Consider the following 288,358-nt stretch of genomic DNA (forward strand, 5'->3'; position numbering starts at 1 on the left):
TTCACTTTGATTATGTCATCTAAAGAATGTATTTCAAGGATAGCATTGCTCACGCTAACAAATGTAGTCACTACATGTAGAGAAGTGCTGGGCCAGGTTTGTACTCATTGAAACAATTTTCTAAGAATGGAAAAGGAAATGGGGAGAGGAAGGGAGGGTGACTCATTGGGAGACTGTTAATTAGTAAACAAGAACATACATGGATTGAGCCCTGTGGCTGCTTTTCAAAAAAGCAAGTACATGGAGAAATTTTTCAGCTGTTTCCTGAAAATATGCTAACTTACACCTCCCTAATAGAGAAGTGTTTTAGTACCTAGGAGATCTGAGAAGTTTGTTTATTGAGAAGAAAGAGACAAAAACGAGGGGTGAGGGTATGGAGGTGATGGGGATTTAGAAAGTAACCTCAGAAGCAGGCTGACTAAAGAGAAAGCATTTGTGGCTAAGGGCTGGTTCAATAGAAGCAAACAGATAAATTCTTCTGACCAGAAAGGCACAATCACAGAAACCATTCTTTTTTCTTAGAAAATTTGAAAAATCAGAATTGAGGAGAGATTTTGTATGTGAATGGGGTGAGAGTTCAGCAACAGTTGTTGACAACCATAGTTTTCCAGGTGCATTTAAAATGCAGGCTTTCTAATCAAGTATAGTCGGGATCACTAGAACTTGGCCTGTTGTCCACCTTGGCCCCATGACTGTGTCAAGAGTTCATGGACTTTTATTTATTCAATAAATATTTTTTTAGAACATTCTAAGAGCCAGGTGTTGTTCAAAGTGCTAAGGATACAGCAATGGAAAAAACAAAACAAAACAAAACAAAAACAGATTAAGGTGTCTGCTCGAAAGTAATTTACATTTTACTGGGAGAGAGGCAGACAGTAAGCAAATAAGTAAATAAATAAGGTTTTTAGATAGTAAGAAGTAACACGAAGAAACTGAATGAGGGTGATGTGATAAAGAGAGACCTTGACATTCGGTAAAAAGAAGCAGGCTGGCTCCATTTGAGGTCTGACCCATCAGAACCTTTAAAAGCATCATGAACCAATCACAGCCCAAGTCTGTGCAGAAGACAGAACACCCATCCCTTTCTTACGGTAGCTCTGAAGGGTCCTGAGTGGTCCTGGAACTATTTTGGCTATGGTAGGCTCTTTATGACCCAGAAGCAGGGATTTTGTTCAGTAGCCCTGAGCTGCTCTGAAATCACAGGCCTCTTTCAGCAGATGCTCCTTGACTGAAGTAACTGCTCCCCCTAAACATGCCCTGATTTACAGCCTGCTCAACTATTTTTCTGGATTGTGCTAGTGTTGTAGATACCAGATTCCATTTAACCTTGAGCCTCACTTCCTTTCTCTACTGCCTTACCTGGATTAACCTGCTTGCTTTCTGTGACAAGTCAAGCTTGCCTAATCCTATCTTGGGACCATCCCTCTCTAGTTGTGACTTGGGTGAAACATGCTCTGACATGCCCTCAATGATGACATCTGGGCAGAACCTGGTTTTGGCTCTCCCTGTGCCAGCACCAGGACTTTTGTGAACATGCCTATTCTTATAATGCTCCTGCAATGCCTTTTAAATTTATGTTATCTAGAACATTTTTACAACTGAATTTAAGACATTATGATTTGATCATGTACTGGTAAAGCGTCCTGGATAAGATACATAAGCTCTAGTCCTGTTGGTTGGCAGAGAAAAACCACATCCATCAGTACCAACTACGTCAACTGCCTGGGAGGTATACCTATGGCACAGGTAGAGGCAGCACAGGCAGCCATGGGAATACCTGGTGAGGACCTACTAGGTCAGGGCCTAGTCATTCTACCCAGGAGTGGGAGGAACCCTGAAATCACTATGCACATTCTTACTCCAAAATCACTTGCCTGGGAAGCTGAGAATGACTCTCTAACAGATCAAGTGAAAAGGGAGTTTATTTGAAGGATATGTAGGAATCTCACATAATCCAACTGCAGATAGTACTACTAGGCCTCATAAATGGTAAAAAAACAAACAAGCAAAAAAAACTTCAGATAAATGACTTCTTTTTCTTTCAGGCAGCAAAATTTCTTCTCTCTCTACCCCTCTTCCATTCTCCTTTAAGCAGCCAGGCTTCTTTCACAAGGCTCTTAGTTTCTGCTCCTTAGTAACTTCACCTTCGCACAGGCCTCTGCCCTGCTGTGGAGCTATTTTGTCTCAGATTTGACATTACAGCTCCAGGCAGTACCCAGCTCTGCTTATCAAGTCAAACACTTTGTCTTTTAGTTCAAAATCTTGGGACAGAGAATCTGATTGGCCCGGTTGGGTTTTGGGTTGTTTTTTTCTAGACTATATGTAGAGTTGGTGTAGAGAGCACCTGGGGTTGAGGATCTTAGGCACTACAAAGTGTAGCCAGGGTTGTGGCAAAGAGTAAGATTTTCTCAGATGGGGAGCAGGGAGGCAATGATCAGCTATATGTCCAGTCACCACCTACGATTACCATTGAGGCCACAGCTTCCGGGCCAAAACCTTGATTGGTGATTGCAATAAAGATTCTCGTTCTTCCAAATTGCTTGAATGCTTGAGTTGACCATTGGTGGTACAGAATATAGTTCTCAACTTGTCCACTTTCCAAAGGCAAATCAGATTGTAGACATGCTGAAGACAGACTTTTTGTAAATACTACTCGAACAGAATTGGTCTGGCAAAATAAGAAGTTGTGAAACAATAGTATCAGGAAATGTGAACATCAAATTTATAAGGAGCTAGGAAATGGTGGGAGGCTTCTCTGCACTTCCATATGCTGTTCATTCTGCCTACCGTGTCTTTCCCTCCATGATCTTCTGGAAAAGTCTTATTCATTCTGGAAAGCCTTTTCTGACACCATCTACTTTCCTCCCTAAAGGGCAAGATGATCTCTCTCTCTTCTTAAGGACACTGCAACTTGCACTTTGCTTCAACCTTTTTTGCTCACACCAAATTACATGTTTTGCTTTACCACCTTGGATCTACCAAGTGACTACCAAGTGACTTTGAGTCTTGAAGGCAGAAACGGTATCTTATTTAACTGTTCATTCCTGGCACTTAGCTCAATGCTAGGAGCAGAGTTAGTATTCAAGAAGTGTTTACTGAATGAGGGAAGGTAAAGGAAAGTATATTATTGATTTGGCACAAGTATGGACTGAAGAACATTCCAGATACTCAAAATGTATACCTTCCGCAATCAAAACTTTGAAAACTTTTTATGAGGAAGGAAATCTTTGTAAATTGTGAGACACTCTTCTGTCTCATCAAACAGAATAAAACAATAAAAATGAATACTTCTAATTTATTCAAGTTCCTCATCATGAATCAATTATATTGTTATCCAACATATTCTCAAGAAAGTTTGGTTCAGGAAGTCTTCTCTAACTTTCTCCCATCAGATGTGGCTAGGTGCCCATCTTATATTAACTGTAGAATCCCCTTGCGTACTGCTTAAAACATTTTATGGAAATTATCAGTTTATTCATGATTCTGGTCCTTCACACGGTCACACATCCTTTGTCTTGCCCAAAAGATTGTGAGTGTACTTGGAGAGAAGACCATTCATCTTTGCATCACGAGGGCCAAACAGAGCAGAGTAGATGCTCAACAAATGTGAAACTGAAACGAATATAGCAATGCTAGAAGAGGGTTTGAAATGTGTGGAACTGTAGTCCTTGATGCTAAATTTAATTTTTTTTTCACTTTTTTCCTGTCTATAGTGTTGGGTTTTTAAATTTTTTATATTGCTTCTGTTCTTTTTTCCCCAATTAAGTTACTCTAGCAGGTTACCTATCTCTCAAAAGCCCTTTTCATCTCTTTTTCCAATCCAGTGATTTCCAAACATTTTGACTCACACATCTCAATCAGTAAAAAATAATTGAACACACACACCCACTATAGCACATTTGTTCATAAGTTATATATGTGTATTATTGTACTGATATTTTATGTATAGTTAAAACCATAAACAAAAAATAGAATTTAAAAAGGAAAGGCTAAAGATGAAATAAATATTTTTAAACTAAAATGTTATTTTATTATGTTTATTAATAACATACAAGTCCTTTTGCTCTTACTTTGCAAGAGCATCTTATTTCAATCTTAGTACAAAATTTTGTGGTACAGTATTTTCAGCATTTGTTAATGCTAATAATGTACTTTGGAAGTTCTAAGTATAGAGAAGTATAAGTTAAGACAACAATAGCACCAAGGAGAGGAAGGGAGAAATGGAAATATATAGTTGTAAGGTTTTTACATTAAACACAGAGTAGTATCATATTATTTGAAGTTAGATTATGTAAGTTAAGTATAAATAGTATAAATCATAAAACAACCACTAAAAAACAACACAGAGTGCTCAGGTAAGTCAACAGTGGAGATAAAATGGAATACCAAGATATACTAAATTGCTCCAAAGGAAGGCAGGAAAAGAGGAAAAAGGAAAGAAGGATGGATGGTAAAAATAGAAAACGAATTTTTAAAAGGTAAATGTAGAACTAGGCATATCCACAGTCACATTAAATGTAAATAATCTAAACACTCCAATTAAAAGAGATTATCTAGACTAGATAAAATCACAAGACCCAAGTACATGCTGTCTACAAGAAAATTACTTTATATATAAAGACAATGATAAGTTTAACGTAAAAGGATGAGAAAAGATTAACACACAAACACTAATCATAAGAAGCTGGAGTGTACATAATGTTAGAAAAAGTGGACTTTTCAACTTGCCATGAAATATGAAAGAATGGCTTTTCAAATATATCCACAAAATTTTACTGCTCATAATACTATACATGGTAATATGACCATTTCCCCTTAACTTCTAGACTATTTGATACAGAGGAGCAATTGTCATCTCAATTAACAAGAAACAACTTCCCTTTCATTGATTTTATTTTTGTTTATTTAGAAATGTGTTAAGTAGAACTGGAAAAATATCTGCTTTTCCTTATCTTCCACTAGGTATTCTCCATGGAAACTAAAACTCATTTGAGAGGATATAAGTTTTACTAAAAAAAAATTAATACTGAAATGATTGAATATTGGAATCATTCTCTTTTCCTATATAAACATTTGTTCAAAAAAAGAAAAGCACAGTCCAAGGAATTCCAGGTTCTCTGCAGTTAAACCACTGGAAAATACACTTTTTCCACACCTATATCTTTGTTGGATGTTGCAGTTTCTATGTATTTCAAGATCCTCCAGCTATAGTTAGGTTAATGAAGAACATTTCTGAATAGTTTCCTTTTTTCCCCTTTATAATTTCCTTAAAGCATCTATTAATATTGGATTTAAAAATCTAAAATTATTATGTACCAAGGAAAAGAAGATTACTGCAGTCTGATCAGAATATGTCTTAGAGTGGGTTTATTTGGATTTATTCTATTTGGAGTTCACTGGGCATTTATGCTTTGTGTATTTATATTGTGTAGAAGGTTTGGGAAGTTTTCCCCAACAATTTCTTTGAATACTCTTTCTAGACCTTTAGCCTTCTCTTCCCCTTCTGGGACACCAAAGAGTCTTATATTTGGATGTTTTGTTTTATCTATCATATCCCTGAGATCCATTTCAATTTTTCCCCCATTCTTTCTTTTGTTCTTTCATTTTCCGTTCTGTGGTCCTCAAGGACACTGAGTCATTTTTCAGCTTCTTCTAGTCTTGAACTATGAGTATCCAGAATCTTTTTAATTTGGCCAGCAGTTTCTTTTATTTCCATAAGATCATCTATTTTTTTTTTTTTTTTTTTTAGTTACTCTTGCAGTTTCTTCATTATGCTCCTCTAGGGTCTTCTTCATGTCCTTTATATCCTGTGCCATGCTCTCATTGTTTGTCTTTAGTTCTTTAATTAATTGCTCCAAGTACTGTGTCTCTTCTGATCTTTTGATTTGGGTGTTGGGTTTGGGTTATCCATATTGTCTGGTTTTATCATATGCTTTAAAATTTTCTGTTGTTTTTGGCCTCTTGGCATTTGCTTTACTTGATAGGGATCTTTCAGGATATAAAAATACCAATCTCTAATTTGTCAGATCTACAGCTTGGTGGCGAACACTTTCTCTAACTAACCAGCAGATGGCGTCCACAAGTCACCTATACCCCTCAAGTCAGTTCTCGCCAACTTTGCCTTTGTCGTATGTGGGGATCTGATTCTTGTGGGGTTCAATTGGTGCACTAAGTTTGGGTGTGTTGTTGGTGCTGTCCGCCCTGAATGTGGGGCATGTGTCTGAGTGGTTAGGGAGGCAGGGCAGCTTTAACAGTCAAACCTCCCAGGTGTTCCCAGAGATTTAAGGCTGTTGCAAGAGTCTAAGCCTTCATTTCAGTCTTGCCACAGATTGTCTCTGCCACTGACCCACAAGTCCTTGGTATTGGCTAGGGTCCCTGGGATTTCCGAGTGGATCCCCCTTCTCAGCCATGCTCTTCCAGGACCTCTGCGGAGGGAAGGCTGTGCCATATCACAAGTGTGCGCCGGCCCTCCAGGAAAGCCCTGGGCCGCCAGGCCATGTGGGGCATTCCCAGCCTGCTGTAAAGATGGCTGAATGGGTCATGTTAATTTCCCCCTATTCACTCAGCTCCACCTTCCCAGCTCTGGGACAATTAGCTGTGGGTGCACGAAAGGCCACTGTCCACAGTTGATATTGTGGCCTGTATGTGGTGCTGCGGGAAACACTCCCCATCACATTGGGACCCTTGGTGCGGCTCTGGGCTATGACTCCGGCCCCAGGCAGGAGCGTCCCCAGCCCACCAAGAAGAAGGCTGCAAGGGGCATGGTTTCTTTCTCCTTTCAGCTCCCCCTGCCCCCTGGCCCCAAGACAATCAGCAGCAGGTGTGGGAAGGACTGTCCTGCATGCCAGACACTGAGGTGTTGGCACAGCCCGCTCCTGCTGCGCTTCACTGCGTGGTTCTTGCCACCGTAACTGCAGCTGCTCCTGGATTTTTTTTTTTTTTTAAAAAAGAACTACTCCATCTCCAAATGCCAACCCATGGTTTCCCCACACCACAGCGTGGCTGCCAGACTTTCAGCTGGCTCACTACTCATTTCAGAACGCAGACTCCCTGTTTCACCAAATGCATGGTCCCTGTGGATTTAGCAGACCTTGTCCAGCTGGTGCATCACTGGAACTGGTGTTCTGGGTCACTTTCTGGCTTTTATCTAGTATTTTTCCTGGAGGTATTTTTTTGCCCTGTCTTACCTAGACGCCATCTTAGGTTCTCCGAAGATTACTGCAAAAAGAAAAAAGAAAATACTGAACATTCTTTTTGTTTTACTGATCCAATAATGCTTACATTATTTTAAAAATATCCTGAAGTTGTTTCATTCGCCTTTGACTGGGTATTAAAGAAACAATAATGGAACTGTGCTCAATTTTTCCAATTTCCAGAAGAGAAAGCTAAACAATGGAGATACAAGATCAACAGCCAAGAAACAGAGCTTGATTTTGCTTAAAATCAAGGTTCTGTGGTTTGTCTAGCAGAAATTCCACTGTTTTGAGGCAGGATTGCATGAAGATAACTAGTTTTCCCCAACATTAATAATGGTGTTATCATATACCCTTCCATGCAAATCCAAAATGGCTCTAAAAAGAAAAGCAAAATCAAAGAACTGCAGGTGACAACAAGCAATCTTACACAAATTCTTTTAGAAAATAGATAGGAGGGAAAACTTACATGCTCATTTTATGAGGCCAGCCTTCACCTGATAACAAAATAGACACAGACATTATAAAAGAAAACTATAGCACAATCTCCTTCATGAACTCAGGTTCTCTGAAATACTTTTCAAAAATTAGCAAATAGAAACAAGGGATATATAAAAAGGATAACATATTATAACTAAATGCAATTTATCCCAGGAAAGTAAGGTTGTTCTAATATGTGAAAATCAAATTAATTAATCAAATTTACGATCTAAAAATGGAATACGAAAGATCATTTCAAAAGACATAAAAAAAAAATCACTTTAACATTTATTCATAATAAAAACTCTCAGCAAACTAGGAAAAGAAGGGAATTTTCTCAACCCCAAAAAGGACATTTACAAAAATTTACAGTTGATATATTTATTGGCAAATCACTGGATGTTTTCCATTATTATCAGGAACAAGGCAAGGCTGTGCTTTCTCACCATTTCTGCTCAACATTATACTAGATGCTTTAGGTTGTGCAATAAGGCAAGAAAATGAAACAAAGATACAGAATGGAAAGGAAGACATAATACTCTGTTTGCAAAGACATGATTATGTACATGGAAACCTCTGAGAAATCTACAAAACACTACTAGAACTAATAAGTGCATTGCAGATTCTCTGTATACAGTGGCAGTATTTAAAAATCAATTGTGGAGAACCTAAGATGGCGGCTAGAAGAGACGGCAAAAAAACACCTCTGTGAAAAATACTAGATAGATGCCAATATGAATTCCAGTGATGCACCAGCTGGACAAGGTCTGCTAAATCCACAGGGACTGTGCACTTGGTGAAACTGGGAGTCTGCATTCTGAAACAAGTGAGTGAGCCTGCTGAATGTCCGGCAGCCACGGTGCGGTGTGGGGAAACCATGGGTTGGCGTTTGGAGGCGGACTAGTTCTTTTTTAAAAAAAAACCCAAAAGCGGCTGCAGATACTGCAGCGAGAACCACACAGTGAAGTGCAGCAGGAATGAGTTGTGCGAACACCTCAATATCTGGCATGGAAGATAGCCTTGCACCACCCGCTGCTAGTTGTCTTGGAGCAAGGAGGGCAGAGGAGAGCCAAAAGGGGGAAAAAAAACCATGTCCCTTGCAGCCATCTTCCCGGCAGGCTGGGGACACTCCTGCCTGGTGCCGGAGACACAGCCTAGAGCCGCGCCAAGGGACCCAGTGGGACGGGAGGTGTTTCTAGCAACACCATGCACATGCCACAATATCAGACATGGACAATAGCCTTTCAGGCACCCACAGCTAATTGCCCCAGAGCTGGGAAGGCGGAGCTGTGCGAAAAGGGGGAAATTAACACAACCCATTCAGCCATCTTTACAGCAGGCTGGGAATGCCCCTGCACAGCCTGGCGGCCCAGATCTTCCCTTGAGGGACGGCGCGCACTTGTGATTTAGCACAGCCTTCCCTCAGCAGAGGCCCTAGAAGGGCACGGCTTGGAAGAGGGACCCACTCAGAAATCCCAGGGACCATACGCCAATACCAAGGACTTGTGGGTCAGTGGCAGAGACAATCTATAGCGAGACTGAAATGAAGGTTTAGACTCTTGCAACAGCCTTAAATCTCTGGGAACACCTGGGAGGTTTGATTATTAAAGCTGCCTGCCTCCCTAACTGCTCAGACACATGCCCCACATTCAGGGCGGACAACACCAACAACACACCCAAACATGGTTCACCAATTGGACCCCACAAGAGCCAGACCCCCACACACCACAAAGACAAAGTTGGGGAGAATTGACTTGAGGGGAATAGGTGACTCGTGGATGCCATCTGCTGGTTAGTTAAAGTGTTCGCCACCAAGCTGTAGATCTGACAAGTTAGAGATTGGTGTCTGAATAATCCTTCATATCCTAAAAGAACCCTATCAAGTAAAGCAAACACCAAGAGGCCAAAAACAACAGAAAATTTTAAAGCATATGAAAAAAACAGATGATATGGATAACCCAAACCCAAACACCCAAATCAGAAGATCAGAGGAGACACAGTACTTGGAGCAATTAACCAAAGAACTAAAGACAAACAATGAGAGCATGGCACAGAATGTAGAGGACATGAAGAATACCATGGCGCAGGATATAAAGGACATGAAGAAGAACCTAGAAGAGCATAAAGAAGAAATTGCAGGAGTAAATAAAAAAATAGATGATCTTATACAAATAAAAGAAACTGTTGAACAAATTAAAAAGATTCTGGACACTCGTAGTACAAGACTAGAGGAAGCTGAACAATGACTCAGCGATCTCGAGAACCGCAGAATGGAAAATGAAAGAACAAAAGAAAGAATGGAGAAAAAAATTGAAAAAATTGAAATGGATCTCAGGGATATGATAGATAAAATAAAACATCCAAATATAAGATTCATTAGTGTCCCAGAAGGGGAAGAGAAGGGTAAAGGTCTAGAAAGAGTATTCAAAGAAATTGTTGGGGAAAACTTCCCAAACCTTCTACACAATATAAATACACAAAGCATAAATGCCCAGTGAACTCCAAATAGAATAAATCCAAATAAACCCACTCCAAGCCATATTCTGATCAGACTGTCAAATACTGAAGAGAAGAAGCAAGTTCTGAAAGCAGTAAGAGAAAAGCAATTCACCACATATGAAGGAAACAACATAAGACTAAGTAGTAACTACTCAGTGGCCACCATGGAGGCAAGAAGGCAGTGGCATGACATATTTAAAATTCTGAGAGAGAAAAATTTCCAACCAAGAATACTTGATCCAGCAAAACTCTCCTTCAAATTTGAGGAAGAGCTTAAATTTTTCACAAACAAATGCTGAGAGATTTTGCTAATAAAAGACCTGCCCTACTTCAGATGCTAAAGGGAGCCCTACTGACAGAGAAACAAAGAAAGGAGAGAGAAATATAGAGCAATTTAACAGACATATATAGAACATTACATCCCAGATCACCAGGATGCACATTCTTCTCTAGTGATCACAGAACTTTCTCCAGAATAGACCATAGGCTGGGACATAAAACAAGCCTCAATAAATTAAAAAAAAATTGAAATTATTCAAAGCACATTCTCTGACCACAATGGAATACAAATAGAAGTCAATAACCATCAGAGACTTAGAAAATTCACAAACACCTGGAGAGTGAAAATGAGGGGGAGATGAAAACATTCCTGGATAATCAAAAGCTGAGGGAATTCATTACCAGTAGATCAGTCCTATAAGAAATGCTAAAGGGAATTGAGCAGACTGAAAGGAAGAGACACTAAACAATTGACTGAAACCACATGAAGAAATAAAGATTTCCTGTAAAGATCACATGGTAAATATAAATACCAATACTACTCTATTTTTGATTTGTAACTCCACTATTTACTTCCTAGAGGATCTAAAATACATAAAGTGTAATGATAAATCAGTGGTTTTGGACTCAATGTAAAATACGTAATTTTTGACAAGAACTGCATGAAGGTTGGGGAATGGAGGAGTATAGGAACATAGTTTATGTGTCCTATTGAAGTTAAGTTGGTATCAAAGAAAACAAGATTGTTATAGACTTAAGATGTTAAATTTGAGCCCCATATCAGAGAATACGATCATAGAGATGAAAAGTAGAGTATGGGTTATGAGAAGTGGGGGAAGGGGCAATGGGGAGTTAATAAGAAATGAGTGTAGGGTTTCTGTTTGGGGTGAAGAGAAATTTCTAGTAATGGATTGTGGGAAGGTGATAGCATTGCAACATTCTAAATGTGATTAATCCCACTAATGGAATGCAAGGGATGGGTTGGAATGGGAAGATTTATGCTGTATATATGTTTCCACAATTGAATAAAAAAACAGTCTAGATAGGTAATGACAATTAAATGCCATAGATGATCCTGGATGAGATCTAAGAATAGAGGAGAAAAGGCTCAAAAGGACACAATTGGGACATAAGGAAAAAATGAAATATAGAATGTAGGCTTTGTATCAATGTTAGATTTATTGAACTTCTTAACTACACTTAATGTGATTACATAAATGGATATTCTTGTTCATAGGAAATGTATATGTGAATTATATTATTTGTTCAAGGATGTGTGCAACTTGCTCTCATATGTTCGGAAGACAGAGCAATAGATGATGGATGATAAGGAAGGAGGTAGGGAGGGAGGGAAAGAAAGAAATGGTAAAGTGATAAAATATTAAAGTTGGTAGATCGGGATATCGGTGGAGGGGGATTGGGGTATGCTGGAGTTCTGCTTATGGGGTTTGTATTATTTTTGCAATTGTTACTGTAAGTTTGAATTTATTTCAAAATAAAAATTAAAAAAACCAATTGTATTTATATACACTGGTAATGAACCATTAGAAAATGAAATTAATAATACCATTTACAATGGCATCAAAGAGCATGAAATACTTTGGGATAGATTTCATAAAATATTTGCAAGACCAATACTATAAAAAATATAAAACACTGATTAGAGAAATTAGAGAACACAAATGGAAAGCTACACCATCTTGGTGGATTGGAAGACTAAATGTTAATATGCCGTTTCCTCCAAAATTGACCTATCAACAGTCCCAGTCAAAACCCTGGAGATATTTATTTTGATTTTTTTAAAATTCAATTTTATTGAAATAGATTCACATACCATAGAGTCATCCCAAGTGTATAATAAATTGTTCACAATACCATTAAATAGGTGTGCATTCATCACCACAATCAATTTTTGAACATTTTCATTATTCCCCCCCCCAAAAAATAAGAATAAAAATTAAAGTAAAAAAGAGCACCAAAAACATGCCATCCCCCCACCCCTCCCTATTATTCTTTCACTTTTTGTCCCAATTTTTCTACTCATATGCCCATACACTGGATAAAGGGAGTGTGAGCCACAAGTTTTTCACAATCACACAGTCACACCATGTAAGCTATATAGTTATATGATTGTCTTCAAGAATCAAGGATATTGGACTGCAGTTCAACAGATTCAGTTATTTCCTTCTAGTTATTCCAATACACTAAACACTAAAGAGGGATATCTATGAAACACATAAGAATAAACTCCAGAATGTCCCTCTACTCCACTTGAAATCTCTCAGCTGCTTAAACTTTATTTTGTTTCATTTCACTTCCCCTTTTTGGTCCAGAAGGCTTTTTCAATTCCATGATGCTTGGTCCAGGATCATCCCTGGGAGTCCTGTCTCATAATGCCAGGGAGATTTACACCCCCCAAGAGTCATGTCCCTTTGTAGTGGGGAGGGTAATGAGTTTACCTGCAGAGTTGGCTTAGAGAGAGAGGCCACATCTGAGCAACAAAAGAGGTTCTCCTGGAGACAGTTTTGAGATGAGTTCCCAAAACATAAAAATTGACTATAATTCATGTGAAAATTCAAAGATCTTGCAAAGTCAAAATCATTTTGGAAAAAAGAACAATTTTGGAAAATTTCTACTACCTGATTTCAAGATTTTTTATAAAGCTACAGTAATCAAGATAGCATATTTGTGTAAGGATAGACATAGAGTTCAATGAATGGAATTGAGAGTTCAAAATAGTGAGCTTTCAACAAAGTTGACAAAGTAATTCAATGGGAAAGGATTGTTTTTTAAATAGATGGTTTATAAACAACAATTTATTCATTTGGAGAAAAATGAACATTGACTTTCACTTCTCACTATGTACAAAATTTGAAATTGATTATAGACTGAAATGTAACTGCTTAAACTATAAACTTCAAGAAGAAAACTTTCATTATCTTGGAGTAGGCACAATTTCATAAATATGTCATGAAAAGCAAGAGTCATGAAAGAAACAATTGATAAAACTGAACTTCATCTAAATAAAAATTTCTGCTGAAAGACATTGTTAAGAAAATAAAAATGCAAGGGCATTAGTTATCTGTTGCTGTATAGAAAACTTACCCCTAACATAGTGGCTGAAAACATCAATAAACATTTATTATGTCTCATAGTTTCTGTGGGTCAGGAATTTGTTAATGACTTGGCTGGGCAGTCTGGCCTGGAGTCTCTAATGAGGCTGTAGTCATCCGAAGGCTTGACAGGGGCTGGAGGATCGTTTTCCAAGGTGGCTCACTCACATGGCTGGCAATTTGCAGCCAGTCATTGATAAGAAGCTTCAGTTCCTCTCTGCACCAACCTCTGTAAAGGACTGCTTGAGGTCTTCATTATATGGTGGCTGGCTTTCTCTAGACAAGTGATCTAAGAGAGCAAGGTGGATGCTGCAATAACATAGCCTTGGAAATCATACTCTATCACTTCTACAATTTCCATTTATCCTCACAGGTCAGCTCTATTCACAAGGGAGGGGACTATGCAAGAGCATAGATAAAAGGAAATCAGGATAATTGGGGTGTATCTTGGAAGATGACTACCACAACAAGCCACAATCTGGGAGAAAAATATTCACAACATATGTATCTGACAAAGGTTGGTACCTACAGTATATAAAGAATATCTAAACCTCAATAATAAGACCAAAGCAACTTGAAATGGGCAAAAATGTTTGAAAAGACATTTCACAAAAGAAAATACACAAATGGCCCATAAGCAAATGAAAAGATATTCAACATCATTAGTCACCAGAAAAATGCAAATTAAAACCACAATGAGTTACAGTTATATACCCACTAAAATTAGAATGGACTGTGATTCCCAATAGCTGCAGAGGATATGAAACAACTGGAACTCTCATACATTTCTGGTAGAAATGCAAAATGGCACAAACCACTTTGGAAAACAGTTTGGCAATTTTTTTTTAAGTGTTTTTTTTTTTTTTTTTTTTTTTTTTTATTTTTAAGTCACATGCCATACAATCCATCCAAAGTGTTCATCCAGTGGCTCTCAGTAAAATCACAGAATTGTGCATTCACCATCACAATCAATTTAGGAACATTCTCATTGAACCCCAGCAAAATCTTATAAAGTTGAATACGTATTTACTCTATCATCCAGCAATTCCATTCCTGTGTATTGCAGAGGAAAACAGACACTTAGGTTAGTTCAGGGTTTCTCAGCTTCAGCATTATTCAAAATTATTGCCATTTTGGACCAGATAATTCTTTGTTGCAGGGTGTAAGTGGAGTATTCATGTGCATTGTAGGATGTTTAGTAGTATCTCGGGTCTCTACCTACTAGATGCTGATGACAACCTCCGTCCAGTTGTGACAATCACAAATGTCTTCAAGACACTGAGATGTTCCCTGGGATACAAATCTTCCTTGGTTCAGAACCCCTGGCTTAGTGCTGCATAACAAATTATCCCCAAAGTTTAGTGACTTAAAACAATAAACATTTATTACCTGGCAGTTTCTCTGGGTCAGGAATTTGAGACTGAGTTAGCTGAGTAGTTCTCATTTGGAGTATTTGATGAGCTTGCAGTCAAGGTGTCAGCTGGGGTTGCAGTCATCTGAAGGATTGACTGTCCCCGGAGAATGTCCTTCCAAGATGTTCCAATCATATGGAGATTGGAAGGAGGCCTCAGATCTTTGCTAGTTGTTGGCAGAATGTCTCAGCTCTTCACCATGAGGGCTTTCCGTAGGGCTGCTTGATGTGTCCTCACGATGTGGACATGGCAGCTGCCTTCTTCCAGAGCGAGTGATCCCATGGGGAGGAGGGAGGAGTCACAATTTCTTGTTAGGACCTAATCTTGGAAATGGCCCACTGTCACTTCTGCCATATTGTATCCATTAGAAGCAAGTCACTAAGTATGATCACATTCACTTGGAAGAGAATTAGTCTCCACTTTTTGAAGAAAGGAATATCGAGGAATTTGTAGACTTATTTTTAAACTACCATAGTTAGAGAAGGACTCTTTCACAAATGAGCTGGGAAAGATTATGAGCTATTTAGAGCAAATGAAAGTTAGATCATCACTCCAAAATAAACCCTAAAGGATTAAATTATTTAATGGAAAAAAATAAAGACAGATAAATTATATCATCTTGGATTGAGAAGAGACTTGTGAAGCAAAAACAATGGAAAAATACAAAAGGGAAAAGACCAATAGTTTCAACTAGGATCAATATTGACAGTATACAAAGTATCTTTTTGTGAATATCCTGGTAGGAAAATCGATAATGGACCAACAATAAGATATCTTATTTGCCTATTGCAAATATACCATGATTACTTGGGTGCAATGAACAAGCATAATTCTGTACTCTTATATAGTGCTATGGGAAAATTCAAAATAACAATTATAACAGAAGTAATTTATTGATTATGTGCCATACTTATGTACCCATGTTGCTACACGTAAAAAGAAATTGCAGCAACTTCTTACTACAACATCACATGGTAGCACAATTTTCTAGTTGAGGCACCCTCAGATTAAGGAATTTTGCCAAATCTAATAGTTTGTAGGTAACAACAAGATCAACTTCTCCATTAGGCAAAATACTTTGAGGCCCATGGAAATGTGTTAATTTCTTTTCAAATCACGAGGGAAAAAATGAATTTTTAGGTCATAGAAAATATTTTAATATATAATATCCATATATTTATCTTTATACCAATGAAATCATAAAATATAATTTTAAACATTAATTTATGGAGGAAGAGGTCCAAAAAGGCTAAAGTTCCTAGGGCTTATGAAAGTCAGAATGGCTTTGGGTGGCAGCGCTGAGTTTTTATTCCAGCCAATGAGACTCCTAAACTAAGGTTTTCCTGAAAGGAAAAAAAATTGTTCATACCTTTTGATCACTTTTAGGAATTTAAACTAAGGTGGTGTTTTGGTTTGCTAAAGCTGCTGGAATGCAATATACCAGAGATAGTTTGGCTTTTATAAAGGGGATTTATGAGGTTACAAATTTACAGTTCTAAGGCCATAAAAGTGTTCAAACTAAGGCATCAACAAGAGGACACCTTCACTAAAAAAAAGGCTGGTAGCATCTGGAACATATCTGTCAGCTGGAAAGGCACGAAGCTGGTGTTTGCTGGTCCTCTGCTCCCAGGTTGCATTGCTTTCAGTTTCTGATTCCAGGGGCTTTCTCTTTAAGTGTCTGTGGTTTCTCACTTAGCTTCTCTGGGGCAAACTCTGGGCTTCATCTCTTAGCATGTCCAAGTGTCTGGGTCTGTGTCGGCTCTGAGCTCTGTCTCTGTCTCTCTGTCTCTCTCTCTCTGTCTGTCTCTCTCCTTGAACTCTCTTAAGGTCTCCAGTAAACTAATTAAGACTCACCTTGAATGTGCAGGGTCACGTCTCCATGGAAATAATCTAATCAGAAGGTCCCACCCACAATTGGGTGGGTTACATCTCCATGGAAACAACCTAATCAAAAGATCCCACCCACAAAAGGTCTGCCCCCACAAGAGTGGGTTAAAAGAACATGGATGATTATGGGCTATAATAACAGATGGAAACCTGCACAGGTGGTAAGGATGTGAAAAAAGATTTATGAAAATATATCTATTTGCAACAGTGTTCATTTGAAACCAAACAAATGTTCAATAATAAAAGGCTGGTTCAAAATTGGGTGTCAATTGAGGGGCCTAGGTGAGTATTAAAGGGGAGCTGAGGTTTAGCCAGTAGGACAGGCAAGTGGAAGGAGGCTTGTATAAATTCTGGAGATGGATGTCAAACCCTGAGTATTTGTATGGAATTTCTGAGAGGATACTTGTAAAAGGTGAGGAAAAGGTTAGCAGAAACCGTATGCATTAAAGCACAGAAATGAGTGAGTACATTCAGAGAACTGTGAGAAGTTTGTCCAAACAGGAGGGACAGAGCATATGGGTATAAAAGAAGTCTCAGCTATCAAGTTAAACTTTGCCTGGATAGCTCTAAAGAGCCAATGAATGTTTGTAAGCTTGAAATAACATGCTCAGAGATATATTTTAGACAGATCATTGTGAATATAGTGTGCCCCAAATCCAGGTGAGAAGTCAAAAGGCAGGAACTAATGAAAAGGAGAGGAAAAGAATATGTATTCGTTCAAATATTCAAGGAGAGTCGGAGCTATTTTTGAGACACAGTTCTTTTAAAAAGACTTAGTTATGAGAGAAGGGGAGAGAGAACTGGAAGAGGGGTTTAAAGTCAAGGGAGAATTTGTTTATGACAGAGGAATCAAAAGGTCATTATGTTGAGTTATAGGCGGTAGACAGGTTGTGGTTAAAGATATGACTGAGAGGGCTCACAGGAGGAAGCAGATAAGTGAAGAGGTTTGCTTTTCAAAGCCGAGCCACCTAGCTTCTGAGACAAAGGGGAAAAAGTAAGCGTGGATGTGGACCTAGGTAATTTGGAGGTTGGGTGGGGTAGTTTGTAAAAAATGGCCTTTATTATCTCTTCGAAGCAAAAAGTGAGGCCATCTGTCAAGTAACTGAGTACCTAGCCACCTCTGGCCTCTATCTGTGGGAGGCTGGGGGAATCTTTCCACTTCTCTAAACCAGTTGACTCAATTGTCTAATGGAGGTAACAGTCCCTACCTTGTGGGATTGTGTAGATTGCGCCGACACATGTACTTGCTAAATAAATACTGGCTTCATCAATGGGGTGATGTGGGGCGGTTGAATAAACGTTTGAATTATTAATAAAAATGGCCTGGAAGACTTCTGGTATTATTTACTCTTACAATGGGTTCTGGAGGTCAAGAATATTTATTAACAGCCTACTTTTGCAGTATAGCGTTCGAGCAAAGAACTCTGGTACCCGGAGGACCTTACTTAAGGTCACGCACCCGGTTCAGCCACGGAACGGAAAGTCAAGTCAGCAGCAACCCCGCCAGCTTGAAGCCTCTTCCCAAATCTCAGCGACAGCCCCGCCCCTTCCACAGGTTCAGGCTCCACCCCCCTCTCCCATTGGCCGGTCCTCCACCTCAGTCGACCACTCTGAAGACCCGGAGGAGCGGAGGTTTCTAAAGGCGTCAGTGGGACGCCCTCGCTGCGCATGCTCGCGGAGAGCTGGATTCCCGGTCCGGACTTAGAGGCTTTGGGCGACCGCGGCGTAGCGCGCGGTGCCGGGGCGGCCGGCGAGTGGGGAGGCGCGCCCTAGGGCCGCGGCGCGCTCCCGAGGAGGGAGGTGTGGGTTGGGCTGGGGGTGGCGCGTGGCCGGGGTGGGGGTGGGGGGAGGGTCGGGTGTCGGCGAGCGCGTCGTGCGGGTTCCAAGTGGCTGCGGGCGGCCTGGGCTGCCGGGGCTGACGAGCCTGCTGCGAGATGGCGATCCTGGGCGCGGAGGGGTGAGGGCGCCCGCCGCAGGAAGAGGCGCCGCTGCCGTGGCCCCCTGGCCGCCGGGAGCAGACGGCTTCGCGCGGGGTAAGGACGCCGCGGCGCGGGGCGGTGGTGAGGAGCTGGTGCGGGCCCTGTGCCTTCGTGTCGAGGCGGGGAGCCCGGCGCTGTGCGCTCCCGGGCTGGACGCTGTGGGGGGCTTTCGGTGAAGGTCCGTGCAGCCCTGGCTGCCTCCCAGCCCGGAGTTTTTGGGTGTGGGGTCACGGGGCTTGCCCCGAGTTGGCTCTGGCAGAGGCCTCTGCTGCTGTTATTGGAGCAGGGAGAAGTGTTTCCGTGACTCTGCAGCCGCAGTTCTCGAGCTTCCTTAGCTTTTCTCTTCGCCTCCTTTCTGTCTTCTCTTCATTTCCCTAACCCTTCTTCCCAAACAGAAATATTTGGACTTAACTACCCGTGCCCCTGTTTTCACCGCAATTCCACCGTCCCAAACCAAGGACTCCCAGCCTTAGAATGTCTTCTTCTGACGTGTTTTTATCAACCGGTTCTTTACAGCAGTTCCCTTTAACACAGCCCCCACTTCCACCTTTGTGACCTGCTAGGTCTCGGTGACCTTGCAGTTTTTACCATTCCTTATCCTATCTGTGACTTAGAGCTTCTCCTTTCTTTCTTTCTTCTTTATTTTGTAGTTTGTCCATTGCTTTTACAACCTTTAAACTATCAGTCTTATGCACAGCCCTTTCTTTACTCCATCGATTTGGAGTTGAGCTTCTTCGATGGTTATATTGAAACCTTCGTTACTGAAGTATTTATTATTTTGACATTTTTACTTCTTCATCCAGTGGCTTGACTTGGCTTACTGTTTCTATTTGATGTTTTATCTTTTTGTGTAGGCTAATGTGCAAAAAGATTTGAGTTTCTGCTTTAAGGTGCTAAGGTTATAGTTATGGAAAAGAATAATGTCAAATTTTTTTCCTTTGGTGTTTTTACCTGAATTACCTGGTTTATAGTTGTCTGCAGGTTTCTGTGAGAGTTTATGCTTATGTATAAATCCACTTATCTGTCTCGCTAAGTCCCTGTGTGTATAAACAAGCAAATGCAGTATATTGCACCTTAAAAAAAAAAAGGCATTCTTTTAATGTGACACGTTTTTAGCCATACAGTAGTAAATAGTTTTTAAATTGAAAACTTGACCAAGTGTTGGGTGCTACTCAAATTGAGATGTGTAAAGCATATGGAATAGTTCATTTCTTTGATGTTGTTTATTAACATTTTCAAATGGATCTTCGTTTACAATACAAAACTGCCTATAAGTGCTGTGACACCACTGTTTTGCAAAGCAGTAACTTAGAGTTATATTTTTTGGAAGCTTGGCATGATAGAGAATGTCCCCCTTGGAAGAGAGCCTAATCTTAACTGTTTACCCCATGCTGGCTGAATTTTTTTACTTCCTTACACAAGTATTAAGTATTTACTGCATGACTGTGTGAGGTATTTGGGGAATACAAGAATGAGGATAACAGTCTCTGCCTTCACACCTTCCACAGACTAATTAGGCAGGTAGGACTGTACAGACAGCCCATTTGTCTTCTAACATATAGTTAAGTTTCATAAACGATACAGAAGTGCCTGAGGAATTCAAATTCAGAGGAGGTCGAGTTCATTTCATTTGGCAAGGTGGGGCTACGGAGTTAGGGAGTTCCTGGCTTCTTAAGACTTGGTTTTGGAGGTTTACTGTGACTTTTGATTGACAGGGAGAGGTAATACAAGCAGAGAAAAGGGTCTAAGAGCACAGAGTTCATACATTTGCAGAGAAGCAAGTAATTGTATTTGGATGGAATATAAAGTATTTGTACAAGGATAAAGGGAGATAAAACTTGAAGTCAAAATTTGGGCCAGTTTATGGATTGCTTTTAATGCCAGGCTAATGACCTTGGATTTAGTAGGCAGTGGGATTCCCAAGATGATTTTTGAGTTGGGAGTGCAATGATTAAAACTGAAGTGATAATAATGGGAATGGAAAGGAGACAGGGAGTAGAATAGACTAGATTTGTTGATGAGAGAGAAAATGAAGAAAATAGAAAATAACTAAGATTCTGATCCAGATTGGTTGGGAGAATGGTGGTAGCATTTTGAGCACCATCTATAAAAGTTTTAATCTCAGTACACGTGTTACTTTACAGCTGTAGTTGTCAACTTTCTTGGGACAACTAACTCTTTGTAAAACTAAAGAAATCAGCTGGCTTGAAAAATTCCTGTATGCACCTGTGCTTTGTGGACTGACTTTTAGGGAAATCCACAGACCACCTGAAGTTCATCCATGGAACCCATGGGACAGTGGGTTGGGTGGAGCCGCAGTTCTCAGAATTATCTGGTAGCTTTATAAAATAATAGAACCTTCAGATTCCTCTATCCGCTGATAAGAACCTCTGCTGTACAGGGTACCTAAAGATGTCTCCTTACCCTTGTGTCATGGTTCAGAGTTTATAGGGAATTTAGATAATGTATTCTTTCCTATTCTATTATGGAACAGACTAACCCAAGGATTAAAGAGATTTGCCCTCAGTATACTAAGCAAGTGGGTAAAGTGGAATCAGGTGTTTATTAACAATGATGGTTTTCTTCCTTATGTGAAGATAATGTGACTGATTTGCCATCAATTGGATATAGTTAGTGCCGTTAAGTGACTTCTCAGGGAGGACTATATGATTCCAGAAGGTTCCTTCCACTTTAACATTTTGTGATTCTTGCATTTGGGTTTTCAACGGAATCTTGGTATCATTCTTGGTTTCCTATGTGCGTTAGAGCTGGTCCGGACTGAGGGATAATTATGACTGAAAAGCAGATAGCAGTATCAGACCATTTTCGGTACTATTGCCTTTGTAACTTAATTTTGGTTGGGGGAAAGGAAGGAGGAAAGTAAAGTAAGTGAAATAAGAGAAACTTTAAGAACTTTATCTTCATTCAGGTGTGTCTTATTGTAGAGCACCTCTTCATTTAGAAAGCCTTTATCAGGTGAAAACTGAAACTAAAATAAATGAAGTGAGGACTCTTACTGAATGCATGTTTTTCACAGCATTAACTAGCTGACTCTCCCTACTATGGTTCAGGTATAGTTTAATTAGTAAGCAATTGATTTTTCTCCTATAAAGGTGTCTGAAATTAAATTTCCAAGGTACATGACTAGTAAATGGCAGAACTAGAGCAAAGGTCCAAGTATTCTATTATTACATCAATATTCTTTTTCCACTAAACTGTCTCTTCATCTACAAGGGAAATTTAATTGAAGACTATATCTGAAGAATATGTGAAGAAGTTTAAATTTATCTCTTAGGGATCTTTGTTAAATTTTTGTACTGTGTAGATCTGAACTTGAACTATTTCCTCCTTTGTGTTAAAATGGTAGCCTTATTGCAGTGGATATTGATAGGTAATTTTGAAACTTATAGGTATTTTATCATAGAATAGTTACCCTCCTGTCAAGGAAAATATAAAAGTAGATTTCTTGTTTGGAAAAACACATTGGTAAAGTGTGCATATTTCCTTTTGAAATTTTAAAATTTTTCTTCTTTTATAGATGCGGTTCATTATTTTAGGAAAACTGAGTGTATGGAAAGTTTGTATTCATGAAGCATATAAATCAGAATTTATTTTCAAAAGTACATGTATAAGATTTCATGATTTTTACTGATAACCAAAAAAGATATGCCAATTAAAAAATAGGTTTGTCACTGAAAAGTTCTTGTGTACACTTGAGATTCACATGTTTAAACAACTTTTGGGGGAATGTATTTTGTAAAGCCAATTTCTGAGTTATAAGGAAGACTATCATTTGTTGATTTAGTCCTGACATTTCTTAAACCTGCTATTCATTTACAACACATATTGGTGTACCTACTATGTGCCAGACATTGGGCTAGGTGCTGGGGCTACAGATGGCAAACATGAAGTCTGTCCTCTTGGAACTTGGAGTAGGGTCACTATCATAAAGAAGGTCATAGATTTTATCTTGTGAGGTTGTGTGAAAAGTTTGGAAGTGTAATTAATTACACCCCTCTTTTTCTCTGGATTTGAACGAGTTATGCAAAAACACAAGGAACCAGATGAGTATTGTTTTGGTCATCTTTTGTTCTCAGACAACAACCCAAAAACTGAGTGGCTTAAAACAACCACCATTTTATTTGCTCACATTTGGATATCCTGGGCTGGGCACAGTTGGGCATTTATGCTGGCTTTGTTGATGGTACTTTAGTGACTGTTCTCAGCTGGAGGCTGGATGTCTTTCTCCCTTTATTTCTCTTTCCTTTCCCCTCCCCCCTCCCCCCACCTTCACTGTCCTTCCCCCTCCTCCCCACTTCCCCCTCCTCCCTCCTTTCTCACCTTTTCTCTCCTCCTCCTCCCCCTCCTTCTCTCTTCCTCCTTCTCCTCCTCCCTCCCCCCTCTCTTCTTCCTCTCTTTTTCTTCTTCCTCTTTCTCTCTTACCTTGTGGTCTAAAGCCCTCTTTCTGGCAGGGTTGCAAGCCTTTAACATAGTTGCTTAGAGCTTGCAAAAGTGCAGTAGCAGAAGCAACCAGGTCATATGCATAGGTTTGGAATTGGCACAGCATCATTTCTGCCACATTCTTTCTATTGGTTAATGCAAGTCACAGGTCCAGCCTAGATTAGATGGGAGAAGACTAACCAAGGGTGTGAATCCTGGGAGGTAAAGTTTATTTGAGGTCACCAGTGTAACAGCTACTGCAAATGATCAAGTACAGCATGAGCTGTACAACACCAAAACTTAGGACTTCTTGAAAACCGTTTTGGAAGCTGAGGTTTCAACTGCCTACTACTTTCCCTAAATCTGGACTTTAAATCTAGGCCTGCCAGTTGGATAGGTGAGTCTAAAAGTGCAAATGATAAAATACTTGGCTTACTGCACAGATGGAAATAACTGACACCATCTTTGAGTAGAAAAGGAGATAAAATTTGGGGCCTTTGGGCTTTGACCCAGGATGCTACCTACCATAAGGGAACAGGATTGACTTGCTATATGCTTGAAAGCACTGGGATCTAAGAAAGGACAGGACCCAGGGCCCATGCTATCAGAAGCCATGATTCACATGGTGTCATGAATTGTATTAGATAAAACATCCCAGCCAGCACCCCATGCAGAGATAGAACCCCTCAGCCCTTGGAATGATTAGATGAGACCTAGGAGCCATTCTGGCCTTGACTAGCCTTGAGCATCCTATGTCTCACAAATAGTATTTTCCATTTGCAGTGTCTTGAAAATGGTTTTGATAAGCCACTTTTCCTTCCTTGGGGAGGAGTCATTGTAGAGGAAAGAATAGTCTTTCCTTCTGGAGACTCCTTATGGAAATGTAAGAAATAGGGTAATACTCCTTTCCAAGGACAGGTAGATTCATTGATTGCTGGCTAAGTTTTTCCCACTTTATTCTAATCCCAGTGGTATCTTTTTAAATTCAGATTGTCTGCCAGGTAGTACCGTGGCTAACTGTGGAAATGAATACAGTATTTTGTTTTTTATTACACTAGCTTCTGAGTAAAATAATTCATTTCATTTAAAGAATTTAGATCATTAATATATAGCTTTGGGGCATTTTTGAAGCGTTTTCACATACACTCAACAGTAGGTCCCTGTACCTGGTGCAGATTTTTTCTCTGGAAATTTCTTTGAACTGTATGGTCAGCTGTTGTGGGTGAAGAGTTTGGTGATTGAATGCACCAAATAACATGATTTATAGAAATAGGGGAGGCTAGGATGCAAGGAAGGGGGTAATGTTAAAATGTTTCTCAGTGGCTCTATTTCTTGGGTAAATTATTTGGGTAGTTTAAAAATGTATTAGCATTAACAGAATTGTTGGTCTGGTAGCTTTTTTTAATTTGAATAAAGAAAACCAGTTATTTTGATACTTCTGTAGTATACCCATAACTCTGATTAAACATGGTGGGTGGAAGCAAACTGCTGAGTCGCAACTTGAAATAAGATACTGTGGCTACATATTGGCCCCAGCCTGCCAGAATGTACTATTTGTATGTGTTTAGTTGGGGTGTGAAGGAGAATTAGTTACATAATCTTGCTCTGCGTAAATTATGGCATACTTAACATGAAGTGAGCAAAACTAGATAAGGGCATTCTGGCATATGGGCTTAATAGACCTAACTTTAAAGTCAGGCAGAGCTGATATCTAATAGCATTGTGCTTAATAACATTGCTGCCTCAGTTTCTTCTGTAAAATGTAAAGAATATCTTTACTAGGTTTTTGTAAAGCAGAAAGCATGGTGCCCTGAACATAAGCCCTTAAATCATTTTAAAAATAAACTACTTTTTACAGTTGTATAAAAATGTAGCTTATGAGGGGTGACAATGGGATTGGGAAAGCCATAAGGACCAAACACCACTTTGTCTAGTTTATGGATGGATGTGTAGAAAAGTAGGGGAAGGAAACAAACAGACAAAGGTACCCAGTGTTCTTTTTTACTTCAATTGCTCTTTTTCACTCTAATTATTATTCTTGTTATTTTTGTGTGTGTGCTAATGAAGGTGTCAGGGATTGATTTAGGTGATGAATGTACAACTATGTAATGGTACTGTAAACAATCGAAAGTACAATTTGTTTTGTATGACTGCGTGGTATGTGAATATATCTCAATAAAATGATGATTTAAAAAAAAAAAAAAAAAAAAATAAACTACTTTTTTAGAACAGTTTTAGATTTACAGAAAAATTGCAAAGATAGTAGAGTGTTCCCATACACCTCACATCTCTTTCTACTGTTACTAACATCTTACTGATCCATATTGATACGTTATTACCTGAAGTCCATACTTTCCTCACATTTCCTTAATTTTTACCTCATGTCTCTTTTCTGTTCCACGATACCATTCAGGATACCACATTAAATTTAGTCATTGGGTTTCCTTAGCTTCTTGTTGACTGACAGTTTCTCAGACTGTTATTTTTTTCCCCCTTAAATCATTTTATTGCTGTAAATTCATTATTATTAAATTGAAAATTCAAACAAATCCACTCTGCTGTGGGCCACTCATTTTTTTGATGACCATTGTAGCTTAGTTTTGTCATGGGTATAGCTGCATAGCAAATCTCCTTAATTAAAAAAATAAGTTGCTAAAAGGTTAAGGATGAATCTGAGAAAGATGCTGACTCAGCATGGCTGACCCTGTATCATCTGTTGCTGATTTGGCTTTGCAGCCTGGGAATAAGAAATTAACACTATCATTAGATGAAATATGGTATAGATCAATGTTTTCAAAGTGGAGTTCCTTCATCATAGTGTTTGGGGATATTTGTTAAACATGTAGATACTTGAGTATACTTCCAGACCTGTGTGGTATTAGAATCTTTTGAGAGTGGAGCTCAGGAATCTTCATTTTTAACATATTTCAGATGGTTTTATGCACATTAGTTTGAGAACTGGTAGTAACTTAGATTCTGTAATTTGGGGATCTAGTGTGCTCTGAGGCCATTTTTTTTTTTAGCTACAGTGTTCATTAAGTTACCTAATAAAAGAGAGCTGAATATCTGAACTTTCCAGATGTCTAAGTGGCTTAAGTTAATTGCCAAGGACTTGATCCAAACAAACTATAGAAACCTGATACAGGACTGTTACAGTACAGAGTTGGCAAGAGAAGTGACCCTGAAAGAGGCTTTTTTGTTCAAAAACTTTACCCGTACTACTTGTACAAAACAGATTCTTTCAAATGAAGACATCTCTTTTTTAAAAATGCCTACTGAAAGAGTTAAGCTTGGCATAATGATTATTTATCAGATGATCTGATTACTTTTTACTTAGCTAAAATAAGCTCCTCAAAAATAGAGGTTTTGATTGGAGTATGTCTAATATAGAACTTTGGTTTTTTTGGGTGAAAAGTATGTTGGCATGATGTATCTCTTGTGTGAGAGTCATTTCTTAGCATTTGGGCACTGCTGGGTAGAAAGCATGAAAAAAAGCTTTAAATTTAAAATTACTCTAAATTTCAAGCTCATTTTCTTTAATGTACTTAGGGTGATGGTGATAATAGCCTGTGTCCCAAGACCCTCCTTGGTCCTGGGCCCAAAGTGACCCCAGAAGCTGATCATATCTGTCATTGGAACTGTACATTTTTAAATTGTGGCTGTTTCTGGAAAAATAAAAACAAAAACAAAAAAATATGGTTGATGTAAGTATAGGTTACTGAATTAGTACATTTGTGGTAAAAACAAACCTGTCAAACCCACGATTCTTTCTAAATTTGAGTAGAAAGCATTAGTTGACATTTCTGTTTGAGAAGCCTATTGTTTTCATGGTCTTAGTGAGCCCATTCTTTGGGGGAAAACAACAAACTCCTATCTTTTTGTCCTATGAGCTGTGAAATATGGTGTTGATGTTACGATGTGAATACCCAGAATGTAGAGTCTACAGTATACTCAGGAATTTCATTTTCTAGGTTAAAAGTTTTGGTAATTATAACTTGGAGTAAGACAAACTTAGATTTGAGTTCTAGCACTCACTTAATGGCTAAGTGATACTGATCAAGTCAACCTTTGTTTAAACCCTAGTTTCATCATATGTAAAGTGGTAATAATAATACCTAGTTCATAGATTAGTTGTGCAGATTAGCACTTAGTATTCAATCAGTATTCACTGTGATGTGTTCATAATGTCTTGTCATTATGTCAGTTGTATTTCAGAATCAAATTTTTATTTTAAAGAGGTTAATTCGGTACATATACACATACATAAACATATACACATACATATACATACACTATGTTACATAAAACCTCAATGAAATCTAGGGGAGTAGTCTAATGTCTTTGGCAAAATGTTTAAGTATTAATAAAGACAGTAAATAGTCACACTTTGGGTCTGATTTTGCTGCCAAATCATCAAATGATTTCAGGTTAGTTCGGTTTTTGCTGCCAAATGAGTTATGAAAGAACATTGTTTTCATAGGTTTTTGTATTTGTGGATGAAAGATTGTGTCCCTCTGTTTTTACTGTATTTTAAACTTGAAAAAGAATTACATTATCCTAGAAGAAGAGTTTTAGCTGTTAAGTTGATTCTCTCATTTTGGACAGTGTTTCTTGGTGTTTTGGATTCTGATATTTTTCTCCAAGAGTGAGGAATATCTAATGAAAGTTTATGCTTTGCAATATGCTTTTAAGTTCTAAGAAGAGTATATGTAAATAGTAAATTAACTTCTGTGTGTCTGTTGCTTGAGTAGCTTTAAAATAATAGTTTCAAATTATGTATTTATAACAAAAAAATTAGCAATGCTTTATTCATCTCAAATACTTCAGGGTAATTTTGATCATCTCCTTGCTGCGGATGTGGAGGACTTTGCTGTGTATCATTTTGCAACATGGTTGTGTGACTAAAATGTGTTTCTGTAAACTACTGCACTATCTATATGGTTGTGGAAGTATGGGAGAAAATATTGGAGTTTCTCTGCATCAGAGTAATAGATTGTGGCAGGAATGTTGGGAGTAAGAAATTAAACATTTATTGGGCACCACGTGTGCTTGTTTCCTAAAGTTAATGTTCACCCTTTTTTCCTCCCTGACGAAACGTCATTAGTTTGTTGTTGGTAATCTCATTTTATAGATAAGAAATCTGAAAGTGACAGAGGTTAAAAATACACAAATAGTAGTGTTGAAGCTTGGACTTGGGTCTGTCTGACTCTAAAAACTGGGTCTGTGTTATATTACCCCACTATGCTCTTTTCAGTCTAGAAAGTAGCATTTTGGTGTTAAAAGCCAGCAAATGGCCATGGCTCCTTAAATGCTGGTAAATTAGAATCCTCACTGTGTTTAGAAACAATCAGGAAATGTTTGAGGGTGAACATAACTTTGGATCATGATGTTCTGGTGACCAATTCAGTATGGTAGAGTGCTGACTTGTCAGCATTCCTGCATTTGGCCTGACTTTAAGAAGTTCTGTGTCTCTGAGTAAGTCTTTTAATTGCCTCTCAGATTCACTGCAGCTCCAGCTTTCCACGATTCTATGCTTTGTGCTGCTTCATGAGATGTAGCAAATATGGTGTGTCTGAAGATTACCAATTCATAAAAAAATTTTGAGTTTGGAGAAAAAATGTATGTTAAGCAAATATACTATTAAAATTCCTCACTTTGAATCAAGTGAGCAATTATTTATGGAAATGTTTGTGTCTTTTTGAAATTCAAGATTACAAGTAATGTAATTACATGAAGTTTGATCTTCAGAAAATAAGAATGTTATGTTACTCCTGGATGTTTTTCCCAGAACACATGGAAATGATTTATTAGACATGGTGCCCAACATCCTACCTCCTTCATGGTTAATGTGCTTATGCTTTTGCACATTTATTATTTAAAAATTATTTGTTCTTTCTTGCTCAATCTAAGGAAAAGCATTTTCAGTCAGTATCTTAAAAGAACTCAAAACTGCCTATGAAGGTTGCTTAAGCTGGCTTTTTAAGGTGATAAAATAAGAGCATAGTAATGTCAGATTGATATTGCAAACTACTCAATTTAAGGCATGGGTTCAGCTCAGTGTTTCTTATTTTATATTCTGTTTTCGTAGCTCAGATGTAGTAAAATGAGCATTGACTTTGAGCCCCAGAGACCTGAGTTCAAATCTTGACTTGCACTAATTTTGTGGTGCTGGGCAATTTACTTAAATTCCTGAAACCTGATTTTCCTCATCTGTTAACAGGAATAATAATGATTCTGAAGACTCTGAAGAGTAATTGATAGGAGTAGAAATCATTTTTTTTGTTAAGTGACTGATGCATAATAGAGCAATAAATGGTCACTGTTATTCTTAATCTTGTTGGAGTCAGAGACCCGGCTCAGGTTGCTGGTTAAAGGCCAGCTGTGTTCCTGCATCACTTGGATGCTCCAGGTGAGTGCTGAGGTCCCAGATAGTCATGCTCTACTATCTTACCTTTCTGCATAGCCTGTATTTACACAGCTCTTTTTATATGTTAACATAAGTTGATTCTGTAGGTTTGGAACCCAAGTTTTAAGATGCATAGTGTTAATTGAATTATATATTTTTAAATGATATTCTGTAGTATAAGAATGGAAAACTTTCCTATTGTGGTTTAGTAAGGCATGGGAAAAAATTATAAAAATTGTGCTTTTTCATTTAAGAAGTTTTGGTATTTTCCCATTGTAAACATAAAGAAATTGAGAAATTACAGAAAATTAGAAAAGAATACCTCATTCTCAGTACTAATAACATTTTGGTATAGTTCTCCTTTGTTGACTTAAATAATTTTTATTATCAGTTCTTTTAAAAGAGAAATAGGAGTCATTTCTTTAAGAACAAGAAAGTCAGTGCATGATAACTAAAAATATACTTCAGTTTTTTTATTATGACCTGGGGGTATGGAGCAGGAAGAGAAGTCAGTATGATAAAAAAAAAAAAGCAATGGAGCCAAAGTCCTATGTTTTGTTTTGTTGCTTTTAAGGACTATGGCTATTTAGTATAAAAATGAGAATAGTTGCTGCTAAATTTGGTGAATGTATTTTCCTTTCTCACAGGTGTTTTCTAGTCAAGTGTAAACATTTTTGATATGTTGTCCTTACTTGCAGTGGAGAAAAACTTTTAATTTCATATTTTGGGAAGTAGATAGAATGCACTTAATTGTATTAAGGAAAAGGGCATTTTATAGAGCAACATCACCATCTTGTGGCCTTCTAGAATATTGTTGCCAAACTTAAGTTTTCACAACTATAAGCATAAATTAAATTGTTCTTTGATATTGGCCAAGGTTTCCATGAAGTTTGCAAACTGGTATTGCTTACTATAAATTGGGGTGGGGTAGGGGTAGACGGGTTAGAATACAAAATGGTTTGTACACCAGAATTGCAACTAGGTAAAAAAATGTTTAAGAAAAATATGAAGTAGTTGTGAGTGGTTTGGTGTGATTATGGGCTATTTGCTACTATTTCCTATTTTCATGAAATATACAGCCTTTTTAGTGAAATAATGCTAAGCTAAATAATCTTAATATAGCCTATTCTCCATCTCTCATTTAATGAGAAAACCACGGCCCAGACACATTTAGATGCACTGTCTTGTTCAGCCATTTAATGGAACTGTTTGTTGCCTAGAACAGTGTCTTCTAAACTAGTGATTTTCAGGGGAGTATTTTCTGCAGGAGTTTTTATGCTTTCTTCATTTCAATGATAAATAATTTTGAAGGAAAAAGTCAGTATAAGAGTATGGAAGTTCATTTAGAAGAGCACTTAAAAACTAAGTCAGTCCATGTGGTTTTAAGTGTGTTTCCTCAGTGTTTGTTTTTTTTTTTTTAAGATTCAATTGGTATTAAGTATCCTTTATTAGTTAATATGTATTAAGCATATGCAGCTTCTATATGCAGCTTTGAGCTAGGCTTGGTAGATAGAATGTGAGGATTTGTCCTGGCTTTCTTGCATTTTACAGTTTAGTGTTCATTGAGAAAACGAAGCTGTTTGGATGAACACAAAAGTTTAAAATCAGGGAGACTGGATTAAAAAATGGCTATAATTTATTGAGTATTTACTTTGTTCTGGAACCATGTAGAGTGCTTTCAGTACTTTTTCTGTCTCAGCATTTGACCTACTTTGGAATTATGCTTTGATTTTATAGGAGCATTGTGTATTCACACAAATAAGTATTGTGGAAGTCCTGAAACATCCCTGTGGAACAATAGGTTTCCTTGTACCCTGGAAGTAATTCAGCTATATCATGAGTCCAGTAGGCTTATCACCACTTACAACATTGTTTCCATGGGAAAATTTGTACTGTTCTAAGCAGTCTTTTCCTCAAATTTCTGGAATCCAATTGATGTATAATTTGAGGATAAGTATACTACTTCTGAATTATTTTAAATATTTGGTTAGGTCTGGAGAGTGTCCAGGTTTCATGAGCTTTTTCTTGTATATATATATATTTGCTCTCTTGGGTATTTAATAAGTTCGGTTAGCATTTTAGTAACATATCTTTTATTTTTCTATTAAATTCTTATTTTGGGCTGTGGAGATGAAATGATGTTGGTTAAGTAGTCATGGACACTTAAGCATAGACAAAGTTTCTCTTGGAATTCAGAATTAGCAGGGCAAAGATGGGAGAGAGCGGGTATAGGTGGCTGGTGGTTGCATCTATGTAGGATTTTCTTTATAACATTTTAGTTTCAGAACCTAACCACCCTACCTATTCTGCAGAATTCATGTTTTATTAATTAACAGTCTTCATTTAACATACATATATTTTTGTATATGTATGTATAAAAATATATGTATGTATAAAAATATATGTATACCATATATTTTCGTAATTCCAGCCCCTAGCACTGAGTTAGGGGCTGGAATTACAAAAATGAGTTGTAATAAAGAAATTTATGGCATAATGGGGGAGATAGAGTAATAAACATGATTAAAGTGCTATGAAGACATAGCAACTAGTCAAAAATTAGGAGAGCTGCCACTTGAGCTGTTATCAAGGATGGTTAGAAGTTAGGTAGATGAGAGGTGGGAATAACATGTTGGAAGCCATTGGTCTGCAAATCTGTGTGTTAGAATCACCTAGGGTCCCCAGTGTAGCCTATTCCATGGTGATTCTGATAAACAACCAGGTTGCAGAAAATTGGTAATGAATTAGAAGTATATGAACAGTGAGCTTTGAAAAAAAGCTTTTCTGGAGAATACTAATCCTCTTATTTTCTCTAACTGAACTTTGGTGAATGGAGGTGAGAGTATGTATATACTTGATGGATTTGATGGACTGGAAATAGTTTGATAGTATCTGCAGTGTGCCCTTTCTCTTCGGGAACCATGCCTTAAGCAGCCTTAACCATTTATGCCATTGTTTCCAAACATGAGCTAGTAAGATGGGTTGGGAAAAATTTCAGTCATCTCTGGGGATTGGTGGCACTGCACAGCTGGGCCCGTGTCTCTGCTCTGTCTGTCTCTACCTCTTTCAGCAGTCATTCTAAACCTTATTTCTTGTCTCAGATTCCTTACCTAGTCACATCCGTGTTGAAAAGGAATTTTGTCTATTTTGACGGTTGTATTCCCATTGCTTCAAAGAATGCCTCTGGTTTACTGAGGAAATTGGAGCTGTTAGGCAAAATCTCCTTAACTTCCCTTCCAGACACTTTCAGAGGTACCTGCATTTACACCCATTGTTTCTCTCATTGATCACAGCAGAACTGTTTCTGTCCATAACTCTGTTTTGTAAATTCTAAACCAGTCCTGCCTGCTCAGGGAACTTGCTTTAGTAATCATTTTCTCTTCTGTGACTTCACCACCTTGCTGCCTTCAGGAACAAACCTATATACACTTCCCTTAAGCCTTTATCTTCTTTTTTCCTTTATGGTCAAATGTCTGAAAAGGTTTCTGACTGTTCTTTTACTTCTTATGTCACTGGCTTCTGGTCCTGACTTAAAAATTGTTCTTGCTCAGGCCCCTGGTAACTTCCATATTGTCCAGTGAACAATTTTAATTTTTTCTTCTCTTTTTACTGATCTTATTGGGGCATTTGGTGGGTTTGGCCACTATTTCCTCCTTTTTGAAATACTTTCTCAAAGTTTTTCTTCTGGTTTTTCTCCTTCTTATGCATGGTCTTTTTCTACTGTTCAGCCCTTCAGTATGAGTGTGCCCCAGAGTTCTGTCATATACAGTAGCCCTTTTTGGGTGACTTCATGTGCTTCAGCAGAGTGCCTATCACAACAGGTTAGCTTTCAGTTTACTCCTGAACTCTGCTTGTGGGATGTCTTGCATATCTTGAGGAAACCCCAGCATATATCTCTTTACTGTGCTCTTTCTAGCAGTCAGTAATTATTTATTGGAAGCCTTGCCCCAGCCAGGCCCACTCTGGTTCTGGTAATAGATGGTGAGTTAAGAGTTCTTGCCCTCAAGGAACTTTCCTTGGCAAGGAAGATGGGGATGGAATTTAAAGAATAATAATTGAGATTTGCTAGGAAAGGCAAAATAGGGCAAGGTAGTAGAGTTGGAGGAGCAAGGATTATGCTTTGCTTAGGGTGATTGAGGAACTCTATCTGAAGAGATTAAATTTGAGGTGAGCCTGGAGAAGGCAGCCAAAGACTATCAGATGGAGCAGAGAATGCAGATGTCCTGAGGCAGCACAGAGTAACCTGATTGAAGGATGGCAAGAATGCCAGTGAGGATAGCACACTGTTCAAGGGGGAAAGGGGAGGGATAGAAGTCAGAGAGGCAAAAGTGACAGGTCATGCAAGGTCATGTAGGAGTATGTATTTATTCTGGTTAAAATGAGAGGGAATATTGGAGTGTGAAACAGAATTGTGATATTCTTTCTTTTGAAAAGATCACTCTTGTTAGCTGGAGGATAGGTAATGGGATGGGAGCATGGAGAACATTTAGGAAACTGCTTTTAAATTTCAGGTAAGAAATGATGGTGCTTGGAGATAACATTTGTAGTGGTGGAGATAGTGAGAAGTAATTGATTAAGGGATACCAAGAAATTGGATAACTGTTTACTGGATAGCACCACTTGTATGTGTCTCATATGCATCAAACAACATATCTCAAAGGAAATTCATCATTTTTCCCCAAAGTATGCTTTTTATAAAAATGATTGTCCTATCTTGATACTGGTACTATCTTTCTTCTCTTTGGCCCAACTAGATCTGGGAGCAACCCTAAACTTTTCCCTTTCTTTTATCCCTGCATCTCCCTAGTCCACAAATTTTTGTAGATTCTGCTCCGTAATATCTTTGCTCCTTACTCTGTTCCCCCGTATTTTAGGCCACTCCCTGCCTATCCCACTTTCAGGCCACTTCCTGCCTTTTCCACTTTCAGGTTTCCCTCACAATACTGCCAGAGCAATTTTTCTAAAATATGTGTTCATTCCATACTGTAAATTCAGTGGCTCTCTATTGCTTTCTTAGTATTCTTCATGATACAGCTTCTTTCAACCTTGATAGGTTCATCTTTTGCATTTCTCTCCTTACACCCTTGCCTGCCTGTATCTGTCACCTCGCTCTTCTTAAGCACAGAATATCTTGAAAGTACTTTTTTCCTTTCATCTCTGCTACTCCCAAATAGGAGTCCTCCACAACTCCATTCGTCTGTCACCAGCTCTCAGAATAGCTTCCTGATGGCTTCCTCACATCTTGCCACCAAATCCGATGAAGATGCTCCTCCTTTGTTCTTCTGTAGTATTCTTTGCATACCCCTATCGGTAAGCTTAAAACTCATGATTTACTTGTCCGTTTCGCTACTAAATTATAAACTCAGAAAGGGCTAAGAGCATATGTTATCTGATTTTTGTATTCCTGGGTGCTTAGCACATTATTTGATAACATGCCTGATATATTTATGCTGAATGACTTAATTCAGAAAACTTGCTAAAAGAAATGCCTGGTATCTAGTTTGGTTATTGATTGGTTGTTCTTGCCACATGGTAAACTGATTCTCTTTTACTGGAAAGATTCAATTAGAGGCTTGGGTCTGGATTTCATAGGGACAACATGGAGGCCCAGTAATTTACTGAGTGACTCAACTATTGTCTGTTGGTGCAGTGAGGCCCAGGAGAAAAGGGCTGTGAGGTGGCCATTATTGGCCATGGTGGTGGTGGGTGTTTCGGTAGAGGGCAGCAACCAATTACAGTGGTAGAGGAGTGAGGAGGAGGTGAGAAAGAGGGTTGGATAATTCTTTAAGGAGCTACTTGGCCAAAGGATTCTGCCCCCCCCCCCCGCCTTTTTTGGTTACTTTTGGTTTTCTTTTGTTTTGGAATGGGCCCCAAATCTGTTAGGTGACCAAAGAAGGCAGGATATAAATTGGAGGGGCAGGGAGGGGTTACCTTAGGAGGTAAAAGTGACATAGGTGTTCAATTATTTTGAAAAGTAGGTGGGGTCATTTTCAGAGACTTAATATAGGACAGGAGTGTGTATAGTATATTTTTATAGAAATTTCCATCAGGAGTTACTTAAAATAAAAGATGTAAAATTCGTTAAATCTTAAAAGGGTAACCTCAGTATTGAGAATTAACTGATAAAATCACTTCGATTTAGCAGGATCTAGTATATTTTCCTATAAGTACTTTATTTAATTTTCATTTGTTGCCTTTCATATTTACTCTTATTTTTCTCATGTTATGTTCCTAATAATGTAGCATTTGCATAACATTTTATAATTCACAAAGTGTTTTACATGATATTAATCTTACCTCTAAGGCATCTGCAACTTAGGGAGGTTGTCACTTGGCCAGACTTCTTGTTAATTTATTTATTAATTAAGCACTTACTATGTGCCAGGCGGTTTTCTCAGTGTTTTGTCAATATTCACTCATTTAATACTCATGATAACCATATAAGGTGGGTACTGTTACCATTCCCATTTTTTTTTTAATCCAGTTTTATTGAAATATATTCACAAACCATACAGTCATCCATGGTATACAGTCAACTGTTCACAGTATGATCATATAGTTATGCGTTCATCACCACAATCTATTTCTGAACATTTTCCTTACATCAGAAAGAATCAGAATAAGAATAAAATATTAAAGTGAAAAGAGAATACCCAAACCATCCCCCCATCCCACCCTATTTGTCATTTAGTTTTTACTCCCATTTTTCTACTGATTTTTTTTCAATTTTTTAACTTTGTTTATCAAAAAATTAAAAACAAACAGGCAAACAACAACCAAAAAAACCCCACAACATTTCAAACAAAGCACCATTCCCATTTTATAGATGTAAAAACTGAACACAAGGAGGTAAAGGAGCTTGCCAGAAGTCAAGCAGTCAAGTGGTAACTGGGATTTGAACCCAGGAAGTCTGACAGCAAAATTTGCTCTTAGTGATTATGCTGCCTCTTAGTAAGTATAGGAGCAGAAATTCAAATCCAAATTCAATTTAGACTGTGCTAAGTGATAATTTCCTATTTTCAGTATTTTGTTAGTCTTACTCCCTCACTCCTATATTTGAAGTAATTGGACCATCAAGCAGATTTTGAAACTCTTTTATAAAGGAACATTTAATTGTTAGAGTTTTGACTTGGGTTTCTTTTAACTTATAACATTACTAGATGTTTAGACCTTTACATTAAGTTTGCCCTAAGTGGAATTTCTTTAGAAATTGCTAACCTCTCACTTGGAAAAGAGCAACACCAGCATTTCTCAGCTCAGAATAGAAGTATCTTTGGTATTTGATCTTCTGAACTGGCTTACACTTTGGTGTGTCATGGTTCCTGCTAGCTTAGCCTCTAGTTTTTTATCCAAAGTCTATTATTATGTCTTGCTTTTTCTTGAAGGAATCTGCATTCTGTATAGATAAGAAGACCTTTCAAATTTTATTGACTTAAAGTTGTATGAAACACATTTTGTTTGAAAGGGTGGGAGTTAATTTTGCTTTGGGCAGATTATTGTAACTATTTCTCATTAATTGGGGCAAACACCCTGATATAAAAAGCAAATTAAGCTGCTTTGATTATTGTATTAGTCAGGGTTCTCCAGGAAAATAGAACCGACAGGCAATACATATGTATATTATGTAAATATTATGAGTTTTATTATAGGAATTGACTCGGGCATCTGTAGGGATCACCATTTTTATTTGTCCTTTGTATCGTGGATTTTGCAAGTGCTTTGAAGTCGCTGGACTAACACAGTTTAAAAGTGTTCTTTTTCATTCATTGACACACTTAGAAATTATCAGGAGGGTGATATTTCTGTATTTTACATTTAAGAGGATGGATTGGTGATATTTATAGGGAAAGCTCAGTGTGGGCAGGAAAACTTGATAAGAAATCAGCTAGTTTCTTTCCCAAACAGTTAAAAAGTGTACATTAGATCTCAGCACCAAGTTTATTTGAAGGTAGAGGGAAAGGCACAATTGTTGGAGAGGGGTGAGGCAAGATCTTTGGGAGAAAAGCCCTGTGGGACAGAGAATAGATATTTAAAATAATGTTAATATTGCATTGTTAAAATTGGAAACAATTTTACTTAACCTATTTCCCTGAAATAAGGTATGTGAAAATTTGAAAATGCTGCAATATGTGCAAACATAAAGTAGTGATGCTATTACCACAGGGTACTACTAGGTAGAAGGAAGGCTGGAGGGTTATTCAGCACATTGCTGTAGGTTCATCTTGGGAACACAAGCTCAGGCACAACAAAGACTTTCAGTAAATGACTGCTTTATTACTTACACAGCACAAAGGGTGCCAAAGAGCAGGGGAGGAGATCCTGTAATGGCTGGTCCCTCTGGCAGACCAAGTGCTCCGGTCTGGGTCCGTGGGTATCAGCTCGGCACAACCTCTTTGAGTAGGAGAGGAGGGATGCCTGTGCTGCCCAAGGGGAAGGGGGCCCTGCTGCTGAGCAGAAAGCAAATAACAAGCAACCTTTGTGCAGAATTCCCAGTCTGATAAGCAGCTGGACCTGCTTGTTTCCAGGGTCCAGTTCAGGCCATTCCGTTAGACCTAAGGTCTCCCTCTAGGCTGCGAAATGGAAACATACTGAACTATCTGCACACAAAGAAGAGGAGGGGTGTAGGTGAGGCCTCGGAGATGTGCTGGGAAATGGCTGCTGAGTGTTGGTGACTTCCCCAGCAAGGGATTGGAGTCCCTGAGTTGAGTGGACTATGCCATTGGGTAACTCGATGGTAGAGATATTGGAAGGTTATGAGCAGAGTAGGGCCCTTCAAGTCGAGGTTGGGGTCATCAATGCTAGTGATTGGAATTGAGATTGTTAAGATACAAGGCCAGTGAGTTGTTGGCATAGATGCCAAAGCTCTGGAGTGGGGATGATGGCGTGGGATGGGAAGAATAGTTATGAGGTTGATCAGGAAGTTGGAAATGCCTTTGGATCATTAGGTAACAGCATTGGTGATGGTTTGGAGAGATTGGTAAAAGTAAAGGATTCTGAAGGCTCAAAGACACTGGATATTGAGGAGAAAGCTTCTTACTCCCACTTAGTTCCCATTTCCCAGCCTGGAGTCCCAGTGATGTGATAGTGATAGTGAGGCCTGGTCATGGTTAGCCCCTAAAGAATTGATTTTTCATTTCTGGATATTTGTCATGCGGAATTGAAAAATCTAACATAATTATGCTTTATAAATACAGGATTCCAACAGAAAAATTTCTTTGGCATACATCAAAAAAGGAATCTAGGCAGTTAGAGCCATTACATTGTCTACCAAGGTAACCATATATCCCAGCTTGCCCAGAACTGAGGGGTTTCTCCAGATAGTCCCTGGGTAAACCTGGACGAGTTAGTCACCCTATTGTTTCCTGTTCCATTTCATAAGTTATGTTGAAACGATCAACAATATCTTTTTAAAATTAACTTTAAAGTAATGTTTCTAGATGATTTAAAATTAAATCTCATATTTTATAATTTATGTTTTTATGAAATAACTTATTTTCTGCTTTAGAGTTGCTGAATCTTGGATAATTTAGGGGGAGGGAGACATAGTTAACCCATTTCTCATTATCTTTGCCACATTCTTAAATTTTGTGCTCTTGATACAATAGCTTTACCTAAATGTGGGCTTTCTAACCTCCCAGGTTCCACATTCATTAAATGTTTTTTGATTAGACTTTTCTAGCCTCTATCTTGTTACTGAGTTGTTTCTGTATTTTAATACAGGCAGAAATGTGACAGTATTTTTCTGGCCTAGTACACAAAATGAATCAGATGTTCTCTTTTTTTTTAAAAAGTTTGCTTCTGACTTAAGAATGACTTCTTGAATAAGGCAATTAATATATCTTTAACCTTAGAGGACTGGAAATGTAGCTTATATCTACATTCAGGACTTGCCTCTTTTATTTGCAATTGAATAATAATGAACCTTTATACAACCCTGTGGTATTTTTAAGGGTTTGAACTGGACTTAATCAATTTAGATATAACTAGCCATATCCCCTGGGCATAGATTATGACCTTTAACACTTGAATGAATAACCAGATTTTCCATTAAAGTTTAATATTCAGACTTTGCTTTTCTCTTTTGACACAAGGACTTTGTAAATTCCTGAACCCGAAATAATCATACAGTTCTTCCCTGTTCTTACACCATGGGGACTAGAGACAGCTGGAGAAAAGTCATACCACCATGCAGATTGTCACTGATGGTTTGTGATAAGCACCCATATCTGATTATTACTGCTCAGCAGTAGCTGGAAATAGTTAGAAACTGTCTCTGATTTTTACTCAGTGTTTATTCCAGAATGTCTCCTTCATTAAACAAGCCCATCCTCTCCCTCGAATTTTATACCACCTATATAAATTGTGACTCCAAAATATTTCTTCTCCATAGACGTTTTTATGAGCTGTATACTTCTGTATCTGTCTATTAAATGTTTCCACCTGGATATTAACAGGTTTTTATGAACAACATGTCCAAATGAAACTTTTCCTTTTATTATAAACTTCCCTTCTCCCACAATAAGAACAGTAAGTAGTCTTTACTTAGTGATTACTTTCTGCCATACACTTCAAGTGCTAAGCATTTTACATGTATTATCTCATTTAATCTTCTTATGACCTGCAGTAGATGCCTTTGTTCTTCGTATTCTACTGATATAGAAAATGAGCCATGGAGAAGTTTACTTGGTCACATAGGGCTTAAGTAGTAGAATTGGAGATGAAATCCAGCTAGTCTGACTCTGGAGTCAGCGCTTGAAAGCTGTGCAGTATCGTCTCCCCAAATTTTCTCTCCTTCTTCTACTCTCTAACCTGTTTATGACAGCACCATCATCTACCCAGGTAGTAAAGGGGAAATTTTAGTTGTTCAGATTCCTTTCTCTTTCTAACCCTCGGTTGTCCCATAATCATCTGGTCAAAGATCTGGTACATAACAGTTTTTTCATTTCCACTATCAGTGCCCAGTTTGGATAAACTTACTATCTTAAATCTAATCTCTCTGTTGCCAAAATTATTTTTCCAAAATGCAAGTCTCATTACTAATAAAATTTTAAACTAATGTGGATGGTATATATAGAACCTTATATAAACTACTGTGTAAGGTCCTGTGCAATTTAGACTCTGCCTTGTTTGCCAGTTAAAGCCTCACTTTACACTATCCTTATTTTCCATTGTCCAGCCATACCAGCAGTTCTCTGAATGCTCCATTCCTTCTCTTGTGGGTGATGCTTGTAGAATCGCACTTCAAGATGCAATTTACTTAAAGGTTTTCTTCTCTGTGACCTCTTTGCCGATCTCTATTGCATTAACTACTTTCACTTGTGTGCCCAGATACTCTGCTCTACATTTTACATCTGTTTTAGAAACTGTCAGGCTGAACGCTGTTTATTTGTTTACAGGTTTGTCTCCTCAGTAGACTATGAGCTCCTTGAAAGAAGGAAAAGTGTCTTACTCATCTTTGTATCTCCAGTGTCTAGCACAGTTCCTGGTACATAGTAAGTGATTGTTCATTTTTTTTTAACTAAGACTGTCTTTAACAGTCAAACTCCATACATGTTAATAGTAAATTATATATACACATGTAGACCTAGTAATATGTGATCATGAGAAATATTACTATAGCCTTTTTACCTTTCTGAGGCTCAGTTTCCTCATCTGTAAGATGAGACTAGTACTTCTCTATTTCATACAGTGTTATTTTTAAGTGCCGCACTTAATATGTTATTAAATGAAGTGTGAGGACTGATTGTATGTTGAAATTCATAATTTTTTGTGTTCATCTTCCCTTTTAAGGCAAGATGGTGCCAATTTTGAACCATGTTTGTCACTTTTTGCAGTTCAGATTAGCAGTTACTGATTACTGGAGGCATGCATTCTTAAGTGTAAAGTTTATTATCTGAAAATGTCTTAATGCCTTCCATGTTTCCCAGAGAGAGTTTTGATGATTAAATTAGTGTGAATTGAATCAGCCCTTTGTAGATGCTTATTCTACATTCTTCTGTGCTTGCATTGTTGTTACTGAGAATTTTGCTATCATTTTATTCTCTTCCTTTGTATGTAATCTCTTTTCTCTCCAGCTGCCTTTAACACAGGTCTCTTTGCTTTGGAGTTTCATTGCTGTGTGTCTTTAAGTGAATTTCTTTATACATATCCTGCCTCTTTATATATATTTTTCTTATCATTGTGGATAAATGTCTTTCATTGGTTCTAGAAAATTAAATCATTTTTCTCTCCCAATATCACCATCCTCTTTCTCTATTTTCTGTTACTATTTGTAGAAAATGCATTTCAGATCTCTCACTTTATCTCATATCTCTTAACTTCTCTTTGGTATCTTCTATCTGTTTATTTCAGTGCTACTTCTAAATAATTTTTTTCAGATTTATATTCAGGTTTACTGGTTCTTAAGTTCTTTTTAAACTAATTTTAAATCGTTCGGTTATTGTACATTTTAATCTTAAAAGTTCTGTCTGGTGAAATAATATATGTAGATACCCTGCCCTGAAGGAAGTGGAACATAACTTCCCACTTCTTAAGTGTGAGCTTTGCATAGTGACTTTCCAAAGAGTACAGTATGGAAGCATGAAAAAGTACCTTTCCAGTGACAAAATCTGATAAATGCTACCTCAGCCAGGAAGGTGATCATCAACAATGATGTCATGTTGATAGTATGTGATGAGAATAGCACTCTTTCTCCCCCAAACCCACAACCCCTAATAATTGAAAAAGCATCAAATTCTAGTTGAGGAGCATTTAAAAAAATATGTAACCAGTACTCCTCAAAGCTGTTAAGGACGTCAAAAGCAAGGAAAGTCAGAACAGCCAAGAGGAACGTCAGGAGTCATGACAAGCTAAATATACTGTGAAATCCTGGAACAGAAAAAGGACATTAGGTAAAAACTAAAGAAATCTGAATAAAGTTTGGACTTTGGTTAATAATAATGTATATGTATATAATTAATTTTATTAATTGTGAAAAAGGCAAATGTAAGATATTAATAATAGGGGGAACTGGGTGTGGGGTTTATGAGAACTCTGCTATCTTCACAATTTTTTCTATAAACCTGAAACTATTCTAAAATTAAAAGTTTACTTAAAAAAATTGGTTCTTTTGCAAACATGCAAAACTTTTCATAGTCTTTTCTTGCTTGATCATGTTTTATTTCATCTTTTATTGCTAGAACTAATTTGTAAAAGTTTGTATTTGGTAACCATAATATTTAAAGTTGGAGGTTGGAAACTATTGCTTTTTTGTTTTTGCTGACTCTCACTTGTGGAGGCTTATTTTCTTGTAAATTTGATTTCCTAAGTTATGGACTCATATGTAGTTGCTCTTAATCTTGGCGAAATCCCACTGGCCTAAATTTGAGTTCCTGAGAGCATAGATATATGCTTCTGCTGCATGTAATAGATCACTACTGACTTGGGCTCCGCTTAATTCTCCCTCATCTTGCAGCAGGCTCAGTTCTTTGTCTCTTGATCCCAGTGTTACTATCTGCATGTGCATCCAAGGCAACACTCTGACTTTTTTTTGCTCACTACTCACCATTGCCTTGTTATTTCAACTCACTTTTTTTAAAATTTCAGTCTTATTGAGATATATTCAATATCATACAGTCATCTGTGGTGTACAATCAATTGTTCACAGTACCATCATATAGTTGTGCATTCATCACCCCAATCTATTTTTGAACATTTTCCTTACACCAGAAGGAATCAGAATAAGAATAAAAAATAAAAATAAAAATAAAAAAGAACACCCAAATCATCTCCCCAATCCCTCCCTATTTTTCATTTCATTTTTGACCCCATTTATCTACTCATCCATCCATATACTGGATAAAGGGAGTGCGATCCACAAGGTTTTCACTATCACACCATCACCCCTTGTAATCTACATTGTTATACAGCCGTCTTTAAGAGTCAAGGCTACTGGGTTGGAGTTTAGTTGTTTCAGGTATTTACTTCTAGCTATTCCAATATGTTAAAACCTAAAATGTGTTATCTATATAGTGCGTAAGAATGCCCACCAGAGTGGGTTGCTATTGTTATATGGTAGGAACAGGCTTGAAAATTTCCATACTTCCCGAGAACACAACAGTACCTGAAAAGTACATTTGTTTTAATTTATCCAGAATCTGTTTGCATTAAAGAAGGAGGGCCTTTCAAAATATCTAATAGACCAGTTATTACAACTAGAAATTGAAAACCTTCCATTTCCACTGATTTTCTTTAGTGTCCATTGATTATCTAAGGGTCCCGTTTTCATTGGTTTTCTCATATGAACATGACAGCTGATGTACCCTTAGATGGATGTAACCCTTGAGCCTGTTTGTCATCTGTAGAACGAGCACATTGGCCTGAATGGGGTCTCAGAATCTGTGAATTTACCAACTCGAATTAATCAGTTCGTAAACTTACTGCATTGTAGCTCCCATGCTTATTACTCTACTAAAACTAAAAGTTATTAGCCACCTTCTAAATGGGAAATCCAGTAGTCATTTTATCATTCTTTGTCTTTTTTGATGCCCTCAGCAACCTTGGATCCCATTGAGCAAACTCTTCTTAATAAAACTCTAGCACTTAGAAGGCTGTTTTAGTCATTGCTGCAGGAGATGATGGACTTGCCCTTTGGAGGCAGCAGCAGAACTGGAAGGAGATGTACGTACTAAGAGTGTGACCTCAGACCTGCAGTTTAACTTATTGGCTTACTTTCAATAATAAAAAATGTACTTGAGGAGAACCTAAGATGGCGGCTAGGTGAGACAGGGCAAAAAAAAACACCTCTGTGAAAGATACTAGATAAAGACCAGAAGGTGACCCAGAATACCGGTTTCAGTGATGCGCCAGCTGGACAAGGTCTGCTAGAACCACAGGGGCTGTGCACTTGGTGAAACCAGAAGTCTGCATTCTGAAACGGTTGAATAAGCCAGCCAAAAGACCCACAGCCACGCTGCGATGTGGGGAAGCTGGGTGTTGGCGTTTGGAGACGGACTGGTTCTTTTAAAGAAAAAAAAAAAGAGGAAAAAACCCAGGAGTGGCTGCAGTTGTGATGGTGGGAACTGCGCGGTGAAGCACGGCAGGAGCGGGCTGAGCCAACCTCTCAGTGTCTGGCGTAGAGGATAGCCCGCTGCAGATTCCCTCAGGGCCAGGGGAGCAGAGGGGAGAGCCAAAAGGAGAAAGAAACCCCACTGCTTGCAGCTGGCTCCTCGGCTGGCTGGTGACACTCCTGCCCGGGGCAGTGCCCACAGCCCAGAGCTGCGCCAGTTGTCCCGGAGCTGGGAAGGAGGAACTGTGTGAAAAGGGGGGGTGAGATGCCCCATTCAGCCATCTTTGCATCAGGCTGAGAGCGCCCCTGCACTGCCCGGCGGCCCAGTACTTCCCTTGAGGGACGGCATGCACTTGTGACGTGGCACAGCCTTCCCTCAGCAGAGGTCCTGGAAGATCACAGCTGAGAAGGGGGTCCCACTTGGAAAACCCAGGGATGCTACGTCAATGCCGGTGGTCTGTGGGTCAGCAACAGAGAAAATCTGGGGCAAAACGGAAATGAAGGCTTAGACTCTTGCAACAGCCTTGAATCTCCAGGAACACCTGGGAGGTTTGAGTATTAAAGCTGCCCTGCCTCCCTAACCACCCAGACACACGCCCCACATTCAGGGCGGACAGCTTCAACAACAGACCCAAACTGAGTTCACCAAGTGAACCCCACAAGAATCATTTCCCCACACACCACAAAGACAAAGTTGAGGAAAAGTGACTTGAGGGGTATAGGTGACTCGCAGATACCGTCTGCTGGTTAGTTAGAGAAAGTGTACGCCACCAACTTGTATTTCTGAAAAATTATTGTTTTTTTTACAACGTGAAAGAACCCTATCAAGCAAAGCAAATGCCGAGAGACCAAAAACAACAGAAACTCTTAATGCATATGATAAAACCAGATGATACGGAGAACCAAATCCCAAATACCCAGATCAGAATATCGGAAGAGACACAGTACTTGGCACAATTAATCAAAGAACTACAATTGAGGTACAAAAACATGGCAAAGGATGTAAAGGACATGAAGAAGACCATGGCACAGGATATAAGGGACGTAAAGACCCTAGAAGAGCATAAAGAAGAAATTGCAAGAGTAAATAAAAAAATAAAAGATCTTATGGAAACAAAAGAACCTGTTGGCCAAATTAAAAAGACTCTGGATACTCATAATACAAGATTAGACGAAGTTGAACGATGAATCGGTGTCCTAAAAGTCCACAGAACAGAAAATGAAAGCACCAAAGAAGAATGGGGAAAAAAATCTAAATGGATCTCAGGGATATGATAGATAAAATAAAACGTCCAAATTTAAGACTCATTGGTGTCCCAGAAGGGGAAGAGAAGGGTAAAGGTCTAGAAAGAGTATTCAAAGAAATTGTTGGGGAAAACTTCCCAAACCTTCTACACAATATAAATACACAAAGCATAAATGCCCAGCAAACTCCAAATAGAATAAATCCAAATAAACCCACTCCAAGCCATATTCTGATCAGACTGTCAAATACTAAAGAGAAGGAGCAAGTTCAGAAAGCAGCAAGAGAAAAGCAATTCACCACATACAAAGGAAACAACATAAGACTGAGTTGTGACTACTCAGCGGCCACCGTGAAGGTGAGAAGGCAGTGGCATGACATACTTAAAATTCTGAGAGAAAAATTTCCAACCAAGAATACTTGATCCAGCAAAACTGTCCTTCAAATTTGAGGGAGAGCTTAAATTTTTCACAGACAGACAAAGCTGAGAGACTTGACCAGTAAAAGACCTGCCCTACTTCAGATACTAAAGGGAGCCCTACCGACAGAGAAACAAAGAAAGTAAAAAGAGATATAGAGAATTTTAACAGACATATATAGAACCTTACATCCCAAATCACCAGGACACTCATTTTTCTCTACTGATCACAGATCTTTCTCCAGAATGGACCATATGCTGAGACATAAAACAAGCCTCAATAAATTAAAAAAAAAAAAATTGAATATATTCAAAGCACATTCTCTGACCACAGTGGAATACAAATAGAAGTCAATAATTTTTGAATTGTAACTCCACTATTTACTTCCTACATGATATAAAATACACAAACTCTAATGACAAATCAGTGGTTTTGAACTCAAATGTAAAATATGTAATTTTTGACAAGAACTATCTAAAGGTGGGGGAATGGAGGAGTATGGGAACATAGTTTATGTGTCCTATTGAAATTAAGTTGGTATCAAAGAAAAACAAGATTTTTATGGATTTAAGAGGTTAATTTTAAGCCCCACAGTAAACACAAAGAAATTATCAGAGAATATGACCATAGAGATGAAAAGTAGAGTATGGGTTAAGAGAAATGGGGGAAGGGGCAATGGTGAGTTAAGAAATGAGTGTAGGGTTGCTGTTTGAGGTGAAGGAAAATTCCTAGTAATGGATGGTGGGAAGAAGATAGCATTACAACATTCTAAATGTGATTAATCCCACTAATGGAATGCTAGGGAGGGGGTGGAATGGGAAGATTTAGGCTTTATATGTTTCCACAATTGAGGAAAAAAAAAAAAAAGAAAGACAGCCTAAATAGATGACAATTGAATGCCAAGGATGATCCTGGATGGGATCTGAAGATGGAGGACAGGAGACTCAAAGGGATACAGTTGAGACATAAGGAAAAAAAAAAAAGGAAATACAGAATGTAAGCTTTGTATCAATGTTGAATCTCTTTTACTACTTAGCTGCGTTTAATGGGATTGCATAAAAGAATATTCTTGTTCATGGGAATTGTGTATGTGAATTATATTGTTTGTTCAAGGATGTGTGCAGCCTGCTCTCATATGGTTAGAAGACAGAGCAATAGGTGATGGATGATAGATAGGGAGGGAGGGAAGGAAAGAAATAGCAGTGTGACAGCATGTTAAAGTTGGTGGAGTGGGGTATCGGGGGAAGGGGGTCAGGGTATGCTGGAGTTCTGTGTATGGGTTTTGTATTGTTTTTGCAACTGTTCCTATAGCTTTGAATTTATTTCAAAAAAAAAAAAACTATCCTCTTGGTTTCTGCAGTACACCTCTTCCATATTTTCTTTTCTTCTTTGAGTACTTTTAAAACTAATTCTATTCTTGGCTCCTCTTCTGTCCATCAGTTATACAGCTGTGTTTCTAAGGGCTCTGGCACTCTCTTCTCAAGCTGTTACTTGCCTTTCCTGATAACATTCCTTTTAACGTCTTCAACTACCACTGTATGTGAGTGAAAATGTTAAATCTGGTTATAAGTGGATGGAAAGGAAATCTGGCTTCCACTTCTGGTTTTCTCACGTAGACACGATCGTTGATGTGTCCTCAGTTAGAGATAATCTTTCGTCTGTTTTCTCATATGCAGAATGAAAGCATTGGTCAAAATGAAGTCTTAGCACCTCTGAATATATATTAACCAGAATCAGTTAATCAAATAGTGAACAACTGTTTATCTTGTCTGTCTTTTTCTCTATCTATATCCAACTACAGACAAGTAGATTATATAATAATTTTTAGGGTTTTAGGTCCCTGAATTTGGGGGGAAGCTCTAAATGGATCATAGAAAAGACTGTGAACCGGGAAGAACAAGGTAAACATTAATATTTCTCAGTCTTGCCCAGAATGTTCTGGTTTACCTTTAGTAAGTTAAGGGTGTATAGAAATTGAGCTTTGCAATATATAGCATGCAGAAGAAAGGTGAAGTAATTTGCTCTGTCTTTTAAAAAAATAAAAATTTGGGGGCAGAGCAGAACTTGAAAAATTATCTATAAAAAGAAACATGGAAAATTTATTGGGGATGTGACAACCAATGCAATATGTAAAGCTGGACTGGACACTATATTTTAAAAATTTAAGAGAATAGTTTTATTCTTAGGAAATATATATTAAAGTTTTAAGGTATAAGGCAGTAGCCTACTGCTAGGTTGTTCAGATAAATGTGTATATAGATATATATGGAGAGGAAATAATAAAAGAAATGTGGCAAAATCTTAAAAATGGTGAATCTGGGTAAAGGTTATAAAGGCATCTTTCTCCTACTCTTGTAACTTGTATTTGAAATTGTTTTAAAATAATAAGCTTTTAAAAATATTTAAAGCATTTTCATCCCCCCTACCCCCAAAAAAAAGAATTTGACTAGGGAAATGAGGGTGGCCTACACCAGCCCAAGATTATGTCGTTATAAAGCTACAATAATTTGGTACCAAAAAAGGAAATCAGATAGATGGAATAGAAGAGACTCTGAATTGGAACCATATGCATATAAATTTGAATTAATGATAAGACTTGACTATTGAAATCTGTTTAAAGAGTGCTTATTCATTGAATTGTGTTAGATCAAATTGAAAAGAAAAAAAACTGGATCCTTTCTTGTACTAGAATATATTCCAATGTGATCAAAGATTTAAACTTTAAACAATAGTAACTCTAGAAGAAAACATGTAATCACTTATTTTTGAGTGGAGGTGACCTTCTCTCCAAGTTAAAAATGCAGAAGCCATGAAAGGCAGGCTTTCGTTTACTACATACATTTCTTTCTTAATTTATATGGAAAAAACACCATTAACAAAGTTAAAATGCATATTACAAGTCAAGGGCTTATTTCATGGTCTACAAATCAGTGGGAAAATATTGATACCCCAAAAGAGAAAAGGATGAAGTATAAGAATCATTAGTCTATAGGAAAGGAAGTACATACTACCAATAGATTTGTTACAGATGCTAATTCTCATTCATAATTTAAAAAATGCAAATCAAAACAGTCATCTCATTTTATTTTATGCTTGAGTGGCAAAAATAAATTGTTCTCAAGCACATGGAATGTGAACCCTCAAACACTGTCAGTTGTGATGTAAGTTGGAGTGGCCTTTCTGGAATGCAGGTTGGCACTACTTAACCAAAATTACGAATACGTATACTCTTGATCCGATGGCATCACCAATAGGAATTTATCTGATGGAAATACTTACAAATGCTTACAAAAGTTTGCTAAAATACATGTTTAAGGATGTTTATTGCAGCATTGTTGGAGTCCATTAGGGAACTGGTAAAAATCAATTGTAATAAATCTGAGAGGGAGACAGAGAATGAGGTCGATCTGTGTTTGCTGATATGGAAAGATCTCCATGGTGGATTTTTAAGAAAAAAAGTGAGGTACAGGTCAGTGTGTACAGTATGTTCCCTTTTGTTTCCATTTAAAAATAAAGCTGCAGGAAAACCCAGAGTTTACCTTACAGAGAAGAACATGACAGGGAAATGATGGGAAGGGCTTTTATCTTTTATTTTCTATTATCTTTTCTTACATTTATTATTTTATTTTTTAATGTGAGAAAGATCTGAGGATGAGGTTATGGCAAATTTAATGTTTCCTTATTATTTTATATACGTGTATACACAATTATACATGTATTACTTGACGTAAAAGATTCAGTCTCAAGAGATTTGTTATTCAGACTTTATGGATAAACTAAATGCCACACAATACATTTTTATGTTGTTAAACAATATCTTTCACATTAAAGAGAACTAGCAATGATTAAATATTTTAATTTTCCCTCTGTGTATTTTGCCCATTGCTGCAGATTCTCTGCAAGCATGCATCTTGGTTCATTTCATTCCATTTTTATCATTAGTAAGGAAGAAAATGACAAATTTTTAAATTTGTATTCCTTCTTCCCCTTTAGATAAACACCATATTTCCATGCAGAGGATAGCTAGTTTTACATATGCTATCACCATGAATGTCCAAGTTTGGAATTTTTCTGGACTATTGTCTTTTAATTTTTGCGTTTTGAAGTAATTGTAGACTTAACAAAAAAGTTGTAAAATGAATGCAGAGTGCCCCTGCCGCAGGTTGCAGCAGCTCGGGTGGCAGAGGCCAGCAGCTGGGCTTCGTGAGCAGCCCAGGAGGAGGTCGGTAAGGCTATCAGCTAAGCTTGTTCCTGCAAAGGTGGAAACAAAGCCAAAAAGGCAGTGGGAAAGGATAAGTCTTCAGACTGAAAAGTGTAACCGAAAGAGGAGCAAAGGGAAAACAAGCTGAAATGGCTAACCAAGAAACTAAAGAAGATTTACCTGCAGAAAATGGAGAAACTAAAAATGAAGAGAATCCAGCCTCTGATGAAGCAGGAGAGAAAGAAGCCAAGTCTGGTTTATCTTGTATACCATGTCTTATTAGTGTTTCCTGTTTCTCCCTTCTTACACAATCCAAAGGAATATTTTTATCAACTATTTTGTAAATGCAAGTTTTTTAGTAGCTCTAGAAGAAACATTTTTAAGGAGATTGAAATCCCACCTCATCCCATTTTTTTAAGTGTAAATGCTTTTTTTAAAGAAGAGATATCATTTGCTGGTTATTTATTTTTTGGTACAACCAGGAATAGTGGGATATTGAATTATGGGAGACTTTGACTATCTTGGTTGTCAACTTAACATTCCATAGGGTGGGGGGGGGGGTGGCAGTTTTTATACCCTATAATACAATGCATACTGAATAATGATTTGGAGTCACAGTCTTGTATTTAATATGTCTTGAACACTTTAAATTACTTCTATTCCCATGTTTTTTAGTAGAATATCTTCTTAAAACTGCTCCCTGATATTGGCTTTCCCTGTCAGAACTGTGTGTACTCTGTAACATCCTTGGTTGTGGTCGTCCAGTTTTCCTAATAACTTTGTTATATGTTGTGAAAGATTGGAAATGTGAATATGTAGTGTGTATGATATTAAATTATGAATTCGTGGTACTTACGATGTAATAGCTTGTCAACATTTGAAGATACTGGTACTTGATATCCTCTTAGGGAAAACTTGCCTTCAAATTTTAAGCTGGAAAGTCACTGGAATATGACAAGTAAATCAATACATGACCCTAGACTCTTAGTGTCACCATTTATTTTGTTGCTCAAATTGTCTGAGATGTGATTAAGTGGCCATATTCTTTTAATGGAAGTGTGTAATGCTTATAAGAACTAAGTTTTAGGGTGTAGTTTCTTAGTTGATTCAATTTTAATAATATTGAAAATTGCAGTCTTTTGTTTAACACATGCATAAATTAACTTTTTTCTAGGTTTAAGCTGAATTTTGTGACATGGCCACTGCTTCACCAAGGTCTGAAACTAGTAATAACCACAGTGGAAGGTTACAGTTACAGGTAACTGGTAAGTTGTTATTTTCATAATAATTTAAAATAGTGGTTCTCTGATGGTGCTTTCTTTGTAATACTTATTTGAGCAGACCTACGCCACAAGTATTTTTTCGTTTAGATTCATACTATGGTGTATTTGTTGCAACAAATCCCAGATGTAGACATCCTCTAAAAGTATTTTATGTATTCAGTCAATATTTATTGAGCCCATGCCAGGTGCAGAGAATATAGATCCTCTTTGGAGGTAGAAGAATTTGGGAATTGTAATATATATCATTGAATTGGTCGTTAAGTGATTAGTAGGGTAGAGAAGGATGCTGAAGGCTTTCTTCTTTCATTCATTTATCCATTCATTCAGTTGTTGGTGAGATACTTACTAAGTGGGATTATATTTAAGAAAACACAGGATCCTAGTTCTCCAGGAATTTACTGTGTAGTGATGAAACAGACCTGCTTTGTATGGTCAGTTACCACAGTGTTACCATTAACTGGATGCCATGAGAACTTAGAGGAGGGTGTTCTAGGTTTGCTTGGGATTGGGAGTGGCCTGTGGACACAGGAGAATTGAGTAAGAGAAGGACTAACGGGGAATAACACTTTTAGTAGGAGGAAACAGTTTTGCAGGAGGAATTGGAGTTCATCTCATATTAGATTGGCTGCATGGAGAGAATGACATCAGCAAAAGCATGAAAGACCTTAGTGGGTTTAGGGAACGTCAGATAGTTAATTTACCGAGTGTAGTACAATTCAAGGAGTGGTCCTTGAACCAGGAGTTTTTCTTTTGGGAATTTATCTTGTATAAGACTGGCAGTGGAGTACTAGACAGAGTGAAATAAATGAGGCAGATCTATGTGTACTGATAGGCTCCAAGCTCTAAGGTAAGTTAAGTGAAAAAGCAAGGTGCGGAATAGTGTGTATAGTATGCTTCCATGTGGATGTTAAGAAAGGAGGGCTGTGTATATGTGGCTTTGTGCTTAGAATGCTAGAAATACTATTTGTCTTTGCAAGGGGTGGAACTGGGGGTTAGGAGTAAGAAGGAGACTTCATAAGAAGGAGACTTAGGAGACTAAGAAGGAGAATTTCCATGGTACTCTAATTACTGAGTTCCTTTATTGTTTCTGTGTGTCTTCACTGGACAGGGCTAGAGAATGTTTATTGTTTTAGAAAGAGAAAACATTCTGAATTCATGTTGATATTTCCAATTCTGTAGTCTCTAAATATAATTTTCCACTCCAAGAGAAAAAAAAGATATTTTTACTTAATTTGATTTTATATTGGTATCGTTTTTCTCTTATCTGCAAAGTCTTGATTCTAGATGGCATTAACATAATTATTTGTTTTATGTTAATATGCACACACATGCATATAGAATAGTTTGAAAATAACATTGAAATTACCAAAGACAACAGGCCCTCTCAGTGCAGTTTGGTATGTCTTTGTGCCTTTTCCCTATTTAGGGTGTATAGTTAGAATACAATGTTTCGAAGTAACTTAAAATAATTCTTGGACAGAAGATGATGGTGGCATAGAGAGGAATGGAAGCTAGTTAGTCCCCTAGAATAACTAATAAACAACCAGGAACAACTAGTAAATAATCTGGAATAACTGCTGGGGGACAAACATGACTGTTCACACATCATACACCAACTTGGATTGGGAGGAATGCCCGAGATTGCAGCATAAAATCTGTAAGTAAAAACTGCGGACCTGTGCCTAGAGCCCCCTCCCCCCATGGTAGCCCAAGCTTCAAAGCCTCACTGTGCTAGAGAGGAACACTCTCTGATCAAGTGAATATACCTCAGTCCAGCTCCAACTGGGGCTTTAATTAACACATATTGACTGTTCAATACAAGCTACAAATCCCCAACAAGCAAAGGCTTTTGGTGAAGACTGACCTGGAGAGCTGGAGGACTTCCCTGGGAGAGAGGGGGATCCCAGAAAACCAGGTGCTATCTCTGGCCGATGGGTGAAACCGAGGGTGGCCGCAGATTGGCCCTGAAGGGGGGCTTTCTGTCCCTTTTTTGGCTCAGTGGAGAAAGCCTTAGCCATTTTCAGTTCCCAGCGCTCTGACTCAGACAAGACTGGAGATAGCAGAGTCAGAGAGACTATTCAAATGCAAATGATATCTCCCTAGGGGGTATATCTTCCCTAAGAGGAAAGAGGTAGTACCAAGTTCTACTACCTGCCTTCCATTCAGAACCAGACCCCAGAGCCTGGGGGAAAACAGCCATGGGCCACACATCCTTACACCAGTCTGGAATTACAAGCTGACAGGTGCCACCTGCTGGGCAGAAAAGCACAGTGGCTTGAGGCCTCACAGCGTACCTCAGTCTTCTAAAACACAACCTCAGGGAGACCTGATACTGAATATTTCCCTCTTCTGAGATCTGAGCCCATTCTGGTCTGGGAAAACCTGATTGGGGTAACAAAGGAAACCAGATACCTAGACACCAGAAAACTGTAACCTACAGTAAACAAATGAAGTTATGGCCTTGTCAAAGGAATAAACTTACACTTCAACTGAGATACAGGAATTGAAACAACTAATGTTAAATCAATTCAAAAAGTTCAGGGACGATATGGCAAAAGAGATGAAGTGTATGATGAAAACACTGGGCATACATAAGGTAGAAATCGAAAGTTCGAAAAAAAACAACTGGCAGAATCTATGGAAATGAAAGGCACAACACAAGAGATGAAAGACACAATGGAAAATGCAACAGCAGATCTCAAGAGGCAGAAGAAAACACTCAGGAACTGGAGAACGAGGCAACTAAAAGCCTATACACAAAAGAACAGATAGAGAAAAGAATGGAAGAATATGAGCAATGTCTCTGGGAACTTAAGGACAACACAAAATGCAGGAATGTGCGTGTCATTGGTGTCCCAGAAGGGGAAGAGGAAGGAAAAGGGGCAGAAGCAATAGTAGAGGAAATAATCAATGAAAATTTCCCATCCCTTATGAAAGACATAAAATTATGAATCCAAGAGCGCAGCGTACCCCAAACAGAATAGATCTGAATAGGCCTACACAAAAGACTCTTAATAGTGGGATTATCAAACGTTAAAGATAGAGAATCCTGAAAGCAGCAAGAGAAAAGTGATCCACCACATACAAAGGAAGCTTGATAAGACTATGTGCAGATTTCTCAACAGAAACCATGGAGGCAAGAAGGAAGTGGGGTGATATATTTAAGATACTGAAAGAGAAAAACCACCAACCAAGAATTCTATATCTGGCAAAACTGTCCTTCAGATATGAGGGAGAGCTTAAAATATTCTCTGACAAACAGACAATGAAAGAGTTTGTGAACAAGATACCTGCTCTACAGGAAACACCAAAGGAAGCACTGTAGACAGAAAGGAAAAGGCAGGAGTGAGAGATCTGGAAAACAATTTTGGGAGATAGTAACATAGCAATGTAAGTACACTGAACAAAGATGACTGTGAGTATGGTTGAAAGAGGAAGGTTAGGACCATGTGGGGCACCAGAACAAAGAGGAAAGATAAAAGACTGGGATTATATAACTCAGTGAAACCTAGGGTGCTCAATGATTGTGATAAAAGGTACAAATATGTTTTTACATGAGGCAGAACAAATGAATGTCAGCATTGCAAGGTGTTAAAAATAGGGTGGGATTGGGGGGAAAATATAATCAGTGCAAACTAGAGACTGTAATTAACAGAAACACTGTATTATGCTTCCTTTCTTATAACAAAGGCAATATACCAAAGCTAAATGCATATGTTGGGGGGGGAACATAGGGAAAGGGTATGGGACTCGTGGCATTGGTGATGTTGTCTGACTCTTTATTCTACTATGGTTTAATGCTATCTTTCCTTTCGTTACTTTCTAGCTGTCACGTTTTTTATTTTGTTTTTTTCTCTCTCTTTCTTTTTTCTTTTTCTTTTGTCTCTCTGCCTTCTTGGACTCTTCCTTTGTGGAAGAAATGGAGATGTCCTTATATAGATAGTGGTGATGGTGCTGAATACATAAATATGTGACTATACAGGGAACCAATGAGTGTTTACTTCGGACGGAATGTATGGTGTGTGAACAAAACCATCTTAAGGAAATGGGTTGATGAAGAAATCTTGAGGGCACCATATTGAGTGAAATAAGACAGACGCATAAAAACAAATATTGCAGGGTATCACTGATATGAACATATTACAATATGTAAACTCATAGACATGAAAGATAAGTTACCAGGATATAGAACTAGTCTTAAGAATGGGGAGCAGTTGCTTATTATGAGCAGAATGTTCAACTAGGGTGAACTTAAATGTTTGGAAATGGACAGAGGTGATGGTAGCACGTTGTGAGAATAACTAACAGTGCTGAATGGTGTGTGAAGGTGGTGGAAAGAGGAAGCTCAGAGTCACATATGTCACCAGAAGGAAAGCTAGACATTAAAAGATGGGAGTGTATAAAACAGTGAATCTTGTGGTGGACAATGTCCATGATTGTCAAATATTAGGAATCTCTGTTATGAACTAGAACAAATGTATGACACTATAACTAGAAGTTAATAATAGAGGGTCATATAGGAGAAAACCTATTGCAAACTGTATACTATAGATAGTATTTTAACATTCTTTCAACAGTAACACATGTACTATACCAAAACTATGAATCAGTAATGGAGGGTGGGTAGTTAGGAATATGGGAGGATTTGAGTTTCCTTTTTTGGTCTTTATTTCTTTTCTGGAGTAATGAACTTATTCTAAAAATTGAAAAAAAATTAATTGTATTGATGAATGCACAGCTGTATGATGGTACCGGGGGCAATTTGATTGTATACTTTGGATCTTTAGATAATTGTATGGTATGTGAACAATTTCAATTTTAAAAAAAGCAGAGCAATGAATGAAAAAGCAGTGCTCACATGCAAAACAATCCTCTGTGTAAGATGAGTGCATAAAAACATGGATTGGGACAATCGAGTTTCTGTGAAGAAGGGAGAGATGGGAATGCAGGAGGGGAAAAGAATCTGGGATGGTGTGTAAAGTGGATTCCAGTTATGTCAATGATGTTTGCTTTCCTTTGCTTAAAACAATCTGATACATGCTCATTCTGGGAGTGGGGGCGGAGAAACTGGTATGTTATGATGTTTTATGAAGCTTTTCTCTAAACTTATATACATTTTCTTTAATTAAAAAAAAGTGAAATGGATATCTAGAATAATCTGCCAGATACGTCAAGTTTAAAATGCAAGGGCCAGAAGAACATGTGAAATAATTCCTTTAAAAAATGTTTAAAAAATAATAATAATTCTGCATCTGGTTATGCCACCAACTTGATAATCAGGTTCATTGTTTTCAGTTATTTATTTTTAATTTAATTTTTTTTTGTAACCATGTAAAATATTTATATGGTTCCAGGGTCAAAACTGTAAGTCAGGGTACATTTAGAGAGCACTACCCTGTCCCATTACTGTCCCTACTCTCCCTTTTCTCCCTTGCCCTATAGGTAAACATTTTTATTAGTTTTGGTTTATCCTCCTAGTCTTTCTTTTTAAAAATATAAGCAAATATATGTACAATGTATGTATTCATCTTTCTCCCTGTATCCTCTCAAGTTTTACATACTTTTCTGCAACTTAACTGTGTTTCACTGAATCCATAATGCTCTGGAATTTGCTCCATAGCAGGATGTTCTCTTTACCTTTTTATTGCTGCAAAGATACTATATTGAACAGATATGCCGAAGTTAATTCTACCAGTCTCCTGTGATGGACAGTAGAGTTCCTCTCTTGCTATTACAAATAGTGCTGCAGTAAGTCACTTCATGCAAATGTCATTTCTTATTTTTGTTTGGGTATCATTAGGATAAAATTCTCTAATGAGATTATTGGGCCAGAGTTAACACATGTAATTTTGCTAATTATTGCCAGATTTCTTTCCATAGGGTTTGTATCATTCTGTATTAGCACCATCTATTTTGAGAGTACCTTTTTCCCCACAGCTGCACCAAAATATGTTAGCAAGCATTGGATTTTTGACATTTAGATCGATGGGAAGTGATGTCGTTAGTGTCATTTTAACTAGCATTTCTCTTATTATGAGTCAGGTTGAACCATGTTTAAGGTACATTTGTATTTCTCTTTCTGTGAATTATAGGTATGTATATTTTCAAACAATTCCCCCAGATACTTCTGATGTGTACTCATTTATGAACCACTGATTAAATTCCTAGTAATTTGCTATTTTGCTCTCCATAAAGCCACATTTTTGGCTTAGAGTTACTTCTGTAGGAATTGTGGCTACAATGTCTGAGATGTAATTTTACTCCTGGTCTTGACCTGTGTCAAGGTCAATAGATCTTATCTGAAGTAACAAGAACCTGATCTGGCTGATTTGAGCTGAAAAGGAACTTAACTGAAAAGCTGTGAGGTAGCCCATAGAATCACCAGAAGTCTAGAGGACCAGTTGGAAGGTGGATATGGATCAGAGGAGTTTTAAGTAGCCAAGATATTGCCACAATAATATTTATCATTTTGAGCATCAGTTACCGTTCTTTATAAGAGGGTGATGTTCTTGGAAATACTAATCATGGACCTGTGCTAAATGGCACCAGATTTTAGTGCTCTTCTTTTCTTTTGTTCCTTGCCTTTGCTGATTTCTCATTTTATTGATCTAATTTTTAAAAATACAAAGTACCTTAAAATCTACTGTTTTGATTTTGTGATACCTCTTGGAATAAATATTACTGCTCTTCTTTCACCAATGAGGAAACAGACGCAGAGGGATTAATGCCTTTTGTTAATAATAGGACACCATCCAACACTTAGAACTCATTCCAAGTTGTTGCTTCTTTTATTAGATAAGTGACCTCTATATTGATTTTTCTTTTGTTTTTAAAGTCATTAAATAGTACCATCTTCAAGGCCTTTCCACTATTTCAGTCTAGTAGTTCACAGTCTTTAAACGGAGGTACTCTGCTTTAAGCCAAATTAGGAACATTACTAACTTACTTATTAGCTTATTCTTATTTTTCTTATTTCTGTTCTTAACACATAGCTTTTTTGCAACAGCAAATAAGAATATTGTGCATGGAAAGCAGGAAAACTCAAGCAGAAAACTATCCATTGTAATATAGTAATAATACTATGGTATAGCATGTACATAAGCATAATAGCATATATAAAGATATTATCTTTAATATTTAGATTTCAGACATTGTACAGGATAGGCTAAGAAACATAAAATGTGCAAGATTTATAAAAAAGATAAGACTTGAGATTGAAAGACTAACCTAAGGTTATTATATACATATTTATCGCCTCTTCTGGTGCCTTGTAGTTTCATTTTTTTTTAATTAAAAATTTTGAAGTTATGTGGATCTTAATGTATGAGTGGTGTTACTTATGGATTTAACTTTATTCTTTTTGAATGCTTCATCATCATTTATGGAACAATCCATCTTTTCTCAATGAATTGAAATACCACTATTATCACATTCTACCACCTTGTTTTTACCTCATGGTTAGACTGTTTTGATTATTTTAATTATTTTCAGTTTGTAGTTCTTTTAAAAAACATATCGGGGTAGATTTCATCACTTTTTATTTTGCATATGCCCTTACTATTTTCTAATTTTCTTTACTTTCATTTGAATTTTGGAGTCTCCCTCCCTTTTCTTCCTCCCCCTCCCCAACTCTTAAATCACTTGGTGTTTTTATTTAGATCATTTAAGAATATTGTATTAAATTGGAGATAATTGAAATCTTTGTGTTAAAGCTTCCAAAACCAGAAATATATCATATTATTCTCTTGAAGTCTTTTCTTCTTTTTATGCTCATCAATAAAGTATTACAATTATCTTCATGTGGACCCTGTACATTTCTTAAGTTTATCACTAGAAATTTTTTGAAGGAGGTTGGGTATTATGAGGGGGGTTTTAAAATTAAATTCTGTGTGTGTGTGTGTATCACTCTATGCTCACACACACACAGAAGGCTCTTTTTTTCCCCAATAGTTTTTCCACATATATTATTTTACAGTAAAGGACATTCTTTGTATAACACCAAAGGACACTCATTAAGTAGGAAAAGAAAACCCGTCTTATGTATTCCAATCATTAGAATGCTTATTCGAATTAATATGGTTGTCTTTTGGTTATTTAAAATCTTACTGTTCTGGTTATTTATATACACATTCTTTTGAGCATATTATAAATTCCTTGTGAGATTCAAAATTATCTTTTAAAAATCTCTTCCTTACCTTGCCAGCATCTAGAATGTTTGAGCACTTTGCCCATTAAAGGTGTACATTGGATTTATTTTTAATGGATCGGCAGTTAAATCACAAAAGTTAATACTCTCCAGGCAGTAATAATAATAGGGCATAGCCGCCATCGTTGGGTACCAGGCATTCCTTGATGATAGTGCTTTGTATGCCTTTACTCACCAGTCCTGTGAATTAGGTACTACTGTTTCCTTACTTTTCAGATTAGAAAATTGAAAAGGGTCATAGAGGTTAATTGACTTACTTAAGGTCAGACATCTAATAAGGGGCATGGTTAAAATATGACACCAGGTCTGTTCATGCTTGTGCTTTTAACACCATGGTCAGTTCAGTGGTACAGGACTTTGAGCAACGTGGAATGGGGAAAACTGGAAATGAATTTTACCAAGAACCTTATAGTAGTAGCCCTTCAGATATAACACTGAATAGTCTTTGGTTGCTTTATGTTGCAGGATGTCAATTTAATATTTGCTTTGAATCTCTCATTATTCCTCAGATATTAATTGAGGAACTGTTCAATTTCAAATACTGTACTTCTACTAAAGTCTTTTCCCATGGTCCTTCAGTTGTTTGACCATTTATTTGCATTATTATCTCTTATAATTGAATGGAAGTTTGCATTAGCTTAATTTCAAATCTTTAACGTTCAGAGACTTTCCTTTTTCTCGTTTCAGTTATAGGGTTTTTGTAAGTAATTGATTATAGAGGTGATCTTATTAGTTGTTATTATTGCTTGGTAATTAATACTTTAGCCCTGAAAGTATATAGTTCCCTATTTTTAACTAGTGGTTGCAAAAATTATTTAAAATCAGATGTTTAGGTTAGATTAGTTACTTCAAGTCTTGAGTAAAGTAGAATTAAAATTTACTTTCTTTAAAGATTTATGGTTAACTTCTACAATGGCACTAAATTGTGGTAACATATATGACAAAATATGCTATTTTAACCATTTTTAAAGGTGCAATTTAGCAGCATTAATTACATTTACCATATTGTGCTACCATCAACACCATCCATTACCAAAACTTTTCATCACCTCAAACAAAATCTAAACCCATTAAGCGGTATCTCTCCATTCCCCCTCTCCTGAGCCTCTGAGAACCTCTAATCTACTTTCTATCCCTATGAATTTGCTTATTCTGGATATTTCATATAAGTAGAATCCTAAAATATTTGCCTTTTTGTGTGATCCACATTGTAACTTGTATCAGAACTTCATTCTTTGTCATGGCTGAGTAATACTCCATTGTATGTATATACCACGATTTGTTTATAACACAGGTTGTTTCTACCTTTTCTGTATTGTGAATGATGCTGCTATATAAACATTGGTGTTCAAGTATCTGTTTGAGTCCCTGCTTTCAGTTCTTTTGGGTACCTATCTAGTAGAGGGATTGCCAGGTTATATGGCAATTCTATACTTAGCTTTCTGAGGAACTGCCAAACTGTCTTCCATGTGGCTGCACCGTTTTACATTCCCACTAGCAATGAATGGATGTTCCTATTTCTCCACCTTCTCTCCAACACTTGTAATTGTTTTGTTTTTTTTTTTTAAATAGTACCCATTCTAGTGGGTGTGAAATGTTATCTCATTGTGGTTTTGATTTTCATTTTCCTAATAGCTAGCAATGTTGAGCATCTTTTCCTGTGCTTTTTAGCCACTTGTAGATCCTCTTTGGAGAAATGTCTATTCAAGTTTTTTGCCCATTTTTAAATTGGGTTGTTTGCCTTTTTCTTGTTCAAGTGTGTGATTTCTTTATATATTCTGGTTATTAAACCATTATTGGATGTATGGGTTTCCAAATATTTTCTCCCATTCTGTAAGTTGTCTTTTTGCCTTCTTATTAATGTCCTTTGATGTACAAAAGTTTTAATTATGATAAAGTCCATTTTATCTATTTTAACTTTTGTTGCTTGTGCTTTTGGTGTCATCTCAGAATCCATTGCCTAATACAAGGTCCTGAATGTAATCCCCTACACTTTCTTTTAAGAGTTTTATAATTTTAGTTCTTATAATTAGGTTGTTGATCTATCTTTAGTTAATTTTCATATATGGAGAATATAACGATATTTTGATTTTAAAGTGTTTTTTTTTTTTTGACAAAGAAAATACATTTTTTAAAAAGCCAACTGTCCAGGTAAAGCATTTTCAAAAAGTACCGAAGTTGTATAATTTCAGAAATGTGAGTTACCAGTACTGCATGTCAGAGATATTAAAAGGTATGTTGAATCTGAAAACACATTTTTCTTGACACTTGATGTAGTTGAGTATTAAATTTAAATGTTAGTGAGGATGTGGAAAAATTGGAACCCTTGTAGACTGCTGTTGACAGTGTAAAATGGTACTGTTGCTTTGTATAATAGTCTGGTAGTTCCTCAACAGCAAGTTACCATGTGACCCAGCAATTCCATACCTAGGTGTATCCCCAAATGAAATATAAACATATGTCCACACAAAAATTTGTGCATGAATGTTTATAGCAGTGTTATTCATAATAGTCAAAAAGTGGAAACAACCTAAATGTCTGTCCATGATCTGATAAATGGATAAACTGTGGTATATCCATATAATGGAATATTACTAATAAAAAGGAATGAAGTACTGATTCATGCTATAATGTGTACAAACCTTGAAAACACTAGGCTATACAGCAGATGTTAAAAAAGCTAAAAAAAGAGATCAGACTTTAATTAGAGATGTGAATGAAATGGACTTGATTAAAACTAAGGTAAATCAGACTAAAGGGAAAAGGATGATATTGACTGTATTTTAAAACCTCAACTTCTGTGTGAGATGAAGAAGAGATGTTTATTTGGTGCAAAATCTGTATCTTCTGTAGCATGCTATATAATTTAACTTGTCAGTTTATTTAAACACCATAATTACATGGAACCTTGAATAGGGTCTGAGATCTACTTGGTTTGTACAGGTTAGCATGAAGCCCTGATGCATCCCAGAATAATTTGGGCAGAGAATAAAAAGTATTTGCAGAGCCCCCTGAGGGCCTGGGGAAAAATGTGGGAACATTAAACTTCCCCACCTGGGGAATTCCTGATATTCTCACAAGCATTGGGGACTACTATTGTAGTAGTCCTCTATCTTGGGGCTTGCCCTTACGAAGCTTGTTACTGCAAAGGAGAGGCTAAGTCTACTATAATGGTTCCTAAGAGTCACCCCCAGAGAACTTCTTTTGTTGCTCACATGTAGCCTATCTCTCTCTAAGCCCACTCTGCTGGTAAACTCACTACCCTACCTCCTATGTGGGACATGACTTCCAGGGATGAACCTGGACCCATGTCGTGGGTTTGAGAAAACCTTCCTGACCAAAAGGGGGAAGAGAAATTAAACAAAATAAAGTTTTGTTTTGTGGCTGAGAGATCTCAAATGGAGTTGAGAGGTCATTCTGGAGGTTATTCTTATGCATTACATAGATACCCTTCTTTGCGGTTTGGTGTACTGGAATAGCTGGGGGGAAATACCTTAAACTGTTCAACTGCAATTCAGTATCCTTGATTCTGGAAGATGATCATATAACTAAATAGCTGATACGGTGTGACTGTGTGATTGTGAAAACTTTGTGGCTCACACTCCCTTTGTCCAGTATGGGGACAGATGAGTAGAAAAAAGGGAGACAAAAAGTAAATGAATAATAAGGGGAAAAAAGTATGAATGAGGTGTTCGGGGTGTTCTTTTTTGCTTTTACTTTTTTTCTTTTTTTTATTCTTATTCTTATTTTTTGGAGTAATGAAAATGTTCAAAAAATTGTGGTGATGAATGTACAACTATGTGATGATACTGTGAACAATTGATTGTACACTTTGGATGATTGTATGGTATGTGAATATATCTCAAAATTGCTTTATATAAAAAAAATTACGCTAAGTGAAAGTCAGTCACAAAAGACCACAAATTGTGTGATTTCATGAAATGTCCAGAATAGGTAAATCTATAGACTCGGAAAGTAGATTGGTGGTTGCCTAGGGCCGGGGGTAGATTTTAGGGGGGATATATGGGGTACGGCTGCTAAATGGTATGGGATTTCTTTCTGGAGTGATGAAGATGTTTTTAAATTAATTGTGGTAATGGTGCAAACCTTTGTGAATATTGGTCAGGTTAAATGGTTGCATTTCATGGTATATCTCAATAGAGCTGTTTCAAAAAAATTCAGGTGGTTCTTAATCATTATTTTAGCACCTTTGTATTTCATTATCCTGCCAATGAAAAAAATTCTGGTTGATGAAGAAGCACAGTTCCGTTCTTACTAATTTATTAACGTGGGATATTTTTTGGCTACATGCATTCTCTAGTGATGATCATGTTTCTGTTAGTTTCTAGTGCCAAACTAAAAAGAAAAAAGAACTGGTTTGGAACAGCAATATATACAGAAGTAGTTGTAGATCGAGAAATTAAGAAAACAGCAAAATCCAGTAGTTCTTCTAATCCAAAATGGGATGAGCAATTAACTGTGTAAGTACCTTGTATGAAGAATGCAGAATCTTCAAAAGGGAGAACACTTCTTGGAATATTTGGGGAGGTGGAATAGAATGTTTTCAAAGCAGTGAGTATTTTTCCCCAGTGTGATTAAGACATTTTGACATATGAAGAAAATACTGGTTCATTTCATTTTCTTTAGCGAGGAAGCATGATAATTCTTGCTTTTGCCATATAAACTAAAATTATTTCTATATAGCCATATTTTATCTTACTGTCTGGGTGTAGAAATAAATATGGCAGAAAAATAGACATCCTTAATTTTGGTGTTTCTGAAATATGGTATAAAGTTGTGTATATTGAGTATTGTAACTAATGCATTAGTTGGCTTAAATCACTAGAAATTTGTTCAAATATAAAGAGTTACTGTGAAGTCACAGTAAGACTCATGATGTATTGCTGGTGTTTTGGTTCACTAATAGAAAAATTCTCATTTATAATTCAGATGGTTTATTTACTGTATTTTTTCTCAAGTAAACTGAATTCATGGCTTTTTAAAAATTATGAATGTAAATTATTTAGTAGTAATTATCACTTAGAGTAACAGTGTATTCTCCTGTATTTTTGTTATAATTTTACCCTTACAGAAATGTGACCCCACAGACTACATTGGAATTTCGAGTTTGGAGTCATCACACTTTAAAAGCAGATGCTTTATTAGGAAGAGCTGCAATAGATTTAAAACAAGCTCTGTTAATTCACAATAGAAAATGTAAGTTTTTTCTTCTAAACTTCTTTGTTTTCTTTAAAAGTTTATTTTAGACACTTTGAAATTATCCTGAAGTACAAATGCAAAACAATCGTTTTATGTTTCATAAAGGAAAACTTCAGTTTTTGCCTGCGATTGTTTTAAACCTTGTGGCGTTATGTGAAAAAGAAAACGCTTACCCTGGCCTTCTACAAATTTACAAAACAAGTATCCTGTAATCATGGTTATCAATGATTTAATTTACTTATTATTATTACATACTGATATAATAGTGTATATCTGAGCCTACTCTATTTGTTTCTTGGCTAATGACAGTTTTGTTTGTATAAAATAAATTCTAACCCTTAAATTTTCTTTTTTCATTATACTAGTTCATTGTAGAAAAATATGTAAAGAAAACCACAAAAGGAGAAGAAAAATTATCTGTAATCTTACTGTTCACAGATAACCACCCTTAATAATGTGGTTTCTGTCTTTGTCTTTTTCTTGTGCATAGACAACAGACAAATGTTCCTTTTCTGTTTTCATTTAATAATATAATATGAACATCATATTTCCATGATATTAAATTTCTCTAGCGGGGGATTCCTAAGATAGAATAGGCTTTGATCTTTGGTAAGCCTACTTGTATACAAAAATTTGGGGTGTGTACATATGCTTTTAATTCTGGGGAGAGTGTTCATAGATCATAGTTTTTATCAAATTCTCAAAGTATGTGTTCAAAAGAAGGTTAAAAATCATAACCGTTACTTAAAAAGGGTATGTTTCTGAGGTGTACTGTATCCCGAAAATGTTTGATAATCACCTTAAGTGAACATAATCTGTGTACTTGTTTAGAAGGCTACAGTGGAGGGACTTTCTAGAGTGAGTTTGTTTCTGTTCTTTGCCTATGTGCAGACATTAGATTTTTCAAAGGGTGCAGTGGGAGAGGAATTTCCTGAAAGAAAAGAACGGAGACCAAGTTTTTAGGTCTTATGCCAAGGAAGGAAGAGAACAGCATTGAAAGCTGGTCTGGTTCTTAGGGAGGAGACTTGGATCCAGCATTCTTGAAAAGTTCACTATGAGTTTCTGGCAAAGCACTTAAAAAAAAAAAAAGTTTGAAAGTGGTATGAATGGTAGATGGAATAAAGTCCTCGAGGCAAATTACATTATGGAGGAGGTAACTGGAACCAGAATAAATATTTGTGGGGGCCATGATATTCTAGCATAATTTTAAAGGATGAAAGCACATGGTGTGGTCATACTGGGAGAGTCGCTGTAGGAATTTGAGATGACATTTGTAAAAACTAAATCCCAACAAAATGGAATTGATGAGTGGCTTGAAAGTAGAGACTGTCTTATTTGAATGTGTTGTTTCAGTGGCTCCCACAGCCAACAGCCAGAGATTTAGAAATTTTAGCAGAGACTTGATTATTCAAATGAATTCTTACTGCAGAAGCTCAATGTATAAAACCTCTGGCGATGTCAAACCCCAAAGATGCACATGCACACGCACACACCCACATGCCCCTACTCTTGTTATCCCCAACAGTCCCTGAATTAGCATCTGTGGAACCCTGTTCCTCGAAGCAGTTTTAATACCCATTTGTCTAGAAGAACAAGTACAACTTTTGGTTCTCAGCACCTCCCAAAGGCTTAGTTCAATTTCTCTGCTTTTCTACAAATGTTAGTACCCTGACTGTCCCTCCTAGGCTAGCACTGTTCTTACCTTCTGCATATACTTGGCTTGTTCTCCTTTCCTGAAGGCAATCTCTTTTAATCATGGCTTGACATCTTCAATAATTATACATTTGTTTAGTGTGATTTTATATTCCTAAACATGTATGGAATTATTATGGAGAATGGCGTGAAAAGTATATTTCAGTTAATTTCCTTCTTTTGCTACCCAGTTTTTTTTTTTAATAATTCAATTTTATTGAGATATCTTTGTATGCCATGCAGTCATACAAAGCATACAGTCAGTTGTTCATAGTACCACCATATAGTTGTGTGTTCATCACCAAAATTAATTTTTGAACATTTTCATTACCACACACACAAAAGTAATAAGAATAAAAATTAAAGTGAAAAAGAACAATTAAAGTAAAAAAGAACACTGGGTGCCCTTTTTTTTTTTTTTTTGCCCATTTTTCTCCTCATCCATCCATTCACTGGACAACGGGGAGTGTGATCCACATGGCTTTCCCAATCACATTCTCACCCCTCATAAGCTACATTTTTATATACTCGTCTTCAAGATTCACAGGTTCTGGGTTGTAATTTGATAGTTTCAGGTATTTACTGCTAGCTATTCCAATTCATTAGAACCTAAAAAGGGTTATCTATATTGTGCGTAAGAGTGCCAACCAGAGTGACCTCGGCTCCGTTTGGAATCTCTCAGCCACTGAAACTTACTTCATTTCATTTTACGTTCCCGTTTTGGTCAAGAAGATGTTCTCCATCCCACGATGCTGGCTACCCAGTGTTTTAGATGGTACTGATTTTTCTTATCACGTGGATGGATTTGGTCCACCAACACGTTATATAAGTCACACTTATCTAGCAGGCCCTCTCCCCCTCTCCCACCATTCATTTATTTATTTATTTATTTATTTATTTATTTATTTAATGTCAGTGATGCAGGCTCTGTAGCATACTCATTATTTCTAAGAGCTATGGGAATGTAACCTCTTCTAAACTATCCTTATCTTTCAATCTACTTACATAAATCCTTTTTGAAACAGGGTGAAGGTATAATAAGTAATTACTTAAATGCTAATAATATAGCGGTGGAATTTTCCCTGTAAGTTTGGTATAACTTTTCACCTATTCTATTTTTTATATAGTTAAGTTTTAACAGTTACATGACTCTTATTCTTTTATTTTTTATTAATGATACTGTTAGATATTTTTAATGTTAGATATTTATCTTTTATTAGAGAGATACTTATATTAGAACCTCTTAAACAATGATACAGTACCAAGAATCTTGTAAAGAAGGCAGGAGTACCAAAAAAAAAGACAGTCTGTGAATAACAGCACGAGATTACATTTATACTGCTACTTGTCCTGACCATAATCTTGATTTTTTAAATAAGACAGTCTCTACTTTCAAGCTGCTCATCAATTCCATTTTGTTGGGGTTTAGCGTTTTTACAACTGTCATCTCAAATTCCTGTTTTTAAATATATTCTTTGTAATCTCAGTAACATTGAATTTTGACATGTTCTTTTGGTGTTTTAGATTTTTATATAATTTTCTTCTTCAGAATGACAAGTTAGCTTCATTATCACAGTTCTCTAAAGGTTGCTGTCCAAAAGAACTTTATGGAATGATGGAAATGTATACTTCTGCTGTCTAATGTAAACACACGTGGCAGTTGAACATTTGAAATGTGGCTAGTGTGACTGAGGGGCTTAATTTTAAATTTTATTAAATTTTAATTAAATTTAAATAGCCACACTGGCAACCATATTGGACAGTGCAACCCTAGACTTTTCTTTTTAATATTTGAGTTGTAAAATCAGAATTTATTCTTGTTTTTTGTTTTTGTTTTTGTTTTTTTCAGAAAATTAGCTTTCCTTTCCTTTTGCCTCCTTTTTCATGATTTCTTTATGTAGAGTTTTAATTTTTGCCAGTAGGTGTCAGGTTGTACTTTGTGAGAATCCGTTTTGGAAGCTCCTTAGTGTATTTTCATTAATTGCTAGCCTGAAGCCTGTGTTTTATTTTAGAAAATTTTCTCTGGTCTTTCTCTACTCCATTATGATTCTATGCCATTTATTTATCTTTTGTGTTTATTCTGCCACCCTTATTAATATAATCATAATGCCTGTCATTCAAACACTGGGAATTAAACTGAGTTTTTATGGTGCCAGTAGAACTAATAATTTAGCTTTTGTCAGAGAAAGCATTCTGAAATCTATTTAAGTTAACTAGTTATATCCAAAGTGATTCACAATGAATAATTATCTTTTTACATTAAGTGGTAGTGGAAAACAATAGAGAAATTTATTGTTTATGATAGAGAAGAGAACATAGTCAAGTTGAATTTTATTTGAAAACTTACCTTAGCCTGATTTACTTAGCAAGTACTGGTTCTTTGTTTACTAAATCATAAGTTTCTGTTTTGTGTGTTTATTATCAGCACAAATTAAAACCAAGCTTTTGAACAAACAGCATTTTTATAGCCGGTGATAAAAGTGCATTTCTGTTACTTCTTTAGAAGGATATTCAGGATTGAAATTACTAGGTCAAAGGGATTGAAGAATTTTAAGCCTCTAAATTGCCTTCCTAAAAGTCTAACTTATTTTTACACATACTATAGTGTATGAAAGTCCCCATTTGGAAATATTTGCTCCATTAATAGGTTAAAAAAATTGAAAATTTTTCATAAAAGTTTGAAAATGTTTCATATTGAAGCATTTGATTATTAATGAGATCAGTTGTTTATTGGTCATTGATGTGTTATCATTTGCAGTTGTCTTACGTTCTTTGTCCATTTTTCTATTGGTTTACTTATTTATTTTTCTCCCTGATTTATAAGTGTTCTTTTTTTCTCCCAGTTAATCATTTGCCTCTTTACTTTTTTCCTGACTTTTGTTTTATAGAAGTTTGGTATTTTTGTCTTTGAAGTTAATCTTCCATTGTTTTTATGCTTAGTGAATCTTTACCAGTCCCTAGATTTGATAGTTACTTCTTTTCTTCTTGTACATGTATCACTTTATTTTTACCTTAATTTCTTAAAAAAAAATTCTGAAACTTATTTTGTTACATGGTAGAAGGTGGAAGTTTAACATTGTGAGTTGTGTTATAATGGAAAATGGAAAAGACTAAGGAATTAATTGGAAAACCTGGTTGTTCTTGGAACTGTCACTTACAAGCTGTGTAAACATATGCGCTCATTTCATTTCTAAAATTCTGTTCTCATATTTATTTATATGATTGCCAGCTCCAAAGTGGCCCCCAACAATTCCTCCCTTCTGATGTTTTATGCATTTTTGTAGTCGCCTCCCACATTGTCCCACATTGAATCAAGAATGGTCTGTACAATCTGTAGAATGCAGCAGAATGATGGTATGTGGCTTCCAGGACTAGACCATAAAAAGCCTTTCAGCCTCTGCCTTGATCTCTTAGATTACCCACTCTGGAGGACACGAGGCATCACCGTGAAGACACTTAGGAAGTCCTATAGAGAGGCCCAAAGGGAGAGGAATTGAGGCCTCCCTCCCCTCAACAGCCAGCACCAACTCTCCAGCCATATGTATAAGCCACCTTTAAACAGATTCTCCAGCCCCTCCCAAATTCCCAATCCACAGAAAATATGAGATAACAAATTGTTATTGTTACTGTAAGTGACCATTTTAGGATAATTGGTTATTTGACAATAGATAGTGCAGTGTGCCAGCAGTTTTGTTTTTTTTTTTTTAATTCATTTTATTGAGATATATTCACATACCATGCAGTCATACAAAACAAAGTGTACATTCGATTGTTCACAATACCATTACATAATTGTGCATTCATCACCAAAATCAATCCCTGACACCTTCATTACCACACACACAAAAATAACAAGAATAATAATTAAAGTGAAAAAGAGCAATTAAAGTAAAAAAGAACACTGGGTGCCTTTGTTTGTTTGTTTGTTTCCTTCCCCCATTTCTCTACTCATCCATCCATAAACTAGACAAAGGGGCAGCAGTTTTTAAAAATAGCTTCAGAATGTGAATCTGAGCTAAATGTGAATCTGTGAAACACCTGAAAAACCAGTATTTTTTGAAGCTGCTATTTTCTGTGGGGATAGAAAGGATATTCATCTTCAACAAATCCATGATATATACAATAAATTATAAAATTATATACCTAGCTCCTCTGAGACTCCTCTTTTTCATTGTCAGATTTTTCTCTTGCCCTTTTAAAGCTAAGGAACCATGTCCTGGTGGTAGGAAAAATCAGTTTTTGCCCTAATAGAATGAGTTCCCCGAAGACAGGAATAATTTATTTTTAGGTATTTATAAAGGGCATACTGCTGTCAGATTCTGAGCCTACATGACTGAATTAGATAGACAAGATTTCTGCCTTCTTGGAGACTTCAGCTTAGTTGGGGAAGTAGACAATAAATAAATAAGTGTAGTGGTAAATTCACCAAAGAAAATAAGCAGAGTAATGGCAGGGAAGTCTGCTTTAGGTTGTTGAGGGTTTATCCTGTTTCCTGAGGGTTCAATACCTTACATATACTTTACACTCAAATATTAAATAAATGGATATGTCTGAGTTGGTTTGTTTATATTGTGATGGAATAACACCCTCAGCACCCACCCACAGCATACCACATAGATGGGAGTTATTTATGTGGATGATAATCTTAATTTTACAATGTTATACCTCAGATTCCCATGTTCAGAATTGGGGAAGACTGGATTCTGTGAATAACCTCCTTCTGTAGAACAGCTAGATCCTGGGCTAGATAAAGTCCTTGTGGCATTGATGATTTTGCAAAGAGGTAGGGGTGGTCTCCCACCCCACCCCCCACCCCACCCCCATTAAAACAAAAAAGGCAAAGAAAACTTCTTGAACTGGAGGTAGAATAGTAGTTGATGCTGGTAGCAGCTTTCAGGATCCTGAACTTTTTTTTTTTGGCTAACAGCCAAATAAGGGTACTAAGCTGGACTCCTGTGTCGAGTCTAGACTCTTAGGGGTGGGGTGTTCTCAAACCACTGGCAGAAGTAGAAGCAAAACTTGACTGTATTAAAGCTGAGATTGCCCTTCAATTGCTATTAGAGAATAAATTCACCGTTAAAGATTACAAATTATGGAACGTAAGGAACAGAAACCATTAGCAGGAATTGGCAAACTTTTTCTGTAAAGAGCTAGATGGTAAATACTTAGGTTTTCCAGGCCATTTGGTGTGTGTAGCAACTATTCAGCTCTGTCACTGTAGCATGAAAGCAGCCATAGAAAATATATAAATGAATGAGCATGGCTTTGTTCCAGTAAAACAGTATTTACTACAACAGCCAATGGGCCAGATTTGACCTGTGGACTGTAGTTTGCTGACCCCTAGAATAGGTGGTGGAACAGAGGAGATATTTTAAAAGATAATGGCTGCAAGTTTTTAAACACCTTAATCCATAGATGCATCATACCCCAAGGAAGATAATAAAGAGATAGTCATGCCTAGACATACCATAGTGAAATGTGTAACACCAAAGACAAATGGATTTTTAAAGTAGTTGTCTTAATTTCCTAGTATTGTTGTAACAAAGCACTACAAATGGGTGGGTTAAAACAAAAATTTATTGTCTCACAATTCTGGAGGCTAGAAGTGTGAAATCAGGGTGTCATGGGGGTCAAACTTGCTCTGAAATCTGTGGGAAAGAATCTTTTCCATGCCTTATGTTAATTTTAATATTTTAATGTATCATCTGAGGGACAGAACTTGAAACACAATGACCGTAAGTTTAAATAAGAACTAGATAGGCAAATATTTGGTCTTACATGTATAAAAAAAAAATGAAAGAATAAATTACTATCACAGCACTTACTGACACATATTTACTGTGTGTCAGATATGGTACTGAGCGCTTTCTGTATGGTTTCATGTTTGTCCCTACAATAATCCCTTTTGTTTGATGTCATATTTATCCCCATTTTATAATGAGGAAACTGAGGCTTAAAGAAGAGTAAACAATTTACTCAAGGTACACCTAGGATAGCAGTGCTGGCATTTGTAAACAGCATCACTCCCTTGCAGAAATTTTGCCTCAACTACAAAAATGTTATAGTGCCTTGGGGTGAAGAGCAAAAGTTTAGGCAATTGCTGTGCTTATTATCGAGATACATTCATATCTGTTATGAGGCTTATAATGAAAGAGTGGTGGGGAGGGGTTATTTAGGTATGAAAGGGAATAATCCTTGTGTAGTCTAGAAGGGTGTACAGATAAAAATGCAAATAATTTCTTCTAAATGTAGTCATCAAATAATGAAATATAGTAATTCTTGAAATGTAATTTTGATTTCTAAAATGCATTTTGGCAAAAACTTAAATTATTCTTTTTTCTAGTGGAAAGAGTGAAGGAACAATTAAAACTTTCCTTGGAAAACAAAAATGGCCTAGTGCAAACTGGCGAATTGACAGTTGTGCTTGATGGATTGGTGGTTGAGCAGGAAAATCTAGCAAACTGCAGCTCATCTCCAACCAGTAGGCTGACTTTATGTGTTTTTAAAACTTAAAGGAAAAAAAAAATCAGTGGAAAGTATATAAAAACCTAGTTTCTTTTTTTCTTGTTATCAGTAGAAATACAGCAAAATGGTGATGGCTTACATGAAAATGGAGATACTTCAGCAAGGACAACTACCAGGTAGAATATTTTATTTTCGTATTTATGGCAATTTGGTGTAACATTTCCCATATTTGAGATTTTCATTTTAATCTTAGTTTAGAATTTGCCACAGAATTAAAAGCTTGTATCTAAATTTGATCAAATTATTGTGAAAATGGCTTTTAAAAAAATAACAGCTCTACTGAGATGATACATATACTATGAAATTCACTCTTTTAAAATACATTTTAGTGATTTTTTTAGTGTATTTATAGGGTTGTGCAACCATCACCACTGTCTAATTTTAGAACATTCTCATCACCCCAAAAAGTGAAGCTCCATACTTATGAGTAGTCCTAGTCCTTCCCCATTCTTCCCTGCTCCCAGCTACTGGAAACTACTAGTTCACTTTATATGTCTATGTATTTGCCTATTCTGGCCATTTTCATATAAATGGAATCATAAAATAAGGGATCTTTTGTGACTGGCTTCTTTTACTTAGAATAATGTTTTCAATGTTGTAGCATGTATTGGTGCTTCCTTCTTTTTTATTGGGAAATGGCTTCTTAAAATATATATTTAGACATATTTTATCAATAAAAGTCAGATACTGTTAACAAATGGGGGTCTTATTGCTGTCTGAATTGGTAGCTTCTTGTAGATCACTAGAAGAAAGAATCTTCACAGGTTGTGTTCTCTTAAAAATCACCCTGAAAATAAAAAATATTTGCAAAATCCCCTTAAGATACGGGGGAAAAATATGAAAATATTAAATCCTGATATTCTTGTAAGCAGTAGAGACTCCCAATTTAATAAGTCAAACCCTTGATCTTGGGGCTTGTCCTTATGAAACTTACTTCTGCAAAAGGAAAAGCTAAGCCTAATTATTAAGCCTAAGAGTCACCCCCAGAGAACCTCTTTTGTTGCCCAGATGTGGCCTCTCTCTCAGCCAACTCTGTAAATAAACTCCTGGTATGTGGGACATGACTCCTGGGGCTGTAAGTCTCCCTGGCAGTGTGGGACATGACTCCTAGGGATGGCATCATGGGCTTGAGAAAGCCTTCTTGACCAAAGGGGGAAAAGAAATGAAACAAAGTTTCAATGGCTAAGAGATTTCAAATAGAGTCAAGTGTTCATTCTGGGGGTTATTCTTATGCATTATATGAATATTCCTTTTTAGTTTCTAGTGTATTAGAATAGCTAGAAGGAAATACCTGAATCTGTTGAATGGTAATCCATAAACTTGATTCTTGATGATGATTGTATAACTATATAGTTTTTATTGTGTGACCATGTGATTGTGAAAACCTTGTGACTGATACACTCCCTTTATCCAGGGTATGGGCAGATGAGTAATAAGATTAAAGACAAAAATATATATATAAACAATAGTTTGGTATGTTTTGGGTGTTCTTTTTTATTTTTATTTTTTCCTTTATTTTGGAATGATGAAAATATTCTGAAATTGATTGTGGCGATGAATGCACAACTGTGTGATACTATGATCCATTGATTGTATCCTTTGGATGGATTATATGGTGTGTGAATATATCTCAATAAAATTACATTAAAAAATCATCCTGCCATTTCAAAAATTCCTTGGCATTCATATTTTATGATGATTAATAGAAGCTCTCTGTTTGAAATTTCTTAATTGGCATAAAAGCATATAATCAGATATAATGGGAAACTAAAAATATATTACTGTGAAATCTGTCGCAATTGAAAAAGCACTCTTGTAAACGACACATCGTCACCTTTGTTAATCTAGAAAGTTACTTATACAATTACTCTTAAATTTCCATTAAATGATTCTCATCAGAGCATTTAACAGATATGTATGTCTTTTGAATATATATTTGGCTTAAATAAATGTATTTAGTGTCTATATTATAATTTACACTAAGAAAATTAAGTATTGAAAGGTTAACAACAGCTGGGTTGATCAAGTGTATTTGTGTGTGTGTATGTATGTAATTGTTTTTATAATTTTTTAAGTATTATTTTGGTTGGGTGAAGGAGCAGCTTGAATCACTACCAATCTGAAATGCAAATTTTGTTTATTATGTAGTAACGTATCTTGAATCAAAGGTTAGTTCTGTGGCCCTCAAAGTACTTCAGATGATTCTTTTACCTGAGTTGGATCCTTGACTTGCACTGGGTGGCTGGGGAGGGGTGTACCAGTCAGTCACCTAGGGAGGATTTGTGTGTGGTTTTTTTTTAAAGCAGCTTTATGGAAATATAGTCACACACCATATAATCCATCCAAAGTGTACGATCAGTGGCTTTTACTATTCACAGAGTTGTGCATTCATTATTACAATCAATTTTAGAACATTTTCATTACTCCAAGAAGAAAAACCCCATACCCTTTAGCAGTCACCTCTCAATCCCGCTTCCTTCTCTCACCTTATGTAACCAATTTCTGTCAGAGCAAACACCTTTTTTCTATAAATTTATTTATAGTTACATTTTATATGAGTCATACTGGTTGTAGCACTTTGTATCTGGTTTCTTTCACTTAGCATAATGCTTTTCTGTTTGTGGAATTTTTTTTTTTTTTGCAATTGCTGAAGAATATTCATATATTACTATTCACTACAGACCATAGTTTGCTTTAGGTGTATTTTTACCCATATACCACCCTATAATTAACACCTTGTAATAGTTGCATACATTCGTTCTAATTTATGGAGAAGCATTCTTATATTTGTACTATTGACCACACTCATCGTCCACAAGAGGTTTCGTTATGTTGTACGGTCCCACGTTTCATCTATTCACTTTACTTTATAGTGACATACATGACCCTAAACTTCCACTTTCAACAATAATCATTCCCACATATCATTGCTATTGATTATACTCACTTTAATGTGCTACTATCACCTCTATCTGTTTCCAAACATTTACATTCACCCTTATTACAAATTCTGCACAAATTAAGCATCAGTTCTGGGGAGCTTTGTTTTGACTTTACCTGCTCACACTTCCTGTACCTGTCTCATTCCTAATATGTAGGTGATAAGGAATGGGAGGTTTGCAGCCATTCATTTAGTTGCCTGTTTAACAGATAATTTACGTGTCTGTCTGGTGCCAGACACTAATCCAAGCACTGGTGATACTGGCCATATTCCCATGAAATTTACATTCTGGTGGAATAAAGGTAGCTAGTAAAAATAATGAAGAAATAAGCTGATCCGAGATAATGATAAGAGCTATAAAGTCATTGAAATGGGGTAAGATAACGGGAATGGGAAGGGAGCTTGTTTTAAAGAGAGATGTCAGGGAATCCTTTCTGAGGACGTGCCATTCAAGCTAAAAAGCCAAGAACCACCTATCCACGCAGAGTTCTCAGGGAGTTGCATTCCAGGCAGAGGAAGTAGCAAGTGCATAGACCCTGAGTCTATTTGCAGTTCATTTATACTCTGTAAATTCTTACACGAGTATAATGTTTAACCTTTTCTGGTCGTCTTGTGGTCATTATAATTTTATTCCTATTATTACAAAGATTTGAAGACTTTTCAACATGTTTTTCATATTAAATAAAATACATACAGTATGTGTGCTGCAAGGTGAGCAAGGAGGAGCTTGGAGAGAAATAAATCAGAGAGATAGATGGGGTGGGGGAGGGACTGGTTTTTGAAAGGGTTTGTTGACCACAGTAAGAAATCTAGATCTTATTCTAAGTGCAGTGGATTGTAAGCAGGGAAGGGACAAGATTTGGTTTATATTATTTATAACAACATTCAGATTGTTCTATGGACAACAGATATAGGGTGGCAAGAGAGGAAACAGATCAGTTAGGAAGTTTTTAGCAGCTTGTGTATTTTAGTTATTTTGGTAAAGCTGTCCTGGTGACTTCCATGATGATCACCCAACTCTCCATCCACTGCCGATAAGACTTAAAGTGTTTGATTTGGGGGTTATAGTTTGTATTTGTTTATTTACAGATAATTTACAAACTATAAATTCTAAATCTGGAGTATAATTAGCTCTTCTGGTCATAATGTACTCATAATTTTAGTGCTAACATATAATAATTTGTTGTAAACAGTAAGACATTTTCAGCTTATTTTTCAGTATTTGATATAACAACAATAATTATATATGGAATTGGTTATTATAAATTTCATACAATTTCATGGGCATTGCTTTTTGAAACTACTTTCAGAGCATTTAAAACAAAGATTTATATCTTAGATATAAATATTTAAAATCCACACTTTGAGCATTATTTTGGGGGACTGATTTTGACTTGATATATTTATGTCTCAGTATTTTTTTTAATTGCCTGTGTGACTGCACTTATAACTCGAATATTAAGAACTCAGTAAATATTTTTTAAATTAAGTGGTTCTGTTGTTTAATGATTAACTCATTCAAGTAAGGCATCCTTTTTTTTTTTTTAAAGGTTGGCTGTGGAAGGTACTAACGGAATAGATAATCATGTACCTACAAACACTCTAGTCCGAAACTCATGCTGTTCATATGTAATTAATGGAGACAGCACACCTTCATCTCCGTCTCAGGTTGCTGCCAGACCCAAAAATGCACCAGCTCCAAAACCACTCACATTTGAGCCTGCCAATGACACTGGTAAGCATGGCTATTTATGACATTTTGCTTAAATGAAAACTAAATTAAGTTTTACATATCCATGCATACATTTCTCTTATTGTGTAATTTTTCATTATGTTCTGTGATAATTTAAAAATTACAATCCATTGAATTTCTAGTAGTTTGAATTTTTCTATAATACTTGAGAAGATATTCTTAAAAATATTAGTTCAGTAATCACTACCCATTCCCTAAGCAAGTGTTTGTATGCTAGCTAGGTTCTTGGGCTTTATGCCACAAAAATATTGTTTTATTCATGATGTAAAATATATTTCTAAAAGAACTTTGGTGAATTCATTGACTTATTAGTAAAAGTTAATGAATGATTGCTTTAAAACCTGTCATTTAAAAAAAAAGTTCTTTGCATGTAAATTAGTAGAAAAGTGAGCTGAAGTAACTTGCAGAAGGTTTTATATTTTCCCAAAGTTAGCTTTATTATATTATAGAAGTCATATCTAAGGAAAATTTCTTCTATAATCCTGTTTTCCCATGGACTCAACTGTAATACTGATAAATTATTTTATATTAACTTTTTCAGGTGAGTCGCTTGAAACTCAAACATCTTAGGACTTGTTAAGGTTACTAACCAATGTGTGTTGGCACTGCAGTTGGAATCCTGGTCTTCTGATTACAGAGCCTAGTTCTTTCCTGTGTTTGTCTATTTATGAGAAAGTATTCAAAAGTAGAAAGATATAAAGAAACAGTTCAGCAATGAAATTAAAGTAGATGGATTTATAGACAAGACTTAATTATATATGTGTAGACAAGACTTAATTAAACATGTATATCCAAGGATGGAAGAATGTTTACCAGGAGTTATCCTGAGGGTTTTTGTAAATATGGGAACTGACATGAATGAATGACTTTTCCTCTTTATTACTTGATGCCTTTTTTAAAAACAAGGGACTTAATGATTGTTTCCAAAGTACCCACAGTAGTGGAACTTTTGAATTAATTAAGGGTGACCATAAAATGAAAAGAATGTAAATAGTTGTAATCAGAATGATATTAGTGAGAAAATGGCCTTTATTTTCTGGGTCTGGTCTCCTTTCTAGCGAGAATACGTATCTCTCAGATTTCCGTTAGCAAATCAGGAAAGGAAATGTCGTTGTAGATTATATACAATCATCTTTAAGTTATGAACAGACCAGACTTTCCCTGTGAAGCCATCTGGTCCTGGGCTTTCCTTAGTTGAGAGGTGTTTAGTTACTGATTTAATTTTTTATTAGTTATTTGTATTTTGAGATCTATTTCTTCTTGAGTCATTGTAGGTAGTTTGTGTGTTTCTAGGAACTTGTCCATTTCATCTAGATTATCTAATTCATTGGTATACAGTTGTTCATGGTATCTTCTTATAGTCCTTTATATTTCTGTGGTGTTGGTAATAATGTCCCTCTTTTCCTTTCTGATTTTAATTATTTGTGTCACCTTTCTGTTTTTCTTTGTAGTCTAGCTACAGGTTTGTCAATTTTATTGATCTTTTCAAACAATTAACTTTTGAATTTGTTGATTCTCTCTGTTGTTTAATTTGTTCTCTATCCCCTTTATCTCTGCTCTAATCTTTGTTATTTCCTTTCTTCTGCTGGCTTTGGGTTTAGTTTGTTCTTTTTCTAAATTCTTCAGTTTTGTGGTTAGGTCTCTGATTTGAGCTTTTCTTTCTTAATGTAAGCATATAGAGCTATGATTTCTTCAGCACTGCCTTTACTGCACCCCATAAGTTTTGGTATGTTGAGTTTTCATTTTCCTTTGCCTCAAGGTATTTCCTAATTTTCCTTATGCTTTCTTCTGTGACCTGTTGGTTGTTTAAGGATACATTGTTTAATATCTACATATTTGTGGATTTTCCATTTCTCCCTCTGTTATTGATTTCTAGTTTCATTCCATTGTAGTCAGAGAAGATATATGGTATGAATTCAGTATTTTTTAATTAATTGAGACTTGTTTTGTGACCTAACATATGGTCTATCCTGGAGAATGATCCATAATGCGCTGGAGAAGATAAGTGTATTCTGCTGCTATTGGGTGAAGTGTTCTATAGATGTCTGTTATGTTTAGTTGGTTTAGAGTGTTGTTCAAGTCCTCTATTTCCCCCTTGATCTTCTGTTTAGATGTTCTATCCATTATTGAAACTGGTATATTACAACCTCCTGTTAATATAGAACTGTCTTCCTCCCTTCAAATCTGACATTATTTACTTGATATATTTTGGGGCTCTGCTATTAGGTGTATATATAATTATGTCTTCTTGTTGAATTGATCTCTTTATCAATGTATAATGATTTTGTTTATTCCTCTTAACAGTTTTTGACCTAAAGTCTGTTTTATCTTATATTATTAAAGCTACCCCAGCTCTCTCTTGATTACTACTTGCATGGTATTTTTTTTTCCCTATCCTTTCACTTGTAACCTATTTATGTCTTTGAATTTAAGGTGAGTTTCTTGTAACTAGTATATGATTTTTCATCCATTCTGCCAATTTCTACCTTTTGACTGAAGAGTTTAATGTATTTACATTTAAAATTACTTTCTTCTGCCATTTTGTTATTTTGTCATAAGTCTTATACCTTTTTTGACACTGTTCTTTTGTTAATGTCTGCTTCCATATTTTTTTGTTTTTGTTTTTGTTTTTTTTTTCTCTTGTACCATCTTGAGTCTCTTCATTTCTTTCTGAACAAATTTTTCATGTATTTTCCTTGTGCTTATCATGGGTTTAAAATGGTTAAAAACATTCTACATCATGTTTTAAATGAAGTAAGTCAGACACAAAAGGACAAATATTGTATGATCTCACTGATAATGAGCTAATTAGAACAAAAGTACCACACTATTACAAGGAGTTAAAAATAGTGGGGTATGTGGGAAAAAATGTACCTATTGCAAACTAAGGATTGTAGTTAGTAATATTTTAATACTCTTTCATAGACAGTAACAAATGTACTACACCAATACTATGGTTCAGTAATGGGGGAGATAAGAGATATGGGAGGATTTCGGTTTTCTTTTTCATTTTAATTTCTTTTCTGGAGTAATGAAAATGTTCCAAAATTGATCATGGAGCTGTATGCACAACCGTGCTTTGATACTGTAATCCAGTGATTGTATACTTTGGGTGGTTTGTATGGTGTGTGAATATGTATCAGTAAAACTGCTTTTAAAAATGTAGTGTTCTGTATCTATAACAATCATGTTTGATCTGATGCCAACTTTCTTCAATAGCATACGTATTCACTTTCCATTTAAAATGTCTCTCTCCATTTAAAATGTCTGAAATTTGTAGTTATAGCTCTTAAATTTAATATTTAATTGTTTGAGTACATTGGTGAAAGTATTCTTTGACCATTAGTTGCATATTTGAGGATATAAATTTTTCATGTAATAAAAGGAAGACAAACTTATTGAGGCTCCCCGCGTTGTAAAATTTCTTTACATTCTGTAATAGAGCTTGTTAAGTACTTAAGCTTTATCTATTGGGAATAAATTCAGTTATATATCCTTGCTGGAAATTTCAAGGTGAAAATATAACATACACATAAGAAACTAGATAGAAGGCTGCGTCATAAATAATTCCCAAGACATTCAAATTAATTGCAAGGATACTTGAGTAATAATGATAACAGCTAACATTTGTTCTGTACATGTTCAAAACATAGTATATGCATTAACTGATATAATTCATAGGATAACCTTTGAAATAATGTACTGGTATTTTTACCAGTTTTCTGATGAAGCACCAGAGAGGGCACAGCTAGGAAGTGAAAGAGCCATAATTGTTATCCAGCTCTGTGGCTCTGAGCTGTGTACAGTTTGCTTTCCTGTTCACTTTCGTGTGTTTTTTTAAAAATAGTGTTTCAAAGCTGTACTCATCTGTTAAACATGATAGACTTGAAATAATATTCCCCCACCCGACATAGTGATAGTGCTTTCATCTCCTTTGATTCTTGTTGGTGACCTCTGACAAAACAATCCAACTGTCAACATTCCATTGGGTGGCTTACAGAGGCTGCTGAACTATTCTGTTGGTAGCAGCCACTTGACTGATGTCCTTTGTATGATCTCTCATCCTTATTACGAGGATGAATTCAGGTACCTTTCCAAGGAATGGGGATGATCCCTATCCCTTTAAGATACTGGTACAAAATAAATTAAGGACTTTAAAGGTTGGAGTTGTGGATGCAGTGGGAGTGGGGATGTGCATATTCCATGTATAAGATATTACATGTTTTTAATCTCATATTTGAATTTCTGAAATCTTAAAATCTCTAAAACCAAGTGTTTTTTGCTCAGCTTGTTTGATGGGAAAATGACTTAGAACTAATATGAGGCTTTTTATAGTTTTCATTTATCACACTTAGTGGGGGTACTGCTACATTTTGCTGCAAAAATATTAATATATTTAATTATAATGTATGGTCCCAGACCCTATTCATGTAATATACAATGTGTATATGTATATATATGTGCTTATATGTATATATATATATAAACACATATACACTTTATCACCTTTTTAAATTCCAGAAAATTATGAATTCTGGAACACAGTTGGTATTGTGAACCTGTGCTAAGTAGTTAAGATAAACTATTTCTTTTTACTTAGAAAGGTGTTGCACATAAGAGGTTTTTTTTCCCTTCTGTTCTTTTTAGTCTTGGTTAAGGGGACCCATTTGATATGTTTCAATATATTGAAAGTTATTGTAAACTAAAATGGGAGGTAGTAATGATGTAGTGAAAAGATTACATTTTGCTTCTGACAGGTCTGAGTCAGACCCTATTCAAGATATGACCTTGGACAAATTTAACACCCTCAAATTTTAGTTCCCCCGTTTATAATAAAAGGATACTACTCGATTAACTACCTGCTGCAGTTTGCTAATGCTGCTGTCATGCAAAATACCAGAAATGGATTGGCTTTTATAAAGGGGGTTTATTTGGTTACAGTCTTAAGGCCATAAAAGTGTCCAAACCAAGGCATAAACATGAGTACACCTTCACTGGAGAAAGGCCATTGGCATCCGGAAAACCTCTTAGCTGGCGCGTGGCTGGTGTCTGCTTGCTCCCAGGTTGCATTTCAAAATGGCGTTCTCCAAAATGTCTAAGTGTCAGCCAACGTCAGGGGTTCACAACTCTAAGCATCTCTGAGCTAAGCCAGCAAGCATCTGGATCTGTGCCAGCATTTTTAAAGGACTCCAGTAAACTAAGACCCATGCAGAAATAATCTAATCAAAGGTATTAACCACAGCTGGGTGGGTCTCATCTCCATGGAAACAACCTAATCCCAATATGCCACAAGATTGGATTAAAGATCATGGCTGTTTGTGGGGAACATAATATATCCAAACCAGCATACTACCTTATAGGATTGTTTTGAGGGTTAAATGAGATATCATATGTAAAATTTCTAGCACAGTTCTTGGATGGTGGTACATAATTAAGGAAAATAATATTTTCTTCTCCACTTATTCTTACCTCTAATTTCTGGAGTGGAATGACTATTTCTAATATAATTATAGTTTATTAGTAAACTAGTTCAACGCTCAGTATGGTAAACTTGATAAGTTTCAGGGAGAACTGACTGGTTTCGCAAGTGTACTAGATTGTTTTGTAACTTTTAAATTTTGAAATAATTATAGATTCATAGGAAGTTGCAAAGAAATATACAGGGAGGCCCCATGCATCCATCTTCTGTGTCCTCTGATGTTAACATCTTGCTTAAATACAGCACAGTATCCAAATCAGGAAATCGATATTGATACAGTTCACAGAGCTTGTTCAAATTTCACCACTTATGCATTCTTTCCTGTGTGTGTGTGTACTTCTGTGTGGTTTTATCATGTGTCACTTCGTGTAACTACTACTACAATCAAGATACAGAATTGTATCATCACCACAATGCTTCCTCAGGCTACCCCTTTAAAGCCACCTCTCCCCCAAGTGTGAATTGACTTTTAAAGAAACTTAGGTATTCTTCATGTTGTACTTTTAAAAGGGTATAAAATGGTATTTTGCGGGTGTCTGAACTTGTACCTCAACTTACCAGGCCTGGGCCAGGGGACCTGATATCACCCCCTGGGGAGGGTAGTAGGTACGGGCGTGAGTGCCCTCTGCAGCCCCCCCGAGCCTGGGGAGCGAGGTCAGGGCAGCTCCCTCTTCCTCACCCAAAATGCCACTGGCAGGGGAGGCTTGCCGGAGGAAACCGCCTTTCTCCCAACTGCCCTTTCCCCACTTCCTTATCTTACCCACTCACTCCCTGGTGCCAAGGCCACTCCTGCCACCGCCAGCGCGCATGCCCGTGGCCAGAACAACCCCCGCCCCGCTGCAACGGTTCCGGCGTTCTCTCAGAACCAATCCTAACCCCTATCCCTTCAATATTGCCATTTAAGGCTGCTTCACCTCCTTTCCAGCCCTGCCCTTCTTACCAGCCTATATAACCTGTAATCACCCCTGAATAAATCTCTTTGGCGCATACTCCTACTGGATGAAGAGTGTCTTGTCCCTATCGCCGCCCTCCTTGCACGCCTCTCGCCGAGGACCCCGGCCACGTCCTCCGCCTCGCCCTCGCCTCCGGGAAAGAGCCCCCGCCGCCGGTACCCCTTGAGCAGCCCCGAGAGCTGAGGGCTCGGCTACCGGCCGCCTCTCCCCCTAGAAGTAGTAACCGCGACCGCAACTGGTGCCCCGTGTGAGGAACGTCTCTACACAACAGTTCAGCAGGTCGATCGCTCGCCCGGACGCCCCTCCAGCTCCCCGTTTCCTCGCCTGCAAGGTAGGGCCGCCTCTCCTTCGCCGCTTCTGGAGCCGTGGGAGGTTCCCTGCTCCGAAGCCGCTCATCCCTTCCCCCACGCTCTCTTCATCCAGTAGGAACTCCTCCCTTCCCCCACGCTCTCTGCGTCCTCTTGTATGCGCACTTCTATGACCCCTGTTCCTCCTAACACTCTCCCTCTTCCCCTCCATTACTTTGCTGTAGTTCTTTGTATTTTTATTTCCTCATTTGGTGCCGTGTGCCTCTTTGCAACCGCCCCCCCCCTGACTGCTCTCGTTGCCAAAGGGCACTGCTTTCTGCTCTCGCCGTCTCCTTCGGCCTTGCGGCCACAGCTTATCTCATTCTCTCTGCTCGGTAAACAACTCCTCCTCCTCCTCCCTGCCAGCCGGCCGGCCCGGCTCGGGAGTAACCCCCCCTCCTCCCCCCTCAGCTATGGGTAATCGTATATCTACATGTCAGGCACCTCAAGTTCGTGCTCTAGCGGGTCTCCTAGATACGCATCGCTGTAAAGTGTCTGTCCGGCAGCTGCAGGTGTACTGGGACCTCCTGCTGCCTTTTAACCCATGGCTCACCACTTGCCATCTTTGGGACCCTGTTACTTATGATCGTCTTATTGATCGAGTCACTAATGCCATGGAACATGAGAGCAAGCGCTTCCCTCCCGGCTTGCTCCCCACCTTAATAACCGTCCGCTCCTGCCTTCAAGGCTCCCTCCCCCCTGATCAAGGCCCCGTTAAATCCAAGCGATGACATCAGCCCTAAGCTGAGCTGGAAACCACATATGCTTTACCCAGCCCTTTCACAGGGCGGAGTTAGTCCACCATCTTATGCCTTGGGCCCCACCCTTTCACAGGGCGGGGCTGATCCACCATCTTGTGTCTTAGCCACGCCCACCGCGCCGCCATCTTGCGACGCTTGGGGCCTCCCACTCCCACCTCCCCCTTCGGCGGGCTCCCCCTCGGAGCCGCTACCGGCAGCTGCCGCCGCTCCTTCCACCCCACCGGCTAACAACCCCTGGCTGCCTTCTACACCTCAAGGCAACCCTTGGGGCAACGCTCCCCCTACCCCCACTCCCGTGCCTAGCGCTCTTCAAGCGCGTCCTCCTTTCTCTCGTGCTTTTCGCTGCTTTCCTCTTAACCTTGCCCCCACCCCACAGAAACCGTATGACTGGTATCCCATTGACTCTGATACTATCAAGCAGCTTCGCAGGGCCGTCAAGGAGGACGGGTTAGGTAGCCCATACGCTTCCCAAATACTGCAGGATCTCGGCATGGACTATTGCATCCCCCAAGACTGGGCCTCGCTTGCCCGTTCCATTCTTAACCCCGGTCAGTTTGTTGACTGGCGTGCTCACTTCCAGGCAGAAGCAGCTCAACAAAGTGAGCAAGGCGCAGCCCTTGGAGTCTGTCATCCCCCTGATGCCTATTTGGGCACTGGAGCATTTCTAAATGTGTCTGCTTATATTAATGTCCCTGCTACCTTCTGAACTGTCCTCAGAGGCATCGCCTTACGCGCGTTTGCCAATTGCTCTGCCTGTCGGCCTAATAAATTCACCAAGCTCTTCCAGGAGCCGAGTAAGCCTTTCGCCACCTTTGTCTCCAGAGTCGAAGAAACCTGCGCTCGAAAGGTAAGTAATCCCCAGGCCCAATATTACCTGTGCCCATCCTCAAATCCTGGAAAATCGTACTGTAATTCCCCCAACGAGTACTACTGTGCATACTGGGGGTGTAAAACATTAGCCAATAATTAGAAGCCTCCTGTTCCTAATCATTACCTTACCCTAAAGTGGGCCCCTACAGGGTGCAAACTCCCTACTGTTAACTGGCTCGGCCAAGAAAGTAAGGGATCCTGCACACATCTTAATCTTACAGTGCAGCTCCCCACTGATCCCTCCTAGTTACTCGGTCAAACTTGGGGCTTCCGAATTTGGCTATCGGGGTTCGATCGGGGAACCCTTATATTCATAAGAAAGGAGGCAATAAACCAACCAAAGAAAGATACTATTATAAAAAAGCCCTTTAACATTAATCCCAACAAGGTCATTAACCCTCTTTTTCCACAACCCTCCGGCCGCACTTCAAGTACAAGCAGCGCATCCGGAGGCCGCACCTCAGCTACAAACAACGCATCGCCAACCCCACCACCCCAGCTTCCTCTGCCCCCTTCTCGTTATTCCTCTCCCCTCCTCAGCCTCATCCAAGCCGCCTTTACCTCAGTAAACTCCTCCAACCCCAATTTTACCTCATCCTGCTGGCTCTGCCTCTCCACCTCTTCCTCGCTATACGAGCCCGTTGCCTCCAACCTCTCCTTTTCAGAAAGCACAGAAAACAGCCCCTTGGAATGCAATTGGAATACCTCTGCCGTCCCCCTGACCTTTCATTCAGTCTCCTATACAGGAAAGTGCGTCCGCCCTCGCTCCAGTAACTCTCCCGACCTCACTGCCTGTGCCAGCTACTCATCTCCCAGCAGCTCTGCCAAATTTCTCATTCCTCATAACTCCTCCCAATGGCTCTGCTCCTCTACAGGACTTACCCCCTGTCTCAGCACGAATGTCATCAATGAATATAAAGAAACTTGCCTCCTAATTGTCCTTATCCCTAGGGTCTTATACCACAACGAAGAAGACTTCTTCCTCCGTCTAGAAAAAACTGCAGCTCCTGCCCCACTGCAAAAGCGAGAGCCCATCACCGTCCTCACAATTGCCTCCCTCCTAGGTCTTGCAGGCGCTGGCACCGGAATTGCTGCACTAGCCAGTCAAGACTCCGCCCTAACTCACCTCAGGGCGGCTGTTGACGAAGACATTCATCACTTACAAAACGCTATTTACCATCAAAAAAATTCTGTCAATTCTCTCTCTGAGGTAGTGCTCCAAAACCGCCGAGGTCTTGACCTTCTCCTCCTCAAAGAGGGAGGCCTCTGCGCCGCCCTAGGAGAAGAGTGCTATGTATATGCCAATTCCACAGGTCTCGTCGAGGACAGCCTGAAAAGGGTCCGAGAGGGACTGGAAAAGCGTAAAAGAGATCGTAAAGCCACCAGTTATTGGTCCAGTTTTTTCACTCCCATCCTCCCATACATCCTTCCTTTTCTTGGCCCCTTATTAATAATTATTCTAGCTCTCATCTTAGGACCCTGCCTCATCCGCAAAATTGTCCAGCTTGTAAGAAAACAAACGGATGCCATTTTTTCCTCGTTCGTGCAAATCCAGTATCAGCGACTCGCCACCTCTGACGCCCCCCACTCCAAAATGACAGCCAACCCTCCGCGACCTCAACGCCACCGGTCAACTCGCCAACCGCGAGGCCCTTCTCAATCACCTGAACATCGTTCTCACCTCGAGTTCCAGCTTCTCTGAACCCCTGAACTTTAAACCCCTCACCTTCGCCCAGCCCGCTGCAGCGAAGCCATTGTCAAGCGCCCGGGCACCACACCAACACTGAGCTCCAGCCTCGCTGAGCCACCGTCAACCCCTTTTTCCCTTCCCTGACCTCCCCCTTCCCTCACCCGTAGTGGGCCTCTCCGGTAAAGCCTCTTCCTCTAATTAGAAAAGAAAGGGGAATTGCGGGTGTCTGAACTTGTACCTCAACTTACCAGGCCTGGGCCAGGGGACCTGATATCACCCCCTGGGGAGGGTAGTAGGTACGGGCGTGAGTGCCCTCTGCAGCCCCCCCGAGCCTGGGGAGCGAGGTCAGGGCAGCTCCCTCTTCCTCACCCAAAATGCCACTGGCAGGGGAGGCTTGCCGGAGGAAACCGCCTTTCTCCCAACTGCCCTTTCCCCACTTCCTTATCTTACCCACTCACTCCCTGGTGCCAAGGCCACTCCTGCCACCGCCAGCGCGCATGCCCGTGGCCAGAACAACCCCCGCCCCGCTGCAACGGTTCCGGCGTTCTCTCAGAACCAATCCTAACCCCTATCCCTTCAATATTGCCATTTAAGGCTGCTTCACCTCCTTTCCAGCCCTGCCCTTCTTACCAGCCTATATAACCTGTAATCACCCCTGAATAAATCTCTTTGGCGCATACTCCTACTGGATGAAGAGTGTCTTGTCCCTATCGCCGCCCTCCTTGCACGCCTCTCGCCGAGGACCCCGGCCACGTCCTCCGCCTCGCCCTCGCCTCCGGGAAAGAGCCCCCGCCGCCGGTACCCCTTGAGCAGCCCCGAGAGCTGAGGGCTCGGCTACCGGCCGCCTCTCCCCCTAGAAGTAGTAACCGCGACCGCAGTATTTGAACACTCCAGTATTTCTACTTAATTTGAATGAGCTATTAGAATGACAAATGCATAGTGCTGTAAGATGTATGTATTATAAAGTCCATGGAAAACTTACTTTTCAAGGATTAAATATGAAATTAGTAAGATCTTTCTTGTAACCCAAAAATGATGATGGTTGAAAGTAAGAATTTGGGCTATATTAATTAAGAAATCAAGTCAGTGGGTATGGTCCTATCAATTGTGGAGAAGTAAATGCTTTTATGTAAGTTTTTATCCTACCTGTTTTAGTTTCCTAAACTGCTCATGCATATACTATGAAATGGGTTGAGTTAAGCACTGGAAATTTATTCACTTACCGTTTTGAGGCTGAAAGAAAATTTAACTCAAGGCTTAATCAAGGCAGTCCTTTATCCCTAACACTGTGGTGTTCTGGGGCTGCCTGCTGGTGATTTTTGGTCCTTAGCTTGTCACATGGCAATGCACACGGCAGCTTCTGCTGGCCTCTCCATTCTCTTCCGGTTTTCGTTGATTTCAGCTTCTTACTTCCTGTGTCTTTCTCTCTGTCTGAATCTCATTCCGCTTATAAAGGATTCCGGTAATAGGATTCAGACCTGTTCTGATAGAGCTTGGGTGGATTGGGGGAGGGGGGGGGGACATCTTAACTGAAATAACCTCATCAAAATGACCTGCTTACAATGAATTCACACCCACAGGAATGGATTAAATTTAAGAACATGTTTTTCTGGGGAACATAGACCTTCAAGTACCACAGTATCAGATAAGATATTATTTGCTTAAATATGAGTCTCCATTTTTCTTCTTGAGCAGAGATCCTATGATCCTGTTCTGTTTTTCTCTTTTATTTGTCACTTTGTCCATTCATTCATCCATGTATCATTTGTTAATAGATGTTTGTTTAGCAAATAACCACATGCTGGAGTGCTTCGTGGCTGGGGGCAACGTATATCAGGGTTTCTCAACTTTGGCACTGTTGACAGGGCCAGGCCATTCTTTATTGGGGTCTTTTCTTTGCATTTTAGGTTGTTTAACAGCATTCCTGACTTGTACCCACTAGATGCCAGGAGCATATTTCCCCCCTCATTCCCCACCCCAACCCCGCATTATGACAATGAAAGTATCTCCAGACTTGGCTAGATGTCTCCTGGGGACAAAATTGAGAACCACTGACATATATGAACAATAATTCCACCCATCAGATACCTTATTGCATCATAACACAGTCCTGGCAATATTGGATAACAAATGTTTGTTGTATTAGTGAATGGAAATAAATTAGTTTTTAAGCTGATTTTTTTAAATAGACTTTTTTTAAAACAGTTTTAGATTTACAGAAAAATTGAGCAGATCATAAAGTTCCATATAATGCCCTCCTCATGCCACAGTTTACATTTTTATTAACATCTTATATTAGTGTGCTACATTTGTTATAATTAATAAACTGATATTGATATATTATTGTTAACTAAAGTCCACAGTTTACAATAAGGTTCACTTTGTGTTGTTTGGGCCTGTGGTTTTTTGGTTTGTTTGTTTTAGAGTAAGCTGGTAGAAAAATTATTAGATACACATGGGAGAGAACATGTGGGCGCAAGAGAAAAGTCAAAGGCGAGAGGCTCTGGCAGTGTGGGACCATTTGCTTTTATAGATTAGCATTATTTACTCCCCCTCCCCCTCCCTGTTCAGAGCTCTTTTTCCTACCCTCCAGTCTCTCCAGGGCAGTACCTGGTGGTAGTGCATTTGGGTGGGTAGTTGGTCCTGGGTGTTTTCCTGTAAGTGGGTAGCCCCAGGCAGGTTGTCTGCTGTACAGGCTCTCCTGACCTCAAATAACTATCCTTGCTCAAGGGCTCCTTCAGGATCTCTTCTCTCCCCTCTCTCCCTGTTCTAGCCTACCTTGAACTTCCCCCTCAGAGAATTCTTGCCCCTTAATCTTAAGGGTTGTTGAGGGATGACGGTCTGTCTTCTATAGCTGTGTCTTGCTTGTCAGGAGGTATAGGCCCTGCCTGACGGGGCATAAAACTTTCTGGCTATCTCATTTAAGTTGAGAGGGGAGGAGTCTGGAGGGATGGTTGGAATGGCTGCGAACCCTCGCATCAACATTGGTTTGGTGTGAAAGGCTTCTAGTCTGGAAGAAATAAACTTGGTGAAAAGTTTAAAAAATGTAAGGGCCAATCAGTAGCAAGAGGAGGATAGAAGTAAGCAGGCTTAGAAGAGGCATTAGCCAAGAGAGACTGGGAAGGAGGGAGGGGAACGGCCGTTCTTTAGGTCCAAGGGTGAATCCTAGCTGTGGCCTATGGGTTTTGACAAATGCATGTTATTGTATATTTACCATTACTGCATCATACAGAATAGTTTCACTACCCTAAAAGTCCCCTGTGCTTCAATTCATTCCTTTCCAGGAACTCCTGGTACACAGTGATCTTTTGCCTTTCTTCAGAATGACATATAGTTGGAATCACACAGTATGTAGCCTTTTCAGATGGCCTTCTTTGCTTAGTATATATGCATTTAAGGTTCCTCCATGTTTTTCCCTGGCTTGACAGCTCATTTATTTCTATTGCTGAATAGTATTTCCTTGTCTGGATATGCCAGTTTGCTTATCCATTCACCTATTGAAGGATATCTTGGTTTCTTCCAGTTATGAACTAAACTGCTATAAACATTTGTGCAAGTTTTTGTGTGAATATCAGTTTTCAATGCAATTTGGTAAAATAGCTAAGAGTATACTGCTGGACTGTATGCTAAGACTATGTTTAGCTTTGCAAGAAACTACCTGTCTTCTAAAGTAGCTATACTATTTTGTATTCCCATCAGCAGTGATTGAGAATTCCTGTTACTCCACATTGTCAGCATTTGTTGTTGTCAATGCTTTGTATTTTGGCTATTCTAATAGATAATTTAGTTGTATCTTGTTTTAGTTTGCAGTTCCCTTATGACATATAATGTTGAGTGTCTTTTCATGTGCCCGTGTGCCATCAGTACATCTCCTTTGGTGATGTGTCTGTTGAGATCTTTCACCTGTTTTTTAATTGGGTCATTTTTTTCATACAGAGTTTGAAGAGTTCTTTTTATATTTTATATACAAGTCCTTTATTAGGTATGTGTCTTGCAAATATTTTCTCCCTGTCTGTGGCTTGTCTTCCCTCCCCCATTTTGTTGACTGTGTCTTTTACCGAGCAGAGGTTTTTAATTTTAATAAAGTCCAACTTACCCTTTTTTTTCTTTCATGGATTGTGCTTTTGGTGTATCTTAAAAATTCATCAGCAAACCCACAGCCACCTAGATTTTCTCCTATGTTATCTTCTAAAAGTTTTATGGTTTTGCATTTTACGTTTAGGTCTATGATCCACCCTATGTAATTTATGCAGAGGGTGTAAAGTCTGTGTCTGGATTCTGTTTTTTGCATATAGATTCCAGTGTTTCGGCACCATTTGTTGAAAAGACTATCCTTTCTCGATTGAATCGTATTGCTCTTTTGTCAAAGATCAGTTCATTATTATATTTGTGTAGCTTTATTTTATGGCTCTGTATTCTATTCCATTGATCTATTTTGTTGTATTCTCTTGTCAGTACTACATTGTCTTGATTACTGTAGCTCTACAGTAAGTCTTGAGATTGGGGAGTGTCAGTCCTCTGACTTTGTTCTTCATTATTGTCTTGGCTATTCTGGGTCTTTTGCCTTTGTGTATAAACCTTCGTTTAGCAGTATCTACAAGTAACAAGCTGGGATTTTGGCTGAGACTGTGTCAAATCTATAGATCTAGTTGGTAAGAACTGACACCTTAATAATATTGAGGCTTCTATCCATGAATATGGAATATCTCTCCATTTATTTAGATCTTCTTTGATTTCTTTCTTCAGAGTTTTGTAGTTTTTTTATATATATATATAGGTTCTGTACATATTTTTTAGATTTATAGCTAAGTATTTCAATTTTTTGGTGCTAATGTAAATGTTATTCTGTTTTTTTAATTTCAAATTCAGATTTTTCATTGCTGATATGAAGAACAAGCTAGTTTTCTTATTAAATTTTGGCAAAGACCTTCTACTACATTACAGAAGACTTTTCATGTAGGACCTTACCTTTCTTCTCTATAGATGCTATAAAGTACCTGATAAGAAATCCACTTTCTGAAGCATATGTTAAAACAGATTTCCAGGCTGTTCCCTGGGTATTTCACCTAGAGAGTCAGTTAGTATGGAATAGGAACAGAGATTATATTGTTTCAGCAAGATCCCAATTGATTCTGCGAGGCAGATTGGCAACTTCTTATCTGTTTTATTGGTCTTTTAATAAATCAACTCTTGGTTTTACTTATTAAATTTAATTGCTAAGCTCATTTCTTGTCATTCCTTCTTAAATCCTTGGGTATTTCTTTGGCCATCTCCAGTGGCATTTGATATAAGTGTTTTCATTACCATTAATTTCCCTAAAACTTGTAGTTTCATTTTGATTTCCTCTTTAACTCAAGAATTATTTTATTGTTGTTGTTTTAACTTTAAGCAACTTGATTGTGAGTTGAGGGGAAAACTGTCATTTCTATGCGTACATACATTTCAGCTTTCTTACCAGTTAAAAGTGATAATAATGCTGGCATTTGACTCATAGCATTATTTTCTGAGTATTAAAGAAGATAACTTTAACAAGTGTTGAACACATTCTGCTGGACTTTTAGTAAACATTTCAATCGTTGAGTTTTGTTTTGTTTATTTCTAGTTTTATTGAATTACAGTCAGAATGTGGCCTTCTGATTACAGAATCAGAGATTTTCTTTGTGTCCTTTCAAAAACTTCTTAGAGCATTTGGATGGAATATATATGCAGATACCTCTCTAATTCTATAACTTAGATCCAGGTATATTTATTGTTATTAAATCTTTCATATCCTTAATTAACTTTTCTACTAATGCATTATCTGCTATCAGTAGAGTTTTTTTTAAATTCAGTTTTATGGAGATATATTCACATATCATACAATCATCTGTGGTATACAGTCAGCCATTCACAGTACCATTCGTTGTGCATATGTCACCCCAATCTATTCTTTGAACATTTTCCTTATACCAGAAAAAGTAAAAATAAGAATAAAAAAAACAGTGAAAAAGAACATCCATCCATACACTAGATAAAGGGAACGTGATCCACAGGCTTTCACAATCACACTGTCACCCCTTGTAAGCTACATTGCTATACAATCGTCTGCAAGGCTACTGGGTTACAGTTTGATAGTTTCAGGTATTTACTTCTAGCTATTCCAATACATTAAATCCTAAAAAGTGTTATCTATATAGTACGTAAGAATCTCCACCAGCGTGACCTCTTGACTCCATTTGGAATCTCTCAGCACTGAAATTTTATTTTGTTTCATTTCACATGCCTCTTTTGGTCAAGAAGTTGTTCTCAATTCCACGATGTCAGGTCCAGTTTCATCCTTGGGAGTTATATCCCAGGTTGCCAGGGAGATTTACACCCCTGGAAGTCAGGTCCCACGTAGCGGGGAGGGCAGTGAGTTCACCTGCCAAGTTGGCTCAGCTGGAGAGAGAGGGCCACATCTGAGCAACAAAGAGATATTCAGAGGGAGACTCTTGGGCACAATTTTAAGCAGGTTTAGCCTCTCCTTTGCAGTAACACATTTCATAAGGGCTAGTCCCGAGATAGAGGGCTCGGCATACCAAACTGCCAGTCTTCAGGGTTTGTGAGAACATCAGCAACAATGCAGGTGAGGAAGTCCAACACCTCCACATTTTCCCCCAGCTCCTTGGGGGGTCCTGCATATATATTTTTATTCTCTGCTCACATTGCTTTGGGATGTATCACTATTTCATAGTAACTTATACAAACCGACCAGGTCTCACTTCTATTCAAAGTTCCATGTAATTATGGTATTTGAACAAATATCATAGTTAAATTGTTTAGAAAATAGAGATCCTGCACCAACTAAACATCTCTTCCCTTGGTCTCACATGGAAGTTGAAGTTTTTAATCAATGTAGTTTTGAGAGAGGTGTGTTCACTTCTTCCTCTGTGATTTCCCTTTAATTTACTGCTTCAGCAAATATTCGTTAGGTATTTTCATGTGCCAGGCCCATTCTAGCTGTTAGGAATACAAAAGTGAACAAGTCTGACAAAGCTCTTACATTCCAAACCTAATGAAAATAAGTAAAATAAATAAATAAAATTATATCAGGACATTGAAAATAAAACAGGATAATATGGTGGTCTGGAGTGTGTGTGGGATGTGTTCAATGTTAAATAGGGTTCTTAAGGACTGCCTTTCTGAAGATGTGGTTGAGCATGAACTAAACAATGAGTAGCTGCCAGTTATGAAATATTCTGAGATAGTGGGACTAGCAACTGTACATCTCTGAAATAGGAAGGAGTTTGCTCTCTTCAAGGAATAGAAAAAAGATCAGTGTGATAAGTCAGATATAGTGGTAGACTGGACTATGTAGGTCTTTATCATTGACGATGATAGCTTGGAATTTATTGTGGTTGTAATGGGAATCCCTTGGTGTTTAATCAGGAGCAAAAAATCTGTTCTGTGTTGTAAAAAGATTACTTTAGCTGCTGTTTAGAAAATGGGATTAAAGTTGAACTAGATAGGAACATGTGGGGCGGTTAGGAGGCAATTTCAATAGAATGGGCAGGAAATGATGAACTTGGGGGTAGTGGTAAAGATGAAGAGAGGGGCTGAGTACACTTTACAGTGGAGTTACAGGTTACCTGTGGGAAAGACATGTTTGCCTTGAACAACTGAATGGTGCCATGTAATATTTAATTTTCTTACTCTGTTTCCAACAGTTTGTGTTTCATGTGTGTATGTGGTGTGCACAGAGGTTCATGACTGTTTCTTGTTGGACTAGATCATACCCTTATTTAAATATTCCTCTTTTCCCATTTAGTGCTATTTTGCTTTAAATGATGACTCTTAAACCTTTCTTTTGTGGAAATTAATTTCCATACTGTTGAAGAATGAAAATTAAATGAGAATGTTTTTAAGTGAACATTATATAGGAGGTACCAGAATTTAGTATCTTTATGCACGCTTTCCTTTGATTTCCCTGTGATTTTTAACAGTGTCAGGTACAGGATAATTCTAAATAATTTTTTATATTTGGTTGTTGATTTTTTCCCCCCAAAGCCAATCTCCCCATATTTGGCACAGAACTTGACTGATTCTACCATTGTTCTATCATACATACCATTTGATTTCTTTATTAATGCCCTCATCTCTCCTTCCACCACGTCTTTTCCTTTTTTTAAAATGTACCTGAAAATTTCATTACTGTAATTATGTCTCCCTCTCCCATTTCAGTTAGAACTTTGATGTGTAATCTTCTAGTAGATGTTGTTAATAATCTTGCCCATGCAGTTTTAATTTGACTCACTTTTATAGCAGTACATACTTGAAATGGATCAGTCACACTTAAAATGAGACCTGAGAAAATTGAGTCACTCATTCCAATACTTGGTTATTTCTCCAGAAAGTATAGAATGGGTTCCTGGATCTTTTCCTGCCACCTCCTATAGTACTATTTTAAGAATTAATGCCACTGTGTATTTCCCACTATTAGCAGAAATTTATGTTCATCTGTACCTGGTGCATTGCTCAGTGTGAATTAGGCTCTGAAAAAGTTTAATTGATTGATTAGCTATTGGTTGCTTTGTCATTACTCGATAACCTTGTCTTACTGTTTTTCCCTTCTCAGTTAATGGCGAGTCATCCTCATCTGCACCAACTGATAATGCATCGGCCACAGGGACTGCAGTAGTTTCTGAAGAAACTGCCTTGTCTTCAAATTGCACTAGTACTACTGTTGAAGATCCTCCAGTTCAAGAAGTACTGACTTCCTCAGAAAACAATGAATGTATTCCTTCTACCAGTGAAGCAGTGGAATCTGAAGCTAGAAGTATGTTAGATCCTGCTGCCTCTCATTCTGGAAGTAGTTCTGTTTTTGAAGCAGCCAAATTAAGACAGCCAGATGGGTGTGGGGAATCTGTAAGGCAACAGACTGGAAATGCCAACACAGAAACTTTGCCATCAGGGTATGTTAAGTCGTTTTCTTTAAATATTTGATTTAGACTTAAGTATCAATTTTTGGATAATATCTGACCATTGAATGGTATATAAAATTTTTCCATAGTTAAATAATTTGAAATCTAAGTGAAAATCCGATTTATACTATTTTTTTATTTGCCACGAACTAAGCTCTGTTTGGAACTAAGAACAATTGTGGAGCAGTGGAAGAATAGGAAAAGTGGAGGAATTAAGGTTCTTCTGGCTCAGGCGATATGTGGCTTGTGTAATCCTTTTGAGTACATAGTTTTCAACTACAGTGCCTTCCTCTTCCTTCAAAAACCTTCCTTTGTCCTGTGTCTCTTATTTATCTAACTACACAGTGGACTTCTGGGTACTCAGTTCTGAGTCATTGAAATGTGCAGCTCACTTGCTCCAAGTGTTTTTGTTAAATGTTTCTTTACTCTCCACAGTTCGAAGTTTGATTCATTTTATATAGCGATAGATAAGTGGAATGAAAAATTCTGTGTATCAAAATTCAATTTAAAATGCGAATCTGTGGAAAATCAGGTTTCTGTATTACTACTGGGTTGATTCTTCAGAGATAGTAAAAGTAGGTCCTTAGGTACCCACCCACCCCACCTCAAATACTGTTTAGGCAGCTGGGTGGTGGTATATTTGACTGAGATACTGATTATAGGAAGAATATTGGACTCAGGCTGAGTAGGAAAGTGAAGAGTTTGAGTTCTATATTTGTAGGGCATCCAGTTGGTGTTTCAGAGAGGCAGTTATAGGTTTACAGGAATGAATAAGAGTATTCTGAAGAAGAGCATTCTGGGACTAGAGGTAGGATTTGAATGTTTTGTCAAATCTCAGCCTAATGATCTTTGTATTCCCTTTATCTAACTTTTGTATGTAATGTTCTTCCCAAAATATCTGCATAATTCGAATACATTCAAATCTCTAATCAAATGTTCTCTCCTTCCCTGAATCCCCTTTCCAAATCAGCTCCACCCCCATCCACTTACCCTACCTTATTTTTTCCTAGCATTTTATTATGGAAATTTGAAAACATACAGAAAACGTTAAAGAATTTTTTAACAAACTCCCATATACGCACTACCTAAATTCTTCCAGTTGACATTGTATTAAAACTACTAGCTTTATCTCATATCTCTTTACCTCTCTTCATTCATCTAATTTTTCATTAAGTTGCAAACAGTACATTTCACCTCACAACACTTCAGCTTGTATATCATTAACTGAAGTTCAGTATAGGTGAAGTTTATATAGAAAATGAACATGTCTTAAGTGTACCATTTTGATGATTTTTTTTTTGTTTTATGCAATTTTTTTGAGATATATTCATGTAACATGCAGTCATCCAAAGTGTACAATCAGTTGTTCACAGTATCATCATATAGTTGTGCATTTATCACCACAGTCAATTATTTTGAACATTTCATTACTCCAAAAAATAAGAATAAAAATAAAAACAAAGTGAAAAGGAATACCCAAAACATCTCATACCCTTTCCCCCCACTATTAGTCATTTACTTTTTGTCCCCCTATTTTCTATTCATTTGTCCATACACTGGATTAAGGGAGTATGAGCCACAAGGTTTTCACATTCACACAGTCACACCATATAAGCTATATAGTTACACGATCGTCTTCAAGAATCAAGGATACTGGATTGCAGTTCAACAGTTTGAGGCATTCCTTCTAGCTATTCTAGTACACTAAAAACTAAAAAGGGATATCTATATATAACACATAAGAATAACCTCCAGAATGACCTCTCGACTCCATTTGAGATCTCTCAGCCACTGAAACTTTATTTTGTCTGTTTTCTCTTCCCCCTTTTGGTCAGGAAGGTTTTCTCAATCCCACAATTTCGGGTCTAGGCTCATCCCTGGGAGTCATGTCCCACATTGCCAGGGAGATTTACACCCCCGGGAGTCATGTCCCACATAGGGGGTAGCGCAGTGAGTTTACCAGCAGAGTGGGCTGATAGAGAGAGATAGGCTGCATCTGAGCAACAAAAGAGGTTCTCTGGGGGTGACTCTTAGGAACCATTATAGGTAGACTTAGCCTCTCCTTTGCAGTAACAAGCTTCAGAAGGGCAAGCCCCAAGATCAAGGATTTGACCTCCTACAGTGGTAGTTCCCAATGCTTGTGCGAATATCAGGAATTCCCCAGGTGGGGAAGTTTAATGTTTCCACATTTTTCCCCAGGCCCTCAAGGGGACTTTGCGAATTCTTTTTTTCTCTGCCCATATTAATCTGGGATGTTTCGGGGTTTCACAGTAACCTGTACAAACCAACCAGATCTCGCCCCCTATTCCAGGTTCCATGTAATTATGGTGTTTGAATAAACTGACTATACAAGTTAAATTATATAGCATGCTGCAGACAAAATAGATTTTGCACCAAATAATCACCTCTTCCTTTTGTCTCAGACATAAGTTGAGGTTTTAACACACTGTCAATATCATCCTTTTCCCTTTAGTCTGGTTTACCTTAGTCTAATCAAGTCCATTTGTTCATATCTCTAATTGAAGTCTGATCTCTTTTTCAGCTTTTTTAACATTTGCTCTATGGTGTATTGCTGACATTCATAGCTGCTGAACTCTGGCTCTGAGTCTCAGGTGTCACATACTACCCGAATTTACAGCATCTCAGAATTTAGAGATAACCGTTAAAACTCATAAATAGACTTGACTGCTTTAAAAGCTTACACTCTAGGAAACTTTACCATAAGCCTTCCCCAGATAACCTGTGCTCTCAGATTCAATTCTAAGAGCTTGCACTTTATAGTTAGTACATATTAGTGAGGCATTATAATGTTTGTCTTTTCGATTCTGGCTTAATTCACTAGACATTCTGTCCTTAGGGTCCATTCACCTGGGTGCATACCCCACAACTTCCTTCTTGCCACTGCTGGGTATTCCATTGTATGTATACACCACAGTTCACCATTCCATTTATCAGTCGATGTACCCTTAGGCCACCTCCACCCATTGCGAATCATGAATGTGACTGCTAATAGACACCAGTGTGCAAGGTCCACTCATGTCCCTGCCCTTAGTTCTTCCAAGTATATACCCAGTAACGGAGTTGCAGGACCACATGGCAACCCCATAGTTGGAACCACCACACTGACCTGCAGTTGGGCTGCTCCATTCTGCTTCCCTACCAACAAGGAATAGGTACATCCCTCTCTCCACGTTTTCTCCAGCACTTGTATCCCTCTGTTTACTTCTGGCAGTTTTATTCATATACCATACAATCCACCTGTTCAGTTTTGCTAATGCTGCCAGAATACAAAACACCAGAGACGGATTGGCTTTTATAAAAGGGGGTTTATTTGGTTACACAGTTACAGTCTTAAGGCTAAAATTGTCCAAGGTAACGCATCAACAATCAGGTACCTTCACTGGAGGATGGCCAATGGCATCTGGAAGACCTCTATTAGCTGGGAAGGCATGTGGCTGGCGTCTGCTCCCTCTAAATTCTGGTTTCAAAATGGCTTTCTTCCAGGACGTTCCTCTCTAGGCTTCAGCTCCTCAAGAATGTCACTCTTAGTTGCTCTTGGGGTATTTATCCTCTCTTAGCCTCTCCAGAGCAAAAGTCTGCTTTCAAAGGCCGCCTCCAAAATGTATCTGGAAGCTGAAGCTCATGTCTCAGTTCCAGTGTGTTCTTCAGATTGTCCCTCTTGGCTGTGGCAAGCTCGTTCCTTCTGTCTGATCTTATATAGTGCCCCAGTAATTTAATTCAGACGCACCCTGAATGGGTGGGCCAACACCTCCATGGAAATCATCCAGAGTCGTCACCCACAGTTGGGTGGAGCACATCTCCATGGAAACACTCAAAGAATTACAAACTAATTAACACTGATAGGTTGGCCCACACAAGAAGACATCAAAGATAATGGCGTTTGGGGGACATAATACATTCAAACTGGCACACCACCCTAATAAACAATCAGTGATTCCCAGTATAATCACATAATTATGCATTCACCACCACAGTTTATATGAGGATATTTCCATCTCTTTCCCCAAAGAAAGAGGGAAAGGAGGAAAACAAAATGAATAAAAATACTAAAGATAGAATAAAATACAATGAAAAGGTCAGACAGCATCACCACCACTAAGAATCCCATATCACTCCCTTATATTCCCCTCTTATAGACGTTTAGCTTTGGTATATTGCCTTTGTTGCAGTTAATGGAAGCATCTTTCTGTGTTAACTATTAACTATAGGCTCTAATTGGCATTGATTGTATTTTTTTCCCGTGTACTATCCAATTTTTAACACCTTGCAATGTTGACATTCATTTGTCCTAAAAAACATTCTTATATTTGTCCATTTAATCACCATTTTGATGATTTTTGACAAACACATACAGTTATGTAACTCAAACCCCTATTAAGATATATTTTGAGATATACTATTGTTCTGGTTTGCTAATGCTGCAGAATGCAAAACACCAGAGATGGACTGGCTTTTATAAAAAGGGGGTTTATTTGGCTATACAGTTACAGTCTTAAGGCCATAAAGTGTCCAAGGTAACACATCAGTAATCAGGTACCTTCACTGAAGGATGGCAGATGGCGTCCGGAAAACCTCTGTTAGCTGGGAAGGCACGTGGCTGGCGTCTGCTCCAAAGTTCTGGTTTCAAAATGGCTTCCTCTCAGGACATTCCTCTCTAGCAAGCTTGCTCTTCTTCAAAACGTCACTCACAGCTGCACTCCGTCCATCTCTTTTAGTCACCATGTTTATATGGCTCCACTGATCAAGGCCCACCCTGAATGGGTGGGGCCACGCCTCCATGGAAATATCCCATCAGTTATCATCCACAGTTGGGCGGGGCACATCTCCATGCAAACAACCTAATCTAAATGTTCCAACTTAATCCCCACTATTATGTCTGCCCCACAAGACCGCATCAAAGAATATGGCTTTTTCTGGGGGACATAATACATTCAAACTGGCACAACTATCACCCCAGATAGTTCTCTCAAGCTCCTTTTTCCATCATTCACTGTCACTTAGAAAGACAATCACTGTTCTGATTTTTTTTCCACCGTAGATTAGTTTTGTGTGTTTTAGAACTTAATATAAATGGAATCAGTATGAACTCTTGAGTAGGTTTCTTTTAATCAGCATGATGTAATCTGTACTTTTTTTCTTTACAACACTTAAATCACCATGTGACATATACTTTGTGTTATTTTAGCCCTCACTAGGTGGAAAAAAGGACTTCATTTTATCCATTTTTATATTCCTCCTGGTTAAAAATGTGCCTGACATTTAGTAGGTAGTCAATAAATATTTGTTAAATAAATGCATCAGTGCTTGATTAAATGATTCTGAGTGAGAGAAATGATGAACAGCTCAAAAGCTGTTGAAAAATACAATTAAGATAGGAGCTGAAAGGCATCCATTGAATTTGACAACAAAGAGATTATTGTTGACTTCAAGGAAATAGTGAAAGCTATATTCAGATTACGGTGAATTGGGAGTGAATGAGAGGGAAGGATGTATGATGGAAAACTTGTGAAGAGTGAGAACTAACAGAATACACCTTGTGGAGACATAGGGAAAGAGAGGAATGTTAGATGGGAGTGGCAAGAAAAGCTGCAGAACTGAAGGGCAGTTTTTTGTTTTGTTGTGTTTTGCTTTGTAAAATGGAAGGCAGAAAGGATGGTTGACTGCTGATGGGAGGGAGTATGGAGACAGAGATTGGCAGTAGAGGAGGGAGAGTTGGATTGTGGGTTATGGAAAGGCAATAGTCTTGCTATATAACCCATTATCCCAGTTTAAGTGAAACCAATAGATATCCTATCAGTAACTGTCCTTTTATTTCTATTGTGAAATATTTCATGCAATTCTTCCACATTTTTTAGACAAGGTCTTTATTTAGTAGTAGGTTTTAAAAATTTGCACACAGTATGTTAGTGAGACAAGTGGACCATATATAAATTCTAGAAAGGAGAGTATTATGGTTGAAAGGCAAGTGTGGCAGTTGTAAGTCACTGCTCCTTTATAGTATATTAAGGAATGCTGTTGAGAATTCTCATCAATCAGCCAAGTCGTTTGCATCTATTTGGGGGATGCTCATGAATTTTCATTACTGGGATGAGCTACTTGTGGGCCAAATCCAGCTCACCCCCACTTTTATATGGCACTAGCTGGCTAGAGCACTGTGAGCCAGACCAAGCCGTGACAGGGCGTAGTCTTTTGCCCTTGAACTGCCTTCATCCCTTGTGCCAGCACCTTCCTCTCTCAGTGCTGCCCAGGGCTGGTCTGATGGTCTCCACCTACACATTGGGGACTCATTATTGGCAGTTGCCAGGCACCAAGTGGTGACTCTCACTCTAGGAGTGGCAGCTTCATGAGTTGCCTCCCCTTGGACCAGGTGCCTGGAGAGGGAAGGGCTCAGTGGGATCTGGGAGTCACCAGGACAGAGAGTGAAATTCACCAGATCCATGTGGGCCAGCAGTTCTTTGTCCCAGGAATGTTGTCAGCAAAGGACAACTAGGCACAAAGCATGCACACAACCCGGAATGGCCCACTCCAGGCAAATGGGTTTGGAAGGGCAGGGGTTTCTCTCTTATTATTTGTCCCTTTGCGGAAAAAGTTTGCCCACCCCTATTCTCATGAATAGAATATAGAAAATTATAAAGAAGATATACAAAAGTAGTTCTGAATATAATGTTCTGTGTAACAAGAAGTTAGTTCAAGAAAGGTGAATTCTGTTTAGAGCAAAAACACTGAAATCTGGAAGTGATCCCCTGTTTTAGAAATTTAAGGATCAGGGGTTAGCTTTAAACACAAGTACTTACTGAATATTTGTTGAATATAAATTAGAAATATTTGAAACTAAGGATAAAATTTAGAAATGGCTTCATAGACAATTATGTGGATGGAATGTGTTTGTTTTTTTCCCTAATCTTAATATTTGTTTGATAACAAAACTAAGGCATGCCCAAGTAAAATATTTAAATTATATGCTGATATTTGTTAAAGTGCCCCTTTAGCACACTACCCAGAGAATGGTGTTTATATATTTTTATAGCAGCAGATATTTGAGAGCCTTCTCTGGGCCAGGCATTGTTCTGGGCATTGGGGGAACAGAGGGCATGAGGCCCAGGGCTTTGCTGCTGTGAAGCCTCTGTTTCAGTGGGAAGACAGACAGTGGCTTACAGAAGTAATCTTATTTAGTAATGTCAGAGGGTGATAATCGATGAGGAAAGATAAAAAAAAAAAAAAAGTAAGTAAAGAAGATAGTGAATGCTTATATAAATTATTATTTTGCATAAACTTGTAGAATTATTTTATGAACATGGGTTCATAGTCTACTTAATTTTTTTCAGTTGCTTTTTAAAAACTTGAACCTATTTCCGTGTCATTATAAGTGGAGTCACACGTTCACCAAATATTTTATTTAAGCGCCTTTGCTGTGGCAGGGACTATGCATTCCTCACAACAGCCAAAAGGAAACAGCCCAAGTATCCTTCGCCAAATGACTGGATAGATGAAGGGGTATATACTTACAATGGAATATTATTCAGCCGTAAACAGGAATGATGTGCTGATACATGCTTCACCACGGATGCTAAGTAAAAACATTATGCTAAGTTAAATAAGCCAGACACAAATGGACAAAAATTGTATGATTTCACTTATAAGAAATATATAGAATAAACGAAATAGATTAGACGTTACCAGGGATTGGGGGAACGAGAAATAGGGAGCTATCCCTTAATGGATATAGAGTTTCTGTTAGGGTAATGAAAAGTTTCGTAACAGATGGTGGTGATGGTAGTACAACATTGTAAATGTCATTAGTGCTACTGAATTGTACACCTAAAAATGGTTAAAATGGCAAACATTTTGGTCTGTGTGTGTGTGTGTGTGTGTGTATGTATGTATTATGTATGTTGCCACAATAAGAAACAAGTTCTTATAAAAAAAAAAAAAAAATAGACCATTCCCCCTGCCCTGAAATATTAGAGGATATTTGAGAAGAAAGAGTAAAAACGAGGAAGTTTTGCTGTAGAATAGCAATAAAAATTCAAGGAACTGATTATAGGGATTAATACCTAAAGATAGCAACGCATCATTACTAGGAATGTCTTGATACTTGATAAATTTGGGGGATATTTCATTTGTTTTTGTCAGTTAAGCTTTTATACAGATAAATAGCCCATTGGTATATGTAATAGGTAACTTCTAAAACATCTTTAAATGAAATTCCATGTTTAAACCCCATCTTCCCATTAACTTTCATATTACATAGAAACAAAGGAGATAAATCTAAAATTTCAGGTTATTTTTAGTGAAGTGCTTTGTAAGGAATACCTAAATTTTTATACCACAAGATAGCATGAATGTTCTGGTGTAGGATTTATACTATAGTGATTTTTAATAGATAAGTTTAATAGTTTCTGTGAAAATGAGTCAGTTGTGAACTTGGACATCATTATAGTTTGTGAAGCATTTTGTGACTTGATATTTGTTAAATATACCTTGAGCAAATTATTAAATTATTTTTGCATATATTTTAATTGTGTGTGTGTGTACCTTGCTTAGAGAGTAACTTTAATATATATGGTCATTGTGTAAGAAAATCGTTTAAGGCTTCTCTAATAAAAAAGAAGTCAAATTTAACTGGGGCTCCTTTGTTTAATGGAAAGGAAAATATTTTCCTCTCATTCTACTTTAGAACAGGACCATGAAACTCAAAAATACCAAGTTGTTTTACATTTAAATTTTTTCTTCTTCTTTACCATATTAAGGAAAGACTGGAGAGGAAGAAACAGGGATCACAGAGGAGAAAATGAAAGTGGGGAATATGAGAAATTGAGAGTCTTAGAACAAGACAAAATCTTGATGTGCATAAACTTGAAGGCTCACCAAAAGGAAAAGGGGGAGGTGTGCCCAGAAAGAAAACATCAAATGCATATAGAGGAAAGAATTGTGGAGCAGTATTGCCACACATTCATTTAGTGCTATTTCTGCTAAAATCTTTCAGTTGTGTATTTTTTAAATTATAGGTATAAATAATTGATATTTTGTGCCTTGGGCTTGAAATTAGGCTGAAAGTTCCTCCACCCTTAATTACATTTCTGTTTTCTGTTAATTTGGAAATCTGTAAATTAGTAACAGTTAAAATTTTAGTTATTCTGTCCCTTTTCTGGTAACTGTACTTAATATTTGCGTTTCTAATTGTTAATGAAAAGGGAATAATTAACTTAAGCACTAATAATTGAGAAAAGAAGCAACAACTTTATAACATATATGGCCTTTTAAAGTAAAGCTAATCTGTTTTTAAGAAGGCATTATTTTTCAGATTATCTTATTTTGTTGTCTTTTACTTTTCTCTTTATATTTTTACTAAAGGTGGGAACAGAGAAAAGATCCTCATGGTAGAACCTATTATGTAGATCATAACACCCGAACAACTACCTGGGAGCGACCACAGCCTTTGCCTCCGGGGTAATGAGCATCTGTGTGCATCTTCAGTTGTGCTGTATCACATATGTGATTTTTAAATGTTATTTGGTACAACATGAAGTATTAGTTCTGCATATTATATTTCCTTACCAAATTGGTGTGCTTGTATGAATAATGAATGTTGGATAAAAAAAGATTTATTGTATTTTATCTCTTTTGCAGTTAGATAGTCTGAAGGGCTTAAGAGATTGTCTAACATTGGCATGAGTTACTCAGAGCAGTTGCAGAATTTTGTTCCAAATTCTGTCATTGTTATGTTTTAAGAAATGAAAGTCATCTTTAAGTCAATTTAGGTGTATGCTTCTCCATAGCTGTCTAAATTATGCAATTTTGTAAGATTTAATGACAAGATGACATAAGAGATGTTAGACTGTGTCAGAATAGTGATCCACAGTGTGTGTTATGTTGTGGCTAAAATCATTATAGAAGGCTTTAAAGAATAAGAACATTTTTATTGCATATAACTAGATCATATACTATTAGCCCATCATTCAAGACCTTTCACAAACTGATTTTTCCTTTACCTCTGTATTCTTTTCCTTCATAGCTCTTTACAGATACTGTACTGAGAGCTGGTTAATTATACTGTTTGAATTCCCCCCAGACACTCAGCTTGTGCCTGGAATTTCTCCCTGTTATCTTTGCCACTCACTGTCTGGCCTTCCAGACTCAACTTAAATTCCGTTAATGTAACACATTTAGAGTTCAGAAAATTCAAGGCAGAGAATATATTATTTTTGTGAGATGCTTCCCTTTTATGGGGAATAAAACACTGTATTAAAAGCTTCTTTAGATAGATAGTCAGGTATGGGAAGGATGAGTGAGACCAGAGATTTATAAAAATAAAGTTTATTAGTACTCACAGGTCCTAGAACAGAGGGGAGCTTTAGGCCTCGCAGGGTCACGCGGGCTAACATGTCAGGAGCGTGGGCTCAACCAAGCAGTTGGGGGGAACAAGAGGTGCACAGTGAACCTGGGGACTCTGCCTTTATAGTGTTAAATGGGTGGAGGTATAGTTATTGTTCAAGCCAGAGTGGGGATTGTGAGGGTTGTGTTTGATTTTTGCAGGGGTGTGAACCTAGGTAGGGCATGGAGAAGAGAGGGAGAAGCTGTTTATCTTGTATAAGCAGGTGTCAGGGCTGGTCACTGAGGGAGCCAGGGGTAGAGTCTAAGATGGTGAGGCATCATGACAACACAAAACTCCTTATGTTATTACTGGCCTTAAAGATGCTGAGGCATCATGATGGTGAGAAAAAGCCCCTGTGTTATTTTAATTCACTGCCAGTACCCTGGCCTTAGTCCTACAGTGTTAATGAGAACTTACCACTGGAAAATATGGACCCACTATTTCAATACAGCAAAACATAAAGTTCATTTTAACTATAGCAGGATCACCAAGTTATAGTCATTAAGTGCCATAGGTGGGGTTCATTTCACTGAAGCTGTTTGTCAAAGAGTTAGGCAAAGATTATCTTTAATTTTATCTCTGGAGCCTGTTCCAGCTTTCCACCCTTGAACCTGTATTGCGTTATGCATTTTATGACCTCCTTATATTTTCAGTCATAAGTTAAAATTGGTTGCTGAAAGGATTCCAAGATAGTTGTATAAAGTAACATCAAAATTAGTTTAATGGCTCTACCTGCTCCAGATGCGTGAAGAGGTGGGAGTTGAATGAAGTCTGGAAAATGGATAGAATTTCCTTGGTAGAGAAATAGAGAAGGACATTGTATTGTGAGGGAATGTTAAAACAGAGGCATAACTGGGTGAAACACATGACACATTTGGCACCAGCAAGTAGTTGGCTTGGCTTTCACACGGGACCCTTGGATCTTATTAGAGAAGAGCTTGGAAGGGTGGACTGGTTCATTTTTATGTCATGCCATGGAGCTGTGACAGGTGGGATGATGTGATCTGTACGTCAGAAAGATAACTGGTTGCAATGTAATGGCAGCGAGATAGGCCAAAAAGCTATTTAAAAAGTTCAGTTAAAATCCTGAATTTTGGCAGTGGCTGTCGGGCAGATTGCTAGGTAAACAGTAAGCACTCAGAAACTGCTTATTGATTAAAGAGGGAGAACGTGATCATAGATCACTATAGGGGCTGTTCAGTCTACAATTTCTTTTTTAGACAGCCCTTAGAAATCAAGTAGTAGCAGACTGGTAAGGTAATTAGTGAGGATAAATAGCAAGTTACATGTTCATTGTTATCCTGAAAAATATTAATATTTACATTCTTAATCATATCTTGGACTTGATTTTTAAATAATTTGAAGTATTAACTGATACTTTTCACTTCTTATATTGAGAGCTTATTGTTTGTTCATTTTGTTGCTTATTTTATTTTTGAAAGTTGGGAAAGAAGAGTCGATGATCGTGGAAGAGTTTATTATGTGGACCATAACACCAGAACAACAACATGGCAGCGACCCACCATGGAATCTGTCCGAAACTTTGAACAATGGCAGTCTCAGCGGAACCAGTTACAGGGAGCTATGCAACAGTTCAACCAACGATACCTCTATTCGGTAATTAGCAAATCATAAGATGTTAATACATTTCTTCTCAGCCATTTGCCCTTTTCTGTTTTGGTGATTTTTTTTTTTAATGTTAAAGTCTGTATTACAAGGTATTTTTTAGTTAATTTTTAATAAATACTTAGCTGTTTCTGATATATATAAAACATAAATTTTTTTTTTTAAATTCAAGTTTACTAATATAACTATGCACACAGTTTTATTTCCTTTTTTAAGGGTAGTTTTATAAATGCAGTTTCTTAAGAGAATAATACATCTTTACCAATTCCCTATCCTATGCCTTTAATTACAACTTTTGTTCACTTTAAATGAAACCAGTTATCTCATGATTTTACTTAGAGCAAGTCTTGCCATATTCTAGCTATTCCGATTCCCATCCCACCTTCTGAAAAAAACACTTTCATCTGTTTTGGCATACCCAAAATAAAGAAAACTCCTGGAATTGGAGATAGTTTTGTCCAAAAAAATCTCATGCTGTCTAGAAATTCAACCAGTTGGTGATTTATTTATTGCTAGAAGCAAACATCCACAAGAGGAGTGGGGAAAAAAGAAAAAAAAAAAAAAAAAAAACTGCATTAAGTGGGTTTGATTGCTAGAAAAGATAAATTCTAAGTGCCGGGCCTCTCTAGATAGTTTTGGGGCAACCTGAAGAAACCCAAAATGTAGAGGTTAGCAGATAGAAAGGAAGTAGGAAAGAGATGTGGAAAGAATATTTAAATGACTCTTCAAAATCCTGCCTGGGGCTGGCTCTTCTGATTTTTTTCAGAGCTTAAATAATAAGTTTTCATTCTCAGGTCGACCCCACTTGTCCTAGTTATCTGGCTTCTATAGCCAGTAGGAAGGTAGTAGAGCAACCCAGGTTCTCTAGCATCCCTCCCTGCCACCAGTTGCTTGTTCTTGGTGTCTTGTTCTGAAATCTATGGTAAGGTTCCATAGTTTAGCTGTGTACAGTAGACAAGAAATTACGTACTACATTTATTTTTAAGAATAATCTGTATACATGAAAACCTTGGGAAACAGGGCAGAATAAGGTAATAGGTGTTTATTAGAAGTGTGTTCTGCAAATAACAGAATATTCTACTTACAAAGGCCTAAATGGCTAGAGATTTAGTTATCTCATACAACACCAAGTCTGAGGTAAGAGTCCAGGGTCAGGAGTGCATTGGCTCAGTGCCATCAGGTACTTAAGTTCTCCCTACACTTTTGTGCCCTCATCCTTATCAGGCCTTATTCCTGTATCTCAGTCATATGGAGCTACTGCCCTCTGGGCCTCATTTCCACAGTCCAGACAAGAAGAAAGGGAACGAAGAGAAAGGGAAGATGGCTTTTTGAGTCAGCATTCCTTGCCTTTTTCCTTGGAAAGGGATGCCCTCAGCAGGGACTTGTGCCTGTACTGCATTGGCCAGAGTCGGTCACTCTACCAGGCCAGATGCAAGGGAGGTTTGGGAGTGCAGCGTTCTTAAATGGACAGCTTGCTGCTCCTCAAACAAAACAGAGGTTTGGTTATCAAGGAAAGGGTAGAAATGGATATTGAGTATGCAATTTGTGGTATCTGTTATAAGATCATAAAATATTCATCCAAGACACATGTACTTTATTGTTAAATGATTTAAATAATGATTTTTATATTTGTCATTTAAAAAAATTGATAGAATGTTTACATTTTCTTCATAATCCACAGTTGTAGGATTTAATAATGTGTAAGCATAAATGTGTTTTTATAAATGTATGAATATGTAAAAGATACTAATATTAAGGTTTTTATAAGTTCATTTGTTTAAAGGTAATACTGGAGTTTAATATTGGTTTAAACTATAGGCATTTTCTTTAATTCTATTTTTAAACAAATAATATTGCCTTATAATTTTCTATATGCTCTTTTCCCATCTCATCTTGCCAGTTATAGGTTATTATGGAAGGACTAGGAGATTAAAATAGTCACTATGTCGATATATTATTTCTAAATCCTTTTAGAAAAATTTAAGAATAATTTTATCAATTGGTTGTTCTTACCTCATGGCATTTTTAGAACTTTGTGTCTTGAGATTGCTATATCCATGTGCCCTTTTATTTTTATAAATTTACTATAAAATGTGAATCTGCCAAGTGCTTAGTTTATCTCTGCTTTTATATTAAAATACTGTTATTTTATTTCTCCCCCCACTCCTCCTCCAACCAGGCTTCAATGTTAGCTGCAGAAAACGACCCATATGGGCCTTTACCACCAGGCTGGGGTAAGCTCATGTGTTGTTGGTAAAAATACCTGTAATGTATGTATAACAAATACTTATTAAATGCTAGACCCTTTCTCTTTTAGAAAAAAGAGTGGATTCCACAGACAGGGTTTACTTTGTGAATCATAACACAAAAACAACACAATGGGAAGATCCAAGAACTCAAGGGTATGTATATATTTACAGCCTTAGTTAAGTCATCTTGCATGTATCTGTGGATAGAATCCTTGATCTGTGAACTTTTAGCTGTTTGTTTTTAATACCTGGAAGATATTCGCCTTGTGATTATAACTTTATCCTTTAGCCTACAGAATGAAGAACCCCTGCCAGAAGGCTGGGAAATTAGGTACACTCGAGAAGGTGTTAGGTACTTTGTTGATCATAACACAAGAACAACAACATTCAAAGATCCTCGCAATGGGAAGTCATCTGTGTAAGTGAAAACCTGAAGCTCTCCTTAAATTGCTTTTTAATGAGAACATGAGGTTTAGCCTCAAATTTGGTGAAAAATTTTGCTTTTTGGTTCAAGAAAACTTATCTTTGTGATATACCTATCTTTTCTCAACCTCATTACAGAATGGGTTTATAACACATAGTTCTTTAATAATAACAATAGCAAATATTTATATAGTGAATACTATGTGCCAAGGATTGTTGTAAGCACTTTGCATATATTAGCTCATTTAATCTTCCAACAACCCCTTGATCTTCGTGCTAATATTTTGAGATGCTACTATTATTTTCCAAGTGAGGAAATTAAGAATAGCAAGCATAAGTAATTTGTGCAACATCACATGGCTAGTAACAGAGCCAGGTTTCAGACCAAGGTAGTCTATCTGCAGAGTCTCTGCTCTTAGCTGCCGCATCATCCTGCTGCAACAGCAAGGGATGAGATGTTCAAAGAAATTTAGTTTTCCAGATAAAGTTTTCTTAATTAAGCAGCTGACAGATCTCTCCTTCATCCTCACTCTTAGGTGTGATATCTATGCAATCATGAAAAGGTCTTTTGCAAATTCCCACTATCACATTTACCCACCTACTGGCATCTGTCTTCCCTCCCCTTCCTGTATGTGAACTGTCATTGTTTCTATGAAAGGCCATTTCTTCCACTGGTGCTCTGGATCTTTCCCCCTCTTTCCCATTTAATTGCTCCAGCAGTTATCACCTCTCAGTTCTTTCTCTCTTGATTTATTCTCATTAGCCTACAAACATGCTATTATGTCACCTAGATTTAAAAGAAAAAAAAACAAACCCAACTCCATTTTACAAATCCATTCAATGACAATTTGTTTTTACTGCTGTCCTTTACAGGAAAACTACTTGAAAGAGTTATCTCTAGATTCAGTTTCTGATTCTCTCTTAAAGGAAGTTCCACTGACACTGAACTTGTCAAGAGCACCAGTGACCTCCTTATTGCTAATCTAGGGGTTGGTTTGAAGTCTTCCTCTCATGTGATTTATCAAGAACATTTACACAAGAAGTCTCTCCTGGCAAAAATAATCCAGGGTACCATACTTTATTTTATTTTTCTCTGTCGTACTGACCTCATTTCTTCTTCTATTTTGCTTGGCCCCCCATTTGTCCCAGCCTCTTTACATTGATATACCCAGAACTCCGTTCTTAGATCTCTGTTTTATCTATACTACCCTCTCATGTGTCTCTCATCCAGTGTGATGCTTCTAAAAAACATCTCTATGCTGATGACTCACAAATTTATCACTCAGACCTCTTGAAATTTCACTTCATATATGCAACCATTTACCTGACGTCACCATATGGATGTCAAAGGTGAACTTCTTCCTGATGGCCCCCATAGAACCTGTTCTATTTGCAGTATTCCCTGTCTCGGTTACTGACAACTCTACTTCTCTCTATGCTCAGGGCAAAAATCTTGGATAATTCTTGACTCCTCATTCTCTCTTACCTCACATATACTCCATTTAGAATTCTAGTTACCTCACCTTCAGAATATATCCAGAAATCACTTATGTCTCACCACCTCCACTGCTGTCACCTCGGTCCAAGCTACTGTTGTCTCTCACCTGGAGTGGTGCTGTCGTCCTCTGATCTCCCTGCTTGATACCTGTAACTAAAAAATAAGTCATGCCTCTGCAACAAACCCTTCAGTGAATTCCATTTTGTAGAGAAAAGCAAGGTCCCTACAGTGGCCTACCGGACCTCACAGGATCTTACCTCTTTTTCTCTCTTCCTCATGCATTCTGCTCCAGCTTCACTGACTACTTAGCAGCGAACCCTTAGGCAGCTTCAGTCTCCGGGTATTGCCCTTATTCTCTCTGCTTGGTATTCTTTTCCCAGATATCTGTATGTCATATATCCTCTCCTTCAAGTTTTTGCTCAAATGTTACTTTCTGTGTGAATCCTGCTCTGTTCACCCTTTTTAAAATTTCAAAATTCTTCTTTTGCCATACTACTACTTATCCTCTTCATGCTGCCTTTTTTTTTTTTTTGAGTGGTGGGAACAGTAAGACACCTCCTTCTAACACATTACATATATAATTATTCATTAGTTTGTTGTGTATCTCCCTCATTAGTACTTAAGTGCCTCTAAAATAGGCATTTTAATCTTTATTTACAAATAATGCTTTTAGTGCCTAGGAGAGTGCCAGGTACATGGGGTATTTGTGACACTTGAACCTGACAACACAAGAGAAAATGTTGCATCCATTCCAGAATGTTCCCTAAGATTGTGAACATTCTTTGTACCTGTTTCTCGGACTCTCACTCCACAGGCAAGAGACCCACGCCCTCTCAATGTGAATTAGACCATACTGCAAAATCCACATTCCCAGATGCTGCCCACTCTGCCTCTTCCCTCACTGACCAGCTGAGCTGTGTAACCTGTATTTCACCACATGTTCCTAGGAATTGGATTTTACTTTGCTTACTGTCACCAGCAGTAAATGTTTTGGTTTCAGGATAGGTTTAAGGTGTAGTAGAATTTCCTTCCCTGTCTAGGGTCTTTGTCAAAAATTTTCTTCAAAATAGTGAATAGTGTACTTGAACATTTCATTTAATTAACTACTTAACAGAAGATCCATCCATTCATCTGATCTTCCCGTGTGTGTGCGCATATGTGTTTGTGTGTGTATGTGTGTGTTTTCCTGTTGTTGTAATAGCCCCCATTGCTCAAGCCTCTATTGCCCCCCTAAATATGATTTTTACTTCACTCCTAGCAAATAACTATCCAATGGTCATTTGTAGGACCCTAGTGCACTCCAAATTCACAGTGAATATTATTGAATATTAAGTATTCAACATTATTATAAATTATTATGTGTTTTTCTTTTAACTTACTTTGAAGTAACTTCAAACTACCAGGAAAGTTGCAAAAATAATGCAAAAATGCTACATAGAACTCCAATATACCCGTTCACCTGGATACCAAGATTTACCAGCTTTTAGCATTTTGTATCCATTATTACTTCTTTCTCTCTCTCCCTCTGTCTCTGTCTCTCTCTCTATTTGAGCTTAAGTTGTATACATCATTCTCCTCTAACACTTAACACTTCCTGGTACATTTCCTGAGAACAAGCACACTGTGTAACCCAGCTAAGTTCACCTATCAAGTTCAAGAAATTTAATGTTGCTACAAAGCATGCAATCCATGTCCCAGTTATTTTCAGTTGTCCCAATAATGTACTTTTTTTTTTCTGGTTTGGAGGCTTTTTTATTTTTTTAAATTTTATTTTAATAACATATGCAACCTAAAATTTCCCCCTTTAACCACATTTAGGTATATAATTCAGTGGTGTTAATTATATTCACAGTGTCTTGTTACCATCACCATCATCCATTGCCAAAACATTTCCATCAACCCCAACAGAAACACTGTACCAATTAAGCTTTAACACTCTATTCTCTACTCTGTTCTTAGCCCCTGGTAGCCTGCATTCTAGTTTCTGACTCTGAAATGAATTTGCTTATTCTAATTATTTCATATCAGGGAGATCATACAATATTTGTCCTCATGTCTAGCTTATTTCACTCTCTTATTTCACTGTCTACAAGGTTACTTCATGTTGTCAACACGTATCTGAACTTTGTTGCTTTTCCTGGCTGCATAATATTCCATTATATGCATATACTACATTTGGCATTTGGGTTGCTTCCATCTTTCAACAGTTGTGAATTATGCCACTGTGAACATTTGTGTGCAAATATCTGTTCAAGTCCCTGCTTTCAATTCTTTTGGGTATATACCTCATAGTGGGATTGCCAAGTCATGTGGCAGTTCTATACTTAGCTTCCTGATGAATCACCAAACTGCCTTCCACAGCAGCTGCACCATTTTACATTCCCACCAACAATGAGTGAATGTTCCTGTTCCTCCGTGTGCTCTCCAACACTTATTTTTGGATTTTTAAACATTGTAGTCTTTCCAATGGGTGGGAAATGGTATGTCTTTTTGATTTTGATTTGCATTTCCCTAATGGCTTGTGATGTTGAGCGTCTTTTCATGTGCTGTTTTGGTCATTTGTATGTCTTTCTTGGAGAAACTACTATTCAAGTCTTTAGCCCATTTTTTTTATTGGGTTCTTTGTCTTTTTATTCTTGAGTTCTAGGATGTCTTTATAAATTATGGGTATTACACCCTTATGAGAGATGAGGTTTCCAAATATTTTCTCCTATTCTGTAGGTTGTCTTCTTACTTTCATGAAGTCCTTTACACGAATTTTTAAATTTTGATGAGGTCTTATTATCTATTTTATTCTTTTGTTGCTCGCGCTTTTGGTAATCACTTTGAGTATAATTGACGTTTTGATAGTATTTAGTATTCCAATCTATGAACATGAAATATCTTTCCATTTAGGTCTTCTTTGATTTCCTTTAGTAGTTTTTTTGTAGTTTTCCGTATATAAGTCCTTTTATGTCCTTTAATAAATTTATTCCTAGATATTTCATTCTTTTAGTAGTTACTATAAATGGATTTCTAAAAAGTTTCTTCTTCACATTGTTCATTACTAGTGTATAGAAACACAGCTAATCTTTGGGTGTTGCTCTTATACTCCACCGCTTTGCTGAATTTTCTATTAGGACTAGTAACTTTGTTGCAGATTTTTTGGAACTTTCTCTATCTATATCATCTGCAAATAGAGAAAATGTTACTTTTTCCTTTCCAATTTGGATGCTTTTTATTTCTTTTTCTTGCCTAATTGCTCTGGCTAGAACTTCCAGTACAATCTTGAATAAAATGGTGGCAGTGAGCATCCTCACCTTGTTCTAGATCTTAGAGAAAAAGCATTCAGTTTTTCACCATTAAGTATCATGTTAGCTGTAGGTGTTTATTTATGCCCTTTATCATGTTGAGGAAGTTTCCTTCTGTTCTTAGTTTTCTAAGTGTTTTTATCAAGAAGGGGTGCTGGATTTTGTCATATGCTTTTTCTGCATCGATTGAGATGATCATATGTTTTTCCCCTTTCATTGTGTTAATGTGGTATATTACCTTGATTTTCTTATGTTGAACCACCCTTGGATACTTGGGATAAATCCTACTTGATCATGATGTATTATTTTTTTAATGTGCTGCTCGATTCCGTTTGCTAGTATTTTGTTGAGGTTTTTGATCTATATTTATAAAGGATATTGGTCTATAGTTTTCTTCGCATGTAGTATCTTTATCTGGCTTTAGTATGAGGGTGATGTTGGCCTCATAGAATGAGTTAGGGAGCATTCCCTCCTCTTCACCTTTTTGGAAGAGTTAATTCTTCCTGGAGTGTTTGGTAGATTTCACCTGGGAAGCTATCTGGTGCGGGGCTTTCCTTTGGAGATTTTTGATAACCATTCAGTCTTTTTACTTGTAATTGGTCTGTTGGGATCTCCTGTTTCTTCTAGAGTCAGTGTCGGTAGTTTGTGTGTTTCTAGGATCTTGTCCATTTCATCTGGATTGTCTAATTTGTTGGCATACCATTGTTCTTGATATTCTCTTGTGATTCTTTTTACTTCTGCGTCATAAGTTATAATGTTCCCTGTATCATTTCTGATTGTAATTATTTATGTCCTCTCTCTTTTTTCTTTGTCAGTCTAACTAAAGTTTTGTCAATATTATTGATCTTTTCAAAGAACCAACTTTTGTTTTTGTTTTTGTTGATTCCATTGTTTTATGTTCTTTATTTCATTTATTTCTGTTCTAATCTTTGTTATTTCCTTCCTTCTGCTCGCTTTGGGTTTAGTTCACTGTTCTTTCTCTGGTTTCTGCAGGTGTGCTGTTATGTCTCTGATTTTGGAGCTCTTCTTTTCTAGTGTAAGCATTTAGGGCTATAAATTTCCCTCTGAGTACTGCCTTCACTATGTCCCATAAGTTTTGATATGTTCTATTCTCATTTTCCTTCATCTGAAGATATTTCCTGCTTTCTCTTGTAATTTCTTATTTGACCTATTGATTGCTTAAGAGTATTTTGTTTGTCTTCCATGTATTTTTGGATTTTCCAGTTCTCCATCTGTTAATTGATTTCCATCTTCATTCCATTGTGGCCAGAGAAGATGCTTTGTATAATTTCAGTCTTTTTAAATTTATAGAGACTTGTTTTGTGACCTAACTTGGTCTATTCTGGAGGTTAATCCATGTGTACCTGAGAAGAATGTGTATCCTGCTGTTTTTAGGTGCAGTGTTCTGTATATGTCTATTAGCTTTAGTTGTCATATTCAAGTTCTGTTTCCATATTGATCTTCTGTCTAGATGTGCTATCCATTGATGAAAGTGGTGTATTGAAATCTCCAGCTGTTATTATAGATGTGTCTTTCTCTCTTCAGTTTTACCATTGTTTGCTGCATGTATTTTGGGGCACTGTGGTTAGGTACATGAATGTTTATGGTTGTTATTTCTTCTTGGTGGCCTGACCCTTTTATTAATATATAGTGTCCTTCTTTGTTTTGTGTAACAGATTTTGATTTAAAGTTTAATTTGTTCATTATTAGTATAGCTACCTCAGCTCTTTTTTTTATTTGTGTAGAATATCTTTTTTTTTCTTAGTAGAGTGTTTTTTTTTTTTCATGTGTTGTGTTTTCCCATCCTGTCACTTTCAACCTATTTGTGTCTTTCAGTGTAAGCTGAATCTCTTCTAAGCAACATATAGCTTGTTCATGCTCTTTTATCCATTCTGCCAGTCTTTGTCTTTTGATTGGGGTGTTTACTCCATTAATACTCAGTGTTACTATTGATAAGGCAGGACTCATTTCAGCCATTTTGTCCTTTGATTTTTGTATGTCTTATATCTTTTGTCTCTCTCTCTTCCTTTTTTGTAGCCTCTTTTGTGTAGTTGATTATTTGTGATTTATCTGATTGAGCCCTTTCTCATCTTCATTTCTGTGTATTTTTAAAATACTTTCTCTGTTTTTACCCTAGGGTTTGTATTGAACAACCTAAGTCTTTAACCACCTAGTTTGAAAAGATACCAACTTAACTTCAGTACCATACAAATTCTTTGCTTCCATATATCCCTCTGTTTTCCCCTCTTTGTTATTTTTGTCACATATTACCTCATATTTTGCTTGCCTGTTAAGAGGAAATACAATTATTTCTTATTCAATTGTATTCTAACTCTTAAAGGAAATAAAGGGTAGAGTTATATACTGAGGATACAGTACTATTAGGTTTTGCATTTATCCATTTAGTTACCTTTACTGAAGATCTTCACTTCTTCACACTTCTCCACACCACTCTCTCCTGTCTTTTCTTTTTAACATGAAGAACTCCCTTTAGCAGTTTTTATAGGATAGGTCTTTTGGTGATGAACTCTCTGTTTTTGTTTATCTGTGAATGTCTTCAACTTGCCCTCATTTTGAAGGACATTTTTGCCAGATAGAGAATTCTTGGCTGGTAGTTTTTTCTCTCTCAGAACCTTAAATATACCTCTCACCTCCACGATTTCTTCTGAGAAATCAGCACTAAGTCTTATTGAGGATCCCTGGTTAAGTGATGAATCACTTTTCTCTTGCTGCTTTCGGAAGTTTCCCTTTACTTGGCATTTGGCATTTTGATTAATATTTGTCTTAGAATAGGTCTATTAGGGTTTATTCTGTTTTGAGTATGTTGCACTTCTTGGACATGTATATTTTAAGTCTTTCATGTGAGTTGGTAAATTTTCAGCCATTATTTCCTCAAATATTCTTTCTGCCCCTTTTCCTTCTGGGACTCCCATGATATGTATGTTAGTTTGCTTAATGCTGTCACACAGGTTCCTCAGACTCTGCTCAAATTCTTCTGTTTTTTAAACTGTATGATTTCGATTGTTCTGTCTTTTAGTTTGCTTATTATTTCTTCTGCCTCTTCAAATCTGCTGTTGCATGCCCCTCATGTATTTTTAATCTCCATTGTGTATTCATCCCCATAATTTGTTTCTTTTTAAACTCTAATTCTTCTTTTCATTTACACAATGCCTTGTAATATCCTTTAGCTCTATATGCATTTTTAGTTCTGTCCATATTTTCCTTTAATTCCTTCAGTTGATTTAGGAGATTTGTTTGAACGTCTTTGATTAGTTATTCTAAAGTCTTTGTGTCCCCCTCAGTTTTAATTCATTCCCTTGACTGAGCCATATCTTCATGTTTCTTAGTATGGCTTGTGACTTTTTTTTTGCTGATGCCTGGATATCTGATTATTTTGATATGCTAACTTGGAAAGTCAGTTTCTCCCTTTTGCCTGGGGTTTTATTGTACGTGGGCTGTCTGTTAAGATTCTTCTTCAGCACTTGGTCCAGCTTATATTGAACCTTTAGAGGAGCCTGTTTTTAACTGTCACATTTTTTCAGGTCTTCTGCCCTGTATATCCAGTGCAGCTTTTGAGATTGCCCTTTTTTGTGCAATTGTTTCACCTCTAGGAGAACATTTCCTTTCATCTATTACTTCTCCAGGAGTCCTGGGCTGTTCAGTTTATTTTTGTACAGATTTTCCTCCCCAGCAGCTATAATTGGTTCAATTGCTCTCCCATGCTCACCGCCCCCTTCTCATTACAATTTTCAGTCCTTGGGTCACCCTGCCTCAGTTTTCTCTTTTTTCCGTCAGGCTTTTCTGTCTCCAGTAACTCCCACATTAGGATAGGCCACCCCAGGGAGCCAGACAGAGTTCAAAATGTCCAAAACAAGTTGGGTGTGTATACTGCTTGCCAACAGTTCCCCCCCAGATCTCTTGTTTCCTGGGGGCCCTTTTGTATGCATATGCTCACCAACAGCTTGGGCTCCGCCCTGGGTCTGTGTGGGTGAATGTGCATGGGTTTCTAAATTGCCGCTCTGAGTGGCTGTGTGGTGCACAGCCATGGCAGGAGGGGCCTGGGTCAGAGTGCTGCTGCTGCGTGACTTAAACTGTGCGGGACCGAGTGAAGGGAAGAGGTCCAGACGGGCAGGTTGGAGTTACAGAGCTCTTCATTTCTTTTTTTTTGGTGTTTTTTTTTTTCCCCCTTTGATTCAGTGTGTTTAGAGTCTTTCTCCAGTCTCTAGTATCCTCTGTAGTTCCAAGCAAGTGGGATTTGCCCTTTTATTAGTTGTTTTTGAGGGGAAACTTTTCCAAGGATGTGTTAAATCGCTTTCTTGAGGACATCAATCCTGATAATATGATTTTTCTTTTCTCTAGAACGAAAGGTGGTCCACAAATTGCTTATGAACGCAGCTTTAGGTGGAAACTTGCTCATTTCCGTTATTTGTGCCAGGTACTACAGTGGTAAATAAATCTTATCTTCATAATCATTTAGTCTTACCATTACACAACACACATACTATAGCTTACGTGATATTACGATATTATTTTTGTTTCCAGTCTAATGCACTGCCCAGTCACGTGAAGATCAATGTGTCCCGACAGACACTGTTTGAAGATTCCTTCCAACAGGTAAGGAATATCTTACCAATACTAAAACAATACTACTTTTCTCACTGTAGTGTATTTTAAGGGAGTTAGCGTTTCTGTACAGAACACATCTGTAATAGTGGCTATGACATACTGAGTTCCAACGTAATAATAGTCATAATAAATCCTGCCATGTATTGTGTGATTGTCATGTGCTTGGCACTGGCATCTTACATTCATCATTTCATCCTCAAAACATCCCTTTGAGATAACTCCTATCATTATCTCTATTTTATAAGTAAAGGTACTGGGGCTGAGAGACAAAATAATTCTGATTTATCTGTGTATGTACTAAAATAAAGCTTAAATAGAACTTAGAACAAGTTGATCTATTTTACTTTGCTAAGAATTTATTAACTCAAAAAAAGTTTGATAATGGCTACCAATTTAAAATTAAATTGGTAGATACTGCATTCCATTTGAATGTTCATGTAATAACCCTAATGTTAATTCCTCCCTCTAGATTTCTGCCTGTGTGTCATGATTTCAAAGAGACCTTGCATGAACACACTATTCAGAATAGCAGTCCCTGTTCATCTTCCTCAGAGTCACTTCCTATCCGTTTCTGGTACTTTATTCTTCTTCGTAATGTTTATCACCACTTGACATTATATATTTATTTGCTGTCTGTCTCCCTTTATTAAAATGTAAGATCCATGAGAGTCAGCTATTTTGTTTACTGTTATTCCCAGTACCTGGAATAGTGGCTGGCACAGAGCAGGCATTTAAGGAATATTTTGTGAATGAATAAATCAGTATAACACGTCTGCCTTTCCTGAATCAGCTGCAGAATATGGGAAGATTAAAAAATCTGAATGTTGTCAGCCTTTTTTTCCTAATGAAGTAGAGAATTTTTCATGAATCTTCACACTCTCCTCCCAAGTATTACAGTCTTGAAATAAAATTCCCTGTGTATATAGATACACTGGGACTTTTAGCTATACTTTGTACAGGTCCAAATGAAATAGCACCCTGAAATGAGAGAGACATTCAAATCCTAGATCAGTTTTACTAGTTATTGGGCTTTGGGCAAGATACTTAATGTAACTATCATCAAGACTGTTTGTTTGTTTGAGTCGATTCTTTCTTGGCACAATAAATGTGTCAAAATGGATCAACTGGCTCCAAGCTCCGTTTAAGCTGTTAGTATGTATACATCTAGATTCACGGTAGACTTTATTTTTTTCTCTACTATAGCTTGAGGAGAGTCATGGTCTATGTGGAGTGCAGGACTGAACCCATCTGTGACTGCCCCTAGGCAGAGGCCTGCTGGGGAGCTGGGTCCTGACCCAGACGTGCCGGTCTTGGCTTTGGTTCTGACACCTGTGTGGTGGAAGTAATTCATTTTTATCCAAAAGTAAAGCGTTTACTAGTAACCTTGATGCAAACTATTAAGGATTACTAATATTCAATATAGCTGTTATCCTATGATACAGTATGAGTATAAATTCATCATTTTATAAATGATTATAAACATTTTATAAATGTTATATAGCTGAGTTCATTTTCTGAGAAGTGGGAATGCATGTATTAGCCAGACAGACAACAAGGTTTTTTTTATAATGTCACTAGTCAGAAGAATTTACATGTCATCTTTTAAAAGATTTTGGTACTAATTTTAGGGAGAGGGGCAAGGGGAATTTTTTCTAGCCTTGAAAAAGCTTCCGGTGCCAAACTCGTCTTCTCTTGCCACCAACTAAAAGAAGGGCTCTTGTTTAACACCTGAAGAGGGGAAAGAGAGACTATATGAAAGTGAATCAGAGAAAGCATAATAAGTAAGTCTTTACCTGGTGTGTGGAACAAGTCATTTGATCCCTTGATCAAAGGCACTGTTTTATGAGATAAGGAAATATGTAATTTTGAAAATACAGATGAAATTTTAATTGAATTGTTTTGAAAGAAACTTTTTCATGTTTTTGTTTCTAATTAGATTATGGCATTAAAACCATATGACTTGAGGAGGCGATTATATGTAATATTTAGAGGAGAAGAAGGACTTGATTATGGTGGTCTAGCAAGGTAAAGGAAAAAAACAAATCTGCTTTGAAATAAGTATCTCATTGTTATACAGTGGTTGTATTCTTGAAAAGCTATATGATTATATTTTTCCAATAGCAATCCAGAATTATTTTTAAAAAGAAAAATTATTACTTGACTTGGTTATCCTTCTGTACATTTCTGTGTGCATATATATACACAAATTTGTATATATATGTGATCTAGTATGCATTTGTCTTTTTTTTAAAACAGAATTTTATAATATACATGATATAGCAGTATACTTCTGTCATATATCTTGGACATCTTTCCATATCAGTTTATATAGGGCTAATATTTTTTTAAATGACTAAACAGTATTCCATTGTACATAGAAATCATAATTAATGGATCATCATATATAAGGTTTCTTATTTTTTGCTTTTGTAACATCATAAATTGGTTTTATGTTTGTGTTTTTAGTCCAGTCTGAGTATTTTTTCTTTGGAGAGTAAAGTTTTCTCCATTCACTAAATATGTTGTTAACAGTAGATACTTGTGAAACATTATGAGTGGAAAATCCTTTAAAATTTTAATTTTACTCCTCAGTTGGCCTCACCCAAACCTAATTTGATCATTTATTTTTTATTAAAACACATCCATTAAATCTTTCCAAAGAATTCACTATGTTTTTCATAGAAAACAGATCTTCTTTTGAACTTATATGTCACAGGTATACAAAATTAAATAATCATAATTTTTAAAACAATTGGCAGAAAGAGATATGGGACCAAGCATGACTGGAAGGAGCAAATATATGTGGAGTTATCTGTTTTGCTTATATTACAATATTTCCTCATCCAAAACATCATTAATTAAGAAGCTTTTCCAGAAAAGAAACACTACTTGCCATAATAAATATTCAGATCACATCTATTGTGCTTTATCTCAATATCAGAAATGTTAAGACATTAAAAGAAAGGTACACCTTAGAAATAAGAAAATATGGTTATTTTTACAGTGTTGACTTTATAATGTTTACATTCTTGTCTGAACCCATATCTGCTTCAGCTTTTTGGGTTTAATTTTATATTGTGATGACTTTCAATGTATTTATCCAATTCCTCCGTGCCATGGTTTTCTTATTCCTAAATCTTTATTTTGATTCATGTACTGGTTGGTTAGATTTATCAATCAAATGGTCTGTTCACGTGTTCACAAGGATGATGCATTCCTGGAGTCTTTGCATGTTGAAGAACGTGTTTCCTGTTGATTTTTACATAAACAACTTCACTCTGTCTCTCCTGAACTCTGTAGCTGTTGCTTCACTGTCTTCTGACGTTGAGCTTCAGTGCTGTGAAAGGAGAGGCCAGCCCTTGTAGAAAACTTTTTCCCCTGGGTGCCCATACAGTCCTTTTCCTTGATGTTCATTGATTTCATTGTTGATTGTTTTAAATCTTTTTTTTTTTTTTAGAAACATATTAAGATTTTCCTTAATTTGGGGGAAATTTTCTTCTATTATGTATTTTAATATTCTGTTGCATTTTTCTTCAGGATCTTCTGTCATGGGTACTGGAATCTCTTGTCAAGTCTTGCATGTCTGTCATTTTTCTGAACAGTTTTATCTTTGTGCTTTTCCATTTTGTTTTGATTTTTCTCAACTGTCTGTGTCATGTTACTGTTTGCAGTACTGCCCTGTTTTTCTTTAGTGGTTTTATTGTTTTTTACATCTGGGCTCTGTTTACTCATGTATTATCTAATAATTTTTTTCAACCTCTTGTATTTTAATTTTTTTGAGAGTATAAAGAAGGAGGTGTCTAAAGTTAATTCTTCCTTTTGCTAGTTAAGAATTATTCCTTTTTTCTGCTAGTATCTGGGTATTGGTTAGGCCCCAAGTGATAGCCATGCTGCTTTTTAAATGGCTTCAGTTTTCTCTGGGCTACTGTTTGCTGAAAGTGATCTGAAGCAATTGGAAATTTTATTTCCAGTTGATTTTTTTTTTTTTTTTTTTTTCTGTCTAAACACATTGTTCATAGCTCTACTCAGCCCTTTTCCCTAGGGGCATGTCTAACCTTAGCCTCTTTGCAGAGGGAAGTGAACTTGGTTCAACTACTGTGTTGGTACTAGCGTTTGAGACTGGATTTAGTTTTATTCATTGGTGTTTATCATTTCTCAGTCAGTTTTGTTTAGGAGCTGGTTGTCTCTCCCTCCTTTTTTTACCCTTCAGGCAATTTCTTGGATTGGATTTTAATTACTTGACAATATTCAAAAAAAACCAAGAAATTATGCTTAGTCGAGATTTCTGGCTTTTCTTTAACAACACTAGACCCATGTTTCTACCTTCTCACCTGGCATCAGTTGGTTGAAGCAGAGTAGCTGCTTCCCCTTTGGAGGAGCATATACTGTATTTTACTATGATGCCCACTACTGCCTAGCGGTCTAAGGACTGTGAAAACATGCCTAGAAATTCTTCTTAAAACCAATAATAACTTTTATCAGGGCTGCAGTCAGGAATGGGGTTGTTGTGGCTGAGTAGAGAATGTGAACCCTATCTAGAGAAGGAAGCCCCCTTTCCTCATTTATTAACCACTGCAGGCATTTGAATTTGGAACTCTACTTTAGAAGAAATAGCTATTGAAAAGATCTTTTTGAAAATTAAGTATTTATTTTATAATATAGATTATCAGTCCTTTATCTCATTGGATTTTATATATTGAACATGTAAAAAATGCGACCAAAAGGTGGTAAAAAGTTAGGAAATGTTTATCACATTTATAGATTTCACCTTGTTAATTTTAATTATTAATGCGATGAAGATAAAACTAAATCTCTTTCATAGCATCAATGCTGTGTACACCAGTGTCACCAACAAATATTTGTTAAAACCTATTGTGATAGGTTCTAGAATGCCTGTAAGAGCTAAGAATACAAAACATATAAAAAAGCATGGTTTTTGCCTTTGAGGGGCTTATAGTCTGGTGGATGGAGCAGGTTGTGTGCATAAAAAGGAGTATTTTCATTGTGTTCAGTGACTTATAAATAAGTAAGCTATAAAGGAATTCAGAGAATTACCGAAGGAGGATTTGAGCTGAGCTTGAAAGGAAAAGGAGGATCTACCTGCGCTAAGTGGAAGTTAAGGAGACATACCCATACAAAAGCAGTAGAAATAAACATACTATGAGTGAGAAACAGTGAGTTTGTAGTTTGGCTACACCACAGGAACTGGTAGGTAACTTTGAAGGGAGGGCCAGATTATAGAGGTACTTAAATAAAGGGCAACAGATTGAGTTCTGTTGAGCAGAGGTATGATGTAGGTATGGGTGTATTCAGTGTCTCTTTTAAAATTCACATATATGCAATTTTTTTAAAACCTTGATTTATTTTCTCATAGAGAATGGTTTTTCTTACTTTCACATGAAGTTTTGAACCCAATGTATTGTTTATTTGAGTATGCTGGCAAGAACAACTACTGCCTGCAAATAAATCCAGCATCAACCATTAACCCAGATCATCTTTCATACTTTTGCTTCATTGGTCGCTTTATCGCTATGGTGAGTTCTTCACTTTGAGTCTTTTAATTTGTTTGTTTTATTTAAACTTTGCAGATTTCCAAAGTGTTTTACATAGGACTTTAAAAAATGATAAGCATTATCTTTGTTTTTGGAGATTCACAGATTTTATTACCAAGGAAATTTGCCTAGAAAATATCAAAATTTATTTTTTGAGTATCTGCATGAAATGAAGGTTATGAATCTGAGGATTAATTAAACAGCTATGTAGTCTTTAAAAGTCTCTTCATTTTAAAAATTAAAACCTAATTATACAATAAAATTGCATTAAAAAAACTAATTATAATATGACTACTTTTCTATAAAAGGAGAATCTGAATTTTCTAATTGTACTTGATTGGTATTTTTTAATTTCCAAAGCTTTTGCAGAAGCTCTGTGTGACTATTGTCTTTTGGGAAGTGTTTTTATTTACTTATTTGCACTTTGTTAATTCATTAGGCAATGTTTATTGAGCTCCTATCATTACACCAAGTACTGTTCTAGGCACTGGTGGTGAGGTCATGAAAAACAGACACAGTTCTTGCTCTCAGGGATCGTAAATTCTGTTGGAGGCAGATGAGTAATAAATATGTGCTGAGGGAAAAGACAGTGTTGCTCTTTTATGTAGTATGGTTAGAGGAGGCCTCTCTGATGGATTACACATGAACAGACATGAAGAAAGTGAGGGGCTGAGTCTTACAAGATATCTTGGAGAAGAAATTGTAGCCATAGGGAACAGCAAGACAAAGGCCCTAAGGTGGCAGCACATTTTTAACTGAAAAACAGCAATGAGGCAAGTATTGCTGGGGCAGAGTATGAGAGAGAATGTGGTAGAAGATGAGGTTGAGAGGTGCTATGTGGAACCTTTAGGAAATTTACTTAAGGGTTTGAAGCAGAGGAGTAATATAATCTAAGTAAACATGATCTGACTTAAATTTTACCAAGCTTGCTTTGCTGCTGTGTAAAGAAGAGATTCTAATTGGGGCCATAGGAAAGCAAGGGTGGAAGCAGGGAGACCTTTTGCAACAATACAAAAGGACCTTCGTAGCAGGGGAAATAGTTTAAATTCTGTATATGTTTGGAAGGTAGAACTAACAGGGTTTTTTGACAGAAAATGCAGATGCAAGGTGTGAGTCAAAGTATGGCACCAAAATTTATGGCCTGTGCATCCAGTTGCAGTTGCCATTTCCTGAGATGGGTACAGTTGTGGAAAAGAGCAGGTATTAGTGGTGGGGAGGAATTAAGAAGTCAGATTTGGACATTTTAGGTTTCATATGCCTGCAGGCATCCAGGTTGCGATGTAGAATAGGTAGTTGGATATACAATTTTGACTATGGAGAATATCTGGAAAGATAGGCATTTGAGAGTTCTCAGCATATAGAGGGTATTAAAAGCTATGTGATCATTTAAGGGAAGTATGGACAGAGAAGACATTCAAGGACATGAGTCAGGGAGAGGAGCACAAACCAGCAAAAGAGCTGAGAAGAAGGAAGGAGAGTGGTTCCTGGAAGCCAAGGGAAGAAGGAAGTGCTTCTAAATGGAAAAGGTGTTCCACCCTGTCAAGTGTTGCTGATAGTTCAGATGAGGCCTGAGAATTGGCCATTCAGATTCGCCAGGTGGAAGATATTTATGAGTGGTAGTGAGGAAAGATTGATGGAAATAAATTCTAGAGAGAATGGAAGGAGAGTGAAGACAGCAGATACAGACAAATCTTTTTAAGTGCAGGAAGAAGTAACAGAAAGCTTTCATGTAAGAGTATATGGATACACATGGTAGGAATTGGTAGATATGGTAGAACGCATAAAAGTTCTCTTCTGATTGCTTCTGTTTCCTCAGTGAAATAGGAAGTGATATCATCAGCTTAGAGTGAGGAGAGAAGAGGAGGTATTTGAGGAGAGAAGAAATGAAATAGTCATCTAGGAGAGTGGGAGAATGAATGCACTTGAGAAATACACTGAGCTCTCCCACTTGAGGGTTTTAGGCATGAACTGTTCAGCATGGTTGTATATGTATTTCTAGCATGTTACAATGCCAAATTGCAGGCATATAGTAGATTGAGAGTTGGATTTTTCTCAGCTTGGAATTTTGCCAGAAGTACTTTGAGGGTGGGGACACAGGTTTTGATGGTATACAAGGAAGTTACTTCTTTTATAATTATTGATAGGATACAGTATAGCTAAGTGTTTGATCTTAGTGAACTAGATTTTGTTTTTCATACTTAGCATTTTATATAATGTTTTAGGTTTCATAATTTATGCTGTTCATTTATTAAATACTTCTTTTTTTGCCTGTAAAGGCTCATGGTTTCTCTGTTATCGTTGTGCTCTAAATAAGAAAATTGCTATTTTTTAAATTTTCAAATCAAATTTTTTTGTTTTTGGCAGGCACTTTTTCATGGAAAGTTTATTGATACTGGTTTCTCTTTACCATTCTACAAGCGTATGCTAAGTAAAAAACTTACTATTAAGGATTTGGAATCCATTGATACTGAATTTTATAACTCCCTTATCTGGATAAGGTTTGAAGATTCATTTTTTTCAATAAGCATTTTCTTGAAACCATTTATGCATTTTGTTAATTAGTGAATATATTTTGTTTCATCCAGAGACAATAATATTGAAGAATGTGGTTTAGAAATGTACTTTTCTGTTGACATGGAGATTTTGGGAAAAGTTACTTCACATGATCTGAAATTGGGAGGTTCCAACATCCTGGTGACTGAAGAGAACAAAGATGAATATATTGGGTAAGGTGATATGCTTTATTGACCTTAATGTCTAGAACTACTTCCACATTAGAACTAATTCCTCTATCTATATCCCTAATTTTATCTTTTTCTACCTCCTCTGGGATGATGATTCACATTTATTCCCTTTTACTCATCCTTTTCAATCATTCATTCTCTTTTCAGTCTTCTCCATTCATAAACATGCTTGAATAGTACTTAAATGCACTTAAAAAAAAAAACAAAAAACCTTTCCTTGCTTCTGACTTTATTTAAGATCTTCTTCCCAACAGTACCATGTTTTTTACAGTGACTTCTACTTTCCCACTGCCACTTGCTTGTTACTATCAGCAGTCTGCCTTCTGCCCTCACCACTCAACTATAACTGCTCTTAAAGGTCACCATTTAATTTTTAATTTCCAGATTGAAAATCTTAAAACATTGGTGCTAAATAGGGTCTTTGGAAAGACTGGACCAGACCCTTCATTTCTAGATGAGGAGACCGAGGCTTTGTTAGGGAGTTCCAAAACCAAGTCTAAAACCCAGGCGTTGATGGCCATTCCATTGCTCATATCCTATCCCATGTTATCTTCCCCTTTTTTTAGCTTCCTCTTTTAATAGTGCTCAGTACAACCTCAATTTTGAAATTCTGTGTTCTCTTGAATTCCATGATCCCACACTACCCTGATTGTCTTCACACTGGTTCCCTAAATCTCTATTTCCTAAATGTGAGTATTTTCCCAAGGTTCTGTGTCCAACTTTCTTTAAATATTCTGCCCTTATGGCTTAAAGTTTCAGTTAAACTAATGTCTGAACTTTAGAATATAATTTCCATTTGCCAGCCAGGTAGATCCAAACTGTTTGAGTAAAGGGCCTGATAATAAATATTTTAGGCTTGTGGGCCATATACAATCTCTGTTACATCTATTCACTTCTGCTGTTATAGGTAAGCAAAAGCAGCCATAGACAATATGTAAACAAGGAAACTTGACTCTGTTCCAATAAAACTATTTGTGGACACTGAAATCTGATTTCATGTAATTTTCACATCACAAAATAGTATTTTTTAAAATATATTTGCAACCATTTTTAAAATTAGAGACTATTCTTAGTTCACATTCTATACAAAAATGGGTGGTGGGCGAGATTTGGCCCATGGCATTAGTTTGCCAACCCCTGAACTTCTTACTACCCACCTCAAATGTAATGCATCCAAAATAAAATTTTTCATATTTTTCTATCGCTTCTTGACCTATTTATATGACTAATGTTATACCATTTTCACTCTAAATCTTTTAGAGTTGGATTCTCAGAGTTGTCTTTCTTCAGGAAAAAAAAATTAAATATATATATATATATATATATATATAAAACTATTAGGGGTGTTTTTTTTAATCTTTCTTTCGGTAACAGTATCATAGCATATATATACATGCTCCTCGGTAGCTTGATCTTTCAGTAAAGACAGATTTGACTCATTTTCTAATAGCTTAAGTAAATTATGGTGTATCTATTCTATATTATTCAGCCATTTCTGCTACTAGGGGTCATTCATATTTTGTACAGTTTGGACCACTACAAATAAGGCAGCAGATAACCTCTTTAAGCGTGACTGCTTATATCCTGTTACTTTTGTCTTTGTAGGATAGATTTCCAAAAAGTGAAGTACTAGGTCAAAGGGTATTAAATAGATATTACTGCAATACTTTGCTAAAACATCATAGCAATCCTTTCTTCCCTTCTTAAACTGAAAATTGCTATGGCCTTTTAATTTCTCATCCATAATGTGTTTTTGCTTACTGAATTAAATGCAGCCTTCTTAACATGGCATTCTAGGTATCTTGTTCCCTGTTTTTCTGCTAAACCTGTTTTCCCTGGATTGGGGAATTACCAGTAACTGATTTTCTTCTTTATAAGTCTTTGTATTCTTTGAGGTATTTTTTTTTGCTTTGCTTTGTTTTGTTATACAGTGAGCATCTGTGATTCTCACCAGAAAAAAAATAAAGTGATATACATCTTGAAGAAATGGTATCACGAGGTAGTACATATAAGTAACTGGGCTTTCTGTATTTACCAACAATAATTACTAAATAGCACAAACCTCAAATTTTTTTTTTAATGCTGTCAATGGTTTCAAATATCAAAAGCATTTTAAATAGAATTACATCATGTAGGATTTATATTTACTTTGCTAATTTGAACTCTATACTTTGCATTAAGGTAACCATTATTTTACAAAAATCTATATTGTACCTGCTACAAAACTATTGTTACCTAATCCTGAATAGAGCAATTTTTTGATGATCTTGTTTTTGTCTCTGAAACAGTAACAGACTTTAATCTTGTTTATTAATCTTGCTCTTTAAAGTTATATAATAGTTTTGTTTTTGTGATACCATGTTTTATGTTTTACGTGTCAGTGAATGGTAGAAATATGTACAGATTGTTGTCAGGATCCAAAATGGGAAGGGAGCTATTAAATCTGATAGGGGAAGTCAGGAAAGTTAAGTCTTAAAAGAGTTTAAAAGAGCTTGCCTGATAGATGGCAAGCTTTTCAGAAGGGTGAAAACATGAGCAGAGGAATTGAGGCATTAAAAGGCTTATTTTATCCTGGGAGTCTACAAATACAGTGCTGTAGGAAGGGTATAAGATGGTGAGAAATAGTGGCTAGATAGGAGCCTGGAATGGTAGCGAGATTGTGTTGTAATCCATGGAGACACGCACACACACACATATATATATATGGGCATGTGTGTGTATAAAATTCTAAGAAACCTGGATTTTGGCTCTAAATTTTAAGAAGTCATCAAAAACAAATTGAAACAAAAATGGGATGATCAGAATTGTTTTGGTGAGTTTGATTCTGGCCATGTATGTGGAGGATGAATTAGGGAGTGACAGATGGGAAGGGTAGTGGTTGGAGACTGGGAGACCAGTTAAGAGGTTTTTTTCAGTTACCTAGTAGTGAGATATTATAGGCCTGAAACAGGACAGAGGCAGTAGAGATAAAAATGAAAGGATTTTTGAGGATGTTACAGGGATAAAAAGGACAGATCTAGTGATTAATTAAATGTGGGGGGGGGAGAATAGATGAAATATATAATGATTGACGTTTCTAGATTGGTAGACAGTTGGAAGTATTAACAGGATATCCAGGGAGAGGTGACCTATAAATACCTTAATTTTAGGAGAGAAGCAGGATTTGGGAATTTAAGAATTACTAGCTTTTATATGACATCAACTTTGGCACTTGATAACAAATCTTCAGAATGAATAGCTAGAGGAGAAAATAAGACAGAGATCTAAGTGACACCAACATGTATGGAATAGTGAAACCAATGAAGGAAACAAAGAACGCAGGCATAGCTGAATCAGGAGGGAGTGGTATTGCCAGACCAGGAGTCGGCAGAGAAGAGGGGCTGCTGGTGTCAGATGTTACAGGAAGTTCATGTAGCATGAACAATGAGAAGAGGACTTTGGGCTTGGCAATGAGAGGTTCCTTGGTGACATTTGTAAGGAAAGCCCCCCCCCCCCGGGAGGGGTGTGGAAAGCCAAAAGACACAATAGTTTAAAAATTGTGTGAATAGGAGGTGAGGCAGTGAATATAGAGTACTCTTCTAATACATATGATGGAAAGAAAGGAGGAGAGTAGTTAAAAAGAAACCCTGGATTTAGAAAAGGATTTTTAGGAAAAGCATGATCTGAGCACCCTTGTGGGCAAATGAGAAGAGGAACAGGAAGATTGAGTTGAGGGTAAGTGACAGAGTTGAGAGTGTAAGATGGAGTGAGGCTGGTTAACTGATAAAGTTTTGGAGGCAGCAGGAAGGAACATAATTAAGAATACAGGTTAAAAGGTTTGCTTCAGAAAAGAATAAGGCTAACTTCCTCTAGAACATAAGGTGTTAGAAATGAGGTTTGCATGGATAAATTTACTTTCCTGTCACCTGCTAGTATTTGTGTCTTCTCATTAAGTAGTGTGTTCTGTTCATCCGGATCCGTCTCCTTTTGGAAACTCCTCATAGAGGTTTTGTGTCACTGGCAGATTTTCTTCCTTGTTTCTTCTTTATCATACTTCTCTATACTATACTTGTTTTCTGTTTCCTCAGAAAGTTTCCAGCTTAAATTATTTCTTCCATTGTGGTTAGGAGCTCTTCATGTTCTCCAATAAACCACCAAGTTCTTTACTTTATCTCCAGCTTTAAGTCTTCTCAAACAGAGGGACCATAAATCTATACAAGCACATGGCCCTTCGATTGTTGTATGTTACTGAGACAATCCCTTACTTCCCTGATGTGAAGGCTTTGAGTCAAGAGTCCTCAATTCTCAATTAGCAAACTGCTTTGGTGGAGGGACAGCCTGACAGTAGGCATTCCCTTCCTGTGTTATTTACAATATTTGAAGTTAGTTGTCTAGATATGAACAGGCAAGTGCCAGGATTTGGCTGTCTATCTGGTAGGTAAAGAACTCCCTATTTATTTTGGAAAACACCCCCTTTTTTGGTAGCTACTGATGTGCTAAAACTGATTTCCTTATGTAGAAGTATGTATTAACTCTAAAATTACAAATGTACCTACAGACATAGCTTTATGTGTGTTTATGCCATATTTAGAAAAAGAAAAGGAATTTTGGAAGTTCTTGATGTTTCTAAGCCTTTTACTTCACATACAAATTACCTATTTTTAAACACCTTTATTTTCAGTTTAATGACAGAATGGCGTTTTTCTCGAGGAGTGCAAGAACAGACCAAAGCTTTCCTTGACGGTTTTAATGAAGTTGTTCCCCTTCAGTGGCTGCAGTACTTTGATGAAAAGGAATTAGAGGTTAGGCTCTTTTATTACGCTCTTGTAGGATATGTTTGTGATTTGCATAAACATTTATATACATTTTTAAATCATGAGTTACAATCTTGAATCTACTCTTCATCCAAATGTTTAGGGGGTATTAAGAGCCTATGAAGATACAATTCTGGGAATTTTTCTGAAGTCCCAGGTTTGTAGTTGCTGTAAAAATCATATTTTTTAAGTCATGAATTCTTAGTAGTCTTAACTGTATTTACACTTTTTAAGAGTATATCAGGAATCCTTGGAGTCTTTTTGCCATATAGATTAGAATATAGGCAGGGCATTAGGCTAATCCTTGACATATCCTCTCGGCTGCCTTTAGGTGCAGTATTTTGACTTCAGCCATGTTTGGTCCTCTAATAAGAAAATCGGTTCCTTCATTTAATAAAATGTGCAAATGAAAAATTAACTTTTTGAATTTTATACAGTAATATTCCTATTTAAAAATTAGCATGGCAGCTCTGCCTGACTTGGGAAGTATATGAAAGAGACTCTGCCTGACACATGTAGGCTCTTTCTAAACCTGGTTAACATTTCTTAACAGCTTTCTTATGCAAATTAGCAGAAACAAAATTAGCACAGCAAGGAAGATATTTTTTGGAGTAGTGTTTAATTCTTTTAAAATCACAGACTCCATTAAGAATCTGATGGAAGTTAATCTTGCATCCTCAAAGTGCATACACCTGAAATGTTTCATACCCCTTATTAAGAACTGCTGTCTAAGAGGTGTTTCCAGTGAAAGAGGAGTAAGTTATGGTGCAAGCCTGACATTAGAGCAGAGATAAAACTAAGACAATAGATTAGGCAGATATGAATAAGAACATATTTTTTATAGCACTTGGTAATATTAACAATGTTCTCACGTATATCCCTGTGATAAAATAGGTAGGCTATATTTAATTCCCTTTTACATATAAGGAGACTGGAGGCCATATTACTGGTTTGCCCATAGCTCACTGTGCAAAGGTATAAGGAAATAAAAGCTTCTTGGTTAGTTTTTCTTGATTTTCTCTCCTAATTTATTTTCTTTATTGTACTCCCATTCATTGTCTCTCTTAACCATGAATAATACCACAATAATGGTTATTTATGCCATTAGTCAAAATAAAGATTATTCATAATCCCCTTTTTATAGGTTAAAATCTGTTTAGATTATTCATAATCCCTTTTATAGGTTAAAATCTGTTTAAACTTTCAGAAAACATAATCATTCTCTATAAAAACACTCAACACATTAGGAATGGAAAGGAGCTTTCTCAGTTCGATAAAGGGCATCAACAACAAAAAAACCTACTTCTAACATCATTCTAAATAGCAATATTTTGAATACTTCTCCCTTGAGATTAAGAACAAGGCAAAGATGTCCATCCACTCTTACCACTTTTATTCAACATTGTATATGAAGCTCTACCCAATGCAATAAGGCAAAATACATAAATAAAAGGCATTAATATTGGAAAGAAATAAAACTGTCTTTATTCACAGATGACAAAATGGTCAACTCAGAAAATCCTAAGGAATCTACCAAAAAAACTGCTAGAAAGAACAGTGTATATGGGTACAGGGTACAAAGTCAATAATTTTTAAATTGTATTTCTATGTATTAGCAACAAACACTTGGAAATTGAAATTTACAAGTTTCATTTACTAAAGCATTAAAAAAAAACAAATTTAGCAAAAGACATGCAAGACCTCTATACTAAAAAAAAAACAAAACAAAACAAAAAAAAAACACTGGTCAGAAAAATTAAAGACCTAAACAAGTGAAGAGATATACCATATTATGAATGGAAAGACTCCATATGTTAAGATGTCAGTTCTCTCCAAATTGTATGTCTACATGCTTAGTACAATCCCAGTCACCATCCCAGAATTGATGAGCTGATCCTAAAATTGCAAAGAAATGCACAGGATCTAGAATAGCCACAATGATTTTGAAAAAAGGACAAGAATTTATACTACCTGATTTCAGGACTTCTGATAAAAGCCACAATAATTAAAATAATGAGGTATTTATGAAAAGATAAATCAGTAGTACAAAATAGAGTCCAGAAATAGACCCATACCTATATTGTCAATTGGTTTTTAACAAGAGCTAAGAATTTCAATGGGGAAAAGGGGAACTCTCTTCAACAAACAGTACTGGATTAACTGGATATCCATGTAGAGGAAACTGAACCTTTACCCCTAGGTCACACCATAAACAAAGATAAATTTAAAATGAATTACAGACCTAAATGAGAAAGGTGAAAAGAAAACACAGGAGATCTTTTCTTAGGGAGAAACAAAAGCAATCATCATAAAAGAAAAAAATGGATAAATTTTGACTTCATAAAAACTAAAGATACCTTTAAATGAAAAGGCAACTTTCAGACTGGGCAAAACTACTGAGACAGGTCTTGCATCAAGAATATATTAACAATTTTTATAATTCATTGAGAGGAAGACAAAGAAAATTTCAGTACAGCCACTTGACAAAAGAAGATATACAGATGGCACGTAAGCACGTGACTCAATGCTCAACAGCTTCTGTTTATCGTATATGTGCCTTATGACCTAGCACTTCTGTTTACCCAGTAGAAATGAAAACATATGTCTACACAAAGACTTGTACATAAATGTTCATAAAACCAAAAATTGGAAGTAACCTAAATATCCCATCAAGTGAATGGATAAACAAATTTTCATATATTCATATAATGAATACTACTTACCAATATGAAAGAACAGACTGCTGGTACACACAACATCGATGAATCACAAAAACATGCTGAGCAGAAAAAAAGAAGTGTGTGTGTACACAAATAGATCGGCAGGCAAATGATAGATACACATAATATGTACTGTCTGTGACATACACATATATGTCATTCTCAAAAATACAAAATACAATAATCTAAAGTGAAAGAAAGCAAATTGTTAATTGCTTAAAGCCAGATATGGGGTGATGGTTGACTGCAAAGGGGCATGATGGAAATATTCTAAATCTTGATTGTAGTGATGGTTACACAAGTGTACACATCTGTCAAACTCATTTAATATATACTTAAAATATGTGCATTTTATTGCATGTAAATTATAGCTCAAAGTTGATTTAAGAAAAAAATTTTTAAATGAGTATTATGTTATAAAATATTATACCAAAATTAGTTTTCATTCTGTATGTGATAAGCAGGGAGTTACTTGAAAATTTTACATGTGTAGACTATTATATTCCCAATAGGCTGAAAAAATGAGTAATGGGAGGTTAGTAAACTTTTCATTTTTAAGATATTATCTAAGACAATATAGATTTTTTTAAAAAAATTTGTGTTTGAAACTAATCAACAATCTGGATACCCAGTTTGGAATATGTTTATAGTAAAGGGGTTATGCTTTTCAGTACAGCTAAAAAATAGTTACTGTAAATGTTGCTTTCAGTTTGAGGTTAATAAATGTGAATAAAATAGAATACCAGAGTGTCTTTTATACTAAATTGCCACAAATTTTGTTGGATTTGTTTACTGTGCTCATTAGCCATTCATTATAATTATGCCACTTGCATGGCAGTGCATTAGTTGTGTAATTATTCTCTTCACCAAATCTTTATTGTGGCCTAATATTGTGTCTTTCCCCAGGTTATGTTGTGTGGCATGCAGGAGGTTGACTTGGCAGATTGGCAGAGAAATACCGTTTATCGGCATTATACAAGAAACAGCAAGCAAATAATTTGGTTTTGGCAGGTACTTGTTTTTAACTTTTCGAAGCAAATTACTTCAAAGAAAATGTTCTCTAATAAAACACTGGTTTTAAAAATAGCTTATTTCTTAAATTGAGACTGCTTTTGGACATAGATTTTAGTCTTCTGATTCTAAATCAGAAGTGAATAGTGTGAACCACTGTTACAAGCAGTTTCCATTGCTCATTCCTAAATGAAGGAATGAGTGAATGGTAGAATCCTCTTTAAGCTACAATATTTTTGTTCTAGTAGTATCACAGTATTCTATAAATTCCAGTTAATTTTAGATGTAAACGAGAAAGGCTGGGGAAGTATATTTTTACTAAGAAAGTAAATGCAGATACTTAATTCCTCTGAAGGTGATAATATGTTAGAGAATTAGAATAATAAAAAGAGATATTCCTTAAGAATCTATTTATTTTTATGGGTTTTTTTTGGCTTAAATTGTAGTAGGATGGTCTCGGGGCATCTAAGTGCTCCATACTAATCTTGAAGCACATTTTATTTGAATAGATTTGTTTTTGTTTGTTTTTTTGGAGAATCTAAAATCTCTAGGCAAGGGATGTACCGCACTTAAATATTCTCCTACTAATTGAGACTTACTTGAGCAATTGACTGAAATTTGGTTTCCTTCTGCTTAACTGCTTCACTTTCAGGTGAATGGAAAGCCTAGGTTTTTTTTTTTTTTTATTACTGCGCAAAGATTTTTCTGAAACTTGCATCTTTTTATAAGGATATGTATCATGAGTTTATTACTTAATACTTTAAAGAAGTACGGTACTTTTAGAAATTTATCCTGTAGATAATACTTCAACATGTGCAAAATGGCACATACCAGGTAGCTAATGCAACACATTTTTGGTATACTAATAGACTTGAAACAACCTAAATGTCCATCAGGAAGGGAGTGGTAAATAAATTATAGTATATCCATTTCTACACCTTGGAGTCATTCTTTTTCTTTTCTTTTTTTAAATGCAAATAACAAAAATAATGGGGAGAAAATATTTTTTAATACATCAGGGTGGGGGCAAAGGAAGGTGCTAAACAATGTGTATAATATGCCATTTTGTTGAAAAAAATTATATTCCTTATAGTAAAAGTGTATGCTAGTATATGAATATAGAATCTTTCAAAAGATAGACAAAAAACTAGTAATTCCAGACAGAAGTTGAGTAGTTGGAGGCAAAGATGGAAAAGCTGCTTTTCACTCTGTAGCCTTCTATTAACTTTTGAGTTATATGCTATATGCATCTTATACCTATTAAAGATAAATAATAAATAAGCAAAAAGGTAGAGTATCTGAATTATATTACATACAGTACTTTGCAAGTTTCTAATCTCCCCTCTTAGGCTCTTTACTAGCTTCATTACTCATTTGCATTCCCTTTGATTTTCCATTTGAACATTTGTGGCTATATGCATAAGGAATGTTAAGTTTAACCCAGATTAATACAAATGAATGGTTTTGTTTTCTGAATTGGATTTGTTTTAGAGAAAGTATTACCAAATGCCAGACTTGGTAATAAGCTTTGTTTCTTGTGTCCTGGTGAAATACATGCCTTTGTACAAGTCTACAGTGGAACATTTTTTATCCTGTTTTGTTCTTACCCTTAGGTAAAGTTTATTTCCTATTTTCAAGATTCATTTTTACTCTCAGATTGCTCCCTAAGTTCCTTACATTCTAATTGATACTCAGACCTGTCTCTCACATTGTAAGATGTATAATAGCTTACCAATTCACATCAGTATTTTACCACATTATCTATCCATTTATGTCCCTTTTTGAAAACAACTAGTCAATGAACTAGATATTTTGAGAGGAATGTGTACTTTGAGTTTTCACATTATCAGTCAGGAAGAATACAAAGAGTTGGGAAAATGGTGTTTAGTGGAAGAAAATGCAATCAACTGAGAAGGGCAACAGGGAGGTGTTTGTTTTCAGTAGTTTAAAGAGAGGATCAGTAGTTGGTTTAGGGCAGGCTAACTTAGCGCTTAGGCAGTTAGTCGTTCAAATCTTAGTTCTACCACTTATTAACAGTTTGGGAAGAACAACGGATTTAACTTCTCTGGGCTTCCCTTCTCTTACATGTGTGGGGGGTGATAATGATAGTGCCTCTCTCATAGAATTGCTGTGAGGATTAAAAACATAAAAAGCATATGACACAGTGCTTAGCAGGAGCCCTCAATAGATGATAGCTGTTACAATTCACTATCATCCATCCTAGCTGCACCTCCTAGTAGTGTGACCTTAGGGAAGTGACTTAACCTTCCTAAGTCTCCATCTCCTCTCTGTAAGCTGAATGTAATAATAATATGGCCATTCTGTAGTGTTCTAAGGATTCACTGAAGTAAGATTCATATTGTATAGCCTTAATAAATGATAAATGCTACAACTACTTTTTTATCACATCTTTTGAACCAATTTCAGTGCTGAAGATCATTTCTTAATTTTCTTCAAATGCTTGTTTTTCGTTATTGAAGGTAGTTAGCATTTACTTTATATTAAAATAAATATGATTTTGTTACACAGTTTGTGAAAGAGACAGACAATGAAGTAAGAATGCGACTACTGCAGTTTGTCACCGGAACCTGCCGTTTACCTCTAGGAGGGTTTGCTGAGCTTATGGGTAAATGAAATTTCACTGCAGTTTTTTTGTAGATAATTTTGTAATAATAGTGACTTGTTGGTACATAATCAACTTGAACTTGATTATCTTCTGTACTCCAGGGCAACTATCAGAAAAGAAGGGCAAATGAAATGTCAAATGCATTTGTAAAACAAAAATGAAAAGTCTCCTCACATAGCCTATTTGGCCATTGCTTTGTGCCCTGGGGTGACTGGGCAGGGAGCAAAAATCTGTAGATACTATTTTTCTATTGAAAGAATTCTTATTGTGGGGTCTCTATAGCAATCCAGGCAGAAGCAACTTACATTATGAATCCCTTCTTTAGTTTACTTGTATCATTCATATGACTTTGTAGTATGTTCTTTTATTTAACTAGTTGTCAAAACAAAAAGCTTAAAAGATAAATTTTGTTTATTCTCCTGCTTTAGGAAGTAATGGGCCTCAAAAATTTTGCATAGAAAAAGTTGGCAAAGACACCTGGTTACCAAGAAGTCACACGTGGTAAGTACAAGAATCCTAAATAAGAAGGCAGAAGCCAGAATGAATCTTCTGTTTAAATATATAAAATCTATTACCTGCTTATTCATTAAAATAATCAGAATTTTACTTCTGAGGATAAATACATACAGCATTAATACACTTTAGAATGATTTCTAGTTGGTGAATAGAATTATTAGAGAAATTGATTCAACAAATAGCTGTGTACCCACTATGTATGAAATGTAGAGATGTCTCCCTGCCTTATCCAAAGCTGGTGCCCCATAGTGGGGGCACAAATGATAAACAAATAACTAACTACCAATTTCTATGGAAGGAAATAAAAAGGGTGCTGTGATAGAGAACTGGAAGGAACCCCTCCTCTAGATTGGTGTCAGGGAGACTTCTTGAAAGGGATACTGTTTAGGTTGAGTTTGACAAATAGTATGTTGTGGGGAGAACCAGGGAAAGAGCATTCTTTGTACACATGGTTATTCGCAAAGACCCAGAACTGGGAGAGAGTTTTTCAAGGATATGAAAGATGACTGTTGAAGTTGGAATTTAGTGAATCAGGGGAGAAAAGCATGAAAAGAAGTTGGAAATGCAGGTAAGGATTAAATGATGTAGAGCCTTATAGGTTATTATAAGGAATTTGAGTTTCATTCTAAGGGCAATCTGAAGTCTTTGAAGAGATTTAAGTAGCAAGTAATGGGATGATTCAAGAAAAATCATTACTGGGAACAGTGTAAAGAAAGAATTGGATGCAAGGGTAAATGAAGGGAGGTTAGTTACGGAGCTATTAACAGTAATCCAGACAATAGATGATTGCCTAGAGATCAGCATTTCTTTCAGAAGGTCAAAACTGTTGTCATGCTAAGTTGCACTCAGATGGTTGCAAAAGCAGTGGTGGGTTTAACTTTTCATTGGGACTTTAGCACAAATCAAGACAGTGGCACCAAAAACTGTCATCTCTGTATTTTTCCCCATCACACACTTAAGAGTGTAAAACAAAAGAAGCGACTTCATTGAAGATGTTTTTTTATGAAGCAGTGAACGTTTCCAGCTTCATTAAATCTTAATGTTTGATAGGTTGTGTTTTTAATATTCTGGGTGACAGAATGGGAAGTATGCGTAAAGCACTTCTGCATGGCGGAGAATGATGGTTGTCTTGAGGGAAAGCTCTTGGGAAGTTGAGTTGAAAACTGAATCAGCTTGCTTTTTTTTATGGAACACCATTTTTACTTGAAAGAATGACTGACAGATACTTTATTTGGACTTGAATATTTGACCGATTTTTTTCTCGAAAATTAATGGAGTGAACCTTTCACTTCAAGGAAAAAAAAACAGCATCATTTGTTAGCAACAGTAAAAGCTGAGCTTTCAAGCAAAATAGAGTATTGGAAAATTTGTATGTACTACCATGAACAGCTTCCCAAGACTTTTCTGATGAGATTGATGGTGTTAATTAATGTAATTTTTTTCTATTATAGAATTAAATGTTTAAACATTTGGGAAATCTTTATAACTCATTGAACCTGCCTTTCTCAATGACCAGTGTATGATATACATATCTAGGTAAAAGATCCATTCAAAGTGCAGGATAAGCCAATGGATTTTAATGTAACAGAGTATAAAAATTTCTTCAATATGATTTCAGGCTCTATATTGCAGAGTAATCTTATTGAGTTTAATATGGTATCAAAGAGTAACATCCACAACTATCTTTAAAGGGTGATTAGAATACTTTTGCATTTTCAACTATTTATTTGTGTGGGGTCAGGTTTTCGTATATTTAAACCAAAACAACCAAAACAGATTGAATCAGTAGATATGAGAATCCAGATGTCTTCTATTAAGCCAGATGATAGAGATTTCCAAAAATATAAAACAAGGCCTCTCTTTTCACATTTTGCTTTTTGGAAAATAGTCTTGTTTTTCATTAGGTTTTCTTTTCCAAAAGAATGACTGTTTTAATTTCTAATATGGTAAATATTAGTAGATACAACCCACATAAACACTCTTTGGGGTTCTCAATTTTTAAGAATGAAGATGGGGTCTGAAGATTAAAATATTTAAAAACCACTGGCCTGGATATAAGTGGCGGATCCAATAGTAAGGGAGAAATTGTTGAGGCAGGACAGTTAACTGAAAGGAGAAGTTCCTTAAGAATAGGGCTTCTGAATACAAGTTGTTTGAAAGCAACAGGAATACTTACTTCCTCTGTTGTAAAAGGAGAGAAGTTACTGAGTGTAAACTGAAGGTAGGTTGTAAATAGAAGGTAGGTTGGTCAATAGAAACCAACAGGTAACTATTTTCTATTTTCTTTTCTGAGGAGAAAGGGAGAGTTGTCAGAAAGAAGGCAAGTGTTTACTAGAGAAACATGGCTAAGAATGTTGGGCAATATTGGATCTAGTAGTTCATTTAAAGTGATACTAATCTACCTCAATGCGTGGTTCCTCCCACCCTTGAAATTTTCTGTTGTTAAGGGACAAGGATTGAGAAGATAGAGGAGGTTGAACTCATTCAGGGATTGAGTTTTCCCTAGTAAGTTCAAAAGAGGAGGAGAGGGATACAGGATTTAAAAGTATTTGCAAAGTAGCAATTATAATGATGAGCCATGGTCTCAGTGATGACTGTGAATAAAGACAGAAGTGAAGACAAGAAGAGGCTGAGGTCAAGGCAGAATGGTTAATAAGTCGGCATTTCAATTGAAATAAAACAAAGGGACTGATGGTCAGAGAATAGGACTTGTTTAAAATAGAAATTTCCTTTACTGGTGATGGCAAGTAAGTAATAACTGAAGAAAAGTAGAGGAATAGGTTACTGGAGACAAGAAGGGCAAGGAACTGGGAGGCCATGGCATTGCATGTCATCCATGTGAATGAGAGGACTATGAACCTGAAAGGAGTATGACCAAGAGGTCATCATGTTGATAGCATTATATTCTGAGAAAAGGTTGCATTGTTGGATGGTGCAGTGCCTAAGAGGAATTTTGTTGATTTTGACAGCAGGGGAAATGGCTGTATCAGATTAGCAGATGTCAGTTAAGACAAGAAAGAAGGCTGTAAATCATAAAACAGAAGTTCAAAAGAACAAATTGGAAAGATCTGAAATGGAGGACAGGGGTGAGGATTTAATTCAGATCAGTGGAAACACAGATGAATATTGGGTTAAGTGTTGGGTGACAAGGGATGATTGAGAAAGGCTTGCAGTTTTAGCAGTGACTAAAGCATGCAGTGATGTAATCTATGATGGAATTAGTCTTGATGATTCTCAGAGGAAGGGAGGGCAGTGAATCCTGTTATTTCCAGTGCTTTGCTTAGAGATGTAGCAGATTTTAGGGCCGTCATTCCTCAGGCTCTATACAGTGGTATAGCAAGTCTACAGAGGACTGTTCCCTTAAGCTACATCAGAAATAGACAAAGTTGAAATAACAAATTTGATTCTCGCGCGCACACACCCCATACTCAGAGCTGCAACTAAAACTTAAAACTCCAAAGTGATAAATTATGAATGGATTTTAGTATGTCTTTGTACTTTTGCAAATCAGTACGAAAAAAACAACCCTGTTTGGGATATTTTCAAGTAATCCCCTTTCCTATTCAGTTCAGCTCAAAATTTACTAAGTATCTACTATATGCAAAGCAGGAGATCATTGTTAAGAGAGTACAGAGATGACTGCTCTTACAGATTTTTAAATCTAGTGGTAGAAACCAGTCAGTCATAATACAGAGTAAATTAAATGTTATAATAGAAATCAAAAATCAAAAAAAGCTTATGGATTGGGGCATTATTAATATGTATAAGATATTCAGAGAGAACTTCTTGGAGAAGGTAGTAACATTAGGACTAATCCTTGATGAAAGAATAAGATTTTCATAGACAGAAAAGGACCATAGGATCCACAAGAGCATGATCATAGAAACAGAACAGTCGGTCACATACTTGGAGAACATAATTGATGGGGATTATACTAAAGAGCATAGGCTTTTTCCCCTCATAGCAATTGGAAGCCAGCATAAATTGGCATTTCTTTATAGAAAGTACCTCTGGCAGTGATATAAACCAGAGAGGTTGTGGAGAGGTTAAATAAAAAAAAAAAAAAAAAAAAAAAAAGTTGGTGCTTTCACAAAAGCTAGATATGAAAGGTATGGGGGGAACTAAAAAGTGGATAGTACTATATAGAACACTGAAATTTTTTCCTGACCAAGGCTGGCTGGCAGGTTCTGCCTTCAAGTATGAGTTTAAAATAAAAGGGAAGGGCAATATATGGCCTGTTTAATTAACGTATTTAACTTCTTTTAAAATAGGGACTATTAAATGCTCCGTGAAGAACACTGTTTTGAGTTAGCTGTCATATTTCAAAAGATTCTTAATTTTCATGTTACCTTTTAGGATTCGAATTTGTAGGCTCTTAATGGGATTGGAGGCAGGAGCAGTGGTGGGAGTAGTAGGAGGAAACCTGGATAATTCCAGAAGAGAAATGAAAATACAGAAACGTTCTGACTTCCTCAGAGCTATACTAGCTACAAATACATTTTGGGGGCCAAAATCCTGGTCACTTGACTCCTAATGCAACCAGTCATATGTCTCACAAAATGAAATGTCATTTCACTTTTGTAAATTGAAAAACAATACATTGATATTTTAGGTATTGTAAAATATTTTTCTGTGTTCATCAGTTAATCCCAAAAGGGAATTCTTTGAGTTTGGCAGGACTGAAAAAATATCATTTTAGAAGAAATTATACATATGGTGAGGAGAGCATTTTAGAAGAAATTATACATATGGTGAGGAGAGTATTTGAAAAGAGAAAGTATTTATTGACTGCCTCCATCCCAGAATGTAAGTTCCATGAGGCTAGGGACTTTAGTTTCTAATTGCTGTATTACCAGCTCCTGGAATAATTCCTGGTATATAAATGAATGAAATGGATTCTCTCGACCTGAGAGAAGTTAGAGGGACTTATGACACATTGTAAATTATAGGAAGAAAAAGTGCAGAAAAGATAATTTTTAAAAAACTTCTTAGCTACATGCTCTTATTTTTCATTCCAGTTTACTCTGGGTTATGTTAAAATATTGTTATGTATAAGTGTATAAGTTTTAAATTTGAATAGACTATCAGGAAATCTTGATATAAATATTATACTAGTTAAAATTTGAGTAGAAAATTGTCAGACTACAGTTGTCAGAAATTTTACATATATAGCATACTTCTTCCATCATTTTTTCAAATGTGCTTTAAAAAATATCACATTAGACATATTTTCAGTTTTATCAAAAAAACATCTAATTTTTTTTTTTGTTGTTCAGTTTTAATCGCTTGGATCTACCACCATATAAGAGTTATGAACAACTAAAGGAAAAGCTGCTTTTTGCAATAGAAGAGACAGAGGGATTTGGACAAGAATGAATGTGGCTTCTTTGCTTGGAGGAGCGCTTGCATTTAAATACCCCAGGCAAGAAAAATTGCACAGATAATGTATATAAGCTGTTCATTCTGTATAGTGAATTTTTAATCTCTCAAAGTAGGTTTTCCATTTAGGTTTTCCATTCTTCCACAGAAATATGCAAAACAGTTCATCCTTTGCTACTTTATTTATTGTTCCCTTGATGTGACTGACCAGGAAAAAGTTCATCCTTAAATTCTGGAGCAAGCAAAAGACTATTGAAAATAATAATTATATACCTACATAAGCATATCTGATAGTGGCTCTAGTTTTATAGAGCTCTAATTGTATTAAACATGACAGCTATTCATTCAAAATATCTGAATTTGCTTTACCTTGTTTCTATTATCCAGGGAAGAAAGTACAAATTATTCCCCATGTTCTGCTCCCTTACCAAACACCTAAGGGCGTTTAGTTGCATGGCTGTTCAGGAAGGTATTAAGGGCTTAGGCCAAATCTTAAATTGAGTTTGTTAAGAAATGCTGCTGGCTTTTCTGAAAAAAACCTGTCAGTTTGTTTTAAATAAACACAATAGTTGAAAATTTTCCCTCTTTGCTACATCAGTAATAAAAAGTAATGAATGAAACCTCACTTGCATACCTCATACTAGAATTGGAAAGAATTCCTCAAACAGCACAGAGGTGTGTTTACATGTTACTTTGGAATGCTGGCATTTGTGGAATTAAAAGAATCAGGCACTGCTGTACTCTTGTCTCAAATCTGTAATGTTCTTTAACTGTAATTCATAATAAATTGATGCAATTTGATACTTAGGAACACAAAATAATGTGAACTTTGCTGCTTTTGTTTGTGTTCAACATTTTGGTTTTTTGAAACCAGATGGATTGAAGAATTACATAACCATTTGAACACAAATATGAGAAAATGTTTTTATATTAGTGTTTAAATATTTCCATTCCTCTTAAATTCTATGCATTTAAATAAGCATATAAAAATATTTTGGTTCTCCCCCCTTTTACATAAACCAAGTTATTTTTGTCTTAACACTTTCTGTTCATTATCAAGGGCATTTTTATCAAGGGCATTTGCTGAACTACAAAGATGTATAACAAACTGGGCTTCCTTAAATTTCCATTTGTATCATGCTTTACATATACACTGTAAATTTCATTAACTTAAACTGCCTTCTGAGAAATACTATCTACGTAAGGAAAATATCGGTGTACAATTTCATTTCCCTAAACAATAGTTTTTTTCGCCAAAATTTTATTTTTCTACATAGTAACTTAGATTGTGTTCTGCATTTTTATTCAGAATTCATAGGATTAAATAAAAGCAGTGATCCACTTGGTTGAACAGACTCCTTTTCCAAATTCTAATTACTGACACACTGGTTATTCTATCACATGATAAAATTTCTTTAGGCTTGAGAATATACAATAGAGGATGATCAATCTTCAAAGAAAAGGATTGCTTAACTTGAACTATAAAAGAGTTAAGTATGAGACAAAAAGAAGGTACCACTGCTGTATGAATTTTGCTATGACAGAAGAATTATTGCATAGCATTCAATGAAGATATGTACGACAGTATCATTCAGTAAGGTTATTGGAAGACAAGGAGGAGGTACCTTTCAGGTAGAGTTCAGGGGACCAGTCACCCCACCTCAAGGTAAGAAATTACCATACATCCAGGTGAGGATAGACCAAACCAGCTTTCTGGAGAATGCTAGTTAGTTAGGAGAATTCATCATAGTCAATTACCTGTAGCCAAAGCTGTGTTTACTCGGTGGCAGTCACAGAAACTGGCTAAATGTGGCCCACCTCTCACCTTTTCTTCCCCCATCCCATCCCTGTTGCGCTAGCTACAAATAAATTAGACCTTCAAGGCTCACCATGCAGTTCAAGAGGAAATAGGCAACAAGAAATGGAGGGTCAGAGATGGATTAACACTGCTGTTTGATTTCAGTGACACTTCCTACCACTACCCTGGTTAACTGAGCCTAGTGGAATGGTTCGCAGCAACAGAACAATTTCATCCACTAGATAAGTTTTCTCTCTGAGGAGAAAAAGCTACACGTTTTTTACTTCAGTATACTTCCCCCTTGTAAACAGTAGAGAGCAACAGGGTTAACAAAATCTTTTTCCCTGGCTTTCAATTACCCATCTACCTCTTCTCACCGTGAAAACTAGATAGGATGGTATGTGTCAACTGTTCTGCCCAGCACCTTTCCTTCTAAGATGGTATGTGTCAACTGTTCTGCCCAGCACCTTTCCTTCTAAGAATGACCACTGACTGGTAAGTTGCATCTGCACTGCAGAAACTCTAGAGACTCGATTAAAGCTACCTCTTTTTAAACTCTTATACCCGCATTCCCCTTACGTGAACCCTGAGCTGTCACCCAGGAAGATAAAAGTTCTTGGAGAGCTGGGTGGATGATCTGCTATACGGCCTGCTACTGGGAGGCCTGACACTGCCCTGCTGGCAAACTATGACTCCTGTCTTATATCTTACGTTGGCGGTAAATGTGGTCTATTGTAGTCTTGTTTAGTTGAACCCTTTCCCATGGTGGACACTACAGAAGTAAATAGGAATCTCTTATTGAAATATGTGGGTTCTCCTATAACACTCCCCACTTTTCTTAATCCATTAAGCTTAATAAGCCAAATGAGTTTAATTGGGGATTTTGTTTTCCCCTCTAGGGAAAAATCCATATCATACCAGAGGAGCCTTCTACCTTTATGGGGCTCCTTTGTACCTAAAAGGTATCATCTTTAGTTACAAGACAGATATAGTTCATTGCCCTCATCAGGCAATGAAATGACTCAGAACCAAACATTCATTAAATTAACTCCAAGGCTCTTCTCTTGCATCCTAAGCAAACAAACAAATCACCCCTTCTTCTAAACTTGTATAGAGAGCAGCATTCAAAAGCATAAAATACCCTCCAAATAATGTAGCACCAACAACACACAAGTCCAGAAGTCATCTCAATCAAATAACATTTTATAGGATTTGCTGATACTAAAGATAAGTCCTCTAAATTATTCTCCTCAACCTTTAACACCATGAGTTTGGTATTTTGCTTTTTCTGTTTTAATGATGCTTGCTTTTATAGTCCACAGCTAATCCAAAACCTATGATTATAAACTCCCTGGGAAAATTTTGCCATCAAGTTGCTGAGAACTGTGAGGTTCTCATAGGATAATTGCCACTTTCTCATATCCTCAAAAGAAGGAAGGAAATACATCCACAAAATGAGGTGGTAAAATCACTCATAGCCCACACCTATAATATGTGTTAAAAAGACAAACTTCTGCTTACATGTATATGGGGAACTGAACATCTCAAACCAGCAGTCAGCTCTGGAACTCACAAAGGAAGGAGAATGTGACATGGTCCTAGGGTTCACTTCCAGAGCAGTGGGTCTCACCCTGAGAGGGAAAACGCCAAGAACCAATGTGAGACTTGGTAAAGGAAGGCTTGGTGGGAAAATTAAAAAAAAATGGAAGGTAAAAATGCCACAAAGAACCTAGCAACCACACTCCTGAGCAGGTATCCCAGTGAAACATAAACTGTAAAAGGTCCACATAAAAACCTGTACAAAAACCAGAAACGGTCCAACTGTCCTTCAATGGATAAGTGAAAAACAAACTAGTACATCCATTAAACAGAACATGAGTCAGCAGTAAGAAGAAATGAAGTATTGATACAACCTGGATTGATCTCAAAGGAATTATGCTGAGTGAAAATAGCCAATCTCAAAAGGTCTCATACTATATGGTTCCATATCTATAGCATTCTCAAAATGACAAAATTAGAGATGGTGGGGGAGAGGGAGGCAGAGGGATATGACTATAAAGGGGTAGGAGAAGAGAGCTCTGTGATAATGGAACAGTTCTGTATCTTGATTGTGGTGGTGCTTACAAAAATCCATACATGAAAAATTGTATAGAACACTACATAACACATGCATATAAAAGTGAAATCTAAGGTCTATGGACTGCATTAACTTCAATTTCCTGGTGTAGGTATTGTACTACAGTTATGTAAGACTAATGGGAGAAACTAGGAAGGGTACTCAGGAACTCTATATGCAACTTTGTGTATAATTATTTCAAAATTTTTTTTACAAAACTTTACAAAATATCAGAAGACAGACCCTACGCCCCATAAAAAGCTTTATTATTGAAAGACACCTCTTCACATGCAAAAAAATAGAAGCTATTCTTGAATTAACACCAACCCCTTAACTCCTATTTGATTATCTCCTATTGCTAGTAACCCAACATGCAAAAAAAAACACGACCTCCAGAAAGAACACTCAAAGTCACTCTAGGGAGAAAACTGAAAATAAACTTCAGATAGAAATACTCAAAGACAACATAAAACAGAGTAAAAATCTTTAATACAACATGCTAACATGAGCTAAACAAGTGCAGATAAGAAAAATCTAAATCAGAAATTCAAAAACTCAATTTGCAAAACACATGAAGATGTGAAATGTCTGCTGGCTAAAATTAAGAAAATATTGAAAACTGATGAAAGATAACATCACAGAAATGAAAACCAAAGTGTCTAAGGAGTAATAAATAAAACAAGAGTCATGGAAGACAGAAAAAAGCTGAAAAAAATTTGAAAAAGAAAAAAAGTTAAAATCAGAGAAAAAGTCAGATAAAGAAGATCCAATATCCCCAATTTGACAAAAGACATAAATATACACATCATAGAAGCCCAGTGAACTCCAAACGGGATAAAGACAAACATCTACTGCAAGACATCATAATCAAAATGTCAAAGATAGAATTAGGAAAGCAGCAGGAGAGAAGCAACTCATCACATACAAGAGATCCTCAATAAAGTGCCAGTTTTTCATCAGAAATCATAGAGGTGAGAAGCCAGTGGCATGACATATTTAAGGTGCTGAAAAGAAAAGCTGCCAGCCAAGAATTCTATATGCAAAAGAAGATTTCTTACAAGATTTAGAATACAACTGAATGAGAATTGTATTTCTATGTCATGGTCATGCAAAAAGAGGTAATGTGTGACAAAAGCAACATAACAAGGGGAACAGAGAGGTATAGGAACAACAATGTATAAAGTATTGAATTTTAAGTTGATACCATTTCAATCTAGTTTGTTACAGATTTAGGATGTTAACTACAAATCCCATGATAACCACAGAGAAAGTATTTAAAATATATCTGGAAATGAGAAAGGGATCAATGTGTTTCACTATAAAAGGTCAACTGTACACAAAAGAAAACCTCAATGAAGGACAGAAAAGGTACAATATGTAAAGAAAACAAAAGACAAACTAGCTTATTGGTAATTTTTCTGAATGTAAATGGATTAAACTCTCCAACCAAAAGACACAGAATGGAAGATGAATAAAAAAGCATGATCCAACTACATGCTGAAACATACAAAGAGGACAAAAGTGAAAGACTAACAAGGATATTCTATAAAGTAACCAAAAGAAGGCAGGTGGCTATGCTAATTAATACTGGACAAAGTAGACTAATGAGAGAAAAAAGGACACTATTGATTACTAAAAGGGTCAATCCACCTAGAAGATAAAAAATTATAAACATACGTAATCACAGACTCCCAAAGTACATGACACAAACAATGACAAAGCTCAAGAGTGAAATAGGCACATACAATCATAGTTGGAGATTTCAATACCCCACTTCTTTAATGGATAGAACATCCAGACAGAATATCAATAAGGAGCAAGAGAACTTGAACAATACAATATTTAAGAGAGACCTACAGACATATACAGAAAATGCCACCCTGAAAGAGCAGAATACTTATTTTTCTCAAGTACACATTGATCATTTTCCAGGACAGACCACTTGTTAGGTCACAAAATAGTTTCAACAAATTTTAAAAGGCTGAATGAAATTATACAAAGCATCTCCTCCAACAAAAATGGAATGAAGCTAGAAATCGATAACAAGGAAAACTAGAAAATTCAGGTATTTGGGGGAAAAAAATCACACTATTAAACAAAGGTAAAAGAAATTGCAAGGAAATTAGGAATTACCTTGAAATGAATGGGAACGAGAACACGTCAAAATTTGCACAATGCAGTGAAGGCAGTGTTCATAAAATCTATAGCTATGAATTCCAATATTAAAAAGAAATTTGCCAAATCAATAACCTAGGCTTGGGAAGAAAAATAAGAGTAAACCAAACCTAAAGTTAGAAGGAAAGAAGTAATAAAGATCAGAGCAGAGATACATGAAATAGAAGAACCAACCAACAATAGAAATGAAACCAAAAGCTGGTTCTTTGAAAAGACCAATAAAATTGACAAACCTCTAGCTAGACTGACAAAGAAAAAGAAGACACCAATAACTAAAGTCCAACATGAAAAGGGGAGAACACGTTACCACTGATATAGCAGAAATTAAAAGGATTATAAGAGAATACTATGAATAACTGTATGCTAACAAATTAGATACTCTAGAGAAAATGGATCAATTCCTAGAAACAAACAATTTATCTAAGCTGACTCAAGTGAAAAAACAGAAGATCTCAGAAAACCTGTAACAAGTAGATTCAATTACAAATCATAAACCTCCCAGCAAAGTCAAGTGCATGGCCAGACAACTTCACTGGTTAATTGTACCAAACATTCAAAGAATTAGTTCCAATACTTCACATTTTTTTCCAAAAGACTGAAGTGTAAGAAACTTCCTAAATCATTCCATGGGGCCAATATTATCAAAGCTGGATAAAGACAACAAAACAACGAATACAGATACAAAAATCCTCAATAAAATACTGGGAAATCAAATCCAACAGCATATTAAAAGAATTATACACCATGACCAAGTGGGGTTTATCTCAGAAATGCTAGAATGGTTCAACATAAGAAAATCAATCAATGTAACACACCACATTAACAGAAAAAACAAACAAAAAAACAAGATCATAACTGCAGAAAAGGCATCTGATGAAAACCAACACACTATCATGATAAAAGCACTCAGCATGATAAAATGCATATATGAAAAACCCACAGCTAACATACTCAATGATGAAAGACTGAAAGCCTTCCACCTCAGGTCAGGAAAAAGACAAGGATGTTTGCTTTCACACCTGCTATTCAACATTGTACTGGAAGTCCTTGCCAGAGCAATTAGAGAATCAAAATAAAAGGCATCCAAATTAGAAGTAAAACTGTTTGCAGATGACATTATCCTTCATATAGAAAATTCTAAATAATCCACAAGAAAACTACTAGAACCAGTAAGTGAAATCAGCGATGTTGCAGGCTACTAGATTAATATGCAATAATCAGTTGAGTTTCTATAAACCAGCAAAGAATATTCTGAAATGGAAATTTTAACAAGTTGATTCACACGAGTTCTTAAAAGAATAAAATGCCCAGGAATAAATTTAACCATGATATATGACTTGTACACTGAAAACTAAACACTGCAGAAAGAAATTAAAGACCTAAGTAAGTGAAAAGACATTCTGTGTTCATGTGTTGTGAGGCTTAATATTAAGATGTTAATACTAAACAGCAACCTACAGGTTCAACACAATACCCATCAAAATCCCAGCCTTTTTTGCAGAAATGGAAAAGCCAATCCTTAAATTCATATGCAACTGTCTTAGTTAGACAGCAGGAATTTATTGGCTCACGGTTTCAGAGGCTAGAAGGCTTGCTTCCTGGCTGGAGTGTAGCATTCTGCCTGGCCAGCAATCCTTGGGTTCCTTGGCTTTCCCATTACATGGCAGGGTCCTCTCCTTGCTCTTCTGGGTTCTTGTGACTTTCAGCTTCTTGCCCCTCATGGCTTTCTCTTCATAAAGCCTCCAGTAATATGATTAAGGCTCAATCACATTCAGTTGGGCCACACCTTTCTAACAACATCTTCAAAAGGTCCTATTTACAATGGGTTCACACACAGAAGAATGAATTAAAATTACAAACATGTATTTTTCTGGGGAAGGTACCTCAACCTACAACAGATCCCCACTAGCCAACTTGATAATTGCTAAGGAAAAACAAAGCTGGATATCTCACCCTTCCCAATTTCAGTTTACTACAAAGCTACATTAATCAACACAATGTGGTACTGGCATAAATATAGACATGTAGACCAAGAGAATGGAATTGAGAGTTCAGAAATAAATTGATATATCCATAGCCAGTTGATTTTTAACAAGGGTGTCAAGTACATTAATTGGGGAAAGAGTCTCCTCAACAAATGGGGCTGGGAAAACTGGGTATCCAATTGCAAAAAAAGATGAAAGTGGATCTCAATCTGACAACCATATACAGAAATTAACTCTAAATGGATCAAGGACCTAAATATAAGACAAACCCATAAAACTCCTAGATGAAAACGTAGGGGAGAACTTTCATAACCTTAGATTTGGTAGTAATTTTTTAGATATAACACCAAAAGCATGAACAAAGGAAAAATAGATAAAATGGACTTCAGCAAAATTTAATACTTTCGTATGTCAAAGGAAGCTATCATGAAAGTGAAAAGCCAACGTACAGAATGGGAAAAAAATAATAGCTATATATCTGATAAGCATTTAATATCAAGAACATATGAAGAATTGCTACAACTCAACAACAAAAAGACAAGTAACCTAATTAAAACTTGGGCAAAGGACTTGAATAGACATTTCTCCAAAGAAGATATACAAATGGCCAATAAGCACATGAAATGATGCACAGTATCACTGGTCATCAGGGAAATGCAGTCAAAACCACAACCTACTAGAATGGCTAGAATAACAAAAACGGAAAATAAGTATTGACAAGATGTGGAGAAACAGTAACTCATACATTGCTGGCAGCATTGTGAAATGGTGCAGCCACTGTGAAAATCAATTTCACGGTTCCTCAGAAAGTTGAAAATAGAATTACCATATGATCTGGCAATCCTACTTCTTGGTATATACACAAAGGATTGAAAACAGGGATTCAGATATTTGTACACCTATGTTTATAGCAGTTTTAGTCACAGTAAATAAAAAGTAGAAACAAACCAAGTGTCTATTAACAGATGAATAGATAAGCAAAAACAGGGTATATAAATAAATTGGAACATTATTCAGCTGTAAAAAAAGAATGAAGTTTTGATGCAAGCTACAATATGGATGAACCTTCAGTGAAACAAGCCAGACTCAAAAAAATTTTCATATGCCCTCACTTATATGAAACACCTAGAAGAGGAATTTTTCAGACAGACAGACAGATTATAGATTACCAGGGGCAGGGGGGCAGGGAGAAAAAAAGAGTTATTATTTAATGGGTACAGAGTGTGTGTTTGAGGTGATGAAAAAGTTGTGGTAATGGATATTGGTTGTGGTAGCACAATATTGTAAATGCAATTAACATTACTGTACTGTACACCTGAAAGTATTTACAGTGGAAAATTTTTGAGTTGTATGTTGCTACAATAAAAATTTTTTAAAATAAAAATAAGACCCTTTATTAACAGCAAGTCCAAAATATTAAGCTGGGTAGAATGGTAGAGTACAGTGTTCATTGTATGCTATCATTTGAGCTTTTTAAAAAAAAGGAATATGTATTTCATTAAAAATATGTATCGTATTTCTAGATAAGAGTAATTAAAAGCTGGTATTAGTCCCCAAAAAGAGAAATTGAATGCCTGGGTGACAAGGGTTACAGGGAGAATGTTTACTAGAGGGCTTTTTGATCTTTTACCTTTTCAAGTACATACATGTATTTTCTCTTCAAAAATAAACAAAATTAAAATAAAGTAGGATCATAATGGTGGTAAAGTTAAGCACAGCCAGCATTTCTCTGAGAGGTACCTGGAGTACACCTTTCTCTTTTTAAAAAATCCAGTCTCCCTTCTCAGTCCTGGTTCCTGTGGTGTCTCCGCTATAGAACCTTCTTAGGTCACTCCAAATACAATTCATTACATTATTTTTATATCCATTTTATTTGAGGATCTGTGACGTGCAAGGCACTATTTGGCACACTGTAAAATTATAAATTAAAGTTGTCTAACTTAAAAAAAAAAAAAAAAGATCCAATACATAACTCACATCCCTGAAAAGAAAATAAGATAGAACTAAGCTAACATTTAAAACTATATTTCAGTGGTTCTCAAAGTGAGGTCAATTATGGAAATTTGGAATGAGGAATAATACAGGACAATTGGACTTTACTCTTCAAAAAGTAAAGGCCAATAAATGAAAAATCCACAGCTAACAATCACACTCAATGGTGAAAGACTGAAAGCTTTCCCTCTAAGATCTAGAACAAAACAAGGATGCCCAGTGTCACTATTGTTATTCAACATTGTACTGCAAGTTCTAGCCAGAGCAACTAGGCAAGAAAAAGAAATTAAAGGTATCCAAATTGGAAAGGAAGAAGTAAAACTTTCCCTATTTACAGATGACATGATCCTATTTATAGAAAGTTCTGAAAAATCTACAACAAAACTACTAGAGCTAATAAATGAATCCAGCAAAGTGGTGGGTTTGAAGATCAACATGCAAAAATCAGTCGTGTTTCTATACCCTAATAATGAGCAATCTGAGCAGGGAATCAGGAAATAAATTCTGTTTAGAATAGCAACTAAAAGAATTAAATATCTAGGAATAAATTTAACCAACAATATAAAGGAATTGTACACAGAAAACTACAAAACAAAGCTAAAAGAAATCAAATAAGACAACTAAGCAGAAGGATATTCCATGTTCATGGTTTGGAAGACTAAATATTAAGATGTCAATAACAGCCAAAATGATTGACAGATTCAATGCAATTCCAATAGAAATTCTAACAGCTGCTTTGCAGAAAAGGAAAAGCCAATTATCAAATTTATTTGGAAGGATATGGGGCCCCAAATAGCCCAAAACATTTTGAAAAAGAAGAACAAAGTTGGAGGATTCACATTTCCTGATTTTAAAGCTTATTACAAAGCGAACAGTGGTCAAACATCATGGTAATGGCATAATGACAGATATATATTGACTAATAGAATTGAATTGAGAGTTCAAAAATAAACTGTCACATCTATGGCCAGTTGATTTTTGACAAGGCTGCCAAGTTCAATCAACTGGGACAAAACAGTCTCTTCAACAGTGTTGGAAAAACTGGATACCCATATGCAAAATAAAGAAAGAGGACCCCTATCTCACACTGAGCCGGTTTGCTAATGCTGTCGTTACGCAAAATTCCAGAAATGGATTGGCTTTTATAAAGCAGGTTTATTTGGTTACACAGTTACAGTCTTAAGGACATAAAGCGGCCAAGGTAAGGCATCAACAATCGGGTACCTTCAATGGAGGATGGCCAGTGGCATCCGGGAAACCTGTTAGCCAGGAAGGCACGGGGCTGGCATCTGCTCTGGAGTTCTGGTTTCAAAAGGCTTTCTCCCAGGACATTCCCCTCTAGGCTGCAGCAGTGAGCTCCTTCTGTCTGAGCTTCTTCTATAAGACTCCAGTGATTTAATTAGAGCCACCCTGAATGGACAGGGTCCATAGCTCCATGGATATTATCCAATCAAACATTTCACTCACAGTTGACTGAGTCCCATCTCCATGGAAACACTCAAAGGATTCCAACCTAATCAACACTAATACGTCTGACCCTACAAGACTGCATCAAAGAACATGGCATTTTGGGGGACATAATACATCCAAACCAGCACATTCCACCCCCTGAACCCTAAAATGACATGATCTTTCAATATACAAAATACATTTATCCCATCATAATATCACAGAAACTTAAATCATTTCAGTAACAATAGGTTAAGTACAAAATCCCATCAAAATCCATTACAGGCATGGTCTGTCCTAAGACAAAATTCCCCTCTGGTTGTATACCTGTGAAACTTAGAACCTAAGTTATCTGCTTCCAAGATACAAAGGAGAGACAATCATAGGATAAACATTCCTACTGCCGTTAAGGAGAACCTGAAAAGAAAACACGGTTAACAGGACCAAAACACTTCCTAAAACCTGCAGGGCCTCATTAGATTTCAGTCTGAGAGTCATTTATCGAACAATGTTTTACCCTTGGGGCCTGAGAGAGCAAGAGTCCAACTCTTTCTAAGGGCCTACACAGCAGCCCTTTTCTCTCCAAACGCTGCAGTGAGTGCTCCAACATATACACACCTTGGAGAGACCACCTTCTTCTGGGCCCCACCCTCCTCAAACATCGGGGTGCCACCCAGACTTTGCCTCTCCAGGGCAAAGGCTCTCCCCTTTCCAAACAGTGAGGTGGCAGCCAGGCACTCCCCAAACCCTGGGAATGTGCTCAGCCCTCTCTGAGGCCTGGGGTGGCAGCACTCTTCCTGAGCATCTAGGTGGAAGGCCTGCCCTCTGCTTCCAGGACAAACTCATCCTTTCCACATGCATGGCCTGTTCTGCTCTCCCCGCCTGAGACCTCTTGACTCCAGACCTCAACCTCCATGGCTCTGTCTTTGAAGAAAGTTTTCCTTCAATTTGTTCCTTCTTCATCTCCTCCAGTCCAGACCAGCAGTGGTTCCGTTTATACAGATTTCACAAAAATTCTGTAGGCTTGGCATGCTGTTCACAGAGGTGAAAACCATCCGACAATAGGACTTCCCACAAATCCTTTCTGGATAATTCCATCTCCAAACCTGGCTTGTACTGAAATGGTGGTCAGTATCCATGTTTGGTTAAGTCCTCACGTGGGACTGTAGCTTCTGGGGTCTCACTTTTTGGAAGCCCAGTTTTCCAAGCCATCAGTTTCTGGTTTCTTCATACCCAAGAGTTCATTTCTCAGCTTATCTCTGTCCTGTCACCTTTTACTGTAAGCTGCAAGGAGAAGCCAAGCTATATCCTCCACACGTAGTTAGCTAAGTATTCTAGCTCGTCGCATTCAGATTCTTCCTTCCATCTGATACCAGGACACAATTTTGCCAAATTCTCTGCCACTTTAAAACTGGGATCACCTTCCTTCCAGTTTGCAATGACACATTCATCATGTCTGCTCAAGGCCTCATCAGAAGTATCTTTAAAGTCCGTATTTCCAGAGTCTCTTCAAAGCAACACAGACCGTTTCTATCAAGTGCCTCACAATTCTTCCTGAATCTTCCCCTTATCCATTAAAAAGCCATTCCAACTTGTTTGGTATTTGCAAACAGCAGGACCCCACTTCTCCCGTACCAAAATCTTTTCTGGTTTGCTAATGCTGCTGTTATGCAAAATTCCAGAAATGGACTGGCTTTTATAAAGCAGGTTTATTTGGTTACACAGTTACAGTCTTAAGGACATAAAGCGGCCAAGGTAAGGCATCAACAATTGGGTACCTTCACTGGAGGATGGCCAATGGCATCCGGAAAACCTGTTAGCTGGAAGGCATGTGACTGGCATCTGCTCTGGAGTTCTGGTTTCAAAAGGCTTTCTCCCAGGATGTTCCTCTCTAGGCTGCAGCAGTGAGCTCCATCTGAGCTTCTTATATAGGACTCCAGTGATTTAATGAAGAGTCACCCTGAATGGGTGGTGTATCTCCATGGAAATTATCCAAAAATTTCACTCACAGCTGATTGAGTCACATCTCCATGGAAACAAAGGATTTCAACCTAATCAACACTAATACATCTGCCCCCACAAGACTGCATCAAAGAACATGGCATTTTGGGGGACATAATACAATCAAATGGGTACACACACCTTATATAAAAATTACTCAAAATGGATCCAAGACCTAAATATACAAACCAGGACTATAAAACTCATAAGAAAATGTAGGGAAGCATCCTTAAGATCTTGTGGTTTATTAGACTTTACACCCAAAGCACTAACAACAAAAGAAAAATTACATAAATGGGACCTCCTCAAAATCAAAAAGTTTGGTGCCTCAAAGGCCTTTGTCAAGAAAGTCAAAAGAGAAACCACTCAATGGGAGAAAATATTTGGAAATCACATATCAGATAAGGGTTTAATATCTGGAATATAAAAAGAAATACTACAATTCAATAATGAAAAGACAACCCAAATTAAAAAAAAAAAAAAATGGGCAAAAGAATAGATATTTCTCCAAAGACAATATAACAAATGGCTAAAAAGAACACAAAAAAATGGTCAATATCGTAGCTATTAGGGAAATGCAATTCAAAACCACGAGATATCATTTCATACCCACTAAAATGGATACTATTTAAAAAGCCAGAAAATTCTAAGTGTTTAGAGGATGCAAATATAGGAACACTCATTCATTGCTAATAGGAATGTAAGATGGTGCAGCTGCATGGAAGAGTTTGGCAGTTCTGCAGAAAGCCAAGTATAGAAACACTACATGACCCAGCAGTCTCTTTACTAAAAGAATTTAAAGCAGGGACTCCTGCACACCAATGTTCATAGTGGCATTATTCACAATTGCCAAAAGATGGAAGCAACTCAAGTATCAACTGATGAATAAACAAAATGTGGTACATACATACAATGGAATAATACTCAGCTGTAAAAAGGAATTAAGTCCTGATACATGTGACAACATGGATGAACTTTATGCTGAGCAACATAAGCCAGACACAAAAGGACAAATATTGTATGCTTTCATTGATATGAAATAATTAGAAGCAAACTCACAGTTAGAATCTAGAAGACTCTAGAATATTAGAATCCAGGGGTTGGATTCAGGGTAGAGGATGGGAAGTTAGTGCTTAATTTGTACAGAATGTATTATTTAGGTTTATTGTAAAGTTTTGGAAATGGATGGTGGTAAATATAGAATACTGGGAGTATAATTACTCCCAGTACTGAATTATATATGAGAATGTGGTTAAAAGGGGAGATTTTAGGTCATATATATGTTACTACAATAAAAATTGAAAGATAAAACATAGGACTATATAACAGTGAACTCTTGTAAATAATGGACTATAATTAATAGTACAAGTATAAAAATGTTCTTTCATGAATTATAACAAATGTATCACAGTAATTGCAATGTGTTAACAGGGTGCAGCAGATGGGGGAAAATACACAATGTAAAAGATGGACTAAATAATACTATCTTAGTATTATTTCATCAACTGTTAACAAAGGTACCACTCTAATGCAAAGTTTCAACAAAAGAGGGGTATATAGGAATGCTGTATTTTTTAGATTTTTCTTTAAATCTACTTCTCTAAAAAAAATTTTTTTTTAATTTTCATGGAGGAAAAAAAAGATGGAATTATATTAGATTAAAAGAAACTGAAGAGGCAAATCAATGGCAACCTATGATCTTTGAATCTTGATTTTTAAAAAAATGTAGAAAAGACATTTTGGGACAGTTGAAGAAATATGAATATGGTTGGATATTAGATAATGTCAGACAATTGTTAATTTTCTTAGAAGTGACAATGGATTTGTTTGTGCAAGAGGATGTCTTACTCTGAGAAGATGCATGCTGAAATATTTAAGGGTAATGTCATGATGTCTGCAACTAATTTCAAAGGTTCAGAAATAAATATATTTATGAATGTATGCACATAAAATATAGCAAAATATGAACTGTTGATGTGAAGTGGTATACAGTGTTTTGTTGTTTTTTTTTTTCAGTTTTTGAAAAATTACATTAGAAAACAAATAGTACAAACCCACATAGTTTATTGTAATGTCAGGATTCACAGATGTTTGGGGAAATTCCAAGTACACATAAACTCAGATCTTAAGTAGCATCTGGGAACAGTCTTATTTGTTTATAAAATTTAATATTTTGCAGTGGTGACACCCAAGCCTCAAGTAAGTAACATTGTTCTGCCTATTTAAAGCAACTTAATTTCCACTTCCCCCTTAAGTTTTGTATTCTTTCACCCCTTTACGGAATGGAATTTGGGTTCTATCTAGTGACAACTTTCAATCCACTTGTGAAAATACTTCTCATTTAAAATGGAAACTATTCCATTTTTAGTCCTCTACCGACTTCTTTCTTTCTGCAGGTTGGTTCCAAGATACATCATTTAAGTACTTTATATTAAGAACCCTCAACATTCTAGTCTCTCAACTTTCACTGCATCATCTTCTGCAAGATCTCCTACTTTGAATCAATCCAACTTGAAAATGTAGTCCCCTATATGAACCTCTTCCACAAAGCCTTGTTTACTTGAGCTCCTCCGGGCCTGATATAATCAATCCTCCTTAGAAATCCCAGACCACTTAGTACTGCTGGTGTTCCCAGCTGCAAAATAATCTGAGACCGTGAGCTATGGAGATTTTTCGCTACCATTCTTATACGTCGATTTTATTTTATCTCGGTATTTGTGCAGAAACCAAGAATTTTGTATATTTAATCTATTAAATGTCACAACTTTACATGAACTGAGAAAACAGCCAAAGAATAGTTATGAATTAATGTATTAATCTTTATAATTCGATGAAAACGCAATGTTTATTACTTTATGTGCTTTCTTCTCAGGAAAGTTCTTAATTCTTGTCACTGAAACTTGTAAGCAACTGAGCAGCTTCCGTCTGTATCTAAAATGCAAAAATATGTTTTAAATAAGTAATACAGCATAGAGATTAACTTGTGAAAATGAAGTCTGTAAAGTGGACTATAGATTCAAAGAGTTTCTAAAACCAGGATAGAACATAAGAAAATCTGATGATTGTGATGAAATGAAACTCTCAAGAGATTTTTTCCTCTTTGGTACATATATCCCTTGTTGATCTGCCATATATGTCAAACAGGAATAATTCTGTATTGCAACAAGTAATTCATAACATCTATTTGGTGACAGGTCCTAAACGTTTCCTATACAGAAATCAGTGTACAGATGATTGTATTCACATTTGAAATGAACACTGTTTTAAACAACATTATGCATTTAGACAATCAGGCTTAAAGAAGTTCTTAATTAGTCTTTATTTAATTGCCCTCAACAGAAACCTATCTGCTTTACATTATTTGAGATGTTTACCTGTTTATCCTCCTCTGTGTGTGCTGGATAGTCCTTTGCTTTCATTAGCCAGAAAGCAGCAAGTTTTTTGTTTTGTAGCTTCAAATAAGTCTTTCCTAATAGAAGCAAGTTTTTGCTATAGAAGTTTGGATCCACTGCATATAAAAAAGGAAAACAAACATATCTCAAATGAATTAGTATTGCTTTTATTTCTTTTTAAAGGTATAATTTTTTTCACTCAAAATTCCACTGATAAATTTGTATGGTCAGCAAGTGATTTAGGCTACTGTAATTCTCTTTTGTTCAGCTTTTCATATCTCAGACAATTATTTTAAAATAATAATCACCATTTTTTGATTGCCTACCATATGTTAGACACTGTATTATATTTCTAATTTTCACAAAAATTTTATAAAATGGTTTTTATGTTCATTTTATAAATGAGAAACTGAGGATCCTAATAGAATCTAAAATGCATAATGAAAGGGATTTTCTTTTCAATCTGTTTTAATCCATGCACTCAATGTGTATTTGCTGAATTAGTAATGAAATCATGATGACCAACCCTTTCATAAATACATCTGATGAGTATTTACTGAAATGTCTCCTATACTTAAGCATTGAGAGAATTTACAATGAAAATGGAGAAGCAAAAATGAACACAACAAAATATAAAACAGAGTGACAGAAATGCTTATCAAAGGTACAAACTTTATAATGCCATGAGGAAAGAAAAATAAAAAAACAGCAACTAACTGTAAGATACCTGGGCTGAGTTTTAGAGGATGAATAGGATTTTAACATAAAAGTGGAGAACATTCTAGGCCAAGCAACAAGCATGAACAAAAAATCCTATAAATGAAAACATGAGACTTTCTCACTAACTTCATTACTTCCTAACATAGTTTCCTTCTAACAACCTGGTACTCTCTATATTCAAAGCATCCTTCTTCCTGGATAAAATTTATGATTAACTTAGCCAAAAATTGCTTTCTTTTATTTGAACATATTTGCATGATGCCACATTGATGTGCTTAGGTTTCCTTTAAGTATATTCATTCATTTACTCATTCATTCAACAAATATGCTATGCAATAATGATGGAGTTGGGAACCAGAAGGACAAAGTCCCCATCTTCGTTGATGGAGACAAGAAAACAAATATTTATAATATGGAGTGATAAAGGCCAGGATGGGAGAAGTAAAAGGAGTAAGGTTATAGGAGGAGCATCCAACCCACAACTGGCCCATAAGAAAAGGCTACTTAGAGGAAGTGATCTCTAAGGTAAGACCCGAAGAATGACTGGAGTTAAAGAATACTATCTTAGCTCCCTGAAAACAAGACCATGTTTTTCTCAACACTCCCAACCCTTCAGTCTCCAAGACCTCACTTTTACTTTCCTATTATACTTTTAAATCCCTTTGACAAAATTTCATTCTTAGATTCATAATTATGATATATTAAAACAGTGCCATCATGAGAGGCTAGCAATGGAGAGCAATAATAGAGTAAATCAGAATTTATAATTATAACAATACTTAACATTCAGACACAATTGTTACTTCAGAAGACATGATTTTAAAAAATGGCATCATGAAAGTATCTGAATAAGCCCATGTGTGTAGGATCTCAAAAAAATTTAAGAAACACACTGTCTTCTCAATTTTCTTTTGGTTGAATATTAAATATACTTGCAATGGTTTTTTTTTTTGGTGTACTTGGTAATATATATGCTTATGATCCTTGGTAATATATATACTTATGATCCTTATTTCTCCACTTAGTGCTATTATTATTATATGGATAAATTTAGGATGGGCTAGTGACAATTTCGTAGATTGTTCATTTCTATAAAGCAAGAGTGACATACAACTTTTCTTCAATCAAGAAGACAGTATCTTGAATAGAACACCAACAGGCCTGGTTTAAAACCAGAGAGCTCTCCTTTAACTACCTTTAATTAGCTAGGTAATCTTAAATAAGACAGCTTCTTACATAAGCTTTATCTTAAAAAGGAAGGTCCAAGTAAATACAATGAAGGACCATTTCAAAATTGCAGCTCTAAATTCAACAGCAGCCTTTTTCTTGAATTTCAGGTGATTTTTACTGGATGAAGATTTGTTTCACAATATCTAGTGCAAAAAAATTAGTTATATGAGAATAAATAACACTTCTGTTTTTAAAATTCCAATTGTATATATTCAGTATTGATACAATTTTTTGTGCTGTTTTAACTGTGAATATGTGAAACCAAAAGTACGTTACCTTGTTCTGCCCTGTGAAAGTAGCCTAGGGCCTGTTAAAAACACAAAAGATCCCAAAAACGAGGATTAAAACATGCTCAATATAAACTGGTAAAAAGCATTTCTCAAAAGATCTCTATTCCTATATTAATAAAAGTCAGGAAGTAAATTAAATCGTCTTAAAATAATAGTCAATTCTTCAACAGTAGGAATGTATTACAGCAAATTGAACATAACACTATTACATCATCAGATGACAGAATTACAATATGTGGACCACTTTCTGGCAGTAACGTGCTATTTAGAATTGTACCAAACTAGTACCAAGTGCAAAGATGAAAAAACATTATCATGTGCAATCCAGCTATTTTGACCTTTCTTTTTAAAATCATAACAGTGAGTACTAGTAAAAGCTAGATAAATCAGAAGCTGGATTTACTCAGCCCTTATTATTGAAATTCCTACAGAAACTGTTACTGTAAGTCTGAAATGTAATGCTAATTCTATTAGTTGCACTTAAACTACTGTTTCTATAATGCATTGGTTTCTGGAAACATAATTTCTCTTTTTCCTTAGAATGCATTCTTTTTTAATAACAATAAATATTTCCCAATTGTGTTCTAAATATACAACTAAATATTCTTTACATAAATTTCTACACTATAGCTTCCCAGAAAGAAAAAACAGCTCCTTGCTATGATGTTAAGTATTGGGAGAACTTTTTAAATTAACCTACTTCTTTGCTCTGAGATTTTTCTTTGTGATTAGTAAACCCAAAATGTTTATGCAGAAATCTCTTTCAAATTTTATTTTTAACAGGAAAAGCAAAAGGTTCTTTTGCAAATGAGAATATGAACCTTTCAGAACCACTTAAAAAAAAAAAGTTATGATTAATGTTCTTTTATCAATGCTTTACTTTTCTATTGTGTAGAATGTGCCCTAAAATATACTGGGTAACAGTTGCTATGTTTCTTGTTCTCCTTTATGTCTTTTATATGGTATAGGTATCAAACCAAATGAAAGTATTTTAGCTATGAACAATTTTAGCTGACAATATACCAGAATTATCAGCCATGTGCCTCAAGAAAAAGAACCACTCACCAGCCATGGATAGTAAGTAATATATTAAGCCTTTGTGATAAGATAGTTGAACTACATCTTTAGAAACTTGCTCAAGTCCCTCACTAAATCAGAGCTCCAGATGTGCAGACACTACTGAATGGCACTGTAGTTAAGAAATCAATACTAACTTAACAAAGGACAACACACTACCTCCTCATAGGTGGAACTAGGAGGAGTTGCAAACAGCATTTTAGCAATTCTTCTTTGATACCAAGGCATCTCGGCAAATGTGTAACACCTATATGGAAACAAAATAACACTTATACATTTGAACTGAAACTTCCTTTTTTTCTCCTAAAGAGAACTGGACATCTTAATAGATATTATAAAAGAATCTTCTGTTGTACTTTTAAGCAATTTGGGCTTTATTTGATATTCAGTGGGCTAATATTCATACTGGATTATCTAGAATCTAACTTATCTCGATCCATCAACTGGGATGTACTTTGTGATTAAATATAAGCAGTAAGCAATAATAGTAGTAATGATAATATAGTATATCACTCACCACTGGAAGCTCAATGTGTGCCAGATGCTGTGCTAAGTGATTTACATATATGATCTCTCATCTACTACTTACAACTTTGAGACAGTATCATTACTCCTATTTTTCACGTGAGAAAAACAAACTCAACTAAATTAAAACTTATCAAAGAAAAATGACAAAATTAAACATACTATGCAGAAATAATAATGGCAACCAACAATTTAAGTCTACATTTTTTAAATGTGTGCGGCAGATGATTAACATCCATGGATCTTTACAACTCTCAGAAATAAGTGGGGGAAAAAGTACTGAAACTCTAACTAGTCTGAATTCCTTGAGACAAAGATTGTATCGCATGTTTGATCACTGGCATCTGACTTTGTGACTGCCCCTCTATTCACTAGTCCTCAGTAAGTATCTGTTAATTTAATATATCCTTCATCCTGAGGGGTGTTTCTCTCTTCTTTAAATGAGTTTGATACAGAATTATTTACACAGTTACCCCTCGTAAATCATAATAAATAGCTATGCAGAATACATTCTAAGAAAACAGGGACCAACCTGTCTCAAGAAAGACTCTTAAGCAAGCAGTTAAGAGACTGATGCACCCTCATGTAAGTAAAATAAGGATCTATGTTGGATACAACGTCACACAAAAATATAAAGATACTAAAAGTCAAATTATATTGTTCCTTAGATGAATCAGATTGTAATGACACACTGATTGTAATGCAAAGACTCTCTTGGAGCCTCCCTCTGTATTACTATAATAAGATTAATTCAATTTCATTTAGCCTGGTAGATAAGAAAAATACTTTCTAACAAAGGGAACCTAAAGATCTAACAAAAAGTTTTAATGCTTTTGAAGTCCGAGTACATGTTCCTAAAGAAGCTGAATAACAAAGTTAAACATGACCACAAATTTAGTATTTTCTAACAATATGTGCATATATGCTAGTTAATTTACTGAATTTATCACTCTAGCCTATGTCGAATAATACTTTTAAAATATTTTACATCTTTTTAAAAATGCTACAAAAAAGATATTTATCCATACTACAAAATAAGATCATACTAAATACCACTGAAATAGTATTTAATGACATTTTCTTACCAAATACCCATAAGGTGAATTGAAGTAGCATCCTTAGGGTTCAGTTCGATTGCTTTCTAACAACAAATAAGGAGAAAATCAATCATATTTGTTTTATAAACACCAATAAGTGTTTACTATGTTTGCTGGAGACACCATGATTAAGGAAAAAAAAAAAAAAAACTGTAAACCTGCATTTCAATTCTTTTCTGATAGTTAATATCAATTTTCTTCCTCCTGACTGTTTAATTGATTACATTCATTTCAATACACTGGTAATGACTTGAACTAAGATTTGTTTCTGAAACTTACAGAATAGTAACAGTTTATCAAGATGCAAAAAAAACATAAACTATATTATATAAATGAAGCTAATTTTGAAAATAATCTAAAGCTCTCAATATTTCTCCTACATTAAAGGCAAAACAAGCAAGGAAGTTCTTTTTAGGCAAGTCCTACAAAAATACTGAATAAAAAGCATTGCCTAAAAAAGGAACAAAAAGTACATAAAGAATTTAGAAATACAAAACTTCGTTAACTTCCTCCCCTGTACTTACCAAAGGAAAAATAAATACCATATTCATGGAATATATTAACTCACAGAATAATGTACACTATAAAATATGTTGATAAAATCTAATTTCTATTTACTATGTGAAATTAGTGAACTTCACTAATGTATATAAATTAGTGTAAAACAAACTACAGAGTAAGTTTAAAGAATATTTTGTTGAAAAGCATTAAGGAAATCTCACAGGTTAATGTTAATCTATTAAAAATAATTTAAAAATTAATTAAGTTGTCCTACTTTATGCTTTTCTATAAATTCACATTTTCAGTTTGGTAATGTGAGGTATGTATTTTCAAATATTTATAATGTGAGGTACACACTGGCTCTGAAGCTAGGTACACAGGTCACTGACCTCTAATTTATTGATCCTGGCAAGTTCCATATTCTCACTGTACCTCAGTATGCTTTTTAAAGAATGTAGAAAATATACTGGCATCCTAGGGTTGTAGTTAAAATTAAATAACAAGGTACTTAGCACAATGCCTGGCACATATCTTCTATCATAATCAACATTATGGTTTTCATTTTAAGTAAGTACCTTCAATTTATTCTAACATTGTTCAATGCTAGTAGTAGTAGTAGAGGCACTAGCTAGAATAAGGCTAACCAAGTAAGACTTGGAAGAAATCTTGCCTTAATAATAGGGGTAAAAAATCAGCACTGACCTAATTTTTACTTCTCCTTAAATAAAGTGAAATGATTCATAACAAAATATATTTTAAAGTATTTAAATACAATTTCCATTCTAAGTAACCTTTCCCATCTGGAGTGTCAATAGAGAATTAAGCCCTCCAAAAAACAATATGAGCGACTATTTTCTCAGTTCTCCCAAGAATTATATTGAGTTGCTTCCGTTCCATTTGTATGGGAGAGAAATTAATTCATCACATACAATGGATGCCTGGAAGAATTAAAGTTTAATTCTCTTACAGAATGGGTTGAGAGGCTGTGCTCAAGTAAACCTTTTTTTTCCTATAATCCTTCCTGCCATTAAAGTGTCTTTCAAAAAACAATCTGAAGATAATAATTCCTTATGGCTTTAGATGTAATGATGGAATTCGAATTTGAAATAGCATGAATTAAAATCTTTAGTATGTAAATGCTAAATGCTGTCATCTTCAATATATTTACACTTAAGTATGCTTGAAAGCTTACGTAAAACTTAAAATAAAGTATAGCCTACGCTATTCCTTTAAACTGAAAAGAGAATATACATTGGTATATTTTCTGCAATTTTTTATTCATATCGAAAGCTGTCATGTAACTCCTGAAGCACAGAAAGATTAGGTGATTGTCTAAAGCCACTGAGCAAATTACTGTATATCACTGTATCTAAGATACCATAAATTATATGATGCACCATTATTTTACACACCCTATGAAAAAAAAAAAGTACTGTCTTAATATTTTAATACTTTTATCAACAGTAATGAATGTACCGTACCAATACTATGGGTCAATAATAGGGGGAGGATAAACGAGTATGGGAGGATTTGGGTTTTCTTTCTTATTTTTAATTATTTTCCAGAGTAATAAAAATCTTCTAAATTTGATCATGGGGATATACGCACAACTATGTGATGATACTGTGAGCTGGTGATTGTATACTTCGGATAGTTTGTATGGTATGTGAAAATATCTCAATAAAATTGTACTGAACAAATACTGCCTATTATATTGTAAGATACCACTGATTAAAAGATGCAACCTGATTTCAAAGACCTTAAAATGTGAAAAAATGTTTATTTTTAAATTATATATAGGGAAAATAATATCTCAACTAGAAACTAGATTTCCCGACTCCCAATCCAATGTTCTTTTTCACTAACTGTTATATAAACTAGGAATTGGGATTATAAAACATACAATTCTGGAACATCTACTGGATAGCTTATCTGGCATCATTATCCCTCAGTATGTTTTCATCACTTTCTCTTACTTTGTTTTTGCTTTTTGAGATGTACTACAATATCAAAAACAAAAAATTTGCTGGATTTCTTTTTTTGCGTGTGTGGTTGGTTTTTTTTGTTTGTTTGTTTGTTTTTGAGGCCAATGGAATAGTGTGTACGTATGTATGTCATAAAACATGCAGACTCCTATAGAATTTCTAGCACCCAAGGAAGAGCTTACCATAAATAAGTAAATTAACTACAGAGGAATATAAAAAAAAAACACAAAACACTGAGGTCATAATCTTAACTAGTATTACTATTGGAGATGATATGTTGATTATGTTAGACTGTTACAATGGACCTTGTGTAGTACCCTCCCTCAGAAACTCTGGCCTTGACTACATAACTTGTTTAGGTCAATAAGCAAAATGCTTGTGAACTGGAGATTTTCTCTTGGAACATTCACTCTTGGAAGACAGCTACCATGCTGTAAAGAAGATTGAGCCTGACTACTAAACAATGAGAACATAATAGATAGAAGACCTTGTAGATGAGAAGCCATCTTGTTAGCAGCTTGTCATATAGCAATAGATAACTGAAACAAATCTATTAAGAAAAATATTGAATATTTATATCTAAGAACTTTAGTAATTCATCATTACCTCAAAATGTTCCTTGATAATGTAAGCATTTGAAATTTTAGCCTTGATGCCTTCATAATCTCCAACATCACTAATACAGATTGCATACCACTAAAAATAAAAAAGTATAAGAATATTAATACTCTTATTATTCCTTTCAATACAAGGTAAAACTATTCCACAGTGTCATTTTTATTCAACAAAAAGTTACCAAGCATAAAAATGGCATTAAACATACAAATATACAAGGACAAGTGGATATGGCTCTCTAGGAAATTACATTCTAGTTAGAGAAATAGAACATGTTTATGTATAAATATAATACAAGGTAGAAAGTGGTGAATTCCTTACAAAAGTTACCAACAAAACAGAGATAATATACCACATCTTCATGGCCTGAGGGTAAATTTATAAAAACCAAGGAATACCAGACATCTAAGGGACGGCTCTAACACGAAAAATAAACACCAAATCAATCAAATTGGGAACAGCAATTTGAAGGAAACAAACTATTATTTGTCTTCACATTCTTTCTTCCTTTTCTGGGAGTGTCCTTCTTGTCCACATCTGCACTGTTATAGTAAGAACAGTCACATTTCTCAATTTTGACTTTGTACCCACAGCCATAGTTAGACAATGGACTCAAACTGAAACAATCTGAGTTTCTTCCCAAAGAACTGAATCTAAGATATTCCAGCTTCAGCCTAGCTGGTCTTTTGAGTCATTCATAAACCCAGGTTCTGTGGATAATCACACCACCTAGGCTAAAGAGAAAAAGTCTGCAGTGAGAAAGATTTACAGAGAATAGCAGAGAAAAGACATTGACGCCTCAGAGCAATCAAATCAGTTTTTTCCTGAGGCCCAAAACATGCTGTCTTTGGGTTTTGTGAGACACAATAGTTTCTTATAATAACCATCCCCACCCCTTTTCATACTTGAGCTAATTTCTGGGAAGTCTATTATAACAAAAAAGATTTTAACTAATGCAACTTCTGTTTAAATCCTCGCTGCGAATCTTTTGTAGCTTGATATGTTTACTGAAAATAAAGTATGATTCACACACACACACACACACAGCTATACAACCTAGACTCATTTAATATCCATTAACAGCTACCCAGCAGCCAAAATCCAATTAGACTAGAGGGGTCACAAGGTTTCAAACTTGTTGTTCTAATCTTATCCCATATGTCAGTGCTCTGAATAAAATCACCTTCTCTTAACACATGTAACTCTTTTCTATATGCAGCAGAAACACCAGCTTATGGATAAATTCCAACATTCTCCCCTTGATAAGACTGGTATTTACTCACATTATGGGACTGTTAATTAATGACTATACCTACAAGAGGTGATGGTGAGAGATGGGATCATAAGTAATCTTTATTGCCATATTTACACTTATTTTTTCAATTTCCAAAGTGTCTATTATGTGTAACAAGTTTACACTTTTTTTTTAGAAAAGTTTTAAGTAAAATAGATATTCCGTAAAGAGGTATAATAGAGGCCATGTTTACCTTCCTGCCTAAAACAAATAAAAAAACAAAATATGAGACATAAACACTCTCAAGGTATTAGACATCACACAAGAGTGCACCTGAGATATGAGAAACAAATGAGGTGAGCCCTAAGATTGCCCCAGGTTACCACCTGGAGAAATTCCCAGGCTACAACACAGAGAAGGCAAAGCTTGCAAAACCCAACAGTCTCGAGTTTGCAGGACAGAGTACAGGAAAGAAGAGAGGTACCTGATCTAGAACCACATTCAGCTGAGTAGAGATTATAACTTGTAAGTGAAGTATTACAAAAGGCTGGGAAAAGAACCATCCAAAAGGATTAGAAGGAACACTGTCTAGAGCTCACAACTATCAGTTGTAGGTAAAATTAGCCCTACGTTAAATGCTGCTTTAGTCCTGCCTACTAAACCTTAAAGCAAAATCCAGAAAGATCATTTTTTTTTCCCAAGTAACTTAACCTTATCCCAGAATAAAGCACAAGAATATATTTAACAACACAAAAATATCTAGATCCCAACAAAACAAATTCACCATGTCTGGTATCCAATCATAAATTACCACGCATGCAAAAGAACAGGAAAATAAAACTCACAATGAAGGAAAAAAGCAATCAATTGAAACTGATCCAGAGATGACACACTCATATAATTCATTGACAAGGACATTAGGTTACTTTAACTGCATTTCACATATTCAAAAGCTAGAGGAAAGAACAACATATTAATAGAGAAACCCAAGATTTTAAAGGGATAAAAACCACTGCAGATTACTGAACTTAAAAACACTGTAGTAGAAAATTTCCAAAATGGAACACTAAGGTGCAAGAGTTTGGGGGAAAAAAAAAAAAAAAAACCTACGGACAAGTGTGAGTGGGCAAATATACATGTAATTGGAGTACAGGAAGAGCTGTCTCCTTGTGTCTCCTTGCCTATGTTCAAATTTCCTCTATTTATAAGGACTCAAGTCATTGGATTAAGGTCCATCCTGATTCAGTTTTTCTGTTGTCTAGGCATGGTTTCCTTGGTTATCCAAATCAGGTTTTCCCAGACCAGAACAGGCTCAGGTCCCAGAGGGAAGAAATATTCAGTATCTGGTTTCCCTGCGGGTGTGTCTTAGAAAATTGCTCCACCCTTTGATGCCTCAGGTCACTGTGCTTTTCTGCCCAGCAGGTGATGCCTGTTAGCCTATAATTCTTGACTGGTGTGAGGAGGTATGGCTATGTTCCCCCAGGCTCTGGGGTCTGGTCCTGAATGGAAAGGGCCCCACCCCTTTCCTCCTAGAGAAGACAGACCCCTCAGGTGGAGGTCATTAGCATTTCATTGGTCTCGCTCTCTGCTTGTGGTGTCTCCACCCTTCCCAGAGTCACAGCCCTGGAAACTGAAAATGACTGGGGCTTTCTCCACTGAGCCAAAAAAGAAACAGATAGTCCCCTTCAGGCCGAGTCCAAGGCGACCCTCTGGCTCTCCCAGGTCAGTCGTCACCCAAAGCCTCTGTCTGTTTTTTGGGGCTGCGTACTTGTAGTGAGCAGTTCACACTCGCTACTTAAAACCCCAGTTGGAGCTCAGCTGAGCTATATTCGCTTGCTGGGAGAGAGCTTCTCTGTGGCACCACGAGGCTTTGCAGCCGGGCTATGGGGGAGGGGGTCTCCCGAACTGGTTCCGTAGGTTTTACTTACAGATTTTATGCTGTGTTCTCGGGCATTCCTCCCAATTCAGGTTGGTGTATGATGAATGGATGGTCTCATTTGTCCCCCTGCAGTTATTCTGGGTTATTTACTAGTTGTTTCTGGTTTTTTGTAGTTGTTCCAGGGGGACTACTTAGCTTCCACTCCTCTCTATGCCGCCATCTTGCCCGAGTCCCCATCCTGATTCACTTTTGCCTTATCTCTACAGAATTTTCCAAGATCCTCTTTACAACAGAGTTCACAACCACAAGACCATGGACTAGGACATGAATATGTATTTTTGAGAGATAGGATTCAATACACACCAGTATGAATGTAAAAGAAATGATGGAGAGGCGGGGCAAGACGGCAGCATAGAGAGGAGTGGAAGCTAAGTAGTCCCCCTGGAACAACTACAAAAAACCAGAAACAACTAGTAAATAACCCAGAATAACTGCGGGGGGACAAACGAGACCATCCACTCATCATACACCAACCTGAATTGGGAGGAATGCCCGAGAACACAGCATAAAATCTGTAAGTAAAACCTGCGGATCCAAGTTGCGAGACCCCCTCCCCTATAGCCCAAGCTGCAAAGCCTCATGGTGCCAGAGAGAAGCTGTCTCCCAGCAAGCGAATATAGCTCAGCTGAGCTCCAGCTGGGGTTTTAAGTAGTGAGTGTGAACTGCTCACTACAGGTACACAGCCCCAAAAAACAGACAGAGGCTTTGGGTGACGACTGACCTTGGAGAGCCGGAGGGTCGCCTTGGACTGGGTCTGAAGGGGACTATCTGTTTCTTTTTTGGCTCAGTGGAGAAAGCCCCAGTCATTTTCAGTTTCCAGAGCTGTGACTCAGGGAAGGATGGAGACAGCACAAGCAGAGAGGAGACCACTGAAATGCTAATGACCTCCACCTGGGGGGTCTGTCTTTTCTAGAAGGAAAGGGGTGGGGCCCTTTCCATTCAGCACCAGACCCCAGAGCCTGGGGGAACAGGGCCATACCTCCTCACACCAGTCAAGAATTATAGGCTAACAGGCATTAACTGCTGGGCAGAAAAGCACAGTGACCTGAGGCATCAAAGGGTGGAGCAATTTTCTAAGACATACCCGCAGGGAAACCAGATACTGAATATTTCTTCCCTCTGGGACCTGAGCCTGTTCTGGTCTGGGAAAACCTGATTTGGATAACCAAGGAAACCATGCCTAGACAAAAGAAAATTACAACCTACACTAAGAAAAACAGAGTTATGGCCCAGTCAAAGGAACAAACTTACACTTCAACTGAGATACAGGAATTTAAACAACTAATGCTAAATCAATTCAAAAAGTTTAGAGAAGATATTGCAAAAGAGATAGAGGCTGTAAAGGAAACACTGGGCATATATACAGCAGAAATCAAAAGTTCAAAAAAACAACTAGTAGAATCTATGGAAATGAAAGGCATAACACAAGAGATGAAAGACACAATGGAAACATACAACAGCAGATCTCAAGAGGCAGAAGAAAACACTCAGGAACTGGAGAACAAAACACCTGAAAGCCTACACGCAAAGGAGCAGATGGAGAAAAGAATGAAAAAATATGAGCAATGTCTCCGGGAACTCAAGGATGAAACAAAGTACAATAATGTACGTATCATTGGTGTCCCAGAAGGGGAAGAGAAGGGAAAGGGGGCAGAAGCAATAATAGAGGAAATAATTAATGAAAATGTCCCATCTCTTATGAAAGACATAAAATTACAGATCTAAGAAGCGCAGAGTACGCCTAACAGAAGAGATATGAATAGGCCTACACCAAGACACTTAATAATCAGATTATCAAATGTCAAAGACAAAGAGAATCCTGAAAGCAGCAAGAGAAAAGCGATCCATTACATACAAAGGAAGCTTAATAAGACTATGTGCGGGTCTCTCAGCAGAAACCATGGAGGCAAGAAGGAAGTGGTGTGGTATATTTAAGATACTGAAAGAGAAAAACCGCCAACCAAGAATCCTATATCCAGCAAAGCTGTCCTTCAAATATGAGGGAGAGCTCAAAATATTTCCTGACAAACAGACAATGAGAGACTTTGTGAACAAGACACCTGCCCTACAGGAAATACTAAAGGGAGCACTACAGGGTGACAGAAGACAAGAGTGTGTGGTTTAGAACACAATTTTGGGAGATGGTAGCACAACAATATACGTACACTGAACAAAGGTAACTATGAATACGGTTGAGAGAGGAAGGTGGGGAGCATGTGAGACACCACAAGAAAGGAGGAAAGATAAAGACTGGGACTGTATAACTTGGTGAAATCTAGAGTATTCAACAATTGTGATAAAATGTACAAATATGTTCTTTTACGAGGGAGAACAAGCAAATATCAAACTTGCAAGGTGTTAAAAATGGGGAGGCATTGGGGGAGGGATGCAATCAACATAAGCTAGAGACTGTAACCAATAGAATCATTGTATTATGCTTCCTTTAATGTAACAAAGGTGATATACCAAGGTGAATGCAGATAAGAGGGGGGGATAGGGGAGGCATGTTAGACACTTGACATTGGTGGCATTGTGTGATTCTTTATTCTACTTTGATTTAAGGTTATTTTTCCTTTTGCTGCTTCCTAGCTGTCATTTTTTTTTCCTCTTTCTTTTGCCTCTCTACCTTCTTTGACTCTCCCTCCTGCCTTGTGGAAGAAATGTAGATGCCCTTATATAGATAGTGGTGAAGGTGGTGAACACATAAACGTATGACCATGCAGAGAACCATCGATTATTTACTTGGGATGGAATGTATGGTGAGTGAACAAAACCATATTAAAAAAAAATGGGTTGATGACAAAACCTTGAGGGCAATATACTGAGTGAAATGAGCCAGACACATAAGGACAATTATTGCAGGGTCTCACTGATAGGAACTAATTATAATATGTAAACTCATAGACATGAAATATAAGGTACCAAGATACAGGACGAGGCTTAAGAATGGGGAGTGGTTGCTTAGTATGAGCAGAATGTTCAATTAGGATGAACTTAAATGTTTGGAAATGAACAGGGGTGTTGGTAGCAAGATGTGAGAATAACTAACAGCGCCGAATGGTGTGTGAATGAGGTGGAAAGGGGAAGCTCAGAGTCATATATGTCACCAGAAGGAAAGTTGGAGGTCAAAAGATGGGAATGTATAAAACTGAATCCTATGGTGGGCAACGTCCATGATCAACTGTACAAATACTAGAAATCGCTGCCATGAACCAGAACAAATGTATGACAATACAGTTAGAAGTTAATAATAGAGGGGCATATAGGGAAGAACTATATACCTATTACAAACTATATACTACGGTTAGTAGTATTTCAACATTTTTTCATAAACAGTAACAAATGTACTATACCAATACTATGAGTAAACAATTGTGGGGGGTTGGTTAGGGATAGGGGAGGATTAGAGTTTCCTTTTCTTTTTTTCTTTTTTCATCTTTCACTTTATTTCTCGTCTGGAATAATGAAAAGTTTCTAAAAATTGAACAAAAATTAAGTGTGATGGATGCACAGCTGTATGAGGGTACCCAGGGGCAAGTGATTGTACACTTTGGATCTTTGGATAATTGTATGGTATCTGAACACTCTCAATAAAAATGAAAAAAAAAAAAAAAAAAAAAAAAAAGAAATGATGAAGTCTTTCAAACAGAAATAAAATGACAGCAGACAGAAACCTGGTTTCATAGAAAGGAATGAATATCAAAAATGGGAACTACGTGGATAAATACAAAGACTTTGCTATCTTGTTATTTATATCTCTATAAGGGATAATCTATTATTTAAAGTAAATAATACCTACATATTCTGGAATTTATAACATATATAGAAGATGTATCACAACAGAACAAAGGACCTTATTATTGGAGGCAGACATTAAGTTAAAAATGCACATCATGGTGTTTATTTGCCAACTGTATACTTAATTTGGTGAGATACATATTCAGGCCTTAACCCATTTTTTAACTGGGTAATTTGCTTTCTTCTGTTGGTCTATGGGTCTTTTGCATATTTTGATACAAGTTCTTTTCAGGTTTATGTGTTTTACACAATTTTCTCCCAGTGCAGGACTGTGGTCTTTACATTCTGTTAACACTAACAGAGTAGAATTTTCAATATTTAATGAAGTCCCACTGCAACTTAAAAAAAAAAAAAATGCACATTATAAATCCTAAAGAAACCATTAGACTAACCCATTAAACAGATATAATTAAGCCAATAAAGGAAATAAAATGCAGTCATAAAAACAATCCAAAGTCAGAAAAAGAAGAAACAGATGAAACAAAAAGATAAATTTAAACCCCAAAATACCAAAAATCACATTAAATGTAAATTACCCAAACAACCCAACTGCCAAGCTGTTTCATTAATAATAAGCAACACTGAGAGTGACATAAACAAAAATGGTGGAGTAAGAAACTGAAAATTCTACCGCTCCATAAAAGCAATGAAAAAACAAGCAAAAACTATTAGAATCAACTTTTTGAAACCCTGGAAATTAATCAAAGGCTTATAAGAACCCAAGAAATGCTTACAGGAAAAAAGGGGGGGGGGGGCGGGCTGATTCTTGTTAAGAACATAAAAGGTTGTGGCATTTTAACTTAACATTCTGCTCCTGAGCTCAGTGTAAGTTTTTAAAGAAACAGCCCACAACCGCAGTTCCAGGGGAAACAAAGCAGATCTTAGTCACAAAGAATTGTAATTATTTGCCCTGATCCAGCTGGTCATTCCCTGGAAGAGAAGTTCAAAAAGCCTAACTCAGAACAGGCCTGGTGCTAAAATTGCTTCTGGGAAGGCAGTTGTTGGAAACAGTTACAGGCTAATGTCTTAGGTTGTAGTTGGGGCAGACAAGGGAGTAACCAAAAAGCTTGAGAGGAAAGGCTAGGAAATAACATCTCTATAAGGACTGTAATAACCTACAACATATAACAGGAGTCTAGAAAGCCATGCACATGCTCAAGGCTGTGTACATGCTCAAGCAAGACCTGAGAATGCCCTAAGCTCTCATCTCCTCTTGACCTTGGTCCTATTCAAGCAGGAAGTGAAGACTAAGGTAGAGCTGAAAACTGCCTCACTGAGTGTTGAAGATGTGTCCCAAAACACGGTCCCTCAGCAAAGACTGGAAGATATTTTGGTTCCAGGTTTTTAAGCAAATTGCTGTCCAATCATTAGCTGACCACTAGGCTACAGAGAATTCAGGGGCCACACACAACAAAGTGCACAGACTTAAAGAATTAATGCAGAAAAGTCGCTGAAAAAACAACTAAAAAGAGCAGCAACAACAGCAAATACTGGGAAGGGGAAAGAATCTGATTGCCAGGGTTGCCATTTATAACAGTCAAAATGTCCAGTTTTCAACAAAAAACTACAAGGTATGCAGAGAAACAAAATATGGTCCATCTACTGAGAAAAAAAAATCAACAGAAACTGTGCCTGAGGAAGTCCACACATTGTACTTTCTAGACAGAGACTTCAAATTAGCTATTCAAATTAGCTATTCTGTATATGTTCAACCAGCTAAGGGAAATTATGTATAAAGAACAAAAAAAAAAGTATGAAAACATCATACCCAATAGTGAACAACTATAAAGGGACAGAAATTGTAAAAAAAAAAAAAGGAACCAAATAGATATTTTCTAATTGGATAACTGAAATAAAAAATTCACTACTGGGATTCAACAGCAGATTTAAGTAAACAGAAGAAACAATCAGTAAATATGAAGACAGCACAATAGAAATTATCCAATCTGAGAAAAGAAAGAAGAGAATAATGCTGGCGAGCATGTAGAGCAACAGGAACTCTAATTCACGGCTGATGGGAATGCAAAAGTGTACTGCCACTTTGGAAGACAGGTTGGCAACAGTAACCATGGTTTTACCATACAATCTAACAATTGGGTGCCTGAGTATTTACCCACCTGAGTTGAGAAAACTGATGTCCACACCATCAAACTGCACACAAATGTTTATAGTGGCTCTATTCATGACTGCCCAAAACTGGAAGCAAGAAGATGTCCTTCAATAGGTGAATAAACAAACAAATTTTGGTACATCCATAAAATGGAATATTACTGAGTGATAAAAAGAAATGAGTTATCCAAGACATGAAAAGACATGGAGGAAACTTTAACCACTTGTGCTAAATGAAAGAAGCCAATCTGAAAGGGCTACATACTTTATGATTTCAACTACATGACATTCTGGGAAAGGCAAAATATAGAGAGAGTAAAAAGATCAATGGCTGCCAAGAGTCCAGGGGAAAGGCAGAGAGATGAATAGGTGGAACACAGGTTATTTTTAGGTCAGTGAAGCTATTCTGTATGATGCTGTAATGGTGGATACATGACATCACGCACTGGTGAAAACCCTTAGGCCCAAACTCAAAGAGTGAAACTTAATGTAAACTTTGAACTTCAGTTAAAAAAAATGTATCACTAATAGCTCATGAAATGTTAACAAATTTATCAATTAAGGTAAGATGTTACTAATAAGAGAAACTGTGTGGGGATGGGGGCCAAGGGAGAAACAGAAAACAAATATGGGAACTCTCTTCACTTTCTGAACAATTTTGCTGTAAACCTAAAACTGCTCTAAAAATAAAGTCTATTATAAATAAAATTTTTAAAGTTAAAAAAAGAACAGAGCCTCCGAGACCTGTGAGAGAGAATCAGTGTTCTAACATACACATAAGGGGAATCTCAAGCGGAAAGGAGAAAAAGAGGCAGAAAGAATATTTGAACAATTAACAGTCAAAAAAATTCTCAAATTTGATGAAAAACAAACAGACTCCAAGCAGAATAAATTCAAAGAGATACACAAACTGTCAAAAGACAAAAAAAAACAAAGCAAGCAGCAAGAGAAAAGCAACTTGTCATGCACAAGGGATCTTAATGAACAGGTGATTTCTCATCAGAAAATATGGAGACCAGAAAGCAGTGGGATGACATACTCAAAGTGCCAAAAACAAAACAAAACAAAGAACAAAACAAAAATCTGTCAAACAAGAATTCTATATCTGGCAAATTATATTTATAAAATGACACAAAAACTAAGACATTCCTAGATGAGCAAAAACAGAGAGAGTTCATTGCTAGCAGACCTGTCTTACAACAAATCCTAACGGGCATTCTTCAAGCTAAAATGAAAGGACACAGAGAGTAACTCAATTACACATGATGAAATAAAGAACACTGGGAAAGGCAACTACATAGGTAAATACAAAAGACAGTATAATGTACTTTTTGTCTGTAACTCCATTTTTTTCTGATTAAAAGACAAGTGCATAAAGCAATAATTATAAACCCAGGTTGATAGGAACATAATATATCAAGACGTAATAGTGACAATAACATCATAGAAGTGGGAGGGAGATGGAGATACACAGGAGCAAATTTTTTGTATACTACCAAAATTAAGTTATTAACCCAAACTAGATTGTTATGAATTGGAATGTTAATGATAATCCCCATAGCAACCACTTAGAAAATATACAGTAAAAGAAACAAGGGAATTAAAATAGTACAGTAGGGAAAAATCCACTTAATAAAAAAGGCAGTAATGGAGAAATTGAAGAACATAGAAGATGAGACATATATAAAACACTTAGCAAAACAGCAGAAGGCATTCCTTATCATTAAATACATTGAATGTGAATGGATTAAACTCTGAAATTACAGGGCAGGGATTGCAGGGTGGATTTAAAAAATGATCCTACAAGAGACCCATTTTAGATTCAAAGACACAAATAGGATGAAAGTAATAGGATGAAAAAAGATATCCCATGCAAACAGTACTCAAAAGAGAGTGGCTATACTGATACACTAATATCAGACAAGACAAACAAAGAACATTACATAATGATAAAACATTATATAATGATTAACAAATACACACCTAACAACAGAACTCCAAAATACATGAAGCAAAATCTGAAAGACCTGAAGAGAAAAACAGAAAATCCAATAATTAAAGTCAGAAAACCTCAAAATCCCCCTTTCAATTAATGGATAGAACTAGACAGAAAATAAGGAAACAGAACACTTGAACAAAGCTATACACAACTAAACATACATTACAAAACACTCCCCCCACAAAACCAGAATACATTCTTCTACACTGCACATGGAACATCCTCCAGGATAGAGGATATGTTGGCCCATAAAGCAAGCTCAATAAATTTTAAAAGACTGAAATCATACAAAGTATGTTCCCTGACCACAACAGAATGGAAGTAAAAATTAGTAACAGGAAATTTGGAATATTCACAAATATGTGGAAATTAAACCACATGATCATCTCAATAGACACAGAAAAAGCATTTGACAAACTCCCAAACCTTTTTGTGATGAAAAACATGCAACAAACTAGGAATAGAAGAGAATGTTCTCAATATGACAAAGGGCATCTGTGAAAAAACCCACAGTTATTCAATGGTGAAAGACTGAAAACACGCCCCTTACAATGAAGAACAAGACAAGAATGTCTGCTCTCAAGACTTCTATTCAACATTGTACTGGAGGTTCTCACTAGGTGAATTAGACAAGAAAAAAGTTAAAGTCATCCAAATTGGAAAAAAAGTGAAACTATCTATTCACTGTTGACATGATCTTATATAGAGAAAATCCTAAAGAATTCTAAAAACTGGCTCTTAGACCTAATAAATTCAGTAAAGTTGCAGGACATAGGATCATGTAAAAATCAGCTGTATTCCTATGCGCTGGCAATGAACAATCAGAAATGGAAATTTAGAAGACAATCCCATTTACGAGACCATCAAAAGTAATAAAATAAGTTGGAATAAATTTAACCAAAGAGATGCAAGACTTGTACACGAAAAACCACAAAACACTGAAAAAAGAAATTAAAGGAAACATAGATAAATAGAAAGATATCTTATGTTCAGGATCAGGAGACAATGTTAAGATGGCAATATTCCCCAAAGTGAGCTACAGATTCAATACAATCCCTATCAAAAGGACAAGAGCATTTTTTTTTTTTTGAGAAATGGAAGAGCCGATCCTAAAATTCACTGAATAGTCAAGTTAATACTGAAAAAGAAGAACAAAGTTGGAAGACCCACGGTTCCTGATTTAAAACTTACTACAAGGTTACAGGAATCAAAACATTGTGATACGGACATAAGGAATGACATTTAGATCAGTGGAACAGAATTCAGAATCCAGAAATAAACTCATACTTCTATGGCCAACTGACTTTCAACAAGAGCTAAAATTATAAAACTCTCAGAAGGAAAACAAAGGGGGTGTATGACCTCGGATTGGGACAATGTTTTTTGTTTTCATTTTGTTTTTTTTTTTTTTTTTGTAAGTTTCATTAAGATATATTCATCTATGATATATTCCATACAAACTATACAATCAACATCTCACAGTATCATCACTTAGTTGTGCAATCATCACACTTTTAGACCCCTTCCATTACTCTAAAAAAGAAAATTATCAGATAGACACAAAAAAAAGAAAACCCAAAGCATGTCATATTCCTTATTTCCCCTATTACTGACCCTTAGTACTGGTGAGGCAATATCAGTTACTGTATTTTCCCCCCACATACCATTCTATTATTAATTATTTGTACCAGGGCCACAAATTTGTACCAGTTTATGCAAATACTTATTTAAATTGGTAGTGCTACTCGGTGATATACATGACTCTGAACAACCCCTTTCAACAAAAATCACCTACAATACAGCACTATTCCTTATATTCCCACTAACAAGCTACCCTTACCCCATATCTATTTCCTAACATTTTAAGTTCAACCTCATTATATGCTCTGAACATATCAGGTTACCACACCCCTTTCCTAACTTCTATTTCTAGGAAGCCTATATATTACATTTTAAGACTCTGATTTTACATATTCTAATTAGTTCACATCAGTGAACTCATACAATATATGTCCTTTCTATTTCACTTAGCATTATGTCCTCAAGAGTCATCCATGTTGTCACATGATTCAGGACTTCATTTCTTCTGACTGCTGTATAATATTCCATCATATGTGTACTGGTTTAAATCTGTTATGTATCTCATGAAAGACTATGTTCTTTTAATCCACTCTTGTGGGGACAGATGTATTGTGAGTGGGATCTTTTGATTAGGTTGTTTCCATGGAGATGTGACACCACGAATTCAAGGTGGGTCTTAGTTTACTGGAGTCCTTAAGAGAGAAACTGAGAGATTTTGGAGAGAAGTTAAGATACGTAATACAGATTTTGGGTCCTCCTTGCTTCTCTCGGGACTCCAGTAAACTAATTAAGGACTCCAGTAAACTAATTAAGACCCACCTTGAATTGACAGGGTCAATCTCCATGGAAACAACCTAATCAAAAGATCCCACCCACAACAGATCTGTCCCCACAAGAGAGAAGCTAAGAGACAGAAGCTCAGAGATATCTTGGAGAAAGCCATGGAAACCAGAAGCTAAATCTAGAGGAGTACTGGCAGACTCCAGCCATAAGTTCTCCCATGTAACAGAGGAACCCAAGATGGCACTGACCTTTCTTCAGAGAATGTCAGTATCTTACACTGGGACATTTTCATGGCTTTAGAATTGTAAATTTGTGAACTAATAAACCTCTAATGTAAAAGCCAATCCATTTCTGGTATATTACATTTTGCAGTTTAAGCAAACCGAAACTGTATGTATATACCACATTTTGTTTAACCATTCATCTGTTGATGGGCATTTGGATTGTTTCCATCTTTTGGCAATTGTGAACAATGCTGCTATAAACATCAGTGTGCACACATGTCTGTTCATGTCCCTGATTTCAGATCTTTTGAGTACATACTGAGTAGCAGAATTGCCAGGTCATATGGCAACTCAAAATTAGTTTTCTGAAGAACCACCAAACTGTCTTCCACAGCGATTGTACCATTTTACACTCCCACCAGCAGTGAATAAGTGTTCCTATTTCTCCACATCCTCTCCAACACTTGCAGCTTCCTGTTTGATAGCTGCCATTCTTATTGATGTGAGATGATATCTCACTGTAGTTTTGATTTGCATTTCCCAAATAGCTAATGAAAATGAACATCTTTTCAAATGTTTTTTAGCCATTTGTATTTCCTCTTTGGAGAAATGTCTATTCATATCTTTTGCCCATTTTATAGTTGGGTTGTTTTTCCCTGTGCTGGTCTGAATGTATTATGTCCCCCAAAACACCATTATCTTTGATGTAATCTTGTGTGGGCAGACATATCAGTGTTGATTAGATTGTAATTCTTTGCAGGTTTCCATGGAGATGCGCCCCACCCAACTCTGGGTGATGACTCTGATTAGATAATCTCTGTGGAGGTGTTACCCCACCCATTCAGAGTGGGTCTAAATTAAATCACTGGAGCCATATAAATGAGCTGACAAACAGAAGGAGTTCAGTGCAGCTGAGAGTGACATTTTGAACAGGAGCTACAGCCAAGAGGGACATTTTGAAGAATGCACAGGACCTGAGAGAGTAGCTGCAGATGAGAGACAGTTTGAAGACAGCCGTTGAAAGCAGACTTTGGCTCCAGAGAAGCCAAGAGAAGGAAAATGCCCCAAGAGCAACTAAGAATGACATTTTTGAGGAACTGCAGCCTAGAGAGGAACATCCTGGGAGAAAACCCTTTTGAAACCAGAACTTTGGAGAAGACGCCAGCCATGTGCCTTCCCAGCTAACAGAGGTTTTCCGGACACCACTGGCCATCCTCCAGTGAAGGTACCCGATTGCTGATGCGTTACCTTGGACACTTTATGGCCTTAAGACTGTAACTGTGTAACCAAATAACCCCCCTTTTATAAAAGCCAATCTATCTCTGGTGTTTTGCATTTCAGCAGCATTAACAAACTAGAACATTCCCTTTATTGTTGAGTTGGGGAAAATGGTTTTTGACATGATAACAAAAGCATAAGTTTAATCAAAGTAAAAATAGATAAAATGAACATTATCGAAATCAAAACCTTTTATCAAAGGACTTCATCAAGAAAGTGAAAAGACAACCTAAAAAACAAAACAAAAAAATATTTCCAAGTCATATATCTGATAAGTGACTACCACCTAGACTATATAAAGAACTCTTAAAATTCACATGAAAGATACTCAGTACCATAGGATATTAGGGAAATACAAATCAAAATCACAAGATGGAAGAGCCAACATGGCTGATTAGGGAGAGGCTGGGCTTACTTCCCTCCCAGAAAACCAACTAGGAGTCAGGTAGAAACTGTCCACAAGGGGTCTGGGGCCCTGGAGATTGGAGGGAATGCTGCAGAACATCCAGCAGAATGTCAAATGCCAAAGATAAAGAGAATAATGAAAGCAGCAAGAGAAAAGTGATTCATAACATACAAGGGATGCCTGATAACACTAAGTTCTCATTTCTCATTAGAAACCATAGAAGCTAGAAGGCAGTGGTATGACATAGTCAAGATACTGATAAGGGAAAATTACCGCCAACAATTCTCTATCCAGCAAAACTGTCCTTCAAAAATGAGAGTTTAAGATATTCACAAATAAGCAGAAGTCAATAGAGTTTGTTAGCAAGAGAGCTGTCCTACAAGAAATACTAATGGTAGTTCTGCAGGCTGAAAGGAAAGGACAGGAGAGAGAGGCTTAGAGGAGAGTGTAGAAATGAAGATTATCAGGAAGGGTAACTAAATGGATAAATGCAAAACCTAAGAGTACTATATCCTCAGTATAAAACTCTATTCTTTATTTCCTATAAGAGTTAAGTTTAAACCAAGGATGTAAAGGACCTATATTCAAAACACAACAAAACACTGGTAAAAGAAATCAAGGGACACATAAATAAACAGAAAGACATTCCATGTTCATGGACTGGAAGACTAAATATTGTTAAGATGTCAGTTCCACACAAATTGATTCTCACATTCAATGCAATCCCAATCAAAATTTCAATGGCCTACTTTGCAGAAACAGAAAAGCCAATTATCAACTTTATTTGGAAGTGCAAAGGGCCCCAAATAGCCAAAAACATCTTCAAAAAGAACAAAGTTGGAGGATTCACATTTCCTGACTTTAAAGCATACTAAAAAGATACAGTGGTAAAGAGAGCATAGTACTGGCACAAGGATACTGACCAATGGAATCAAAATGACAGTTCAAAAATAGACCTTCAATACCTTATATAAAAATTAACTCAAAATAGATCAAAGCCCTAAACATTAAAGCTAGGACGATAAAACTTCTAGAAGAAAACGTAGGGAAGCATCTTCAAGACCTTGTGGTAGGAGGTGGTTTCTTAGACCTTATACCCAAAGCACAAACAATGAAAGAAAAAACAGATAAATGGGATCTCCTCAAACTGAGTACCTTTGTGCTTCAAAGGACTTTGTCAAGAAAGTGAAGGCTTTGTCAAAAAGTGAGGCTGCCTACTCAATGGGAGAAGCCAAAATATTTGCTTAATATCCAGGATATAGCAAAAGATTCTACAACTCAATGATAAAAATACAAACAACAAAACTGTGACCATTAAAAAAAAAAAAAAAAAAAAACCAAACCAGAAAACTAAAAGTGCTGGAGTGGATTTGGAGAAATAAGAACACTTAGTCACAGCTACTGGGAATGTAGAATTGTGTAGCCACTTTGTAAGGTAGTTTGGTGGTTCCTCAAGAAGATAAGTATAGAACTGCCATATGATCCGGCAATCCCTTTACTAGGTATATTCTCAGAAAAACAGCAAGCAGGGATGAAAACAGACATTTGCACAGCAATGTTCATAGTTGCATTATTCGCAATTGCCAAAAGATGGAAGCAGCCCAAGTACCCAACCACTGATGAGTGGATAAACAAACTGTGGTACATACATACAATGGAATATTATTCAGCTGTGAGAAGGTACAATGGAATATTATCCAGCTTTAAGAAGGAATGAAGTCCTGATGTGTGCCACCACATGGATGAACCCTGAGGACATTATGTTGAGTGAAATGAGTCAGACACAAAAGGACAAATGCTACATGGTTTCACCAATGTACTGAAATCAATATGAACTAAAATCACAACGAGCAAACTCTAGGAGTTAAAATCAAGAGTATAACTAAAGGAACCAGTAAACAGCCAGAAACAACTAGAAAATAGACTGGAACAACTGATCAGGGTACAACTGCGACCAGACAACATAGTATACCAGTCAGGAATGGGTGGAGAGGGTGAGACAGCAGCACAGAACTGTAAGTAAAGCTCCCCAAGCTGAGGAACCAGTGCCCCTTGCCTCCGGCAGAGCAGGCTGAGTTGCAAAACATTGCTGTGGGAAATAGGAGCAGTCCCTGGTGGGAGCAACAGAATGTAGCTCAACCAAGCTCCACCTGTAGTTTAATTAACAAATTTGGGCTACTGAATACATGCTACTAGCACAGATACACAGAGCAAGCAGGAAAGGAACCCAGAAGTTCATCCTGGCAGAGAGGAGGTGGGGATGATGGGAAAAAAAATACATAAATAAATAAAAACAGAGGCTTCTGGAGTTCACTGAACTCAGAATACTGGAAAAGAGTGGTATCCCAAGAAAAGGGGCACACAGAACTGTGTACCAACTCCAGTTCTTGCCTGGTGAACTGAAGGGCTGGGGACTAGCTCTGAAAAATGGATTCTTCCTTTTTTTCCATTTTTTTGTCTCTCATTCTAAGTAGCTCATTAGAGAAACCCTCTGGCATTTTCAACTGTCAGCACTAACCCAGGCTACGGTGGATTTACGATAGAAGAGTCAAAGGAAAAACTCAAGTGTAGTAGACAATTCCTGAAAGGCTTATCTTCCCTAAGAAAAGGGGACTGCAGGGCCCAGCTCAAGTGGTGGCCCTCCCTCAGAGAACTCAGACCCCAGCATCTGGGGGGAGGAAAAAAAAAATAGAAATAGCTGAAGCCTGGCTTCTGACACCCACGGTCCCTTATCAGGACAGGGTTCACTGAGAAAATATGCCACACATCTTTATACTGGTGGGGAGCTACGGGCTGACAAGCACTACCTGCTGGACAGGATAGGAAAAGCACCGAGTCTAGAGGCCGCAAAGGAAACTGACAATTGTCTGGGTCTCAACTGAGGGAAACCTGATACTGAATACAGCTTCCTCATCAGGCCTAGGCTCGTCACATCTGGGAAAATCTGACTGGGGTAATCAAGAAAACTAGATGCCTAGACAACAAAAAATCAAAAGTCACACTAGGAAAACCAAAGATATCGCCCAAAGGAACAAACTTATACTTCAACTGAGATACAGCAACTAATTAGTAAGCAAACAAATCTCCTGAATCAATTTGAAAATCAAATCAGGGAGGCAGGACAAGATGGCAGCATAGATGTGTGGAATTTAGTTAGTCCTCTAGAGCAACTAATAAACAGCCAGGAATAACTACTATATAGTCTGGAACAACTGCTAAAGGACATCTGTGACTGGACACACATCGTAAACCAGCCTGGAATGGGTGGAACCGCTGAGATCACAGCACAGAACTGTAAGTAATGCTCCCCAACCTGTGGAGCGGGAGTCTCTCCCCCACCGGCACTGCAGGCTGAGCTGAAATACTTCCCTCTGGAAAAAAGAAGACGCTTACCTGAAGCGAGGGCAAGTAAGTCAACCAAGCTCCAACTGAGGTTTTAATTAACAAATCTGGGCTACTGAATACAAGCTATAAGCACAGATAAACCAGGAGCAAACAGGACAGGAATCTGAGGTTTCTCCCAGCAGAAAGGAGGCAAGGCTGACAGGAAAAAAAAAAAAAATTCATACATAAATAAAAACAGGATTTTGATGACGGCTAATATCAGAATACTAAAAAGTGGCTGTGTTCCAAGAAAAGGGGCACAGAGAACTGGGGACCAACATCAGTCAAGCAGGCAAACTGGGGGGCAGGGGACTGGCTCTGAAAAGGGACTCCCTTTTGCTCTTTTTCCATTTTTTTTTTTTTTTCTCTCATTCTAAGCAGCTCATTGGAGAAAGCCTCAGGCATTTTCTTGTCAGCACTGACCTAGGCAGGTTGGAGTTAACAGCGTTAGAAAGACAAAGGAGGAATTCAAGTATTGAAGATAACTCCTTAAAGGATATAGCTTTCCTAAGAAAAGAGGGGTAGGGCACAGCTACAGTGGCTGCCTTCCCCCAGAGAATTCAGACCCCAGGACCCTGGGGTAGGGGGAGAGGACCACAAACAACTTAAGCTTGGCTTCTGACACCCTCAGCAGCTGGACAGGAGAGGGTCGAATGAGAACTAAAGGTACCGCACCTCGTTACACCAGTGGGGAACTGCAGGCTGCCAAGTACCACCTGCTGGACAGTATAGGAAAAGCAGAGTCTAGAGGCCTCAAAGGAAAGTCTGGAAATCTGCTCCTCAGAGGAACTTGATACTAATTACATCTTCCTCCTAAGAAACAGGCCGTCCGGTCTGCGAAAATCTGATTGGGGTAATCAAGGAAACCAGATATGTAGACAAAAAAAAATTAAGAGTAACACTAGGATAAATGAAGATACGGCCCAGTCAAAGGAACAAATCAACACTTAGGAGTTGAAACAACTAATTATTAATCAAACAAATCTCTTAAATCAATCCAAAAATCAAATCGAGTTGAGATATAGCAAAAGAGATGAAAGATACAAACAAGACATTGGGAAAACAAAGGAAGAACTCGAAAGTCTGAAAAAACAATTGGCAGAACTTATGGGAATGAAAGGCACAACACAAGAAATGAAAAACACAATGGAGACATACAACAGCAGATCTCAAGAGGCAGAAAACTAGATATAGTTACCTTTCGATTCAGCAATTACACTTCTCGGTATATACCCAGAAGATCTGAAAGCAGTGACATGAACAGATATCTGCACGCCAATGTTCATAGCAGCCATTATTCACAATTGCCAAGAGATGGAAACAACCCAAATGTCCTTCAACAGATGAGTGAATAAATAAAATGTGGTATATACACATGATGGAATACTATGCGGCTGTAAGAAGGAACAATGTGAAACATATGACAACATGGATGAACCCTGAAGACATAATGCTGAGCAAAATAAGCCAGGTACAAAAAGAGAAATATTATATGCTACCACTAATGTGAACATTGAAAAATGTAAAATATATGGTTTATAATGTAGAATGCAGGGGAACTAGTGATAGATAGCAATTAATGGAGGGGGAATGATAACCGAATAAGAACAGATAAGCTATCGTGGGTAAATTTAACGTTCTGGGAATGCCCAGAAATGACTATAGTCTGTTAATTTCTGATGGGTACGGCAGGAACAAGTTCACAGAAATTTTGCTATGTCAGGTTATTTTCTTGGGGTAGACTAGGAACACGTTGGAAGTAAAGTAGTTATTGTAAGTTAGTTGTCTTTTTCTTACTCCCTTCTTATGTTACGGTTTGTTTGAAATGTGTCTTTACTTTATGTTTTTTTGATATAGTTAATTTTTTAAAAAAAGAGTTAATTAAAAAAAAATACGCAGAGCCCCCTTGAGGAGCTGGTGGAGAATTCAGGGGTATTGGGCTTCCCCACCTCGACGGTTGCTGATGTGCTCACAGATATAGGGGACTGGTAGTTTGATGGGCTGAGCCCTCTACCACAGGACTTACTGTCGGCAAGACTGTTGCTGCAAAGGAGAGACTAGGCCTCCCTAAAATTGTGCCTAAGAGCCTCCTCCTAAATGCCTCTTTGTTGCTCAGATGTGGCTTGCTCTCTCTAGCTAGCCAACTTGGCAGGTAAAATCACCGCCCTCCCCCTATGTGGGATCTTATACCCAGGGGAGTGAATCTCCCTGGCAACATGGAACATGACACCCGGGGAGGAATCTAGACCCGGCACCATGGGATGGAGAGCATCTTCTTGACCAAAAGGGAGATGTGAAATGAAATGAAATAAGTTTCAATATGTAGCTGAGAGTTTCCAAAAGGAGCCGAGAGGTCACTCTGGTGGGCACTCTTACACACAATATAGACAACCTTTTTAGGTTCTAATGAATTGGAATAGCTAGCAGTAAATACCTGAAACTATCAAACTACAACCCAGAACCCATAAATCTTGAAGACAATTGTATAAAAATGTAGCTTATGAGGGGTGACAACGTGATTGGGAAAGCTATATGGACCACACTCCCCTTTGTCCAGTGTATGGATGAATGAGTAGAAAAATGGGGGGAAAAAAAAAGGGTACCCAGTGTTCTTTTTTTACTTTAATCGTTCTTTTTCATTTTAATTTTTATTATTTCTGTGTGAGAATGTTCAAAAATTAATTTTGGTGATGAATGCACAACTATATAATGGTACTGTGAACTGAATGTACACATTGTATGACTGCATGGTATGTGAATATACCTCAATAAAAATGAATTAAAAAAAAATTGTGCCAAAGAGTCTTCCCCAGGTAACCTCTTTTATTGCTCAGCTGTGGCCCTTCTCTCTAAGCCAATTCTGCAAGTAAACTCACTGCCCTCCACCCTATGTAACACATGACTCCCAGGGTGTAAATCTCCCTGGCAGTGTGGGACATGACTTGCAGGGATGAGCTTGGTCCTGGCAACATGGGATTGAGAAAGCCTTCTTGGACCAAAAGGGGGAAGACAAAAGAAACAAAATAAAGATTCAGTGACTGAGAGGTCATTCTGGAGGTTATTCTTATGCATTATATAAATACCCCTTTTCAGTTTTTAGTGTATTGGAATAGCTAGAAGGAAATACCTGAAACTGTTCAACTACAAGCCAGTAGCCTTTATTCTTGAAGATAACTGTATAACTATATATATACACTATATAACTTACACTGTGTGACCCTGTGATTCTGAAAACTTTGTGGCTCCCACTCCCTTTATACAGTGTATGGACAGATGAATAGAAAAATGAGGACAAAAAGAAAACGAATAATAGGGAAAGTTATTACTTTAACTTTTATTCTTATTCTTTTTTGTGTATGGTAATGAAAATGTTCAACAATTGACTGTGGTGATGAATGCACAACTATGTAATGGTACCGTGAAGAGCTGATTGTAAACTGTGGATGACTGAATGGTATGTGAATATTTCTCAATAAAATTCAAATAAAAAAATCAAATCAACGAGTTGAGGGAAGATATGGCAAGAGATGAAAGATATAAACAAGACACTGAGAAAACAAAAGGAAGAACTCAAAAGTCTGAAAAAACAATTGGCAAAACTTATGGGAATGAAAGGCACGATACAAGAAATGAAAAACACAATGGAGACATACAAGACTTAAAGAAGCAGAAGAAAGATTCAGGAAGGGGAGGACAGGACGGCTGACATCCTACACAAAAGAAAAGATAAGGCAAAGAATGGAAATATATGAGCAGGGTCTCGGGGAACTAAATGATAACAGGAAACATACGAATGTACATGTTATGGATGTTCCAGAAGGAGAAAACAAGGAAAAAGGAGGAGAAACAATAATGGAGGAAATAGTCACTGCAAATTTCCCATCTCTTATGAAAGACAAAATTACAGATCCAAGAAGCACGGCGTACCCCAAACAGAACAGATCTAAGTAGACCAACTCCAAGACACTTAATAATCAAATTATCAAACATAAAAAACAGAGAATTCTGAAAGCAGCAAGAGAAAAGCGATCCATCACATACAAGGGAAGCTTGATAAGACGAGATGTGCAGATTTCTCAGTAGAAACCATGGAGTCGAGAATGCAATGGTGTTATATATTTAAGATATTGGAAGAGAAAAACTGTCAGCCAAGAATTCTATATCACAGAAAAACTGTCCTTCAAAAATGAGGGAGAGTTTAAAATATCCTCAGACAAGCAGACACTGAGAGAATTTGTGAACAAGATACCTGCTCTACAGCAAATACTAAAGGGAACACTACAAGACAAAAGGAAAAGACGAGAGAGAAGCTTGGAGAAGAGTGTAGAAATGAAGACTATCAGTAAGGGTAAAAAGAGAGAGAGAGAGGAAAAAGTAAAAATAAAATAGGATATGACATAAAATCCAAAAGACAAAATGGCAGACACTAGACATTAGATTGAGTGAAAATGGCCAGAAACAAAAGGACAGACACTGTATGGGCTCAGTGATATGGACTAACATTCATGAGCAAAATTTGAGAGTTAAGAACACAGATTATAAGGAGATAGACAGATGCTGGAGATGGGGCATTTGATGAGTACAGAAGGTTCAACAGGATTGTATAGATCGAGAAATGGAATGGATAGCCTAATATGTGTGTGATGGTAACACAATATTCTAAGTACTTAGAACAAAGATGAGTTTAAGTACAGTCGAAAGAAGGCCAAGGGCATGTATGACACCAGAAGACAGACAGAAGATAAAGACTGGGACTGAATAACTTAGCGAAACCTAGAGTGGTCAATGATGGCAATTAAATGTACAAATATAAGAATGTTTTTAAATGAGGGAGAACAAATGAATGTCAACATCGCAAGGTGTTGAAAATTGGATGGCATGGGGAAAAAATACAATTAATGCAAATTAGAATCTATAGTTAACGGTAACATTGTAAGATGCTTTCATCAATTCTAACAAAGGCAATATACCAAAGATAAATGTCTATAAGAGGGGGATAGAAAGGAGTGATATGGGATTCCTGGTGCTCATGATATTGTCTGACCTTTCCACTGTATTTTATTTTTAGTTTTCTTCTATCTTTTGTATTTCTCCTCTTTTAAAAATTTTTTCTCTTTTTACTCTTTCTTTGGGGAAGAGATGGAAATGTCCTCATGTAGATTGTGGTGGTAAATGCATAATTATGTGATTATATTGGGAATCACTGATTGTTTACTGATGATGAATTGTATGGCATATGAGTAAAACTGCTAAAAAATAAACAGAGGGTTACACGTGCTGGAGAAAGTGTGGAGAGAGGGATGTACCTATTCCCTGTTGCTAAGGAAGTAGAATGGCACAGCCCAGCTGGAGAGCAGGGTGGTGGTTCCACAGGAAGCTAATGCTGGGGTTGCCATATGGTCCTGCAACCCTGTTACTGGGTATATACTTGGAAGAACTGAGAGCAGGGACATGAGTGGACACTGCACCCTGGTGTTTATGAAAGCCATATTCATGATTCACAATGGATGGAGGTGGCCTAAGGGTACATCTATTGATAAATGGAATGGTGAACTGTGGTATATACATACACAATGGAATACCAAGTGGCAACAAGAAGTTGTGAGGTATGCACCCAGGTGAATGGACCACGAGGACAGTATATTGAGTGAGATAAACCAGAATTGAAAAAGCAAACATTATAAAGCCTCACTAATATGGATTAACTATAATGTGCAAACTCTGAGAAATGAATCTGAGACCACAGATGATCAGGGGAAGGCTTGTGGTAAAGTTTCCTAGATTGTAAGCTCTTACAGCAAGTCACAGCTATTCATGAGTTGTAATGGTTATCTCTAAATTCTGAGATGCTGAGCTCTCTGTGTATAACCTGGTCGGTCCCTGTAACTTCGGGTATCTGTGTGACACCTGAGACTCAGAGCCTGAGTTCAGCACTCATGAATCTCAGCATTAACCCAGACAGCCAAGGCTAAAAAAAGCTGAAAAAGAGATCAGACTTTAATTAGAGATATGAACGAAATGGACTTCATTAGAACTAAGGTAAACCAGACTAAAGGGAAAAAGATGACATTGACTGTGTTTTAAAATCTCAACTTCTATGCAAGACCAAAGGAAGAGATACTTATTTGGGCAAAATCTATACTTTCTGTAGCACAATATATACTTTAATTTCTATGGTCAGTTTATTCGAATACCATATTTACATGGAACCTTGAATAGGGGGTGAGATCTGGTTGGTTTGTACAGGTTACCGTGAAACCCCGATACATCCCAGAGTAATTTGGGCAGAGAATAACAAGTATTTGCAAAGCCCCTTTGAGGGCCTGCAGAAAAATGTGGAAACACTGGACTTCCCCGCCTGAGGAATTCCTGATATTCTCATGGGCGCTGGGGACTGCTATTGTGGTAGGCCAAGTCCTTGATCTTGGGGCTTGCCCTTATGAGGCTTGTTGCTGGAAAGGAGAGGCTAAGCCTACTTACAATGGGGCCTAAGATTCACCCCCAGAGAACCTCTTTTGTTGCTCAAATGTGGCCTGTCTCTAAGCCCACTCTGCTGGTAAACTCACTGCCCTCCCCACTACATGGGACATGACTCCTAGGGGTGGTAAACCTCCCTGGCAACATGGGACATGACTCCAAGGGATGAGCCTGGACCCGGCATCAAGGGACTGAGAAAGCCTTCCTGCTCAAAACGGGTAAGAGAAATTAAAGTTTCAGTGGCTGAGATGTAAAATGGAGTCAAGAGGTCATTCTGGAGGTTATTCTTATCCCTTTTTAGTTTTTAATGTACTAGAATAGCTAGAAGTAAATACCTGAAATTGTTGAACTGCAATCCAGTATCCTTCATTCTTGAAGACAATCATACAACTATACAGTTTATACAGTGTGACCATGTGATTATGAAAACCTTGTGGATCATACTCCCTTTATCCAGTGTATGGACAGAAGAGTAGGAAACAAGGGGGTCAGAAAGTCAATGAATAATAAGAGGGAAAAAGGAGTATGAGATGTTTTGGGTATTCTTTTTTACTTTTATTTTTATCCTTACTCTTATTTTTTGGAGAAATGAAAGTGTTCAAAGAATTGATTGTAGTAATGAAAGTACAACTATGTGATGATACTATGAACAACTGACTGTACACTTTGGATGATTGTATGGTATGTGAATATATCTTAATAAAAATGCATAAAAATCTAGAATATAGGTTAACAGGAGACAGAAAGTGGGTAGAGAAAGGGCAGATGATGCTTAAGGCACACAGAATTTTTAATAAGGTTGATTGTAAATGTTTGGAAATGGACAGAGGTGATGGCAGCACAATACTGTACATGTAATAACAGTGCTCAGTGTGAATATGATTGAAAGGGCAAGTCTAAAGTTGTGTATGTCACCAGAAGGAAAGCATAAGAATAAGGATAAAAGGTTAACTGTATGGCATAGGAAAATCTGTTGCGGATGACGACTGTGGTTTATTGTACAAATATAAGAGCGTTCTTACATGAACTAGAACAAATGTACATCACTATTACAAGGTGTTAATAAGGTGGTATATGGGAAAAAATAAAACTAATACAAACTAAGCACTATAGTTAACAGCAACAATGTAATATCCTTTCATCAACTGTAACAAGCTAGTATACCAAAGCTAAGCATCAAAAATAGGGAGATAAAGGGGACACGGGATTTTTTTTTTTCTTTTGAGTAATGAGAATGTTCTCAAATTGATTGTGGTGGTCAATATATAACTCTGTGATTATACTGAGAGCCACTGATTGTACGCTTTCGATGGGTTGTATTGTGTATGAACAAAACCGTTAAAATAAAAAACATTCATGATTCATGAGATGAGGTCAAAATACCAGCATTAGGAAGATGTTGATGCCAACCCTCATCCATCACCTTGAAGAGTTCAAGACTTCAGAAGAAGAAGTAATTGCATATGTGGTAGAAATAGCAAGAGAACTAGAAGTGGATCCTGAAGATGTGACTGAATTGCTGCAATCTCATGATAAAACCTGAACAGATGAGGACTTGTTTCTTACGGATACGCAAAGAAAGAGGTACCCTGAGATGGAAACTACTCCTAGTAAAAATTCTGTGAACATTGATGCAATGACAACAAATCATTTAGAATATTACATAAACTTAGTTGATAAAGCAGCAGCAGGGTTTGAGAGGACTGACTCCAGTTTATAAAGAAGTTCTGTTGTGGGTAAAATGCTATCAAACAACATCACATGATACAGAGAATTCTTTCGTGATAGGAAGAGTCAATCAATGACATAAACTTCACTGCTGTCTTATTTTAAGCAACTGCCTCAGCCACCTCAAACTTCAGCAACCAAAACCTTGATCAGTCAGCAACCATCAACATCGAGGCAAGACCCTCCACCAGCAAAAAGATTATGACTCACCGAAGGCTCAGATGCTGGTCAGCATTTCTTAACAATAAAGTATTTTTAAATAAAGGTATGTAAATTGTTTTTTTAGACATAATGCTATTGCACACTTAACAGACTACAGAATAGTGTAAACCTAACTTCTATATATATTGGGAAACCAAAAAATTCATGGGACTCACTTTATTGCAATAGTCGCTTTACTGTGGTAGTCTGGAACCAAAACCAGAATATTTCTAAGGTATGTCTGTACATGGTAGCAACTTAATTATTCTAAGTACCGCACCTTATGAGCTGCAAAACTTGACGCATTTTTTTCAAGTGCCCTTTTTGCATATTCTAGGGCTTCATACACCAATCGCTTTTTCTCTTCTTCTGATGTTCCGCTAAGCTGAGATATATCACGTGAAGCCCGTGCCAAACGCCAAAGTAACTCTGCATCTTCACTAATTTCAAATAAAAATAAAATATTTTATATTTTCACTTGCATTTTTAAATTGCTAAAGGTCACATCATTAATCAATAGATTTTAGTCTTTCAGCTTAGTGAGGTCATAGTAAGCAGAATATAATCAAAAACACATTGTAATAATGGTAGACTTATTTTCTTTCAAACAAAACCTTTATTTGCTAAAATTTCCTATCCAATATACAATATTACTCACAAATACTAACTATAGGATCTAAAATAATGAGTTACTCAAAAACAAAATTATGTTTGAATTCTCAAAACCCTTGCCCTACAAACCCCAAAATTCAATTTGAGGCTTGACCTCACTGAACTGTTGTTATTCATACAATTCACTAATTGCTTCAGACACTACCATAATACGTATGTTATACTCAGGGTCATGACCTTTTACAAAATGAAATAGGGCACCTGGTACAAAGTTGGTATATGTTAAATATTTGTTAATTAATGAATGATTAAATATAATGTACTCTCAAAATAAATCCTATGGTTAATTGTGTCAACCATGACATCATGGCTTCTTACTTCACTCCCGGAGGAACTACCACTTAAAGATAAATATATAAAATAAGAAATGCTTAGTAAATAAAATAGTAACCACAATACAATAAAGAGTAAGAAATATTTTTAAAACACTTAAATTTCTTTTTATTAAATGTCTGCCTTCAAACCTAATAGTATTCACATAAAATATTCTAAAAATTTTAAAAAATGTTTTCAGGCTAATTTTTAATATTTTACACACAAAAAAAGGCAGTGGTAGTATATTTATAATTCAGTCAATATGGAATAATCTTAGAGCTTCAAATTATTTCAAATTATTACTGAAATGATTATAAAATGACATCAATCACCTCGTTACTGAAGGGAGAAGGAAAGATGATTGCTAAAAAATATTTAAGGAGTAAAATTGATGGGTCTTGGAGCGAAAACTGGTTTTGGGAATCTAAGAAAGGTACATGAAAATGACTCAATGTTTCTAGTTTAGAAAAACAGGTAGAGGAGAGAGATCTGAAAACCTCATTTAGCCTTATTTGACTTATTTTATAGGACCTCTCCATCCCCACCCTTCCAAAAGGTTAATATTACAGACTAAAAATGTAGTCTAATACTAAACATAGAAAAAGGAGGTATTTTGGTTTCTCTGAAAAGACTGCTCCTAAAGTGACACACAGATACCATTCAATGGGGGCATATAATCATCTTAATTCTCAATAAATTTATTTAAATGTTATACCAATAAGGAATTACTTTAAAAGAATGAGAAATATAAAATATAGATGAGATAAACTTAAACCCAATGAGGTAAAATTTATATTCGATGAGATAAACTTATATTCAATGACTACCTTGATATTTTGCAGGGAAAGAGCAAAATGGAAAAAAATACTTCAACACTCTGCTGGAGTAAGTAAAACAGTAATATTATTTAAACCATTAAGACAAATGTAGAGCTATGGTCACCGGATATTCTTGCAAGCATTGGAGACTACCAGTGTAGTAGGTCAAGCCCTTGATCCTTGGGCTTGCCCTTATGAAGCTTGCTACTGCAAAGGAGAGGCTAAGCCTATTTAAAATTTTGCCTAAGTCACGCCCAGAGAACCTCTTTTGTTGCTCAGATGTGGCACTGCTCTCTAAGCCAACTTGGCAGATGGACTTCCTGCCCTTCCCCCTACATGGGACATGACTGCAGGGGTGTAAATCTCCCTGGCAACATGGGACATGACTCCAGGGGATGAGCCTGGATCCTGTATTGTACGATTGAGAAAGCCTTCTGGACCAATATGGTGAAGAGAAATGAAACAAAATAAAATTTCAGTGCCTGAAGGTTTCAAATGGAGTTGAGAGGTCTTTCTGGAGGCTATTCTTATGCATTATACAGATATCCCTTTTTAGTTTTTAGTTCATTAGAATAGCTAGAAGGAAATACCCGGAACTGCTGAACTGCAATCCAGTATTCTTGACTCTTGGAGATCATCATATAACTACATAGCTTATATGGTGTGACTGTGTGACCATGAAAACCTTATGGCTCACATTCCCTTTATCCAGTGTATGGACAGGTAAGCAGAAAAATGGGGACTAAAATGTGTAATGGGGGGAAGTGGAGTATGGGTTATTTTGGGTGTTCTTTTATACTTTTATTTTTATTTTTGGAGTAATGAAAATGTTCACAAATTGACTATGGTGATGAATGCTCAACTATATGATGGTACTGTGAACTGACTGTACACTTTGGATGACTGGTATGTGAATATGTCTCAATAAAATTGCATTAAGAAAGCATTGCACATGTAAAAAAAAAAAAAGACAAATGTAGAACTTCTGAGTCACTTAAAGTAAGAAGGAAACAGCATACTACAAATTAAACTCCAAGAAATATTGTTTTAAATAAAAACTACATTAGTATATTATAAAAATTTCAAGCACCAAAGACCACTTTGCTAAATAACAAAATTTTAAGGAAACTACAAACCCAGGCCTATCATACATTGCTTACCTTTCCTTGTACTGGGTTAGCAACTGAAAAAGCTTTTCTGTTTCTCCACTTTCATACAGATAGTCTGCTTGTTCAAGGATTTCTTCAACTTCAAGAACACAAAAGAAAAAAGATACAATAAAGTAGTCTTCCAAGTCAAATGGCAATAATTCTAAGTAACATAGCAACTTTTATATAAAGCAAAAGAAATTAGATGCAGAAATCACCTATAAGGAAAGATAAAAAATTCTGAAGAACTTAGATACAAGTAAAGTAGAAATAAGCATGAAGCTATCAAAACCCTGGGAAATAACAAATTAGAAAATTTATTCTGGTACTGACCAGATATGATACATACATTTAAAAATAATTAAAAAGCAACTTCCTCTAAGGAATTTATGGTACACAAACCTTCCACACCAAGTCTTTATTGTTGTTGCTGTTACTGCTGTTAAATACCATCCTATCTGCAAAATGATGCAACTCATCTACCTGAAACACTGGAAATTATTAACTTGCATGATTGCACCACACTGATATACCAGAATCTCATCATAATCCAATTTATACAGACATTTTTAAGGAAAAAAGTCAAATCTATTGTCAAGAACTTAGATGATGTTAACTACACAGAGAATTTGAACCTACCTCATTGGCACTATGATCCAACCAACTTGTTAACTACTATTTCAGGGTTTAGACATTACCCTGAGATACGTAAGCTTAATAGACAGTGTAATGCACTAAAAAATCTGACTAATTACTTTAAAACAGTAAGCTTGAAGGTCAGAATATTCCAATTATTACTAAGAAACATACACATTTAATTTTGTCTTCCATAAGGGTACTGTAATACTTAGTATCACATATAGGCTGACATTCCAGCATGTGTTCATCTAAGTTTCTTTATTATTTATCTTGGTACACTTTAACCACCACAGTGTATTTGAAATTTAAAGTTTTTAAAAATTTTTTAAAAATTAAAATCTACACCTGCAAAAAACTACATGAAATTTATGACACAATCAGGTAAGTGAACTATTTTTATTGGTTCAAGATAGCATCAGGATGTAATCATACTAGTTTAATAAAAATTAAATGACAATAACAACTTTTCTTCAATAATCTTACTTCAATTGATTAGGTAGTATGGAGTTTAATAATATTCATATGACTGGTTAATTTTCTAAAGTTTGCTTCCATTCTAGTCTATTTTATATTTTTTTCTGTGGCTGATTCTCAAAATATGGGTTCTAACAACACAAAGATTCTTAAAAGTAGTAAGTAGTGTCACCATTCTCATTAGTGTTTGTTGAAGACAGATAATGATCCCCAAAGATGTCTACATCTTAATACCTAGAACTTGTGAATATACTAGGTTAAACGGCAAAGGGGAATTAAGGTTGCAATGGAATTACATTCACTAGTCAGCTAACTTTAAAACAGGGAGATTATCAGGATTATCCAGGTTGGTCCAATGTTATCACAAGAATCTTTAAAAGTGAAAACGAGGCAGGAGAGTAAACAATGAGATGTGATGATGGAAGCAAAGTCAGAATGATGTGACTACTGGCTTTGAAAATAAAGGGACAAGAACCAAGAAAGGCAGGAAGCCTCAAGAAGCAAGGAAACAAATTCTCCCATAAAGCCTCCGAAAGGAAGACAGAGCTGTTGACACCTAGATTTTAGATCAGAGAGACCCATTCTGGACTTCTACCTACAGAACTGTAAGATAATAAATTCTGTTGTTTTTAAGGCACTAAGTTTGTAATTTATTACAGCAGCAACAGAAAACCAATACAGTATTTAAATTCAGTATACTGATCTGGCATATTGGAATGTATACATGGTATATACAACTAGCAAAGTTAAATTTAATTGATTCTACTTATTGATTAATCTCTGGCTCCCTGTGAAGCCTGATCAAGATATTGCTGTTCTTAACTTTATCTGAGAATTCTGCATTTTATCACCATGTAATGAAAAGAAAAAAGTAGAAATTAAGGAAATAATTTAAGATTACTTAAATCTTTTTTGTAATTATTCATTTATAACCTCTCAGATAGTTTTGTCTTCAAATCCCTTACTATATAGTATAGTACCATAATCTATGGTACCCAGGCTTTAAAAACAAAATATATATATATTTCCTGATTCTATACAAGAACTTCTAAAGTTATACAATTGTGTAATTTATAAGAACAAAATACACTTACTATGGTACTACAGACTCACACAGCAATTATGATGGGAGCATGCAGACCACTCCACATATCTGTAAATCTGTTGTGGCTTTTACTTGTTTAATGCACTGTACTTTTCCTGAAAATATTTAAAAATAAACTATGTTACTGACACAGAGACCGTATTCTATAAAATGGGCTAAATTTTAAAAGTAAATTACTTTTCAACTTCAGTAATGAATGAATGAATATCCCCAGACAAACTGGAGTATTAGTTCAACTACAACTGTACAGTAAAATTTTTAATTCAACCTAAAATGAGTATAAGCAGGATAACAAATCTTAGGATTTTTTTAAAAGAAAAAAAGTCAATGACATGATATGTGTCATAAATAAATTTATAAACTATGGTTTTCTGGTTTTTCTTTGTAGCTATTCTTACCAATATGAGAGGTACCTGGACAAGAACGAAATACTCCTTAGACATTCCTCTGGCAAATGATATAGCCCTATTTCTGAAGTTTCTCCCTATGGCGCTTATGAAATAGAACACTGAGCATCTAGAGTCAAGATTCAGCAAAGACATCAAAATTTAAGGTTAATCTTTCACACCAATTATACTGTGTCTCAGCAGTAGTGGAAGCCATGTCCCCCAAAATACCCTGAAGTAGTACAAATGAGTACATATGAAATAGATTTTAGTTCTGTGGATTCACCAGTAAACGGGAATCAGAAAAGGTATATGAAAAGAAGACAGCCGAAGCAACACATGAAGAACCTTTAAGTTGAGTATGTTTCAAGCATTTTACAAGTGAACTTTCACAACACAAAAGAGTATTAGCATATCTTTCTTCAGGGGACTTTACATTTTGTCTATTTTAAGTAGATAATTAAAAACTTCACTGGAGTGCTCTGATTACTGCTGACAATGGGTTTTTGGCACCACCTTGTGGTAAACATAGACATTACCATTTAAAAAACCAGCCACAAATCCCATCCAACTGAAATGTCAAAAATATATAAGCTCTCAAACTTTAATTCATTTCCAAAAAACTCCCACTTGAGAATACAATTTAATACATGTAAATAGAGGGAGCAAAACTTTTTAATTGGCTTCCATGAACATGAGGTAGACATAAAGAGAAACAGGCAGAAGTTTTGATGGGTGGAATTATCTGAAGACCAAAAGGTATGAAAAATAAGGATCACAGCAGAACAAAACACAGAAGAATGTCATCTGAAAATTAAAACTTTTAAGTACCAACAAAGTTAAATTTTAATAGACAACATGTGGATCATTCTTCAATTTTAAAAAAAATTCGGCTTCTTTATTTTATCAATAATTACTGTTTTTCAAGGACTAAGGCCTAGTCTAACAAAAAAATTATATGAACATTTTGTTATTTATTCAACTAATTATAAAGTGAAGCTTCTGTATTTGTTTTAAGATCATAAAGTTAAGAAAATCAAGGCAGGCTAAATAAATATGCTTGAAAATACAAAAGTGATTTGAAAATATAAGAAACTTTTCATTAAAATCTATAATAAAAACAATGAGTTTAGTTTTCTCAGAATTGAGTTATACCTTAGAGTATTAGAATTATTTTTTAATTTAATAAATGTACAATAATTTTATGTCATTAAGACACTTCTGAAAAAATGGACTATGGTCATTAAGGCTAAAAGTAATTTTGGCTTTGCCTTTCAAAGTGCTGTATTTGTTGCTTAGGGAAGCTCTAAATTTTTACAGTCACTTCTGTAATGATGCCAAGGCACACTGAAACTGTGATAGATGCAGAGAGATATAAATATACAGAGTTCTAATCTCTGCTTTAATACTTCAACTTTTGAAGAAGATTAACTTTGTGAGCTTCTTTAAAATTAATATTATAATGACAATAAGGCTTGTTCTAGCTATTTTATAAGGTTCTATGAGAAATTAAGTTATGCTGATAAGTTAGAGAGCTTTAAAAAGCTGGGTTACTGTAAAAAATATATCACTGAACATAGTTTGTTGGTGACAAACCAAATCCTCTGCTTTGACCTTCATCATAATACATTTACAAAAAGGAGCTAAAAATTTTTTTTCTCAGTTGTCTCTGCTTTTTTAAAGAAAACAGACATGAATAAATGAAATCAATAGATAACTAGAAATTTTTAGCTAATATTCTCAAATCCTTCACTTACCAGACCTTTACTAAGAAATTCTATTCAAAATATAATCTCTGCCTCTTTCCTCAATCACATTTTCCTTGTTGGATTAAAAAGTGGAAACTATGAAAAACAAAAAGGCTTAACTCATAATTAGGGTTGATACTGATATTTCTGTACTCTAAAATTTTGGCTCTGTCTACATATACAATTGGTTTAACTAAATTTAATTTTTAAAAAACCATGGCAACTGTTAAAACCTATCTACTTATCCATATTATACAAATAAGAAATTTGATAGAATTTTTTACTTTTCAACCAGTTCTTTGATATTTGATACCAAGCTTATCACTGCTACATTCTGTTTGTAAACAAAATACTTGTATCTCACGGTATTAGGGCTGTTTTATTTTTTTAACTATGCCAAGAAGAGTAAAACATCTTGGCATTGATAGAATTGTTCTATCATTATAAACCAAGGGTTGGCAAATTTTTTCTATAAAAGTCCAAAGAGTAAATATTTTAGACCGTGGAGGCCAGATATGGTTTCTATGGCATATTCTTTTTGTTTTTGTTTTTTTTTTTAAATCCACACTTCAACACTTTAAAAAAATGTTCTTAGCTCAAGGGTCCTACAGAAATATAAATTATTAATAGATCATGTATTTATCACTGAAGGAGCTCCAGTTTCTCGAAGATAAAGACAGAGATAATTTATCAGACTGACAAGTACAGAAAAGCAGAAAATAATATAGACCATAACAACATCAGTTTCATTATTACGTAGAGAGACAAAAATAACTAAGTGTTCCACATGTTTAGCTTAGGCTTACCTTTGGCTGTGGCATGAACCACAGCAGCCTGAGAAATGACCCGGTAAGTTTCAAAACTCAAATAAGACAAGGCTGGGAATAAAAGGCCTCTTTTGAAAGTTCCTGGGTTTCCTATCACCTGAGGAAACAATTACGGTCAGTTACCAAACTTAGAAAATTTGGGGGAACTGGTATCCTAAGCAAAAATTACATCAATTTTCTCCCACCCCCAAATAATTCAATCATAAGAACACTGGAAGCACAAAATTTACTTCATCAAATTCTTCATTAAGACTCTTTCACATAATTACTTTAGGGAAAGAACACAATGTAATGCAATCTTGTTAAGAATAAACTCTAATTAAAGGTGGTAGCATACGTAAAAAACACAGTCATACTGATAAATGCTGGACTGGATGACCTGCATTTTACTTGGTGAGGCATGGATGATATAAATTCTATGAAATAAAATATGATACAACACTACATAATAAATTTCAATCTTAAGATTAGACAAGATGAATAATATTAAATAGGGTAGTTACTAAGCATAAAAAATGCTCATGGTTTTAAGTAAGGATATCTTCAAAAGCTACCCACAAAACCCAGTTTTTAAATAAATAATGAATAAAATATCTATCCAAAAAGATTTAGAAATTAATTTTCCTAATTATGGCCAGATTCTTAAGACCAATGGCAAAGAAGGATATCATTCTAGCAATTCTCCCTTTTCTCCAAAACAATTTTTCTCTTTCACGTGGCATCGTTTTTTCCTTGTTAATTCATTTCCATAGATAAAAACAACTATAGTAACTTTGTGAGCTGTAATTTCTTCTTTCTTAAAAACAAAAAACATAAAAGCTTCCTCTTGATGTCACATCCTCCTCAGTCTTATTTCTCAACTCTCCGTCAGCAGAACTCTCCAAAAAAGTTGTCTGTACTGCCTTCATTCCCTCTTCCCATTCTCTCTAGAACCCACACAAATCACACTTTTACCTGCAAATGACCATTAAGTCAAGTTAACTCTCCCATCCAGCCCTTAAGGGAGGTAGCAAGAAAGAGTGTTGGTATTACAATGATGGTATTCTAATTAAGATCACCAAGGACAATGCTATTTCCAATAGTCAATTCTGAATTCTCACTTACTTGACCTATCAGCAGCACTTGAAAGCTGATCACTCCCTCCTTTCTTTCCTTTAAATCATGAATGTTTAATTTTTACTGAGGTATAACTGACATACAATAGACAGCACATACTTGAAGTGTACAATTTAAGTTCTGGCATGTATAGACCTGTAAAACCATAACTATAATCAAAATAATGAATATATCCATCAACTCCAAAAGTGTCCTTATGCCCATTTGTAATCCATCCATCTCCTCCAAGGCCTTGCACCTACTGATCTGTTTTCTGACACATTCATTTGTTCCTGAGACATTCTGCACTTGGCTTTGAATGCTTTTCTGAATTTCCTCATACCTCAATAACTGCTCCTTCACATTCCCCTTTGCTGGTTCCTTATCTCCAGTACCTCAATGCTAGGTATGTCCTGGGCTTATTTGTATTACCTTGGTGATCTCATTTAGTCTGACGTCTAAATACCATGTGCGTGCCAAAAACATCAAAATGTAATCTTTAGCCTGGATGTCTCCTCTAAATTTCAGAACTGTATATCTGACTGCCCACTCAACATCTATCTCTACATGAAGCCTTATGGGAATCTTAAGTTTAACAGCCAAAACAGCTGATCTTTCCCTCAACTCACTACTTAACTCTCTCAGGTGTCTAGAGACAACTGACTATCAAATGGCAACTCTGTTCTTGTAGTTGTTTGGGTGAAAAAAATGAAAACAATTTTTTAAAACACTTGGAGTAGTTCTCAATTCTGCTTCTTTCTCTCACAACTCACATCTGATTCTTCATTAGATTCTTTTTGCTCTATTTTCAAAATATATCCAAAATCCAAACCCTTCTCACCACCTCCACTGTTACCACAGTGGTTCAAGCCACCATTATCACTCACCTGGATTATGGCAATAGCCTAACTGGTTTTCTGTTTCTACCTTGCCCTTGAAGGTCTATACTCAACATACTAGTTAAAGCAATACTTTTCAAATATGAATTAAATCATCTCACTTCTCTGCTTAAAATCTTCTAATGGTTTCCCATGTTACTCAAGAGTAAAAGTCTGTGCTTGACTACCTGGCCCTACATTGTATGGTCCATCACCTCTCAGACCTCATTTCCTACCACACTCTACCTTGATGACTCTGCTAAAGCCACTTGTACTTCTTTACTGCTACTACAACTCACAAGACCTCTTTCTGCCTTAGTACCATTGTTCTTGCTATTTTCTCTAACCTTAAACTATTCCCCCTGAGGTATCTATGACTTGCTTCATCACAACCTTCAAGTTTTTGCTCAACTATTACTTTCTCAATGAGGACTTCTCTAATACTGTTTTTAAAATTGCAACAACTGTCTCAGGCACTCCCTGTCACCATCTGATATATTATGTATTTTATCAGTTTATTTAATGTTTTCTCACAAGAATGTAGCCCCAGCATAGCCAGCACCTTCAACAGTGCCTGGTACACAAATATTCAATATGTGTTGATACAGGACTGGAAGACAGAGATTGGAAGAAATTTTGATATTGGCTTTGGCACTACCTAACTATAAAGCCTCTAAACATTACTTCCTCATCTATAAACCTGGGAAGATTTCAGCTCTGCCTTCTACAGTTAGCGCAAGAAAAATTCAAATGAGGCTTTTTTTCGAGGCTGGGAATCTCATTTTGTTGGGATGCATCTAGACATGGATGCAAAGTGGCCTTTCATGGGATGTTTTGGACAGTTATGTGCCAAAGAGGCATGAGAAAAGCATCTGAGGTCCTAAAAACAAGCCTCATTCTAGCCTAGGCATGGGCAAACAGGCACTAAGCCAGAATTAATGGAAGTTACATGCCATAAAGGTGGAGAAGTCTGACCTGTCTGGACAATCTTTCTATTTGGTCCGTGGTACGCATCTTTATCTACCGACAGCTTGCTTGGGTGCAGATTGTGGAGACCTTTTAAAGAAAGGTGTAGACGATGCTGGCTGCAATGCACAGGACAGTTTCGAGAGAAAGGATTTGGAATTCGCCTTTAGGGGGAGAACACAGGTCAACAGTTCATTTGCCTGAAGGCTTCAAGGACTTCTCATGACAGCAACCATGCAGCTCTTAACCATTTGGAAGGCAGCTGGATGGATACTCGGGATAAAAAATTTCTGTAAACCCATTGAGTCTGCTTCAGTCATATAATGGGGGTTGGGAGAGCAGAGGCTCTGACCCACATATAATGACTACTGAGGGACAAGGATGTAAGAAGACCTTTAGGACATGATGCTGGAATGCTGGCAGAAGGTCACCTGAACAAGGATGTTACCAGAATAAAAATTTGCAAAGAAAACCAATAGAACGTAAAACAATGAATTCAAATGTCATATGATTAATGAATATGGTTCATGAATTGCAACAAGGTACTGTACTAATGCACATTAATAGAGAAAACTGCGTGTTGGGAGGTGTAATGTGGGAACTCTACCTTGTGCATGATTTTTCTGTAAACCTACAAATGTTACAAAATATTGAAAAATGAAATTTATGTTAAATTAAAATTAATAAAAAAAGCTCACCCCCCCAAAAAAAAAAAAAAATTCAAATGAGAACATATTTCTAAGTTTTCTGTAAACTGTAGGCATTATTTCCTGGCTGCTAGTGTTGAAAAAGCATTGAAATCTAAATAAACGGATCTCAACAACCCAAAAAATCACCACTAATTTTTATTAAGGCTTCTCTGATTTCCATTTCCTCTCTATAACCAAATAAAATTTAAGACTTTACATATTCTGGCTCATACAGATAACCCAGATGGAGCAAAATTAACAATGGGCAGTATCTACCCAATCTGTTTAATTTCAATCCATTTCATTTAGTAACTTGTCATTCATCTCATGAACTATAAAACTTCATGCTTGGTAATTTATGCAGTATTAAAATATGTTAACTGATACTTATACTGTTGAAAGAGGCCTCATATAATTTGGGTCAAGTACACTGGAAGAGTTTTAAGATTTCATTATTGCTTTTAATTAAAACAAAGACTTAATTTTTAAAAGTATATCACACTTTGCACTAACAACTAAAAAAAGGATTAGTAACTAAAATTAATGAAGCATATCCATACAATGGAATGGAATTACTCAGCAATAAACAAGGACTACTGCTAAGTGTTCAAGTTTCCTTGGCAAATACCAATGCAATGGGTTGGCTTTAACAACAGGAATGTACTAGCTCACAGTTCTGAGGTTAGTGAAAAAGTACAAATCAAGGCATCATCAAGGCTACGCTTTCTTCCCAAAGACTGGTCTTCTGGAGCTAGTCCTTGGCTCCAGTGTCACATGGTAGCCTCTCATGGCCTCTCCCTTCTCTTCTGGAAGGGAGAAATTAGAAGAAAAACAGGGGTTGCAAGTCCCAAACAATTCCAAAACCTGCAGGGCATAATTCATTAGATTTCAAGGTCTGAGATTCATCTATGAATTGACATTTCATCCTCTGGGTCTGATAAAACAGCAGCCCCACCCTTCCAAGTACTTTTGCAACAGCCATGCTCTCCTCGAACACTGGGGTGAAGGCTCTACTCTCTCTGAGCATCAGGATGGTGGCCAGGCTCTCTGCAAAGACTCAGACACAGGCCCCGTCTTCTCCAAGCACTAGGGAAGTGGCCAGTCTCTCCATGAACGCCAGGGCACACGCCCCACCATCTCCAAGCATTGGTGTGGCAGCACTCTCCCTGAACAAGGGGGCAGAACGCCTGCTTCCTCCAAGCACTGGGGCAAAACTGCCCTTTCCACATATATGAGTGGGCCTGCTCTCTTGGTCCGGGGAGATATATTCCTCGGCTTCCATGGTTCTACCCTTGAAGTCATTCCTCCTTCATTTCATCCCTTCTCTATCCTTTCAATTCAGGCTGGCAGTGGTTCCACTCACAAAAATTTTGCAAAGTCTTGTCGGCTTTGCATGCAGTTCACAAAGCTCCGAACCATCAGACAGGACTTTCACAGATTTTTCCTACATAATGCATTTCCAATCCTAACTTCCACTAGAAATGGCTGACTGATTCCATATTCAGTTAAAGCCTCACATGGAGCCCTACTGTTCAGGAACCTGATGTCTGGAAGCTCAGGGAGGTCACTTATGGAGCCATTTCTGACCCTAGTCCCAGAGCACACTATCTGGATGGGCTCAGGATTTTCCCAAACCTTCAATTTCTGGCTTTGTGCTTAAGAGTTCAGCTTTCAGCTTATCCCTTTCTTCTTGTATTTTACTAAAAGCTGCAAGGAGAAACCAGACTGCACTTTCCACACTTAGCTTGGAAATCTCCTCAGCTAAATACCCAAGTTCATCGCTTTCAAGTTCTGCCTTCCATCTGACATGAGAATTCAGTTTCACCAAGTTCTCCACTACTCTAAAACAAGGATAGCCTTTCCTCCAGTTTCCAATAACACATTCATCATTACCTTCTAAGGCCTCATCAGAGGTACCTTTAGCATCCATATTCCTACCAACTGCCTTTTCAAAGCAATCTAGACTTTTTCTAACAAGCACCTCACAATTCTTCCAGCCTCTATCCATTACCCAATTCTAAAGCTGTTTCCACATCCTTTGCCATCTGCAATAGCAGCATACCACTCCAGGTACCAAATTGTTTTAGTCTCCTTGGCTGCTCAAGCAAATGCCAACATAACGGGTTGGCTTAAACAATGGAAATTTATTAGCTCATGGTTTTGAAGCTAGGAAAAGTCCAAATTAAGGCACCATCTATGTGATGCTTCTTCCTGGTGTTCTAGGGCTGGGTGCAGATGATCCTTGGTCCTGGGCTTCTCTGTTGTATGGCAATGCACATGATGACCTTTCCTGGCCTCTCCCTTCTCTTCTGGGTCCTGCTGACCAAGTTTTTGCTTCCCATGGCTTTCTCTCTGAGTGAATTTCATTCTTATAATGAATGAAATATAATATAAATTTCATAAAATATAAAGGACTTCAATAATAGGAATAAGACCCACCCCGAATGAGGGGGGCCACACCTTAACTGCAGTAACCTCCTCAAAAAGGTCCTACTTACAATGGGTTCACACCCATAGGAATTGATCAAGTTTAAGAACATGTACACATGGGGTACACAGCTCCAAACCACCACACTCAGCAATAAAAAAGGAATGGAGTACTGATACATGCAACAACATGCGTGACTCTCAAAAACATTATGCTGACCGAAAGAAGCCAGATACAAAAGTATAGTTAATGTACGTTTTGATTTATATGAATCTTCAAAAAAAGTCTAAATCACAGTGATAGAAGACAAATCTCTGGTTGCCTGACAGGGGTGCTAAGATTGACCGGAATGAGGTACAAGGGAAACTTTTGAAGTGATGGAAATGTTCTACACCCTTATGGGGAGTATATAAATCTGTTAAAACTCACTGAAATGTAGCTAAATATCAGCACCTACCCAAATTGAATAATATATGATAATATATGATTATTTAGTTAAATAATAAAGACCAAAACATCTTGCTTTGAACTTTTGATAAGTATCTAGATTAGGAATGGAGACTGTAACAGTCAAATTTGCTAAAGGCTTTATTTGCTTTCTTGAGCATGAATATTCAAGATACCGCACACAATTGGATTAAAAGCAAATTAACAGCAAAGTAGTAAAACTAAATTTGATATGATCAGATTTTTAGAAATTTTCTGTGTTTATTTTCATTTATAAGGAGAAAACTAGATGGGATGGGGCATGTTGTCTGGGGGGGGCTGTATGCATAGAAGATGAAATGTATGTGCATGTGAGAGAGAGAAAGAGATGGGGGGGGAATGCCTAGAAAAAGAAGAAGCAAAGACTAAAATTTTATCAGTAAGTTTCTTAGTTCGCTATTTCTCTGGCAGGGGTATCACATAATAGAAATAGTTATATCAGACTCTTTTACCTTTAAGAAACTATACATTTATTAGTGTTCAAATTCCTTTGTTGGTATGATAAACAAACAATATTCTCGCCTTCTTAGAGGAGCAAAAAATGCACTGTTGGATAGCTGATTTATATTTCTGACTGTGAATCAATCAGTTGGTCTCTCATCAGTTTGGTTAATGTAAAGCAGCCCTCAGTGCACCTAAGGGAAAGTAGATAAAAGTCATGTTTCATGGATTTTTACTTGAAAAATCAAGTAAAAGAACCAGTGACACTCCAAGACACTGTCTGAGAAAACTAGAATGTACCATTTCACCTGTTACCACCAATGCCCAGCACAATGCCTTTGACAAAAGCAAGTCACTCTCTTAAATTATGTTTGTTTGTTTGTTTGTTTCAATATTGAGTACACAGCTTCAGAGCTCTAAGGAATTCGAAAACACAAACTCATTACCAGATGGAAAGAAATGTGTCACCACATTGGTTTTCCTCCAACTTTCTGCCAGCTCCTCCTCCTAATGTTATAATTTCTCTGTGATATGTATTAGGCCTTCTTCTCATTTTATTATTACTTTCAACCTCTACCTTGACTCCCAAATCTATATCTGTATGTTATCTCTGACCTCAGAAAGTAAATAAGTCTATCGAATATTGCCTATTTCACAAGTCCACTTGCATACCTTCTCACATTCACCTTAATTAGTCCAAAACATAGCTCTTCTCTCCCTTCACCACACCTCCATCTGCTTTCTCTGTAGTCCTATCTCAGTAAACTGTACCACCATCCATTCTGCTGTTCTTACCAGAAACCTGAGACTTCTTCCTCTCTTTCAACTCCAATACTTTATTTAGTCAGCTAATTTTACATCCTTAATAGCTACCACTAAAGTCCAAGCTACCACATTTCTAACCTGTCCTTCAGCAATGATCTTTTACCTGGTTTCTACCATCTGCTCTAGCCTCCAGCCTATCCATTCTTCACTCCAGACAGTTTTTTTTAAATGATTTACCATAACCTTTAGAATAAAATCAGGAATACTTAACATGGTTTACAAGATTTTTAAAAACTGGTTGTGGTACGTAACTTTAAAATGGCCCCCAATAATCCCCACCTCTGATACCCATACTCTTGTATAATCCCCTTCCCTTAAGTATAGAATGGTCCTGACTCCTTTCTAAGAAACAGAATACAGCAGAAGTGAAGGGATGTCACCTCCAAGATTAGACTGTAAAAAACTGTGACTTCCATTTTTGGTGTGCACACTGTCTCATGTGCACTCTACATTCAAATGAGACCAGAGCACGAGTCGACAGCTTGACTGTAGCCTCATAAGAGACCTCAAAGCCTACATCATGCTACTCTACTGGAATGTTCTAGCTAACTCCTAATCATCTCTTAGATCTCATCTCTCTTGACGCCTTTCACCTGCCTCTTGTCAAATCCAGGTTAGGCGCACCTGCGCTTTGTTTTCCCTGACATTTAACACTGGTTATATGCATTCACTGACTATCTTCCCTTCTAGTCTGTAAGATCAAGGAGCAAAGAGTTTGTTTCTCCTGTTCACTACTATATACCCAGAGCGCAGAATAGTAGCTGACAATATAGTAAGTACTCAATAAGAACATGATAGAATAAATGTCCAGAAATGGATGTTTTATAATATAGATTACAAATACTTAAAAAATAGAAAAATGAAATCTCTCTTCAGCAACCCAGAAGTAGCCCTAAATCTCTAGATACTTCTAAGAAACAAATACTTTCAACTCAGCTTATCCACATCATGCTGACTGAAGGATCTAGGAAAAAGGAAAACAGAAATGATGAGGGCTATAAAAAAGCATGAATAGCTGAGAAACTGGTATAATGCATAATTCAACTCCCTGAAAATTCAATATACCTAGAGGGAGGAAATAATTTTCATTGTTGCTTGTGGCTCAAAGTGTCATTTCATTTCTTACCTATCCTTCTAATCCCTCCTGATCTTGATTTTTTCCATCCTTTCTATCTTGCTTCCTTTATTTTAGTGGCTATATGAAGTTCCTGGTCTCTGGAGATACTCCTTTGCCTGCCATCAAACCCAACATTCTTCTAGCTGTGTGACCTTTTTCTCATAATTTCACCTTATTTAAGTTTCCTCTTCTGACAAAAATGGTTAAAATAAAGTACTTATCTCATTGGGTAGAAATGTTTAAATAATACTTAAAACACAGTGATTGATATATTAGCAAACCTTCAGTGAATGTTTATTATCATTTAAACTAAATCACCCCACTAAAATGAGATTTTTAAACTCACCAATGTTCTAATTGGAAACCTGAAGTTAACTAGTTTTATATTTAGTGCTCCTCCCGTCTCCTGACTGTATCTCCCTTAAGCTATAAGCTCTTCGCAGGAAAGCCTATCTTCCCTTCTAGTCTGTAAGATCAAGGAGTAAAGAGTTTCTGTTTCTCCTGTTCACTATTATATCCCCAGAGAGTAGAATAGAAGCTGACAATATAATCTTTCTATCCCCGCTGCCCCAGTTATGATTCAGAACACAGCAGGCAGCCAAAACGAGTATTTGAGTTTAAAACAATAAAAGATTTCGTTCAAGTGAAATATATCGCAGATACCAATGCCCAGAAATGGCACTATAATCCAAGATCCCGACATGCTCCCCTAACATTATGCAAATAAAACTAAGGAATAACTTAAAAAAAAAAAAAAAAAAAAGACCTAAACAGTACAAAATCTCTCCTTCGGAGACTTACGTAGTTGAAGTTTACCACGCCAACTTTTCAAAATCAGGTCGACTGACAGCCGCAAGGGCTGTTCGCCCATCTGGAATTCACCGACAGTGGAAGCTTTTATTACACAACGGTCAACGACTCCACCCCCACCTGCGTCTCACGTTCTCCCTGTTTTCACACAGGAAGGGCAAGAAGCAGGTTCTCAAGGAAGATGTGAGCCACCTCGTTTTGACCGAATAGAGATGAGGCTCGCGACAGAGAGAACCTGTCCGCCGCGGCTTCGGGGCAAGGGCGCTCCGGGAACACCTGACTCGGAGTTCCTTCCTCAATTCACTACATCTCTCAATGTGACGCGAGGCCAAGCCTGGAGAACGCGGGGGGAAGTCCGAACCCAGCCAGTGGTTTAGGGGGAGGAGCGGGCGCCATGATAGTAAGGGTACCTCAAAACAGCGGAGTTGCCTGGGGCCGCACCCACCGCGGCAGCCCGCAGCCCCCATTGGGAGCCGAGGTCTCGGGGCAGTGCCACGTCCCAAAAAGATAAAGTGCCACAGTCGCGCAACCAACGCCATGTCTAATACTCGCGGTTCTCACCATCCACCCCTCAGGGACGCTACCGAAGAGAACTGAACTAAACGCCCCCGCGTCCTTCTAGAAAGTAACGCTCACCCGCACTTCCGGTATAATCCCTCTTCCGGCCGCTTCCAATTTCCGGCTCACGGGTTCCGGGGGCGGGAACTAGCCCTATGGGGAGGGACTTTGTGGACCTTCCACACCTGCGCCGAGTCCGGTGAGCTGGTTTCATGGCTGTTGACTGCTGCTGCTACTTTCTCTAGGAACCTTTCACGTTCATTTCTTTCTACGGGAGGAAAAGTGCACAATTCTTTCACTAATATGTAAGCACATCATATTTATATCTAGTGTTATGTTTGTGCTGAGCATTCTGTCTCCCTTTGAGGGCCCCGGTGACTATGTACTTAAGTGTGTATGTTAATCTCTGATCTCCCTAGTCTGTCATACAGATTATATCCTATGCACTGATAAAGTGCCATTCATTTTTACAGAATGTCAGCTTCTCCTTGCAGAAGTTTTTAGGCAGTTTCCATTCACGCATCAAAAGTTCTAGGCATTTGAGTTCCTGCCCTACAGCACACGACATTGAGGGGGATACAAAATAAAATAAAACAGAAGATCAGAAACAGTGATGCAATTTTTTTAAAACCATAGAACTGTACAACACAAATGGTGAACTCTAATCTGTGGATTAGATTAGTATGGATTATTATAGTATAATTATTAGTATGGATTATTATAGTATAATTATAATATTGTTTCAAAAATTATGACAAAGTTATCACACTAATGCAAAATGTTAGTATTAGGGAAAACTGTATGAAGGAGAGGGGTATGGGAACTCTTTTTGCATGACTTTTTGTAAACCCACACCTTCTCCAATTAAGAAAAAAAAACACCTGCTCAAAATCCAGTGAAAAATCAGACAAACAAACAAAAAAGTGATGAAGCTATGTGCCGATATCATAGAAACAAAGAGAGGTAAATAATACTCCAGTACTAGAGAGTCAGAGAATGAAGGGAAGTTTGAGCCAAGAAGTGAAAGGGAATCAATTTTTTAAGAGAAAATAGAAATGATCAGATTTGCATTTTAAGAAGTTCCCACTGGAAGCAGTGTTAAGAATAGAATGCAAAGAGCTCTTTGAAATTAATTTCCTGTTTCAGTTACCCAGGACAGAATTAAAGTAGTGATAGTGGGGAGGAGAGAAGGAGATGCTTTGAGAGCCGTTAAGAAGTGGAATTGACCATAATTGGTAACCCAGCAGATGTGGCAAATGAGAGGAAGGAGTCAAGGATTACATTTAAGTTTCTGGCCGGTATGACTGTGCAGATAGTGGTGATTTGCCATTTTTTTTTTGGCTGCCCAACAAGTGAACACTCTCCAGTTTGGAGAATTCTCCAAATTATGAGTCCTGGGAGGATGCAGAACCTGTTTGCCACTATAGAGACTGACAACAATGGATACTCATTTTCTGAGCTAACCTTGCAGCTAGGGTGCAAATACATGATCTAAACTGTGTTCATCAGAGGCACCTGCCCCAGATTTTGAATGTAGGGCTAATGACTCAAAAGAGCTGAGACAGAATCTTCTCTAGCAGTGGCAGTGGTGGCAGCTGTCATACCCAGGATCCAGGGCAGTAGTCAGTAAAAGAAGCTGCCATGTTTGGTGCTCATCAGCAGGAACAGTGGTATACCCTCACTGACCAGTTCCATGGTATGGTTTGGCTGTGACTCCAGCTTTTTTCTCTCCAAGCCTGTATCTCTGGCATTTCTGGCAATTCTAGGAGCTATACCATATCCTCTCAATACGTTTTTTTTTTTTTTTTTCCCCTGGTTAAATCAGCCTGTATTCATTTCTGTTGCTTGCAACTAAGAACCTGAATCACACACTAAAATAGGAAGCATAGAAAAAGTAACAGGTATTGTACCAAGAAGACAATGGATTCAATTTAGAACATACTTAGTTTGAGGTAAAAAGATACACAAAACAGTGTAGGGTCTGGAGTGAGACTACCTGGTTTTACCCTGGCTCCATTATTTACTATGTGACCCTAGGCAGTCACTTAAATTCTTTGTGTCTCAATTTTCTCATCTGGAAAATGGGAGTTATAGAAAGGATGAAATGAGAAAATATATGTAAGGGCTTAAAATGATGCCTAACGTCATCTTCATCATTTGTGCCATACATGTAGATTTGATGTTTATTAGCATATAATGAGAGTTGGAGCCATGGGAGTGGTTTCCTCATCCGGGGCTGGAGGAAAGGCAAGAATAAGCCAAAGACAAGGCCTGGAAAATGCATATGTAAAGGGGCATGTGGCAAAAGAGGAGTCCATTAAAGAAACAAGAACAGGACACTAAACACATAAGCCAAAGATTTAAGAGTTTCAGGAAATCTTGAGGAATCACCCAGAATTTATTAGAAGAATTGAGTTTTTCACAGTGGCAGTTTGCAAAATAAATGCATGAAACAATGCTTTTTATGAATAATCAATAACCATTAGGGAAAAAAAGAGAAGAAAGATTCTGTTCACGGAGAAGACAGGAATGGTTGAATAGCTGAAGCACAAGGGATTTTGAAGGTGATAGAACTATTCTGTCTGATACTATAATGGGGAATACATGACATAATGCATCTGTCAAAATCCATAGAACTTTACATCACAGAGTGAACCCTAATATATGCAACTTTAAAAATTCCAGGAATGACTGCAGACTATGGCAAGAGAATATAGTTATATTACAAATGTATACAACAACTTCAGTGAAGGAGGTGGGGGTAGAAAGTACTGACCTCAGTAACCTTGGAAATGAGGGGAGTTTGACTAAAGGCAAGAGAAACTGCACATTAATACTGTAGTCTAGTTGATAAGGTTGTTTCCCTTGGGGATACAATTAACAATTCTAATACTTATATATCATAAACAGGAATTGAACAATTAAGTAAATGAATGGCAGATGGTGGGAGCCAGGTTTCTTACTATTGGAGTGGGAATTTACAGAAAAACATGGAGAGATGAGTAGAATGATCCATGTAATAATGGATTAGAATTGGAGACATCAGTCTAAACTCTTTTACATTAGTATAGATACAGATGGTTACATACAGTAAAATTAATAGATAAGTATATATACATGGGTTTCCTTGTTTTATCAATTAAAAGGTATAGAAGCAAGGACACCCTAGTGTCCAGATCTTTGTTTCTAATACCACTCTCCATTAAAAAGGAGCCATGGCTCCTTGAATAAATGGGTGATTCTAGGCCTGGAGCAGGGAATATACAAGACAATCCTGGAGCATCTTGTAGTGTCAGAACATTGGGAAGTGCTCAAAATAACCAAAACAAGCAAAAAATAAAAACAAAAACAAACAGCCTCACATTGATGGAGATATGTCAAAGACACACAGGAGTCAATTGAAAAAGCTCCCTAAGGTCATAGCAGGAACAATTTTAGCAAAAAAAAAAAAAAAATAATAAAGTAGGATTGGGTTCTAACCCAATGTATAAAATAAATATCCATCTATCCATACTGGTATACATAAGTAATTGAATAAATAAATGGGGGAGAAGAGACAAATTTCCCTTACAGAAGAATTTCAGATAATTTTTGTAGAAACTTTGCCCTCAAGGAGGTGGAGCATAACTCCCATTCCTTAAGTTTGGGTTGCACATAGTGACTTCCTTCCAAAGAGTACAGTATGGAAAAGGGAAACAAAGAGGAACTTCACAGTGGAGAAACCTGACAAACATTAACTCAGCCAGGTGATCAAGGTTGTGGTGGTTTGGAGCTGTATATACCCCAGCAAAACTTAATCCATTCCTGTGGGTGTAAACCCATGGTAAGTAGGACCTTTCTAGGAGATTACTTCAATTAAAGTATGGAACACCTCTATCAGGATGGGTCTAAATCCTATTATTGGACCCCTTTATAAGCATGATGAAATTCAGATATAGAGAGAAAAAGCCACAGGAAACAAGAAGCTGAAGGTTGGTGGAAACCAGAAGAAAGAGGAGAGGATGCTGTGTGCATTGCCATATGACAGAGGAGCCCAGAAGCAAAGATCACTGACCACCAGCCTCAGAATGTGTTTTCTGGAAGAAAACAACACCTTGATGATACCTTGATTTGGACTTTTTCCTAGCCTCAAAAACATGAGCTACTTAATTCCCATGGTTTAATCCAGCCTGTTGCATGATATTTGCTTGATCAACCAAGGAAACTAAAACAAAGGTCAGTATCAACTGTGATAGATCATATTGATATGTACCCTTGATATGATGTGATGAAAATGTCATGGTGTGTTCTTTCTCCCCAGAAACCATAACACCAGCCTGATCATAAGGAAAACATTAGACAAATTTCAGTTGAGGGACATTCTATTAAAAAAAGTACCCCTCAACACTGCAAAGGTCATCAAAAACAAAGAAAATCTGAGAAACTGTCATAGTGAGTTGATTTTAGACTCCTAGTCTTCAAAACTAAGTTAATAAATTCCTACTGTTCAAGCCACAGTCTGTGGTGTTTGTTATAGCAGACCTGGCAAACAAAGGCCAGCTTCAATTTCATTCTTTTGCATGTGGATATTCAGTTTTCCGAGCACCTTTGTTGAAAAGATTATTCTTTCCCCATTGAGTGGACTTGGCATCTGTTCAAGTTTGCTAATGCTGCCGGAATACAAAACACTAGAGATGGATTGGCCTTTATAAAAGGGGGTTTATTTGGTTACACAGTTACAGTCTTAAGGCCATAAAGTGTCCAAGGTAACACATCAGCAATCAGGTACCTTCACTGGAGGATGGCCAATGGTGTCTGGAAAACCTCTGTTAGCTGGTAAGGCACTTGGCTGGCATCTACTCCAAAGTTCTGGTTTCAAAATGGCTTTCTCCCAGGACATTCCTCTCTAGGCTGCAGTTCCTCAAAAATGTTACTCTTAGTTGCACTTGGGGTATCTGTCCTCTCTTAGCTTCTCCAGAGCAAGAGTCTGCTTTCAATGGCCATCTTCAAACTGTCTCTCATCTGCAGCTTCTGTGCTTTCTTCAAAGTGTCCCTCTTGGTTGTAGCAAGCTTACTCCTTCTGTCTGATCTTATATAGAGCACCAGTAATTTAATTCAGACCCACCCAATGGGTGGGCCAACACCTCCATGGAAATTATCCAGAGTCATCACCCACAGGTGTGTGGGGCACATCTCCATGGAAACACTCAAAGAATTACAATCTAATTAACACTGATAGGTCTGCCCACATAAGATTACATCAGAGATAATGGCGTTTGGGGGGACATAATGAATTCAAACTGGCACGGTATCTTTGCTGGAAAACAGCTGACCATAGATATATAGGTTTATTTCTGAATTCTCAGTTCTGTTCCATTGGTCTGTACATCTGTTTTTATGCCAATACCACACAGTTTTGATTACTGTTGCTTTAGTAAGTTTTTCTGGGGGTGTGATATAACTGTTTATAAGGTTTTATTATTTTTTATTAGAGAAGTTGTAGGTTTAGAGAAAGATCATGCAGAAAATAGGTTTCCCATATACCCACCCCCATTTTTAACATTTTGCATTTGTGTTATACCTTTGTTACAATTAATAAGAGAATATTATTATAATTGTACCACTAACAATAGTTTACATTAGGGCTCACGCTTTGTGTTGGTGTTGTACAGTCCTGTCATGGGGTTTTTCTCTTAAATTTTTTCTAGCAACATATATATCACCTGGAATTTCCCCTTTATCACATCCAGATATATAATTCAGTGGTGTTAATTACATCCACAATGTTGTGTTACCATTGCCTCTATACATTGCCAAAACTTTTCCATCACCCCAAACAGAAACTCTGTACCCATTAATAATTAATTCCCCATTCCCTACACCTATGCCAGCCCCTGGTAACCTATATTCTAGTTTGTAGGAAGTTTGAAATCAGAAAGTGTGAGCTCTCCAAGATGGTTTTGGCTATTCAAGGCCTCTTGCCATTCCTCTGAACTTGATCAACGGCTTTTCCGTTTCTGCATAAAAGGCTGCTTTGAATTTTAATCAGGGTTGGCTTGGAGCAGGCTAGTAGCAAAGAGTGGTCAGAATCTGGATATGTTTTCAAAATAGAGCTGACTGGGTTTGTTGACAGTATAGGCCAGATGTGGGGTACGAGAGAAGAGTGGAGTGTGAGAGCTAAAATGACTCCAAGTGTTTTGGCACAGGCAACTGTGATTTGCCATTACTTGAAATAGGGAAGACTTTGGGAGGAATAGCTCAGAGAGGAAGATTAGGAACTTGTTTTGGGAGAGGAAGATAAAGCACTTGTGTTGGTGTATGTTAGATTTGATAGGCTTAGACATCCACAATGGCCCCTAATGATCCTCACCTCCTGATGTTCACCCCTTTGTGGAGTCCCTTCCCACATTAAATCAAGCTGGTCTGTTTGACAAATAGAATAAAACAAAAATGATGGCGTGTCACTTCTGAGGCTAAGTCCTAAAAGTCATAGTAACTTCTGTCTTGGACTCTTGGATTGTTCACCCTGGGGGAGGTCAGCAGACATGCCAGGAGGACACTCAAGCAGCCCTGTGGCAGGGCCTAAACGGAGAGGAACTAAGGTCTGCCACCAACAAACAGGACCACTTTGCATGCCACATGAATGAGCCACCTTGGAAGTGAATCCTCCAGCTCCAGTCAAGCCATGACATTACAAACTTCATGAGCAGCGATGAGCCAGAATGGCCCAGGAAAGCTACTCCCAATTTCTGAACCAGAAAAACTATGAAAAATAATAACTAATCATTGCTTTTTTAAGCCACTAAATTTGGGGTAAATTGTTTTGTAGCAATAGATAACTAATCCAATATCCAAGTGTAGACTAGGAAGTTGGAATCTGGAATTTTGGAGGAAGGTCTGGATGTTTGGTATCCTTCAGTGTATTGATGGAATTTAAAGTGGTTTAAGATTAAAAGAAGTATCCAAAGGTGTGAATAAAGATAGAAAAAGGAACATGTCCACAGGGGAAACAGGAGACCCCCAAGCCCAGGGTGCTAGCTTGTTAGAAGTATCCATGGCAGACCCAGCCTTGCCTTTCCCATCTGATACCTTGGCTTCAATGAGTAGGCCCCTTCTTTTCAAACCACCACAGTCACCTGACGAAATAAATGGGGAAAGCTTCTGGAACATGAGCCAAAATGTTTGTTCTGCAGCAGATGCCTAACCTGGTAAACTGTCTGAAACCCTAGGCCATAAAGCACAGTTGTTTCATCCCTGTCTTTAAACTGGGGTTCTGTCCACTCTAACGAATAAGAAGCTGCTGTTAGACATTCCAGTAACTCTGTAAATATTTTCTGTACCAGAATGGTTATTATGCAGCCTTCATTTGGGCTGGTTTCATTTTGCACTGTGGAATAACTTTACAGTACATTGCTACAGCCAGAAGAACATATATAAATATACATATATTTAAAAATTTATTGGACAGTTGTACACAGATCGGCAAGGCATTTGTTGCAACTGACTAGATAGCATATTTCTATGATTACTGAAGAAAATATCTGGCATTAGTGCACAGCAAATCTGTTCTTTTGGTTTCAACACTAACAAAGTGCCTCATCATAAAAATGCATTTGGTTTTTAGGGTGCCATATTGTTAAAATTAGATGACTTACATTGAATAAATGAATGCATTTAATCAGAAACAAATGTCATTACATTTACCAGTTGTTAACACAGGTGGATACAGAACTTCCATTCTTTAATTATTCCAGTGGATCTCTAAGTTTTATATTCAAACTTTTAATACAGATTTGAGTTTTGCATGACTCAAATTTTTAATCTTTCTGTAAAATACATAACTTAAATGAACATATTATATGTGTGTCTTTTCTTCAGATACAAGATTTGATATAAATGTTGTAAAATATGTGTGTAGGTAGTGGATCCTAGATGGAACTTACTTCTTTAGTGAGAAGAATATAATTCTATATGAGGGCTTAATGAATCAACCTGTGTCATGCCTGTGTGCATACCCAATTAAACACTGGAAATAAAATTTGTTTTGGTGGGAAAAAAAAAAAAAAGGAACATGTCCAAGAATTAAGCCTTGGATCAGTTCAGTGTTGAAAGACTAGGAAAACAAAGATAAAAATGCAAAGGAGAAGTAAAGGAACATCTAGTGATGTAGAAGAAAACCCAGGAGAGTGTCTTGCAGATACCTCATTAATTTTAACACGCATTTGAATCTCCACCAGGTGTTGAGTGCCGTATATTTATATATTTATTTTTATTTCTAGAAACTTGTTGTGACTGATATAATATGACTTCAATACATGTTGAATAAATGGGTGAATGAATAAGAACAAAAGTAGAAAGAAGTTTAGACTCTAGTTGAGGAAAATGAATAGGTGCACTGAAGCTATGGCATGTGGTATTCAAATGAGAAATTGCTTACTGGGGACTAAAAGTACAAAACCATCCCCTCGTCTCCACTCTTCCTCTTTTAGAGGTGAGGTAAGTCATGAAGATTAGGTATGGATATTCTGCATTTAATTTAGTGTTGCCTGAGAACCTTCATTTAAATGTAAAAACAGAAACAAAAATAAAACCAACAACTTTAGTAAAAACAAACATAAAACACTTCTCTTCTCCTCTCACTTCCCCACTATGCTTCAGCCACCATGGCCTTGTTTTTGTGCCAGCAAATTGCTATGTTTGTTCTGCCTTTGCCCACTATCCCTCCTCTGCCCCCAGATCTTTGCATGGCTGACTCCTTCCCTGATCCCCAATCTAAATAAGCAATCTTCATTCCCAAGTCCTTCTCTATCACATTACCTTGAGTTATCTTCCTCATAATCCTTAAGGCTCTCTGAAATAATCTCATTCATTCTTAATAACTTGCTATTTGTTTGCTCTCTAGTATAGAAGCCCCTGTCTTGCTCATTGCTTTATCACAAGTTGGAGACAATGCTTCACATATGTAGATACTCAGGACACATTTCTTGAATAAATAAATAAATGAATACTAATTTTCACTGAGGTAATGATTTCAAAAATATTTAGTTTGCATTTTTTGGATGACAAGTGATGATTTTTACTTATGAAATGATACATTTCATTTTTTTCAGTAATTTAAACAATTATGTGTCTATTTTTGTACTGAATATTTTTTTCCTTATCAATTTCAGTGAACTTAAGATACTAACCCTTTGCCTGTCAGGTTTGTGGCAAATATTTTTCCCAATGTGTTTGTTTGCCTATTGATTTCATTCCCATTTTTTATTAGGCAGAAGTGCTAAATTTTCAAGCGGTCAAACGTAGCAATACTTTCCACGGTGGTTTGTTTAGTCGGAGGCAGCAGCGAGTATCAGTCAAGCATAGCGTTTTATGGTTAGTTTACTCAGTAGAATCTGTTACTTCAGGTAACTAGGCCACTTAGCTACCAAATCTATAGTTACTCAACATCAGTTTTTCTCATTTGCCAAATAGGGACAATGGCAAGATGTAATCACAAAATTGTTGTGAGGATTAAATGAAATTAAGGATGTACGATAACCCTGGTAGTGTGCACACTGAAAGTGCTCTCAATAAGTCTGGTTAATAGCTAATATGTCATTGCTATCATGCTGAAAGAATTTCTCAGTTCAGATAGTGGCATACATTTTCTTAGATATTTTAATTTTCTAATCCTCCTGGAATTTATTTAAATGCACCAAGCAACTTATTTTAATGCCTAAAATCAGCTTTGGGTTTTCGGTAAGCAAGGAATGCCCCGGCTGGCCTCGAAGTGCCGGCTTGCAGGAATCGAGCAGATCTGTAGCGGCAAGTATCAGGCTGTCCGAGGGGCGGAGGCCGGGGTGGGCGGGACGCGCTGGCCCCGCCCCCCGCCGCGGTCTTTCCCGCCCCAGGTTCCTGTGAATCCCGGGCGGCCCCGGCCACCGTGCAAAATCTGCCTCTTTCGTATCCAACTTCTTCAGACTTCCAGCCCCGAAACTGGGACGTAAGTGCGGTCCTCTCCCCGCTCCGGGACTGGTGGGGGTAGGGGTGCCCGCGACCCAGCGATCTCTCGGGAGAAGGAGCCGCGGGCCTGGGGCCGCGAGGCGCGGAGAGGAGCCCGGCTGGAGAATCCGAGCCCGTTCGGCCCTCGCGCTGGGTGGGCACTCCAGGCTCTGCGCGGCCCAGGCCCGGCCGAACCGGGCTCCCGAGCCGCTGCGTGCGTGGTCGGCGGCCTTGCGAGGTCCGGGGCTGGGCTGGCGTCTCCGGGAGCAGCCGGGGCTCGGGGCTCGGGGCTCCGGGTTCAGGGTTCGCACACCTGACGCGGGGCCGCGATCCACCGGCCTCCAGAGGCGGGGAGGATCGGGTCGGCGGCTGGGAGGAAGGAGATTTGCCCCGAAATCGCCGCGGGGAGAAGGGCAGGGCCACTGCACCACGCTCTGGGTGAAGCGATCGCCATAGGAGTAGAGTGCATTTTAAAGCAGCCGAGGCTTCCAGGGAAGCTCCAGGTGGGGTAGGAAAACGTGACTCTTGATTTCGGAGTGAAGTAGGCATATCTAGCAGCTTCTGTGCCGGCTCCCGTTTCTAAATGCTTCTGTCTAGTGTTTTGGGTTCAGTACACCAGGGGCGTGGAGGAAGTGCAGTTGCATTTGTTTGGCAGTGTCAGAGCCTCTGGGGGATGGGGTGGAGGGGCCGGCTTAAAACCGACCTTTAACGTTGCCCTTGATGATTAGTTGCAATATTTGCTTAAATATTGTGTTCTCGTGGCCGCCTCCATCACAGGTAATCAAAAAGAGGGAAAGACAGATTGTACATAGATATTATTGACTATGTCCCACAAACACTGTGCTAGACAATTTTAATATGTGTTAGTCCATTTAATGCTCACAACCACAAACGTGGTATCGTTGTCTGTTTTGTACTCGAGAAAACTCAGGTTGAATAATTTCCCAAATCACACAAGTGGCAAGTTAGAGTTGGAATTCAGGTCTACATGATTGAAGAACATAGGCTTTGTGGCTTAAAGTAAAGAACATTATTCTTTGGGATAAGACAGATATCTAGGTCTCAAATACATGCTCTCAGTTTTGTTAGCTGTAGGACCTGGGGCTTGTTACTTAAAACTAAAGCCTGTTTCTTCATTTGTAAAATGGAAACAAAATACTTCCTGTACTATAGGGTCGTTATGAGGATTAAATAAGATTCTATTTGTAGAACAGTTAGCAAAGTGCCTTGCACATAGTTAGTGTAAACTACATGCATGCCACTGTTATCATTAATCCGGGTCAGCAAATTCCAGTTCTGAGTGTACTTGCTGGAACCAAGCAAAACCTGTACATGCCTAGAGCCTAGGAAAAGAAACAGATGCATACATGATGGCATTTATAGTGACACCAGTAATTGTCTCAGACATTAATCTGTGATACTCAGGGCCACTTTTTACTATTGTGAGAAGTTTAAAAAGGCACTTCCTTTTGGCTGAGGAATTGGAAAATGCACCTCACTCTGGGCTGATAGATTTCAGAGAGGTGACTTCTGGGCCTGGAGCGTGTTGGGGCTCTCTGGATGGGAGCAGGAGCTGAATTTCAGCACCCCCCAGCCTAAAAGGTACCTGGCACAAACCCACAAAGAAGTGTGTAACTCCCTTTCATGGCTGCCTTTTTCAGGTCTAGCTCCTGAAGGATGGGGAGGGAGAGGTTCCAGGATGGGGAAACAAAAGAATCCTTTGCCTCTGAGGGTTCCTTAATGACTGGACACCTCTCGTAATTTCTCCCTATAACTGGGAACATTTTATAGACAATGATCTTTATTTCCACGTAAAATTTAAGTTAACCTAAGTATTACATACTTTAAAAATATTTTATTTTTATATATGGTTTACCACTATATGCTGTCCCTACTGTTTGACTATATTCTTGGCAGCATCTGTTCACATACCCAGTTAATACTATACTCCAGCTCTTATAAGTTCTTGGTATAGATTTAAAAATTGTTTTCCTTGCCCTCTTTCTTAGTACGTTCACTGTGGCTTTTTTTTTTTTTCCTACTGTTGCTAGAGTTTTCTCTTTTACAAACCTTTCTTTAGTCAATGATTTATTATGCTAGAAAGTATGCCTGTTCAACAAAACTAAGAAAGTTAACTTTGGAAGTGAAAATGATCAAATGGCATTTTGACCTTCCAAGATTTATACCTACCAAGCCATCACTGCTCATCAAAAGCATGAGCTTTCAGGTGTATCTTTCAGCAAGGTAGTGTTCAGCTCAAGGAGTCCAAACTCCTTTAATGAACTCACCATTAGCTTTACCCTATAGTCTAGCTTTATTCCTTAAGTTTTGCTTCCTTCCCACCAATATTTTCATTCTTGTTCTTACTTATAAGAATTTAAGTTTCTGATAGTGGTAATCAAGAGTAGATACTGATTTTGATACATTTCAATTAGCTACATTTAAGTTGATTATGCTGGCTTAAATGTCTTTAATGAAATTTAGGGGCAGGACATTGGGGTTTTTTGGAGTGGCTGTTTATTCTTTTAATATATGATAACTTAGTGGTATGCAGTCTTTAAAAGATATTAAAATTGTAATGAACAAATTACTTACCAATATGAATTAGATGCATAGCATATTAATACAGTTTTGCCCATGAAAAATGGAGGAAATGCTACATATTAATTTCAGCAAATCATTTTGAAATATCCTCTTACCTAAATGGGTCTATTTTAAATTGTTCCAGTGAAAATTAATGAAGCAATAGTGTGATTACAATGCCCACTGTCCTTAGGCTTCTTCAATTTTCTTAGCTTTTAGTATATTCTGCCTCTAGACTTTAAGGTGACAGCACATAAAAATAAATAACTACACCTGTAAAGAGAAATTTGTCTGTCCATGTTTTCATCTGTTTAGGGATCAGAATTGTTTAAAAAAGAAGTGAAAATCCAACCAAGTATTATTTCGTGATGGTAAATTGTCAAAATAAGGTTGCAAAATATGTAAAATTTTAGTACTTCTTGCTCCCCCTCCCTTTTTGATTTTGTCTTTAGCAATTAGCACTATCTAAAATACTGTATACTTTACTTATTTATCTTTTTTTTACCATATGTCTCGCTACAATGTAAGCCTACAAGGGCAGGGGTTTTTGTCTATTTTGTTCACTTATGTTCCCAGAACCTGGAATAGTGTCTGAAACACAGTGGGTGCTCTATAAATATTTGTTGGGTGAGTATTGAGTGAATGAATAGTACTATTAAAATGTTCATGATTGAGAAATATAAAGGGGTTTACCTGAAAGTGAAAAACAGCTGAAATGTATGTGCCAAGCAGCCATAGAATGAAGATTCTTGCAATCAGGAAATGTATAAATATCTCAACTCTAGGCCCTTGCTCAACATACAGCAATTTAAACTTTGAGAATGAAGTAGTTGTGGGAGTTGCAGCTCTAAACTGAAATAATTTTTATATTGGTGTTCATCTGGGAGATTCCAGCAGGTGGGAAGTTTTTAAAGCACTTGGAGGGGAATGAGAACCTCAAGGAACTTCATTCTCAGCAGGTCAATGTGACTTAATACAATATCTAGCCTGCCTAGCTGGCCAGTGTCTTTATTGAGTCCTCATAATTTTAAAACTTTTCAAAATCATGGGATTTTTCTCAAGGCAGTTTTTGGTGAAAGTTGATTCATTTTGCAGTTATGTACTTCAGAACTAACTTTGCCAAGATGCATGTTTCATAAAAGTGAGGCAATACTGAGATGTTGTCACTGCTTCTAACTTTTATCAACACCTTGCTAAGTGAGCATGTGATGAACTGTTCATTTAATAGGCTTGAAAATGTCATCAGTGAAACATTTCTAAAAATGTATACACAATAGCCGAGGGATTAGCAAAGTAATATAACCTGAAACTCACATTAAATAAACTTTGTTGCCTGCTATGAACTATGGAACAGAACAATACGTCTTCTAGATTTTCTAGAGAAATTAAGGAAAGAGCCTTAGTTGATTGCTCAATTTGTTTTTTAAAAGAGTGGTCAAGAGTCAACCTTTTCTTATTAACTCCTGCTTTCCTAAATTCTGCACGTCCATATGTCAGATTTTACTCAGAATAATTCAAGAATCTAGAAACTCATTAAAACAAAACAAAACTGTGGCCCAGAGCTAATTCCCTTTGTTGCCAGGATACATGCTGAGAGCTTAATGATGTGAGATTCTGGGGATGGGAGTAAAGCTCACTTCCTTCTTATATAACATCTGTTTAATAGACTGGGCTCTGTTTGTTTGCTGGTGTGCATTATTTTTTTTTAAGTCATCTGGGGATGAGGAATTTAATAACAATTTCAAGCAAACATACCTAACTAGTGAGAAAGTATCTGAATATATATTTTTTCAGATCCAGCTTTTTATATAGTGGAAGATGGTGGCTGAGTTTGAAAAACTTTATCCTTTTCCTTCCGTTTCTCCTTTTGGGTCTTAGGAATATTCTGATTTTTTTCTACTTACTTTTAACAATCCTTCAGTACCACATCCTAAACAAGTTCCGTATTCTCTGTAATTCAATTAGAGTTATAGGACATTAATTGGAAAAGACTGTAGGAGTTACTAAAGGGATTGACTCAACTCTTAGATTTAATAGTTGAAAAAACTGAGGCCTAGAGAAGTTAGGGTGTTTGCCCACATGCCTGCAGTTGCTGTGTGACTGACACAGAACTAGAGTCCAGTTTACTTGATTCCTGATCCACCGATATTTCAGTTTGTCCCTTTTTCATATTTACAGAAAAACATACCCATGTCTCTCACCTCTTTCTCCATCCTCATGTCTAGTACTCTGTGGCAGGGATAAAAATGCTGAGCAAAACCTTTTTTAGTGTAAGTTTCTTTGATGTCAGATTTTTATTCTCAGATTCTGGATACTTAAGTGCAGAATATTTCTGAGGATATATATTGCTGCTCTAAGATGGCCTAGCAGTGCCATCTGAAGGCCGTGAGTGCCTGGGAAATTGCACATGTGGAGAAAATACTTAAACAATTTGCAACCCAGTGGGCTTTCTTGATGTTTCAAAGACAATTGCTATAATGTAAATAAAAAAACATTCTAGTTTGTTTCCATCTTTGGTTCCTGAAGCATGCTGTCATTCTGGCTACATTTGTTTCAGAAAGAGATTAATGGTTGTAGCCTGTTAACTCCGTACTTTTTTTTTAACTTTTTATTTTGAAATAATTTCAAACTTACCAGAAAGTAACAAAAATAATACAGAAACAATACATAGAACTCCAAAGTACCCCCAACCCAGAAACCCAGATTTACCAAACATTAGCATTTTGCCACATTTGTTATATGATTTTTTCTTTCTGTGTGCCTGCCTGTCTATCGAATCTGTCTATCCATATCTCATCGACCTGTCATCTATCAGCTATCTCATCTATCTGTCTCATCTATCGTCTTCTATCTCCTAACCATTTAAGAGTAGATTGCATACATCATGTTTCTTTAACATTTAACTCTCCATTTGCATTTCCTGAGAACAAGGACACCTGTGTAACTGCTTTAAATACAGTTATCAAGTTCAACAAATTTAACATTGATACAAAGCATGCAATCTGTATTCTGGTTTTTTCAATTGTTCTAATATCCTTTTGGGCATTTTCTATTCCATTATTATATCTATTTCAGGAATATATACTGCATTTAATTGTCATTGTCTCTTTAGTATCATTCTTTTTTAATCGTGGTAACATGCATACAAGATAAAATTTCCCATCTCAACCACTCCCAAGCATACAATTCAGTGGAATTAATCACAGTCACTGTAAATAAAACCATCTATTACCTAAACTTTTCCTTCTCCCCAGGCAGAAACCCTGCACCCTTGCATTAATTCCTGTTTCCCATCCCCGATTCGATTTCATCATTAATTTGTCAGGCTGAATATTATAGTTGATATACCTATTAAAAAGCCATTAGAAAATATTGTTGTTATACTAAGTAACAATTAATTTGAGGTTCTAGGGCTCTCAAGCCATTTTGGTATTTGGAGAAAAATCTGGGTTCTTGCTCTAGCCCTGCCACTTATTTATTAGCTTGGTGATGTGGGTAAGCAGTTTAACTTTTCTAAGAACCTTTTTTTTCCTAGAAGAAACTATGCATATTTGTCTTGAAAATTAACAATGTGCTGAAAATTATCAATGTATTCTGGGGCAATCAATTCAGATATTTGAGTGCTTACTATTATAATCATAGATATGACTGATTGCTTGCTATATAGTAATGCTTGTCCTTCACAACTCACAGGATGATTGTAAGGTTCAGAAGATAAGTTATTTGGAAGCACTTTGGAACTTAAAAGAAAACCAAAAACACAAAACTATTAACTATCTTTCCTCTCTTCCTTTCTTCCCCTCCCCCACTTCTGCCCTTAACTTTAAGGGTAAAAAAAATTCAATAGTCAGTGGCAACATGAGTGGACATTCTTTTATGGTGGAATAAGGTTTAAATCCTTAGTAACAGTAGAAATCTCCAGGGAACTTCCCTAGCGCCAAGGGCATTTTGATCACTCCCTGTTTGTGCCACACAATTTAATGCAGTTGTATATTATTTCTATGTGTGCATGGAGGGCTATGGATTTTGCTTTTGTGCCCTCCCTATCCCCAGCATTTAGAGCACTTAAAAGATATTCAGTAAATAAATGTTGAATGGATGGATCTCCCCAATACCATTATAATGAGCTCCAAGTTCTTCTATTGCTAGGCCATATCCCTATAGTCCTTAGCATAAAAATGGGTACACAGCAATCTCTATTAAAACACACTTGATGGTTAGATCTGGGACCTACAAGTAGTATAGCAACTCTTAGATCTATGGCCATATTACACCCTTCCCAACCTTTCTTTCTTTTTTTTTTTTTTTTTTTTTGAGGAGCGCCTATTACTGTTTTGAGCAACACAGTTTAAGAAATATAGCTGTAGGGTGTATACTGCTGATGTTGCCAGGCCCCATTCCAAGGTTACTCTTGCTTGCTATGGATTAGGCTCATGGAGGATGCACTATGGAATAGTAGTTAGTGAATCATGGTGTTAGAGCCAGAAGAAATGTTTGAAGACTTTTTAATATATGCCAGCCTCCTCATATCACAGGGAAAGAGTGAGGTTTATGCAAGGGGTGGCCCTGGCTTCTTCCTCCCAATTGTTTCAGGACAAATAATGAGTTCCTGGCACTGGGCCTGAGTTCCCCACTGCATGCATGAATGATGGAGCCCAGGTGAACCCTTCAGCGAGGATTTAGGAAAATTAGTGCTTATCTATAGCCAAGGCTGACTACTTTGGCAAATTAATTTTGTGTGAATCCCTGGATTCTTTTGTTTTATTCCAAGTAACTCATCATAAACAAGGCTGAGAAAGGTGCTTTATGTTTTACTATTTAATAATAAGGCATCTATACTGAGGATGTAAATTAATAAAATAATTGCTGCAATTCATGGAGTGCCTAATACACGCTGAGCATACTACAGACCTACAGAGGTTAGGCATTTTTTTTCAATCCCCATTTTATAGATGAGAAAATTGAAGTTCAGAGACATAATTTGGCAAAGGTGACAGACCCCGTAGTAAGTGGTAGAAAAGAAATTTGAACCACGCACACTGACTCTGAAGTTATTGTTCAGACGTTTTGCTTGAGGACAGAGGAGGTAGTAAAACATGGTCCCTGCTAAGTGGATCTTGAAGAACTTATATGGGCAGAGGTAGCTACAGAGGTAAACTGGGGCAGATGTGAACAGAGCCATGAATTCCAGGTTTAAATTATTAGGGGGAAGGCCCAGGGCAGCCATTAATGATTTTTTTTTTTTTTTTTTGGTAAATCAGAAGTGATAGAATCATGAGGTGAATGGAGAGGATGGCAGTGGGACAAACTATACAGCTTATACGGTGTGAACATGTGATTGTGAAAACCTTGTGGTTCATACTCCCTTCATCCAGTGTATGGACAGATGAGTAGAAAAATGGGGGCAAAAAGTAAATGAATAATGGGGGGGAGGAATGGAAGGGATGGGATGTTTTGGGTTTTCTTTTTTACTTTTATTTTTATTCTTATTTTTAATTTTTTTGGAGTAATGAAAACATTAAAAAATTGATTGTGGTGATGAATGCACAGCTATATAATGGTACTGTGAACAATTGATTGTACACTGTGGATGATTGTAGGGTCTGTGAATATATCTCAATAAAACTGAATTGGGGAACAAAAGAAACTATACAGTAGAATTGGTGAGAGGTAAGGACAACCTGAATTAGGGTTGTGACTGTGGGTGTGGGGAAGGTTCACCATGTCTGAGAGAGATAGGGCTGTAGCAGGAGCAGAACTACATGACAGCTTTACTGACTAGGTCTAAGGAGTACCTCTAAGGGGAGATAGGGAAAGAGGAAGCAGACAAGACTTCAGGATTTCTGGCCTGCTGGCCTTGTCTTGACACTCTTTCCATGAGCTTGAGTACAACCTGCATCAGCCACTCATCTGCAGTGAATGAGACAAAACCTGACTTTTCTGTCCACTCTAAATTTTTTTTTAATAGCTTGACAGCTCATTTTTTAAATAATTCAATTTTATTGAGATATATTCACATACCATATAGTCATACAATGCATACAATCAACACACACATATAGTTGTGTGTTCATCACCAAAATTAATCTTTGAACATTTTCATTACCACACACACAAAATAAGAATAAAAATTAAAGTGAAAAAGAACAATTAAAGTAAAAAAAAAATCACTGTTCCCCCCCCCCCCCCCCCGTTTTTCTAGTCATTTCATCGATACACTGGACAAAGGGGAGTGTGATTCACATGACTTTCCCAATCACATTGTCACCCCTCATAAACTACATTTTTATACAATCATCTTCAAGATTCAAGGGTTCTGGGTTGTAGTTTGATACTTTCAGGTATTTACTGCTAGCAATTCCAATTCATTAGAACCTAAAAAGGGTTGTCTATATTGTGCGTAAAAGTGCCCGTCAGAGTGACCTCTCAGCTCTTTTTGGAATCTCTCAGCTACTGAAACATTTCATTTCATTTCACATCCCTCTGTCCACTCTAATTTTAAATCCATCCACAGGGTACTACATTTTCCTGAGTACTGGTAATGTGCAACTTGCTAGGGTCTTAACTACCTGATAATGAAAGAAAAAAATTATACAGCAAACATTTATTCCACAGATTTTGGGTTAGATACGAAAAGCAAGATATTGGGCACATGGAACATGCTGGATTTATGTTTCCTCATAGTATCTCCATTTTTCTGATGAGGAAATCTAGGCTAAGAAATTTGAAGGAAATTTTATGAAGCCACACAGATGCAGGATTTGACCCAGTTATGCATTACTCCAAATTTGATTTTGACCCTGTACTTTAATAATGCATAGCAGGAATTGAAAGGAGCGATTGATGTGGTTTGTAATAATCAGGGAAATGATCATGGAATGGAATAATGAAAAATATGAAACATGGGATAGATAGGAGAGGATCAGACCCTGGATGATGAGTGGATTTGTTCCTTTTGTCCCAGAATTTCAGCTAAATCTCAAAGTGGAGGGCAAAGGACATTAAATGCTCCACATTCTCCAGCAGCTTTGGGGGAAGAGGTACCTTCCCACCTCCAGAACCTGCCCTACCACCATCGACATACACTTCATTCTAGATAGCTTGCTAAGTGGACTTCCATCTAGGGGACCCATTTCTTGTTTGCTCTTCTTGGTTACACCTGCAGTCCTTTCTTTCCTGGGTTCTAGGAGGAAAAGCAGCTCATTCTCAAAACTGCATCCCTACTCAAGTCCTCTGCCATTTCCCTAGTCCTCTTCATGTATTGATGGGAAGTTGGGAAGAGGGAGGTGGTGGCAGTTAGGCTATTTCTGGTGTTTCCTAGGAAGTCTTGAGGGAAGATGGCACATGTTTATTGGCTGATGCTTTAGGTAGAGCAGTGGTTCCTCAACCTTGTGTACACATTAATTAGAATCATCTGGGTTGCTGATACCCAGGTTGCACCCTAAACCAGTTAAATTAAATCTCTTCATGTAGAACTCCACATCAGATGCTTTTAAAACTCTCAGGTGATTCCAATGAGCAGCCAAAGATTGAGAACCACTGTTGTAAAATGTGGGCGGTATTTGGGATCTTTTTTTTCTCTCCCAGATCTTGGTCTCAGCCAAAATTCTCTGGAAACAGACAATATCTCTTTCAGTATCTTGTTAAATGAGCAAATAAAAATAAAATGAAGGCTGCAGTTTAATCTGTTTTGTTTTGTAGCCATATGCTATGCCTACCTTAAGTGGAGGATCAATATCATACTTGGACCTTTTCAGAATGGTGAAATTTATCATAAAGCCAAAAGATTAGTATGTCTTATCTGCCATCTTAAAAGCTGCATTTTACTCTCATATAGTAAATGAGTTTTATCCCAACAAGAGAATCTTACTGAAACAATATCACTGATGGGATAAAAGACACCCAGCAGACACATATTTAATCAAGCAACTTCATTCTGTGATCCTTTTCTGATAACGTCTTAGGAATCACGGGTTGTAAGAGTCCTGCTGTTTCCGTTAAGAGTGAGTGTGCTTCTTAAAGGCACCATTTCATTGGCTTTTTCATTTCATTGGTTTCCTTATAGCTCAAGAGATGGCTGCCCAGTGTGTCACGAAGGTGGAGCTGAATGTTTCCTGTGACAATCTTTTGGATAAAGACGTAGGGTCAAAGTCAGACCCTTTGTGTGTGTTATTTTTGAATACGAGTGGTCAACAGTGGTATGAGGTAATATTAAATACTTTGAGTGAAAGTAATCTGAATTGCCTTTTTCACAATGTAAAGAGTTTATTTAGAATTTTAAAAATAATAAAACCATCTCATCTGCTAATGCTGTTAATGCAGTTCTGGGGGCTAGTTTCCCCTTGATTGTGGAATTATTTTGTACAAATGTAGAAACTTCTTTAGCTGTCATGCCTATATTTAATTGTGTTTGGTACATTAAGATGTTAAAATCTGAATACAACTTGATCTGAAGAAACTTTTTGTTTTGGGTGGGTATAGATTGAACGCACAGAAAAGATTAAGAATTGCTTGAGTCCCAAATTTTCCAAGACATTTATTATTGATTACTACTTTGAAGTGGTTCAGAAATTGAAATTTGGGATTTATGACATCGACAACAAAACTATTGAACTGAATGATGATGACTTCTTAGGAGAATTTGAATGTACCTTGGGACAAGTAAGTATAAATACCTACAATACTGCATTTTGTTTTAATTTTTTACCACAGAATTGGGTGTTGTTGATAAGTGCTCATTAATTTAATGTTTCAAGTTGAAAAACATGCACTCATTTTAAAGACCACTTTCATGTATTAGTATAATTGTGTCTTATTTTTTATAAGGGCAGGGAATGTGTTTCTGGCAAATCTAGAACTTTTGTAACTTTCTGAGTTAAGGGTGTCTCATTAGACATTTTAACAGATAATATTATCGCTCTAGCTGCTTTGTGTGCTGTCACATAGTTCAGTCCAATTTTATTATGTTCAAGTCAAAAATGTTATCAAAGTAACAGTGATGTCTGTAAGGTTCTAATTAGCATGACTTGTACATCTTGACTCTGATTCTCCTCTCTCCTTCTTTACTTGGTTCACTCCTCCTCAACCTTTAGGTCTATCAGTTTAAATCTCACTCCCCCTTGTTACCGTCTCTGATCCTCTAAGACTTCTTTGGAGCACCTCCCCTGTTGCTCATTTGACACTCCCTACTTGCTTCTATCTTAATACTTACTACATTTAATTTTAGTTGCTTAATCATCTGTCTTCTCAGTATATGATAGACTTGGTAAGGATAGGTGTGTATCTGTTGGCTCACTATTTTACTCCTGGCTCCGAGTCGGACTTAGAAGGAGCATCATGACCATTTGTGTCAATTGGGGAAGGCTTCTGGAGGGAGGAGTCACATTTTTTCAGTGGGTGAAATGCATTATTGCTCTAATTTGTCTTTTATGAGTTTATTTTTCAGGGTTGAAGTGTTCGGAGATCATGAATTTGTTTAAAAATCTCAAGGGCAATATGAAACTGATAGGTTTTCCAAAACTGATAAAAACCATCAAAGAAAAAATTAAGGATTTTTTTTTTTTTTTTTTTTTTTTTTTTGAAAAAACATCAATGTAGCAAAAAGAACCAATTCTCATGAATTTGAGATGTATATCTGCTTGAAAGTATCTAGGCATACTATATTATCTTAATCAAAATGATATTTTGTGGGGATTGAATTCCAAAGTTGTGTATCAGTTGAAGAGTTGACTAATCCCATTTATTGAGTGTTCTGAGACCCACCTTTTACCTACAGGAGTGTCAGCTCAGTGATTTGTGTATGCATGAGAATCTGGCCCTCTTTTTTCAATTCAAGGAAGAACTGTAACTTTGAAGTATTTGGTAAAGAAATTAGAGGGTGGGAGATTATATCTGCCAGTATAGGCTCTTTGGAAATCTCTTCCAATGGGTTTTAAATGTATAGATTCATTTTAAATGTTTTTATAATTGCTAAATCTTTAAGGAATGGACTTAATGTTTCCATTTTTAATGACTTTAAGTGAATTTGATATTCAGGTTTTTTCTGGAAACCATTCATTTAAAAAAATTGTATGTTGATGTGAAATACGCTCTTTGTATCACTTTCCAATTTTAACAGATTGTTTCCAGTAAGAAGCTAACTCGACCACTGGTGCTTAAAAATGGCAGACCTGCAGGCAAAGGGAGCATTACAGTAAGAATAAGATATTTTTCTTTTGCCTTGAAAGATTTAGCAATAATAGGTCATGCTGAAACTGTGCATATCAGACAAACATTCTACAACCATCCTTTAGCATTTGACCCCAAATATTGGGCTCCTTCTACCCTTCCGTTAGAGTGAACACAAATGGGATACATGGTATGCCAAAGATGACAGAAGGAGAAAAATTTCTTTCCAGTTTTTAAATTGCATGTAGAGGTCAGATGCACCTTGATAGTGCTTACCTCCCTGCCATGAAGCTCAAATCCCCAAGTTAGAGAGAAACTGCTTAATAATCTGAAGGGATCTCTATGGCTCCCTACCTGGCAAAAGTTCCCTCAACATGACAGAGACTTTCTATAGTGGTTTTCATTCCAGAAGGATATTATATTATGCCATGTTCATTGAATCCTCTGAACTAGTAACCATCTTTTCTCTGCTTGCACTCTGCTGCCCATCTCCCTGCTTAGATTTTCTATGGCTGATTTCTGGCTCTAGGCAAATGAATCTATGCTTTATCATATTTTAGATTTAAAATTACATAACACCAAGCTATCAAGTGTTTTTTTCTTCTAGAGTTTCTGTCTATGTAACCACTGCCTGCAGCAGTGATGTGTCTGAGAATGGAAGACTGGCTCCCTAAAAGGTCTATGCTTGAGGGTTATTGCCGTTGTCAAACATATTTCCCTGAGCAGCTGTTTTGTTCTATTGTAGACTCCTGAGGCATACGAATGTTCAATCTGTTGGGGGTGTAGACTTTCAGGGGTCAGAGAACATTATTAGTGTAAGCTCTATTGCTCTTGGGGCTGTGATTGCCTGGAAATGTGTTTTTAGGTAGAATAAGTATTTCATCTACATTGGATGAAAAACACAGATCCTCAAGATATGATTTATTCACTCTTTTCAATGTTTGGAGAGCTTTGGTTAGTACTGAGATAGCAGTCCCATACAGAGGATCTTCAATCTTCCAGTGCTTTGACTTTTTAATCACTCAAATCAATTTTATTAAGTATCTCCTCTGGTAAGGCACTTGTCCTCAAGCATCTTAGCAGACCAGACATAGACCAAATGTCCCAGGAGACTCTTATCTACACAAGGCTTAAAGCTTCCAATCGTAACCATAAAATCAATTTTTCCTTTCTCATAGGAAATGAAAGGGAGTAACAAATCATGACTGTTAGGAATTAAATCAGTTACTTTACAACCTGGGCTCACCTTTCTCAGAAACATGTACTTCATATTACCTCATGCTTGCAAAGTTTTTGGGAAAAATCTTTGTTCAGTGCTTTGATTTCTCACAGGGAATGGGGGAAATCCACTTTGAGTAACAACATTTAAAAAGGAGTTTGTGCTTGGGAGCAGTGTTGTAAGCCTTGGTTGACTTTTGCTTGACGTTTGAGCTGCAGCCTTGCTACACTTTCTGGACTTGACAATGTGTTCCTCCCAAGCTCTTCTTGCAGATGACAGTACCATTTCTGCCATGGGTGACTGGGATCTTAACCTTAATATCTGCACCTGCTAATATCAGCCATCTTTTTGGGTTTCCCATGGCAACACCAATGAGCTTTACTGCCTCTAGAGGTTGAAACAGCACAAGTTACTAATGTAGTAAGGCAGGCCGTATGGTTAGAGGACATCATTGGGAAGTGGGCTGAGTTTAAGAATTAACTTGTCTAAGACTGATTGACTACAAGCTGGCTTCCCAGATAATAAGCTGAATGCCTTCAAAGTTCAATGGAAACTAGGTGTAACCCAAGCTTACTAGTCAACAACCAGGCTTGGAATCCAGCCCCCCAAACTGGCTCGCACATTATTCCAGGGCAGGGCTGATGCTGACAAGATGAATCTTGCTACTAGCCTACCAAGTTTTATGGTTGTAAATTCAAAGCTCGTGTCTCTGTCATGGATCAAAGAGATTGCTCCTCCCTAATCATACAATTTAGAGATCTGCAGCCAAAGAGTGAGGCTCCATCTCCCAGAATCTGGTAGTCAGTCCTGCTAGATTTCCATGTGCTGTTGTAGAATGCAAAGGACAATGCAAGACCTGCACCCCTGTAGCTGATCAGTCAGTGTGAATTTTTATTGTTGAACACTGTCCCATCAGGCATAGTGTAAGTGCTGCTTGGCTTGTATCTTTGTTTACAGGATACTACCTGAGGAGTTTGATTTTGAGCCTGTATTTTTTTCTCCTGGAAAAACTCTGTAACATCTTATATTTCCTTGAACCATGCTGGATTATTCAAGATTCTCCTATTTGCTATGTAGGATACTGTTTTAGTTTGCTAGGCTGCTTAAGGCAGATACCATGAAATAGTTTGGCTTAAACAATGGGAATTTTTTAACTTACAGTTTGAGGCCGAGAAAATGTCCAAATCAAGGTATCATTAAGGTGATGCTTTCTTCCCAAAGACTGGCTGCTGGTAATCCTTGGCTCCTCTGCCACATGGCAAGACACATGGCAGCATTTGCTGGTCTCACCTTTCTCTTCTGCATTTCATTGGTTTCAGCTTTTTGCTTCTCTGATTCATTCCATTTATAAAGGACTCCAGTAGTAGAATTAATTCCCATCCTGAATGAGGTGGGTCACACCTTAACTGAAGTAGTTTCATCAAAAGTTTCTACTTACAATGGGCTTACATTCACAGGAATTGATTAGATTTAAGAACAAGTTTTTCTAGGGTACATACAGTTTCAAACCACCACAGATACTAAATTAATAGTGGTATTTTTCTTACCTTAATGTAGATACTGGGTATTGGGACAAACATGATGGATTTAAATTCTCTTTGCAGTCAAATGCTAGATGCCCCTATATCCTGTGGGGATGTTTACTAATGGGAAGGTGTTTAACACAAAATATCAGTAGCCATAGGAAATTCAAGAGAAACTCTAAAAGTTTCACGTTTTTTTTTTTTTTTTAAAAAAAAGGAGTTTGCCTAATGCAAATTTGGTATATTTTAGGAAAATATTTCCCAGAAAGAAATGATAGCATGCTGCTACATGGATGAACCTTGAAGACATCATGTTGCATGAAATAAGCTAGACACATAATGACAAATACTATTTGAGCTTACTTAAATGAAATAAGCATAATATGCACATTCATAAAGTAAAAAACTAGAATACAGGTTACCAGGGGCTGAGTGGGGCAGGGGAATGGGGACTTAATGTTTCATTCATCTGGAGTTTCTGTTTGGGGTGATGGAAAAGTTTTGATGGGGACAGATATACAACTTTGGGTGTGTAATTAACACCAGAATTGTATATTGGAAAAGGGATAGGTAAAAAAGGGAAATTTTAGGTTGTATATAAGTTCCCTCCCACCCCATATGCATGCACAAAACCCTGTGGAATTATACAACACAAAGAGTGAATGCTAATGTAAACAGCAACTAAATTTAAGAGCATAATTATAATAATATTGTTTCATGAATTGTAAAAAGCGTATTACACTAATGCAAAAAGTTAATAATAGGGAAAACTGTATGTGAGGGGGTGCATATGGGAATTCTGTACTTTCTGCATCATGTTTCTGTAAGCATGCAGTTGGCTCTAATAAAAAATGATAAATCTTTCTTAATGCTACCATTTTCTTATTAAACATTGTGGAGTTCATTTATATTAGGATAGACTTTTTATACTATTAAATAAATCAGTAAGTAATTCATGAGCATATCAGAATCTCTAAAACATACTTTCTTTCACTTACCTTGTCTACACAAAGATTTCAGCTGAAGAAATAAAGGATAACAGAGTGGTCTTGTTTGAAATGGAAGCAAGAAAACTGGATAATAAGGTGGGTAAGTTATACATATTTCAACAAAGACGTGTTTTGCTTTACATTGATTTCTTTTTGAGAAAATAATGTCAGTTCCTCTTATGAGCTCCATCATCCGAGAATCAATTAGTGCATTAGTTCTTTCAAATTCTGCTTTTCTATGCAAGTGTATGTATGTGTGTGTTTAAACAGAACCTCTTCTCTAGATGTAGTCAAAGGATTTGTCCGGCTTAAACAGAAGTTGAATACAAGCATTAGTGTTTTTGTTAAGGTTAACAAACCTTTAACAAAAATAACTAGGCAGATGTTGAATTATCTGTAGGAAATAACTGCCTAGTTGGATTATCTGTAGGAAAAAACCCACAAAGTCCATGATTTATTAATTATAGTCAGTTATCCCCTTTACATTAATATGTCATTTTTTATGAAGGGTTAATACTAGTATATAATAACAATAATTTAGTATTTAACCTAGATTCAAATAATTCTTTTAGTGGTTTTTGTACGTAATTCTACCATTCAATCTCTCCATTATTTGCATTTATCTTGTAATCCAATTTGAAAACATACTAGTAGTCAGGGCTTTTCTTTTTTTAATTATGGAAAATTTTAAATATATTCAAAAATAGAATTTTGTATATCTCCATGTTTCCATCAGCTGTTTTCAATAATTATAACTCATGACCAATTTTGTTTGATCTCTACCCCATCCACTTTCTCTTCTCCCTAACATCATATCAGCTCTAAATATTTCAGTGACTCTCTAGACTCTTTAGAAAATAATTGTTTAATATGTCTTTTAAGTCTCTTTTATCTCTAAATTCCCTTTCTTTTTCCTTCTCTTCTTCCCACCCTCCCCTTTCTTCCTTCCTTCGGATTTATTTGTATAAGACACAGTCCTTTATCCTGTAGAATTTCCCACATTCTGCCTTAGGTTGATTAAATCCTCCTAGTGTTCCTCTCTCACCTTTATTTCCTGATTTCTGTGAGCTGTTAATGGATTCTAGAGGTATGATCTGATGGTATTTCAAATTGTTGGTAAGACATGTTCATAGTTGCTGATGTGTAATTCTGTCAGGAGTTTCACATTGTCTGGTTGTGTCCCTTTTTGTGATGTTAGTGACCATTGATGATCACTAATATTGTATTTTATTAAGGGTCTGTAAAATAGTGATATTCTCACTCCATCATTTCTTCTTCATTTATTACCTAGAGTATCTCTGTAGAGAGAAATGTCCCTGTTCTAGTTTGATAATGCTGCTGGAATGCAAAACACCAGAGATGGATTGGCTTTTATTTGGTTACACAGTTATAGTCTTAAGGCCACAAAGTGTTCAAGGCAACACATCAGCAATCGGGTACCTTCACTGGAGGATGGCCAATGGTGTCTGGAAAAACTCTGTTAGCTGGGAAGGCACATGGCTGGTGTCTGCTCCAAAGTTCTGGTTTCAAAATGGCTTTCTCCCAGGATGTTCCTCTCTAGGCTGCAGTTCCTCAAAATGTCACTCTTAGTTGCACTTGGGGCGTTTGTCCTCTCTTAGCTTCTCCAGAGCAGGAGTCTGCTTTCAATGGCCATCTTCAAAATGTCTCTCATCTGCAGCTCCTGGGCTTTCTTCAAGTGTCTCTCTTGGCTGCAGCTCCTCTTCAAAACATCACTCTCAGCTGCACTGCACTGAGTTCCCTCTGCCTGTTGGCTCATTTATATGGCTCCACTGATCAAGGCCTACCCTGAATGGGTGGGGCCATGCATCCATGGAAATATCTAATCAGAGTTATCACTTACAGTTGGGTGGGGTACATTCCATGGAAACACTCAAAGAATTCCAATCTAATCAGCACTAAAATGTCTGCCCCATAAGATTGCATCAAAGATAATGGCGTTTGGGGGACATAATACATTCAAACTGGTGTAGTCCCTATATGTTCCAGTTTGCTAATGCTGCTGTTATGCAGAATACCAGAATGGATTGGCTTTTATAAAGCGGGTTTATTTGTTTACAAATTTACAGTCGAAGGCCTTGAGAATGTCCAGCTTAAGGCTTCAACACTAGCATACCCTCACCGAAGGAAGGCCAGTGGCGTTTGGAACACCTGTTAGCTGGGAAGGCACGTGGCTGGCATCTGCTGGGTTGTGTTCCAGCTCCTCTCTCGGCTCTGGTGCATTCTTCAAAATGTTGCTCTTGGGGCGTTTTGTCTTCTCTTAGCTTCTCCGGAGCAAACGCTGGGTTAGCATCTCCAAAGTGTCAGCAAAATTCTGCTTTCAGCAGCTGTCTCCAAAATGTCTCTCTGGGCTGCTCTCCAAAATGTCACTCTTAAGCTGCTCTCTAAAATGTTACTGTTAACTGTTCTCTGGGGTCCTTCTGTTTGTGAGCTCTTTTATAGGACTCCACTGATTACAAGACAGGTTAAAATGTTTGATCCTTTTTTCGTATTTACTAGTTTTCAGAATAATAAATTGATTCCCTAGTATCCACTAACTGTGACTGAAGAAGAGTTGTATTTTTTTTAGTATTGTTATGAACTCATGGATTTAAATATATTTAATATGTTTAATAATTGCAATCTATTAATTTTTACTGATGCTCAAAATATCCGAACTGTGGCCCATGGAAACCCCTTTATGTTTCCTCCTGATACCATTTGACATGATGCCAGGAGTCTTTGATAGCTTCCTTGTTCTATGGCATGACAAGATATTCCAGCCTTATTTTATATAATTTCTGACCCAGACTGGCAGATTTTATTCGGTATCGGTATTTAGAGGCCACAATCTGGTTCTGGGGTGTGGTGCTCATCATTTGTTGGTTATTGTCTCACATTGTTTCTAGGGCTCTTCAGTAGACTGATATAGAAAATATATATATATATTTTTAAGAAAAACTAAATCATAAATTTACACCTCTATTTTCAATTCAACTTTAGGATTACAGGGCTTTACTTCTTTAATTTAATAGGTGTACCTCTTTCCACTTATGCTGAAAATCTTGATTCTTAAAGATATTAACATACTTATCTGTTTTATCATGTATAATATAAAATAGTTTCATAATAAAAATGTAAATATCATTATTAAACACTATTTTTACTGAAAACAGTGTGATCTGTGTTTATAATTCTTTTTGTCCTTATTCCACTTGGGTTGTACAGTCAAATTCTTGTGCTTCAAAGAAATAATTTTTCTGATTATTCTGTCACCATGATATATAGTTTCATTTTGTTTTGATAGATATGGATTTTTAAAAAAATTGTTTTGACTTACTTTTGTTTTATAATCATATAAAGGATTTACATGTTTCCAAAGCCAAACCTATAAAATAAGATATATTCAAGAAATGTAGCTTCTCTCCTTGTCTAGTTTACCATTTCCTTCTTCCTCCCTGTGCATAATAATCTTTTAAAATTTGTATTTTGTGGTTTAATCCTTTAGTTGTCTAAAAATATGTTTGTTTCATTTGTTTTCCCCACCCTCAGCCCTTAAGTAAGTGTAGCATACTATATACATGCTTTCCTCTACTTTGCTGTTTTCACTTAACATAACCAGAATGTCAGAGTCAGGAACATTTTATTTTTAATTAAAATTAAAAATCTATTTTGGTAACATGTATATGACATAAAATTGGCTCTTTTAACCATCTTTAAGTGTACAATTCAGTGGCATTAATTACACTTAGAATATTGTGGTTCCTTTAACACCATCCATTACCAAATTGTACTACCAACTGTAGATTCTTCTAAGAGATAAGGTTAAATGCAAAAGTTTTATATACTCTCTCTTTTATACTTTTGACTGTACCAAGCATGTTACTTGCTTCACTTAAACTTTGTGCTAAGGTGGGAAATAATATTTTCTTCATTCTTAATTTAATACTGAGGTTAATTCAGGAATAAAAATATATTCAGTTTAGGAATGTGTCTGCATATATTACTGTGGGATGAACAAATGTCCTTTCATTTTCAAAAATCATAAGTAATACATGCTAAAATATGTAAATTTTCAAAATAAAATCATCCATAATCTCAGCACCTCAGTTTAACTACTGTGAGCAAATTATATATCCTCCCAGATTTTTATCTGTGTGGGCATGTGTGGACGTTGAGGAAGGCGATAAGGGCATTTTTGAGCACTCACTGTGCTTGAGCATTGTACAGGAGTGCTGTGGGGAATTACAGAGGAAATAGGAAGTTTGTGCACTTGAAGTACTTCTGGTCTACATTCCATGTAGCTACGTCTGTTCCCTTGTGTGTGTCAATAGTGGTGAAAGGGTCTTAGTCACAGAAGAGTAAGATATGAAATTAAGGCCCAGATCCATCAGTTAATTAGTTACGTGATCTTGGGAAAGTCATTTAACTACCCTGAATCCATTTTTTCATTTGCGACTGTACTGTACACTGCACAGAATTAGTGTGGCTGATGTTGGGAATATTGTTTATATAAAAACCTTCAGTGCTATGTGTTTGAAAAATGTTAGTGGCGTTATCATGGATGTGCATGAATCTCTGTAAATATGACTTGCAGTGAAAATAAGTCAAAAGCTAATTTTGTTGATTATGGGCTCTTTGGATCATTATATTTTGAAGCCGTCATTTTTTTTTTTTTTTTTTTTTTTTTTGCGACGTATGGGTATGCAACACAGGGTTATGAGCATTTGTAATGAATGCTTTAATAGTTCTTCCCTAGTAGTCTTGAGCAAGTTCATAGGTTTGTAAACAAGGTGTTGGGATTTGTACTTAATTTGTACTAAATATATATTTGTACTATGGAGCCATACTTCAGGTGGTTCTTACATGTAAAGTGTGGTTACACATGGTTTCAGAGGAGAATAATTGCTTTTTTTTTTTAATGTAGGATCTATTTGGAAAGTCAGATCCATACCTGGAATTCCATAAGCAGTCATCTGATGGAAACTGGATAATGGTGCATCGAACAGAGGTGAATATCTGAATTGTAAAAACAGGATGGAATTTTCCTTTGGAATTGTAATAATCTGAATATCTTAAAAATTATTTATTTATAAAAATATCAATCTGAGTTCAGACTGAAAAATAGCCAAAGACACCTGCTCACTTTTTTTTTGATGAGAAAGTGCTGCAATTCTTAATTACTAGAAAAACAATTTTATTTTGAAAAATTTCAAACCACATAAAGAACAATAAAATGTACATATCTGCATACCCCTCACCTTGTCTCACCGACTGGTCATACCTGCATAACGTGTGTGTTCTTTCTCTCTGTCTCTCTCTCGCTTTCTGTCTGTCTCCCTCCATATATATATGCACATACATGCACATATGGACTTCCCTTTTGCACACCATCCCAGTGGAGGCCTCAGATATCATGACTTCACCTTTAAATGCTTCAACAGGCGTTTCTTAAGAACAGGGACATTGTCCTACTCAACACCACCTGAGAACATTAACATTGATTTAGTAACATCATCTAATCTAGCACTCATCTTCAGATTCCCCCAGTTGTCCCCACACATTATGTATATATTTTATGTATATATTTTGTTTTGTTTGTTTTGCTTTGCCCAGGATCCATTCAAGGTTTAGGTGTTGTCGCATTTGGCTATTATGTTCCCAATATAGGACTGTTCTCCCCACCTCCTTTATACCTTCATGCCATTAATTCTCTTGAATAATCAAGGCCAAAATGTCCAACATTCCAAATTCTTTGTTTCCTAACAATTCAATCCAGGTGAAGCATTACTGTCAAGAACACCAGAGGTGTATGTTTTTCTGTGTCAGCAGGAGCGCCATATTGTCAGGCTGCCCAGTGTTGTAGATGCCAAGCTTGGCTGTGGGGTTAAGCTGGTGACCACCAGATCTCTCCATTATAAAGTCCATTTTTTCCTCTTTGTCATTACTAAGTGATTTGTGAGACTGTGAAAAACCTGTTCTCCAACATTTCACTCAGTGGTTTTAGCATCCATTGATGACCCTTGCCTGAATTAATTATTATATGGAGGACCGTAAAACAGTGATTTTTTTTTCCTAAGTCTTTTATCCCTTTTGCATATTAGCAGGCATTTCCCTTTCTTCTCTCTTCTCTTTCCCTCTTTTTTTAATATCACTGTAAACTCATAGATTTTTGTTTTATTCATTATGTTATAAATCATTGCCATTATTATTATTATTTTTGCTGCTCAAATTAATCCAAATCTCATGGGTGGGTGTGTGTGTGTGTGTGTGTGTGTGTGTGTGTGGAGTTTCAACAAATGGCTCCTCATAAACCCCACTAGTTTTTATACATTTTTATACATTTTTTGTACTCCATGCTGAAAGTATGTTTTTAGTTCACCTTTTGTATTTCCTGTCCCAGATCTGGAATGAGCCATTTTTCTTAAGAAGCCTGACCCCTTTCATAGGGGATTATATTTAGATACCACGCTCTAAGTGTAGATGTGCTCATTGCTACTAGGATGTCATTGCTTTTAGGCCTTTTTTGGTGGATACAGCTGGGATATATGTGTATGTCTGTTTTTTATGTTTTTTAAATTCTTAAATTTTTAAATTGTAAATTTAGACTTATTTTTCCAATTCTAGTCCAAACCAAGATTTTTTCTCATCCTTTCTCATTCCATACTTGAATCTTCTGTGTCCTGCAAGGAAAACCCTGGTTACCAATAAAGATCAATAATAATCTGTAGTTTCTAAGTACACCTTGTATTGGGTATATATATTGACCAAATAATTTTTTTTCTTTCCTCAGAATGTGTCACAACTGGACAATCTACCATACTTTTCATATGATATAGCATAATGTTGTCCTAGCTAGTATTCTTTTGAAAAAGTTGAGTAAGTGAAGTGGTGAAGGATGAATGGTGAAAGTGCAGCAAGAAGTTAGGAAAGGCAAGAGCAAAACATGAATGAACTGAATGTTTTTCTAATTGGTCTTGAAACTTCATTTTTATAGGTTATTAAAAACAACTTGAATCCTGTTTGGAGGCCTTTTAAAATCTCTCTTAACTCTCTGTGCTATGGAGATATGGACAAAACCATTAAGGTAATTTGAAATGATTTATATTATATACACAAACATACATGGATGCCTATTTTATAAAATTAATTGATATGAGAGCATTTAAAGAAAGCAAATGATTTAACAGACAAGTGTAGGGTTGAATTTTGTTTATATCTAAGAATACTAAAAACAAGTGTTGTCTGGTAAATCAAATAGTTTGAAGAGTAGGCATGTTTAACCAATCTTTGGACTTAAAACTAATCAAACATTGTGATTTTTATTTTATTTGGCATTTCAAAAATAAAATGTTTAATTTAAATTTTTTTTTTTTCCTTTTAATAAGATTCCTTTGCTCTATGAATAGGTCTTTAACTGTAGTCTTTGCCTTTGGTGTGTTCCTTGCAGATTAAAGCAGACATTACCATAAAAATTTGATTTCAGTTTGCAACAAACTTTAAAAATCAATCAAAGTATGATTTGTATGATATTTCAAACAGCAGGGAAAATCTATGTACAAAATAAATAGTTGAAAAGTAATTTTAAAAATTACATTTTATTGTTATACCAAATCAAGAACTTTTGCTTTCCATGTTAAAAAATAGAAAATCGAAACTTCATTAGATCTGAGAAAGAAGGAAAGGCTGGGGAAAAACTTCCTGAGCCATCACTGTTTGATTGTTTGTAATGATATGTTAACAATGAAACAATGTTCTTTAAACCTTTTTGCTCACAGTGGCATGCTTACAGGGCTATTTTATTATAGTAAGTAAACAGATTTTCTGAGTTTTCTCTTTTGAATGTGTTCCATTCTTAAAAATTTCTCAGTTTGTTTTTAACTGTATACAACTTGGTTTGCCATATCATTTCTGAGTTTATTTCTTTAATTCTGTATTTCTTTGCAATATCAGAAAGTCATACATCTATAATTCCCTTGGTGTTTGGAAATTGCTTAAAGGTGTAGTAAAGAGCTTTAGAGCAGATAATAGAGTCAGAATCATCAGTAATTTCTTTGCTCCAATGTGAATGTGCCAGTGTTATCACTCTAGCATGTATTATTTCCATAGATGAAGTGAATCAGAGAAAGAACATGCATGCCTAAAATGGGAATGTTTCACTAAATGTCGTATTGTGTTGTGTGTCTTTTTACATATATACATATACAGATATGTATATATGCATATATTTAAATTTCACAAGCATGTTTGAAATTCTTTAAACAGCCAGTAGTCTGAATTCTTGAGAAGAGAAATTAAATGACACAGATCATTACATCTTCTTACTGTATCTGAACTTACCTCAGCATAATAAATACCGCATTTTTCTTTAGCACCAAACATGTGCCTGGAAGGTGAGGGAGGGTAGGTGGGGGAGGGAGCGTTTCCTATGTATTTATTGTAGTAAGTAATCAGAAATTTCATTAAAAGCTTTTTTTTACATTTTCCTGAAGTTTCAGGCAGTCTAAACACATGGATAGTTTATCCCTTCTCAAGCCTTGTTTAAATACAATCTTGGCCTCATCAAAGCTTGATCTTGTGGTAGGTATAAATTGGAGTTCCCTGAATGTGAATCTAAAATGTAAAGTTGTTTTCCATAGCTGAAAAATCTCCATGAAAAAACATGAAGTTGTTAAAATAGAAAGATAGTTCATTTTCTACTTTACCTTAATTTCCTCTGGGGGAAAAAGTTGTTAAACTCATTAAATTTCTTTCCCCCTGATACTTTAGAGAGTCAGATAAAAGCCGAGTTTGAATAGGTGAGGCAAGAAACACATTCTCAGAAGTGGTCAGTGACCAGAGTGCGTGTAAATCATTTCTTTAACCAAACAAACAAACAAAAAGTTTTTACTAATACTCTAAACTGCAATTCTAGGTCTGACCTGTTTTTATCTATTGATTGATTGGTGTTTAGTTTTCCTAAATAAAAATGAAAATACAAGTAAAGGATAAAAAGCTTCCTCTTATAAACACTCAGTGCATAGAAATTAGAAGAAAAAAAATTAATTTCCCAGGTGAACATATAGAAATCTTGAACATTTTATCTTGGATATATTTTAATATACCTTTATGAAGGATAATAGCAAGATGAAGTATTTCTTGACTGAGGGTTAATGCAAATTACTTCTCAGTTAAAGGCTTTTATTTATTTATTTATTTACATTTTTTATTGTGAAATATGTATACAGAAAGGTGATAACTTTCAAAGTACGATTTAGCAAGTAGTTACATAGGTAATTTCAAAGAATGTTATGGTTTGCAGTTCCACAGTTTCAGTATTTCCTTATTGTGAAATATAACACAAATACAGAAAGGTGATAACTTTCAAAGTACAATTTAATGAGTAGCTATAGAGCAAATTTCAAAAAATGTTATGGGTTACAGTTCCACTATTTCAATTATTTCCTTCTAGCTCTTCTAATACCCTAGCATCTAAAAAAAAAAATTATATAAAGATTCAGTATTCATAATTCCTTGTTAAATTTTGTCTTGCTTGTTGCTGCCCCTTCCTCTCATTTAATCACTTTTCTGATCTTCAGGGATGTCTAGGCAGTGTCCTCCATAACTTGTTCATATTGAAAAGGGATGTTGACATTATGGAGAAGGGGTCTGCATTTGGTTGATGTTATTGAAAAGCCTATTGTCTCTGGGTTTTGGGACTTAAATGCCATAGGAAAACTCTGGAGGATTTAAATTTCTGAAAAATAAACTTAGTGAGTGGAACTTTTATAGAGTCTTAGACAGGGACCTAGGTATTTTAGGACTACTGTTAGTAAGGGCTTGGCATACTGTGGCCATTTAGGATATCTAGCTGGAGCTTGTATAAGGATAGCCTCCCAACTCTATTTGAAATCTCTTAGTCATTGTAACCTTCTTTAGTAACCTTTCTTTTCCCCCTTTCGGTCAAGGAAGACATTTTTAATCCCTCACTGCCAAGGCTAGGCTCATTCCTGGAATCCATGTTCCACATTGCCATGGAGATTCACTTCCCTCTTAGGGATGTCCCACGAAGGGGGGAGGTTAATGAATTTACTTGCTGAATTGGGCTAAGAGAGAGAAAGGCCACATCTGAGCAACAAAAGAGATTATAGGTGCCTGTTATAATTATAATTATAGGTGGGCTCAGCCTCCCTTTTACAGCCATAAATTTCACAAGAGCAAGCCTCAAGATCAAGGGTTTCATTTATTAAGTAGGGGGTTCCTAATTTCACATAGCATATATTCTGTCCAAAATAAACAATCAATGTCTCATATTATCTTCACTTAGTTGTACAATCATCATCATTTTCAATTTAAAGCAATTTTAACAGCACAAAACATCCCAAAGCTCTTATCAGCCACTGATTATTCATCCCTAGTATTAGTATATAGTACTGGTAAGGTATTCCTATTAAATATAGTCAATAATATGCAATGGGTAGTTTTTCCATGTACCACTCTGTTGTTAACTCTTTGTACCAGTGTCATACCTTAGAAGTATATCATGCAAGCATTTATTTCTATCTGTAGTGCTACTCTGTGGGATGCATGCCTTTAAACATCCACTTTCGATCGTGTTTGCCTTCAGTGTGGCACTGATACTTATAATCCAATTAACAAACAACCATCACCCCTGTCCATTCCCATACCTTTAAATTTATCCTCATTAACATGTCTGTACATAATTAGGTTATCATTCCCCCTTCACTAGCTTCTATCTGTAGGTCCCCTATATTCTACATTATAAGACACTGGTTTACTTTTTTCAAAGAGTTCACATTAGTGGTAACATATGATATTTCCCTTTTGTGTCTTACTTATTGCACTCAGCATTATGTCTTCAAGGTTCATCCATTTGTCATGTTTCAGGACCTCATTCCTTCTTAGTGCTACATAGTATTCCATCATGTATATATACCACATTTTGTTTATCCACTTGGCTATTGAAGGACCCTTGGATTATTTCTATCTCTTGGTAGTTGTGGACAATGCCACTATGAACATCGGTGTGCAAATGTCTGTTCGTGTCACTGCTGTCAGATCTTCTGGGTATATACTAAGAAGTGAAATTGCCAGATTGTAGTGTAACTCATCTAATTTTCTGAAGAACTGCCAAACGGTCTTCCACAGCAGCTATACCATTATACATTCCCACCAGCAATGAATAAGAGTTCCAAATTCTCCACATCCTCTCCAGCATTTCTAGTTTCCTGTTTGTTTAATAGCAGCCATTCTTATTGGAGTGAGATGATATCTCATTGTGGTTTTGATTTGCATTTCCCTAATAGCTATTGAAGATGAACATTTTTTCATGTGTTTTTTAGCCATTTGTCTTTTCTCTTTGGAAAAATGTCTTTTCGTATCTTTTGCCCATTTTATAATTGGGCTGTTTGTACTATTGCCATTGAGTTGTAGGATTTCTTTATATGTACTGGATATCAGTCTCTTTTCAAATATATGGCTTCCAAATATTTTCTCCCATTGAGTTGGCTGCTTTGTCACTTTTTTTTTAACAGTTTTATTCATACATCATACATTACATCCCAAGTAAACAATCAGTGGTTCCTGATATAATCACATAGTTACGTATTCACCACTACCATCTATATGAGGACATTTCCATTTCTCTCACAAAGCAAGAGGAAGAGGAGAAAAAAGAAAAAAAAGAGGAAAAAAAGAAAAAGAAAAAAATGACAAATAAAAAATAAAAATAAAATAAATAAAATACAGTCAAAAGGCCAATAACACCAATGCCAAGAATACCATACCCTCCTTTATATCCCTCACTTATAGACATTTAGCTTTGGTATATTGCCTTTGTTACAATTAATGGAAGCGTAGTACAATGTTACTGTTAACTATAGACTTTAGTTTCCATCGATTGTATTTTTCCCCAATACCATCTCATTTTCAACACCTTGTAAAGTTGACATTCATTTGTTCTCCCTCATGTAAAAACATTCTTATATTTGTACATTTAGTCACAAACTTTGAGCACTCTAGGTTTCACTAAGTTAAAGAGTCCCAGTCTTTATCTTCTATCTTTCCTTCTGGTGTCATACATACCCTAATGTTCCTCCTTGAACTTTACTCAAAGTCATCTTTTTTTCAGTGTGCTTACAATAGTGTGCTACTATCATGCAGTATTGTGCTACCTATTTCTGGATATATACAATTAATTCTCTTGAACATTCTATACTCCTTCAGCATCAAATGCCCACTCTCTACCCTCTTTCTATCTCCTCAGATCTTCATTTCTACCCTCTTCTCCAAACCTGTCTTTTCTTATACATCTGTAGAACTCCCTTGAGTATTTTTTGTAGAGGAGGTCTCCTTTTTACAAATGCTCTCAGTGTCTGCTTATCTGTAGATATTTTAAACTCTCCCTCATTTTTGACAGACTGTTCTCCTGGATATAGGATTTTTGGCTGACAGTTTTTCTCTCTCAGTATTTTGAATATATCATACGACTGCCTTCTAGCCTCCATGGTTTCTACTGAGAGATCTGCACTTAGTCTTATCGAGTCTCCCTTGTAGGTGATGGTTTGCTTTGCTCTTGCACTTTCAGAATTCTCTCTTTGTCTTTGACATTTGAAAATCTGATCAGTAAGTGCCTTGGAGTAGGTCTACTTGGATCATTTGGGTTTGGCATGTGCTACACTTCTTGGATCTGTAATTTTATGTTTTTCATAAGAGTTGGGAAATTTTCATTGATTATTTCCTCTTTTATTCTTTCTGCCCCTTTTCCCTTCTCTTCTTCTGGGACACCTATAACACATATATTCCTGTGCTTCACATTGTCATTCAGTTGCCTGAGACCCTGTTCATATTTTTCCATTCTTTTCATGATCTGTTCTTTAGTGTGTAAGATCTCAGATGTTCTGTCCTCTAGTTCACTAATCCTTTCTTCTGCCTCTCTAAGTCTGCTATTCTATGTCTCCATTATGTTTTTCATTTCTTTTGTTGTGCCTTTCATTTCCATAAGTTCTTCCATCTGATTTTTCAAGCTTATGAATTCTTAGTGTCTTCTTTATACCCTTCATCTCTTTTGTCCCATTTTCTTTCACCTCATTGATTTCATTTAGAAGATTTAGTTGAACATCTATAATTAATTGTTTCAACTCCTGAATCTCATTTGAGGTGTTCGTCTGTTCCTTTGACTGGGCCACATCTTCTTGTTTCCTGGTGTGGTTCATGATATTTTGCTGTCTAGGCATCTGATTTTGTTGATTGGTTTTCTGGAGATTGTTTTCTCTCTTTTGCCTAGGGTTTTCTTGTTGGTTGTCTTTGATCTCTATCTTTTCTTTGTTTCTCTTGCTGGCCAGTTGTCAGATTGGCTCTACCTGCCCTCCTGTCTTCCCCCCAAAATTGGGTGCCCACTGTGGCTTGCCACAGGATGGGCACTGGACACCCCAGCACCTTCACTGTGTGTGGTAATACAAGTTTGCTGGCTTCCAGTGGTGCTCTGTTTTCCACTGGCCAGCAGGACCTGGATTTATTTTAGAGTGCTGCTTTAAACTGTTTGTTTCTCAGCAAACACAGGGCCTGGTTTTCATACAGGGCATTTAGAGCAGCTCCTGTGGTCCTATGAAAGGGTCTAAAGTATCTTTTTAAAAGATTTAAAAAATTCCCTTGCACCTTCTGGACTGTTCGGTGCTGATGGTGCTGTTCGGTAACTTAACCTCACAAGCTCCTTTGCCTCCGAGCACAGGCTGCATCTACACAGGTGAGCTGAAACTGTGGGATTCCTATGCCCTCAATTTCCTGGCCAAAGTTTGGCTTTATGTGGGGCTTCACCTGTGGTGTATAGCCTACCCAGTACACCAGTCATCCTCAAGGCAAGGAAATGGCCTCTGGCTGCTGTTTACCTGAAGGGTGGGGGAAGGGTTTTCAGACCCAGGGCTGGAAACACAGTCTCTGTCCTTGTTTTCTCAGTCTCTTTGTCCCTCACTGACCTGGGCCTTTAAATGTCCTCCCCTATTCCCTGGTCTTCAAATGATGGGGGTAGGTCTCATTGTTGTGAGAGATTTTATAGTCTTTTTCCCTGGTGGGTCTCCTGATTCTTTGCCTTTACCACACTGAGACCAAGTCAATGGAAGGGGAGAGGGTTGGCTGGTCTGGGACGGAAGATTCCTACTTGATATTTCTTCTCTTTCTTCAATTCAACGTGTTTTTAGGGTCATATCCTTTTCCCAAGTTTCAAATGATTCAGAATTGTCCTTTTTTTTTTTTTCATTGAGTCTCTGGAGAGAAGTTTTCAGTAGCTGTTTTCTTAGCCATGTTGATGATGTCACTTTCTGCCTGAATCATCCCATAAGTTTTGATATATTGTGTTCTTGTTTTCACTCTTACCTAGATATTTACCTATTTATCTTGCAGTTTCTTCTTTGACCCACAGTTGTTTAGGAGCATGTTGTTTAGCCTCCATATATTTGTGAAAGATACGGTTCCTTGGTGGTTGTTGATTTCTAGTTTCATTTCATTATGGTCAGAGAATGTGCTTTAAATAATTTCAGTCTTTTAAAGTTTATTAAGACTTGTTTTATGCCCCAGCATATGATCCATCCTGGAGAATATTCCGTGAATGCTAGAGAAGAATGTATATCCTGGCACTTTGGAATGTAACTGTCTATATATGTCTTTAAGTCCAGTTTATTTATCACATTGCTTAGGTTCTCAATTTCCTTATTGGCCCTCTGTTTTTTCTATATATAGAGGAGAATGGTAGATTGAATTCTTCCACTATTATTGTAGAAATGTCTATTGCTCCCTTCAGTTTAGCCAATGTTTGTCTCATGTACTTTGGTGCTCCTTGATTGGATGCATAAACATTTATGATTGTTATTTCTTCTTGGTGAAATATCTCTTTTATTAATATGTAGTGTCCTTTGTCTGTTATGACATCTTTGCATTTAAAGTCTATTTTGACTGATGTTAATATAGCTACCCTGCTTCCTTTTTATAAAGCTTGCATGGAATATTTTTTTCCATCTGTTCAGTTTCAATCTCTTTGTGTTGCTGGGTCTAAGATGAGTCTCTTGTAAACAGCGTATCAATGGGTCATACTTTTAATCCATTCTGCCAGTCTATATCTTTTAATTAGGGACTCCCCTCCAGGTCACAATGGATCCAGCAGTTTCCAGGGCTCTGATTGGACCACTCTGGTTTGCATGTATCACCTCCAGCTCAAATACACTGTAGTCCCTGTCCGCTCGTGAGCCTCTGGGGTTGGGGAAGGGCTCCTGGTGCTTCTGTGTGGTGCCCTTGCCCCTCCCCATCTCTTGCCTGTGCACACTGCACACCCCATGAGGAACAGTAAATGCAGTTATCACAAGTCCACTGAATCCCGAGTTCCCTCATGGGGGCTCCCAGCCACGGTGCTGTGAATGGTTATCTCTCCAGCCACCTGCTGAGATGGGTGCATGGGGTATGGAAAGCTATTCCCTCCCATACTTGGCAGCTGGCTCCAGCCATCTGTCCCTGGCGGTGGTTCTGGCTGAACAAACTCACCCCATCCTTTCAGCTCAGTCTCTCCACCTCTCCACCCAGTCCCCACTATGTGTTATAGAGGTCACTCTTTGGCTGGTTGCACCCTGGCACTGCTGTTCTGGGGCGCTTTCTGCCCTTTGTCTATTTTTTTTTCATGGAGAAGTTTGCTGCCTCTCCTAATCCATCTTCCCAGAAGTCCAGACTTTTATTTTTAAAGAACAGAATCTAGAAGAATCCACAACTATTCTTAGCATAGCTTTACTTTCTCTGTGTTGGTTACCACGAGGCACATACTGTCTTCCAAGACTTTTTATTTAATTCCTCTAAGTTTTAGTTCTGCAAAATGGGAATAAAGTAATAGGATTTCCACTCTGCCTACCTCACAAGGCTATTTAGAGAATGTGCACTGTAAATATAATGAAATTAAATTATCTGTTTTGAAATGATAAAGCACTTTTAAAACTTTTATTATTGAATGAATGTTCATGATAATTATGGTCCGTTTTCTGCTTCCCTTGAGTACCCCTGCTTTGCTAACAGTTTACACCACCTTATTTTTCCTGGTGGAAGGAATATTCTAGTATTCTGGTAAGTGTTTATTCTAAGGTTACATCTACCAGCTTGGCACAAAACTATGGGCCAAACAAGTAACTCTCACCTCTCTTTCTCTCTGCCTTCAGAGAGAGAAAGAGAGAGAGAGAGAGAGAGAGAGAGAGAGAGAGAGAGCATAAGAGAGAGAGCATTTAATGAGAGCCAGAAGTAAGACTCACCCCATGTTACATGGAAATAGAGTCAATATAACCTGGTGTAGATACTTCCACAGTGGATTAAATAGTCCTTCCCTGGAATTTTCCTTTTCATTTTAAGAGTTGTGATCCCCAGAATGATGCAAATCTGACTTCATCCTTTCTAACTCCTCACACAAGCCAAGCCTCAGCAAACTGAGGGCTAATGAGACATTTGCCATAGTTCTGAATTTTCTGGGATTTAATTATAGAATTTTCAGCTGCCTAGGATACTGACTTCTTTTGTGTTTCCAGATAATGGGTTTTAGCCATTAATGTAGGCATAATAAGGTAAAGAAGTGGATGAGAAAGGTGGTGAAATTCTTAGAAAGGACAAGATAGAGGAGCTTGAAACTGCTTAATGTGGAATTTTAAAAAGTCTGTTTTTCATCTGCCTGTGACCTATCCTGGAACCCCATTCTAAGGATAATTGGGGTTTGAAAGTATTTCAGTATTGCTTCTCTAGGAAGTTAATTCCTACTTCTGTAAATAAGGACTACATATTAAATATTTACACTTACATTGATTAAAAGGGCATTTCTTGAAAGGTCACACTTATTGCAGCCAATCTTTTTTAACAAAATTATGTTTGTTTTTATATATTTTTATTATACTTGATTCCAGGTAGAGTGTTATGATTATGACAATGATGGGTCACATGATCTCATTGGAACATTTCAAACCACCATGACTAAACTGAAAGATGCCTCCAGAAACTCACCTGTAAGTTACATCTTTGTTAATTGTATATATCTTTTAGTTTGGCTGTTATTTATTATTTCATTTCTTCCCTTGGCATAGCAAAGTATTTACCATGTGTTTACTTTACATTACACATAATGCTCTGAAATCTATGGGTTTTATTTGTTTAGTAATTTAATCCAAAATTCATACTTGGGGGATATGAGTTTATATTTATATTTAGAGGTTTGGCTCTCTTTGCCTTAAAACAGCACATGGAGTTTGATTGAAAAGCCTTAGTTTTAAGGCTTACAGCATTTCAACTATCATGGTAATTAATATCTACAACAATGGACAAATGTAAGGGCTTGAATTGTTATGTGTTTCTGCTACTTTTGGACAGAGTTTTCAACCTTCCCTCTGTCTCTTCCTGCTTACTTGTCCTAGTCTGAGGGAAGGACAAAAACATGGTTCATTGGACTGCTAATTATGTAATATTAAGCTGCCACCTAATGGTACTAATTTTGTTAAGATCATTTGGCTGCCTTAACGACATTCAATTTATTATTAGCTCCCTAACATATTTCTAAGCATGTTTCTGAAACTTTTCTGTCTCTACACCAACATAGCTGAAAAATAAAACTTGTAAACTGCTTTCATCTAATTTATTTACAACTGAGGTTTTTGGTGCAAAAATTGAATTGCCTTTGAGCTACCAGTCTTTGAATTAAAACCGTAGCAAAATTCAACTGTAAATATTCTATTTAAATATTTTTTAAAAAGGCAGTACTAATGGAAAATGGTAAAGATCTGAATATTTAAAAGAAAAGAAGCAAATTAAGGAACTAAATACAGGGGAGTGATCTGCAATGTTAGTTTCCCTGATTTTAGTTTGTTGTTATTTTCCATAATCAATAAATGACCTACTTCCAGAAGGTAATAATAAACCAACAGTTGCGTAATACTTTATGGATCACATAAAGCTTTGCTAAATTCAGCTCCCTTGATCCTTCCCTCCCCTTTTGACAGAATGTGGTTTTTCGTGTTGCTGCAGTACCAATGCTTACCCATAACTGCTTGTCAGGGCCGACCATGTCTTAGAGTCTTTGTTCTCAGTGTCTAGCATAGTGTATTCCCCTTGGTAGATGCCCTGTAAATGTGGAAATGAATGAAATGGAATAATTCAGCCTTTTATCAATGAAAATTCTGTGTAGGGAATTTCTACATCTCTAATATTCAATAATTAATATTTAAAGTTATGGCTAAGACTCTGGCAAAGAATTTGTTTAACATAATTTGTTTCATTTTATTGTAGTAAATGTACTTTTTAATGTTTTGATTCTTTGAAAATTAGTAATGACTGTCGAAAGTACATAAATTGCTTTCTGTTAACCATAAGAGGTGACTTACCAAATATTATTATCTATTATGTTCTTATTATTGTACAGGCAGTGGGAATTTGGAAGTATTCCTTGAAGATGATTGTATCCTAGCTGAGAAGAAAAAAATAATAAACTGTAAGGTTTAAAAATAATAAAGAGTATATAACCAAATTTTATATGGTTGTAGAAGTTTAGGGAGGTGAGTGGAGATCAGAGAAAACTAGAAATGTCATGGATAAAGGAGTTATAGAGGAGTTATAGTTATAATTTGAGCCAAGCCTTGAAAGACGGATTGTGGATAAGAGAAAGGAAGATCAGCAAGAAACTCTACTGAAGAGATGTTAGATGTTAGAGCTGTGTCTAACACACATAGAAAGAGATGATCTTTGCTGCATATTTTACAATAGAGTTGGAACTTCAAATATTTCTGTTTTCTTATGACAGGTTTTTTCCTCCTTTACTAAGCAGCATATTTTTGCTCTTTGTGCGGATAACAGCTGGAAGTAATATTTTATTTCCTTTACTATAAATAGGAACAAGTATTATTTGGAGCATTTATAAGAATATTACCTACAGAGGGAAAGTTTATACTTAGGAACTATTGAAAAAGGTATACAATTTTGGGTGTGCCTTAATTGTGGGAAATTAACTGATACGTATATATATAGAGAGAGATGTAAGACAAAACCCCATGTTTTAAGGCATAGGTCGTCAGTAATTGTATATAAGGGTATACCCTGCTACATACATACAAATTAACTGATTCAGGCCACAACATTCTAATGTTTAAAACAGATAAGCTTCCCTGTAAAAGCAGCACCTTTGTCACATTTTAACCTTAGTATTCTTCTCCTTCAACAGAATTCACACCAACTCCTCACAATGTTCCTCAAGGGCAGCCATGCTCTCATGGGTCTCAGAAAACTCTCCTTCCTCCATCCCCTCCCCCACGTACCAGTGAGCAAAGGCATGCTTGGCATGCATCAGGTCAAACTTGTGGTCCAGGCAAGCCCAGGCTTGGCAGCACCTGTGGTTGATGAGCATGCACACTGCTTGCTGGTCTTTGGCCAGGTCTCCAGGCACCACAGTGGGAGGTTGGTAATTAATGCTGACCTTGAAGCCAGTGGGGCACCAATCCACAAACAGGATGGTACACTTGGTTTTGATGATGGCAATGGCAGCATTGCTGTCTTTGGGAACTGTACTGCCATGGTATAGTAGACAGCAAGCCATGTATTTACCATGGTGAGGGTCACATTTCACCATCTGGTTGGCTGGCTCAAAGCAAGCACTGGTAATCTCTGCTCCAGAAAGCTGTTCATGGTAGGTCTTCTCACCAGAGATGACAGGGGCATATGTGGCCAGAGGAAAGTGGATGTCTGGATAGGTTACCAGGTTGGTCTGGAATTCTGTCAGATCAACATTTAAGGCACCATCAAACCTGAGGGATGCAGTGATGAAGACTCAATCTGACCTATCAACCTGTTCAGGTTGGTGTAGGTTGGGTGCTTAATATCGAGATTTCTACTACAGATGTCATGGGTGGCCTTATTATCTACCACGAAGGCACAATCTGATTGTTTCTGAGTGGTGTGGGTAAGGATGAAGTTGTAGGGCTTGACTACAGCTGTGGAAACCTGTGGGGCTGCGTAAATGGAGAACTCCAGCTTTGACTTGCCATAATCAACAGAGAGACATTCCATCAGCAGGGAGGTGAACTGAGAACCAGTTCCCCCCCACAAAGTGGTGGAAAACCAAGAAGCCCTGAAGACCTGTGTTCTGGTCAGTCAATTTGCGAATTCTGTCCAGAAACAGGTCAGTGAGCTCCTTGCCAGTAGTGTAATGCCTGCAGGCATAGTTGTTGGCTGCATCTTCCTTGCCTGTGATGAGCTGCACAGGGTGGAAGAGTTGACAGTAGGTGCCAGTGCAAACTTTATCAATGACCGTGGGTTCTAGGTCTACAAACACTGCCCTTCCTGGATATGTGCTTGCCGGTGCCTGTCTCAGTGAGGAGTCATCTCCTCTCCCATTGGTCTTGGCACTTGGCACTTGGCACTGGCCATCAGGCTGGATGCTGTGTTCCAGGCAGTAGAGCTCCATCAGGCATTGCCAGTATGGATACCAGCCTGGACGACGTGGATGGAGACGCACTCACGCATGGTTACTGCTTTGTGGCTGCCAAGCAGATGGCAGAGAAGACGAGGAGAGGTTGCTGCTTCTTACAGCACGACTCTTAGGTGGTTGATGTAAGAGAACCTGCTAAGTGATAAATATTGCCCATATTTAAAGTATTATGTAATTGTTGCAGCATTGTGTTTTGAAACAGACCTACATTAATAGATCGTTTGATTCCAATAGAAAAAAGCCATGTAAGTTCACATTGGCGTATTTCAGATTGCTAATAAAAATTAACATTTTGTCTTTTCTCACTACAGATTGAATTTGAATGCATAAATGAAAAAAAGAGGCAAAAGAAGAAAAGCTACAAAAATTCAGGTGTTATCAGTGTGAAACAGTGTGAGGTTGGTTTGGTCTTGGCTACTTTTCATAACGTAATGAGATCACATTTGGAGTTCTTGTATCAATATGGTCTATGTGAAACTGACTTAGTTTCCTGGCTGCTAAAACAAATACTATACAATGGGTTTGCTTAAACAATATAAATTTATTGGCTTATGGTTTTGAGGCTAGGAGAAGTCCAAAATTGAGGCATCAGCAGGGCAATTCTTTCTCCCAGAAGACTGTGACATTCTGAGGCTGGCTACCAGCAATCCTTGGTCCTTGTCTTTTCTGTCACATGGAAATGCGCATGGTGGCATCTTCTTCCATGTCCAATTGTCTTTGCTTATAAGGACTTCAGCTGTATTAAGGCCCACCCTCTTCATTCAGTTTGGACGCACCTTAACTAATAACATTTTCAAAAGTCCTGTTTACAAATAGGTTTACACATATGGGATTAGGGGTTGTGATCTGAACATTCCTTTTGTGGAGGACATGAATCAATCTCCTATGCAGACAAATACTTGAACTTGGGGCAGTTGAAAATCACATAAGCATCCCAGCACCTTTGGGGGAAAGAAGGGTGGGGAAGAAATCCTTTGTTTGCTTCCAAGTTTTGACAACTTTTTAGCAAAAGACAAGGAATATTAAAGTTTTCCATAAACTTAGGAAGTGTGACGCATCATGATATTTTCCCAACCCAGTAATGGAAATGCCCTGACCCAATGCTTCTATTGGTCATAATTTCAAGATGAAATGTTATGAGTGGAGAGAAAAATCCAAGAGATTTCTTACAATGAATCAGTGGTTTTTGTTTGTTTGTTTGTTTTTGTTTTAATCTTGATTACTATGCTTATTAATACTCTCAATGTATTAGACTCATTACTAATTTCAGAAAAATTAAAGTAAGTGTATTTCATCTTTGGCTGTTAGTATTTTATCTTAATTCTGCTATAATTATCTTGAAGGAAAATCTTACAGATTCATGACATGTAGGGGCAGGATTGCCTTAAACTAGAATGCAGAGATGATTGCCACATGTTTATATCATATGCTCTATAGTTTACAAACTTAAAAATATATGCCAGAAGATCTCTTTTAAAATAGAGTTTTGATTTTAACAGTTTGTATTTTGTTTGTAGATAACAGTGGAATGCACGTTCCTTGACTATATCATGGGAGGATGTCAACTGAATTTTACTGTAAGTAACACACTGAAATTTTCAAAGCAGGCTGTAGCATGTTGCTTCTTCTCCATTTTGAGTGTTCTTTATTTTACTGCAAAATGGACATTTGATGAGATTTTTACAATCTGTTTAGTATGATATCCTCAGACAGGTTGTCTAGGTTCATCAAGAAGCATTTAGGTTTTGTTTTTCTTTGGCTTTTGATTTTGTTGATAAGATCTGTTATTCTCGAGAGAAGGCAGTGGTTAGCCAGCAATTATGTAAGTGAAGAAAGCACTAGTCAAACAACTTTACAAAAACAACCCACTAAGTCTAAGTTGTGGGTCTAGTAAGTCATGATTTAGGGGGTTTAGAAAAATAGGAACAGCAGGTTGTTTCATGCGACACAAAACAAAAGTGTTAATGTGGTTTAATTATCTATGGAATAATTGGTAGGCTCAGGCAGTTTGTTAGGAAAGGAGTAACAGTCTCTGGCATGAATATGTTTTTTCTCCTGAAATTTTCCTGGTCTTTAAGCACAGGTGTCTCTGCCTTCTCATTAGTAATGACTGCAATTGTTACTGGCAGGTGGGAGTGGACTTCACTGGCTCCAATGGCGACCCGAGGTCTCCTGACTCCCTTCATTTCATCAGCCCCAATGGCGTTAATGAGTATTTGACTGCTATCTGGTCTGTGGGACTGGTCATTCAAGATTATGATGCGTGCGTATGGCTTTGGAAAAATTAAAATATAACTTAATATATGTATATTTAATTTAATAATTAATATATAATATAATATAACATATAGTGTAATTAATAATTTAATATAATTAATTTAAATTTAATTATGTTTATAATTATTTAATTATAAATAATTGCTCAGGAAGGCAGTTTCTGTTTCTTTGGCTACTATTCTGATATAGTTGGTAGGGATGAGGGTTTTGGGTGAGAGTAAATTCCTCCTTAAAATTTCCCTTTTTACTTTTTCTACTTTTTCCTCTTTGGGACAAAGTTTATCTTTGATCTCTTATCTCTTACTAGTCAATATAGTTAGCTTATTAAATAGTTGACTAGAGTAAGCAAGAGTCTTGACTCTTTGATCTGGTTTCCTTGGGACTTACTCATTAGGGGTAAGTCGTCTGTGTGATTGAAGTCTAGATGACACATTTTATCAATACTAGTAAAATCTACTTTTTAGCATAGATTTATTTCCTTGGCAGTCATTGTCAAATTATTTTTTAATGGTGACTTTTAAGCTGAAAGATAATTTGATCAAATTGCTGTAAAATATTCTTGGTGGATTCCCTTTTGAGTAGATTTAAATAGGTGCTCTGGAAGGTTTATACAAAAAATCTGCAGTTTTACTTGTTTTTGCCTACTGTTATTTTATGATAAAAGTCCTTACATATTGATGGATATTTTCATTAATCTGTAATGGCATTTAAAGAAGTAACATTTTTAGGCAAATGAAAACAAATCTCAAGCAAGGGTGGTAATTCCAGTATCAGACTAGTGGAAATTAAGGCAAAAATCATCAAATATAATAAAAAAGTTACCTTGTAGAACACTTTGTTATATAATCCAAACCAAAAACATAATCATGGATCTGTTTAATTACAGAGTCTCAAAATATTTAAAGTAAAACAGCTATAAATGTAATGAGAAATTAAAATTAACACAGCTGAAATGGGACTCGTGATTTAATAAGAAAATTTACAGAGTTACTGTCTCATACTGTCACCTGGAATAACAAAAGGATAACAAAAAAATACATACCACATGGAAATGAAAAACACTCTTAAGTAGTTCTTAGATCAAAGAGGAAATCAAAATGTAATAAAAAACTATGGAGAAATAAAGGGCAATGAGAAGACTGTATGTGGTCCTACTTTTTGGAAAAGGAAAATTCCTGGCCTTACATGCTTTTATTTTTAAATAGGAAGAACTGAATATAAAAAATTTCCAATAATGTAAAATTAAAGAATAGTAAGAAAAAATAAAGATGGTAATAACACTAGATTCCTTATAAGTATTAGGCTATTCTGGGCAGACATTTTAAATACTTTCTATGTAACACTCATTGACTCCTCATATTTCTCTTGAGATAGGCACTGTTATGGTCAACATTGTACAAGTGAGGAAACCGAGGCACAGAGAATTAAGTATCTTGCCCAGGGTCACTCAGTTGGTCATTGGCAGAGTCAGGATTGGTCACAGACTACCTGGCTCCAGTGACATGCTCAAACCACTACTCTATGATGTACTTCTTCAAGGTGCAGAAAGTAATGACATGGAAAATTTAACAAAAAAAAAAGAAAAGAAAACTGTCGAATTGTTTAATTAAATCAAGAGATGATTCTTGCAGGTTAAATTTTTAAAACTTTGGCAACACTAACCCCCAAGAAAGAGAGAAAACATGCATAGAATATTAAAAACAAGAAAGAGATTATAAGCATATGTGCAGGGAAAAAAAAACACCAAAATTATAAGTTAATACTCTGTAAAACTTTATAATACTACATTTGAAAATCTAGATTAAAGAATGATTTTTTTAGGAGACTGTAAATTACCATGTTTACTTGAAGCAGCAGAAAATCTGAATAGATCAAGAACCACAGAAGGAATGCAACATGTAGTCCCAGAGCCACTCCTCACAAGGGTAGCAGGACAAGAAAATTTTATACACAAATTCTAGCAAACCTGTAAAGAACAAATTTAAACCTAAGTCAACTGAAAATAAACTAAAACGTAGTGAAATTTCAGTCAGAAAGGTGGTCAGATACAATATAAAATACAAAAATCAACAATTTCTCAGTAACTAGCAATAACTGGTTTTTAAAATTTTAGTGAATAAAAATCACAATTCATAATAGCATTAAAAATGTAAAAAATTTAGTAAGAAGTTCAAGATCTTTAATGAAGAAAAGTATAAAATTGAACTGAAGGATGAAGAATGAGACTTGTTTAAATGGAAAAATATGCTATGATTCTAGATTGGCAGATACATTTTAATGATGTAAAATGTAATTTCTCCCTGAATTAATCAATTTTTAATAGAAATGCAATAGGCCCCTGACAAATGCAGCATACAACTAGCCAGAAGAAAAAATGAGTCAGAATAGCCAAGAAATATCGGGGGTGTTGGGGGTGGGGACTGTAAGTAGATAAAGGGGGATGTTCTCGTTTGCTAATGCTGCCATTATGCAAAATACCAGAAATGGATTGGCTTTTATAAAGGGGGTTTATTTAGTTACAAAGTTATAGTCCTAAAGCCATAAAAGTGTCCAAACAAAGGCATCAACAATAGGCTACCTTCTCTGAAGAACACTGATGGTGTCCCGAAAATCTCTGTCAGCTGGGAAGGCAACACAAGTATACCTTCACTGAAAGAAGGCCAGTGGTGTCTGAAAAACCTGTTAGCTGGGAAGGCACATGGCTGGCATCTGCTTGCTCCCAGGTTGTGTTTCAAAATGACATTCTCCAAAGCATCAGTGTCAGCTTTCAACCGCTGTCTTAAAAATGTGTCTCTCAGCTGCTGCAGCAAGCTCCTTCTGTCTGAGCTTTTATAGGACTCCAGTAAACTAATCTAGATGTATGTTGAATGGCGGGGCCACACCTCCATGGAAATAATCTAATCAAAGGTATTACCCACAGCTGGATGAGTAATAACCTAATCCACAGATTCCACACAGATTCCAGCCTAATCAACACTAATACCTCTGTCCCCACAAGATTGCATTAAAGAACATGGTGTTTTGAGGGACATAATACATCCAAACTGGCACAAGGGATTTGCTCTACCATGTATTAAAACTTGAAAGCTTTCTTAATTGAGTATGAAACTGGTACATGAGCTTTGGAACCAAACAAGCAGTCCAGAAATAAACCCAAGTTTATTTGTGCATTTAGTATATGATATACATAGTATTTCAGAAAGGAGAAAAGGGTCGTGATGGCTGTCCAACTGGACAAGAAATAAATTTGGATTTGTAATTCATAATTAGAAATTATGTGTACGTGGCATAAATAACAGCTATAAGTAATCTCATACCAGTTGAGGTCAGGTTTTGCTGCCAAATGAGTTTGCTACAAACTAATGAAAAAGCTTGTGGCTTTTGGTACCTTTTGGATTTGTTTACATTTCATTTCATTGAAATGATGTGCATTATTAAAGTAGAAAAGTATAGGCTATTAAATAAATATGAGCTCCATTTTTATAAAATATATACCGAAAGAGTTTTTTTCTTCAACATACAGAAAAATATTTAGGATGAGTTGCTAAATAACATTGGTTCTCTTTAGGGATAGTCTTTTTTAGGTGATCTTTGCTTCATCTTTATACTTTTCTAAAACTTTGAATTTTCTGAAATAAACTTGTATTGGTTTTATTGTAAGTAAAGATAAAACTCTTTTTGGAAAAATGACAACATTTCACTTTCTTACAAATTTTCTTTTTAGTGATAAGATGTTTCCAGTTTTTGGTTTTGGAGCTCAGATACCTCCACAATGGCAGGTAAGAGGAAATCTCATTTTAAAGCTTTCCCTCCTGGAAAACCAAAATAGGTTTCATCAGTTCTTCTTTCATCTTTTGACAGGTATCACATGAATTTCCAATAAACTTTAATCCATCAAGTCCCTACTGTAATGGTAAGTTAAAATATAAACATGAAGTTTTTAAGAGTAAAGTGTCATGTCTGTTTTTTTTTCCCCCTTGTGATTTAAAACTACTCAAATTCCCTCACTAGGGAATTTTCTTTTTGTGGCATATTTAACTTTCTGGTGTGTAAGGTAAAAGAATTGTACCAGAGTGGTGGTTGGTATGGTAATGATAATTATGGGGCAAATCAGTATTATGACAATGGTGATTATAAGCTAAATTCTTCTACTTAAAGAGATTTCATAGACAAAGAAAATTCTCAATTTTGAGAGTGGGGATCAATAAAAATAATCATACATTAAAAGTATTTTCACATATAAGTTGATTTCAGTAAAATGAGTAATGCAGTATACACATCTTTTAAAGCTTTTTTTCAGAGTAGCAGTCACTCCGTGTCCAGCATCTGATACCTGGTGCACATCCAGTGAAAGGAACAAAGAATTGCACTCCTATAGCAGCGTTCCTTTGTGCCAGCAGCAGGAGGCAGGCACTTGTCTTTCTTTTCACTTTTTCTTTATATTCCAAGTATCCATGTGCTTCTTTCTTTTTACCCCAATGAGCAACCAATCTGAAATACTAAATCTCCCATAAAATTATAAGACTGAATAGTTTTGAGGAGGAAAGAGAGGTGGAGGCAGAAGCATAGTTTAAAATTCTAGACAATAAACTAATTTTTTGCAAAGGGCCCTTTTGATAATTACAAAATATGTAGATTTCTAACAAAAGAAGATGTTCTTTCCTTGTCTTCCTAAACAAATATTTGTAAGGTAAAGGGCATGAACATCTTGTTGGGGTAGTTTGCATTAGGGTTTTCTTTTTTCCAGGATACTTTTTCCATTCCAATTCAGTGCCTGCTTTGAGGCACTTTCAGTGGCTAGTTGTGACCCCTTTAATCCACAGCCATTTGAAAATAGGACTATTATTCTTTTTGAGAAATGTGCTTTGTGCTTATGATGAAACCAAAATAAGTTCGGTAATTTGTTGTAAATACATCTGACTTTTTGCAAATAGATATAGATGACATATCCCATGACGATTCATTTTAGAAGCTCATTTACTCCATAAGGAATTTGCACCAAGTTTTGGGCTGCCCACTAGGTGCAGCTTTCCTACTTTTGGTTTATAGTCTGGAAAAAGAATCAGTTTGATTTTAGAGAAAGAAGACACTGCACAGAAAAACACAGCTTTTTTTTTTTTTTTTTTTAATATACGACATTGTTTTTATGGTGATAAGAGAAAAAGCACATTCACCAAAATTAATGTATTGTCCTAAAAAGAAAACATTACATTATGTGACCTTGTCAGTAGTTAAAAACCAAGTCAACTTCCAGTAAACCCTAATATTATTTAGGCCAAATTTCTTAACAATAACTACATCATCATTTCTTATGCTTTCTAATCTTTGCACCTGTTAGCTCCAATTTTTTTTAGAAAACTTCTTACTGTGATAATGTATACAACTCAGAATTTCCCATTTTAACCAATTTCAAGTGTACAATTCAGTGGAATTAATTAGATTCAAAGTATTGTGCTACCATCACCAACATCCATTATCTGAGCTTTTTCATCACCTCAAAATGAAATTCTGCACTGTTAAGCAAAAACTTCCCTTTCCCCTCATCCCCTGTCCCCTGGTCACCTGTAATCTGCTATTTGTCTCAATGAATTTTACAGCCTTGTTTTAAGCCAACAAAGTTTTAATTCCTGTTTCCTAATCGTTGAACTATATTGCCTAGAAATAACAATCTAACTTTAATGCAAAAGAAAGATTTTGGCATAATTCAGTTTTAGTTAGGGATCAGAGGCAATTGATATTTGTGCTGAAATTTAATTAACCATTTTGTTTATATCTTCTGATTGAACAGAAAGCTAAGGAGGTACAAATGGAAGAAAATATCAATCTTGTTTTTCTTTGATACCACCTTCACTTCAATAGGATACATAAACTACGTTCCTATACTCCTTCATTCCCCCACCTTTATATAGTTGTCTAAAATTACATATTTTACATTGAGTTCAAAACCACTGATTTGTCCTTAGAGTTTGTGTATTTTATATCATGTAGGAAGTAACTAGTGGAATTACAGTTCAAAAATTATTAACTTCTATTTGTATTCCATTGTGGTTGGAGAATGTGCTTTGAGTATATTCAATTTTTTTTTTTTAAATTTCTTGAGGCTTGTTTTATGTCCCAGCTTATGGTCCCTTCTGGAGAAAGATCTGTGATCACTAGAGAAAAGTGAGTGTCCTGGTGATTTGGGATGTAAGGTACTATATATGTCTGTTAAAATTCTCTATATCTCTTTCTCCTTTCCCTGTCTCTCCACCAGCAGGGCTCCCAACAGAATCTGAAGTAGGGCAGGTCTTTCATCGCCAAAGTCTCTCAGCATTTGTTTGTCTGTGAAAAATTTAAGCTCTCCCTCAAATTTGAAGGAGAGTTTTGCTGGATAAAGTATTCTTGGTTGGAAATTTTTCTCTCTCAGAATTTTAAATATGTCATGCCACTGCCTTTTCGCCTCCATGGTGGCCACTGAGTAGCCACTACTTAGTCTTATGTTGTTTCCTTTGTATGTGGTGAATTGCTTTTCTCTTGCTGCTTTCAGAACTTGCTCCTTCTCTTCAGTATTTGACAGTCTGATCAGAATATGTCTTGGAGTGGGTTTATTTGGATTTATTCTATTTGGAGTTTGCTGGGCATTTATGCTTTGTGTATTTATATTGTGTAGAAGGTTGGGGAAGTTTTCCCCAACAATTTCTTTGAATACTCTTTCTAGACCTTTATCCTTCTCTTCCCCTTCTGGGGCACCGATGAGTCTTAAGTTTGGACGTTTTATTTTATCTATCATATCCTTGAGATCCATTTCGATTTTTTTTTTTCTCCATTCTTTCTTTTGTTCTTTCATTTTCTGTTCTGTGGGCTTCTAGGACACTGAGATGTTGTTCAGCTTCCTCTAGTCTTGTATTGTGAATATCCAGTGTCTTTTTAATTTGGCCAACAGTTTCTTTTATTTCCATAAGATCTTCTATTTTTTTATTTACTCTTGCAATGTCTTCTTTATGCTCTTCGAGGGTCTTCTTTATGTCACTTATATCCTGGGCCATGGTCTTCTTGATGTCCTTTAAATCCTTTGCCATGTTTTCGTTCCTCGCTTGTAGTTCTTTGATTAATTTTGTGAGGTATAGTGTATCTTCAAATATTTTGATTTGTGTGTTTGGAGTTGGATTCTCCATATCTTCTGGTTTTATCATATGCGTTAAGATTTTCTGTTGTTTTTGGCCTCTCGGCATTTGTTATGCTTGATAGGGTTCTTTCAAGCTGTAAAGAAAAAGGGATATCGATCTAATTTTTCAGGAACACAGTTTGGTGACGTACACTTTCTCTAACTAACCAGCAGACGGCGTCTGTGAGTCACCTATATCCCTCAAGTCAGTTCTCAACCTTGTTTCCGTGTTGTGTGGGGAAATGATTCTTTTAGGTTCAGTTGGAGAACTCAGTTTGGGTGTGTTGCTGGAGCTGTCCGCCCTGAATGTGGGGCATGTGTATGGGTGGCCAGGGAGAAAGGGCAGTTCTAATGTTCAGATCCCCCAGGATCCCGGAGATTCAAGGCTGCCACAAGAGTCTAAGCCTTCCTTTCAGTTCAGCCCCAGACCCTCTCTCTCGCTGATCCATAAACCACTGGACTTGGTGTAGTGTCCCTGGGTTCTCCAAGCGGATCCCCACTCCCAGCCGCGCTCCTCCAGGAGCTCAGCCAAGGGAATGCTGTGCTACGTCACCAGTGCGTGCCACCCCACAAGGGAAGCCCCGGGCCGCCGGGCCGTGCTGCACACTCCCCGCCTGAAGCAGAAATGGCCGAATGGAGCATCTCAGCCCCCTCCTCCTCACACAGTTCTTCCTTCCCAGCTCTGGGAGAACTGGCGGGGCTCTGGGCTGTGGGCATGGCCCCAGGCAGGAGTTTATCCAGCCCTCCGGGGGGCCAGCTGCAAGCCGCAGGGTTTCTTTCTGCTTCCGGCTCTCCCCTCCGTTCCCCCGAACCCAAGGGTATCTGCTGCGGGCTATCTTCCTGGCCAGACACCAAGAGGCCGGCCCAGCCCCCTCTTGCTGTGTTTTACTGCGTGGTTCCCACAATTGCTGCTGGATCCACTCCTTTTTTTTTTTTTTAAAAAAAGAGCCAGCTGGTCTCCAAACGCTGAACCCTGGCTTCCCCAGCCCGCCACATGGCTGCGGGTCTTCCAGCCAGCTTACTCACTCGTTTCAGAATGCCGACTCCCGGGTTCACCAAGTATACGGCCCCTCTGGAGCTAGGAGCCCTCATCCAGCTGGCGCATCGCTGTAACCAGTATTCTAGGTCACTTTCTGGTTTTTAGCTAGTGTTTTTCATGGAGGCGTTTTTTTCGCCCTGTCTCAGCTAGCCGCCATCTTAGTTTCTCCTGAATATAGAACTTTTGACTATTTAAGGCATTATATGTTGATGTATATAATTAAATTAGCCAGTATCGAAAATAATAAACAATTAAGGAATGCCTGAGAATTTTTAATTTTGCTTTTTTTTTTGTCTAGGAATCCAAGGCATTATAGAGGCATATAGGGCTTGCCTTCCTCAGATTAAACTCTATGGACCAACTAATTTTTCACCAATCATAAATCACGTGGCAAGGTTTGCTGCTGCAGCTACACAACAACAGACAGCTTCTGTAAGTGCTCTATAGGGCCAGGGGACAAGGAGAATAGGAGAACATGGATTAGTAGTTGTTCCCAGTACCATTTTTCTATTTATTTGGCTGTCAAGATACAAGTTGGGGCAAGAGGCAATGGTATACTAATCCTGGGTTTGTAAGTAACACCTGTTGTTATTAAATTAGTGATCATTTAAAACAAAACAATCCTTAAACTTAAATCTATTCTGTCTTTTGAATTAATTTTCTTAGATAAGTTCTATAAAAGAACAAGGGCTATCATCTACTTCCTTGAAGTAAACGTAACAGATTAAGAATTGTGGAGACTTACCACTTCAGTTGCTGTTGAAAGATTACTTATTGTACTAAAGAGGTTTGAATTAGCCAACCATTACCTATTGGACCTTGGATATCAAATCTCTTAGCTTTGTATACTCAACAGTCAAGTGGCTATAACTACCTCACACAGTTGCTGAAAGGGCTAAATAAGATAATTTATATAAAGTGTACAGTGCCTGGATAAACATATAACAGATATTAGCTACTATTATAAATATTATTCCCATTCTAAACTTAAATGAACCCAAAAGATGGCATCTTCACTTTGTAGCATTTTCCTGCTCTCTGAAAAGATGTATCAGAGATTAGGGAACTGAGAGGAAATTCCCCCTCCCCAACCCTTATCATTTTTTAAAAAGCGTATTTTAGTTTGGTAAATAATTCTGATTCTTTCATATTTATGTGGAGTTACCACTTGCTTCCTTGGTTGTCTCTGAAGTATTTGACATATTTAATACTTCAATTAAAGTGCTTACTCCTGTGGTTAGTGAAATTTTAATCTTTGGCATTTATGTGCCAGAGGGGGCTCAAAGAATGATTGATTTCCTCACTCTATTTATGCCAACCCTATTTTGTGGTCTGCTGTGCTTTTAACAAACTTGTAGTTCTTGTATGAGTGAATTTCCTTGCTATCAAAGTATCTTGCAATATTTTATGCAGATAGTATTCTGAAAAGGAAAAGACTGGCAAGGAAAATGAGCATGAAGAGACTATAAAATTACTTACCAAGCTAGAGATGTCATTACCATTGCTTTTATTGTTTGGGACTTCTGCCTGTTCAGTGAACATAATTTCCCATTTTTTGTCCTTGCTAAGAACCAGTTGCTGTTGACTGTAACAGAGCGTTTCTTTTTTGACAGCAATACTTTGTGCTGTTGATCATTACTGATGGTGCAATCACAGACCTTGATGAAACCAGACAAGCTATAGTTAATGCTGCCAAGTTGCCAATGTCCATCATCATTGTTGGAGTTGGAGGTGCTGACTTCAGTGCCATGGAGTTCCTGGATGGCGATGGTGGGAGTCTCCGTTCCCCATCAGGGGAGGCTGCCGTCCGAGATATCGTCCAGTTTGTGCCTTTCAGACAGTTCCAGAATGTGAGTACCACTCCTCCTTATTATTGGGGAACAGTAAGGGGTTTGAACACAGCCAAGCAATTGGTTGCTGTTGAAAGATTACTTATTGTACTTATTGGACCTTGGATTCCATTTGAAGAATCCTGATTAGATTTGGCAGTTCTGCTTTAGTGGTATATAGTGTGTGCCTCTTGCAGTCTATATAATACATTTTGGGAGTTATATTGGTGTGTATTTCTTAGGATATATTTTATCTTTACCTTTGTAACAACAAGAACCAAAAAAAAAAAAAAAACAAAACTGTATATGAGTATATTTTGAATTTATCAAACTGGAAGTTAAATTGATTGAAATTCTCAGAAGACTGTTTTCCACAATGGTTAACACTTTACAAAACTATGGTACAATATTGCAACCAGGATATTGGCATTGATAAAATCAAGAAAAAGAACATTTCCATCACCAAAGGATCCCTCAGGTTGCCCTTTTATAGCCACACCCACTTGCTTCCTGCCTCCATTTTTTCCTTAATCCCTGGCAACCACTGATTTGTTCTCTCTTTACTCATGCTATGGATTCATAAAGTATGTGACCTTTTGGGATTGGCTTTTTTTCACTTGGCACAATTTTCTGGAGATTCATCAGATTGTGTTTGTTTAACCATTCACGCATTGAAGGATATCTGGGTTGTTTCCAGTTTTTGGTTATTGCAAATAAAGCTGCTATACACATTTGTGTAAGGTTTTTGTATGAACATAAGCTTTTACTTCTCTGGGATAAATGCCCAAGAGTATAATTGCTGGGTCACATGAAAGTTGCATGTTTACTTTTTAAAGAAACTCATACTTGTCTACAGTGGTTGTACCATTTTAGATTCCCACCAGCAATGTAGGTGTGATCTAGTTTCTCTGCATCCTTGCCAGCATTAGACAGTGTTATATATTTTTGTTTCCCATTCTGATAGGTATGTAGTGATATTTTACTGGGGTTCTAATATGCATTTCCCTAATGGCAAATGATGTTGAATATCTTTTCATGTGCTTTCTGGCTGTCTGTAGATTCTCTTTGGTGCAATGTCTTTTCACATTTTAGCCCATTTGCTAATTGGATTGTTTGTTTTCATATGTTCAGTTTTGAAAATTGTTTATATATTCTAGATACTTTTTTTTTTTTTTTTTTTTACAATCCACAAGACTTTTATTTCTTTTTTATACCTTTTATGCCATGAATTCATAGGGAATAGGCTCCAGTAGTTCAGGCTCCTTTCCATTGGTTCTCACAAAGTGTGCTTCTCTGGGTAGAGCATGCTGGCACTTCAGTTGAACTCGGGTCCCTTTCTCTTTGGCTTCCTTTTTTTTCTGATCATTTTCATTCATGTGCTTCTCCATTTATTTAGATCTTCTTTCTTTCTTCAGCATTTTGTAGTTTTCTACACAGTTGTATGTTAACTTGTATCCTGCAACCTTGCTGAACTCACTAGTTCTAGAAGTTCTTTTTGTGGATTCCTTAATATTTTTTATGTAGATGATCAGGTCATCTGCAAACGGGGACAGTTATGTTTTTTCTTCCCCATTCTGTATACCTTTTATTTCCTTTTCCTGCCTTATTGTACTAACTAGAACTTCCAGCACTATATGAATAAGAGTGTTAAGATCAGACATTCTTGCCTTATTCCCAATCTTAAGGGGAAAGCATTCAGTCTTTCACCATTGAGTATGATGTTAGCTGTAGGTAGGTGTTCTTTATTAAGTTGAGGAAGTTCCCTTCTATTCCTAGGTTTCTGAGAGTTTTTATCATGCATGGTGGTGTTTTTTTCTGCACTGTGATTTTTCTTTAGCCTGTTTATATAGTGGATTACACTGATTGATTTTCAAATACTAAACCAGCCTAGCATCCCTAAAATAAATGCCATGTGGCCATGGTATATAGTTGTTTGTATATATTGCACAATTCTATTTGATAATGTTTTGTTAAAGATTTTTAATGTTTTGTTAAAGATTTTTTGAGTCTATATTTGTAAGCTATATTGGTCTGTAGTTTTCTTTTTTGTAGTGTTATTGTCTGGTTTTGGTATTGGAGTAATACTAGCTTTATAAAGGAATTGAGAAGTGTTTCCTTCTATTCTATTTCCTGGACGAAAATAATGTAGGATTGGTAGATGGGTAGAATTTTTCAGTGAAACTACTTTGACCTGGAGATTTCTTTTTTGGGAGTTTTAAAATTATGAATTGAATTTCTCTAGTGATTATAGAGCTATTCAAATTACCGATTTCATATTAGGTGAATTGTGCTTATTTGTGTTGCCAAATATATGTGTTTACAGTTGTTTGTAGTATTCCTTTGTGATCCTTTTGATGTCTGGAGGATCTGTAATGCTGTCCTCTGTTTCATTCCTGGTATTTATTAATTTGTGTCTTTTTTTCTTTTTCAGGCTTGCTAGAGCTTTGTCAATTTTATTGATCTTTGCAAGAACCAACTCTCTGCATCATTGATTTTCTCTATTTTTCTGTTTTCAATTTCATTGATTTGTTTTTCTTTCTTATCTTTATAATTTTCTTCCTTTTGCTTGCCTTGAGTTTATTGTGCTCTCCCCACTTTTTTAGCTATGTCTGACAACTTTTGATTGTTGTATTTTCATTTTCAATTAAATGTAAGTTTTTATTTTCCTTGAGACATCCTCTTTGACCCATGGGTTATTTATATGTGTGTTGTAAGTTTCCAAGCATTTGGAGATTTTCCTGTTATCCTTTATGTTACTAAATTCTAGTTTGATTCCATGTTGTTAAGTACATACTCAATTCTTGTAAAGTTGTTGAGGTTTATTTTATGGCCTGGGATATGGTCTGTCTTGGTTTATGTTCCATGGGCACTTGAAAAGAATGTGTATTCTGCTTTGTTGGGTAGAGTTTTCATAAATGTTGATCTTGCTGATTTTCTCTCAATTGTTGAGAGAGGGATGTTAAAGTCTTCAACTATAATTGTTGATTTGTCTGTTTCTCTTTTCACTTCTATCCATTTTCACTTTGTATATCAGGTGGCTCTTTTGTTGGTCCATAACATTTAGGATTGTTATGTCTTCTTATCTTGGTGTATTGGACTTTTTATCATTTTAATATCTCTGTCTATCCCTGGTCTTTTTCTTTGCTCTGAAGTCTATTTAATCTCATATTAATGTAGCCAATCCTGTTTTCATTTGATTGATGTTTGCAGAATATATCTTTTTCTATCCCTTTACTTTCAATCTGCCTATTTTTTAAATTTGAAGTGAGTTTCTTATTGACAGTTGCATCATATGTTTTAATCTACTTTGACAATCTTAGTCTTTTCTTTTTAACGAGAGAAGTTGTAAATGTACAAAACAATCGTGAATAAAATACAGGATTCCCATATACTATCACACCACAACACCTTGCAGTGGTATGGAACATTTATTACTATTGATGATACCACTTTTTTATAATTGTACTATTTTTTTTTAACAAGTTACCTTTGTTACAATTGATGAAAGATTATTAAAATAGTTCTATCTATAGTCCATTATTTACATTAGGTATATTTCCCCCCCGTATACCACCCTATTATTACTGCCTTTATCAGTATCATACATTTGTAATAATTCATGAAAAAACATTCTTATACTTGTCTATTAACTATAGTCCCTCATCTACAGTAGGGTTCACTGTGTTGTACAGTTCTGTGTTTTATCTTTTAATTTTTATTCTAGCAATATATACATCCTAAAGAGTCCTCTTTTAACCACATTCACCTATATAGTTCAATGCTGTTGATTACACTCAAATATTGTGCTACCATCACCACCATCTATTTCCAAACCTTTACCATCAGCCTAAATAGAAAATCTGTAACATTAAGCATCAACTCACCATGTTCTAACCCTAATCTATTGCCTGGTAACCTATATTCTACATTCTAACTCTTTGAGCTTGCTTATTATGATTAGTTCATAACAGTGAGATCATACACTATTTATCCTTTTGTGTCTGGCTTATTTCACTCAACATAATGTCCTCAGGGTTCACCCATGTTGTCGCATACTTCAGGACTTCATTCCTTTTTACAGCTAAATAATATTCCATCATATCTCTATACCACATTTTGTTTATCCATTCATTAGTTGATGGATACTTGGATTGCTTTCATCTTTTGGCAATTGTGAATAATGCTGCTGTGAACATTGGTGTGTAAATATCTGTTCAAGTTCCCACTTTCAATTTATCTGGGTATATATACCTAGTAGTGGGATTGCTGGATTATATGACAATTCTCTATGTAGCTTCCTGAGGAATTGCCAAACTCTTCCACAGCAGCTGCAGTATTTTATATTTCCACGAGCAGTGAATCAGTGTTCCTATTTCTCCACTTCTGTTCCAACACGTGTAGCTCTCTTTTTAATAGTGGCCATTCTAGTAGGTGTGAAATGATATCTCGCTGTGTTTTTTTTAAAATGCAATTTTATTGAGATATATCATCACATAGTTGTGCATTCATCACCACAATCTATTTTTTGAACATTTTCATTACTCCAAAAAATAAGACTAAGAATAAAAATCAAAGTAAAAAAGAACACCCAAAACATCTTCCTACTCCTTTCCCCCCCTATTTTTCATTTACTTTTTGTCCCCTTTTTTCTACTCATCTGTCCAAACACTGGATAAAGGGAGTGTGGGCCACAAGGTTTTCAACAGTTCAACAGTTTCAGGTATTTCCTTCTAGCTGTTCTAGTACATTAAAAACTAAAAAGAGATATCTATAAAATGCATAAGAATAACCTTCAGAATGACCTCTTGAGTCCATTTGAGATCTCTCAGCTTCTTCCCCCTTTTGGTCAGGAAGCTTTCTCAATCCCATGACGCTGGGTCAAGGCTTATCCCCGAGAGTCATGTCCCATGTTGCCAGGGAGATTTACACCCCTGAAACTAATGTCCCACATAGCAGGGAGGGCAGTGAGTTTATCTACCGGGTGGGCTTAGAGAGAGACAGCCACATCTGAGCAACAAAAGTGGTTCTCTGTGGATGACCCTTAGGCACCATTATAAGTAGGCTTAGCCTCTCCTTTGCAGTAACAAGCTTCATAAGGGCAAGCCCCAAGATCAAGGACAGCCTACTACAATGGTAGTCCCCAATGTTTGCAAGAATATCAGGAATTCTCCAAGTGGGGAAATTTAATGTTTCCACATTTTTCCACAGGGCCTCAAGGGGGCCATGCAACTACTCCTTACTCTCTGCCAAAATTACTCTGGGATGTATCGGGGCTTCACACTTACCTGTACAAACCAACCAGATCTCACCCCCTATTTAAGGTTCCACGTAATTATGGTGTTTGAATAAACTGACCCTAAAAGTTAAATTATATACTGTACCACAGAAAGTATAGATTTTGCACCAAATAAACATCTCTTCCTTTGGTCTCACACAGAAGTTGAGGTTTTAAAAACAAGTCAGTATCATCTTTTTCCCTTTAGTATGGTTTACCTTAGTTCTAGTGAAGTCCATTTCAGTCATATCTCTAATTGAAGTCTGATCTCTTTTTCAGCTTCTTTAACCTTTACTATATGGGGTAATGCTGACATTCATAGATGCTGAACTCTGGCTCTGAGTCTCAGGTGTCACACAGATACCCAAAGTTATAGGGACTGATCAGGTTATACACAAATAGCTCAGCATCTCAGAATTTATGGACAACCATTACAACTCATGAATAGATGTGACTGCTTTAAGAGTTTACAATTTAGGAACCTTTACCATAAGCCTTCTCCTGATAATCTATGGTCTCAGATTCAATTCTCAGAGTCTGCACATTATAGTTAATTCATATTAGTGAGGTAGCATATATTCAGTATTCCAAATTTGTTAATTTAAGCCGCAATTAGCACTTGGTTGAGCTACATTCCCTTGCTCCCAGCAGGGACTGCTTCTTTTTCCCACAGCAAAGTTTTGCCACTCAACCTGCTGTTCTGGTGGGGGAGGGGTGTTTGCCCTGCAGTTTGGGGAGCTTTACGTACAGTTTCATGCTGCGATCTCTGCCATTCCACCTATTCCTGCTTGGTGTACAATGTTGTCCAGTCATGGTTGTCCCCCATGTATCTATTTTTTCTTTCTTTGCTTTGGGTATAAAAATCTAAGAAACCATTGTCTACCACAAGATCTTGAAGATGTTCTCAAAATTTTCTTCTACAAACTTTATAGTCCTGATTCTTGTATTCAGGTCGTTGATCCATTTTGAGTTAACTTTTGTTTAAGGTGTGAGATATGGGTCCTCTTTCATTCTTTTGCATATGGATATCCAGTTCTCCCAGCATCATGTGTTGAAGAAACTGTTCTGTCCCAGTTGAGTGGACTTGGCAGCCTTGTCAGATATTCATTAGCCATAGATGTGAGGGTCTAATTCTGAACTCTCACTTTGATTCCATTGGTCAATATGGCTATCTTTATGCCAGTACCATGCTGTTTGATCACTGTAGCTTTGTAATATGCTTTAAAGTAAGGAAGTGTGAGTCCTCCAACTTTGTTCTTCTTTTTCAAAATGTATTTGGATATTTGTGGCTCCTTACTCTTCCAAATAAATTTGCTAATTGGCTTTTCCATTTCTGCAAATTAGGTTATTGGAATTTTGATTGGGATTACATTAAATCTGTAAATCAATTTGGGTAGAATTGACTTTTAATGATTTTTGCAACTTCCTCTGACCCTATAATTATTTCAAAATAAAAAGTTATAAATGAAATAATACCAGGTGAATGAAAGAACTTCATGTAAAAGTTAAAATCTAAAAAATCACCAAGCGCTAAAATGCTGGCAGCAAAAAAGGACTTGAAAAATGGTAGCAAGGGTAATAGCATTCATAAGTAACATTGGTTACTTTGCTTATTTCATGTTTCATGGATTTTGCTAAGGAAAGATTCAAGTCTAGGAACTGGGAATTGCTGCTTTTTCACTCACTAGTAAAGTATTTGTCGTCTTTTATCAAAACACCAGTAAAACTATGGTTGCTAATAGTCACTTTGATTTTGTTTTTCACAAGGCTCCAAAAGAAGCACTTGCTCAGTGTGTCTTGGCAGAGATTCCCCAGCAGGTGGTGGGCTACTTCAACACATACAAACTCCTTCCTCCAAAGAGACCAGATAGAAAATAAAAGTTGCTGTGTGTGGTCATCTCAGCCGAATTCCTTTGTGCTTTGTGCAGCAGTGGATTCATCTCTCACCCAAAATCATGAATGTGTCATTTTGTGTACTTTTCAACTTCAGCATTTATGATGTACGCCTAGTTCTCCATGGATTATATCTGTTCAATGCATCCTTTTTTATTTTTTTTAGGAGACTGTGCCAAGTTAATCTTTGGCAAATCAATTCAGTGATTGCCAGTGATTTATAATAATTGCAGTGAGGTTATTGGATTAGAAAGTCTGGGGAAAGCTGATTTTGTTGTTGTTGTTTATTTTCATATGATGAAGATGCTGTTCTTGAATGATTGTTAAAAGAAAGAATGAAAAATTGTTAGGATGATGTGATTTGCAGATTTCTGAGTTTTTTTTTTTTTTTTTTTTTGCTCTAGGGAGTATATATTTTGCAAGCCAATGTTCACACTTGATTAAAAGAATCTTTAATAAGATAATGCTGAATTATTCCTATAACTCTGATTCACTGCTTTTCCATGGGGTAAAAAAAAAAACACCTTCACTTGCCCCTGAATTTTGCTGCAGTTTAAAAACTGCAACATGTATTTGCATAGGACTTCATGAAAAGTATTGATTGTGAGAAGGTAACGCATTTATTCAGTTTTTAAAATGTACAATCAAGTAAAAAGAAACTGATGTACACCATTTTCATTTGCCTTTCTAGATTTTTTTATTTTGATTGTGAAATACTGTAAACATGGTCAGATTTGGCCTTCTGTATCATTGATGGTATGGGACACTTAGAATTCTGTAGATGCTAAGATGAAAGATTGTCCCGGATTTTACACGATTAGCTTATTTTATTTGGGATTTATTAAAAAATGGTTAGGACTACTTTGACCAGGAAAACCATGGGGACCAAACATCAAAAGGGAAATTCAGAATTCCATTCCCTTTTAACTAATTAAAGACTTTACTTATTAAAAAGGCAATTTTTGTACTTTCCTAGCTAAGGTCACATACACTGTTGTGTATACAATAATTTATACATTTTTTCCCTTTTTTTATATAGCATTTTTAGTATGATTTTAAAACTCATACTGGTTATCTGTTAGTCAAAATCACATTTACATTTTACTCATGTGTTATTTCGTAAGCCCAGAATGTATCATATTAAACATAAAATCTGTTGTAACTTTGAAAAAAAAAAAAGTTTTCCAGCTGCTACATTAGGATTGAGTGGATTTTGCGTGCTTTTTTCCCCTCTTTTACCCCTTAGAACACATTGCTTAGAGAACATTACATTTTTGGAATAGATTCAGTAACATTTTATTGAGGACTTATATGTCAAGTACTATGCATGTCCATATATTGATGAGTTATCTTGAACAATTTAACATTAAAAATTGTGTGTTTATTACATATCCTTAAGCGCATGCATCCAGCACCATGCTGACTTGCCTTTCAGTCTTACTGCAAAACCTGCACCACAGCCCATGCCTCTTGTTCTCAGCAATGTTCGAACGAAGTGAGCTCTCAGCCACAAGTTGCTTTGGCTTCTTGGAAACAGCTCTTTCCTGAGGTCAGGCTGAGAGAGGACCTGCTTGCTTTCACAGTTGCCTAATAGCCCAAGTAAGCAGTGAATACCTTTCCACTTGGCTAGCTGGCCTCCCGATTTTTGCTGTTAACCTGAAGGTACCTAACTATTAGTCTTTTTCTCTACTTTAGAGTAAGTCTCATTAGTTGACAAGTGATTTTTGATATCCCATTTTAATGTCAAATGGGAGAAGAAAGCTGATTATTCTCCCAGTGGTTTGTCTTAGATGCCCTCTGTGTGCTTGGAAACAGCATAGATCTGTTTCCATGGTTTTCAGAATTTTCTTTTTTATACACAGGATGCCTTTTTTTGTTTTTTTAAAAAAAGGGGAGACTCACCTTAGACGCAAGGATAGAAATAGGTTGAAAGTGATGGAAAAAGATTCCACACAAACTGTAACCAAAAAATATATATAAACAAATAAAGATATTCACGCATTCTCAATGTATATTATAAAACAAATAGAAGTGGATCTTCTCTGTTAGAGCAGGGACAGTGTCCACTGGAACTTCTCACCCTTCCTAACCCAGCTCCTCAGCAGCACCCGTGTCATCTGCACAAAGCACTAGGGAACTACTGATCATGAGCATTCATTGTGTTCATCGGCCAAATAACAGTGCTTCTGGTACCACTGTCACCTTGATTAGTTCTTTGTAATTTTAAATTCTGGTTTTACCAGAACTGTTGCCTTTAAATGTTACATTCTTACTTATTATTGATCAGATTCATCAGTAGATGCTGTTATTCAGAAGTATAATTACAGCAAATTAGGGTAATTGGTACCTTTTTTGCAGTTTTGAATTACACTATTTATAACTTCTAAATTATCATTTCATAAAATGCCCATGTTTCAACACATGCTGATTTAATATTGTTTTATATTAAAATAGTCCCTTCCTCTGTTGTGCCACCAGTCACTCAAATGCCATGAGTTCTTAAAATAATTTAAAGAAAACAGATAATCAAGTTGACTTTCACATCTTACATGATCAGGTAAATTACAGATGTACATTGGAGTGACAGCACCCTGGATAGATATAGTATTTCTCATATATGCCTGTACTGAGTTATTCTCTGAGAAACTAGCATACCAGCTAGCCTAGTCATGTCACCTTGTGGTTAAAATTCAGAATTGAAATGTTAAAAGCCTAAAAATTTAAAGTCAGACCAGGATTCACAACTGTCCACTTCAGTAGTACCTTAGGCAAACTTTCCCAAGTAAATTCAGGGCCCCGTTGTTGCTTTTGCTCTCTTTTGACATACTTTGTTTTTTTCATTTTGTAAATTTTGGAAAGGTCATCTTTAATAAAACTCTCCTAGTCTGCTTAACATGTGTGGTTGATAGTCATGATAGTGACATATGAGGTAAGCTAGAAGTTTGATTGAAATTCTGATAGACTATTTTGTGCTTTTATGACTGTCATACTTGATAATAAGTATATGTTACTAATATATGAATTGATGTTAAATGTATCTTACATTTGGATTTCTTTGGATAAAGTTATTTCTTGATGTGATAGAATAGTGACTGGTTTTCATTTCTGTTCTTCATATGTTATTAAAACATAGAAAAGTAAGAAATAAAGTGAATATTATGTTTTATGCTGCCTAAATTCCATATTTTACTGAATTAAACAATTTGGGTTTTATTATTATTATTATTTTCAGAATTTATTCATCTAAAAGATTGAATGGGTTCAAGATACTTTTCTGGGAGAAGCAGGGCAAGGTTCTCAGCTTATAGCCAATGTGGCCTGAGAAATATGGTGCTCACATTTTATCAGTCATTTTAAAGAGGACAATATATCCATCTAGTTGGTTTTTATTATGTTATGGTCACTGTGAAAGGCCTTGGGGTCCATAGTAGTGACCAAGGCAGCCACAGTTGCTGCCCTCATAGAAATAATGGCTTAGTGGGGGAGAAAAAACATTGAACAAATAATTACAGATAGGAGATGAGTACATGATGTTAACATGTAGTAGGGGGAGACCTAACCGGTCTTGGAGGCAAGGAGCACTTCTCTGAGGATGTGTCATTTCAGTCAAGAACTGAAAGCTATAAAAAAAGGTTAAAAGCATGTATGAAGGTGTCAGGTCAACAGAAAGGAGGGTATGCTTTAGAATCTGAAAGAAGTTTGAATTTGCTGAAATATAAAGTGTAAACAGGAAAGTGGTGAGAGGAGTGGAGAGAGATGAAGTGGAGTCATAGTGGGGTTTACATCTTGGGGGACCCTGTGGGGTATGTAAGGGAGTTTAGGCTTAGGCTAAGGGTAAATGATGGCACTCCATGGATTTAAGCAAAGGAATGACACCATCAGAATCGTGTTTTTGAAAACTGGAGGACCTTATCTTTTAGGACAGACAGCTGGGTTCAGAAGCCCTCTTGGCTCCTTATAGAACCCTGTGGCCAAACTTAGGTCTGGCCCCAGCTACCCTAAATGGGCTAGTTGGTGGTGGTTACCTTGCAGTGGAGTAAGAAATTCTTACTTACCCTAAAGAGCATATAATCTAATGATAATTTCCGTTTGCTAGGGAAGTCATAGATACATGCTCAGCTGCCATCTCCCAGTCCTCATCTCCCCTCCCCTCTTTCCCATGTATCTACCCCCATCCTCACTTTGTCTCTCCTCCACCTCTTTTTCTATGGTGTGCTGATGTTTCAGTCTGTTTCCATTCCAAAAGTCTGGGGCATGTTAGGTCTACTAAAAAGGCCCAACGGGACTTTAAATCCAGATACCAGGAACAAACAGCTCTAGATGCTTTTTAGGGCTGGAAACTTTCAGCGGCAGGGCCCCCTCCCTTGGGTGGATAAATACTCAACTCTCAAACAGCACAAATTTGTCTCCACTCTCTGAAGCAAAGCGGGGCATGCGGAGCTGCCATCCACTGACACTGACCTAAGCAGTTGGCCTCCCTGGGAGACCGGCTATGATGGGACTTCTTCTCCTGCTCTTTTGGATCCTTTGTGCCATTTAAGCAATAAAATGGCCATTTGCTGAAAGTTTCTGTTGTGCCTGAGTCTGTGTTCCCACAAAGCACCATACAGCAACTCACTCCACACCACTATGTGTGTATCTGTAAGTAGGTATTTATAGATATGACTCTATATTAGTATTCAGTTCTGTATTAGTTTGCCAGGCTGCTATGACAAATACTACACACTGGTTGGCTTAACAACAGGAATTTATCCACTCACAGTTT

At 36.9% G+C, this 288,358-nt stretch overlaps 3 protein-coding genes, 1 long non-coding RNA gene and 1 pseudogene across 10 annotated transcripts; 3 read left to right on the top strand and 2 right to left on the bottom strand.

Moving 5' to 3' along the window:
- Positions 1–18,714: 18,714 nt before the first annotated feature.
- On the top strand, positions 18,715–147,523 carry WWP1 (WW domain containing E3 ubiquitin protein ligase 1). Of its 6 annotated transcripts, none has more exons than XM_037802833.1 (25): positions 18,715–18,896; positions 41,085–41,180; positions 51,772–51,862; positions 64,429–64,567; positions 65,179–65,303; positions 73,342–73,479; positions 73,573–73,639; positions 78,015–78,199; positions 96,911–97,247; positions 106,632–106,727; positions 109,095–109,269; positions 111,458–111,512; positions 111,596–111,680; positions 111,817–111,945; positions 121,098–121,173; positions 121,281–121,352; positions 123,301–123,389; positions 126,739–126,898; positions 129,281–129,414; positions 129,502–129,642; positions 134,321–134,441; positions 138,080–138,184; positions 140,714–140,810; positions 141,239–141,311; positions 146,603–147,523. In XM_037802833.1, the coding sequence occupies exons 3-25, from the start codon at positions 51,793–51,795 to the stop codon at positions 146,700–146,702; spliced, it is 2,769 nt and encodes a 922-aa protein (XP_037658761.1). In that variant the 5' UTR covers positions 18,715–18,896; positions 41,085–41,180; positions 51,772–51,792; the 3' UTR covers positions 146,703–147,523. The 6 variants fall into 6 exon arrangements, with proteins under 6 accessions (XP_037658761.1, XP_037658767.1, XP_037658765.1 ...); XM_037802839.1 differs by having other exon boundaries at positions 73,576–73,639; XM_037802836.1 differs by lacking the exon at positions 18,715–18,896 and adding an exon at positions 25,495–29,691.
- A 14,742-nt stretch (positions 147,524–162,265) lies between these two features.
- Positions 162,266–217,286, bottom strand: RMDN1 (regulator of microtubule dynamics 1). 2 transcript variants are annotated; one of them, XM_037802553.1, is made up of 11 exons: positions 216,653–217,210; positions 213,921–214,103; positions 206,906–207,023; positions 201,760–201,847; positions 199,075–199,234; positions 171,645–171,734; positions 168,541–168,596; positions 167,090–167,177; positions 165,840–165,870; positions 163,596–163,729; positions 162,266–163,152 (listed from the first exon to the last, which is right to left on the bottom strand). In XM_037802553.1, exons 2-11 carry the CDS (start codon positions 213,936–213,938, stop codon positions 163,102–163,104), a joined length of 834 nt encoding a protein of 277 aa, XP_037658481.1. In that variant the 5' UTR covers positions 213,939–214,103; positions 216,653–217,210; the 3' UTR covers positions 162,266–163,101. The 2 variants fall into 2 exon arrangements, with proteins under 2 accessions (XP_037658481.1, XP_037658480.1); XM_037802552.1 differs by lacking the exon at positions 213,921–214,103 and having other exon boundaries at positions 217,072–217,286.
- On the top strand, positions 203,353–210,574 carry LOC119508761. Its single transcript, XR_005211581.1, has 3 exons — positions 203,353–203,465; positions 204,354–204,518; positions 209,508–210,574. It is a non-coding gene; the product is annotated as an uncharacterized LOC119508761 (long non-coding RNA).
- Positions 217,287–227,065: 9,779 nt separating the features above from the next.
- On the top strand, positions 227,066–284,780 carry CPNE3 (copine 3). The gene is made up of 16 exons (XM_037802549.1): positions 227,066–227,180; positions 237,828–237,967; positions 238,244–238,423; positions 239,880–239,954; positions 243,685–243,756; positions 248,585–248,668; positions 250,655–250,744; positions 260,574–260,672; positions 264,448–264,534; positions 265,654–265,713; positions 266,266–266,399; positions 270,138–270,192; positions 270,275–270,326; positions 274,895–275,028; positions 276,210–276,446; positions 283,468–284,780. The coding sequence occupies exons 2-16, from the start codon at positions 237,836–237,838 to the stop codon at positions 283,576–283,578; spliced, it is 1,602 nt and encodes a 533-aa protein (XP_037658477.1). The 5' UTR covers positions 227,066–227,180; positions 237,828–237,835; the 3' UTR covers positions 283,579–284,780.
- On the bottom strand, positions 262,851–264,171 carry LOC119508758 (annotated as a pseudogene).
- Positions 284,781–288,358: the final 3,578 nt, after the last annotated feature.

Source organism: Choloepus didactylus, chromosome 14 (genome assembly GCF_015220235.1).
Source record: "Choloepus didactylus isolate mChoDid1 chromosome 14, mChoDid1.pri, whole genome shotgun sequence".
NCBI lineage: Eukaryota > Metazoa > Chordata > Mammalia > Pilosa > Megalonychidae > Choloepus > Choloepus didactylus.

What these genes read in the sequence shown, in the direction of transcription:
- WWP1 (XM_037802833.1), top strand. Translation starts at nt 51,793, where the DNA reads ATGGCCACTGCTTCACCAAGGTCTGAAACTAGTAATAACCACAGTGGA. An exon ending in TTGGTCGCTTTATCGCTATG is followed by an intron (nt 126,899 to 129,280) that starts GTGAGTTCTTCA and finishes TGTTTTTGGCAG; the next exon opens with GCACTTTTTCATGGAAAGTT. An exon ending in AAATAATTTGGTTTTGGCAG is followed by an intron (nt 138,185 to 140,713) that starts GTACTTGTTTTT and finishes TTTGTTACACAG; the next exon opens with TTTGTGAAAGAGACAGACAA.
- RMDN1 (XM_037802552.1), bottom strand. Translation starts at nt 217,200, where the DNA reads ATGGCGTTGGTTGCGCGACTGTGGCACTTTATCTTTTTGGGACGTGGC. An exon ending in TTATCAAGGAACATTTTGAG is followed by an intron (nt 168,597 to 171,644) that starts GTAATGATGAAT and finishes ATTTGTTGTTAG; the next exon opens with AAAGCAATCGAACTGAACCC. An exon ending in CTTTCACAGGGCAGAACAAG is followed by an intron (nt 163,730 to 165,839) that starts GTAACGTACTTT and finishes TTTTATATGCAG; the next exon opens with TGGATCCAAACTTCTATAGC.
- CPNE3 (XM_037802549.1), top strand. Translation starts at nt 237,836, where the DNA reads ATGGCTGCCCAGTGTGTCACGAAGGTGGAGCTGAATGTTTCCTGTGAC. An exon ending in AGATACCTCCACAATGGCAG is followed by an intron (nt 270,193 to 270,274) that starts GTAAGAGGAAAT and finishes ATCTTTTGACAG; the next exon opens with GTATCACATGAATTTCCAAT. An exon ending in CTTTCAGACAGTTCCAGAAT is followed by an intron (nt 276,447 to 283,467) that starts GTGAGTACCACT and finishes GTTTTTCACAAG; the next exon opens with GCTCCAAAAGAAGCACTTGC.